Source organism: Manis javanica, chromosome 5 (genome assembly GCF_040802235.1).
Source record: "Manis javanica isolate MJ-LG chromosome 5, MJ_LKY, whole genome shotgun sequence".
Lineage (NCBI taxonomy): Eukaryota > Metazoa > Chordata > Mammalia > Pholidota > Manidae > Manis > Manis javanica.
The window spans coordinates 9,584,998-9,869,285 of record NC_133160.1 but is presented as its reverse complement, the minus strand read 5'-3'; the positions used below and the strand labels follow the sequence as shown (position 1 = coordinate 9,869,285).

Genomic DNA, 284,288 nt, shown 5'->3' with positions numbered 1-284,288 from the left:
GAAAGTGAATTTATTTTTCTTCCTTGAGGCGTATAAAATGCAGGATTCTGAAATTGCACATTAATGTGCTTGTGTATGGGTCTGTTTTTATCATTATGAGGAGCATTTGATGGGTCTGGAAAGAGTTCCCTGGAGAATTTTATGTTTTCTTCTCCTTGTATTTCGTTTTTCCTAATTTTTAAAAATGTGTTTATTTGGTTTTTGGTGTGTATGTGTGGTTTGTTTGCTTGTTTGTTTGGGCTTTACTTTCTGGGAGAATGTCTTCTACCTTTATCTTCTGACCCCTCAGTTAAGCTTCTTTTTAAGTTCCAAGTGATATTTTTATGTTTATTTTATGTAATATGCTGTTCTTAATTCACAGATACAATATCTTAAATCTTTTTGAGTAATTAATAATACATTTCTTTAAAGCTTTCTTTTGTCCAACTTATTTCTTCTAAGGGACTTTTTTCCTGTTTTGTTTTTCTTGTAAATCTCTTTTATATTGAAGGTTTTCCTCTTACATCTTGTAATCAGCAGTTGTACATGCTGAAGAGTAGGGGCTTATAAGGCCGATGGAGAGCTCTGAACGGGTGGGTGTAAGGGGCTTTCTTGGCAGCACTAACCTGGCCACGGGGCCTCCAGGTGGACTCACAGTTGTACACCCAGGTGGTGGTATCTTTTGGTCTTTCCTTGTCTGCTCAGATCATCTAGAGAACACTCTGTCTCCTGATTTACATTTTCCAGAAATAAGTCTCCAGATTTCCGCAGAAGTATGAGGCGGCAGCCATCCAGCAGCATGGAATGGGGAAGGTAGGGGTGGCAGAGAGGCAGCTCTTCCCAGAGAGCACCAGGCCTGGGCCCTGCAGTGAATCCCACCCCACTGCCCAGAGAGGCAGCGCTTTCTGAGGTTTCTGTGGTAGGAATCGAGGTGGTTCTCTGTTTTCCCCGCCGCTGGCTTGTAGTTGAGCTTTCTCAGACCTTCCTGCTAAACAGCCTTCTGCAGCCAATTACAAAACTGTCTGATTTCCAACTTCTAAACGTTTGTTGCTGCAGTCTTCTCTCCTGTTCTCCCTTGTGGGTTTGTCTGTTTTGTTTTTTTTAACTGTACTGAAAAATACATAACAAAATTTACTATTTTAACCATTTTTAATTGTACAGTTAGTAAGTGACATTAAGTATATTCACATTTGTGCAGGTGTGTCTTTTAATAACAATAAAATACAAATTAAAAAGAAAAGATTTCTAAATGTGATTATAGTGGCATTTTAGGAGAACAAAACTGAGTGGTAATTTGGGTCTTCTGTTAATCCAGGCACTTCCTCTTTCTGACAGTGTGGTTCAATGGGATTTGTTTACCATCTGCTAGGAAAGCAGTTAGTTTGTGGCATAAAAGTGCACTTCTTACCTGCTCCTGATAACTGAAGTTTTACAAAAGGTTACAGATGGAACTCCCAGCCCTGATGTTCAAGGCTCCAAGATCTGGCCTACCTGCCTGTATACTCCAGCCGTCTACTGTCTCCTCTCCCCACCGGCCTCTTCACTGTTCCTTCCATAAGACGGGAGGTCCAGCTCCCTCCCCTCCCGCCCGCATCATCCCATGCCTCATCCCATGCCGCTCCCTCCCACTGCAGGCATGTGGTTGTTCTTCTTCTGTTTTCCTTCCTTGACCTTGTACATGCTTCTGAATTATCACCTTGTGTTTCCCACACTGCCTGCCTCTCTTTGATGTCAGTTTCTGTACTGGGTCTTCCTCAGTGCCTGGCACATAGCCCACAGTCAGTTAAATGTCTGGATGCATTCCCGATGGCAGAGATTTCAAAAGAGAACTCTTTATCCTTTTTTTGTAGGATATCCGACACGAAGCCAGTGACTTCCCATGTAGAGTGGCCAAGCTTCCTAAGAACAAAAACCGAAACAGGTACAGAGATGTCAGTCCCTGTAAGTATTCATATGCCAATACTGGTCTCCCTGCTGCCACCGCGTCGGCTCCTCCCCAGCTGCCAAGCCTCTCAGTCAAGACCCCTTTAGCCCCAGGGTTTGGTAATAAATCGATAGCAGTGGAGGATTATGACTTGATTGTTTCCTATAATAAAGGCATTAGAGACTTAGAGTAATGGTTCATTTTCCGCCATTGTAGAAGGGGTAAGGTTTCAGTTTCTGGAAAATTCAGCTAAGTTCAAAGCACTTTTTTTTTTAGCTTTGACTATTTTATGATGAATCATTTTCCTACCAGCTGAAGCAGAGTATAGCGGGCATAATATAATCTTTTCTGGATGACTCAGCAAAGGTATTATTAGACCCCAGCATTGCATTGAACTGTAATGATGCCCTACACAGGCAATAAGGGGTGGGAGTGGCTCCACCCTCCACTAGAGTGCAAGTCAGCCCTGCTGATAGGATCTTCCCATACCCACCCGCATTCATGGTCCTTTTTCTACCTTTTTCATGCTGTTAGCTCTCAGTATGCCTGCTGGCCTCTGGCAGCCTCCTCTGCCTTCTGAGTAATTGGCTCTCCATCTGCTGATATCTCAAAAGTAAAGAACTAAATGTGTTAGAATTTGTATATAACAAGAAAAACTAAAGCTGAGAAAAAAACATGAACTCTGCTCTCTCCCCTGGGCCACAGAGAATTTTCTGATCCACCTCCAGGTTTCATCAGTCAGTGAGGGTTGTGGCTGCTGATATTTCCCGTGGCAGTATTCTCTGGCAGGGACGTAGAAGGTGCAGTGGATTGTTCCTGGGTGCCTGGTCAGTGCACTGTTCCGTGGCTGTGGGTGGCAGCTTTCGGTGCTCTCTGCAGGGGAGTGAGCAGTACCTCCTGCCCTGAATTGTGCAGCACCCAGAGCAGCCAGTTTCCTTGGGGGAGACTGAAGATGGACAGGCTAGGTTGGCACAGAGCAGTCTGCCTCTTGAGAGCTGCCACAGTCCCCTGCTGGGTTTGTATCAGCCTGCCATTTAAAGCAGTGTGGCTTTGGGCAAATTGTGCTCTGCTCTGATACTCAGAGAAACAGGAGTCACATGGATCTCAGGATTGTGTGAAGAAGTCCAGTGTCTCACTCATAAATGTTGACTGTGGTTGAGACAGTTGTTAACTGGAGGCACATGCCAGGAACATCTGAAGTGCAATTCCAGGTTATCAAGTGATACACGATTGTGCCCCAATGCGTGATACTCTTGATTTAGCATGTCTAGGCTGTGACACCTCATAGGTTTATTTTAAAAAAAAAAAGCCCTCTCCCCGGGATATTCTGCTGCGAGGTCTTGGTCACTGCTCTGAGTTTAAAAGCACAACCACTGTTCCCATTTTACACAGAGACACCTTGGTCTCCAGCTTTTGCTGTACTTGCTCTGAATTAGGCAGTAATGTTGTCTTTAACATTCCTTTTCTACATTTTTGATCAGTGCACATCTAAATGGTTTTATTAATCAGTTTTATAGAGAAAGAAACAGTGTTTAAAATACTCTTCCAGGGGAACAATTCCCACATTTTTTCAACTCCCTGATCTCACTTCTCCTGTTTTTCTTTTTCTTCTCTACCTCCACTTTCCCGTAGAAAAAGTAATTTGTTTTTAAGGTCATGAGGGAAATGCGGAGAATGATTCAAGTTAGAAGGTGCTCTTGTTATCTTCCATTTGGCAAATGAAAGCCCAGCACTCAGAGGATGAGCTCTTTGCCCAAGGTCACCCAGTTCGGGGTGACCCCACTCACATACCCACCAAGGCCAGTCACATAACATTCCTTTGAAATCTTTTATCTCCTTGACCCACTTAGATATTACTCAAGTATTTTGATTTGTATTAACCCTCTACAGTGAGATGGTAGAGGGTTATCCCAAACGGTGGCTCATTTTCAAAAACATCTTTTTGGAATCCTTTAGAACAAAAAGCTCCAAACCACTTGTCCCCGTTTTCTTTTCCATTGGGCTGGGGGAGAAACACTACTTACTAGTGGCCCATCCGAGTTCCCCGTCCTTTGTGTTTCACCAAAAATAAAAATACCCACCTGCTCGTGTTAGCAGCACTGGCAGGATAAAGACAGTGGCTCTCAGGGAACCATTGCTTTTGTGACAGAGTCATGGTCAAGGGAAAAGGAGTGGCTGGCTGAGCCTTTTCAGTAACCTGGGGCAGACCTTCCAAATGAGAGTTTATTTCTAAAACCTATCTGAAACTTACATTTAGTATACTTCCAGTTTTAGATTCAGAGGTTTTTTTCCCAGCTAAACTCTCTTTTAAATGTCTTTGATCATGACAGGTTCTGAATTTGAGAAATTTAGAATCATTTAACTATGTTATACTTGAAACTTAAAAAAAAAAATCCTTGTGTAAAGGAATTGAAGGTATGATTTTTCATACTGCTGCATATTTAGGACATTTAATCTCCAACTAGGTTACACTGAGCTGTGACCATAAATCCAACCTACTGTATAGCTCATTGTACCAACTAGAGCTCTGAGGACTGGGTGGAATTCTTGGTGGATTTTGTGCCCTTTCAAAGATTGTAGCCACCGTATTTTTTACTGTATAAAAGTATGTATTAGGCATCAGAGAACAGATCCTTTGACACCCCCTTCAGCCTACTGAGTTGTGGGGATGGCAATAAGTATCATAGGAAGATAGGCCCTAAGAACAGATTTTCCAAGTAGGACATAATCCATGTTGACTTTAGTTAGTCTCTGTCACTATTTAGTTTCAAACCTTCCAAAACCTTTCTGAAAGTACGAGTGATCCCCGTATTGATGACTAATCTCACTAAAATAGCACAGTCTCAACCAGTGTGACAGTCTTAGTGCCACTGACTCACCTTCTTCGCATTCCACATGAGGTGCACTGCCTGTGTAGACAATTCGGTCCCCCAGGATTAACCTGAGTTGTGGTTTGCCTTTCAGTTGACCATAGTCGGATTAAACTACATCAAGAAGACAATGACTACATCAATGCTAGCTTGATAAAAATGGAAGAAGCCCAAAGGAGTTACATTCTTACCCAGGTAAACGGGTTGTCTAGTTTTTTTCCAGTGGTTTTGCCTCACTTGATGTCAGCTTAAGAGTTTTGGAGTTATCTCTCTCTAGATAGCTGTTATCTACACCTCAAGTAAAATTTGCCACATCTTGTAGGAGGTCAGGTTTTAGCCCAGAAGAGCAACAAGGAAGGAAAGAAATCTTCCTTCAGAGATTCCCTGTAGTTGTAACACAGATCTTTTCTGGGAGGTACGGCCTTGCTGGGCTTATAGAAAACAGCATTAAAATGCCAGAATTGCCTGTGGTCTGTTGACAGAGAAGGGCTGTGCCTATGCTGATGCCATGGGTACTCGCCACCGAGCTAGGAGGGATGAATGGTGCTGTGGAGGTCTCTGGGGGTGAGCACTGGACGAGGAGGCTTTGTCCAAGTGTCCATGCAGAATTCTGCAGCATGGGCCAATGTGATTCTTTGTTCCAGAAAAAAACATCATTAGATTACGTGAGCAAGCACACAAAATCCCTTAAAATTCCCACTGGCTTTTGGCACCTTTATGGAAAAAAACCTGTAGAAGTGGTTTAATAATTAACCTTCTTGTGAAACACTTACTGGTATATGACCCAAAGACCGTGGGAACTGGGAAAAGGGGATAAGGGAGTTTCTTTTTAATAAATTTTCTCAAGTCTTATTCTATTCCTTATAAATCAGTCTAAACAGTCCTAAGTTTCTCTCTTTTTTTAATCTAATTTTTGTTTTCTCATTGCATATCGATTTGTCCATCTTAAATATGGCTTTGGGTTTAGGGTGATTTTGAGCATCATAATTCTGCTTAATATTTGGAGATTAAAATGACAGTGAAGCTGGAAAGCACTGTGAACAAAGGCTGCTTTGGGGCAGGGAGCTGGATAAGAGCACATCCACCACGACCCTCCTTTGCTGCCCCTTGTATTCCTGTCCCAGTTCCTCTTCAGCCAGGACCAACATAAGCTGTAACGCTGGGGAGGCGTGTGGACCATCAGCCATACTGAGTTCAGTCCCCAGGGGGCCCCTGAGGAAGTTCTTGGTATAAGCGAAGGGGGCGGGCATTACCCGGTCCACAGTCTGTGGTCTTTCCAGTACCTCTGGGGTAGTTGGGGTGGGGTGCTAAGGAGGGAGATGCTGTGGTAGCAAGCTGGTGGGAAGAGGCTGAGGCAAAAGTGGCTTCTTAGAAACTTCTCTTTTTAGAAGAAACCAAGTTACTTACTTCCTGATTCAGCCATTCAACTTTGGTGTGGGGTCAGGAGGCCCAAAGCAAAGATAGATAGGGTGTGTAAAGCCCAAAAGAGCATTAGGAAATCGCCATGGAAACTCCTGTACCACTGTCCTCCCCACCCCCACATCCTAGCAATTACTTGGCACATCTGAAGTTCTGTTTTGTCGGGTGACACCACAGATGGATCTAGCTGTTTCCATGGCCTTTTTACCCTGGGATTTACAAAAGGGATTGAAGCAGCCTGTTCCCAAAGCTACACCCCTAAACAAAATGACCAAAACATTTTCCAAGCCACAAAACTGAGAAAACTGTCCATTTTTTATTTCAGTGTTGTTCATTATGCAAATAATACAAGTCTTTGGTCTCATTTTTAAAAGCCAGAGGTATAGAAATACAGGAAATACTGTCAAAGATGCCCACTTTCACCTTCACGTTGAAGTACTGGCTAAGTTTGGTGTGTATCCTTTCAGATTTTAACATGATTTCTAATCCCTCAGACCCATTCTAAACTTAGGATGGGGAGGGTGCTGTAGGAGGGGTGGGGAGAGCTGCAGAGCTGCAGCCGTGGGGGCCTGGTGCTTGGTGAGGGGGTCCTTGGACCAGGTTGGAGGATCCATTTTTCTTTCTGTTAGTTGTCCAGAAAGGGTTACGCATGTCATCTGCTGTTGTCAGAGACTCTGGAGTGCGGATGGCAGATTTCAGCAGCAAGTTCCAAGATGACTTCAGGGGAGAAGGTGGCGGAGCACTGAGGGCTCACAGGTCGGGGAGGGGTGGGGGGGGGCTTCAGGGAGAATATGTGAAGAATGAAGAGAATTTGGGTGAGAATGGAAAGCATTCTAGAAGAAGTGCTGACCAGAGGAGGTGACTTGCTCTGTCGTGGAGGCGATAGAGGAGGTCCCTTCCAGGCAGTACCAAAAACTGAGACAGACTGGAGCCTTTCCCTCTCTTGTATCCAGTAGATACCTGTGCCTGTTGCCAGTGGGCTGGAGGGGGACAGGCACCCCTCCATGCCCTGGTGACACCGGACCCCTTGACTGACCCACCTGTTTGTCCATATCTCTTATGTTTCTTGGTCCAAGGATGAACACTGTCTATGATCAGTTTGCCATTATTAATAACAACATCAGCTACCATTATCTCAGGTGTTTTACTGGGTCCTGGGCACTGCATAAGGCCTGTATATGTGAACACAGTTAATTCTTACATCCCTGTGAGACAAGTGGAGAAACTTAGGCATGGGGAGGTTCATTGACTTGTCTAAGGTCACACAGATGATGAGTAATGAGAGCTGGGACTCCAGCCTTCAGAAGCGTCGCTGTTGATCACTTCCCCACACTGCCTCTCTTGCCTGCACCCAGGAGTTGCGTTCCATGTTCCACCCGCCCTTAGGGACTCCTCGGAGGAGCCCCTCAGATGGTCAGCTCAAACCAGATACCAGAGTCAGCATTTTCTATCTTCTGTTGGTCAGCCCTGAACCAGCCCTCAGACACGGAAGTGACTTTTCACTGTGTGTTAAAAAATAGAATAGCGGTTACTGACCACCAGGAGAGAAAGGCGGGTGCCTGTCCCAGGCCCACCCTCCCAACCCCCGCCACCACTCTGCCTAAGAGCACTGTCGTCCACTAACCACCAGCAGCGAGCGAGCACTGGAGTGTGTTTACGGGTGACATGGCATATGCTTTGTGGATTTTGTGTTTGCAGGGCCCTTTGCCTAATACCTGTGGTCACTTTTGGGAGATGGTATGGGAGCAGAAAAGCAGGGGCGTTGTCATGCTCAACAGAGTGATGGAGAAAGGATCGGTAAGTCATAGATTATCTACTGTTTATATCACTGCCCGGGTGTATGCCAGTCCATAAAGTTAGCATTTTTGTCTGAGTTTATTTCTCTGAATTGCTTTTAATACTACTTTTACATGGTGTCTTTTTTATTAGGAAAATTTAAAGAAACAATATATAAATACATGTTTATTCTAAACAAGTCAGATAAGTAAGTGAATTAAAAAGTCAAATTGCCTGTGATCGCTTGCCCCTGAGCAGTCACACTTTCTCTCCGAGTTTGCTCGGTATGTTGGCTTTACTCTCCCCCTCTGGTTCCAGGGCCACGGCAGTTGCATTATGGAGCTATGTAAGCATATTTTATTTTGAAAAGCAAGTTTCTATTGTATCTCCGTCACATCTGCTTTTCTGGCTGGTAAGAGTGTGCCTCCCATCCGCTGAGCTGTGGGAGCAGCTGGGCGCTGAATTCATCTCCGTACAATCCCCAGACGCTTGGCGCCTGGCCCCACCCACCTCTTTAATGTGGACGTTGTCTGCTTGTGTGTTTACTTCAGGATTGTGTCATCCTTTCTTCCAAGTTGTTTGCAGCTCTTAGACATCCCCTGGGGTTGCCTGTGGACTAGAGGTGTATGTTTGTTGAGGCCACCGCCCTTCGTGCATCTGCCCCTCTGTCAACACGCTTGCCTCTCAGCTTGCTCTCCTCAGTCTGTTCTGCACCCAGCATCCAGAATGATCTTTCCAAGCCAAATCTGACCACACCTCTTCCCAGCTGGAAATCCTTCTGGGGCTCCACACTGCCTCCCACAGTACACGTAATGTAGCTACAAGACCAAATATGGTTGGTCCCGAGATAACCTGGACCCCGCTCTCCCACCTCCATCTCCAAACTTCAGCCAGAACAAGATATTTTTGGCGGGGGTGGGGCAGGGCGGGATTTATTGCCAGTTCTCTGGCTATTGATCCAAATCATAGTGCCCACCCTCTGCCCTTTTCCGGGTATCTCAGACTGCTTCCCTCAGGGCAGCCACACTGTGCTCTCCCTTCCCACGCATCTTCCCGTGGGATTACTGTTATGGCCTGTCTCCTATGTAAGACTGTGTAGGTGTGCAGGGCACAGCGTGGTATTCAACAGCGAATCAACACCACATCCCGGCTATACTGGCTCCTTCCCTGTTCTCCTGACGTGGCCAGCACATCCAGAGGTGGGGCCCATGAGCTGGTTATGGAGACCGATAGGAATATGTGGCGCAGGAGCAGAGAACCGCATGTGCCCAGGTGTTGCCAGGTGCTGGGGCCCTGCTCTCCCCGCTGTCCTGGCGTCCTGGATGCAGGCGAGGCTTGCCGGAGAACATGAAGGCCCCAGAGAAGCCGTCCTTCCAAAGAAGCACAGTCATGGCCCTGGAGGGTAAAAAGACAAGTAAAAAGAAGGAAGGCACCAAAGGAGACTTCAGTGAAAACGTGAAGCATTCACCACAAAGCCTCTTTTCCCCACCCAAAAAGAAATGATCTTAGTTATTCACAGCAAATAGTCCTTTTAGCACATGTTTAAAATCATAATTTTTGCCAGTGCCCCCTTTTTCTTAAAGGACATTTTTTTTGCTCAATAATAAAGAGCTGACCTGAGTGTTCAGTTGATGAAATAGTGCTTCTTGTCTTAGAAACATTTATTCAGTGAAAGTGGTTTTTAATTTTTTCTGCTTCAGTGGCTTGATTAGTAAAATGTGAAGTTAACAAATGTGAAGCAAACCCCCACCCGTCCCCACTCTTGTCAGCAATTTTGACTAATAGAAACAAGACGGTAATTTCCCACAGCACAGCCTCCGCAGGGGAAAGCGAAGCATGGCAGCCTGTGCAGGTGTTAGCACAGATTAACGTTCAGGGTCTTTACCCTCAACACTGCTGACAGTTGGGCCAGATCATTCACCACCGTGGGGACTGTTCTGTGCATCGGTGTTTGGCAACATCTCTGGTCTCCATCCTCTAGATGCCAGTAGCTCCCCTGCCCCCAGTGTGACTCCAAATACTGTCCAGTGTCTCATGAGAGGCACAGTTATCCCCAAATGAGAACCACTGTCCTAGATTATACCGAAGAGTGGGAATTTTAAATCAAGACTGACTTACTCAAAAGTCATCAGCTGTGATAGCATTTACTTTTTATTTCTTTGTTACTAAAACTTCAGATACAACCTTTTGCTGTTTGCACAGTTTGCTTTAGCTCCTGTTGTCACAGTCCGGCACAGAGCTGTGTCTTGATACTGTAGCTGCATGCTCGTCACTGGCCCTGCTCTGGGTTGTTTCCTGTCCAGGGCTGACCATCACTGGACTGCAGATGTACTGTGACAGCCTTTCCCCTTGGATTGCTATGTTGGCCATAAAACAAAAAACAAAACAAAACAAAACAAAATTTGGCTAGTCGGTTTTACGGTAGCCGACTGGGATAATGTGACAGTACTCCCTATTTCCCTTTGTGGCTCTTGCCACTCAGGACATTTGGGCATGAAAATTGGCATGGAAAGCAGTGTATGGTCTGTGATTCTTAAAGTTGCCTTAGGACCCACATTTTCAGTTTGGCATTAATGATTTCACCCCTATACAGGTTGACTGGGGAAAAGTATAAGAAATTACAGGATCTTATTTGCTCAGCTAATCAAATTATAAACCATCCCTATATCCCATGGTAGAAACTAGCCTGCAGAGCATTTCCATGTAATGCATACTTTTTTTCTTGTTTCCCTCCACGGAACAGTGTAGGATGCACCACTCTGATTTTTGGCAGACCTGCCTGTTACCCTTTTGGGATCCCTGTGCTTCCTGGAAACAGTTGGGCAGAACATGATTGTGTGTGTTAGCCTGGGATCATCCAAATGTCCAAAGTTCTTGTTGGTTCGATTTAGAAATTGAGGTTAGGCATGCCCGTGAGGAGTGTGTGTGTGTAAGAGTTCGTGGTTGGTTGGACGGGAAATAAGCAAGGCAGTGTTCCACCTCTCCCCTGAAATCCCTGCTGCTCGCTTCTGGAGCGAGCCTGGAGTTTTGTCCTGTAGATACTTAGGCTTCATCTGTGCCTCATGTACTCTGCTTAGGCCTGTGTTCATCATTCTTTGGGAAAGCCGGGTCGTTTATCACAGGGTCACCCCAGATTGACTTTCACAGATTTTTCTGAAGGTTGCCCAGCCGCTGTTTTAGAAGACCCCATGGACTCTCTCACATCCGCGTTCATGATGGTAACGCAGCTATGACAGGAGCCAACAAATTGGCACTGCCATGTGTGGTGCCCACCCGAGATATGCTTCAGTTTGAATCCTGGTGAGGGACTGTTTTCTAATAAAATAAGTTTCCTTTCGGGTTGGTCTGTCTCAGCTTAATAGGATAACAGGAAGGAGTGGACTTGTGGTTATGTTTTGTTGTTTTATTTTGCGTGATTAAAACAAAAATTTCTCCAAGAAATGACAGAGCAGAGGATGATTGGCATGTTTCTTACAGTTCTTAAAAATAAATATTGGTTGATTGACACTTAGTGTGAGCCAGAATTCCTCAGTTGTAGAGTTGAAAAGTCTTGGTCTTTACCCAGATTACAGAGATTTATTAGGCTTTATAGTTTCAAAAGCGAGTGCTTGCTATGTGGAGGTAAGATTTGAAAGACTTGCCTTCCCTGCCCATGAGACAGGAAAACACTGGCCTCCTCTTTGGGAGTAACTGGGCATTCTGCATTTCTGCTACTTTGCTTCATTCTCTCTGCTTGCTGTGTTGGTGCCCACTCCAGCTTGCGTGGTTTTGAACCTACCAGAGCAGTTTCTTAAGGGTCTTAAGGCATTACAGGTCTCGTTATTTGAAGTATGGGAATAAATGCATCCTCTAAACATCTCCTGAAGTCTTGCTTCCCACTTTGGCTGTGCATGAGATTTTGCCACACCATTAATGCTTCCATATCCTGAGTGGCAGAATTGCTTCACTGCTGACAGTTGGCTGTATTCCAGGGATCATCTTTGGCAACTCAACTCATCTTTGATGTAGGGAAGTGACATGATGAAACTGACCAAGACTTAAAAACAGGCCTGTGTCCAGGCCCTTCAGAAAGCCTTATTGGTCTTCTGTTTGGGACTGTGAGGTTTTGATGCTGTGCTGGCATCACAATTTGGTGTTTCTTGATTTGTTTTTCTTTATGTTTTATTTTTTTGCATCATGTGCACCTTCATTAGAGCAGGAGTGACGGGCAGTTGTGATTCTGTCCTCACCCTCCTCAAGAGCCTCCTGGCTCCCATTGCCCCAGGTGGTACTGCAGGTTACTGGGGCTGCTGGCCAGAGTCGCCTTGTGCCGGTCCTCCCTCGGCCCATCGCCCGCCGCTTTTCTGAGACGGGCTTTGCGTGCACTACCTAGGACATCCTAGTCATTCTCTGAACACGCCTCGGTCAGAGCCACCTCTTCCATAGAGCGTTGTCTGATCCCTCTTCCGTACTCCACTGGGCTGAGCGTTTACCTCTGCTGAATTCCTGCACCCATCTGCAGTGTGCCCCTCAGCAGCTCCCCCAGGCCCCCTGGTCGGTGCTCAGCGTGAACAGCTTCCCTGACACACAGGCTGCTCTGAGGGAACTCCCTCTACCTACCCTGGTGTGTCAGACACAGCCTTTGCATCAGAGGAGGTGGGAGTGGTCATGGCAGGCTGAATTACAAGTCTCTTAAATTTTTACCATTTCCCAAATTGGACTAACAGTTATATTTGATTTGATGTAAATGACAGCATCTTTGAGGTCCCCGGGCACATTGTCAGTCCTTCTGGCTTACAGACCTACCTGCTGTTTTTGTCCAGAACAGTCGTCAGCAAGCAGAAATGCCTGACACAAAAACTTAGCTCAAGCAAAGTATGCTGCTGAGACTTAAGCTCTAAGTGAAACCAAGTCTTTGGGAGTCTGTTTGCTTTAAAAAAAAAGTTGATGATCTACATTTGAATCAAGACCATCAAGTAGTTCCTGAAATTATTAGACTAGAAGATCAAAAGAATTTTTCTAAACCAAACCAGAATGAAAGGGTGGGCTGGGGTGGTCAGTGACCCCAACCAAACCTCGGAAGAGCTCTCCAAGCCTTCCCTAAATATTAGTTGACATTCTGTGACCACCCTTCATCCTTTTCTCACCGTGTTTCACAGTCTTACCTAGTCTTGGTTATTTCCCCCAGGGTAAGAGTGCTGCACCAACAGCACCCTCAGATTCTTGGTGATCTTTGAAATGGCTACATCAAGTAGTTTGTGAGAGACCGACCCTGTGCGCACTGATCTCACCTCTTAGGTGGTAGGGAAAGGCCCAGGCCCCGAGACACCTCACTGTGAGCATAACCAGGACAGGCTGGGCTTGGAAGTCCAGGCCCTGTCTGCCCAACAAGACTGGGTCTGTATCTTCACAGGTCCCCCACCGTGGCCCTGAGAAGCAGGCCGGTTCGCTGCCTGTGACTTCCAAGGCCAGAAAACCGCAGGCCTTCTGGTTATCATAAAGCTCATGGAAGATACTCGTAGAGCCTTCCTTACAGAAAAACAGCCAATTGTTCACAATAATTCAATGTTATTTCCTTCCCTAGTTAAAATGTGCACAGTACTGGCCACAAAAAGAAGAAAAAGAAATGATCTTTGAAGACACAAATTTGAAATTAACATTGATCTCTGAAGACATTAAGTCATATTATACAGTACGGCAGCTAGAATTGGAAAACCTTACAGTGAGTATGGCAGACACTTAAGTACCTACCACATACGGTTCCTGGTTAAGATGTCTTCTCACTGGGGTGACATTACCTATTGCTGGTTTTTCAGGGTTTTGTAAATTCTGAGCAAGATGTGGTTTTAGCACTGAGGTAAGCAGAGTTTACTTGCTTACCAGGTGACCAGATGTTCCTGGGGGGCAGGGGGACAGTATTAGGTACCTGCTTCTCCACAGAGCCGTTTCTTGACTTTAACACTGGGTAACACCAGTCCTTAGGAAAAGAAAGTTTCTTACCTGAAAGTTAGCTGTTTCTGCCTTTGATCTGCAGAGGGACTGAAAGTAGCCAAGTGGCCTGCACGTTGAGCACCAGCAGAGCATGCTCCCTCCTTTCACTGTCCACAGCCTCTTTAGTCTGACCAGATAGCCGCCTTCCGGGGCTGACTCCAAGGTCATAATCAAGTGTAAGTTTTCTTAGGTGAGATCTTGGGTTTGTTGTTGTGGGAAGACTAACACCAGCTGCTGGCTGTCATTAAATGATGGTCTTGAAGCATGCCAAGGTGCTAAGAAGAGGCACTACAGAAGGCCCGGCCATGGGGATTCTGAATAATTCATCCTGAACCATCACTGAGGAACCCCTGCCAGTACTAGGACTGGGGGGAAGTTGCTGAAACAGCTTCTAGGGACACCTTCCCACGTGGTGGTCAGCCACTACCTTCTGGAACCGAACTTGCTGGACTTAACTCCTGGCCCCACCATGTCAAACTGTCAGCCTTTGGGCACCGGGCACCATATCTCCTCTTCTGTCAGATAGGGCTTTGTAAGGGTTCTGGACTGTAGTATGTGTGAAGTGTTAGAGCAGCCTAGACTCAGCACATGTGCTGGAAGGGCTGGCAGGCACCGTGGGGCTGACGTTACACAGGCTTACCCGGGAGCAGTACTGATCGACAGTCTGAAGCGAAGGCGGGTGCAGTGGTAACCTGAACAGGATGTGTTGAAGAGTGAGGATCTACTCCTGAGTTAGTCACGGGTCAGTGTTCACCCACTGCTTTGTAGTCATCATGACTTATGCTGTTAATTGTCGAAGTAAGAGCTAGAACTTAGCACAGGTAGTGCAAAGTAGATGGGGAGGTTGAAATCGCGTGGCCGGAGGAATGCAGAAGCCGTGTGTCTGAGTGCTCCCTTCTCTGCATGGTACCACCAGAGCCATGCGCCCTCTAGCCGTACACACAGGCTCTGGGGTGTGATTTATGGAGGGTTTGATGGAGGATTTTCAGGAATAATGCTGGCAGCGTGTTGGAATGTGCCTGGAGAATTATGTAGTAGACTTTTTTTTCCATGCTTTTTAGCCTTTGCAGGCCTGACATTAAGAGTGATTTCTGGTAAACTCTTAAGAAAATTTCTTCCCCTTGTTGAGGAAACGATTCAGAGTAGAAAAGGTTTGTGTTGCTTACGTGGCAGAGCAAATGCGGCAGCTTGGAGGTGTTGATGTTAGGAAGATCTGTTTGTGTTAACAGACTTGATTTTTAAAGTCTTTTCTTGTGTCTGTTTAAGCATAGGTCTCGAGTGAATTCCTCGAGAGAGAGGTGGGCAGGTGCAAAGGAGGGTGTAAACAGGAGAGAACCCACACCTTTTTAAGGATTTAAAGAAAGAACTTGGCTTTTGTCATATTTTCTCCTTGTTCCGTTTTTTAAATATATTTTTAAGTGCTTTTTTTTCCTTAAAAAAATAGAAGAGACATTTCTCTTTTTTTGAGACATTTCTCTTTTAAGCCATAAAAGTATATAAGGAAATCAGTTTCTGGGGAGGAAAGAGTAGAATTACATGATGTGATTCTAGAAATATCCTAATGTCGTATGCAGATTTCTTCAGCTCTGCAGAGAGGTGCCAGTGCGGGTCAGAGCTGGTGCAGCATCACATATGTGTATGCTTTCTGTTAGTTCGTTGGCATTTACTGTAGATTATTTGACAACGTTTCATCACACTAGGGCCAGAGAAGGTGGTTATAACTAAGCTGCGAGCACTGGGAAGGCAAGGGTAGGTCTCTACCTCCTCACATCTGGCATGGGGGCTGGCACATGGTAGGCACATTATAGATGTTTGCCAGATGAAGGAATACATTATTGGTGAGCAGTGTCTGGCCCAAAGCATTTTGCCATTAGCTGCTCTCCAGGTGGCCTGAGTAGCAGGCAGCAGGAAGGCTCTCAAGGCTGGTGTGTCATTGTCTGCAGGCTTTTTTCCTGTGCCCCCTTTAACAAGGCTTGCAGGCCTTACTTACCCATAAGTGAAACTGGTTGCCGTTTACTCTGTGCTCTGAACTTAGTGAAATCTTGAGCGTTCTCCCAGTGAGAACCGTGTTTTGATGATTGCTCCTGGAGACCATATGTCCACCTGGGAGTGGACTCATAGGCTCAGAGGAAGGTGCAGAGCTGGAAACAGCACCAGAGGCCATTCTCTTGTCTGTCCCACTGGGAGCAGCCTGTCAGGGCAGAAACATTTGGGGATAGGGCCATGGTCCTCTTTTCAAAAGTTCCAACGGGCTCTGTGCATGGGCTCTAGACACAGACAAACTTCTGTTTAAGCTCCTGCTTCCCCACTTACTAGAGGGTTAGCCTCTGAGCCTCAGTCTCCCAATCTGGAAAATGGGAATAAGGGAGTACATGCCTGGAAGGGTTGAGGTGAGAGCTCAGTAAGTTAATGTGCCCAGTGCTCTAACTGAACGCAATGAATGCTCAGTCCCTGTGGCCAGTTGTTGCTGGTCTTGTCAACGTCCTCCTCCTTGTGGTGTGTCTGTTCAGCCAGGGATTCAGCCACTAGTCTTTGGAGGCCACGTTGGTTACTTTATTCCCTAAAATGACAGTCCTCTGAGACTTCCATATGGTCTAGGAAAGCTCTGAGTCACCCAGAGCTGGCGCCACACACATGCAGTTACGTTTTCACTCTCCCATTGTAGGGCTGTGTGACAGGATTATCGTGGGTGGAGGTGCAGCATTGTTTTGAGTTGTGGGGCTGGGAGAAACCAGTTGTAACCATGAAGACAGCAGAGGTGACAGGGCTGAGCAAAGAGGTAGTGAGGCCATTCCATCCTGAGGAAGGGAAGCAGGAGCAACCCGTGGGGTCTGCAGTCAAACATAGGGCCGGGCACCTCGGCCTTTGGTATTTCTTGCTGGGGTGCATGGGTCCTAGGGGGAAATCTGGGATCTAAAGCTGCTCTTAGATGGGTGGAAAGGCACTTCACACTTACTTAGAACTAGTGAATTCTGTACAGATGATTCTTTTAGAATTGTCATGAGTATTTTTCTCTTTCAGTCTCAAGAAACTCGAGAGATCTTACATTTCCACTATACCACGTGGCCTGACTTTGGAGTCCCCGAATCACCAGCCTCATTCCTGAACTTTCTTTTTAAAGTCCGTGAGTCAGGGTCACTGAGCCTGGAGCACGGCCCTATTGTGGTGCACTGCAGCGCTGGCATTGGCAGATCGGGGACATTCTGTCTGGCCGACACCTGCCTTTTGCTGGTGAGCAGGCCCCTGAAGACTATGGGAAGGGAAGGGAAGGGAATACATTGTAACCTCTATTCTGTCTGGACCATAGCATCTCTTTTCCTCTGCAGTTAACTAGCTTTGATCATCACTTTTTAACAGTTTTCCTCCTGTGGAAGTATAGCTCTACCCTAAATAGCTATGTTCAGAGGGATGCTTTTCATCGAAGGTGGAATCCAGGAAGACCCAAAGAATCCCTTTCTCTCTCAGTGGTTTCCCTGTGCTCCAACAGTCCCAATGTTGCTGCATCTCCTCATATGTTCTAGAATCCTGCCTTCCCCTGGTTTTTCCTGAGTAGAATTGGAGCACGCCTCCAAAACATTTGAAGTCACGTTGCACTGGGGAGTTGGAGCTACTGATGGTGACTCCCCTCTGGGTTTCAGATGGACAAAAGGAAAGACCCTTCTTCTGTTGATATCAAGAAAGTCCTGCTAGAAATGCGGAAATTCCGAATGGGGCTGATCCAGACTGCAGACCAGCTTCGGTTCTCCTACCTGGCTGTGATTGAGGGCGCCAGATTCATCCTGGGGGACTCTTCAGCGCAGGTCAGCGGCACCTTTGCTTTCATTCGAGTGTGGTGATTTTAAATTTCTGCCTCTGAAGTAGTTATCAGTTGTAAAAAGTTGACACATTATCACGTATCAGAGGAAGTCACTATTTTCCCTATTTACATAGCTAGAAAGTTGTGGGAATGTTGAGTGTGTGCCACTTTCTGCTTTTGAAGTGCTTACAGAGAGAACATTGATAGAATAGATGCTATTTTCAAAAGATTTCACCTTCCAAGTGTATGTCTGTAGACCCAGGAAGCCAGGGAGAGCCCCTCACCAAGCTGTCACCTCTGCTCCCCTAAAGGGAAGGGGGTTTCCTGACGACTCAGCCAGGCGGGGTCACTCATGGGACTTGCTCTTGCTGCCCTTTCCAGGAGCAGTGGAAGGAGCTCTCCCACGAGGACCTGGAGCCCCCACCTGAGCACATCCCTCCTCCTCCCCGGCCACCCAAACGAATCCTGGAGCCACACAATGGGAAATGCAAGGAATTCTTCCCAAACCACCAGTGGGTAAAAGATGAGACCAAGGCAGAAAAAGATGGCCCCATCAAGGAAGAAACCAGTATGCCCTTAAATGTTAACTGCGGAATTGAAAGGTAATGTGAGGGGCCTGGCATTTTGGGGGTAAGGGGAACGGCCTCTATTCCAGAAATGCATGTTGGTATTGAAACCCTGTGAAGCGGTCCTCTCAGCAAGCAGCGCTCTGTGTCTTTGGGGAGTGGGATTCCTGGCTGGAGGAGTGTCGGGGCTAAGCCGCAGGTTGGCCCAGGGAAGTGACTGGCTTCAGTGGGTTTCTAGCGCCACCTTGTGGTGTCCATTGGAAGCGGGCCTTCCCCCGCAGTGATGACACTGCCGGCCCCCAGTCTTTGGGTCAGTCTTGAAACATGATATCTAGATTTGACATACCTTCAGCCCCAAAAATGGTCCTTTGGGAAACTTCACCTTTTTATGTCTTGATTAATGCCATTTAACAAGGATTATCGAACACCTATTGATGCATTTGAAATACTGAGGTAACTAGAGCATGGCCCCTGGTCTGTGATCTGGCCCATCTTATTGAGAAGGGGACAGTACGTTGTGGTTGGGAGCCTGTGAACAGTGACATGAAGGAAGTGTTCATTGTTAAAGTCAGCCTCAGAGAAGAGATACTCAGCCTTCTCTGGGTGGTCAAGGAAGGCTTTCTGCAGGAGGTGGCACTGTGTGGAAGCCTGAGCCTAAGACTATGGAGGGAGTACCTTTGATACCTGCTTTTTGAGGGCAGCTTCTGATGAACACACGCTTTGACCCAGTGCTTCTAGATGTATACAGCTAGATCCAGAAATGTGGCCTGCAGTGATTCTCAAACAAGTGTGCAAAGAGATGGACAGGTAGCAATGTTCATTGTGGCATCATTTGTAATGGTGAACAAGTAGAGGTGAGCCAGTTATGTATCCAGGGATTAAATGAATCATGCTATCTCCCTGTATAGGGATATTCCGCAGCTGTGTAGAACGGGACCTGCGTGTACAATGTAGCCAGGCGGAGCTGTGCAAAAGCCATGGTTATACACAGTGTGTGCCCCAGTGAGTCCTCCAGCTGAATAGATCATCAGAGTCTTACCCTGGCAGCTTGCTAAATGCTGATTACTAGGGACCATGAACCTGAGTCCCCAGGGCCCTTCATGTAACTGGTCCTTACCACAGGATCACTAGATCTAGTTTTGGGGCTTGAGAGACAACTTGTCCAGGAGGTCCTTCCAGAGCAGGTGCCATGTGATATGCTGTGCAATAGCTCAGTGACTGTCCCCCAGTGAGACTGTCTAGCTTCCCAGGGCCTCTGTTGACACTCTCAGGGTAGGCCAGTGTACTTACCCAAGGCTGAGGATGACCCAGGAGCTGGTGTGTGACTTGTATTGAATTTGTCATGTGTTCTGTTTCTTTATTCATTGAGACTGTGGAGAAAGTGGGGCCTTTCACATGTGTGTGAAGGTGGTAAGTAGGGAAGTGTGGATCTGGGAAGCTAAAAGCCAGAGAGTTCCAGGAAAAATGGAGTTACTTCAAGAACAGAAGTGTCTCCAGGCACCAGTGGGAGCCCACGTGCACAAAGGCCTCAGGCCTACAGCCAGGACCTTGCAGGGTGAGCACCAAAAGCAGGTGCTCTGTGTAGCCTCCTCCTGTCTCCTGGGGAGGTGTTGCCACAGGGCGGTCCTGTCAGTCACACAAGATGCTGTTGGGGTAGATAGGCTGTGAAAATGCCCATGTGAGGCAGGATGCCCTGTGACCAGAGTCCCAGGATGGCAGCAAGAGTGGAAAGGGAAAGGTGTGGAGAGGAAGCAGGAGAAGGGCCTGGTTCCTCACAGGCCCATGAGCCTCTGCTGGCCTCTCCCAACACAGACCTGGAGCAGGAACAGTGTGTGTCATCCCTGCTGGCTCACTACCAACAAGGCAGCCACTGGACTGCATGCAGGGTGCCTGGGAAACAGTCCTGTGGGAAGGATTGCACCAGTGCTGGGGGCTCGGGCCTGGGACGGGGTGGGCAGAGGGCCAGCACTGAGCATCAGTGGGTCCTCGTGTCAGCAGAGACAAAGGCCCTTGTGCATCAGTGTCTGCCAGAGGGCCTGCGGACCGGGTATTGGCATGTCCTGGTCTCAAGGGGAACTTTGTACAAACAGACCCCAGAGGAAAGTTAGCACTTGTCTTTGTACCAGTGGCTATGTTTCTCCTCAGATCCTTGCCCACCCTCCATCACCAAGGAATTCACGGGTCTTCGGAACACTGCCCTGGCTCTCGTGGTGCCCAGGTCTCTGCAGGGGAGGCAGTGACAAGTGGGCTGCAGGCCAGTGGTCAGCATCGCCAAGCTGTTTACCTGTGGTTAATTTTTTCCTAGAATTCCTCCCATAGTAATGGCATCCTCACCATCATTTTCCCCAGAGCGAGTAACCCATCTCTGCCTCTCTCATTCCTCAGCATGAGTCAAGACACTGAAGTCAGAAGGCGGGCTGTGGGGGCAGGTCCTGCCCAGGGGGAGCCATCACCACCCGAGGAGGGGCAGGACCACGTGCTGAGTCCCTGGAAGCCCTTCTTGGTCAACATGTGCATGGCCACGGTCCTCACGGCCGGCGCGTACCTCTGCTACAGGGTATGTTTTCACTGACGGACGTGCTGGCAAGACCGCGTGTACAGAAAGCACTGGCTGACTGCCCGGCATTAGCATTCAGGGCTCTGGAAGGATCTGAGCCAGTCTCAGAGGAAACGGCAAAGGTTTTTAAAGTCTGGAACTGCGAAAGGCTAACGAGAGAATTGAGGATTGATGCACTGGGGTTTTAAGGAGCCCTGTCATCCCAAGAATAGAAGTCTAATCTCAGGGCCTTAACCTATTCAGGAGTAAGTAGAGAAAATGCCAAATACGTCTCACTCTCTCTCTCTTTTTATTTTTTGTTCATCTGTTTTTTGGGGGGATGAAAGGAATTACAACACATTGTTGTTTTTAACCTTTATAAAAAGCAGCTTTTTGTTATTTCTGAGTTTAAAAAAAAAGACTAGGCACTTACGAAACCCTCTTGTACCCTTAGGTGGTGTAACCAGATATACAATTTGTATTTGATTTCCCAGGGAAAGACTCCCACACTTTTACGAATGTTAACTCCTTTGGAGAAGAGGTTTAAGGGTTTAGGACACTGTCGCACTCAGTCACTTCCTCCGCTGTGTGCACACTGACGTTGGATAGCGCCTGTGAGCTTGCCCGTTTAAAGGAGAAAATAGCAGAAGACTATCTCTAGAAAACAAAGCGTGGCTTCTGCATTTGCTCAGGGTGCCCCCGCTGGTTTTCCATTGTTCTCTCCATGAGTCCCTCTTGTTACAGCCATCTTGCTGTGTCCTGCTCATCACCCCCATCTACATAAACAGGCTTCCTCGAGGTCCCTGCCTCAGGGTCAGACGTCACCCCAGGGTGGCCACCGGCTTTTTACCCTGCTGTTGACATCCAGAAAGAGCAGTTTCCACCTCACTTGGAATAGAAATGCCATCTCAGTAGAAATGTACACATTAGTGTGTTGCTGTCAAGGGGAAAAGAGAGGATTATAGCCTCAAATCTCTGATCATTGAAATCACTTAGGAAGACTTTCTTTTTTATTATTTTAAATATTTTATCTCTTTCCAAGTGACCATCTTTGAGTGCATCAGATGGTTTAGAAACATCCAAATAATTTTTTCCTTTGGGTGATATTTGGGAAGGAAAGGAGGGGCTAGTAAAACAAAACAAAGCAGAACAGAACCCCCTTCACTGGAGGCTGGAGTGGCTGGGGGCCGGGGCGGGTAGCCAGGGTCGTGTAGGAGTCTGCAGCTCTAGGGGTGGGGTCGGGCTCATCTGAAAATGTTTGGTTTCATTTCAGTTCCTGTTCAACAGCAACATATAATCTGACCAAACTCCACTCCACCTCCACCCCACTGCCCGCCTCCGCACCCAACTAGCAGGCGAGCCGTGGTAGGTAAGGGCCGATGGACAGCGTAGCCAGCCGTGACCTGGACAGACGTTTGTTCTACACTAAAACTACCCTCCCAGGCTGTTGGTTTTACCCTTTATTCTTTACTTCTGCCCCCCACTTCCTTTGAATACCAAATTCACAACCCATTTTTAAAGACAGCAAAGGAGAGTACCATGCTTGTGGCACAGAGGAAAGGTGGCCTGTGCAAGTCTCGAGGTTCGCCCCGCTCTGCCCAGTGCTCCTTCTCAGCACACCCAATGCACCCCTGTGCCCTGCAGTGGGCCCCAGAGACTGTGTGGTGAACCTCTCCACTCCGTATTTATTTCTTTACTTTCCCCCAAAGATGTCCATAGTGCACTAGCATTTTCTTAAACCAATAATGTATTTAAATTTTTTGATGTCAGCCTTGCACCAAGGACTTTATCAAAAAGTACAGTAATAAACCCTCAGGTAATGCTGGGAGCGCAAGACGTTGGGGTGAGCCCGCTGCGCCAGGCCAGCACTGGGAGGACGGTTGTAAGCGGTGGTTAGTTCGTGGCCTTGTGGGTGACATGAGAAGAGGTTGGCATATGTTTATGGAACAATGGGATAATATATAATGAACACTTGGATATTTAAGATACGTGACGTGAGATTACTTTGCCCCAGTTACTCCCCTCCCCCGTTACCCCCCAGATCCCTGTTCCCAGTCCCCACCTCTCCCTCTGTATTAGAATGCATGTACAGTCCTCTTGTGTCCTGATCAAATACCACATGCTTGAAATACTGGTATCTCTGCTTACTAATGTGCCCGTGAACAAGTCCAGCCCACCTGTGCATGGTCTGATCATTACATGTCCATGGTTCCCGAGACTGTTACTGAAATAATAGCCATTCAGCAGTGGAGTGATGTTTTCCAGTAACAGATAATTGCCGAATTCCTGGCATGACACTCTGGTGACTTCCAGGTGAGGTCCGGCCTCTCCCGGTCCCGCTGGGTCTCACTGTAACTCAGACATTCCGAGGGTACGGGAAGCCATAGTCACACCTCATGCTCTGGACATTTAGGCAAGAAGGGGCCCCCCACACCCAGCTTTGGGATCAGCCCCCACTACCCCAAGTTCACACTCTTCTTGAGCAGACCGTGATTTGGAACCAAGGCACCTGTCGGAAACCCCACTTGTTGAAACAACCTGGATGACAGCCCGGAGAGCCAGCCTGCTGCTGTCTGGGCCCAGGGGCCCTTGCTGAGGGAGGCATGTCTGCCCCTGCCCTGGAACCCTGGGAACCGATGGTGCTCACCACTCTTCCTGCGAGGGGAACTTAAGACCTCCACATTAAGTGGCTTTTTAAATAAGAAAAAAAGGCAGCTGTCATTGACGAGCTGCTCTTTTGCCAGCATTTTCACATTTTGCCTTTCACGTGTTAGAAGCCCGTGCAGAGAAATTCTGCGGTGGGAACATTTGAGGCATCGCCCCGCAGAGCCTTGGTGAGGTGTGGGTGAGGCTGAGGTGCCAGGCTGTAAGCATTGTTGAGTCGGGCTTGTTGTTTTTGAAGTCCTGTATATGTGTGTAGTAGTTTGGGTGTGTATATATAGTAGCATTTCAAAGTGGATATACTGGTTTAACCTCCTATCCTTGGAAAGCAGATGGCTCTCCATCCTGTTAACACGTATGTTAAGAGAAGCAGCGAGCTGCTCTGCTATATGCCTTAAGCCAATATTTACTCATCAGGTCATTATTTTTTACAATGGCCTTGGAATAAACCATTTTTACAAAAATAAAAACAAACAAAAAAAGCGAGGTGTTTTGGTATAATACCTTTTCAGGTGTGTGTATACGTGAAAGCATGATGGGATGGGGTGGGGGGGAGCGTCTCAGGGTCTTCTGTGACCTCACAGAACTCTCAAACTGTACAGTTTTCCAACTTGCCATATAAAAAATGATGGGTTTGCATTTTAGTTGCAACAATAAAAGTTTTTTTCTAAAGAACATGGATTTGGGGTGCTTCCCATTTTTTGTTTAATGGGCCTGAACTAGAATGGGCAATTCCTGTTTCTTTCCATCCCTGCTGATGTGAAGCAGATGTTGTCAATCAAGTGGGGTTCCGGTTTTCCACATCTGAGAGTCAAACAGCCTCCTGGAGTTGTGAGGGGGAGCTTCCTTCACTGGTAGGTTTATTTAACACCCAGGCTTCAACCCATCCCCTCAGTGACGACAGCAAAACCTGGCTTCTGCGTGGATGGGCCCCTGGATGACACAACAAACCTAACAAGTTGTTCAAAGAACTTTTCGAGCCTCAACAAATCCTTTAGAAACCATAAGACAAGGTCACAGGACCTCTATAGCCACAGTGCATGTGGGATTGACATAAAAGTAACAACGAGATAAAACATTCATGTGTCTTCCTTTCTTGTACAAAATTAAGTGTAAGTTACCCCTAAAGTGATTTTCTTTTTACTTTTTTTGTTTTGGAATATCAGACTGGCAAAATGTTGTGAAACTAGTATAAACAATTTCTTTATGCCCTTCAAGGTTTTATGACTGTTTCACTGCTGGCTGCTGAACTGTTGATGCTGTGGCCTCCCAGCAGGATCTGTGCGGCTGCACGGGCTGTGCTCGTGTGACCATGGAACGTTTATAGAGACCGTGGCAATCAGGATGTTGTCACACCCACTGTCACATCAGTCTTGGTTTCAGATACAAAAATGGCATCTAAGCTTTCATGAAGAGGTAGAATGCCAGTGTGGGGAAAAAAATCCACTAAATTTGTAACTTTGGAGTAGAAATCAGATGGGGCCAGAGGCCAGACAGGGGCCATGCGGTTGATATCTGTATAGCAGTGGACACTTGGGGAGCCTTCCAAACACAACGTGGAGAATCCAGAGGCACACCACTGGGGTGGCCCTCCTCAGCCTGCTTCCGTGGGGGAAGCTACCTCACTGAGCCCCACATTAGGGAGAGGGCATTAAGGGACAAGAGGGGCCTTTTCCCCCTGCAGGAGGTTTGGGGAAACAACCACTGCTTTCTGCTTTTTTCAGGTAAAGTGAAACACCAATAAAAACCATTTTTTAATTAAAATGTCAGAAGATTGAACATAGGAATGAGGTAAATAAATACTAAGTTAAACCAAAAAGCACAAAATATATACAGAAAGTTTAAATGAGGATGTTTAAGTTACAAAGTTTTCAAGGCCGTTGTTGATAGCCTCATTCAAACCCCTAGGTTTTCTACATTATTAGCACAACAGCTGAGGACACATCAGCATTTTTTTTAATAGACTTAAATAGGAAACTAATTTTCTTTCTTTAAACATGCTTTTCAGTGAGTCTTTTTTTCAAACTAGCTTATGGCTTCTGAAACTGTTTAGTAGGCCTTAAGTTGACTTCAAAAGTTGGATTCCATTTTGATTAATGAGGTAAAAGTACATGCCTTTACTGCCATGACACTTGCAACTTCTTGACCAGTGGCATTCTCTTTTCCTTGTGCTACTGAACACAGTGAAAATAAAGCCCACGGTCAGCAGGCCGCCACCAGGCTCCGCACTGGCATTTGGGCTGCAGTGTAGGTTACAAATGAATCATAGAAATCCTGGCCGTTTGCCTTCCCCAGCTTGCCAAGGTGACAGCTGGATGCTGTTCAAATGATTCGACCCATCACCCTATTTCCTTATTAGCAGGGTCACTCGGCCTGCTTGCCACTTCAATCCCAGTTTGGGACCCAGTTGCCAAGCTTGCCAACCCACAGGGAGACCTCCAGCTAAGCACATTTGTCTTGGAGCCTCGTATGCCAGGCCTCACCCTGCCTGGCCCAGCCCTTTGTGGCGCAGCAGCCTGGCATTGACCCCGCTCTGCTTTCTGAGGAAGGTCAGACAGATTGTCAAATCCAAAAAATTGATCATTTGATTGAAGTTGTCTGTTGTGCAGCCTCTGAAGTGCTGACTTCACCTTTTTCGGCTCCTACACACAGCCTCCGTGGTGGCCTGGAGCTTTGTAACTCGTTTGAAGATTCGGGGAGCTCCGGGCAGCTCAAGCGACTGGGGGAGCACGCAGTGTGCCCCCACCAAAACCCCGGCCCTGTGAAGAGGTTGGGCAGCAACAAAAGCAAAGATGCCAGGTTTGAGCTCAGCAGCTGAGGCTTCTCAGAATATTGTGATCTCAACGTCTGCCTCCTGGCAAAAGCCACCTTCTCTTTGCTCTGAGCAAAGTTTGTTCATCTTCTCAAAAGCTAAGTGTCCTTTTTCACCTGAAACATTAAAGTGATCCATCACTGGATGGTCCCCTGCCTCCATGCTACCTACTCTGGAGGGGCCATGGTGGCCTTAGTCCTGACTGACACCTGGATCCTGGGTGCCGCTGTGAAGGGCAGAGGGAGGGAGCATTTGGGAGCGCCGACTAGCAGACCCGAGTGGACCTGGACCCTCACTCTGACTCAGGACAGAGTCTGCTGAACTTTAAGCCTGCCATGCCCCTGAATTTTATTCCCAGGGATCATAAATTAACGTTTAAGAAGGGAATAAGGCACTAATGCCACCTAGGTCATCAAAGGAAACCTGCCCTGGCCAAATACAGGTGAGCAGGTCACTAACTGCCTGCCCGTGTGCTGGTCTCATTTGAGAGCTAGCCGAGGCTTCCAGCACCCCTTTCTGAGGGCCCTGGCACCCTGCCCCGCCACCCACACACTGTAATACTAGATCTTGTACTGTACCGAATGACAGCGTGGCCTCCCGGGCTGCAGCTCGTACGGCCTCCAGGTCAGACTGGCACAGGCTGGCGATCTGATCGATGCTTTCCATGCCCTGTTTGAGGTTGTTGGGAAAAGGGTCCATTAGGGGACATTTTAAGTAGCAGGTGGAATCTACTTGTATGAGCCCTGCAGGACCAGCCCTAGCGTGGGCTTGGGTCTCAGCCCTTTTGGAAGGCTTCTAGGCCCCTGCATGGCCTTAGGCCCATCAGCACCATTGGAAAGCATATGCATCCTGACACCTGCTAGCAAGCCAAGCTATTGGCAGAGCTTTATGGACACTTTTCTGAAAGGCCTGCCTTGAAATGAGACCTGCTTCCTTCTGGGCCTTCCTACCTCCTCTCTGCTCTCCCTCCCCACCCTCCCACCCTCCACGGTCAGGGCCTGGTCTGGGCACAGCTGTCCCTGGCTGCTCCCCTCCAGGGCCAAGGGCCAGAGGGCATGTCAGCTCTCTCTGGTTACTAGAGCACCATTCCCCTCATACTGGTTATTTGATTGTAACTAAATGGTCCTCCTGCGATTTCCTGTCAATTCATTCTGGGATGAATGGGATGAGTAAATTTAATCTGTATTGGACTATTATTCATCTAGCAAACGAGATGATTTTTTAAAATGAGAGTTCCAAATGCAGGTAAGAGGCTGAGGTAGGATGCACATCGTCTCACTTCAGATTTTGGGAGCATAGGCGGATATGTTGGATTGAGAGTCTCAAAAACGTCCATATTCTCTGGTCCTGGAGTAACGCTAGGGAGTCTAGCCCAAGGAAATAATTCAGAACTCTGTTTTTTAAAAGCTGCATTCACAAAGATGCTCATAATGACATTATAAGAAAGAATGGATGACAAACCTAAATTTTCTACAGTCTGAGATTGAGGGATAGTGTAAGGTATACACCTGATGGATCCTTCATAAAGAATGCCGAAGTGCTACCAGTGTATCACAGAAAGTTCTTACTTGGTTAAGTCTTTAAACTATGTTGAATATGTTCAAAATTTTAGATCTTACACATTTGAATAGAAATATAGCAAGATGTCAGCAGTAGTTTCTGCTAAGTGTCAGGATGACAAGTGACATACATTTCTGTATCTTCACTTTTTTCCTATGATGAGCTTATTGTGCTTTTAGGGATATTGTAATTGAGGGTATTAAAGTACATAATCCAGAGTGAGAGCCTGGGGGCCCCGCTTATTCTCTGAATCAGAGCAAACGCTCTTGTCCAGGGGTCTCTGTTGGTGGAGCTGACATCTGTCTAAAACTAGCTTTTTGGGTGCTTTTTTGCTAGCGGTTTTCTTTTTTTGGTCCCAGTACAATTATTTTGAAATGAACTAACTTCACCATTACCCACAAGCAGGCTTCTCTCCATCACCAGCGAGGACAGGTTAAACTCACCCTGAGATGTTTTAGCGCCACGCACGCAGCTTGCTGGAGTTTTGCATCGTCCTCGGTCAGGGCATTGGTGTAGAAGAGCAAGGCCTGGGAAATCAGGGTGCTGTGAATGGGGGGCCAGTGAAAGCAAAGTCCATGGTGCCCACCGCTAATCCTCCAAATGCTGACAGTAAGTCAAGACTTAACCTTTTTCTAAACAAAAATCAGGCCATGATCTGTTCATCTTTGAGCCAGGTGTGCTCAGTCTTGAGCTGTAGATAATACACTGTTTAGTTTATGTCTAAAAATGCTGGTCTCTAGGCCAATGGTAATCAAAGGAAGAAAGCTTTTTTTGTGTAGTAATGTTTCCAAAGTGCATTGTGAGACTGCCATCTAGGGAAAATGCTAGATCAGAGAAATCAGCTGTGCAGCCAGGGACCCCAGGTGAATTGAATGTACAGAGGGGGCTGACCTCACGGACTGAAATCAGGAGGCTACAGCCCAGGCCAGAGGGCAAGCATCTCTTCTGCATCACCCTGTCCCAGGCCCAGCTCCGACCCTGCCACCACCAGTCACATGACCATGACCAAAGTCACTTAAGCTGGAAAACTGGCATTTGCTTCACAAGATTGTTGTAAGGGTTAATTAGGAGGCACACTGGGAAGTGCCTGGTTCTCAGGGGGGCCCAAGAGGCTGTATGGTAAGGCCCCAGAACATCCTCCCATCTCAGGGGCTGGTACCTTAAATCTAGAATAATCACCGGCCCAGAACCTAAAAACAGAGAGGTCTAGTTTCTCAGTTTTCAAATGGACCAAATACAATGAATGAGACAGCCGGCCACACATATTAACTGAAAGCAAATGAGGATGACCATCAGAATTCTAAGAAACATTCTACATGCAAGTAACATTTCAGAGACCAGATAGATAAGCTGCTTTAGAAACACGGAGGAACAAGTGGTAGGCTTGTCATGTGTGGGTTCCTAGGTGATGGCCTGCTAGCCTGAGCCCGGCCCAGATCCCTCCCCAGGGCTGGTGCTGCTGCTGGCAGTGGCTTGAAGGCTGTGTTCGTGTTTGGAGCATCCCTAAAGCAAAACATTGCACAGCAAATGCAGCCCCCAGTCAGTCCGTCCTTTGTATTTTTCTGAGGAAGGAAGTTTCCCTCCCCCTACCTCCCTTGAACTCACATACCTGCAGCCAGGGTGTACACCCTCCCTCCTCACGCCATACCTTTTCCCGAAAGCTCTTGTTCCTGGCTGCCCCGGCCAGTCGAGTGCTGGCTGCCCTGCACACCCGCGGGGTCCCATCCAGCTGCAGCAGTGCCCACGCTGTTAACGTCTGGGGCAGGGGCTGAAGCTGGCCCAGCCGCTTCCCCTGCAGCTTCCTGACCGCCTTGAGCTGCCCCGTGCACCGCAGCTCCTCGATGAGAGTGACTAGAAGAGACAGGAGAAGTAGACCCAGGGTCCCTCTGCAGTCGGGCCGTATAGCTGCAGGTCTGTGTGGCCACTGCCCTTAGCCAGGGAGAAGCAGCAAAACCAGGGGCAAGCCCATGCGACCAGCAGGGCCCTGGACTGGTTTCAAAGGGTCTCCGGGAATCTCTAGGGAGGCTTTCTAGCAAGGGATCAAATAGGCCCTGAGAATCAATCCAACTCCAGTCCACACTGTAGGGCTCAGGCAGCTGAGCATCACCCTCAGCAGCTCTGACCTCTGCTCTGTGCTTTGTAAAGCCTCTTTTCTTTGGAGCTGATTTCACTATATGGGTTGAATGTACAACCCAGTTAAATCTGGGTTCTTGAAAGAACAGCTGGAGGGGAAAGACAGTGGTTCTGAAAACCTGCCTGGCTTCCGAGAGCTGGGACAGAGAATTCCACCGATAGATATTCCTTTGTTTCTGTTTTGCATTGAGTCCACCTGCCGCCCTTCTAGCCCCTACCTTCCTTGGTGAGTTGGGCAAAGTGCTTCTCCAGGTCAGAGACGCTCTGCCTCTGCAGGTAACTGTGAAACTGGAACCAGGTGATGGTCTGTTCTTCTGGGACCCCGGCTCTGGGGAGCAGCCCACCGCAGCTGAGCACCTGCTCCAGGAGCCTGCGGCATGCTAGCAGACATGGGGGAGGGCGTGAGGAGAAGCAGACCTTGACCCCTCAGAACTTCCCAGCCGGCCACGGCCAGGTCAGTTCAAAGGCCTTCTAGTGGGACGTGGGTGGGTGTCCCTCACTGCGCCTCCTGTGCCAGGGCCCGGGGACATGCAGGCTGAGGAGCAGCCCAGGTGGTGGTTGGAGCTGCTTAAGTTCCAGAGCCACTGCCTGGGTTATGCCTGTCACCCTCCAAGTTGTTAGCAGAAAAAAATGCTCTGCATTCTGGGGAAGAGGCTGGCCAGCATTTCAAGACATCATTATCAGGCAGATAAAGCCCTGCCTACCTTCCCAGAAAGGTTCTTTCTTAACCCTTTTAAGGTTCTGGCAGAAGCTGTGGAAACTGTCCCCAGAAAAATGCTCCAACCGGCTGATTTTACAGTTTCAGCATTTCCAACTCCTTCCTCTCCCCAAAAAGGAGATGATTTGTAGTCAAGCTGAGAACCGACCTCCATGTGACACCATGAAGACACAACCATAGGTTCAGGTAGGGCCCCAAGCAGGCCCGCTGCAAGCACAGGAAGGCCCCAGGAGACCCAACACAGCTTCCTTGTCGGGGAGGGAGGGGGAGCTACCGGTTTCCAGCTGTCCTGGGTATTTCCCTCTGACTCTGTGCAGGAATGTCTTCTTAAGCTGGTTCAGGAGCGATGTGGCCGGGCAGGCCAGGACCCCGCCGGGCTCCGTGCACCCTCTCCACAGCCTCAGGCACCCCTTCCTCCGCGCAGCCTGTGGGATGACTGAAAGGCCAGGCTCAGAAACCTGACCAGTGGTGGGAAAGAGCCAGCAGCAAGGAGGCCCAGAGGTTTCCTCCACTAAGACCCGAGAGGTTGGTGGGTGAGGGGCAACATGGCTTAATGCAGTGTCCCTTTCTGTCATTCCAGTGTGACACAGAGCACAAGCAGCTTCTGTAGGTGCCTACCTGGGTCACCACCCACAGTCCTCACAAGCACCCTGGGGCAGCTACTGTCTCCAGTCCTTCTCTGGGCAGGGAGGCCCCCCGGAGGCTGAGGCAGAACTGGGGTTTGTTTGAGCACATGCTGTGTCCCTTGAATGAGTCCTGAGGATTCCTTCACCGACCCCTACCCAGTGGCCCGAAGGGGAAGCTGAGGCCCAGAGAGGTGAATCCTTTATCTAGGGCCACTCAACTGGCTGGAGAGTGCATGCTGCCAACTCCAAGGCTCTGTGACCTCCCTTCACCCCGACAGTATTGTCCAGCCCAGCCGTTGCCACCACTCCCAGCCCTGGCCTCCGGGTCCCTTGGGTGTGGGGAAGGGGGTGCGAGAGCTTCAAAGCCCATCACTTCATGCCATTCACAAGAGCAGCCCGTGGGTGGCAGGCGGTCACTTACCTTCATCAATGGAGGTTGCCTTGCTGACCTTCTCAAAGTCAAGTGCAGAAAGAGTCTCCAGCACCTGTTTTTGCTGCACAGCTTCTTCCAGAAGACATTCCTGGACCATCCGTGACAAATTAGGAGAGGCCAGTTTCTGAGAAGCAGCCATGATGCTCCAGGTTAGCACGGAACGTGCCTCTGAGTTTGGCCATCATGACGTGACTCCCACCTGCCCCATGCCCACACTTTTGGTCCAGACGGTGGCTCCCTGATTGTCATGTGGGGATTCTTGCTTCACCAAGGCTGGTGAGGAGATAGGATGCAAGCTGGGGCTGCCAGGGGCAGGAAGGGGCCAGCCTGCCTGAGCGGGAGGCCAACCAACACGGAGAAGCAAAGCTGAGAGACACTCAGTTGCCACGACACTTGAAACCTTGGATCTAGCTGGGCCTGAAGCCTACCTCTGGGCCTTTCATTTTTCTGAGCCAAAAATTTCCATTTGGTTGAGCCAGTTTGGATTGGAGTTCTGGCATCTGCCACCTTTGGTTCAGGGCTCGGGCTGCACAACAGCCACATGACCATTCACTATTCCAGAGGAAACTCCATCTCATTGCTTCTTGGGGTGTGGGTCTCTCACCCCTGTACCATGCTCCCCACCACCTTCAAGACCAGCTCTTGGCAAAGAGGACTCCCAGCTCCCAGCCCAGCCTCCCAGCAAGTGCCCCCCGCCCCCACCCTCCCACCACTCCCTCAGCCACCTGCAGCAGGGCCTTGCAGACTTGGAGGTGGACCATGAGCAGCACATCCAGCTCTGGGGCACCAGCCGTGAGCATTCTAGATGCTTCCAGTGATGGTGGTGGGGGCGGGGGCCTGCCCTTTCTGTGTTAGATTGAGAAAAATGGGGTGACCATTCTGATGAGCCACTCAGCTCCTCCAAGAACGGAAGAAACCCTCCCTCCCTGGAGAGCTCTGATCAGGGAGGCCAACTCCAGGGCGCAAGGAGATGGAGTTCAACTGAGGAAAACAGGGAGGAAAAGAAAAGCAGCAAAAGGTAGCAACAACTCTGAACAGGTGCTGGGATGGTGGGGGCCCAGAGCCCGGGGAGGTGAGGGCCTTAGAGCCCAGGGAGGTGGGGCCCCAGAGACCCGGGAGGTGGGGCCAGAGCCCAGGGAGGTGGGGCCAGAGCCCAGGGAGGTGGGGCCCCAGATCCTGAGGAGGTGGGGCCAGAGCCCAGGGAGGTGGGGCCCCGGAGACCGGGGAGGTGGGCCCTGAGCCCGGGGAGGTGGGGCCAGAGCCCAGGGAGGTGGGGCCCCAGATCCCAGGGAGGTGGGCCCTGAGCCAGGGGAGGTGGGGGCCCCAGAGACGGGGGAGGTGGGGCCAGAGCCTGGGGAGGTGGGGGCACCTTCCAGGGCATGCAATTTGAAGTCAGAAACCTGTGGTTCAAACTAATCTCTAGCTTGGTGACTCTGGACCAGTCTGCCTTCCCTGGCCTCAGTTTACACATCTGTAAAGTGGTCACCAGAATTCCAAGTTCAGGGCAGTGAGGGGTAAGTGAAACACTGCTGGCACATGTGCCTTGCACCATGTTGGCTTCTTGGTAGAGGCAGAACCAGAGGCCTAAGGAAGGGCTGAAGGGCGGTGTCCCCCCCCATGGGATGAAGAGAGGAGAAATTTAGACTGCTTGTGCTCTTCTGTGCTGCTGAGATTTGGGTACGTAAGTGCTCATGATGGGCACGAGCGAGCAGGTGAGGCTGTTTGACTGAGACGAAAGTTGGTGTGGGAGGTGAGGGAGGCTGGTTGGGCCAAGAGAGTAAGGAGCATGTCGCTGCTGCGCCTCGCGTTGGTAGAGGTCAGAAGTTCTACTGTGGACTCTATTGTTCTCTCTTAAGATTAAAAAAAGCCAATTGTTTGGAGCAGAAAGCTCAGGGCCACACCGTAGTTCTGTCTTTCACTCAGTGGTCACTAAGGACCTGCTGGATGCCAGGCAGTAGGCATGCGAGGACAGGGGTGCAGGGGACACAACAGAGCATCAAAATAAGTACAGACCAGGCCCAAGGCAGTGAGAGATGCAGGCCAGGAGACTGACAGGAAGCATGGAGCTAAAGCCGGTCGCTGGGGTCAGCACCCAGAAGGGGTGCACTCACCTGGGGTCCTGGGGACCCCCAAACAGGGGCAGCTCCTGCGGGGCGAAGTCAGCATTGAGGAAGGCGAAGCTCTCCAGGATGCATTCCATCAGGCTCTCGGCAGAGGCATGCTCTGGGCAGGCTCCCTGGGGCTGTGAATGGAGGCCAGGCCTGAGGGTGGTGCCCGCCCCCCTCACACAGCCCACTTGCTGAGGTCCCTCCCCAATGTGGCCAGGTGGGGTGCGAAAGCACGAAGGAGATAAATCTGAAAAGCTTCACCAGGGTCACAAACCCCCACGGGACACGGCAAGAGACAGGAGTGAGTGAGTGGGCCAGGTGAGGGCCATGGAAAGCAGAGCTCAGGTCCTTCCCCAGAGAGCGCGCTGCTGCTCCAGCTGACACCTGCCGCTTGGGAATGTGAAGCCACTCATTCAATTTTCTAGGAAAAGCTGGAAACTTAGATTTTTGCGGGAAGCTGCCAGTTTTTAAATATTGAAACTAATTCCAAATTATACTAAAAATACAGTGTGGGTGAGGCCATATGCCTCCTCGGGAGGCTCAAAGGCTGCCAGGGGAGCCTCTGTATTCCAGGTGTCTCTTGCCCGGCGGAAACATGGGAGGAACGGAGACCGGAGGCAGTCCCCGCCTGGCAGGGGAGAGGGCACTGGGGCCACTGCTCCTGTCTCCCAATGGCAGGGCCCCTCCTCGGCACCTAGGAACCCAGCTGGAGATTGTCGCCACGTCCTCACCCAGGGCAGGACTCCAGGGCCTATACTGCATTGCTCGCCCAGGACTTGGTCCCACGCAAAGTGCTCTCAGGACAGAGATTGAGCGATGGCTGCCGCCAGCCAGAGCTTGGCTCCTCAGAGTGGAGCCCGAAGAGGGGCCTCGGGCAACAAGAGAATGAGGCTAGTGGCAGAGATTTCCTTGCCTGATAGCAAAGAAATACGTGAGCATGTGTATGTGCACACGCTCGGACGCCCTGCAGTCAGTTCCCATTCCCCATTCGAGGCGCACTGAACACTCCTCGGGAAAGTGCAGCGCCTCCGACCGGGCCTCTGGTCCCATTTTCATCAGCACATCGATTCAGAACATTGTTTTATGTGTGTTGCTGTTTAAGGACACCAGCTCTGACCCGGAGAAAGCCCCAAGTTTGGGAATTTAACACCAGGCCACAGCCCCTCCTGCCCTGCTCAGAAGATGCAAGATGTTCTGGCTGGATGTTGGGCAGGTTATCTACTCTGAGCCCCAACTTCCCTTATAATCCTCTCCCAGCTCGATAAGGAACAGTTGCTACCACACTTGACAGAGGAGCAAACTTTGGTCCAGAGAGGTGACATTGTCCACCTGGGCCACACAGGGTTGAGGCTAGGATGTCAGCCCAGGCTGGGCGCCCCCAAAGCCAAGTCCCTTCGTTCTGCCATTGGCAGAGCAGGGCTGCTGCCCAGCGAAGAGTAAACATACCTCCAGCCGCTCCCTGAAGCTGAGGACCTGGTACTCCAGCTCCCGGAGCTGGGGCTGGCTGGGATCCACAGACCTCAGTAAATCCAGGACCTCCTGGAGGGGCCTCTCGAGGGTCACCCCAGGCTCGTCCACTCTGTGCCCTGTTTCTCCCTCGTCGTGGCCTAGGATTGTGTGGTTGTGGAATAGGGAGCCCTGGGCCGGCTTGGGGCTCTCTACTCCCAAATGCCTCCATCCAGGCTGCTCAACAAACGGGCCTCCAGCCAGGTGGGCCATCTCTGGCAGGAGGCCCAGGGCTGGGGGTTCCTCCTGAGCCTCCTCTTCAATGGAGGCATTGAGGCCAACGGCCAGGGGCAGGAACCCCACATCTGAGGTGGACGCTGATGTGCTGGTCTCAGTGTCTCGGGGGTCCTCGGAGCTGAAGGAGTCCATCTCAGGCAGCTCCTGACTCTGTCTCCACAGGCCAGGACCCTGAAGGTCACTGCCGGACAGGTAGCTGAGGATGGAGGTGGCCTTCGGCCCGCCCATCATCAAGGCCTGCTGTGCTGGCTGCTGTAGGACAGACTGGAGAAGGGCACAGTATCAGCCTTACTGCCACCCCAGGGACCCTGGCGAGGCCCCCAGAGGGGCCTCACCCCAGTAGATGTTTGCTCCACATACCCATGTTCTTGGCATGAGTGAGGTCCACCCAAGTGATGGGCAACCCAGAGGGGCTGACAGGACCCTGGGGCCTCCCTGCCCAGGTCACTCATCACCCTTGGACTCACTCCCTGCTGGCCCCAGGCCTCCTTGCTGTCTCTCACATCCTCCGGGCCCCTTTGCACATTCCCGCATCAAGGCCTTTGCACCAACTGTGCTCTCCACCTAGAACATTCTTCCCCATTTGTGACTTGAGCCCTGGTACCCTCAGGTCCTTACTCAGATGTCACCTTTTCTGGGGACCCTTCCCTGGACATCCCATTTCAAAAAGCAATGCCCACCTAGCCCAAGCCGTCCCCTCCCCTTCCTGGTTTATTCCCCCAGGGTCCTTACACCGCTTGGGCAGGCGGTGCTCCTGACCGCACAGTCCTCACCCGGCCCAGGGCAGAGCCTGGCAAGGACTTTTCAGTGAGTGAATAAAGGCCTGACATACAATACCCAAGGAGCGCTTATTACCATAGCAACAGCAGCAGCCGCCATTGGCATTTGGGGTTCATGTGCCTTTTCCTGAGGGCCTTGAGTCATATCTCACTTTACCCTCACCAGACCTCCATGAGGGTGGCACTGTTTTAATGTCAGGGAGGTACCCAATTACTTGTCCTCAGGCTACATGGGGAGGGGGAGCAAAGTGTAAGCTTTGAATGCAGGTGTGCTAAAACCCTTACCCCTTCTGCTTCCCCCTCCCCTTATCAACCAGGCTGAGGATGGCTGGCCTTCCTATAGCCCCATCTGTTTTTGCCAGGCATTCTTTAGAGCCCTTATCATTTATTAACTTATTTAACCCTCACAAAACCCTATCAGGGTGGTGCTGATATTCTCATTCTCTAACACAGAAATCAAAATCCAGAGAGGTTGAGTGACTTGACCAAGGTCACACAGCTGGTGGGTGACATAAACAGAATTTGAACCCAAGCTGTCTGACTCCAGAGTCCATGCTCTTGACCATGGACGATTCTTTAACCAAAGTCTGCTGGCCACCCCCAATCATGGCCACACGAGAAATTTTCCTCCAAAGTACAAGTTTCCAGGCTCATATAAAGCCACCCTCCCCATCTAAGTTCCAAGTGCAACAGGAGATTTGTCTCCAGGCTCAACAGAATGTCCTTGTTTTTGTCTCTGCTCTTGGGATCCTTATTGGAAACGAGTCCCGTGCCTCCCCACCTGCAAGTGACCTCCTTGTGCCAATGTCCCCCCAACCTTAATGGGAGACAAGCTTCCTGGGACCCCAGGACCCAGCTGGGACACCTGCTTTGGGGAGATACTCGCATTCGTGTAGAGTGTTGTGTGTACACAGTTATTTACTGTTCTGTTGTTGGTAATAACAACAACAAAAAACAGCCTCAAGATCTTTTTGAATGAAGTACAGTGAAGCCCATTTTGGTCTGCATGGTATAAACAAATGAGGAGGAAGCCCTCTTGGAATAGCAGAGAACAGCCTCAAAACGCATCACTTGGTTAAAAAGACTGTGGAATAAAAGATGGAGAAGATGCACTTGCTGGTAGGTGGCGTCAGGTATCTGGGAGAACATGGAAGGAGCTGACAGCAGTAGGTGGCGTTGAGGAGGGGACCCAGATCCCAGAGGTCGAGGGAAAGAGATGTTTTTGGCACAATATGCCAAGGTATTAGCTACTGGAAACATATACTAAATGTAAGTTTAAGACAAATAAGTTGGAGACCAAAACCATGGCTGGGGATAGAACCATCCAGAGAACTCCATTCCAGGCCTTCAGGAGAATTAGCCAAGCTCAGAATCAAGGCCTTCAGACTGAAGGGGCCAGCAGCCAGGAAAGAAAAATACTGAAAAACACCCAGGAGAACCCCTAAACAAGGGAGGCTGGGCCCAAAGCTTGCTTCCTCTGAAGGCGTTGCTCAGCCCAGCCCCACAGGCTGGTACCTGGGGAGTTGCCCCCACCACACACACACCCAGTGTTACCACAGCATCCTTGCCTGAAACGGGCTCTCACCAGATAGTATCTCTCTCGGAAGCTGGGGGTGCTTGGGGGTGTCCAATTGTACAAGGAACCCCTCCTGCTGCCCACGGAGAACTTGCCAATGGGGCTTGGTGACACCAGGAAGCTGTCAGCGTCAAATGGGCTGGAGGGTAGAACAGACGGCCAGTGTGTCATCCATGCCCAGGAGGACATTCGAGCACAGACAGGACCCAAGGAACTTAGAGGGAATGGAGGCCCCGGAGTGGCAGGGTCTTCCTGGGGCCACAGGCATAGCCTAAGGACTCTAGGTCTGGATATTCTCACCCCTCTTGGACACGTCTCAGAGTCCCACCACCCTGCAGGTCCAAAGCCAGATGGCAAGGGGCAGCCATCGGCCACCACACATATGGGTGACAGCCTGCTTTCAAGACCACCTCAAGAAGTTCAGCAAGCCAGCCATGGACACTCAGTTCTGTCATGTGCTGGATAAACTACGTCACTGCCCCCTCTGCCCTCATCTGTAAAAGGGACACCTTGTAGAAGGACATCTGTCAGTTCCAGTCACAGGTAAGGCTGGGAAGCAAGGGGAACATGTGGAATGAACAGGTAGTGATGCCAAGCCTGCCCTTGGAGCAGGTAGGCTGGGTACATGCTCCCTGCCCCATGGAAACCTGCTCACTCTCCTTTGCATGAAGGCTTCCAGCGTCTGGGGCCCAGCCCAACCGTAAGGCTCTTAGGCACCCTCGAGTAGCCTCCCCTTCTGCCCGGGGGCAGCTGTGGGCCAGCAGAACACCTGGGCGCTTGATTTGACTGGCCTCCGGTTGGAGGGCACTGGGCCACTCTGCCCCAGACCCTTGACGCCTGGGAGAGAGGTGGGCTCAGCCCTGCTAGACAGATGAGGACACTGAGGCTGGGGGCAGTTACTCACCCCAATCCACCCAGCTCACCTGGGAGACAGCAGCAGCCCTAGTGACCCCAGGCGTGGGTGCCCACCCCAGGGAGAAAGGAAAGACCAGCCCCAACGGGTGAGAGCAAGCACCAGAGCCAAGGAAGCATGTCTCAGCCCTTTGCTCCTACCATACCTGCCCTGGGGAATAAAGAGAAGGGAATTCCCTTGAAACCCAAGGTTTCATTTGGGAAAAAGAGCTCTCCTGCCAAAAAAACAAGCCCTCTGGAAACCACCAGTGTTCACTGAGCTGCACGACAGAGAGCCCCTCCCCCAGGCAAGGACGTTCTCATGAGTGTCCCATCCCGGGTCTGTGGCCCAGGGGGAGTCACGGTGACTGCTCAGCCTTGTGCCTGGCGGATGGCAGGGGTCAGCAAGGAATGTGGTGGTTGGGAGTAAGGAGAGCCCTCCAGGACTCTTCCAAGGATCCCAGCTGCAGGGAAGGATCCGGCGTAGCCCAGATTTTTAACTGCAACTCATTCAAAAGGGAGAAGGGAATTAAAGCTCAGAGGGATGAGGGGTGGGTGGGGGTGGACAGGGAAGGCCTGGCCCCCCCGCCTGTCTGTAGAGTCAGCCAGGGCAGGGCTGCCCACCGGTGGCTGCTAGGGCACAGTCGGACCACTAGGGGGAGCAAGGGAGGCCCCCACATCTTTCTGATCTGGATGGGGTGGGGGGCACCCCTCTGGCCTGGCCCTGTGGAGGGGCAGCCGGGACCCCGGAGGCGGCTGGTCCCTACTCACTTCCACAGCACCTCCAGCTGTAGCTTGATGGTCCCCAGCTCTGTGATGTCCACCACGATGACCTGAGGCCTGGCGGTGAAGAACTCGGTGATGTCACACGTCACTGTGCCCACGGCCAGTGAGCCCAGGCCACGCAGCTCAGTCACCTGCGTGGGTGGGAGTTGTGGGTGGTGTCTGAGCTGAGCCCCTGGGTCCCCTGGCCTCGTCTCTGGCTCCACCCACCTTAATCTCAAAGTTGTCATGCAGGGTGGGGATGAAGGCCTTCTCCTCCTCCTCCCAGGTCTGGCTGTCGTCTGACTCAATCCGGCCCTTAAGCTTCCAGCGCTGGCGGCCCAGGCGCATGAGCACCTGTGGGCAAGACCCAAAGAGGGATGACTCGGCTGCCCCAGGTAGGTGCCCCCCACTTACCACCTGCCTGGGGTCCCTCCCTGCTGTTGGGGAGAGGGACAGACACCCAGCTGGGACCCTGGTTCCCAGTAGCTCCCAACTCCCGAAGGCCTGGTGGGGGGCCCTGAGGACTGACCCTGGAGGCGGCCATACCTCGTACTGGTCTCCTGGACAGAGGCGTGCGTAGCCCACCAAGCCTGGAACACAGAGATGGGCTAATGTCCTCTCCACCCTCTCCTGCACCTGCCCCGTGGGTCACAGGCCTTCACCAGGGGAGCTCCAGCCTGAGTGTGGGCATCAGCTTCAGGGGGAGATAAGCTGCCATGACGGACAATGGACAGACCTGATCTTCACACCCATCGCAGAGAGGGGATGGCACTTGCCTGAGGTCACATGTCACATGCATGGAGACCCAGGGCTGGGTCTGGAGCGCTGGAATTCTGGCCAACCCCCCACACTCAGCTGAAGTTCCCGAGAAGGCCTGACACCCAAACTGGCCCTGTTACCTTTCATCCTCACTTGGAACTCGCCCAGGTGAACCTCCAGGGCTCCCTCGATGAGCCACATATCCTGCAAAGCCCCACACAAGGTGGCTCACTGCCCAGCCCTGCGCCAGGCTACGGAGAGGGGCGGGGGTTGGGCATGCACAGGCCCCACCAGACAGAGACCCAGGGCAGGGAGATGCTTGCTCAGACCTGGGGAGCCCCAAGGACGGCCTGGCCCTCGCTGCCCCCCACCCCGCTGCTGGCCCACCTCGGTGCACTCCTGCAGGCTGCGGCCCAGCTCCTGCAGGCTATCTCGGGAGGCGCGGCTCGGCGGGCACCTGGAGAAGGCCCGCTGCATGTTGGAGGCGCCCTCCCGCAGGCGGCACTGGATGCAGTAGCTCTCATAGAGTTCGTCCACCTACCGGGGTGCACAGGCTGGTGGGCACTGCCCGCACCAGGACCAGGGCCCCAGATCTGCCTGTCTCTCACCCTCTGAGAGGCCACCCCTGGGCTAACGTCCCCACCGCAGCCCCTGGCAGAGTCACAGCACACTGTCACCCTCACAGCCCTACTCCCCGCCCCTGCAGAACGAGAGCCCCCGGGAGCAGGGGCGCACACTCCCATCCACTCCGCATCCCCAGCACCTGGCAGCAGCTGGGCGCCTGGGCCCTCAGTGAAAGCCAGTGAACTGTACAGCTGAATGCATGACTTCCCCTCGCCCTACCCCATTTTTTGGCCATTTTTAAAACAGGGGAGGTGGGTTTGTGATATCCTGCCTCCTGCTAGACTCCTGGGGGCAAGTGGAACCTGAGGTAAAGTGGGAGCCTGCCCATTATGAAGCTTCAAGGACTTGCTGTGTGACCCTGGGCCCATCCCGGTCCCTCTCTGGACCTTTACTCCCCAGCTCTGCAATGGGGTTGGTGGACAACCTTCCCAGCTATCTCTCAGACTGAGATGAGATCTTCCTGTCTAAACCGTACGGTCCTGGAGGAGCCCAGCCCCCAGCCCACCTCGGGGCTGAGCTCCTGCACGCCTGCTCCTCCTCGGCTTTCTGCAGCCACCTAGCATTCAGAGAACCTTTCCCTGCTAACCCAGCAGAGGCCAGTAAGCCCGGAGATGGCCCCAACTCCACCGTGACACCCCAGAAACCAGGCTGACCTTGCTGATGTGAAATTCCATCTTCCGAATGTGCCTTTCCACAGAGCGCGTTTGCTAATCCCAGAAAAAGAGAAGATGCTTTAAAAGTAGCCTGGGCCACTTACAGCCCCTGCCACCCTCCTCCAGGTCCTAACACAGAAAACTGGGCTCCAAGCCAGCCAGCCCCTCACCATCCTTGAGGGAGGCTCATCGCTAAACCTCAGTTTCCCCACTTGTAAAACGGGAAGAGAACCCGGGTATTCCTCTATAGGATGATGAGGAGGGTGGGATGCAAGCAAAGACATCCCCCTCATCCAGCCAGGCCCAGCCACTGCCCGACTGGCTTACCTCATGTAGACCCAGGAAGTTTCACTTACCTTGTCCAGGTCGTAATAGAAGGCCTGTAGGGGGAAGGCACAGGGGAGAGGTATCAGGGCTTGGGCACGTCTCCAAGACCCATTTGGTATACCCCAGGGGTGCCTGAGCTCAGAGGACAGAAAGCTAGCAGCCCCTCCATCCTCCGAGGCCTGCAGTCAGCTGGCCAGGGCCCAGGCTGAGCAGGAAGAGTGACCAGTTACACGTGCTCCAGTTCTAGGCCTGGCTCTATTTCCCAGCTGTGTGTACCAAGCAAGTTACTCAACCTCTCTGAGCCTCCATTTCCTCATGTAAAATGGGGCAGCCATAGCACCTACCCCATATGATTGCATGAAGAGTAAAGGACACAGTAGGTACTCAACAAAACGGGGACCATTGGGATTTGATTGTTTAAGGGGTGACTTCAGCCACAACCAATTGAGAGTGGGGAGAGGCAGCTGGCACCTCCTGGTTCAGGCCTTAGGAAATGGCAAATTCAGACTGGCCCATCCATGCCAGGGGCAGGTGCAGCTAATGAAAAGAATATATCGTATAAAGGACCAGAGTAATATTTTAAACTTTGTGGCCACACGGTCTCAGTGTGAAAGCCGCCACAAGCACTATGTAGACATAGCTCTGGCCATGGGGATGGGTTCACTTCCAAATTCTACTCTAGTTTTCCCATGTAGGTTAGAATAACCGTCTCTGAACCTGGAGGAATTTCCACAAGGTGGGAGATTCATTTTTTTGTGATTGCATTTTAAAAGACAACTACTGACTGACCCTCTGTCCTGTGCATGTATGTGTACCTGACTGTATGACTGGGGAGAAAAACAGACAGACAAATACCAGGTGGTCCCCAAGGGTTCAACAGGGTGGGGGAGAGAAGATCGGGGGTACATGTGTCAAACAAAAAGGAAAACTGGATTAAGCCCCCAAAAATCTGTGTTCCCACAGATGCATTTATGTGAAATTGCGTATGTGGGATCACGAGATTACAACTCCATGTAAAAAGTAAAGGAATAGGAAAGTGCCCAAGCCTCCAGAAAGAAAAATAACGGTGAAGCAACATCTCAGAAACTAAGAACCAGCAATGTCCAGGCACGCGTGACCCTGCGTCCGCCATCCTGTCACGTGGCTCCAGTGCGGTCACTGCACCTCCCTGGCCTCGGTATGCCCATCTGTGAGGTGGGAGCAGCTAAAATACATCAACCTTCATACACTCGCTTACCTTAGAGTTACTTCTAGGGCCCAGAGGGGCAGGGAGGTGAGAATTGCTGCACCCACGTGACGGGTGCGTAGGTGCTGGGAAGGTCTGGGGCCTGGGGGTGGGGTCTTGCCATGGGGTGATGGGCGGAAGCCCCCCACCAGCCTGTGATGTTAATCCGTCAAAAAGGACGGTCCATGCCTTAGGCCTCCGAGTTCCAGCACTGAGCTTCACACCCGCGAGGCAGGCAGGGGGTGAGGGAGGGTCCCTCTGAGAACCCTGCCCGGGCTGCTTAGGCGGGAAGAGGTGGGGAGAGGTCTCACCAGCCTGGAACTTCTGCGGGTGTCCTTGTGGCGTCCTGACAGGTAATCCAGCTCTGCCTGCTGGACGCACAGGCACTCCCTGTGAGGAGGGTAAGGAAGAGGGGCTGGAGAAGAAACAGAGTGGGGAGGTCCTACCTCCACTCAGAAGCCTCCATGGCTCTGGGCTCACCCCAGACTGAACCCGAAGTCCTTGCCGTGGCCCGCAGGGCCCCAACCTCACCCCCTTCTACTCCCTCCCTTCCTCAGCTCCCATGCTGGCCTCCTCACCGTGTCCCTAATGCACCCACCTTGCTCCTGTCCCAGGGCCTTTGCATGTGTGGCTCTGGCCTGGAACGTTTTTCTCCCACTATCTGCTGGAATCACTCCTGCACCCCTTCAGGTTTTTGCTCTAATCTTGTCTTAATGAGACCTTCCTTGAATACCATATTTAAGGTCACCACATGCCTTCTTACTCTGATTTGGGTTCCTCCATAACACTTAGTACCAGCTGACACACTCTCTATTTCACTTGTCTGTTATTGTTTATTGTCTGTCTGTCCCCGACCAGCTCCACAGCAACAGGGCTTTTCGTGTTCTTTTCACTGCTGTACTCTGCACCGGGCATTTCATAAGCCCTCCATAAACAGATGCAGAGAGAGCGGCTGAACCGCGTGTTCTGGTTTCTGCCCAGCTGATGGGTTAATCTCCCTTCCACTCACACTCGGCCACCCTGACCTGCTGGGTGTATGCCCCACCTCAGGGCCTTTGCCTGTGCTCTGCCCTCTGCCTGGGATGCTTGCTTCCCAGGGGCCAGCAGGACAGCAACTTCCCAGAACACTCAGGTCTCAGAGCCCATGAGGACCTTCTCAGTGAGTGTCCCCAGACCACGCTGTCTGACCACCTTCCACCCGCTGCCTCTCTGTCGCTTTCTCCACTGCACTCAGGGCTCAGTGTGATCTGTAACCTGCTTCTGTGATGACAGGTATGTCCGTGACATGTTACTCCTTTATTGTTGTCACCTCCCTCACACGGTAAGCTCCACCATATTCACTGTGTCCCCGGAGGGTGGGGCTGAGTGTGTGGCTGTGCCCAGGACATCCCTGTTGACCAGACGAATAACCAGAAGCTCCCTTTGTGGACCAAGACCCACCCGTGTTCCTCGGGACAAGGCAGAGAGGAGCAAGCAGGCCAAGGAATATACTGCGTAAAGGAAACCAACAGCTCCTCCTTACTTGAGGCCTCTCTTCAGAGCTTCAAAGATTTTCTTCACTTGCTGTGGCTTGGGATCCAGGCAGACAGACCCCTTCCGCAGTGTGCCATACATCTTGGAGGACTTTGCAGGTATCCGAGACCTCACTGAGTTCCTGTGGATGCACTTTCTGTGAGAAAGGATTGGGGGAGATCAGAGCAAGGGTCTTAACAAAGCCCTTTCCAAGGGCCAGCACTTTGGAAACATTGGCCAGAATCCCAGGTAGTCCAGAGACCTGGCTCAGTCCCACCCCCTCTCCACCAAACTGTGTGGTCTCAGGAAAGTTGCCAAGACTCTCTGGCATCAGTTTCCTCATCTGTGAAATGAGGGCTTGGACCTGAGGATGAAAATAATGAAAACAATGATGATGACCTCATATGAGAAATTAACACAGTAATATAATCAAGCAGCCCAAGTGCCAGTGCTCTCTGATCAGCATGCTTTGCCTGTGCAGACAAGGCCACATGGGAGGCCAAATCGTAGTCCTGTGATGTATCCAAATCAGGTGTGGGGTTGGATACCTGTTGGCTTTGCCTGCCCAACATCCATCCCCTTCCCTCTGTTAATAGCACCTCAATTTTCTTTTGTGTGTGTGTATGTGCATGCATGCATGCACGGTGATTTTTCAGGCCACATTTTTCCAAACCATATGTGTAAAGGCAGGTTGGGAGACACTCCAGAGGTGTTCACTATTGTTATAATAATCACATCCATCTGTATCTTTCCCTGCATACACAGCATGAACAATAGGAGCGTGCCAAGGGGACTGGAAGACAGACAGGTGCTGGGACCCCAGTGCAAAGCTGGACCTCAAAGGAAGAAGACAAACGGTCACCCCAAGACAGCTGTTCCAAAGCAGCAGACAGAGTGATCATGGCCGGAGAGGAGGAACTTGTACAGTTGTGTGTGATGGAGGTGGGTGGGCAGCAAGGAGCAAGGCTTGACTGCAGCAGAGGTGAGGCTCCTGGGGAGGCTGGATGTGGGGTCCTTCCTGCCTGCAGGAACCCAGGAGGGGTGCAGGAGGAGAGAGTCAGCTTCCCGGGAAAATCCAACTTCAGAGACCTGACGGTGACAACTAACATCTCCACAGAACAGAGAAGCTAAACTCAGGCCACTGCTATTGGGTGGCTGGGTCTGCCAACACCGCAGCTCAAGGGCCCTGGGGGAGCTTAATGAGAGCACGTCAGGAGAAGCCACGTGCTGATGTCTGTGGCTGCCCGGCACTTGCTGGGGCTTTATATACATATCGACTTTCACAACCACCCTAGGAGGCAGGTGTTATTTTTAAATCCACTGAAAGGTAGGGAAACTGTGGCTCAGATAGAGGACTTGCTACAGATCATGTAGGTGACAGAGCTGGGACCCAAACCCAAGCGTAGGCGGAGCCTCAGCCAAGGACCTTAACCGCCCAGCTGGGAGCAGGGGCAGGAAGGTCCCAGCAGCCTCGGAATCATCTGGAGGGCCCGCTAGACTCAGACTGCTAGGCCCCTCCCCTATCAGAATGTCAGGTTCAGCAGGTGTGTGGCCCCTGTCTCAGGGATTGCACCACTTCTGCTCCGCTCAGAGGACCTCCACCTGCCGGACACCCAGCCCCACGTGTCCCTGGGAGCCCTTTGGCATCTGCTGCACTTCTGAGGTCTAGAATCACGGGCACAGGACCTGTTCACTCAGACACTCACAGAGTGGGACTTGCTGTGAGTCAGACAACCTGATGGGGGCCAAGGGGCCGAAGTCCCACCCTCGAGGGCTCAGAGTCCACAGGGAGAGGGGCAGACTGAGGCCTGGGGTACCAGGCAGTGGGCAAGCAGGCCGCAGCTCCAGCTCCTTTGCCAGGCCTGAGAGAAGGGCCACTGGGCCTGGGCCAGCACCACGCCCTGGTCCCCAAGAGACTCAGCAGGAGGCCAGGCTGTATTTCCAGCCCGGCCAGACGCCACACATTCCACACACACACACGCAGACACCTGCTGTTGACTCAACTGAGAGGAGCTGTCCCAGCCACCCCGCTGACGGGCGCCAAGCCCCAAGCCCCGCGGTTCCACACCGTGGCTGCCCAGCCACACCACAAACCAGCACACCGGCCCTCAGCACGCTGAGAACTGGGTCCCAGAGGACACTGCCGCAAGGAAGGATGCGGAGCCCCACCCTGGACCCTCAGGAGCCTCGCCAAGCTGGGGGCCCAGGCCCTCCCGTGGCTCACAAGCTCCTGGTCAGCAGCCCATGTGCAAATACCAGCCCCAGACGCCACTGGTCCATAACCAACTGGACCCTCTGTTTCTTCATCTGTTAAAGGGGGATAGTAAGAGTGCCTACCCCACGGAGTTGTCACGAGATAGTTATTCACTCAACAAATACTTACTGAGCACCTACTGTGTGCAAGACACCATGCTAGGAGCTGGGGGCAGAGCAGTGATCAAAACAGACAGAACCTGTGCCCCTGTGAGCAGCCATGCCAGCTGGGGAGACCACAGGAAGTGGTAACAAGGGCAGGCTCCAGAGCCACATACTGGGGTCTCTACCCAGCTCCTCCACTTACAAGCTGTGTGAACTGGGGAAATTAGGGAACTTCTCTGTGCCTCAGTTTTCTCATCTGTGAAGTGGGTCCAGAGAAAGGATTGCTATGAGCATTATGTGAGTTAATAAATGTAAAGGGCTTCAAACAGTGCCCAGCAAGGAGTAACTGCTATATATAAGATAATGAAAATCATATATCAGATAGTGCCTAGTGCGAAGGAAAAAAATAAAGGTTGGGTAGATACATTTAAACAGGATGAGCAGGGGAGGCTCCCCCAATAAGGGGATGTTTGAGCAAAGGCAACGTGCCCAGGGCACTGGACACAAAGCCTGGTACATGGACTTGCTCATTCCTGTACCTTCTGCTGTCATATGCCAGTGACACTTTCCAAGACCCAAGAAGGGGCTGTACCCCCTCCTCCCTCATCCCCCCGAAGCCACATCACCCACCTCTTGGAACAGGCCCTCCACAAAGTTGCCATTTCCAGGCTGGCAGAGATGGGCAGGGCTGCAGCCTTGAGAGAAGTGGGTTTCGGGCAGGCTATGGTCCCTGGCAGCCCAGCAGGCAGGCAGGGGGGTGGGCAAGCAGCTTCAAGGTGGGGCTGCAGGAGCCCTGCTCACCTGCCAGCTTCCAGGGTGCCACAGTCCCTGGAGGGTGTGTGCCCCCGGCCAGGTCCCTCTTCCATCTGCCTGCAGACTGCCTCGCCCTTGCTGCTGTGGTTGCGCCTGGAAGCACTGGCTCCTGGGGAAGCTCAGAGCCCAGAACTCTTGCCCGAGGTTCCACAGGGCAGGCGTGGCGGCCACTCGGGTGGCCACGTCCCAGCTAGGCAAGGCGACTGTGCGTGCAACCTCCGGATGGCCGGGTCAGGCTGCATGTCTGGCCCAGTGTCACAACTGCCAGGGCAGGGAGCAACCTCCGGGGGCGGATGTTTCACCAGCTCTGGGAGGACTCAGTAAATATTAAACAGCGGCTGGCGTGTCAGACAAGCTTCCAGAAGGGCACGTGCCACCCACTGGCCCCAGGGTCACGTGCAGCCGCCAGGCCATCTGTCTGCTCCTGTAGTTGGGAAACACCTATGGCTGCTGCGAGGGTACGTCTGGAGGTAGGTAGGGCTGAGCTCAAGTCCCACACCTGCCTCTGCCCCCAACTGGGCATGGCTCAGGCGAGGATTCAGTGAGATGACGGTGTAAGCCAGCCTTTTCTCCTGGGCCTGGCAGTGGCTGACCAGCGGGCATGATGACTAAGAGGCACAGGGTCTTGCAATGGTCAAGCTCTGCTCCGGGGGCTTCTTGTGTCCAGCCCATTACTCCTGACACTCGTCCCTGAGGTAGAGTCCTCTCTACCATCAAAGAAACAAGCCCAGGGATTACCCCTGGCCCAGGCGCTGTGCCCCTGAGTGTTCCACATGCTCAGGGCAGCGTGAGCATTTCCACTATGCCCTCCTCTTCCGGCCTCCTCTCCTTGAAAATCAAGGGCAGTAGCTGTCCCCACGGAAGAATTCCCAATGTGGTGAGGATATTTTGGTGGCCCTGACAGCTTGGGGGAAGGGACACCTGGCTGAGGAGTGGCAGGAAGGGGTTCAGAGCAGCTGCTGGTCAACTGGGGCAGCCTGGCATGGTTTCAGGGCCCGGCCCTCTTCTTCGTGGCCCGACCTTCTGTATGTGGCCTTATGTTATACTTTATCATATTTATGTAATTATATGATATGGCCTTCTTGTAGCAGTCATCCACCCCTAATGCAAAATTTCCCCACCAGATTACTTCCCCAAGTGAATTATTTGATTATACAACAAAAAGCCCTGTCCGGAGTCAAAGAGGTCTCAGGTGCCAGGGCAGGGGTGGAGGCTGGGGACAAGGGCTATCTAATGACAGCCCTGCTCTCCTGCCCTGCCGTCCCGGGCTAGTGCCTGCCCCCAGCCGCTGAGCCTTGGCGATGAGACGTCTCAGCCTGGTCGGATCATCTGGGAGGAAGGAGACCTGAGACCCAGTGCAGGCCGCCCAGCCCCGGCACCAAGGGCGCAGACCCCTGGCAGTTGGACAGAAATAGGAACTTAATAGATGTTCCTGCCGCCGTGGACAGCCTCTTCCTTACCCGTGGACGAGGGGACTGCCGCGGAGGCTGAGGCCAGGTGGCGGCCGCTCAGCACCCTCTGAACCCCCCCAGGCCAGGCATCCTGCAGATTCCCCGAGGGGCTCCAGGACATCTGCCGCCGTCAGCGCCGTCTTTCCCAGCCTGCAAGGGAGACTTGGCGGGACCTGACACTTACTCTTGCCGATGACTGATGAGCCCTAGAGTCATGGGGTCGGACCCCCTCTGCTCTCTTCCTCCCCAGGGATCCAGGAGAGGGGCAGCAAGAGCCTGGGACCCACCTCGGGGCACTCTTCGGGCAGAGCTCCTGACTGGGGCCTAAGGGCATGTTTCCCATGGATGTGGAAAGTCCAGAGGCCCCCAAAGTGCCAGCCACGAGGAGAGCTGCAGGCAGCGGCTACAGAATTCATGAGGCCCAGTGCAAAACAAAACACGGGACCCTTTGTTCAACACTTACTAAGAACTTCTAGACGGTGACAGCAGAGCGTTAAACCTAAACGTGGGGCATAGCTCTATGCCCATGCAGCTGGCCTCGGCTGCAGGGCCTGGGACCCCTCCCTGGCTGCCAGACCACAGGGACAGAGACCCTACAGTGCTTTGTGTGAAAGAGGAAGGTGCCCTCTGGGTAGAGCAGCTCCACGCCAGGCACACAGCTTCCAGGGCTCACACAGCACATGGGGAACCCCAGCGAAGGCCAGGAAGAGACAGCCGTGAAACGGTTCCATTGATGAAGAGCGTCATTCCCACGTGAGTTTAGACTTAGCCCCACTCAGCAGCATCTACGGGGCATCCGCTGTGTACCTTCCTCACAGTGGCATCCGCACGTTTTCCCCTTGGAGGCTTGGAGCCAGGGGCACTGGGCTTTAATCTCTCTGGGGCTTTAGCCACGTTTCTTTCCATGTGGGGTCCTCAGTTCCATCTGCTCAGCCCTATAGTTGCTCCCCTCACACTGCGAATGACCTCACTGCCCCACGAGGCCTGGTGGGGTCCTCCTCCCTCTCTCCCACTGCACCCAGAGCTGGCCACATGCCCACTTCCTGTCCTTCAAAGCTCATTCCCATCTCAGGGCCTTTGCACTTGCTGTCCCCTCCACCTAGAAATCTTCCCCACCCCACACCCTGTCTGCATGTGACCCTCTCTTTGCTCTGGCCTTTGCGTAAACATGCCCCTGCCTCACCGAAGGCCTCCTCCCCAGAGACCCCCTGCTGCCTCCCACAACCCCCTGCTTTATTTCATCCCTTCACAGCGCTTGCCATCAGCTAAATCTATCTTGATTATCATTTGCTGCCCTGACAGGAGGGTGGGGCCTTGGTCTGTCCCCAGAGCCTGCTACAGGGCCTGGGCAGAATAGGTGCTCCATAAAGATTTGTGGAATGAATTAGGGATTCATAAGGGAGCTTCCAGCTGGGGCACTCCAGGATTTCAGCCCTGAGATGCCCTTCCTCCCAGACACACGTCGGAACTGAGCAGCCCGGAGACAGTGAGCTGGCAGGGCCTGGCTGCAGAGGCCAGGCGGCACTGGTCAGGGAGGGCCAGGCATTGCAGGCAGGGGGGCACCTCATGTACAGCTGGTGAACCCTAGGGAAGGAGCAGGGGCTGGGGCTCAGCTGGTCCTCCCTGAACGCTGCATGGCTGCCCAGGCCTGAAGGAGATTGAGCAGCAATGGCCAGGTGAAGAGAAGAAGGCGAGTTCCAGGTGGAGGGCACAGCCTGGGCAAAGGCCTCTTGGGGAGAGAGGCATGTGGCTCAAGCAGTTAGACGTGGGGCTGGCTGGCCAGCCCACAGGGGCCACTGGACCGCATGAGGAAACCAGATTGTATTCTAAGGGAGATGGGAGCCTCTGTAGGGTTTCAGGCAAGAGAGTTCCAGGATGAGATTTGGTTGTTGACTGACTCACTGACCATCCAAGCTCTGTGCCCTGGTGGTGTGGGGCTGGCAGTAGATGTGTCTGCTGTATAGTGTATGTCTGCTGTATAGTGTATGACAGAGGGACCCTGCCAGTCCACCACATCTGCTCGGACAGGCAGATCTTTGGGCCCCTCAAGGTGCCTGAGGGACTGTCCCACCCCCAGGCCTGCCAGCTGGCAGGTGGCTCCCCAGGGGCTTGCATGGTGCCTGACAAGAAGCTGTGGAGCCAGCGGGGGTCGGCCTGGGCTGACCACACTGTGGCCCCCAGGAATGGAAGTGAACCTTCCTCCTGGGGGTTGCCTGCAGCTGGAGGATGCCCTGGCAGAGCAGTCCTGACCCCACCTCCAGAGCGTCAGCTCTGACCCCAGGCCTGTCTCTGTAGACGCTCCTCCTCCTCCTCAGAACATTCCCCACAAGCACCTACTGTGTGAGCGCACGTACTGGCTGCTTGCAGTGTGTCCCTCATGACAACACGTGAGGGAGGGACACTCATGATCCCCATGTCACAGGTGAAGAAACTGGACTCGGAGAGGTGAAGTCGCCTGCCTCAGGTCACAGAGCTGGGTGAGGTGGCCCCACTTCCCGTCTGTCAGACAGGAGCAACATTCCATCCTAGCCCTGCCCCCTAAGAGGCCAAATTCCAGCCATGAACCACTCTTGCTGTGTGACCTTGGGTGAGTGGCTCTGTCTCTCTGAGGGATCTGCCCAGTGGGCCTGATTAAGCTCAGGCAGATCGACTTCCAGGACCAACGGCCAGGAGCATGCGAGGTGATACTGGTTCAGGTCTCAAGGACAGCATAGGTTTCCCCAACACCAAGAGTATTATGTGTGCACATATGCATACACACACACACACACACACACACACTGTCCTCGGCTGCAGGCCTGGCAGGAGAGGGAGCCTCAGGGTCATGTCCAGCAGGAGGAGGATGTCCCTGCCATCCCCACCCGGCCCTCAAACAAGCCACACGGCCACTTGGCCCAAGCACAACTTACGCAATCCTCCGGCTCTGTGCACTGCTGAAGCCCGCGAAGGAGGCGCTCCGGCCCACGAGACCCACAGCCCCTGTGTCCCCAGCGGACAGGAATCGCACCCGCATGGACATGGCTGTCACCTACAGGGAGAGGACAGCAGAGTCAGCCCCACACTGCCACCTGACGTGCTGACCACAGGCCGTGACCCTCCACCATGATACCCAGGGAGGCCAGCATGTCCTTCCCCAGCTCACAGATGAGAAAACAGGCTTGGTGAGGAAACCTGCTTGGGGAGCGAGGCAGCAGCAAAATTCAAGCCCAGGAGTCTGAGCAACGCGGAGTCCTTGAGCAGAGGGTAATAATTCCCCCCAGCCCAGCTCTGCTCACCAGCCTTCAGCACCCCTCTCTGCCCATAACCCTCACCCACCCCCACAAACCCTCACTGGGCACCTTCCATGTGCCAGACACTGTGCTAGAGGCAGGCACTGGGCGCAACAGCACAGCCCTTGCCCTCCAGGCCTCCATGCCCGCAGGGAAGCTGCTGAGCCCCACACAGTTCCAGTGGGGAGGCTAGTGAAGTGACGGGGGGCTCGGGGCATCTGACCTGACCATGAGGAGGCAACCAGGAGCTGAAAAGGAAAAGCTAGGGAGGAGCAAAGGGGAAGGGAAGGGTATCTGAGGCAGAGGGAACAGCATGGGCAAAGGCCTGGGTGTGTGGAGGACATGACATCCCGAGTAGGGAGAAGTTCAGTAGGTTGAGGTATGCTCCAGGTGAGCTTAGGGAGGCCACAGAATGCAGGTTGTGGGGGCCTCTGTAGCCCCAGGGAGGAGTTTGGCCTTGCCACTGGCCAAGGGTAACTGGGAGCCATGGGAGGGTTTTTAGCAGGCAGTGACAGCCCAATTCACATGACGCAGGCTGCTGGCATCAAAGGATTCCAGAGGCCCCTGACCCATCGCCCCATCTCTGGCCCAGTCTGCAATGAGGCCTAGAACCCTGGCCGACGTTTTTTTTTTTCCAAACCATCTCTACATTGGAAAAATACCATCTTATCCCTAGGGAATATCGCCCAGTATCTTCCAGCACAGACAACTGGAAAGTTCTCCATATCTAACCTAAATCTCCGCTGCTACAATTTCATACCTTGCTCCCCAGCCAGGGTGGCATCAGTCCAAGGATTCTAGGGACCCCACTCCCCAGGCCAGCCTATAAGAAGTTCCACAGTGCCCTCCTGTCCCCTGCATTCCAGCATCCCTCACCCACCAGTGGAGTCTAGCCAGCACACTTTTGCCCACATTGGGATGTCTGCCTTTCCAGCCACATCTGTCCAGTGCCCAGCCCTGCATTTTGTTTGTAGTCAGCTGTCACTCTGAACCCCCCAGTCAATCTGTATTGCCCCCACAATCCCTCTCCTCCTACATATCCCCCTGCCCTGCCCCCTGCCACAGCTCCACCTGTGCTGTGCGCAGACAAGCGCACCGGAAACCAAAAAGCCAGACCTGGACTCCGATCCCAGCTGCAGCTGTGCCACTCAGTGGCTCGGGGCCTCAGTGATCACATCAGCAAAATGGAAATTCAGGAAAGGACCAGGGAGACAATACACCAGGAGCACGAGATGCGGAAGAGACACTCAGGAAATTGCCTGTGTGCCATTGGCTAACCAGGACCCCAGCCCTCGAGGAGAGCCGCTGAGGCAGACGAGCCAAGTGAGGGACTTCTGGACCTGACGGGGGGCTGGCAAGCCCTCGCTGAGCACCCACTGTGTGGCAAACCCCTGTGCCGGGGGCGATCCCCTGCAATAAATCCATGAGCTACGGCAGTGTGTGCAGATGGGGAAGTTGAGGTGATCTGGTAGTGGAGGCATCATGTGTTGATTATCAAGCCAGCCCTGTGCTAAATGCTTATGTAAATTATCTTATTAAATCCACACATGCACACCCGAGGTGTAGGAGCTATTGCTAACCTAACTTGGCAGATGAGGAAACTGAGATTGAGGGAGATGACAAGACTGGCCAGAGAACGCCAGCTCGGAAGTGGCAGAGTCAGGGTCAGACTGTAAGGAATGCTGCAGTCAGGCATCCTGCCCAGGGAACTGCCCTGCCCCACAGGGAGGGCTCTGCAGCCCCCACCAGTTTGGGCCAGTTCACAAGAATCTTTTGTTACATTTTCGGGAATTTTGGTAGCTTGAAACCAGCCATGGTAGAAATATTTACACCACGGAAATCGGCAAGTACTGCGAGTGAGGGTTTCTTTTCCTGCTGGTTGTTAAACATTTACCAGCACACCAGCAGCCCCATCATCAGAACGGTGGCTCAAACCACTTGACTACCCAGCCAGGCTGGGCAAGGGAATGAAGGGGGAGCAGGGAGGGAGACTCCCAAGGTCGGGGGTTGGGATGTGAAGTCTGGAGCCAGCCTGGGAGCTGGGTTCCCCCCCTTCTGGGTCATTCCTCTGGCCTCTTCTGGTCTCTGCACACTCCAGGGTACGAGAGAGGGCTTGCTAAACAGTTCCTCTCCATGCAGTTTACTAAAATAAGTCCCACTGTCCTGCTGCTCAATGTGTGGGAAAGGAGGGCCGAAGAGAACGCTGGTTCACTGCAGCCTTTCCCAGTGCACCAGGACCCAACTGTGGATTTACAGCACTATGAGCTTCCATCACCCCACTTTTCATACGAGGAAAGAGGCTCTAAGGGGTGAAGAGGTTAGCATTTTTCAAAGTGAGTTCTAGCTGCCGTGTGGGGATTGGTCTGGCCAACACCTTATCCTCCTCCAGCCCAGATGTCACCTCCCCCAGGAAGCCTTCCAGAACCTCCCCCTACCTCCCACCCGCACCTCCTTCAGTTATAGTGTACCGGGAATGTTGATTTATCTACCGCCCCCACCAGATGGAGTGCTCCCTGCAGGGATGGTGTTCTCTGGTGCTGGGAAGCTTTGCAGCACATCTTTATGGGACTGGAAAACTAAGACTGGAAGGCAGTGGAAGAATGAGGGTAGGATAAAGATAAGGATAAGAATTTCTACTATGTGTTAGAGTCCAAGGTAAAGAGCACAGTCACAGACAATATGTAAATGAATGAGCACGGCTATGTTTGAGTAAAATGTTTCTTACAGCAGCTACTGATGGATGACGCCTGGGTAGCAGGCACTACCCCTGACCCCTGGTAGCCAGCATTCTGCCTGCAACCCGCTCTAAGGGCTTAAGATCTCATTTAATCTTCCCAACACTATATGAGACAAGTGTTATTCTTACCCCCATTTTGCAGATAAAGAAACTGAGTCTCAGAGAGGAGGGGAAAAGTCCCGCCCACAGTCACATAGGTAGGAAACAACAAGCCAGGGATCTGGACCTGGGCACCATGGACTCCGAAGCCTGGCCACTTCACAGCAGGCTGCGCCTCTTCCCCAGGGGCTGTGCGGGGGACACGCACCTCCCTCTCCCATGAGCCAGACCCGGGCTGAAGGGGAGGGAAGGGGGCCCCAGAAGGAAAACAGTCTCACCAAGGGATCTGCCAAGCTAGAATCGTAGCACTGGGGAATGGCTGAGAAAAAGCAAGCCCCATCCACTGCAGGCTTCAGGGTGTGGGTGCCCACGTCCCTGAGGGCCCTTTGGACCAGCAGGGGCTCCCAGGCAACCTGCTGCTTTGTGAGGCCAGCGTCCTCCTCCCAGTGGGGCGGACCTCACATAGTTGACCTCTTCAATCTCACCTGGCTGGGTTTCTTGCTGCAAAACAGTCCCCTCTCTGGAGGACTGGGGCTGGGATGGCTCAGCTGAGACCCCTGGATCTCACGAGCTGTCAATGGGCAGCTCTTGACAAGCCCCAATGAATGTTTGTCACTTCTGACTAAGGGTGATAATTCCTAATGTTTAACCATTGACATAATAGGGTCACTGACCACTCAGCACAGAGGCTGGGTGCCATGGAGGCCCCATTTCTCCCCCAGATGCCCCTTCCCTCCCTCCCCCACTGTGGCTGGCATTGACCCTATAGCTGCTGGTTTGTGGGTAGGTCTGGGAAGTCCCTGGCATAGCTGTGGGCAGCCGGCATGCTACAAGGCATGAGAGGCAAGCCAGGGCCTTGCTGGCCCCCTTGGGGGAGGAGAGAGGCCCAGAAATCATGCAGATCCCAAACCTTTGGTGGCAGACAGAGCTGCCTCTTCCCCACGTGTCCCTCGCTGCCTCTCTCTGGCCTGGCACGCTGAGGCTGATGCCCCTTGGACCCAGCAGGTGAGCACAGGGGGCTTCTCCCGTGGCCATCTGCTCCCCAGACCCCGGGGACTTCCCTGAAGGTGCGGCTGCAGGGAGCTAGAGCTGGCTTTGCTAAATCTGTCCTGCTCACTGCCGGCCAAGGCCGCCCACCGGCCAGAGGGAACCTGCAATTTCACCTCATTTGGAGGTGACGCTTCTAAATTTAATGGCATGGGCTCTCGGGGCTGGGCGGCTGTTATGCCTGATCCCTCATTTAAGGCTCTTCTATATCCGCTCAAATGCCAGCCGGGGCTTAGTTCGCTTGTAAGACTTTCCAAAATAGCCCCTTTGGTTCAGCCTGAAAGGAAATGGCAAAATAGCCCAGGAGGAGGAACGTGAGTTTATACAAAAGAGGGCTGGGCAGCTGAGGAGGCTGCTGGGAAGCAGACGGTCTGCACCAGATGGAGTCCGACTCCCTCTTTTTGCAGATGGCCAGACCGGGCCCAGAGCGGTCAGGAGACTTGCCTGGATCACCCAGAGGTGCGCGGAAGAGCCGGAAGAACGCGAGCTCCTCCCCTGCTCCTCAGAGGGGTCCCACCTCTGGGCCTGTGCCCTGGCTGAGCCCTCACCTGGCACACCTATACCCCAGGACTTCCATGCTGCTCCCTCCCAGCCTGAAGGCCTCCTCAGAAAGGTCACCTTCTCTGAGAGACCCTCCCTGACACCCCTGGCCACAGCAGCCTCACCCCTCACCCCGATTCAAGTCCCTCAGAGAACTCATCAACGTCTCTTATTGTCTTGTCAGTTAGTGTGGTAACTGCATGGCCCTCACACATGGGACAGGCACTTTTCTTGTTCACAGCTGTATGCTCAGAGCCTCACCAAGTAGTGGGCCCCCAGTAAATATCAGATGAATAAGTGATTGCTTGAGTTAATGAATGAGTAAAGGATATCTGTTCAGAACTGAGTCTGGGGTTCCTCTGCACACATGTATCGAGTGCCTGTGGAATGCAGACACTGAGCAGGCGGCTGAGAACCAGTCCAGTGGGAGAGAGATGGAGAGACAGGGAGTTAGGACACGAGGTGATGAGACAGTACAGTGACAGGGAACAAGTTGAGGCCTGGGGAGGCTCTGGAAACCTGGTCCAGCCCCTGGGGAGAACCCCTGGGGGAAATGACATCTTATGTTGAAATCTAGGGGAGGAGGAGGAATTGGCTTGAACGAAAGGAGACAGGATGGAAGCGTGTACCAGGTGTTAGGAACAGCTTGTGCAAAGGCTCAGAGGCACGAGAGAGATAGGACAATTAGACAAACTGCCAATAGTCCAGTCTGTCTGGCTGGAGCCTCAGGTACAAAAGAGGATCCCTAAGGGTCAAGGTGAGGAACAGAAGCTCATGGGTGGGGAGGGTTAAGCTGCACCCCGGGAGAAGTAGGCAGGGCAGCCTCCAGCACCCTCCCTTGGTCACAGCAACCCTTGAGCTCATTTACACATTTCATCCGCCCTGCTGCACGCCTGGCCTGAGAATGCTGTGTCTCAATAAACAGTGAATGAATGCTTACTGCACGCCAGGCCCTCAAACACTGCGCCTCCACCTGGGGCTGGGAGCAGTCGACTGGGGGAGGGCTCCATTACTGTGGCCCCAGGTCCGTCTCCGGGGAAGCTCAGCTGCTGTGTGTGGCTGATGCCAGCCTGAGCTGGGCCTTGAGGTTGGAAGCCACACTGTCTCTGACACCTGCCAGCCTGGGCTCCCCTCTCTCTGCTGAACTCCCCGGGCCCTGCTCCCTCCTGGCTCTTCCGGAGGGGACAAGGGGCTCTCCCCATGACAAGGAATCCGCTCAGGCCCGCCTGAGCCAGGTTTTATGGGGCCAGAAAGGTGTGCCCAGGGGATTGGGAGAGTGTGGGTCCAGCCCATGTGACCTTGAGCAAGTTCTCTCCTCTCTGAGCCTCTGTCTCCCTGTCTGTAAACCGGGGGGACTGGGCCGGAACTCAGGCACCCCAGGGGCAGGACACGCTGGGCCGAGGGAGGAATGCCTCGTAGACTCACGACTCCATGGGAGAGTTGTTCTTGCTCTAGTCCCCTTTCTGTCCCGACTGCCCAGCGCTCTGACACTTGTCCGCTCCCGGGTCAACCCAGTACAGAACTGGCCTCGGGCAGAGCCACAGGCAGACAGAGGGAGGAGCTTGGATTTAATCAGGTCGTTTTCTTGAATTTGTTTCAAGGTGACCTTCCACTTAGAACACCCTGTCTCGGTATGATATAAAGTGTTTTGTTTAAGTAATAGCATATTTAAATGATGATAGTGATCGGTGTGAAAGACGTTCCATTTAGGTAGAGCTTGTAGGACCCCACCTTCCTGGATCCTGCACCCCAGCTCTGCCTCCATCAAGGACCACCACAGAAGTGAGCCCTGGAGCCAGGAGCGGATCCCCCAGGTGCACCCCTGCCTACGGCCTGCTGGAGAGCCGGGTGAGCAGACAGCACTGGTTTCTGCTGTAAGAGAAGATCTAGCAGCTCCTTGGGGAGCCCCACCTGTCCCCCCAGAGCTCATTGCCCCAAGGCAAGTAGAAACTTCCCGATGGCTAGATGGCTCAGGACCAGGCAAGGGGGTCAGGATCCAGGGTCCAGAAGGGCCCCTTGTCTCCACTTACGGCAGAGTCTACAAGCCCGAGACCTTCCCGCCCAGGGCAGGCCTGGCAGGTGTGTGTGTCCTCCTCCAGCTCAGGCCCAGCGGCTCTGTAAGGTCACATGCGTGGACAGGAAGGCCATCGCATTGGTCTCCACAGCACACCTGTGCCCATTTCACAGATGAGAGCACAAGGGTTAAGGGCACGTGCAAGGGAAAGGTTAAATAACCCATGGCTTAGCCACGCTGAGGACATTTATGTGGCCATTAGGAAAGTGATTCTGAGGAATAACGGCATGGGGAAAATATGAGTTGTTCAAACTGAGATGTTGAGTGAAAAAGGACAAGAGGTGAACTATATACAGCGTGGTCTCATTTTTAATTTTGAAGCAACACCTTACCTGTGTTCTCCAATGGATATGTATTCCCTCTTAGATAGAAAAAAATGTTAATTTGAAGCAAACAGAGAGGAGTCAACCGTCCTCGACTGGGCAGTAATTAATCCTCAAGGCTGACCCTCTGCATATACTCTGGCCTAGAGAACATTGCTTTTCAGGATGAACCTGGGATCAGAGAAGAAACTTGCTTCTTTAAAAAAATGCCCTTTTTTAAAGGTCCACAAATATCGTCTATATTTCCAGCTAACTCCTCTGGGGCTTGACAAGGCAAAGATGACTCACGAATTTCTGTGAAATATCTAGAGGGTGTTTTAATTGAAATGGCCCCGGCGCTGCCCCTGAACAGCGCTAACACACTCCCATCTCTGGGTCGGCCAGGGGTCACCTGGGAGGGACGGCAGCCCTGGGGAAGGAGCCTCCTGAGGCCCCCGTGGGGGCAGGAATGTGTGTGGTGCTGGGGCCAGTGGCTGGAGCCTGTCCAGAGGAGGGGAAGACAACCCAGATGAGAGGCAACAGGGATGGGGGCCAACGTGGGACCTCCGGGAAGCCCAAGGTAGGCAGCTGAATCCCTTCTCTGAGGGTCCCCTGCTGTAGGACCAGAGAGGACCAAGGGGCTGGGCAGGAGGGACTGACCTCAAGTGAGGAAGGGGTGTACAGAGACCCCTTCTGGGCTGACTTCACGGGAGGCCACGTAGTGGTCACTTTTCCAGGATAAGGGCCTCTGTTTGTTGTCTAAAACTGAAACAATTAATTCCACCAATGAAACCAACGCTTAGTAAGCATATTACTATGTGCCAGGCGATTTCTAAGAATGAATGCATTTCACTGCTGGCATCCAGGAATGCTGGCCTCAGCTGCCCTCTAAGGTGCACCCGGTTTCTTTGTTCCAGACACTAGCTGTGTCTCCCCACAGCACCCCTCTGAGGTGGGCACTGTTCCCATACCCACTTGACAGATTGGGAAACTGAGGCTCACAGAGCTGAAATGGCCTGAACTAGCAAGTGGTAGTCTTAGATCTTCAACAATTCCCCTCAAAGGCTTGCATTCGGCAGTGGGTGCATCCAGGGAGTGATTGATACCTCAGGCAGTGTGGTAATCACAAGACCTCATTCCAGAATTGGTTACAGGAGGGACACTGAACTTTGACACCACTGGCATTTTGGGCTGGAAATTCCTTGCCACGGGGCTGTCCTGTGTATTTAGCAACACCACCACTGGATGCCAGGTGCACCCCTCCCTCCTGTTGTGACAACCAAGAATGTCCACAGACACAGCCACATGTCTCCTGGTGGGGCAGAATCATTTCCAGTGGGAACCACTGGGCTAAATAAAGCTCTTCAAATCTGCACTAGAAGGTTCATGAATCGGTGTACTGGGTGTTAGGAGTAATTTCTCACGGATGAAGGGATTAGACTTGAAGATACTATATTTTGTTGGCTATAAATATTGTTCACGCTTCTTTCCCCTGAATAGGGTGTGGGAATCTGGGGGTCCACCAACCTGACATCTTCAAAAGGGGCCGCAGGCCTGCAGCTCCCATTGGACCTCTACCACCCACCCCTCAGACACACTCATGCACATGCACACACACACACACACACACATGCACACACCAGACATGAGCAAGGGCCTGGAGGCCTGAGGGTGAAGACTTGAGCTTGCAGAAGAGGTTGGGATCCTCCCACGGATGTTTGCTGTCACACCAGAGTTCTGCATGAGACCTGCCTTCATTGAAACCCCCACCTGTCAGCAAGCTGGCCCTTGATGACCGTACACACTGGTCACACACAGCTCAACACCGTGGGGTTGAATTCAACACTGGCACACACAACTCAACACCAGGTGGGCTGAACCCTGAAGGCCACCTCATTCAACCACTCCACCCTCCATGAACTACCCTGAATTCTCCATTATCCCAGGGACACAGACCCTCCCACACACATACACACATACAGCCCCTGCACCCAGCCACACACAGCCAGACATCAGAGCGGCATCTCTACACAACAGCCAGGAGGACTGAGAAAGAACCCGTCCCTACTGCTGTCTCTGGAAGAAGTGAGGCTCTGGCCGGGCCAACGTCATGAGGCCCAGGGGGCCCAGGGCATACAGCCCGCAGCAGTGTTCGGATTACTTTTAAAATCAGGAGGCCAAAAAGAAAACATTTTATTGCATAATATTGTATATGTATTGTTATTTATATATTATAGCATGTCAGCATGTGTTTTATTATATAATATATCCATCTTTCTACCAATTCAGTTGTAACATACACTATTTAGTCTTTTTCAGGGCGGAAGAGTCCCTTGGCCGGCTCCTAGCCCTCCCCTCAAAGCAATCCTTCCACCTCCAGCCCCTCGGCACCCAAGTCTCTATTATGCAGATCACGTTAGCCCTCCCATCTTCCTCCCCTTCCGGGGTTTCTCGCCCAGTCTCCCTGCTCCCAGTCGCACCTGGCCGAGCAAAGACCGAGGAGCATAGGGGACCAGGCGGGACCCTGCACCTGACCTGAGTCAGCATCTCTGGCCCTCACCAAGATGTGGTGCTGTAGGTTCCACTTTGCTGCGTTCTGGCCCTGAGGACTTGCAGGCTCAAGCTCAGGTAAGTCGGTTTTAAATCGGACCTCCTAGCCACAGGGCTTAATGGTCTTATTTCTAAACATGTGCTGGTGCTGAGGGTCCTCAGAAAGAAATCACAGCATAGTCCTTAACCTCTGGGGGTGGGACTGGCACCTTCCCTCCCCAAGGAGCCTGCTTTCCAGGCTGTCCCCACCCCCGCCCTAGCCCGGGCCTGGGTTTTCCATTCCCCACCCTCCCAAGGCCAGGCCCTCCTCCTCCCATCTGCCCGCAGACCTCAGCGCCGTGCAGGGTGGGCGTGTTTTCACTCACATTTCCCTGATTCCTCATAAGACTGAGCGTGTCTCCTTACGTTCATCATCTTTAGAACCTCCTCCTTTAAGGCGTACACCCATTCACATTCCTTTGTCCAGTTGCCTAGCCTCTCTTACTGATTTCTAGGAACCGTCTGAGTCCTGGGTGGTGATCCTCTCGGGTTTCTCCCGGCCCCCCACTTGCCCCTCGTGGTGTGTGTAGGCTGACGGCTGGTGGGTGCGGTATTGGGCTTCCCAGATGGGCAGTGAAGCCTGCAAGGGCACCTCTCTCCTCCATGGAAGGCCTTCGCCAAGATTTCACTGGCACCAGAAACCAAGCCGCCATCACCTCCTGGGGCTTCACTGGTCCCCTGCCTCACCTCACCTTCCAGCCCAGCCTGAAACCCAGAATGAGCTTTTAAAAATGTCCATCAGGTTTCTTACACCCCACCCCAGGCTTGGGGTTTCCGGGCACTCAGAATTAAAATCTCCCCCCACACCACACCTACAAGGCTCTGGAGGAGCCCCTGTCTTGGGAGAGCCTGCTCAGCAGTGCCTGCGGGTGGAACCCGGTGAGGGACCCCCCTAGGAGCTCCCTTCCCACGCCCAGGAAGGCAAGAGCCACCCTCAGAATGAATCACAGCCGGGTCTTGTCATAGAAAAGGCAGGTACAGGGCGGGGCGGTGGGCAGGAGGGGCAACCCATTTCCACCCATCCTCACCCAGCCTGTAAGGCAGGCAGGTCCAGATGTCCCCTCTGCCCTGGTTACAGCTGAGCACTGCGGCTCAGAGAGGGGGTGCGGTTTTCCACCCTCGCACAGCCAGGTTGAGATGCGGACAGGAGAGAAAGGTTGGCATTTGACCACATTTTGAGCTCTTCAGTAATGAGAGGTGAAGGGTAGGGTGAGCAGGGGCCCAGGGGTGGGTGAGGGGCAGGGACCCAAACTGGGGAGCCCATGGGTATTAAAAAAGTTCAAGCTCACCCACCTGCAGTTGCTCTCCATCCCTACTACACCCACGGCTGCCTCTCCTAGACCCTGCTTGTCCCTGAGGATGCACAGCCAGCGGTGCTGAGTCAGCCTCCTGGAATTCCGGGGCTGCCCGCCAGCAGGCCGGGGGACTCCTGCACAGGCACGGGCCGGTGGAGCGGGGCTGTTTGCTGATGCAGGCTGTTGACAGCATCGGAAATGGCCGAGGGTTCAACAAGAGATGAGCCATCTGGTCGTCCCAAGGTAAATAATTTACAAGAGGCAATCAAGGCAGCCTGTTCTTTGGGGTTTTCTTTTGAGAGCACTATGTGCAGTTCCCTTTTCCTCTTGATGCCAATTGCATAGAGGGAGGGTGGGGAGACTGTCCCAGGCACCCCAGCCCCAGCTCCAGTGCCTCTCTGGGGCAGGGAGGCAGGAAAAGTCAAGATTTTTCTACAACTTCTCTCACCCCATTCTCAGAATCAACCAACTTTATGCCAGACAGCTGGCTACTCTGTGTTGTAAAGAGAGTGGGTTTCCTCCCAAAGAAACAGACTTCTAGAACCCAAAGCCTTGAATTTCAAGAATCTTCAAGAGCTTTAAATCCATTTCTTGTTGGGAGAAGAGCTCCCTACTGGTCGCCCCGGGTATCGCAGCCCTCCTCCTCCAGTCGCCACAGCTGCCCACACAAAAGAGAGGATTTCCATTCCCAAAGTTCAGAGTGAAATCAGTGGATTCCCAAGCACGCAGGATATGCATGTGCTTATAACAGCCTGAAATAAACAGCTTGTGTTACAGTTGTAATCCTGGAGCTTCCAAAAGTGTTGCAAAACATTCCAGGCAGACTCTGCAGTTTGTGTACTACAAGCTGTTGATCAATTAATTCCTTCTTTGCCAAACATTCTTCCTTGGGTCCACTGGGAGATGATTTTGGTGGGAACACATCTCCAGTTTTGTAATGAAAATCGCCAGGGAAAAAGGGCTGGCTTTACAGAGGCTCACGTTACAGAAAATGTGGCTGGAACAGGTGGTTCCTGTAAGGACAAGGATAGTACCAAGTTTTGAGCTCACATAATGAAGAAAGGTGACATCTGGGGACTAGGACTTTGGTACTTTGCAATAACCTGTGAGATACACATGCACAAATTCAGAGAGGGTGTAAGAGTTACTCAGCGGTCGAAACCCAAGTTCAAGTCCAGCTTTAGCCTCCTACTAGCTATGAGAGTCAGACACGGCCCTTATCCTCTGAGCCCCCATTTCCTCATCTATAAAATGGAAGCCATCGAAATTACCTTGCTTTACAGTTGTGAGGATGTGTTTTCTCCTCATTAAAAAGAAAGACTAAACCATAATTTACAGCTAGTCCTACCGCGTCATGCTGCGAAGGTTAGAAACCTGAGGTAGTGCTGTTTTCTGTGGCTGCTGCTATCACAGTGCCATAACCTGGGTGGCTGACAGCAACAGAGATGTGTTGTCTCAAAGTTCTGGAGGCTAGAAGCCCGAAAGCAATGTGTGGGCGGGGCCACGGTCCCTCTGACCCTCTGGGAGTCCTCCTCTGCCTCTTCCAGCTTCTCCCCTCCCTCGGTCCTTGGCCCTCCTTGGCATGCAGCCGCACCCCACCAGTCCCTGCCTCTGGTGCCACACGGTGTTGTCCCAGTGTGTCTCTGACTTCATAACATTTCCCCCTTGCTATAAAGACACTCTCATTGGATTAGGGCCACCCTAATGACCTCATCTGAACTTGACCACATCTGCAAAGACCCTATTTCCAGATAAGGTCACATCCACAGGTGTGAGGGGTAGGACTTCAACAGATCTTCTGGGGGGACACCATCCAACCCATAAAAAACACTGCTTAGCCCAGCAGTTTAATAGAGTTTTGGATGTGCCAAGATGGACCCTGAGCCTTGGTAGGTGGGAGAAGAGATGCTAGACTGTTCCTATAGGAAAGCACAGAAATGTGCTGGTTGGTCCTGGCAGCTGGGGAAGGGGAAGGCTTTGGGGAAAGGGAAGGAACAATACGTGAAATTCTCAGGACAATGAAATTTAAGGGTGGGATTCTAGAATTTACTTCTAAACATGCCCCCTCTGGGTTCCCATCATCCCAAATGCTGTGGACGCGTTCTCTTCCTGAAGGCACCCTGTTTTCCTTTTGAGGATTTGGTTCTGGCCCACTGCTGTCAGTCTGCTGGGACTGCCCAGAGCCCTGAGGTACCCTCACCATGGAGAGGCACAGGACCCACACCAGGCTAAGCAGACACAGCCTCCCTGGAAAAGAAAATTGGAGCTGGAGGGCCGGAGAGGAATGAGTTAGATTTCCTTCCCCTGGCCTCGGTGTGGCCCTGGGTGGAATGTCTGCTGTGAGCTCATTTTGGGTTCTGGAGCCCTTGGTTCAGGCCCATTTCTAGGCCTGCTTCTCTGGATGCACCCTGCAAGCACCCCAGTGTCCTCCAGGAGACCCCTTCAGCCTAAGTAAGCCAGATTCTTTCACACTCGCTCACAACAGGTATCTCTAGAGTACACTCTCCCAGTAGACTTGTGTCAGCAATACTTTAAGAAAAATTAAAGAGTCAGAGCAACAGCCAGCATGGGATAAAAGGGGAAAAGGGCAATTTTAGAAGAAGAGAGAATATTTTTAAATGAGCGTATCAACCCAAAGGTACCTGGAAGCCATGTGAAGATCCTCCAAAATCCTTGGGGACAGTGGGGGGAGTGGGGGGCTGTCAGAGGATGGGTTTCTCACTGGGGTCTTGGGCCTTGGTTTAAATATTAAAGAGAGGGGTACCCCATAGGAACTCTAGAAGGTATGGGCGCTCACGCTGGGGGCCCCCGTGTGAAGTCCCAAGTGCAATGCCTGGCCCATGTTGACACGGCACAGTGGGGATTGTTAACTGACACATTGCGCTCTGGAGAGCACAGCCCCCTCACTTTCTGCCAGCACATCACAGCCTTGGCCAAACCCCTCCCCTGTTGCGGGACTGGGCCACCGCCAGGCTGGGCCCTTCCTGGGCACATGCTGTTTTGATTATGTGCCCCTCAGGCTTTATTGGTTTTCCTGCTTAATGAGGTGAGGTTTGCCCAGCGCAGTGGCAATTCCTATAAAAGCTGGAGCTTCAGTGACCCTGTGTGGACTTTAGAGGGACGTGCTCCCTGCTGGCTGGGCTGGCTGGAAACTTGCTTTGTTCCTTCCACGGCCAGTGAGGAGGGCTGAGGGCTCTAATGAGGGCAGGGGTGTGCCCAGAGCCCTGGACTGCAGCCCCCGGCGGGCTGACTAGGCATTTGCCTCTCTCCAGGAGAAAATGGGGATAAAGCGCACACCTTGGGCTCCAGGGGGATTATAGTTGAGGATCAGTCTGAAAACCTGCAAAGTTCTAAGCAAATGAAAGGATTTGCCATTGTTATTGTAACTATTGTTATCATTATTAGTAGAACCTAAAATCTTTTGTGACAGGTAGAAGGTCCCCAGTGACATTTGACCTTGTATAACCTCTCCCATGCAAGTTTGGGTGGAACCTGTGAATGTAGTGAGCTGTGACTGTGATTACATCCCCTTCTATGGAAAAGGGGAGACTATTTGGGCAGCCTGACCTAACCAGGTAAGCCCTCCACCAGGACTGGTTCTTTTGGGCAGAAGACATTAAAGTACAACAGGGATTCAGTGTGGTTCTAATTAGGGAGGTTCTCCATCACTGGCTTTGAAGGTGGAGGGCCATGTGGCAAGTGGCCCCCAGCTGACAGCTAGTAAGGAAGCGGGGACCTCAGTCCTACAGCCACATGGGACAGAAAGATCTGGGAGTGGATTTGTCCCCAGACCTTCTAAACAAGAACTCAACCTGACCACTATCTTGAATTCAGCCTTGTGATACACTGAGCAGAGACCCCAACCATGCCAACGTCTGCCCTCCAGAACTGGGAGCTCGGGGACGTCACACTGCTAGGTTTGTGGCAGTTTGTTACACAGCAGTAGAAAACAGTACACCTTCCATAAAGGAACCCTTAACGTGGAAGGTTCCTACGTGATCTGCCCTTCCAGTGGAGCCTTGTGGTTAGCGATGAGGCTCAGTTCCTGACAGCACCTCTCACTGGCTGTGATGCCGACTACTCCCCACCTCTGAGAACCTCAGTTTCCTTATTTGTCAAATGGGATGGAAATTAAATGTGTGTAAAGCATGGGCACAGGGTATGTCCCAAGGGTACACAGTAAATGCTCAGGAAACATGAACATTAGATGACAACTAAGAGGGCACCTGTCGCCTCAGAGCCTGCCCCACGCATACCAAGGGCATGGGAATGCGTTCCAGACCACCTGGGGAACCAGGATCCTGAAAGCCACAACTTTGGAGAAGGTAAGTGGTATGGGCATGACATTTTCAGTGGGCACAGTGGAGCAGACACCACACCTCAGAGCTCTGCACTCCCCTTGCAGTCTGGTCCAAGCCTGGGTGCAGGTCCCTCCTCAAGAACCCCTTGGCACCGGCTTCCATGAGAAGGAATTCTGCTGCAGAACTTCTGTCTAAAGGAAGCTGGAGGCCCAGGCCTGGTCCTTGTGAGGGAGAGGCTGACCCTGAACCCAGGGAGAGAGGTAAGTCCAGGTTCCTGGTTCTGTTCCTGGCACATGCACCTGCCCCACCACAACCCCGCATTTTCCCCGGCTCCACACCCCACACCCCCTCTGACTTCTCTTCTCAGTCTTGTCCCTCCTCAGAGCCTTCGCTCTGTGTGTCCTGCCCAGCCACCCACACATCCTGCCTCAAATAGCTGTCCCGCCTCCCTGCTCCCACCACCCATCGGATCCACAGTGATGGCCAATAGCAAGTGTTGGTGAGGATGTGGAGAAACTGGACCCCTCGGATACTGCTGGCGGGAATGTAAAATGGTGTGGCTGCTTTGGAAGACAAGTTAAGTGTAAAGTTACAATATGACCTATCAATACCACTCCTAGGCATACACCCAAGAGAAACGAAAACATACAAACACAAAACATGTATGCCAATGCTCATCGCAGCATTAGTCATGACAGCCAAGAAGTCAAAGCCACCAGCAGATGAAGGGATCAACAACAGTGGTATATCCATACGATGGGATATTAGTCGGCCAGATAAAGGAATGAAGGACTGTTAGATGTTACAACATAGATGAATCTTGAAAACATGCTAAGCGAACGAATCCAGACATGGAAGACCACATATTGTATGATTCCATTTACACGAAGTCGAGAACAGGCAGATCCATAGAGACAGAAAGTACATGAGCAGTTGCCAGGGGCTGGGAGCTCAGAGGAATGGGGGTGACTGCTAATGGATACAGGGTTTCTTTTGGGGGTGCTGAAAATGTTCTGGAATTAGATTGTGGTGATGGTTCCACAACTGTGTGACTTTGCTAAAAATCACTGAACTATATACTCTAAAAAGGGTGATTTCATGGTATATGAGTTATTTCTCAAAAAAAAAAAGTCCTGCGTCCTACTTACTAGCTGCGTGACCTTGAAGATACCTTGGCCCGAGCCCCTTGGTGCCCCATCTGTAGCACAGGACCCTGGCAACTGCCTCATGGGGCTGCTGGGGTCATAGGAGAAAATGCAATAAAGTAGTGCTCAATAAATGGAAGTCTTAGAATTCGTATTCCCTGGACTAGTATAAATTTGGGGTGTTCCCCCAATCGTCTGTCTCCTACAGCAGTCTTGCTCCTTTATACACACTCTGCCAGGCCGATTTTCCTCATCTCCCCTGCCCTCCACCATGGCTTATGCCGATCCTGTGCCTGGATTGCTCTGCACGGCCTTCCTCAGCAGGTCCCAACTCGCCCTGGCCTTCAAGTGCGGCCCCCCGCAGCTCCTCCTCTGCGCAGCTTCCCTGATCCATCGCAGCCACCGGGAAGGCCGTTGGTCCAGAGGCCCCCAGAGGGAGGCACTGACGGCAGGTGGCATCACACCCAGCACTTTTGTCTCCTGAGCCAGCCCCCGAGCAACTTGAGGAGAAGGGTCATGTCACCTTTTACTGTGTCCCAAATTTTATTCATGTATCACCTTCACAATTTTCCCCATATTTGAGTACCACTTGTATTTAAGTTACTGAATACTTTTCTTTACATCAATTCACTTTTCAGAAAACAAGGGTATTCTTCCAAGGACACTTTAATCATGGCTGTAAATGAGAAACCAGCATCCTTTTATAATGACGTAACAGGAACTGCCAAATATTCACACTGAACACAAAGCCATGTGCACACACAGAGGCACGCCTACCTGCTAAGCCCCTGCAATTTCAAGGGGGAAGATTAGTAGGTCTTAGGGAGGCATTCAAAACATATCGACAGTGGAGACTTTCTAAGTGGCATAACCAGGAGTGAAGGGAAGCTGAAAAGGGACTTACGGATCCATCAGTCACTGTTACTTAATGCCTGCGCCTCCTAAATCATCCCCCTCATCTCCTGCAGGTTGTGACTTAGATATCACTTCCTTGAGAGGCTTTTCCTGGCTCCTCATCTAAGTGGGAACTCCCTTGTCCCCCATTTCCCAACATCCGATCCCTACTTGATGTCTTTCTTAGCATTTAATGCCATCAGATATCTTATATGCTACCTTTTCATTGTCTAATGTCTGTCACCGCCTCTGCAATGCAAGTTCTAAGGAGCAATTTACTGCTAACAGCCCAGCACTCCCAGGAAAGGGCCTGGCACCTAGGAGGCATTCAGTCAATATTTGCTGGATGGATGGATGGATGGATGGATGGATGGATGGATGGATGGATGGATGAATCTTGTATCTCCAACAGCTTTACATTGTCTAATACTAGCTGTGTACCAGATCTTACACTAAGGAGGTGGCCCAATAAACAATTGTTGAGTGAACAAGTGAATGAATCAGTCAATCGATCAACCCATTTTGCCTGGATAGTGAAACTCTGTTTTTCAGAAAACCCAGACTTCTTCATGTGTCTACGTTTTTGAAGTCCCTGATTCTAAATTCTTCCTGCAGATTGTCTCCAGGACTGAAAGAACAGAGGCTTGCCAAGAAAAGAGGTTAAATTCCCAGACCTCCCATTTAGATTGAATAGCAGCAGTTTACCAGGAAAAGAAAGCTGGGCACCCCAAAGAGTTGTGGGGCTCAGAAAGAGAGGGAAGAGCAGTGTCCAGAGACAAACTCCTTTTTGCCCTCCTGCCCAGCAGGCCGGGCACACGGCCTAGTGGCAGAAGCCAGCCAGACAAGCAGGCACGCTGCAGTTACTAAGTGATCCTAAGTACATCAAGATGGACACACTGACGCCAGCCACTCTTTGTGGATCTGGAATAAGTTGGGGGGTTGTTAAGACTGCCAACTTAAGCCTCTTCTCACAGGAAAAATATTTATTTCACTGAGTTCTGCCTTTTGGAAAGCTGTGCCTGTAACAGCATCGAGCGAGTGGAGTTTTGGCTACTGCTGGTTTTTGTCTCCTCTCCTGTCTCAGGAGCGTGGGCCTGCGTGTGTGTGTGTGTGTGTGTGCGTGAGTGCGTATGTGCATGTGCGTGTGTGTGTGTGTCTGTCTGTCTGCAACTATTAAGCAGTCAGCCGGGAGACGTAGTCAGGACACTCTGCTCCTCTCCACCCCCTCAAAAAATAGACACAAACTGATTTTGTGGCATGAGATGCGAGACCTGGATGTTTCAACTAGTAAGGCGCCTTCTAATTGCTAAGAGGAAATTGCTTCTTTCTTTCCCTTTTTTTTTTTTTTTTCTGTTCTGGGAAAAAAATACAAACAACTATGAGGAAGACAGTGAAGCTCACGCTTTTAAAGGGCCATGATTAACTTTTAGGGCAGTGTAGATCTTTCCATCCCTTTTCTACTCTTTGAGTCCCAGCTCTGCGGCTTGGTGGCTGTGGCCCCAAAAGTCATGTCACCACTTGGTACCTCTGTTTCCTTATCTGTAAAAATAGAGTAATAACAAATCTGCCTCTTTGGGTTGTTGAGAGGAGTAAATGAGAGAAAGTAAAAACAGAGCAAAGCAGTTTCCAGCACATAGTAAATGCTGCACAGATGGTACCTATTTTATAAAATAATTATGTATCATTTTTATACATTGCTAAACATCTCACCACATCCCAACTTCGTTGAGGATTATTACTTTTTAGTTGTTGCTAATTTGACAGGCAAAAATTCACCTCATTCTTTGATATGCATTAAAAATATTGCACCCATTATTTTCCTCATCCTATTTTTATTAGCTACAATGTGTTGAGTGTTTAGTATATGCCAAGCATGCTCTAAGGGTTCTCCATAAAATCTCTTCATCACAATTGTAAGTTTAAACCCAAAGAAGTAAAAGCAGGGACTCAAGCAGATATTTGTACACCTATGTTTATATAGCATTATTCACAATGGCCAAAAGATGGAAGTAACCCACGTGTCCAGCAACAGATGACTGGATAAACAAAATGTGGTGAATGCACACCATGGAATGTGGTCCAGCCTTTAAAAAGAAGGAAATTCTGACACATGATACAACATGGTTGAACCTTGACGACATTATGCAAAGTGACATAAGCCAGTCATTCCTTTCATATATATAAATGATTCCTCTTATATGAGGTTCTTGAGCAAATTCACAGACAGGAAGTAGAATGGGGTTTCCCAGGGGCTGGGGGAGGGCAGAATGAGGAGTTACTGCTTCATGGGTACAGAGTTTCCGTTGGGGGAGATGAAAAAATTCTGGAGATAGACAGTAATGATGGTGTACACTTAAAAATGGTTAAATGTTATGTCTATTTCACCATAAAAAACTTTTTATCATCCTTCGTAAATCCCATGAGGTAGATGTTATTATTACCTCTCTTTTTTTGAAAGATGATGAAACTAAGTTTCAGAGAGGTTAATTCACATTCCCAGAGTCACACAGCTTATAAGTGGTACGACAGGCTTAGATGCCAGATCTCACTCTTAAAACTCTGCTTTTAAAAAGCTATGCAGCAAGAATTCTGTGGATGCAGGAGTCAGAGGGAAAATTCAGCCTAATTCCAGGTAGCAGGTGGAGTTAGCCAGACGGCGCTGCTGGTCCTCCCGGTTCAGTCCTAAATTTATTCTCTAACCTCCTCGTGGGTTCTAAATTTAGCCAAACAAGTTCTTCCAGCCTAATCAATGACGTCGGCACATTGTTTTGGAGACCAAACCTTCTTCCTGGTGTGAAAGTAATAAAATAATGCAGACTTTGTTTGCAAAAGCAGCCCTGTTGCTTGTTAGCCGCCATATGAGAATGATCCTGGGCTCGCTGATGGTGGACACACATGGCTGTTGACCGATTTCTTGAGGACAGTGATTAAAACCATTTTCTGAACCAGAGCCTGGATTTCTCTTCCTGAATGAACCAGAAACACTCAGGAAGTAGTGAGGCAAAAAAACTCTTAACCAAAACCAAACATAAAATTTTCGTAAGATTACTCATTAAGAACAAACTAGGGCTCTTTGGATAGTCCCCAGGTCAGGGAGGAATTGCAGGGTCCCTGGAGACCCATGGGCTGAGTTTCCCCTTCTCTGGGAAGGTGTTGGGGTGGCTAACTGGGCCATGACCCCTTCCCAGACATCCTGTCTCCACTGAGGTGGGCGGACACGTGACCTTTGTGGTCTGGCCGACGACGTCTAATCAAGCCTTGGACACTGGACCCAGGAGAGACCGTCCACTCACTGACCAGAAACATAAGACTTCTGGTGCCTGGCCCAAAAGGATGAACATGGACATCAGATTTCCTCCCTTAGGGAAGTGAGTTAAGAGACATGGAAGAACATTCCAGTTGATACAGATACTTGAGGTGAGAGATGATGGATATTTGGTTTTGGGGTGGCCATGTTGGGGGCACGTGCCCACAGATGTATGTGGAAGAAGGGTAGGTGCTATGGCAGTCTGCATCCCAGTGAAATATTGAGTGGCTGGATCAAACTTCACCTGAAACCCACACTACCACTGTACTTTTCTGTCACATGAGTCAACAAATTTTCTTTCTTCAAATTAGTTTTATTAGGTTTTCTCATTAGTGTTTTTTTAATGACCAAAAGGAACATCTCTATAACCTTCCAATGAGTCTCTTTTTAACCTGAAATTGTTAGAGTAGATTCATGATCCACAGAACCCAAAGGCAGACCACAGCAAACCAGGCAGAAGCCCTTTGGGAGAGTTTAGGATTCAAAGCGGGGTCCCCATTACAGCTCCTGCAACAAGTTTCCCTTTCCTGGTCCCAAGCGCTTGGAGGCCGGGCAAAGAGGTTAGGCCTTTGCTGCAGAGACACGCTGTCCTCATGGTGACCCCTTCTCAGCCTCAGAACTGTTACTATCAGAACCTCTCTGAAGGTCCTGGACAAAGGGTGAAGCCAGGAACGCCTGAGGCTGAAGGGCAGGTCAGGGGCCTGGGAGAGAAGGGACAGGCTGGGACCAGGGCAGAAATATGTCTTCCGTTTCCCTTGCCCCCGCCCCTCCCCCAACAGCACAGCTGTGGTCCACAGTGAGGGACAACAGGGACGAACAGCATTCACTCACCAGGCAGTGACCCGGCGCTGAGGGCACTACTGGGGCTTATCCAAATCTCAGTGAGGTGCAGGGACTTAGCAGTAGGTGGTGGCATGGGATTTGAGCCTGCGTCGAATGGGTGCCGAGTGTGGCACCCTTTCCAGCACACTGCAGGGAAGCTGATGGCAGGCTCTTTGGCTGTAGCCACAGCTGCCCTCGCATTTCCCTTCCAGCTGATTCTGCAATCAGCAGCCCCTCCAGACATGCCTCAGAGGCTCCCGGGAGCTGCCTGCTGAGGAGAAAAGGGATTGGCTGCAAACTTGACTCTCTCTCCAGCCTCTGCCGGGCGCACCGGAGGCATGGGTGTGTCCAGCTTACCTGGGAGCATCTGCTTTTGTCATCAGATGGAGCTGCCTTGATTAGGACCAGACCCCCTAAAGAGAGGGACAGCCAGAATGAATTAAAAGTAAATTTCCGAGAGGAAAGAAAGAAGCAATAATAATTGGACACATCTGTGAAACTGGGTGCTTCCTAAGCGCCAGGCCCTGGGCCCGGGGTGGAGCCCAGGTGCGGGACCTCAGCGTGCTAACACTTATCACTGCAGTCCCGCCCCCGGGGGTCTGCCGCAGGCATCAAGGCGCAGCAGCCTCCACTCGTTCCCCATCCAGAGCCCACCCAGGACCCTCCTCTTCAGTGCTTCCACCAGGCGGTTCCTACGGTTTCTCAGGGCCCCCAAGGGGAGTCAGCTGAATGGGAGCCCCAATCAAACCCTGAGCCTACTGTTCACTGGCTGTGTGACTTGGGGTAAGTGAGTTCTAAGGCTCCTTTCTGAGCCTCGGTTTCCTCACCTGTACAGTGGGGGGGCTTGTTGTAGACCAGAAGTTTTCAAACTGTTGACTGCACCTGTTTGTGGGCTGTGAGCTCAGCTGAAGGAGTCAGGACAGGCATTTATGTGACTCGGCCTCCATGGTAATGCTTTCCCATGTACACACCCTGTGCTTTCCGGGAACAATCTGAGGGCAGGAATCCCACCTGCAGCTCCGATCCACCCAGCGCCTTACACAGAGCCACTGCTGGGTCAACGTGCTCAGTCGTTCTCAGGTGACACAGGTTCTGGTCTGTTCTTCACAACACCTGCCAGCTCAATCAGAACGAGGCCAACCTGACTTGAAGCCTGACTCTGCCCTTACTCAAGTGCGGCTGTGGGCAGTGCCGCTCCCTGTCTGCAAGACTCTAGTTCATTATTATCTGTTCGTAGGGAAAAACCCTACTGTCGTCTTAGGACTGTCTGGTGAATGTGAATTAAAATGATGCATGCAAAGCTTGAAGCTTTGTGGGAGGTACATCATGAGCCCCATGTCAGCCCCCTAAAATTAATTACATTCATATCATACTTATCACAATAGGCTCCTTGAGGTCAGGACACCCCTTCGGTACCTTCCTACAGCCAAATAATCAGCTGGCTATTTGGCACCTATTTTCTCCCTCTGGGTTCAGCTGAGCTGGAAGAATAAAAGCCATGTCAGGACTTGCTCTGTACTTTCTGGCTTCCCTAGATGGCTGCCAGCCATTGCCCTACCCTCCAAAGCAACCCTGCCCCAGTCGCCAGAAGGGGAGTATTCAGCATTGCCCCCATGTGAGAATGTGTGTCTAGTAGAGCCTGTTAGCAGGTTTGTCATATTTAAGACAGGACACCATTGAGATCTCATGGAAGGACAGTTGTCTGATTGGTGGGCTCCCCTGAATCGCCCTGCTCGTCTGCCCACTGTACCACATTCAGCTCCAGGCAACGCTCAGCAGGAGCCGAGTCGGCAGCCAAGCTCTCCTGCCTTCCTCTGTACTCGAGTTTTTTTCTTTTCCATGTGTAGCAACTATCTGGGTAGAAATCTCCACTGAGGGACAGACCTCTTCTTAATGCCTGAGTCAGGCCGAATCCCACAGGAAAGGAAGCTGGCGAGAGTCAGGAGGGATTGGTCACTGAGTGGCGCTGGGCGATCACCCCAACTTTCAGAACTTCCATTTCCTTCTCTCCACCAGCTTAGACCAGAAATTGCAAATAGGTGTCAGCTCATGTTCTAACACCAACTGATGGATACGGTTGCTTCTGACGTAGTGTTGAGATGGATTCTGAGGCTGTGTTTGGGCTCACTAGGAAAGGGCTGTGATTGATTAGCAATGGCTGCCATGAATTAAAGGATGGGGAAGAATGGTATGTTTGGCATCACATATTTGTCACTCCAACCCAGATGCTGTAAAAAAAGTTCCTCAAAGCCTGAAATGGATAAGATTCTTAAAATCTCCTTGGCTCACATGAAACTTAAAAAGATCTCTATGTTGCTTTGACCTTGCTTCTAACAGTAACACAGGGATCCTTTGTGGGTAAAGGATCCCTTACCACCTGCCAGTGCACCCTTGAGGCCCATTCAGACCACCACATCCTTACAGCCACCAAGACTGCCTCAGCCAAGGAAGTCTCTAGGCCAGGTCACTGCAAATCAGCCGTGGGAGTCCCCGCTGGATCCAGCCATACCTGAAGCTGAACCTAATCCTAGACTTTTAAATTATGTGAGCCACTACTACATTCTCTATTTTGCTTGAGCCAGTATGAGTCAGGGTTTCGTCACTTGTAACTCAAGAGTTCCAAGGCACAGGTTCTTCTTCCCGGTCAGGCCTCAGAGTGGGGAGCAGAGACGGGTTTGGCTAACAAGACAGTTGCAAACATCCGGGGCTTTATGTTTGTTTTTTCCTTCCTTCAATCCAGCCAAAACAAGAGGCTTAGAATGCAGGGAAAAGACTCAAATTCCTTCAAATGTAGAAGCCTGGGAGACCGCTCCTGTCAGGTCTCTGAGATAATTCGCCTCTGCTTTAGATGAATCGAGTCCAAAAGGGGGCAAGTTGTCTAGAATATCCCTCCATTGCCCCCATACCAAGTTTCCATGAATGTTTTTTCCTTAGCTTCCCAGGGCTGGGGCACTGAATCTAGCTTGGTTTAAAAAGCATTCCTGGGCATCCCTGGAGTCTGGCTCTTGAAGTTTTTTTCTGGGGCAAATTCTTCTCTTTGCCCCATCCAGGAGCCCAAAAGACACAGCAGCTGTGTGAGGCTCGCAAAGGCTTTGGAGTCAGAGAGACCTGGGGACAGACTCTAGCCTACCGCAGTCTCACTGTGTTATTCTGGGCAAGTTGCTAAACTTCTCTGTGCCTCAGTTTTCCTTTCTTGAAGAGCACTACCCACTGTGTAGGGCTGCTTCAGAGAATTCAGTGTTATAATGTTTGCATGATGCTTGACATAATAAATGATAGTTATAGATTAGTATTGATATCATTCCCATTTAGATCCACTTAGACCAGGGTGGGAAGGAAGGAGAATGAAGAAGAAAAAGAATGTTTGGGGTGCCCTCAGGACTTCCACATCATCCCACCAAGAGAGCCTTGACCTGCTCTCCCAGCCACCCTAGTTCAAGACTTGCCCTTTCCAGCATGTCAGGTCCACCCCCGGGGGAGCCGTCTGCTTCATCCTTTCAAAGGTGACAGACCGATCTCTTTCTTCCCCAGGTGGGGAAACTGAGGCTGGCCCTCTGCCCAGGCCCTAGAGTCTGTTGCGAGACTCAGCTGGGTGGGTCTCTGGCCCTGCAACCCACATTGCTTTGCGAGGGCAGCTGAACAGAGTGACAGCTCGCATACACTCCCCTTGCTCTGCATGCTTCTCCTGCAGCACCTCAACCACATGCATCACTAATTAAGTGTGTGGTCATTTCTGCAGCAGGTACTAGTCTGAAAAATATTACTGTGCTTTTCTCGTTGCCTCTGGGTACATAGTTGTCACCATCTTGGTCCTCAGACAACCATGTGCCTGAGGAAGATTCGGATGTGCTCAGCAGAGCCATGGCGATGTTCAGTTCCTGGAGATCAAAGCAGATTTTACCATGCAACAGAAGCCATAAGGATGTGAAAATGTTTTTAAAGTCCTTTAGCTCCCAGTAACGCAGAGCAGGCAAAGAAGTTTCCCAAGATCGCCGAGAAAGTAGAGGAAGTCTCCCTTCGTCCCCACCCCCAGGCTCGCTATCTCTGGCCGGAGGGACACGCACACTAATGATGGGCCGACACCCCCACCGCCCCCTCTTGGCTTCAGCCCCGTGAGGATTGGTCATGTAAGAGGGCCGTGGTGAAGAGCATGGACTCAGGGGCTTCCTAGCTTCATCCCCAGCTCCGCCGCTTACTGACCATGTGACCACGAGCGAGCCATTTCACTTCTCTGTGCCTCCGTCTCCTCATCTGTAAAATGGGACTAAGAGGGCTTCCTCAGAGCCACTGTGAGGATTCAAGGAGCTAATGAAATGCCTAGAATAGGCTGATCTATAATAGATATTCTACCTGTCAGTTGCTTCTACTTATTGGTCTTTTTTATACGAGTAGTTGGCTCCAAAGGCAAGACTTGGCACTGCCCCTCCGGGAGCTAGGGGAGGATGCGGCGCTGAGACCACTGCCCATGGGTGCAGGGGTGGGGAACTGGAGATGCGGCAGACTGAAGACAAGGAAGCCCCAGTGCTCCACAGTCCCTGGCTACTCAGGGGCCCCACCCCACCATGGCCAGGATGGGGCTCAACATGTTTGGGCGGGACACGTTGTTAGGGAAAGGTGCAGAGCGCCTGCAGCCGGGGCCGGCAGTGGGCAGCCTGGGCAGGGGCCAGATGTACAGGAGATGAGGGCGTCTGGGCCCAAGCAGAGGCAAGCCAGCCAGGCAGGGCTCCAGGCCCAGAGCAAGAGTCCTCCCAGCCTCCAGCGTCAGCCACAAACACCAGAAAGGCAAGTAGCAATCTGGGCAACAGCCATGGCCGGAGACCCTGCCTCCTCCTGCCATCAACACACCTCCGGACACATGGGTCCTCATGCCATCCTAGAGGCTGAGGGGGGGCAGGAGGAAACTGAGACCCAGCATTACCTAAAGGCCCGAAGTGCCAGATCAGATCATATCTACCTGATTAGCCTAAAGCCAGTACTTTCCTTGTTGCCCTAGGACTAGGGTTTCTGAGAAATCTCCTATCGGTTACAGGAAATAAAGACAAGACATTTTCCTCAGTATATGCATGTGCCAGCGTGAGTGAATGTGCAGCCCCATGCCAGTCACCAGGACGGACCCTCCCGTGGGCAGGAGCTGCACCTGTCCTGTTCAGCACTGTGTCAGATGCAGTAGGTGCTTGATGAATACCCACTAAATAAGTGAATGTGCCATTCAGCTCCGACTCTGAGGGCAGCAGACCAGTGGCCAGTGTGTGGGGCTGGGGAGGGGGGACTCTTTCCTCAGCTTCCTCAGCAGGAACCAGCACTGGAGTCAGACACAACTGGGTTCAAACCCTGGTTCAGGCCTTGTGCTGAGCAGCTTCTGATGCGGCCCCAGGGATCCCACGTCCTGGGTTCACACTCTCCTCCTAAGTACAAGTGGACCCAGTGATGTGCTTCTAATGGAATGTGGCCAAAGTGACGGGGTGTCACCTCCAAGACTAGGTTACAGAAGACAGTGACTCAACTCTATACACACACACACACACATACACACACACAGAAGACAGTGACTCAACTCTATACACACACACACACATACACACACACAGAAGACAGTGACTCAACTCCACACACACACACACACACACACACACACACACACACACACACACACACACACACACACACACACACACACACACACACACACACACACACACTAGCTGCTAGAGGCTCATGTGGCTAGGAACTGAGGCCTCCAGCCAACAGCCAAAGAGTGTTGAGGCTGAGTCAGTCCGGGGACCATGAGGAACTGAATCCTGCCCCCACCACGAGGCTTGCTGGCAGGAGATCCTGCCCCAGTCAAGCCTTGAGATGACTGGAGCCCCCTGACACTGTGACTGTAGCCTGAGAGCCTCTGAAGCAGAGGACCCAGCCAAGCCACGCATGGATCCCCGACCCACAGAAACTGAAATCATAAACATGTGTTGTTCTAAGCCCCTGGGTTTTGGGGCCATGTGTTATGCAGCAATAGAGAACTAATACAGCCCCTCATTAGCTCTGTACCCATGAACCAGTTACTTAACCTTTATGTGTGCACCCTCATCGAAAAATGGGCATAATAATAGCACCTCCCCACCTTATAGGTTCATTGTGAGCACCAAGAAAATGAATAAATGAATGAATGAATGAATGAGACCAGTGGCTGGAGCAGTGAGAAGATCACAGAATCAGGAAATGAAGCCCAAAGAGTAGGTCAGAATGAAGCTGTGAAGACAAGGCCCAGAGCCTGGCTGTACCCGCAGCAATGACCCTCAGCAAGGGGAAATCCCGCCCCCTCCCGCCGTCTGCCCCAGCTAGCCCCTCCAGGGGCTCTGAAGGGCCGCGCTCAGAGCTGCCAGCAGCCAGGTGCTCAGCATCCTTTGCCCTCCTCCTGGCCACCCCCATGCTCCCCGTGGGGCTGCTCTTGTCCAAAAGCTGGCTGAACCTGGCGCTGTGAAGACAAATGAGCCAAGAGCCACAGCGTCTGATAGCTCCTGAAACTGACCCTCGCAGGAGGGCAGCACCAGCTCACGTGACCGCCACCACCCGGCCATGGCTCCCGGGCAGCCAGTCCTGGGGGTGAGGGCGGAAGGGTCAGCCTTCAGCCTTCACTAAGGGACCAGGTGCCCGGCTCCAAGTCAGGAGAACAGGCTTTCAACCTGGGTGCACATCACAGGCCCTGGGAACCTTAACAAACATGGTCCACGGCTCCCCACCCCAGGTCCCTTTGCTCCCCGCACAGGAGGCTGGCCTCAGACTTGACACCTTTCTCCAGGCATGACCACCGATAGAGGTGCAGGTCTGTCCCCCAATCTCATCCAGGTTTAGAGCTGCCTGGGCAGAAGGGCCCATGTGAGAATTGTGTGTCCTTTTCTTGCTCCCACAACGGGGATGTGAACCAGACCCTTGAGGTGCACAGGGCTGGCAACTGGTTGTCAGCCCTCAGGCCCCTCACCTGCAGCAGGCAGAGGTTTGGGAGGGACCCTAGGCCTCCTCCTGGTCCTCCTCACGCTGGCTAATCCCAGGCACTTGGGCTGCTCAAGCGGCGTGAGCGCCAGAACCAGCACTGGTCTCCCAGCGGCCCTGAGCCCAGGTGTGCATCAGGCATGTTAGGAGCCTGGCGCTAGGCCCTCCGCTGGGAGGGGTAGCGCCACGTTTCTCCTCTCTCCTAGCTTTGGTTCCTCTCCGTGCACCTCCAGTGCCACACTGCATCGTCATCACGCCAGCGGCTAGCACGAAGGGGAACTGCTATGTGCCGTTAGCTCAGCAAATCCCCTGCCATCATCCTTACCTCACAGAGGGGCCGTCTAAGGCCCAGCTGGGCAGTCAGGGGGGCAGGATGTGACCCCAGGCTATCTGACTTCAGGGCAGGGCTCTCTGGGATGTGGATGGTCCCGTGCATCACCAGCCACCCCCAACTCCCAGCCCTCCAGCCCGCCAGAAGTCCTGCAGGCTGGCTCTGTCCTTTGGGAGCCCCTGAGCTCCCCAGGAGCTGCCAGCCCGCTAGCTGGCCAGGAGAAGGCGCCTGGCTTTCCCTGCTGACAGAGTAACTATTTCCTGGCCCCAAAGCTCCAGTTCTTGGAAATAACAGTTCTTCCTCGTGGCTCCAAGCTCATGGCTCTTGAGAAACTCCTAACTGTGCACAGCTCGCCTTAGCCAAAGCAAGTTATTTCTATGCCTGAGACAGAGGCGTGTTAAAAGGTAAAGTGCCGTACAGCACCTGGCAGCATGCTCATGTGTTTCTGTCAGGCCCCAGCCCCATCAGGCGCCCAGTCTCCTGTTGCTGTCAGAGAAAGTTTCATTGCCAGGCTTGGCCTGAGAAGCCAGGGCTTGTGGACTCGCCAGGGTGAATCATTTTGTGAGCATTTAATAGCATTGTCTTGATGACAAATAAATCACACCTTAATGGGCCATTTCTCAATTTGTAGCCCCAAGTCAGAACTCCTAAAATATTACCAGATGTCAGGGATGAAACGTAGGCCTCTGGCACACTCCTACACGCACGTGGGTCACGCCAGCGTCCTGCGCAACAGAGAGCTGGGCACCAGCGATCCAGGGCAGAATATAACTTCATGTTTGGCACTATAAAGACAAGCTTCGCCCAGCACCTCTCTGTGTAGTCTCTTGGTGGGAGATGGTCTGGAGAGAGGTGTGGGTCAGAAGAGAGCCTATGTCGACGACTGGGATTCTGGGACAGAAAGTATGGCAATTCCAAGCAAGCTCTTGGGGTGGGACTGAAGGGTTGGAAACTGTGCTGGCTCTGGAGTCAGAAAGAAAAAGGTCTGAAGCCCAGATTTGCTGTTTACCAGCTGTGTAACCTTGGGCAAGCCAGTTCATTCCCTGGGCCTCAGAGATAATCACAGAAGCCACCTCACAGGTTGTAGAGAAGGCTCCCTGGGAGAAGGAATGAGAGCAGCTTAGAAAGTGCCAGGCACAGAGTATGCGCTATGTAAATGCTGTGCGCAGATGGGTGTTAATAACAGCTAATATTTATCTGGTGCTGTCATGAGTTGAACAGTGTCCCCCCAAAAATTCATGTCTACCTGGAGACTTAGAATGTGACTATTAGAAATAGATTCTTTGCAGATGTAGTTAGTTAAGATAAGGTCACACTGGATTAAGGTGGCCCTAAAGCCAGTGAGTGGTGTCCTTCTAAGAGGAGCAGAGGACTCACAGAGGAAGGGCAAGGGAAGGCAGTGGCCATCTCCTTCATCTGTCTACTCTGTCAGGGCAAGTCCAACAGCAGACGGAGAGGGGACCCACGCCAGCATCAGTGGTACATTACATACCCTCAAGCAATCCCTAAGGTCATCCCTAGATTTGCCCTATCTGGATTTTTTATAATCGCTGCTGCTAAGTGGTGGGGGTGAGGGGAGAGGGGCAGAAGACAAGCAAAACTGCACTTGTAAGGCACTCCCTGCAGCAAAGCCCCCCCACTGCCTGGGTCAGGGGAGTTTTCCACCAGGAAGCAAGAACAGTTCCTCTGAGTTTCTTCACTCTTTGTCCCAAGATGCAAAAATGTCAGAAATGTGCAAGAGTTCTGGCCACAAAGGGACAGTGTCCCTCACCCCCACTGTCCATTTCCTGCCTGGGGCGGAGTGTCGGGGTGAAGACCACTGCACAGACAGTCAGGACGTGCGGGCCAGCACTGCTGGGCCACATGCTGGCCGTGGGCACAGGGCGATGCTCTGTCCTCCTGGGCCCTGGTTTCATGATCTGTAAAATGGGAGTGGAAATGCCTGGTCCAGAGTTAAGCTATAGCACATGACATGGCCCCAGGGAAGGTCACATTGGGCTGTTTCTCTCTATTATTCCAAAGGGGTCAACAACGTGAAAAACGGGTCCCTCTGTCAATGCCTCCCCAAGAGCCGCCTTTATAACAAGCAGACTTGGCCCCTTCGGTCCATCCACTTGTATTCACTAAGCGTTAACTGCATGCACCACACTGCGCCAGTTTCTGGGAGGGTATTTACAACTGTTGACGCTGAGGACTCACAGTACCAGCAGGGGCCTCCGGGTATGGAGCATTTGCTAGATGCACGGCATTGTGTGATTTCCCTCATTTAATTCTCTCCACTAGCCTGCAGCATACATCAGAAGGCCTATTGCGAGAAAACTCAGTTCAGAAGGAGAATGATTTGCTCGAGTCCGCACGCTTGGGTTGGACTTCCTTTCTACTCTGTTCCCAAACCAGGTGCTACTGCCAAATTACTCATGGCCCAGTGGGCAAGGTGGGACTCAGGCCCTCCCACAGAAGGGACATTCCTACCACGGGCTCGTATTTCCCATGCCTGACACAGGGGCAAGCACTGCTCATGTGTTATGTTGCTAAGACCTCCCAAGACCTTCCTGAGAAGTTCTTGCCATTATTATTATTACCTCGCCCAAACACCTGAGGCCACAGAGGTACAGGGAGTAACACTGGGAGCCCTAGGAAGTGAGGCCAAAATCCAGCCTCCCTGACTCCAGACTAAGTTTCTCAATTGCCACATGCTTTGTCCCCCAGAAGGGAGCTGGATACCATGGGAGCTAAATCTGTGCAGACAGCCAAAGGTGTTGGAGCAGAGATCCCAGGGGGCTCCCTGGAGGAAGAGGAAGGCAAAGGATGAGCAGAACCTGCATGAACAGATCTGGGCCATGACCTCGCTCCAGAACACCTCAGGCATTTGCCAAGAATCTGGGGGCTGGATGGCCCCAACCCCAAAACCTTCTGAGACTCTCCCTGGGGAGCCTCACTTGCCTGAGGGACTCAGGACTCCGTCCTACTGGGTTTAGGGAGGGCCTGACCCCCAGGCCTGTCTGTACCCAAGTCAGGGCTGGCCTTGGCCCACACATCTCTCCTGTTCTGAGTCCCCAGGAAGGGAGGTCGGGAGCCAAGGTTATCGTGGGGTTCACATACCGTAGGGTGGGGGTGGGGACACAAAGCCACAGGTCATTCAGGGTAGCAGAAGCTGTGATCGCAGAGGTTGGAACCGACCTCACATCCATCAATAGGGGACTGGGCTAAGATGCTTCAGCATAACCACGATGACTCGGGTGTCACTGGAGGAAGGGTGGAGGGTCGTGAGTATGTAATAAAAGCCAATGTTTCTGGAGGACTTTACTCCTGGTTAGGGCCTCCTCCGAGTACGCTGACTCACTTAACCCTCACGCCAGTCTCGGAGGGACCATCCTCATCACTTTCAGAGGAGGAAACTGAGGCACCGAGAGGTCAAGTTCCCTTACCAAGGCTCGTGGGTGTAAACGGTGGACCTGCGAGCGGTGGAGGCAGTGGGCACCAGAACCGGGCTTGGAACCCCTCTGCCACACCACCTCCCAGCTTCTCCATCCACCAGGAGGAGCCTCCCAGGAACCCGGGAAAAGAGAGAAACACACACAACCTTCCGCCCTTGCTGGCCCCTGCTGGCCTGGGGGAGCAGGTGTAATTAGAGGAAGCTTGACTGAACTCTCCTCAGTCTGAAACAGATTCCGATAACAGACGCCGTAGTAGCCAACTTCTCTCTACAGTCAATTACGGCCAGCGGGGCCCACTGATTATTTTTATAGCCCTTCCTGGAGTCATGACAAGGAAAACTAAATGATCCACAGGACCTCTTTCATCACTAGCAGGCGGGGTTCATGGTTGGGGTGGAGGAAGGAAAGAAAAATCACTTTTTCCCCCTACTTTAAGCTAATCAACAGAACTCAAGGCTGGGCGGCCAGCGTGTTGGTGTTGAGAAAAGCTGTTCTCAAGCAGAACTAATTGGCAACAGAAATGGAATTTTTTCCCCTAAAAAACGTATAAACATGCCTTATCCCTGGGAATCACCCTTTGGAATGGGTATTCCAGCCACGCTGTGTGCAACTGCCCGTGCATGGCTGTCAGCCTCACATGGATGAAGCCAAAGGCGCCTGTGCTGGTTACCACTCAATCAGGTCAGCCTTCTGTCAATGAGACGGTTACAAAGGCCAAACCAGCCCCACCTGGAATGGGTACTTGCCCTCCTGTGGCCCAGCTCCACTTCCCTCCTCCTAGGAGGAGCAGTTGGCTTTGTGAACCCATGCCCTGGTGCACAGGCATGGGTTTGGGCAAAACTGATTTCCCCTTGGCTTCAGAGATGAGCCCTGGTGGTTAAGCCAACAAGCATATTCCAGGAATACTTCAGAAATGCACCTACAACCCAGCAGGAAACAATAAGGCAAGAGAAAAACACAGTTAATGAGGCTTCTGGAAAAGTGAGCTCTTGCCATTGGAGAGGTGCAGAGAGGGAAAGCGAACTGCTCAGAGTCACACAGCATGGTGGTAGGGGAGCCAGGATTTGAACCCAACGTAGGCTGTAGGACTGAGGAGTTTGTGACTGGGTGATGTGGAGCCGGGACTGGGGGCAGGGGCTTGTCCTGAGCAGAGGAGGGACAGGGTCCAAGTTGGTTTTCACGGGAGCCTGCTGGCTGCAGGTGAACAGACCATCAGAGAAGCCAGTGAAGCAGAGACACCAGTGAGGAAGCAGCTACAATAGTCCAGAGAGAGGTAATGGCCGCTTGGACCAGCACAGGGACAGTGGAGGTGACAGGGATGCAGTTAGACTCTGGATACGGGTTGGTGGTAGAGCCCAGAGAATTTCTTCCTCACTAGGAACTGGAAGCCACTGGGCTCTCCTCGTGTGTTTTGGGGTCAAGACAGTTAGTTTGAGACCCAGTTAGAAAGTAGAGAGGTGGTTATCGAAAGAGGTCCTTTACAACTTCCCGCGCCTTCTGTTAGGCAGGCATTGCAAGGAATGTTTTAGCTCTCTGTGTGCTAACCCAGGATCTATCAGCAGGTGAAGAGAGGAAGGTGCAGGATGGAATGCACAGAATGATCCCATTTTTGAAAATTATAGTCACCAAGACAAAAATAAATGAATATGAGTGGATGAACAGTGAAGAATAGACACCTGATTTTTAACTGGTTACCTGGAGGGGGAGCCACTGAGATTTAAACTCAGGGTTGTCCTTCCTACCACACAAAACCAAATAATAAAACCCATTTTAGGTTCTTGTTGAAATTGCTGTGGGCTTGACCCCCTTTGGGCCATCGCGGTTGTGCTTCCCCCAGCCAGTGTCCCCCACCTGGGCCTCCTCCTTGGCCTAGACTGTAAAAGAGGTGGAACTTGGGAAGGAGAAACATTTTCCTCTTCTGCTTGCTGGCTTGGGAGAACTGGAAAGGGCCCACCTGGCTCCTAGGGTTTCTAAAAATAGAAAGTTTTCTTAACTTTCCTATAGGTTTGGCTTAGCTGTTCCTTCTGCTTGTTGCACGATGCTGTTTCTGTTAGAGAATCATGCACTACACGTGAAAATCAAGGATGAAAAGAGCAAGATCTCAAACAGAATAGCATTAACAGGGAGCTCGCTGCCGCCGAAGGGACGCCAGAAGCGCCCCACACATGCCAGACAGCAAACAGGAGTGTGGCCCAGGGCCCTCGTCGCTGCCTAAGCTGGGGCCCAGATGCTGCCCTGTAAACAACACGTTCTACCCCATCCATCTCTGCATCCATTCCACTGCTTAGAGAGGAGTTTGACTGTTGATGTTTTAGGTGAGACAGAGAAGTTGAGGGATTTGTGTCCCAAGGCCCAGGGCCTAAAGTTTGAATCACTCTGATGAGGGCCGAGGCATTCCAACGACAGGAGTTCTGAGACCCTGGGCACAGACATTTATGTTGTGGGGCCAGTAGGTATGCTGGCAAAGGGTTAGCAACCAGTTTTCCAGGGGCACGTGTAGCTGTGTGTGCATCTGTACTTGCACACAGGTGTGTATATACAAATGTGTGTACAAATACATGCACACACACCTGCACATATGTACTTAGGTTTACTACAGATTGCATTGATGTGAAGGGTAGGTAGCACACAATGAACAAGTATAATTAAACTTTATACCACCCCCTTTGGTAAATTTCATAGGGTGAATTGATCCACACAGAATGCTTTCCTTGATTTTTGCCTCCTGCAGATACGGCTACAATTGTATCTGTAGTCAACCTATGGTTATAATTGATGAGCCAGTGGGATTCTTCCAGAATGTTGGTGTATAGTTTCCTTTACCTTAAGGAGTAAGACAAAAGTGATAAGACAGAGTATGAGGAACTTCGCTCATTTGTCAATGAATTGGTATTCTTCACAGCATAAAGGCTATAGCGATAACACACTTTTATGTTTTCCCTGTATCACGAACTGTTCCTGTCTCACTTTCTCAAATCTTGACAATCAACAGAACAGTCAGTTAAACCCTGAGCTGTTCTAGTTGCCAGTTCCCGTAGCGTGCGTACTCCCACTGCTGCCGGTTCCGGCTGCCCACATGAAGTCACAAGGAACGGAATCGGGGCAAGTCCCTAGCACTGTTACTGGTATTTCCATCAACAGATACATTAAATGTAAATAACCTCAGGAGCAGAGATAATAGTAAGATAGAGGTTTAAAAATGGAAAATGATAAGTTTTGAGCACTTATTACTTTTGTTTTTAATATAATTTAGTTTTAGGTTTACAAAACTTAATTTTTAAGAATGGCTCTTCTCAGCACATTCCTAAAAATATGACAATGGGCTGTCACGAGCCAGTACAAGCTGGCTCCAGCACACCCTGTGTAGGGACCACATGGCAAAGAGTGTCACAGTTAAGAGAGGGAGCCGTTCCCTCTGCTTCTAACCAGAACCCAGGGCAGCTCGGGCCCTCGAGGTGGCAGCCTTGGAAGTGCTCAGAGGGCTAGTGGCAACTGTGAAGCTTCTCCAAGAGGCTTCCAAGGAGAGGGTAAATAGGGCAAGAGACCAGTTTGTGAACACATGTAAGGTACCCCTTTGTAGACCCCCAGAAAGAACTGGGGGACACAGTGTTGGGGGCGATGCTGAGCTTCCAAAGATGAGTAGGTGAGGGCTCTGTAACCATCAGACATCTGGGTGAAATCACCCCGCACGGCAGCTAAGCCACGAGACCAGGCTGTGCTTTCAAGTAATTCATTAGGCTTTTCAGAGCCTGCAAGACTGTTGCACCAACATCAGTAACGTGGCACTGCAGGCATCCCCCAGCCCACCTGGATGCCAGCCCTCCCTGGAGCCTGCCCTGATGTCCTGCATGGTTCACGGGGGGATGGTGGCCTCTCTGAGCTCGTCTTCCTCACAGATACCCTCACCCATGTTTAGAACTTAATTGCTGTCCAAACAGTCACAGAATTTTAGAGTTACAAAGAGATTTTTGAGATTTCCTGAAATAATCCCTTCATTATATAGATGAGGAAACAGAGGCCAAGAGAAGGGAAGCAACTTGGTCAAGGTTACAAAGGAAAATCAAGGGCAGAACTGGGTACGGTGATGAGCCACCCCAGGTTACCCAGAACCGATGGGTTTCCGGAACAAGTTGGTGCCCCTGGAGCTGGGACTACTGCTCAGGTCCCAACTCAAGCCCAAGGCAGAAGGCCTGAGCCCATCCCTGAAAGCAAAGGAGGCCTGAGTGAGTACTGAGCTGCCACCAGATAGAATTTCCCAAGGGGGGAGAGAAGAGGAGGCCACATCTGGATGCCGGGACCTCCAACTCAGCCCAGATGCCTGGCACCCATGGGATTTCCCACCTGCCACAGCCCTACGGGGTAGCTCCTGGCCCTGGGGTGTGACATGCACCCTCCTCCTTGGTGCCAGGGGGACACTAGCTGACTTTATCTGCATCTTATCTCTTGGCTGCTGATGCCACAGCTGTGGCATGTATATGCAAATAGCCTATGATAATATTAATACGTGATCCCCCCAGGGGAGGCATGTGGAAAACACTGTATGTGTTTCACAATTCTGTTTCGTCCAGAGGAGCAGTGGGGGCCCGGAATGATTTGAAACAGATTTTGGAAAAGGCAAAACAAAATTGGAACAAAACCCAGTGGAGGCATGTGCCATGCTCCCCACCCCCAGCTCCCTCCATCCCCGCTAATATTAACCCTCTTCTCTCACAAGACACCAAACAGCTTCAGGCGCTCTCCATTCCAGGTGGGAGCCCCCAACCCAGGCCAATTTACCATTCAAGCCACTGAAGGCTGCTCAGCCTGTTGCTGCCTCCCTCTGACCTCTCTGGTTCCCTCCCACAGGTAAGAGGTACCTGAGCTCTCTCCCCTCACCCTGTCCTCCTTCAGCTCCCTGGGGTAATCACAGAGTCCCAGAGCACAGACCACAGACCACTGGAAGTGGAGAGTTTACTGAAAGTAAAGAAGAAAGACAGAGATCTGCTTCTCATCTCTGCCACGGACCAGCTGGGTGACCTTGGGCAAGTCACTTCACTCCTCTGAGTCTCGGTTTGCTCAGTATGCAATGAGGATAATAATAATAATAACATCTATCCCACCTGGACTTGTGGGGCCTTGAGTGAATGACCCACAAATGCCTAACATGGTGCCTGGCACCCAGCAGACACACCAGAAATAGCAGTCATAGTAAGAGCCTCTTAAAGATCACCTCCTTCAATCACTCCATTTTAGGGATGGACAGACAGAGGCCCAGAAGGGGAAAGAACTTGCCCAAGGCCACACAGCAAGACACCGTGACCCCTCTGAGCGTGCACGCAGGCTCCTTCTCTGGCTCCCGGAGCTCCAGGTTGGAACGTGGGGTAGGGCCACCCTCCTCTCACTGCCCTTGCTCTGGAGTCTGACCCACACACCAGCCCCGCATGGAGCCGTCGCTTGGCACTCACCGTCCAGCAGGTCTGCACATTCAGGACCGTGTCACATTCAGGACCTTGTCACGCTATCCCCCTCGAAGCAGCCTGGCTTCCTCTATGGCTGCAGCAGGGGTGGCTCCCATCCGCTGCAGGAGACGAGCGAGGTCCCAGCAAAGCCTGTCCAGCCTGGCCACTCAGAAGACGCTCGGAGGAGCCCCCCGTCCCGGCTTCCTCGTGTGCCGCGGGGACAGTGCGCTGCCGGCCTCTGATAATGCGGCCCTGCTCTTATCTGGCCTGTGTCAGGGTGGAGGCGGCCGTGGGGCCGGGGTTCCAGGAAGCCCGCCTGAGGCCCCCGGGCCGGCCTCGCTCCCCCCGGATGCTGCCTGCTGCTCTGGACGCGGCAGATCGCCCGTCAGTGTCACTCTGAGCTCCGCCAGGGAGAATTCCATGCTGGCCCCCAGCAGGCGCCCCCACCCCGCCCCGTCCCACCCCCCACTCCCATCTTGGCAAGGGGACGGGAAAAGGCAGCTAATTTCAAGTCCGCGCGGCGTTTGTGGTCGTGTCCTGAACTCTCCACGATTAATCACCGAGCATCTGATTCCTGCTTTGCTCAGAGGGGGGTGTGGGGACGCCTGGAAGTTTCTGTTTACTCCATTCTGCACCGGGCTCCATGCTAATCGCAAACAGACAGGGGTGCAGCCTCCCCTTCCTCTCTTACCGCCCCACTTGCGGATGGCCCCCCTCACTCGTGCTCCATTCCCCCCTTTCTTCCCTCGTTCCCAGCCGGCCCCTCCTCTGTTCAGGTTCTGATCTCCGCGCCCTTTCCTCGGGTCTTGCATGCTCCCGAGCCCCATCGCCCCTCTGCACTTCCCACTTCTCCTAGGATGCATTTTAGCTTGGCCTCTTTCCTTTACATCATTACAGCTAGAGGTCAGCCCCTTTAACTGCCTTTTTTTTTTCCTTCTTTTTCCCAGCCTAACTATTTCAGGGCTTGCCCCCCATCCTGCCCCAATACATCTGTACATGTACGACTCCTACAAACGTGATGGTGTCTTTGAGTCGAGGGCTGGGGTCCAGGCATGACGCACGGCTCCCTTTGTCTCCTCAGCACGTTGACTTTCGGATTCTGCTCAGGGATGGACCTGGGAACAAGGCCCCCATTGACTGCCCGCCACCGGGAGGCCCGGCCCTGTGGTGCCACCCAGCCTGTAACACCTAGAGATGAATTTCTCTCTGCCTCCTTTGGCTCCCTTCCACCCTGCAGCCACTGCAGACAAGAAACCAGAAATAAACAGCCCCAAAGAAGAAACTGACACCCCTCCCCATAAACACACAAACATACTCTGAAGGGTAATTTGGCAAGAACTTTGCAAGGCAGACATGAGCATATGCTACCAATCCAGAATGTCCCTTACGCATGTGCGTAAGGAGGTGTGTACATAAAGGTTTGCTAAAAAAAAAATTGGTAGGAAACAATTGGAAATAACAGATACCCATCAAATAATGACAGGTGAAATAGAATGCAGAGGGATTGTACTATGGCTCACCAGGCAGCAATTTAAAGAGTGAGTTATGTCTGTATGTAACAAGAGAGATGGGTCTCCAGGACATATTATTGAGGGAAAACTGTGTCAGAATGACACGTTCGGTATAATCTTGTGTAATCCTCCCCCCGAATTTAACATACACATAAAATGAAATACTCCTGAAACCCACATAAAACCAGGAAAATAGTGGTAAAGGATTTAAACCCAACTGTGTTGTTACCTCTGGATAAGAGGGAAGCAAAAAGGTTTAGGGTTGGTGATAGTTTCATTCCAAAAAATGTAAATGGATTTGTCTATTACTTATGTCCCAACCTGCTTCCTCCTCTGGGGACACTACATCCCATTTATCCAGCCATTTGCCTCCTTGGTATAACACAGGCAATTCTACAATGTGTCAGCTGAGGAATAAACAGCAATCCTGAGGAGTGAAACCAGAAATTCTGTAGACACTCCAGTTTGATCACCTCTTGCTAGATGTTTGGTCCCCTGAACCAGTGGTGACTTACCAGAGTGAACTGCCTTCTGTGGCAAGCTTAGGTCTCCAGAAATGGGGAAAGCAGGTGTACATTTGAAAGGAAAGTATTAGGACGTGATGACTTGCCTTCAGGAGACACCTATTCTAGCTAATCAAACATGAAAACCATTTGAAGTGTTTTAAAGGAATGAATGTAAGCAAGTTCAGACCTTCTGCAAAGCTCTGCTGAGAAAGCACAGTTTGGGTCCCCTCAGTGACTACTTGTCTGACCACGTCTCGGGGACACAGCCGGCAAGCAGACCTCCTGAGGTGCTTCTCCCTTGCTAGCAATGGAATCCTCTAGTGCGTTCTCTGTGCACTTGCCAACCACCTGTGGCTTCAAGAATTCAGCAGGGGGAGTTACTATAGAGAAGACAAAGGACGTCTCCACAGCCTGGAGCCAGTAGGGACACCCAGCCCCTCCACCCCCTACTCCAGGGCAGAAGAAAGCTCCATGTTGGAGCCCCACAGTCTCAGAATTGGGGTTCCAGCCATCTGAGGGTGTGGCTTAGGGACACCATGCAAGTTCCCAAAGTGGGACTCACACAGGACATTAGGTGACACACAGGCTGGGCACTAACAATGCTGGTGAAGTCATTTACTCCTGTAGCAATTCTCTTCCAATCCCCCTTGGCCTGGGACAGAGTCTCAGCTTTGTGCTAACCTAACTTTAACACCTCACTAACATCTACTAACCTCCCTTTTTAACAAAGAGAAAGCAGGCCTCAGGCAAGACATCGAGCTACAATTGTGTTTGGCCAGTCATAAGGGTTTGCCATGGACACTTCCCTATTTTTAATTTTTTTAAGTTTACAAGTGAGCCCACCAGATAAAGGAAAAAGGAACAAAACCCTAATAAAACATGGAGTATAGTTAATAATGATGGAGCAATATCGGGTCATTAATTGTGACGAATATGTCATAGAAAAGTAGGATGTCCACAATAAGGGAAACAGTCAGAAATCATGTGTAGGGTGTCTTTGCAACTTTTTCTGTAAATCTCTTTGCAACTTCTTCTGTAAATCTAAAATGATTCTAAATTTTAAAGATTACTTAAATATTTTTAATGGATTCAGGAAACAAATCAGTCCATGCATTTTTAAAACTTTTATGTGGGGAGAAATGGAGAAAGCATATGTGACAAAAATGTTAACAACTGGTGAATCTGGGTGAGGGTATGTGGGCAGTCCTGGTGCAATTCTCTCAACTTTTGTGCAGGTTTGACATTTGCTAAAATGAAAAGTTAGGGGAGGATCACTATCTAACCCCATATATAAAAGTAAATTCAAAATGGATCAAAGACCTGAATGTAAGTCATGAAACCATTAAACTCGTGGAAAAAAACATAGGCAAAAACCTCTTGGATGTGAATAGCGACTTCTTCATGAATATATCTCGCCGGGCAAGGAAAACAAAAGCAAAAATGAACAAGTGGAACTATATCAAGCTGAAAAGGACACCATCAATAGAACAAAAAGGTACCCTACAGTATGGGAGAATATTTTCATAAATGACAGATCCGATAAAGACTTGACATCCAAAATATATGAAGAGCTCATGCTCCTCAACAAACAAAAAGCAAATAATCCAATTAAAAAATGGGCAGAGGTGCTGAACAGACAGTTCTCCAAAGAAATTCAGATGGCCAACAGACACATGAAAAGATGCTCCACATCGTTAGTTATCATAGAAACGAAATTAAAACCACAATAAGACATCACCTCACACCAGTAAGGATCGCCACCATCCAAAAGACAAACAACAAATGTTGGCGAGGTTGTGGAGAAAGGGGAACCCTCCTACACTGCTGGTGGGAATGTAAATTAGTTCAACCATTGTGGAAAGCAGTATGGAGGTTCCTCAAAAAGCTCAAAATAGACTTACCATTTGACCCAGGAATTCCACTTCTAGGAATTTACCCTAAGAATGCAACAGCCCAGTTTGAAAAAGACAGATGCACCCCTATGTTTATTGCAACACTATTTACAATAGCCAAGAAATGGAAGCAACCTAAGTGTCCATCAGTAGATGAATGGATAAAGAAGATGTGGTATATATACACAATGGAATATTATTCAGCCATAAGAAGAAAACAAATCCTACCATTTGCAACAACATGGATGGAGCTGGAGGGTATTATGCTCAGTGAAATAAGCCAAGCGGAGAAAGACAAATACCAAATGATTTCACTCATCTGTGGAGTATAAGAACAAAGGAAAAACTGAAGGAACAAAACAGCAGCAGAATCACAGATCCCAAGAATGGACTAACAGTTACCAAAGGGAAAGGGACTGGGGAGAATGGGAGGGTAGGGAGGGATAAGGGTGGGGAAGAAGAAAGGGGGTATTATGATTAGCATATATAATGTGGGCGGTGGGGGAAAGGGGAGGGCTTTGCAACACAGAGAAGACAAGTAGTGATTCTACATCTTACTATGCTGATGGACAGTGACTATAATGGGGTTTGTGCGGGGGACTTGGGGTAGGGGAGAGCCTAGTAAACATAATGTTCTTCAAAAAAATTTAAAAAATGAAAAAATGAAAAAAAAAAGTTAGAGGAGAAAGTCACCAAGTTAAAGAAAAATATTAAATGCATAAGAGCCCAGGCGGTATGTGAATATGGTCAAAATCATCAAGGTGGTGCCTGAGATGCTGGCATTTGGTGGACACTAGGCCAAGAAGTGGCCTGGCAGGGAGATCTGTGACGACTCCAAATGACCACTCAAGTCCCTGAGCGGTCACACTCACTACCCCAGAATCTTCTCTAAGGCTCTCATGGGCTCACACCTTCCAAAAGGAGCAGTGATTCTAACTCTTTCACACTATGTCCACATCTCTACCTGTGTTCACTCACAGCATCGTCCTGACATAAGCAGGGCAGGTGTTAGCATCCCGTGGGTCAGGCTGCCTATTTCTGGGACCGAGATGAATAGGAGGAAGTGTTTCAGTGGAGGACAGCCCTGTACATAGAGACCTACAACGCCAGGTGCTGATTTCAACCCAGGGAGTAAGTGCTGGGCAGGGCAGGGCACGAGAGGGAGGGGGATGCTGCCTTTGAGAATGAAGGGGCTGCCCCAAGCAAGAGTGCCACCTGAGGAGGGTGAGTACACAGGTTGTGTGGTCTTTCTAGGGAAGCTCCATTCTTGGGCACACAGTCTAAGCCTAAAACGGCAGCCTCTGGGGCTCTGCCCAGGCTTGGTCTCCAGCTGCTTCCTCACTGCCCCTCGCCTGAACCAACAGCCAGAGTCCTGTAGTGCGCCAGCCTCTGTCCTGTGGCTGCCCCAGCCTGGAGCTCTCGCCCCTTGATCCTCTCCCGCCACCCTCCTTGGCTTTCCGCTGTGCATACCTTCACCCTTAACCTGCTGGAACCCAGTTAAGAGCCACATTCTCCAGAGCTTTATTTTATTTCATTTCATTTTATTAAGGTATCACTGATATACAATCTTATGAAGGTTTCACACAAACAACATTGTGGTTATTACGTTCACCCATATTATCAAGTCCCCCCGACACACCCCATTGTAGTCACTGTCCATCAGTGTAGTAAGATGCTATAGAGTCACTGCTTGTCTTCTCTGTGCTATACGGCCTTCCCCGTGCCACCCCCACATTATGTGTGCTAATCATAAGGCCCCTTAATCCCCTTTTCCCTCCCTCCCCACCCTCTTCCATTGGGTAACTGCCAGTCCCTTCTTGGAGTCTGTGAGTCTGTTGCTGTTTTGTTCCTTCAGTTTTCCTTTGTTCTTATACTCCACAAATGAGTGAAATCATTTGGTACTTGTCTTTCTCAGCCTGGCTTATTTCACTGAGCATAATACCCACTAGCTTCATCCACGTTGTTGCAAATGGTAGGATTTGTTTTCTTCTTATGGCTGAATAATATTCCATTGTGTATATGGACCACATCTCCTATATCCATTCATCTTCTAATGGACACTTAGGTTGTTTCCGTATCTTGGCTGTTGTAAATAGTGCTGTGATAAACATAGGGGTGCATCTGTCTTTTTGAATTTGGGATCCTGTTTTCTTCGGGTAAATTCCTCAGAGTGGAATTCATGGGTCAAATGGTATGTCTATTTTTAGTTTTTTGTGGAACCTCCATATTGCTTTCCACAAAGGTTGAACTAATTTACATTCCCACCAGCAGTGTAGGGGGGTTCCCCTTTCTCTGCATCCTCACCAGCATTTGTTGTTCCTTGTCTTTTGGATGTTGGCCATCCTAACTGGTGTGAGGTGATATCTCATTGTGGTTTTAATTTGCATTTCCCTGATGATTAGTGATGTGGAGCATCTTTTCATGTGCCTGTTGGCCATCTGAATTTCTTCTTTGGAGAAGTGTCTGTTCAGATCCTTTGCCTATTTTTTAATCGGGTTATTTGCTTTTTGGGTGTTGAGGCATGTGAGTTCTCCCAGAGCTTTTTCCAAGGCCCCGCTCTGGAGGTGGCGCCCCTCTCCTGGGCGTCCTAACCGCCACCTCATCAGGGCAGAACTGTGTCAGCCTGTGTGCTGGAGTGTGGTCCTGGCTCCTCGACCTCCCAGCTCGGGCAGGTCACGGGACCCCTCCAGGCCTCCATTTCCTCATCTGTGAAATGGGAGTAGCTGCAGTGCCTCGCCGGCTTGTTGTGAAGAATGGATGAAATGATACCTCACTGCCATGAACAGCAGGGAGAGCCTGCCTAGGAGCTTGTCAGCACAGAGTCTCAGGCCCACCCCGCACTTGGAACCAGATCCTGCATTTTAACAGGATCCCAAAGTCATTTGCACAAACGTTAAATCTGAGAAGTGCTGAGACATTACATGGAGAGTGTGAAGACCCTGCCTGGCTCCTATTAAATATCCACCACTGTCATTGTCATTGTCAGCAGCAGCAGCATGTCACCCCACAACGTAGCCTGCTTCCTCGTCCTTCTCCACCCGAGAGGAGAGCCCATGCCTGCCACGTGACCGCTGTGCGCTTGGCGCCCAGAGCAGAGCAGGCGCTTGATAAACGATGGCTGAAGTCAGTCATTCCTCTGGTTCTCACGGAAAAGCCAGACTGGAACCCAGGGGGCGTCACTCCTGGCTGAGCACTTTTGGACTCCACTTCTCCATTGCCCCAGCATGCTGCAGGTAGCCAGGACAAAGTCTGGGGTGAAGAAAGGGCCCCCCACTCAGGAAGGGGGATGGTGAGCTCCCCAGAAGGAACAATCCCCCAAACTCATCTTAAAACCCATCATTTTCCTGCAGACGGTGGCATCAGACCTCACCTCCTCTGTCAGCGCTGCCGACCTCCAGCACTGAGGAGAGTGTCAGACTGCTGGAGTCTCCCTGGACATTAACACCCCCGTCCCTCATTCCCAGGCTTCTCCTCCACCCTCATCTGGACCCAGACCCTCATTCTGGGCACCTCTTCACTTCTGCTCACGACGTACTCAGCAGATGGGAGTCGGTTCTGAGTCCCGGAAACCTTCAGAATGACAGGTTCACCCTCTGGCCTCAGCCAGGGCCATAAACCTTTGTCCAGCAGAGGAATGAAACTTCCCTGAAATCTGGGAGCCTTATCAGTTGGGGGGATTAGTAAAGGCCGAGGCCTGACCTTAGAGAAAATCCCAGACACCCTCCTCCCTCCCTTTGGGGACCCTCCAGAGTCAAATATTTTCAGAACTAGCTCCAGTTAAGCAAATAGTTTTCTGCACGTGAGTGCCCACAGGGTTTCTCAGAGGACCCGACATTCTCCACTTGGTGACTGTCATTTCCTTACAAACATAACATTGAAAATGATCTTTGCATTCCCAGAATGACTTCCCCAGCTGAGGAATCCTACAAGTCCCCTTGAGTTCAGGGTTATTGCTTTATTTTGTGCTTTGATGACAACACCCCTCCAAATGCATCCTGTACAATTTGATAAGAGCCCTTTGCCCCACCCCCTGCCATGCATGTCTTTCTTTACCACAAATTTCTAGTAAACGCTTCAAATATGCGAAGCCTAAATTGAACCCTGATGCTAGGAGCACTAATGGGACACCCTCTTCAAAGTAATTCTCTACAACCCACCGGTTTACATGTTGCTGGAAACAATGGACCTAAGCACACAATTTATTTGGATTGGCTGGTTTCATGCTGGTTGGAATCTGCTTTGGGGGGAAAACAAACCCTGCATATGTTTAGACTTATAATTTATACCGAACGCACAAATGCCCTGTAATAGCACCAGAGTGAGATGCAGTTCTGAGAGGAGGCATTGCAGACGCTGGCTTTGCTCTCTCATGCACATACTGAAATTACAAACTGCTCTTCGGTTAGGCCGCCTCTTCACCTTCTCTCCGTCCCAGAGACACATCTATGGTAGAAGCTGTAGGCTGCCTGAGCCATGGGCAGAGGCCCTGATGCGGCCCTTCCTCGCTGTTGGGGTGGTGCCTGCTCTGTGTGCTGCTCTAGTGGTGTGCACTGATGGTCTCACTCCATCCCCACAACCACCTCATCCTCGGCTTCATGATCCCCATTGAGAGGAAGAAACTGAGGCATAGAAGCTGACGTCACTTTCCCAACATCCCACAGCAAATAATTAACAGAGCCAGGATGCTCCGTCCAGGCATCTTGCTCTGGAATCGATGCTCTCCTGTAAAATCTACAAAACAACTAGCCAGGATGCTCCGTTAACTCGGCTTTTTATTGCAGTTGAGTTGGAAGAGAAACAAGGCAAATGGCAAGAAAATAAAATGATATCAGGACTTAACCAAAGCACAACTGAGATCCCACTTCCCAAATTAAACCAAAAAATCTGAAACAGAGCATATTCAACCTAATGTCCTCCAGCTTTTCCGCCTCCCACTCCAAGACGAGAGAAGGAGATGCCAAGTTCAGAAGGGAGACCATGGCCCCAAAGGCCCCTCCTTCAGTGAGGAAGACCCGGAGCTGCCTTGCCATTTCCGGACCAAGGACAGGAGAGGAGTGCTCTCTGGCGAGGCTGCTGGTGGGTCCTCATGGTGAGGCCCCCAGTGGATGCGCCCCTCTGGACGCAAGGCCCTCTGCTGTGCACTGGCGCTGCTCCAGCCAGACAGATGGGACCTCGAGCTCCACCCCCTCGAATCTGGGGGCCCTATGACTTGCTTTGACCCACAGAACGAGGTGGAAGTGACGGTCGGCCACCTCTGGCAGCAGGCCTTCCCCTTGCACTCTCTGCCTTTGCTTTTGCTTGCTTGGAACCTCAAGACCAAAATGGCAAAGAGGCCTGGGCCAGCCTCCTAGAAAGTGGGATTCCAAGTAGAGGGGACCTATGGCACCTCCACTGATGGCCAACCACTGCCGGGCATGTGACGGGGGGGGGCCCTGGGACCCTCCAAGCCCCCGTCTAGTTGTGAGATGACAGGCAGTGGCCACATGAGCGAGCCCAAGAGGGCCAGCAACAGAACTGCCCAGACTGCCAGCCCACAGAATCATTGAGAAACAACCCACTTAACATTGTTCTAAGCCTCTAAGTATTAGGGCACTTTGTTAACACAGCAGCTAGAATGGAAATGGTTGTCAGTTACAGGGAAGGTTCTCTACTGCAATCGCTGCTGCAAAGAGCATTCCAGCATGTCCTATCTCTCCAGTACAGCAGTTGCCAGAGGATTTATTAGGATGTATCTCTTCATGTGTCCCTTAGTTCATTTATTAGGACACGGGTAGCCCAATAGTGATTTTGCTTTTATTTGCTTATTAAATATTTGACCACTGCTTTCCACATAAAAGAAAGTACTATCTTTAGCTCTGAGGACACAGATAAATAAATTTGGCACAATATTCTAAGAACTCCCGAGACAACAGAGGATGTAGACAAGAACGCTATTACATAATCATTTATTCAGGAAATATTTGAGTACCAGGCACGATGTTAAGGGCTGGGAATACAAAGGTAGCAAAGTCACAGATCCAGCCCTCATGGGGTCTGTGTCTAGTGCAGGATGTGGACTTTACTAAACAGAAAGCCCGTCAATGTATGATTGCAAACGGTGTTAAATGCTGCGAAGAAGCAGCACTGTGTGCTCTGAAGGAGAGTCTGTTTGTGCATAGGAGGCCAGGAAGCCTTTCTGGAGGAGGTGTCCTTCAGGTTGGGAGCTGAAAGAACTGCTGCCTTGCTTGATGCAAGAGTTGGGAAAGAATGTTCCAGCCCGAGGGAAGGCACAGGGCAATGGTTCCCCCCAAGAGCAGTTAAGTTAGTTTGGCTAATTTAGACCTCAATTTCTTTTTACATATAAACACAGAGTATAGTTTGCATAGTTTTAACATAGGCTGGATTTTCCTGGAATGCAACGTCCATTGAGGAAACATGAGCTTTACTTTGCCTAGGCATTTACATCGGTCACTATTCAGGAACAGCAGTGCTGGCAGTGACTCCACTCAGGGTGACCGTGATGCGTGAGCAGCCAGCACCACCCTGAGATCTGCCTGCAGTTGTGGCTGTCACCCTCCCAGTGTTCAGGCACCTGGCCAATCCATTAGGACTTCCATCATCATGAGACAGATGATTTTATTGTAAATTACTTTCCACTTAGTCTCCTTTATCTTATAGTTTGAGAATTACCTATACATGTTTTCATCTTATGGGTAGGTAGGTTACATTATTTAGGAGTTTCATTTCAGGGCAAAGAGGCCCTGGGTCTGGTAGGGTTAGAATCAAGGTATCTTCAAGACCCTCCTTTCTGCCGTGAGAGAGGGAATCAGGCTGAAGTAAGAACCAGCAGGAGGTATGGGGTCAGAGCCCAGAGGTCCGAGAGCAGCGTGGCACAAGGTGACGCCAGGGGAGGCTGTGGGAAATCAGAACCTCATATGCTGCTGGTGGCGATGTGAAATGGTAGTTGAAAATATCCTGCATTAAATAATGCTGATAGTTGCACAACTTTGTGAATATATTAAAAACTACTGGATGTATACTTTGAAAGTATGAATTTTATGGCATTTGCATTATATATTGAATGAAACAAAACAAAAAGATGAAGCTGAGGAGATGGGAAGGCCATACTAGCCCACTCTAGGCATTGTGGCCTGTGCTGCAGTATTTATCTTCAGCCTCAGACTGATGGGAGCTGTTGAAGGTTTTAGGTGTCACAGCAGCAATATAGATGTGCATTTTAGAAAGACCTCTGTGAAGAGCGGACTAGAGATGGGCAAAAGTGGACGGGCTTTGAAGGATGATGAAGAGCGAGGAGTCTGGAGCAAGGCCTGGCTTCGGGCTTGAGCAGGTTGCTGGAGGCAGGGCCATTTGTAGGGCTGTGGGAGACAGCCACACTGAGAACAGTTTGTAAGAACCACTGTCACAGAGGCACAGCCCTTCTGGAGAGATGGTTTCTGACTGGTGGCATCTGGGAAGACGTTGTGGAAGGGGCAGCACCTGAGCAGTACTTTGCAGGGTCAGTTTAGGGCATACAAAGATCCAAGGCACACACTGGGCAGAAGGGGGTCACGTGAACAAAGGTTTGGAGGCCAGGGGTGCCCAGGGTTAGCAGGTCAGAAGGAGAAAAAATGTATTAGTCAGGGGTCCCCAGAGAAACAGAGCCAATGGATACAAACAGGCATATAAGTAAGAGGACATTTATTATAGGAATTGGCTCATGTGATTACAGAGACCAGGAAGTCCCATGGTCTGTCCTCTGCAAGCTACAGAACCAGGGATGCTGGTGGTGTAATTTGGTAGGAGTCCAAAGGTCTGAGAATCAGTGTGTGTGAGTGTGTGTATGTGTGTAAGTCCTGATCCAAGTGTGAAGGCCTGAAAACCAGAAGAGCAAATGTCCCAGTTCAAGCGGAGAACCGTCTTCCCATTCCTGTGCCTTATTGTTCTTTCCAGGCCCTCAATAAGTGGGATGATGCCCCTGGCATTTGGTGCAGGCCATCTTCTTTACTCCATCTGATTCAAATGCTCACCTTTTCCAGAAACACCCTCACAGACACACATAGACATCATGTTTTTTTTTATTAAGGTATCACTGATATACAATCTTACGAAGGTTTTACATGAGCAACATTGTGGTTACTACATTCACCCATATTATCAAGTCCCCCCCACATACCCTATTGCTGTCACTGTCCATCAGCGTAGTAAGATGCTACACATAGACATCATATTCTACCAGCAATCTGAGCATGCCCTAGCCCATCAGGCTAACACAAAACATTTACCATCCTAAGTCTACTCTTTGTCAACTTGACACCCATATGCAACTCCTTAAACCATACTACTCTCCTAATAAAGACAATAACTAGGTCATAATTCTACCTAACATGATACAACTAACCTGCATACCACAAAAAATGCACTAATACTGGCCAGCAGCCTGTGACCTTCCATGTCTCCCAATATCCCTCTTTGCAGGACGCTGAGGTTCAAAGAGGTCTAAGTAACTTATACCTAAAGTTCGAAGGGGCTGGCTGGTCTTTAATCTCAGGTCTATTTGGAAAAATGTGGCACACAGGGGGTTGAGGCCAATTTGTAGCATGTGGACTTTATTTTATAGTCAATAAAGTCATTCTTTCTCTTCTTGAGCCATAAAACTTAGTCTTCTCTGCATGTCTGTTTTGTATTACACATTCCAACCGCTCGAATCTTTCGATAACGAGCTTCCTTAAGGGAGAAATAGCGCGCATTGTTTGGAAAGTGTAATCTGCCAGAGCACAGGAGATGTTCCAGTACTCCAGACACCTCTGCGTAGGGACGCAGGGTGCGCATATTTAAGTGCCAGAGGAACCAGAACCCGTGAATGCTCTATCAGTGGGGTGATGACAGCTGTCTAATATTAAATAGGAGACGTGTGTTCTTTCTGCCACTTAAACTCCCTGGATTTGCTCTGGGCAACAAATACCAAAAACAAATACATATTTGTTGAATTTTTGTTTCATTCTGTTTGGATTCCAGTTGTCGAGATACAATCGTTTCTTTTATGTAATGCATTTTTTAAAAGTGGACTTGAATTTTTACCTTATGGTTTGAATAGCCATGGAAAAAGTCTTGAAATATTTTACAAGGGAAAGAGGTGGGGCAGGAGGGAGGTGGCAGGGAGAAAAGACGCAATTATCAAAACTTAAGAACCAGCACAAACACACGAGGTGGAGGCTGATGGGACTTCTGAAAGGGAAGAAAATGAACTGGGACAAATGCCCAGCACATGCCAGTGAGCTCACTTTCCCCCTGAGAGCCTGTGCACTCAGGACACCCAGAGGGAGCCTGTCCAAGTGGCAGAGTGGCCCTAGGACTTCTGGGGGCTGCAGCGGACAAGGGGGTGACAGCCCTAAAAACAGCAGAACTGCCTTCCAAAGTTAGTTGCACTTTTCCAGAAAGTGCAGTTTCCCAACTTGCCTCAGGACAAAAACCACTACAGGTGCTCTTCCAAAAGTCAGATTTAAGGGCCTCACCCCAAACTTAATGAAATGGAATATCCAAGAGGGATTGTTAATTGTGTTAATTGAGCAATTATGGGCAAGTTACTTAACTCATATAGGCTTCAGTTTTTCCATCTTATATTGATGGAAAGTGTACCCTGCCGTGAGGTTGGGTGAGGATTTATTTAATCAGGGGATTCAGATGGTGGACGAGCTTCACAGCATGTTGGCACCTGGCTAATGCTCTGTAACTGCTTACCTTACCTGCTTACCTCCTAGTTCTTGTTTCGGGTAAGCCACACATCTCCAAAGTCACCCTCTCCAACCTTGGTCTCAAGAGGTGGCCACGGGTAGAGTCTCTGCAGAGCCAGTCTGTATCTTGACCAAACCTTCCTACATTTCACCCATTTGGGGTTTGGGTGCCACCACGTGCACCACTGTGCTGGCTCACCCTTCCTTGGTCAGTGAGTCACCCTGACTTGGGTTTAGTCCAGGGAGGTCACTGCCTCCTGGAACTACATAGATTTTGATCGATCGCCCTCTTTCACTCAAGAGCACTGACCGCGGGTCAGAACTATGTGAGGTTGTAGAAACGAAGTAGGGAAAACGTAGTCCATGCCTATCTGGAGCTCACATCCTCACAGGGAAGGCAAATAAACAAAGAAAGCTAGTAAATATGTCCAGAATCTGATCCTTACTGAAAGCAGAGAGCTGGAGGAAGTGAGGGAGTGGCAGAGAGAACCTCAAAGACCCTGAAAGTAGGAGATAAGGTTAGGGAAAGGAGAAAAGATAAAGGCTATCAAGGTATTGTAAGGAGTTTGACTCTAAGTGAGATAAGCTTCCAGAGGGCTTCAACCAGAGGCACACGACCTCACTTAGGTTTTACCAGGATCTTTCCGGCTTGGTGTGGAGAATAGACTATAGAGGGATAAGGTTGAAGCAGAGAAACCAGAGAGGAGGCTACTGCAACAGTCCAGGCGAGAAATGATAGTGGCTTGGTCTAGGGTAGAGGATATGAAGGTAGTGAGAAGCAATTGGATTCTGGATATATTTTGGAGGTCAAGCCAATAGGATTGGATGTGGGGGTGGGAAGAAGCAGAGAAGTCAAGGTTAATTCCAACAATAATCATCTGGAAGATACAAATGCAAGGACAGAGTTGCAATCTGTTGAGAAAGTAAAATCTTCTCAATGAGAAGGTGGGTGGAGAGATCAAGAGTTCACTTTGGATTGTGTTTAGTTTGAGATATCCAGGAGACAGAAATGGAGGAGCTGAGGAGACATGTAAAGATACACATATGGAGTTCAGTGGAGAGACTGGGCCAGGAGATATCAGTGCAAAAGTCATCAGCATATAGCTGGTATTTAAAGCTGCGACATTGAATGAGAGATCCCCTGGGGAAGGAGCCATAGAAGAGAAGAGGTCCAAGGACTGAACGCTTTGAGGTCCTCAGTGTTTAGAAATGGGGGCCTGTCAAAACTTGCATTCTGCAGGCATGGGATCTGAAGCTTGCTTAGGTCTCCAATCTCTGCACATCCTTCAATCTCCTGAGGGTGGACAATACTGGGAAGAACTGGATATTGAGTCAAAAGACCCAGCCCCTGTCACTGTGGGACCTCCTGCACAGCATTTCACCTCCCCCAAACCTCCTCTGAAAGGGGGGAAGTCTACTTCTTCTAGCCAGAACACAGGGGCTTGTAAGGATCAAGTGAGATGAGGATAACAGAGAATGTCACAGACTACAAAGGTCAGAAAATCCTGGTCCTTGCTTCACTCTTCCTAGAGGAGCCACGTACAGAAACTCACGTTTCATCCTGGGTCCAGGTATACCAACATTGATTCATTCAACAAACATTCCTGAGAGCCTCCTCTGTGCCCGGAACTGGTTACCCAACAGGAAAAGTAGACTCAGTCCCTGACTTCATGGAGCTTATTTGCTAGTGAAGGAATATCGTCCTAATACCAACCTTTTATTGAGTCTTAACCTCTCTTGGAACCCTTGCATTCTTTGCTCTTAGAAGTTCACTTTTTTTCAATTTTCGTGTGTGTTTCTAAGAGGTGAGAAGAGATCATTTCAGATTTTCATTTATAAGCATTGCTCCTCTCACAGTACAGATGTATACAGGATCACAGCAAAAATTTTCCTTTTTAATGTTGATTTTTCAGTCCTGTGGGTTCCTCATTAATTTGTCAGATTACAATGGCAATGTTCTGCTATGGTAGAAATGAATCAAACAGGTCTAAGAATGGAAACTATTTAATACCACATAACTGCAGGGTGCTTGAGGAGTATCACTGGACCCCAGCAAGAGGCCGAGCCAGGCACAGGCACATTCTTCTGTACTCACTGACAAGTGGAAGCTCCCGTGCTGCCAGGTTTTTAAAAGCAAATTTAAAAATAAGAACTCTATTCATACAGTTACCAAGATTTTTACTATACTGAGTTTTCATGTGTATAATGAAAACCGCAACAAACCCTATACTATCTTCCCTTTACACTTTCAGTACGTGAATACATACATGAAATCAAGGAAGCTAGTACGAGCAGTTGCTCAGTTTTGTTGACCATATTCTTCTTGCAGGCTGGATATTAGAAAGTACTTTGAATTATGTATTTGTGACATTTAGCAAACTTCAGAAGTTTAACTGAAGTAAATATTATTTATATTAGATAAAAAAAGAACTCAATTCAGCATTTTGAAGTGGAATTGGGACAGAGACGGTGGCATTTTTGACATTTATGGGACCCTCTTGACACAGCCCTAGAGGGTATTAGGACCACTGTTTGGGAAACACAGTTAAGACACATAGGGCTTCAAATCTCAGAATCACCACGCCCTGGCTGTGTGACCTTAAGCGAGTCACTACACTCTGCTGGGTCTCTGTTTTCTTATCCATAAAAAGGGGATGACACAGTTCCTACCTTCTGAGAATTAAGTGACCTCATGCCTATAAAGGCCTTAGCTTTACAGCCAACTCCCCAAAATGGCAGCCGTTATTATGGGAACGGAAGGCAGAAGGTTGGAGCCAGGCGCTGGGGCGCTTGGGAGCGGAGGGGTGGTCACAGGGCCAAGCCAGGCTCCAGATAAGTGGGTCAAATTGCTCTGGCTGCAGCATTCGGACTGGGGCTTCCCAGACCTGTCTGGATGTGTTTGGTTCTGGTGGGGCGTGCAGGTCTCTGCCCCCGGCGCGCTGCTGCATGGCAACAGGGAAGGACCTGTGCTTCCACATTTTGACTTAGCCAGCCACGTGGACACAGGGAGTGAGGGAGAGAGAGGGTCCCAAGGAAAGTTATGGTCCTGGATGGCCAGAGAGATTGCGATTAGCAGAGATGCCATTGACAGAGATGGATTACATCAGAGATACAGAAGTGAAGACAGATGATAATATTAGGGGATGAAGAATTAAATCAGAGGGATAAGAATGGAGGGAGTGCCCATGGAATGTTGGGATGTGGCTGCTTCCTGTCCTTAAATAACCTCTGCAGAGCAGCTCACCAGTGGTAAGCACCAGTGACCCTGACCTCAATTAAATCCCAACTCGGGGAATAAATTTGCACCATGGCAGCTTCTTATGAATGCGCCTCTGTGTGTCGAAGGATCCCACTTCCAGCTCAGACTGCCCTCTGTTGGCTGCCTCAACGGCAAAGCCTGATCCTTTTAAACTCCACAAGAGAATAACAGAAGGAAAACACACTTTCTGAGAGCCCCCCTACAAGCCCTTTCCACAGTTATCGTTTTATGTGCATAGTCACTCTGAGAAGGGGAAACTGAGGCACAGAGAGGCTAAGCACCAAGCCCCAAATCACAAAGTCGGAGCAGAGCTAAGCTGGGAGGCCACATTCTGTACTTTGCTCACTATACTCAGCCATCCCTGTACATGACAGGGGTGATTCGGTCAAACGGGAATTGGGTGTTCCTCCCAAAGGGGCTGCAAAAGCATCCGAGTCACAGTCCCTTTCTTAAGGGATTTAAGACACAATCGTAGGGACTGAGGTCCACAATTCGACACAGTATGTTTATTCAACGCCTTGGCTCCTGGTTCTGTCAGGCCCCCCACAAGTCAAGGTAAATGGCTGTTTGAGTTTGATGGGCAAACTGGAACCTCACTGGAGGCTGTGTTCCTGCTTCTGTCCTGAACTCGCATGTGACCTCAATCAAGTTCTTCCCCCTTTCAGCCTCCTGATGGGCAAAAAGAGGGGTGAGTCCAACACCACCACTTTCCAACTTTAAGATCTGATGATGACTGGGACTGTCTTTTCAGGAGGACAGTTTGGGGAATATCTACAAAATTTTAAATGTGCTCACCTCCTGACTTCTTGGAATGTAACCGAAAGAAATATGCGCAGAAGTGCATAGGACATACACCCAGGGTGTTCACAATAACACTATGAATAATGATGATCTGAATGTCTACCATCACAAGACTACCTCAATAACACATGGACTACTTATAGCTTGCAACCCAGAAAAATGAATAAGGAAGGTATGTAAGTAGTAAAGCGGACGTATCACTATGATATGTTGTTGAGTGAAACAAGCAAGGTTTGCTTTTTGAAAGTTCTGTGTGATATGAGCCCGCTGCTTTGTTTGTGTGCAAACAAGAGACCTAGAAGGAAGGGGAAAAGGAAAACTTGATTTTCCTCCTAAAAAATGCTTTACTTTCATAATTAAAATTACTTTAGAATACTTTAATCTGTGGAATGCTCCCTCAGGTAAGTCTGTAGGGATCTCATCTGAGCAGTTTAAGTCCTTGAACTACCAAGAGAACTTGGATGATGCGGGATTTGCACAATATTCCTCAGATTCAGGTGTGTCCAGGACTTTTTTGTGTCAGCTACACCCAACAAGCTGATGGAGTGGACAAGTGGGGAAACTGAGCCCCGGATTCTGATTTTCAAGGTTATTTCTACTATACATGTGACTGAGCCCTTCGGATTCCTACAAAGCTGTTCATGTTCCTATCATTTGGGGTCTGAGTCCTATGCAGATATTTTTCACACTGTATTGTGATTGTGTGTTCAGGCACCGTGCTACTCAAAATGTGGTTTGTTGAATCTCAAACACTAAGAAATTGGGGTTTGCATTCTGCATGTCTCTGGGATTTTTTAAATTTCATTTTTATTATGAAAGTATCCATCTGCAACAACTGGACATTTTTTTTAAAACTGGTCCTTCAGCACCATCTCTGAGAAGCCCTGGGCTGCTGGAGGGAAGGGATGTCCTAACGGCGGCAGGCAGTCTGCGTTTGGTGTATGAATAAAATCACAGATGAATAACAAAGGAAGAAAAAAATGCCCAGAATCTAGGTTTCTCATTTAGGGCCATGCAAAGGGTGAAAGGTTAGGACTTCAAGTTCATGGTCAGACTTGACGTGAGCATCACTTGATGCTCCCTGTCCTGATTTTAAAGATGGAGCTGGGGGACCTTTTTCCTCCAAGTCATGGAAGTGACCACAGGGCCAAAGTACCTCAAGGGCCACACACAATAAAAAAAAACATTCCCTGCTCATGGTTTCGAAAGTCAGAAGCAGTTAGTAGACTAAAATAAACATTCTCTGTACCATCCTGAACTAGAGCAGGAAACAAACAGGCTCCTTGCACAGAGCTCCTTATTTTAAGGACCACTGTTTTAAGTGGAGGCTTTTGGACACATTTACCTGAAACAAAGAAGTGAGTAGGGTTCAGCCCTGGGCCACAGGTTCAGGTCTGCCTTGACGCCCTTCAACTGTGCAGGCAAGTAACTTCAGCCTGAAGCTTTTGCCTCTGAATAGAGGCAGAAATTCCCCACCCCAGAAAGCTGCTGTGCACACCTTGCTTTGTTTTGAAATTTCCCTCTGGTACTTTCCAGAAACAATAGGACTTTTTTAGACTTCAAGAGACCTGGACCTAGACAAATGACATCGGATTGTTTTCGTTGTTATTTCCCTGTAAACTGTGCAGTAGAGATCAGTCAGAACAGATCTGGGTCCTAATCCCTTCCTGTCTGTGTAAATCTTTAAGGCAAACCAATTATTCCCCCACCTCAGTCTCCCCATCTGCAAATGGAGTAATAGCCATTACTGAGCTCATGGGAGGACTAGGTATCCGAAGGCATGTGGCACACCTAGCTCAGGCCTGACACAGCATGAGCCTTCAACAAACACGAGAGCCAGACCAAAGTGCAAACCCAGAGGACCCCCGAACCATCACAGGTACCATCTAGTCAACCCTTCCCCTGTGCCAGAAACTGGCAATCTGGTGGAATTCTTAACACAACCCTCTGAACTAGTTACTTAGTACCCCCATTCAGAGACAAGCTAGAGAGGAAGGAATATGCACCAGCTCAGCCAGTTCAGAGCCAGAACCAACCCAGGCTCCCCACTGGGCCCCCATCACGCAGCCCTCACGCTCTTGGCTTCCTGGTTCTTGCTTTTCCCAAGAGCAGAAGGCTGTGGGCATCAACTGTGGCTGGCTTTGGTGTTGTTCTCAAGCCTCTTTCATCACTGGTATAATTTTACATAAACTTGGCATTCTTTTAAATTAAAAAAAAAATATGTTTGGTTCTTAAGTGTCTCCTAAGGAACACAAAGGTTTCTATAAACGATTACATTCTCTTCTCCTTAATGTTGAACTTAATAAGGCTAAGTCAGTCCATCTCCGTTAACAAATGGGGTTGTTTGCTGGTTTATTTTCATTTTGGAAACTGCTCTCCATAGTGAACCACTCTCTCTCCCATCTGAAAAAATCCCATGAGGAATTCTGATCAGATGCTGGGGCTGTGGGGCAGATCCCCTGGAGGCTATCATGTTTCTAGAAGGCTCCTAGAAGGCAACAAGTCTTGCAACCTGACTCCTAACTGAATTTTTACCTGTAGGATTGTCGTTGGGCAGGGGGGAAAGGACACAGGCATGCTGTCTGCTTCCAAACAAAATTAGGTATTTCATAAAGGAAGAAATATTTTTACTCCAATAGTGGAAATTCACTTGATCCTATAAAAGCAACAGAAGGGGGAGGACCCTGGAATCCAGTGACTCAGGTTTCAGTATCAGCTCTGCTGCTTAGCTGTGTGACCCTGGGCAAGCTGTTAACTTCTCTGTGCCTCAGTTTCCTCATTTGTAAAGTGAGGGTGATAATAATACCTCAATCCATATTTTTGTGATGATGAAATAAGGTTTGCCAGAGACCGAGGTGTTTTCCCAGAACCCTCAAGGCTAAACCTGGGCAAGTCCCAGGCAAACTTGAGTTGATCACACTGAGATAGAATGAGAGTATGTGTGCAAACACTTTACACATGCACCTGCATGTTTTAATGTGCCATGGACTTAGGGGTTATTACTTGTGGCTGCCTCTAGGCACCATCTCATTCCCTGCCATTTGGTGCCATGGTCTTCCTTTCTTCATTGCCACCCGGCAGGAGCCTTCAGTGTGCCTTTTATTCCTACCACACCACTGACCTCATGCCCCCAAAGCCCCAGTTACAGCCATGCACAGGACAAGCAACGAGATAATTTATGATATGCCAGGCAAACAGCTTTTCAACAAACCCTACAGTCTTTCCCCCTCTCTTGATCTTCCTCAATTTTCAGGCAATATCTAACTTAAAAGTTAAAGTGAGGAAAATGCCATGTGCACACAGACGCAGAGGCTAGAGTGACGCGTTTACAAGCCAACACCAAGGACTGCTGCACCCACCAGAGGCCGGAGCAGAGTCTCCCTGGAAACCTCCAGAAGGAACCAGCCCGCTGACACCTGGATTTGGGGCTTCTGGCCTCCAGAGCTGAGGGAGAACAGATTTCTGTTGTTAGAAGCCACCCAGGTTGTGCTACTTTGTTACAATTGCCCTAGAAAACTAATATGCACAGTCCCCTTGCACCACCCAAGCCTGGACCTCACAGCCCTGCGTCCTGACAAACACCAATGCTTCTTCATTGCTCTCCTGCCTTCGAGCTCTTTCCTCCAGCTGATCCTAAAACACCAGCTTCTGACTCCCAGCTCAGAAATCTACAATGACACCCAACGCCTTACGTCAGCATTTCCGGAACTTACATGAGGATGAGAATCCTAGGGATGATCATTAAAATTACAGGCCCCCTGCGCCTCATTCCAGATGTCCAGAAATGGGATCAGTGGAGCGGAGCCTTGGGATCTGCATTTTTAATAAGCACCCAAGATGATCTTACCCTCAGGCACATCTGGGGCCCTCTAGCCTTCAAGATAAAACACAGAAGACACCAAAGATTTTGGTTCAGTGACCTGTGTAAAAGAGGCACCAACCTTCCTATTCTGATGTCACCTCCCGAGGTGTTCCAGGGTCTTGGAATTCAGCCGGCGCGCTGCCTGCGTCACTCTCTACCAGCCTGATCGCCTGCTCAGGGAGTCCTTGGAGAACCACGTTGTTCTTGCCATTTGTCTCCCTAGAACACCTCCTCCAGACTGAGATGCCACAGACTTTAAAGTTATTGCTAATTACACACAGATGGCTTTTCAGTGACCCCAGAATAAAACTCCAACCCTTCATCACGGCCTGCAAGATCCTTCACGACCGGCCCAGGCCGCCTCTCATGCTGCCCCCTTCCCTTTGGATGCCCGGGCATCGACTTCCCTTTCATTCCTCAAACACACCAAGGTTTTCGCTGCCTGGATCCTTGGCCTTTGCTCTCCTCCCTCCCAACTACCAACACCGTATAACACTTAAATATCACCCCCTCGGACCTTTCCCCACAACCCATCCTAAACACACACACAGTCCATTTATTCTCAGTCATGGAACTCTGTTTTCTCAATTGCCAACATTTACAACTCAGGCAGTTTCACATAAAAATGCCCAGCTTCTTAAAGAATCAGAGACCTGCCACAACAAAGCTGGCATCCCCACTCAGTCACACAGGCTGGTGGTGAGCCCTCTACTTGGGCAGGAGTCCTCCGCAGGCCCCCCCGGGGGCTCCCCTCCTTTTGGTTACGCGCCCTCCCAGACCCGGCTCCCTTGCTTATGCTGTGCCTCTCCTGTGCGGGGGGTTCACTCCCCCATGCAGCCCAGCACCCAGCCTGGGCCTGGCACTTAGCTGGATCACAGGACATATATGCTGAATGAATGAATGAATGGATGGATGAATGTCTTGGCTCCTCCCTAAGTCCCACAAGCCATACCATTCATTTTGCCATTTAATCACACCCTTTCCTGCAAGACTCATTAATTTGCTGTTCCCAGCGCCTACCTCCTCTGTAGATGTTATTAAAACACAAATCTGATCCTTTCATCTCCCAGTTTTAAACCTTTTATGGGTCTCCCAGCACCGACTGGAGAAAAGCAGCCTCTGCGGCCCTTCTCAGCTGGTTCCCACCTACTGGTCCAGCCCCCATCTGCAGAGACGGCCCCCACCCAGCACACACCCACACCCTGCTCAAAGGCTCAGGGAGCACCCCGTGTTCTTCCCCCGCCCCCACACCTCTGCTGCAAAGCTCTCCCTCCCTGGAATGCCTCCTCCCCCGCGCCCGCCCTCATCCCAGGCCTCCGGTAAACTCCTGATTCTTTTACCCCAGCGCTAAGCAAAGTCAGCTCAGCCGTGAAACACTCCAGACCCCCCGGGGCTGACTTAGTCATCCTTCTCCGCTCCCACCTCCCTCTCTCATACCCCCGCCTTCACCCTGAGTAATGGCTCCAAATAGCAGCTGGTGTCTTCTGAGCCCTTGGTGTGTGCCAGGCACGGACTGAGGCTTATCGCCTTTAATCCTTACACCCAGGATAAGCCCCGGCCTGGAAGGCAGGCTTCCCCCCCCTGCCCTCAGCTGGCAACCCCAGCCACCCTCAGTTAAACTTTCCTTCTCCTTCCGCACCTTGGCCCACCCCTGCTTTCTTTTTCAGTGAGGCTCTTGTCACCAGCACACTATGTATGTTAATTCATTTGCGTGTTTGGTCTTTCACCCCTGGCATATCGGCTCCAGGAGGACAGGGATTTCGCACAGCTGAGGCTTAATAAATACTTTTACTTTAATGAATTCTATTGTGGCAGTAGGTAATAAAAATAATTAGACAGCAATAATGACAATAATAGGTACCATTTATGGAGTCTTTACTCTGTGCTGGGTCCTATCCTAAGTGTGGGTCTAAGTGTTTTGTGCATGAATGAAGACAAGTAATTCTCTTTTTATCTTTTACTCGAAGAAATAGAGGCTCAGAGAAGTTAAGAATTCGCCCAAGGTCACAGAGCTATGAAACGTCAAAGGCAGGATTTGAAGGTAGGCATCTGGGAGTCATGGTATCAACAGCCACTCGAGGCTGTCTCTCGGCCTCTCTGAGTAAGAGATACCCATTTAAAGGCCAACCCATGTGAAAACAAGAATGATTTATTACACGTTTCTGTTTTATTTCAAGGAATTTCTTGAAATTCCACCAAAGCTTTTGGTAGGCAATATTATTTGCTAAATAATAACCACTAATATTTTGCACAGCACTTGGTGGCTTACAGAGCAATTCCATGTACAATTTCTCATCTGATCCCCAGAACAATGTGGTGAGGAGGGCACTGCCGTCCGTCGCCTTTAACAGGAAGACTCTGAGGCTCTGAGTGGTTAAAGGAACAGGATCAAGGTCACCCAGCCAGCAGGAGGAGACCAAGGTCTCAGAGTAACATCTACCACTTACAAAAAATTACGATTTGAGTGCCTCGAAATGTAAAGCTCTTTCATACTACTTAAAAGTAAATAAGATAATCCATGTGGAAGCATTTAGCACAGTTCTTGGAGCCAGACAAGATCCTCATAAATGTAAGTTATCATCATCTTCATCAACATCTCCTGGGAAGTGGAATATTTTAGCCGATGACTGAACCTGTCTGTTGACCCTAATGGAAAGATCATCCTTTTCATTGTATTTCATCCCTGGTAATGTTGAAATAAAGATCAATCTCCATTATACCATAGAATGTTAGGAGCTGGAAGGGATTGTGGAGATGGTCTCAGAGAATGTTGGCATTTACAGATGGAGAAATTGAGTCCTAGAAATGGAAAGGCCAGAAAGCAATCTCTTCAAGGGCAGGACTTATGTGCAGTGCCTGGCACATACTGCCTCCCATGAAGATGTGTTTTTACCTAAAAGGCATCTAGCTTTTTACAGGCTATAGGAGATAACCCATTAGTTTCCAGCTATGAGCACACCCACCTGACACCCCACACAAGTACTAAAGTGTTATATTAACCAGAAAAACAAGTCATGTGACTTAATTCCACCTCTGCTAAAAGGCTTAAAATGCTTCGGTGAGTAGTCTGAGATTCATAAATACACATTTCAACTCTTTCTCAAAGAGTTTCTCCATTAAAACTAGAACCGGAGCAATCAAGGAGAAAAGGAGCTGGTGAGAGAAACTTCTTGAAAAAAATTTCAACACCATTATATGTGACTTTTTGCCACTTCTTTCTAACTTTCTTTTTCTAAGAGAGTTGTGGGAGAACATAAGAGAAAAAAGTATCATTGTGCAAGATGAGAATCAATAAAACTAATGTTGGAAAATTGCAAACTCCGCCTCACCAGGTAGATTCCAAACAAACACAACAATTGTGTTAAGTTGGAGAACTTACAAACAGAAAGTACTGGAAAAAAAGGATAAAGCCAAAATGTACCCCTTGCTACCTTCTTTGAGGGGAGATGGGCTGGAGATAGCTGATGGTCTGTGAGTGTGATAATCAGGGGTTGCCCCTTCCCAACTAATGATTTGGTGGACCTGTAATGTAGAGCCCACATCCTACACCGGACTTCTCTCCCTAACTCACTGAGCATCACTTACCCCTGGCATGGTACGAGCTTTTCATTCCACATATAGGCCTTGATCCGCTTTAGCTGGAGGATTTGGGAGTGGAGAATGGGGGAGGGATGATGGGGGAAAATAAGATTAAGTTGAGTCTTCAAACCAAAGAAATGGAAATATAAACCCTTCTCTGTGCTGTTTCTCCAGGCTTCAAGCTTCTCAAGTAAGGCTGATGTTCAGGCCTGGCAAACAAGCCGTGGCTGCAACAGCTCTTGGAATGAGAGCTCCCCTCCTCCACAGCACCTTTATCAAATTCAAACTATTTTCCACATTCCTTCCTTACACAGTCCAGGCACACTTGTGAAGCAAGCCTCAGAGCAAATTCCGCTTAGGAGGTCCAGGAAGCTCTGGCCTGGCCCTCCCTTCTGGAAAGAAAGTCCAAGTAAAGAGGGAGCCACACCCAGGGGAGGGGAGAGAGGATGTGACCATACGTCCAGGAATGCAGGGCCCACGCAGGTGTGCTGGCACCCATGAACTTCCTTTTCCAAAGGGCCTGATAAATCAGTACCGGATAATAGCGATAAAGCTTAACTACAAAATAGTCACATACATAGAGCCCGGGGCCCTGGTAATTGGGAGAAGAGGGTGAGAGCTGAGAATAAAGGTCCCTGAAGGCTGTGCCATTTTTCTACTCAGTGGTTCTCAAAGGCGGTCCCTGGGCATCCTGAGACCTTTGTAGGGGATTCTCAAAACCAAAACTATTTTCACAATATTAAGATGTCACTTGCTCTTGTCATGCTCATTGTCTCACAGGTATACCATAGAGTTTTCCGGAAGAGACATGACACGTGATATCATCATCCTGATGATTTACTGAAATGTATGCTTGCATAATCTTGTATTTTAAACACTTATCAGTTTTAATCCTAATGTGATGAATATTGAAAGACATAACACACATAAACAAAATGCTTGGGCGCCCTCCATAATTTTAAACAGTGTTAAGGGGTCTTGAGACCAAACAACGGAGCTGGGCTGTCACAGTGCATTTTACCTCCGGCTCAGCTTGGGTCTCATAGGAGGTGTTTCTGGAGAGGTGAAAGGAAGCCTTATTATTACTCAGGCGGAGACGGTAGCCTTTCCATCTGGACTTCCACCCAAAGTGGCTTGAGAAACCTTGAATTCCCCCACAAATATCTGGTGAACTGAATACCTTAGAAGGACATGGGCTTCTCTCCTTTGAACCCAGGAGGGCAAAGTTAGCATAAAACCACACTTCTTTAGAAACATGGGAAAACCCTAACTTGTTAGAAGTGTGGGGAAGGATTTGAGTTAGGCAGATGAGGGGAGGATCAGGCGGAGTGAGGCATCCTAATCAGCTCTCTGCCACCTCAGGTTAGAAGTAGGGCCCTGCAGGCCCCGACAGACTCACAGGACTCAACCGTTCTTTGAGGACCAGCAGTCCCACGGTGAGCCCTTCCCCAGGTGGTTGGAGGGCATTCGTGGGTCTCCTCCTCACCTCCCTGGCAGGGCCAGTGCTGCACAGGCTCCCTGGGAGGAGAAACTCCTCTCTGGGGCATTTAGAGGAAAGGATTCAGTCTTTGTTTTCAAAGACACATCTCTTGTCACTGCACTGGGAGAATCGAACATAATCCAGGGACTGTCATTTGTGCAAGCAGCAAATGACCAGAAATGGCTGGAAGAAGAGAGAGGAAAACTTCGGAGGTTAAAAATACATAAATGGAAAACAAGCAAACGAGGTAAAACTGAAGGAACAAAACAGCAGCAGATTCACGGACTCCAAGGAGGGACTAGCGGTTACCAAAGGGGAGGGGCGGGGGAGGGTGACTGGGGAGGAAGGGAGAAGGGGATTGAGGGGTATTATGATTGGTACACATGGTGTGGGCGGGTCACCGGGAAGACTTTGTAGCACAGAGAAGACAAGTAGTGACTCTGTGGCATCTTACTACACACTGATGTTCAGTGACTGCAATGAGGTATGGGGGGAATGGATAATATGGGTGAAAGTAGTAACCACGTTTTTCATGTGAAACCATAAGAGTGTATATCAATGATACCTTTAAAAAAAAAGTAAAAGAAAATAATCAAAGAAAAGAAAAAGCCCTGGAGGGGCGGTCTACAAGTACTCAGGAAAGCTGCACCTGGGAGGAGCTGTCCTGGGCTTCACGGGCTTCACCTGGCTTTCCCTCCCTCAGCGCCCACTAGACCTCCTGGGACCTGATGGATGGATTGCAGAGAGTATCTAGGGACAAAACCAAGCCTGGAGGGCCCTTAGTTTCTCCCCCAGTAACTGTTGCAGAGAGGAGAAAACTTTCATTTTGTAAACAAGAGTCGCAGCCGGACGCTTAAACGACAGGTGGTGGAGGGCCATTCTTGCAGGCTGCAGCATCCCAAAGTAGAAGCGGGAAGGAGGCGGCCGGAAACCAAGGAGCCCCAAGGCGTCTCCACTACCCGCCGCTGCGGGTTGCTGCGGCCCGCGGGATGCGAGCACCCGCCCGGGGCCCTGGCAACCAGGGGCGCGCTTGCGCGTGCGCAAAAGTACCCCTCCTGCCCGCCTTTTCCCAGCTTGTTTTCAGGTGCGCTCGCACTTCCGGCCGGCCTTCCCGGGGCGGAAACTCCAGAGACTGCGCATGCGCCTTCCAACTCTCCTGCTGGGTCGGGAGAGGCGACCCAGAGCTTCAGGTGATCCCGCCCCTCCCTCTCAGCACCAGACCAATCGCGCGGAGATGGGTGGGATTTTCGAGAAGGTGGCCCGCCCACGAGCTTCACCAAGCGTGTATTGATTGGTTGGCGCCTCGGGCGCAGGTGCGCGCTTCTCATTGGGTGTGGGCGGAGCGCGGGCAACCGAGGCTCCTACGGAGACTGCAGGTGGGCGCGTGCACGCGCCGAGGCTCCGGCCTGAGTCGGGTGCGCGCGTGCGCGCGAGCTCGCCGGGGAGGTGGTGGAGCGCAAGACTGCGGCGCCTGTATCTTCTGCTCCGCCCCCTCCTCCTCTGCCGTCGCTCCTGCCGCCGAGACCCGGAGGGAGGGAGCGGCGTCCCCGCCCGCCGCGCCGCCAGTCCGACTCTCGGTCCCGCCGTGTGAGGAGCCCGCCGAACGGGGAGCTCTGTGCAGAGACCCGAGCCGCGGCCGTCTCTCTGCAGGTGCCTATTAGGAGGCGCCCGGGCCGCAGCCGCGTCCCGAGCCCGCCGGCCGCGCGCTCGCTCCCTGCGCTCCCGACGGGCGGCGGGGTCTGCGGAGGCCGCCGCGGGGTCCGGCCTCAGTATGAACCGCAGCCACCGGCACGGGGCGGGCAGCGGCTGCCTGGGCACCATGGAGGTGAAAAGCAAGGTGCGCGGGGCCTGGGCTGGGTGGATCGGCCGGCCTGACGGGGGCCGGGACCCCGGGCCTGGGGAGGGCAGGGGCTGGCCAGGGACGGCCCGAGGAGCTGCCGCTGAGTGTGGGACGGTGGGAGGCGCGGTGGTGGGATTTGGAGGCTGGAGATGGTGGATAATACACTTGCTGAGCAGGAAACGAGGTTGGGGGCTTTGTGTCTGCTCTTGGCCCAGGTAGGAAGAAAACCAACGGAGCATTTAATCTCTCGCTCCTTAAATCTCATTCCTATTTAAGGGAGGGAGTAAGGGCTAAGGCATACCCGAAGATGGGGGGCGTTTGAGCGCAGCGTGGCACGAAAGGTTCGGGGAAATTCTGCCTACTGGCCTGTGAGAAAAAGGTATTTGGAACATCCGTGGACACAAAATGTTACCCCTTTCTGTGATTTAAGGGTGCATCGAGTGGTGGAGGAGAGAGTCCAGTAAACTAAAGAGCCCTTTTAAAGTGAGCTTTGCTTCCTGCTGTGGGTTTTTCCAGCACTAATTTTGGTATGCATTTAATTTGTAAAATTAGCACTACCACCTTTCAGTGCACACTCTCAGCACCTTTGAGGAGCACTTCGCAGTTTGAGTCTGGATGCTCATTTCATTCCATTATGCTACCTTTTCACATGAGTGTTTTAACTCTTGACCAACGGTATGCCAATGCTGATGATTAGGTTGCTGTCTACTGAATCCCTGAATCGCAAGGCTGGCTGAGCAGGGTAGTCTGTAGGGATGGGTTAGGAAATGCTTTCCAAAACGCGTTATGAGCTGGAATTTGAAGGTGATCGGCAGCCACAGGAACATTTTCAGCAAACAGTTCATGAATTGAAAAGCCAGAGGGAGTTTAGATATTTATTTTGATTCTCGGAGAAGACGGGGGAGGCTTGAAGGGTTATGACTTCGCCAAGTTGTGCTTTTATGACAAAACCTTAAAGTCTTTTTACAGAATAAGAATATAAAATGCTTTATAGATACAAAAGAGAGGCTTGGGCCACGCCCTGAGAAAATTTAAAATACTGTTAGGAAGACCCAAACACATAAAAGAATGGGAGAAAACTAAAAGCATATCGACTTCAAAACCTCATTGACTGTAAGACCTCTTAAGAAGAATGCAAAACCAGGGAGTCGTTTTTGAGTGGAGTAAGGAAAAGCTCCTGCAGCCTGTGGATAGAATGATTTTTATTATCTGGAGTTGATAAGCGAAGTTCTGTGAGTTGCTGTAACTGAGATCATCACATCAAGAATAGTCTGCATTCATTTTTAACATCATTTTAAAATGTTATTTGCAACTTATATAACAGGACATTCACGAGTTTCAGAAACTGTTCTGTTTAACAAGAATTAATTGTAATATCAGTTTAAGGAGTATGCTCTTCCCTGTGCCCTCCAGGGAACTGCCATAGCAAATTCAAGTGACAGACTTTGAACTAAGGGTTAAATGACTCAAAATACATAGAGCTTTTTCCTCTAGCAGCATAGTGGCGGTAGTGGTTCTATGCCCAATGGTTGAACCTTCTCATGGCATTTCTGCTATAAATCTAGTTTGCATTTGTGGGAGTTGAGGTTAAGAAAAGAAAAACACTTATGATATTGCATAATGTTAAAATTCGGTTTGTGGTCCTAATCTTGGTAGCAAGTCTTTAATTATTTATCATAGGAAAAAATGAGCAGGGATTCTTGGTGCAGTGATAAATAACATCAAGTGGTAATTTAACTCTTGGACTAGGAACCTTAAGCACTTGGGGACTGGAATTTCAGGCTTTCTGCCCATCCTCTGCCAGCTGATTTGTGAATCTTTCCCATACTTAGGTGTAAACTACATGTTATATATTTGACCTGCCATACTGCACTTTTAGTGAGCCATGTCTCTTAAATTGAATCAAGACATTCTGAGGAACCTGCACAGAATGAAGGGTTCCACTTCTGTTCTAGCTATTGATAAATAGGCACAATATAGGTACTGTTACTAGTGTGTCTGTTACACTTTGGGTTTTAAGTATATATTGTTGATACATTTGTTCTTAATGGATTAAATAAAACACATGTCAGCTATACCATTGAAAAAATATGTGGACAAATAGTTGGAAACAGTATTTCCTTTTTCACTGCTTTGGTGGTATCACAGCTTTTTACAAAGCTCCTCAGGTAGGGGGGGGATGTAACCACAGCTAGGTCATGTGCAGACCAACATTTCAGAATCTTTCTTCTGCATAGAAAACTCAGTTTTATTGTCTTTGCAGAGTTGGGAAAGTTCTTAATCAGTAATCAAAGTGATGTCCTTTAATAACCTTGGAATAGTCTTGGAACTGTAGGTTTCTTAATTATTCATGGACAAACAATGTTAAAATTAAGTTTGCATTTCCAGAATGTACCAACAGTTTCTGGGAGAAGGGTGTCCAGCACATTCTGGGTGTCCTGGATAAATGAGACCAGGCTAAAAATAGTTGTATATGATTGATGTAGTGAATAGTTGATTGGGTCTTAATTTTATCTGTATCTTAGCATTTTTCTTCATGTAGTCAAAAGTTCTCTTAATCCTATTGTTTTGCTGCAAGAAGCATAACAATTTCTCTTGTATTTTTTTCTGCTAACATTTGCAAACAGGGCACATATGTGAAGCCATACAGTTTTCCATTGTTTTTATCGTAATTTAAGCAAAAAGGAAAGATGTTGAGCGAAGGATTTTCATCTGAAAGTTTTAGCAAAGACATTGAAGCCCTAAAATGTTCAATTCTTCGATATTACTCTCATTCATCTATTATGTGAAATGATAAGCCCTGGCATGAATCAGAAAGTACTAGAAACTTTATGTTATGATACCAGAATAAAGAAAATGGAGGAGAAACTATGACTTGATAACATCATAAGACTGACTGATAGGAAGGGCGGTCCTGAGTTTTTATTTACTTTGAAACGTGAAGGTGTGACTAAACTTTTTGAGAGCTTTAGGTATGAGTCACCTTATATTCTTGACAAATGTTAGTGTTTGTGTTTCAGGAATGTGTTCTGGAAACTTTTAATTATTTAATAGACGTAAGAGGTGATCTTAGTGAGTTTTTACTTTAATTTAAAACTAGAATAGTGTGGGAAAACAAAGGCAGATTAATTAACTTCTTGGGTACAGCAAAAGCCGTGAATCCGTAGGGTCCTTGGAAAAATGAATTGACATATTTGCAATCTCAAATTATTCTGATAGACACTTTCTCTGCATACTGCTTAAGGCTGTCTTAATGCATTAGTATTTCTTGCTAATAATAGATACTTAGAGGAAAAATGAGTTTAGTGGTCAAATGCATTTGGCAAACATTTGTTTTAAAAATTTGTTTTTTTAAATCAACCATAAGACTTGACTGATCCTTTAATAATCTGATCTCCATTGTGATTCCTATGAGTGTGATTGTAGTTACATAGCATTTCCCAAACTTCTGTGACTGGAACACTTTTGAGAAAGGCTGATTTCTTAGCATTCCACATTTAAGGACATGCCATGCTAGTTCCATAGGAAGTCATAGATCCTGTTTATTATGGACTAGATGAAGCTAGTCCTTAGCATTGAATAAGAGCCACTTTAATAATCTGGCATTTGGAAAGCAGAGGTGTGATTCTAGAGGAGGGAAGTAAACCTGAGAATCAGCGTTGTAAAGATAAATACCGTGCGGTGGAGGTATTTCCTCCTTGTTTGTGTGATCCCTTAATACCTCTCTGATGTAATTATTCTCTTTACCTACTAATTGGTAAGCTCCTGGTGTCGGCCTGAACCTTTCAATCTCTAGGGCATAGCACTATGCCAAGCACATAAACACTTCTGCGTTAATAGGGTAGTTGTAGGATATATATTTCATGTATTAATAAAGCTTTTTTTTCAGCACTAACACAGGGAAAATGCTTCTTATCTCTAGACTATTTCTTATATGATATACCTCTTTCTGTATTGTATCTTAGTGCCAAGAAGCTCAAAGTCCTTTTTGTATATGTTGCGGTTAATTCTTGGCACTTCTATGAAATCCTAATTCCTTTTGTTGGGAAGGAAACTTAGATGCTTTTTGCTAATGGTCAAAATAAAGACTTGGGCACATCTTTGTTATCCTATGGCTTGAGTGAGAAGAGTACTGCTCTTAGGATCTGGGCTCCAGACAGGGTTTGAGCTGCGTCACAATGCAGGACAGTCCCCAGTGAGGCCTGGATACAGGGACTGAGTTGAGCCTGCATCTTGGAAGGCGTTCAGAGATGCAGCAGTGAGAAGGCACATTCCTGTGCCTTTGTTATGTTGTTATGTTGTTTTATTTGCAGACAGTGAGGTTTCTGACCAAGGGCTGTGTCGCTGGAACATTCTTCTTTATTAAGGGAAACGGTATGCCTGTTAATTTTTTTAATTGAGTCCTGTTACTTTTGCCTTTTGTTTTTTTTAATTAGTATGTTCATTATATTTATAGTTTGGAGCTGAGTTTCGCCGGTTTTCACTGGAAAGATCAAAACCTGGAAAATTTGAAGAATTTTATGGATTACTGCAACATGTTCATAAGATACCCAACGTTGATGTTTTAGTAGGCTACGCAGACATCCATGGAGATTTATTGCCCATAAACAACGATGATAATTACCACAAAGCTGTTTCAACAGCCAATCCACTGCTTAGGATTTTTATACAAAAAAAGGGTAAGTACCACTTTTAGAAAAATTATTTCAGAAATACAAGTGGTTTATTTTCTTCATTGATAGGATACACAGACTTTACCACAAACTCAATGAATAGACATTTTGTGGGAATCTTCTTAACTGTATTAGCTAATAAGTGTGTTAAAATATTCGTGATATTGTTGGTTTAATTAATATCTTTACACTTCAGTAAGTGTACTTTAGAAGATTTGTTTTTAATTTATGACCTTAGATTTTTTTTTTTTTACTAGAAATTAGGAATTGACTCTTCACTTCATTGAATGGAATTTTTATCCCTTCAGAAAGATGTGGTAGAAAGAGTATGACTTTGGACTCAAAGAAACATTCTGGTTTTTGGTGGCAAGTGGCAAGCAACTTTCACATGCTGCCTTTATTACTTAATCGATAACCTGAAGGGAAGATGTTTACCATTCCAGATCTCGTGTCTTCATCTATTGAGTGAACGTGTTATAGGTTTCCCCCGCTATCTGGAAGTCGAGCATTCCTGGGAAAGCTCGCGTAAGTCCAAATGGTGTAACGTGAAGAAGCAGTTACCATCTTGTAAAATTGAAAATCCTCTTTAGATTTCTTTCAATTGGTGAAAACAGGTACTAATGTAAAGCAGACTTTTTGGATAGTGGGGGAGACTTGTATCTCATAGGATTACTAGAAAGATGGAATGAGCTAAGTGCATGCCCTGGTATGTAGGAGGCAGCCTTTCTGTTTTAGGATATTTCTTTCCTTTCTGTTTTAGGATATTTCTCAGAAAAATAAAATTAGTTAATTATCTGGAAAAGATAGCGAGTTTTTATTTTGGGGATGTGTAAATATTGATAACAGTCTTGAAAACACTTGAAATAACTGCTCAAGCCTTTTCAAATGTATTTGAGTTGTTTTTTTTTTTTAACTTTGCGGCCTCCTCGGTGTGTGTGTCTGTGTGTCTGTCTCTCTGCAGATAGGCATGGTGTGTGCCATTTATTCCTTTGTCTTTGGTTATCAGAGTGGTTTGGAAAGCTGGTGTGAGAGCAGGAAGCCCAGTGTTTTGCCAGTGGGGACAGTTAAAGCCTTAGCCTGTTTGTAAACCAACCCAGAGAGCAGTTTGAGAGAATGGTAGGGATTACCCTTGAAGGTGAAACTTTATTTTTCCAATCAGTTGATAAACATTTAACCACTCCCAGGGCTTTGAAATTCCACTGATTATGTATCTGCTTTTCTGAGTTTGGAGGAACTAAAGTCCACCAACAAAATAAGTCTCCAAGGGTAATTTACGTCTGTATCTCTTGACTGTTTGCAAAATACTTCCAAATACACAGGTTCATTTTCCTAAAGAACCCCTAAGATGGATTTTGTAGATATGTAACAGGGGTGTGATACAGTTAGTATTAATTTAGGAAGATTACCTTGGCTGTTGAGGGTGAACCGGAGTGAGCAGCAGTCTAGGAGAGAGCAGGGAGCGGGTTGTAGTTCTTGTTCGTGGAGTTGTAACATACATGACCATGGGATTAGTTCGAGGGTGGTTATCCTCTGCTGCTTCCTTTTCAAATACGCTTATAACTGAGCAAAAGTTTTCTGGTTCTTAGAGGTAAACATCCAATACAGTTGATAGCCTTAGAATATGTTGATAGTCTTAGAATATGATTTAGAAATACATAGTCCATTCAACAGGAAATTTTTGTTTTTAAAATATAAATAAAATATGATATGACTTAAGCAAAACATGAAAGTAAGTTGGTCAGTTCATTCCCACTTTAAACCTTCCAGTAGTTTCTCATTGCATCCAGAATAAAATCCTGATGCGTCCTCACCGCTGCATGGTCCTCCATCCTTCCACGCCCTTACGGCAGCCGGCCACGTGGGCTTGCCTTCTGTCCCTCAGACTTGTAAGCTTGTTGCTGTCTCTCTGCTTTTGCGCTTCCCTTTTCTTCTGTTAAAGAGCTTTTCCTCCTCATCCTTCAGGTCTTAGCGTCAGTAACTTCCTCAGAGGAGTCTCTTCTGAGCCCCTAGCTGAAGCCTCCTCCTTCCCGCCTTTACCAGGTGGGCCTCTGAAGACTCTGAATCACCCTACTCAGCACCAGTTAGCTTGTTTTATTGTCTGTTTTACAGACGTACATAGTGCACTGTGATTCGTGGTGGTACCTTTTTCTTTTAAAGAAAGCTCAACAGATGCTTAAGTAAAAAGTTGATTTTATGTCAACTTTAATGGATCTAAATTCAGGAAATTAATATAAAGCATGATATTAAGTATACTTATATTTTCCTGATTAATTACAATGCATTTTCTGTTTTCTTGGCTTGTTGGTTTCAATTTAGGAATCAATAGTGTGGCAGTTGCACTTGATATGGTACCAAGTAATTTAGGAAAAAAAATTTCAAAAACATTTAAAATTCCAAAACCATGTGATCTTTTAAAATCTGATACACTACTAAATAATGTTTCAATGAAGTGGAAACTCACAGTTGAAAGCATGAACTACTTTATAGTCTGAACTTGAAGATAGTGTTGTTTATCTTGAAAAGTTTTATGTCTTTTAATAATTTAGTGTTAGAAAAGATCCTCATACTCTGTATTTCTAGGGCTGTTATCATGGAAGCAAAAACAAAACAAAAAACCTGATACCTTAAAAGTTATTTTCACAAAGAGGATCCTTGAGTCTTTGCCAACCTCATCCCCTATTGGGGTTCAGAGTATCATTTATTTAGGGGAGGGAGAAGAGAAAGTACAGAGTAGAGTTTTCCTTCTCTTGTTGTTTAGGTTATTGTGCAGTAAACAATTTTAGAAAATATTTAAAGGTTGTACCTTAAAAAACACTCAGGCCATTCCTGTTGCTTTGGAAAACAGCCAGGGACATGTGTATTTTTTAAAAGCTTCCTTGCCAGACATGATGATCAGCCATGGCCAAGGTCCATTGATATGCAGAGACTCCTCAGCATATTTGATCAGAATGTCTACACCACAGCTTCTTCCTATATCTCCATCTGTGTTTATATGACATCAGATAAATACACGTACATCTTGGGTTTATACAAAGGAGTTTGTTGGGAACCCTAGGAGGGCCTTGCTTTAAGCATCATCTCATGTAGAAGATGACGGCCTTGTGGCCCAGACACCTGTAAACTGGGCAGGCACCTAAATCATCTCTTAGCACTTTACTGTGCAGTGGACGATATTTTTTAGATGTATTTTAAAGTTATGTTTTAGTGAATAAAGGCTTAATTTAGAAATGGTCTAAGGGATATACATTTTAGTAGTAAACTGTGAAAAATAGCTTAAGAAATCTGTGACTCCAGAAATTAAAAAAAAAAAGAAATTGTGGAGTAACATTGCAGCATATGACAAGAGTTGCTCATGACAGAAAATTGGGTGTCACCTTTGACATGTCACCTATTTTTCAATCAGTTACCAAGCCTGTTAAAACCACTGTAGTTCTTTTTCAGATTTATTTCCCCATCTCCACGGCTTCTGCTCAAGACCATGGACCATCCTAAATTATGGCAGTAGCCTCCTGTCTTACCCCTAAGGTCCATGTTCCAGCTGGCAGTCAGAGTGGACTTTATAGAAAAACCAAAATCCTTGTTTTCTTCCCTTTGTCCTAAGGCTAAAGTCCATAATCCTTAACACTTCGCGGGAGGCCCTGTTTGTCTGCAGGGCCCCTGGCTGCTGCTCCCGGGCTCCTGACTCCTCCTCTTGGCTCCTCTTCCGGCCCTGCCCTCTCACTGTGCGGACTCCTTCGTCCTCCCATCTGCTCTTCTCTGTGTGTGTTGTATCCTGCGCCTGGAATGTTCTTCCCTCCCTTCTACCTGATTAGCTTCTGGCTATTTTTCCAGTCTTAGCATAAGCCTCACTTCTCTGGAGAAGCCTTTCTTACTCTGCAAATCAGGCCGTGTTCCCGTGTACATACCCTGACAGTGCATTTATTCCCAGTTCTCGGCAACTTTGTAATAATGTAATCGTGTGATTATTTGTCAGTTGCCATCTCTTCTTGTAGACTATAAGCATCATGAAAGTAGTACCTTACCTGTTTTCTTCAGTGAATCTGCAGCACAGAGTACAAAGCCTGGTCACATAGAGGTGCTTCTTAAATATTTGGTCGTTAATTTCTCTTACATTAGGAAATGAAAGTATCTTCATAATTTTAAGTGATGTTTATTTTAATCCTTTTAAAGTTGCCAGGTGTATTTTATTTAACCATTTTGGATTAGAACAAGGGTTGGCAAACAAGACTTGCTGGCTGTTTTCATAAATAAAGTTTTCTTGGAACACAGTGTGCTCATTTCTTTATGTATTGCCTGTGGCTGCTTATGCAACAGAGACTGTGTGACCCGCAATACCTAAAATATTTACTCTACCACTCTTGATGGAAAGGGGTTTCAACCTGTGATCAGAACAATTTTTAAAATAATTTCATTCTTTCCTGTCTACCTACTGAACTTCAAATGGGTCATAATCTTAAACTTCCCTGATGACTCTACCTGAACTGTTACTGTTTTGTTACTGTACAGGGATGCTGATGGGGTTTATGTAAAGCTTCCCCCACCTCCCACCCCCAGATTTGCTTTGTATTTATTATAGGCTTTTATTTCTCCTCTCTGTGCCTGCCACTCACTCGTGGACCCTTACTCCCACTCTGAATCTGTGACTTATAACTCTTCTGTGAGCCCAGGAGTGAGATAACCAGGCTTTTCGGAATTAATGTTTAAAGAGTAAGAGGTTCAGAGGGAGGGCCTGCAGGGCTCTTCTGTAAGTAAATCACAGCCTTTTGTGTGGAAGGAAGCGAGACATCCAGTTTGACTATTCAGAGGCATTGCAGGTGGATCCTTCTTGGTTCCAGTTAGCTGAGATTGTCAGCGGCGGATAAGTGAGGTGTTGCTGTAAAAGCCTGTGTCGTGTACTATTGCATAAGCCTGCATTTATACAAGGGGAAGGTTGCCATGAACCAAGTTTCCAAACTTTCCATCTCCTTCTGAGTTTAGGGCTTTGATATACATTCTCAGGTAGAAAGTCACCTCCCATTCCCAGTGGACATTCACCTTTACACTTTAAACTAACACCCTGCACCCTGGCTTTCTGCCAAAATATTTCTTCCCAGTTGCTGGAAACTGATTAGCTAGATGAGCGAACAAAGGTGCCTTTGTGCTGGGGCATATTGCTTTTGAGAATTTAGCAGAGAGCATTCAAACAGTCTGGATGTGATGCCAAATTATGCAGATTTGGGGGATTTTCATCAGTTTTCCCATGAATAGAAGTATGTAGGCAACTTAATTTTGTTCTGTTTGTATGGTCTGGAATTTCCCTTATAAATATTATGTAGGCTTTCTTAATTGATTGTTTTTAAATGAAAATAACAATTTTTGAGAAAATACATTCAGTAAAAAACTATTGATAGATTTTTGGCCAGATGTTTTCAGGAAGAGTCTTAACGTCAGTGGATTTATTTCCAAAGCCAAATTATAAATAAAATGTCTTTCTCTGTAAGAACACAGTGGAAATACTTTGTCTATAAATGATCCCTAGGGGAGAAAATGCCAAAAAATAAGTTACCCCTACTCTTGTACATCAATCTGAAACTAGCTTCTGAAGAATGTTAAAGCACCATGAAGAAAACACTGAAGTTGTCTGTCCTCTGGCCCATAGCTGACACTTAACACTCACTATGTGAATGTAGATATTGATGTAGCAAAACTACCTGGTCTAGTCTTTTCTCTGTAACTTATTTTGTACCCTTAATTTCCTGTTCTATAAGGTAGAGCTGACAATATTTTTTTCCTTAAAGATTATGGCTTTTTAGTTTTATTGCCATTTCAGTTATTTTTGAAACATGATTTCAACTTTTATTCCTGTTGCTAATTTCACTTCCTTTACTACCTTCCATTCTCTGATAAGATGTTCTGTCTGAGGAGGAGCTTCTTTCAGCAGTGTGGCATAAAAATACCAATTTTAGGTCCCCTGTTTTCCCTTAGTTTACATAGGAGGTTATAAATACCTGGCTTAAAAAATGAATTCAACCCCCAATGTTATTTGGCCCAAACAAATTTTTGTTGCTACTTAATTAGGTGCCAGTATTTAAAAATGGAAGGTTTTTACCTAAAAACAAAGACTTGGAATTTGGCCACACAAATTCCTGCAGTCCACGAAGAAAAACTGTGGAGTGAGGAGCAGCTGTGCCATTAAATGGGGCGGGAGCTCCCCGGTTTGCCAGAGTTCTTACCACTCTCTATTAGTGTTTCCACATTGTGAAGAAAAAAGTTAAAAGTCCCATACCTCCGCCTCTTTCAAAAGTGGGAAAATGAAAGATTAAGAACTCCCACTGAAAGCTGAGGGAGGCAGTGTTTATTGTAGAATACTAAAATTCCTTAGTGTTTGATAGGCATTCATCTAATCACACATCATCTAACGAACATATCTGCTTTATTTCACTACATCTGTGCCCAGCCAGCCTCTGCTAAGTATATTTGAGTTTGTTCTCTTGATGTACCTTGGGAATCCAGTGTCTCATTTCATGTCATTGAGTTGAATATGATAAACATGCAAATTGGAGGTTTTCTTTTTTTTTTTTTGAGAGGGCATCTCTCATATTTATTGATCAAATGGTTGTTAACAACAATAAAATTCTGTATAGGGGACTCAATGCACAATCATTAATCCACCCCAAACCTAATTCTCAACAGTCTCCAATCTTCTGAAGCATAACGAACAAGTTCTTACATGGTGAACAAATTCTTACATAGTGAATAAGTTCTTACATGGTGAACAGTACAAGGGCAGTCATCACAGAAACTTTCAGTTTCTGATCATGCATCATGAACTATAAACAATCTGGTCAAATATGAATATTCTTTTGATTTTTATACTTGATTTATATGTGAATCCCACATTTCTCCATTATTATTATTATTACTATTATTATTATTATTTTTAATAAAATGCTGAAGTGGTAGGTAGATGCAAGATAAAGGTAGAAAACATAGTTTAGTGCTGTAAGAGAGCAAATGTAGATGATCAGGTGTGTGCCTGTAGACTAAGTGTTAATCCAAGCTAGACAAGGGCAATAAAACATCCACGGATGCAGAAGATTTCTCTCAAAACGGGGGGGTGAGGTTCTAAGCCTCACCTCTGTTGATCCCCAATTTCTCACCTGATGGCCCCCCTGCGACTGTGCCTGTCTTAGGTTGTTCCTCCCTTGAGGAATCTTACCCGTCTCTGGCTAACCAGTCATCTTCCGGGGCCATACAGGGAAATGTAAAGTTGGTAAGTGAGAGAGAAGCAATATTGTTTGAAAAGGTTAGCTTTTTACTTCTTTGCAGATTTATGCCCTGTGGCTTTTATGCCCAGCATTTGTCTTGAGGTATCTTTACCACTTGGAAGAATTATGATACTCGATAAATGCAAATTGGAGGTTTTTTAAACAAATGAAGGGAAAATACATTTTAAGCAACTTGTTTAAAATTATGTTTAAGAATGTGTTTGTAAGACTGATCAGATTTTCATTTGCCAGAATGAAATTTAAGAACGTGTTTATAAGACTTCTCAGAAATTCATTAATGTTGTTTAGTCATCACTGAGCTTTATCAAATTTTAACTTCAACATTTAGTGGTGTTACGATGTGCGCTTGAGAGGGCCACCTAGTGGGATGTTTTTGGTATAGCGTGTCTTGCTCCTGCACTACATTTTGATCTGATAGAAATAAGATAATTAACTAGTTTGTTCATGTACCAAATACATTTGAGTTATCCTTTCTGTATAGATTCAGCTGTACATAAATGGGTGTTTAAAGCATTTCTATAATAATTTTATTTTATTTTTAAACAGAAGAAGCAGACTACAGTGCCTTTGGTACAGACACACTAATAAAGAAGAAGAATGTTTTAACCAATGTGTTGCGCCCTGACAACCATAGAAAAAAGCCACATATAGTCATTAGTATGCCCCAGGACTTCAGACCTGTGTCTTCTATTATAGATGTGGATATTCTCCCAGAAACACATCGTAGGGTTCGTCTTTACAAATATGGCACTGAGAAACCCCTAGGATTCTACATCCGGGATGGCTCCAGTGTGAGGGTAACGCCACATGGCTTAGAGAAGGTCCCAGGGATCTTTATATCCAGACTTGTCCCAGGAGGTCTGGCTCAAAGCACAGGACTATTAGCTGTTAATGATGAAGTTTTAGAAGTTAATGGCATAGAAGTGTCAGGAAAGAGTCTTGATCAAGTAACAGATATGATGATTGCAAACAGCCGCAACCTCATCATAACTGTGAGACCAGCAAACCAGAGGAATAACATTGTTAGGACCAGCCGGACTTCTGGCAGCTCTGGCCAGTCTACTGATAACAGCCTGGTTGGCTATCCACAGCAGATGGAGCCCAGCTTTGAGCCAGAGGATGAAGACAGTGATGAAGATGACATTATTATTGAAGACAATGGAGTGCCACAGCAGATTCCTAAAGCTGTTCGTAATACTGAGAGCCTGGAATCACTAACACAGATAGAACTCAATTTTGAGTCTGGACAAAATGGTTTCATTCCTTCTAATGAAGTGATCTTAGCACCCAAAGCAAGTGGCACAAATACAGAATTTGAAATGCATGCTCCAGATCAGAAACTCTTAGAAGAAGATGGAACAATCATAACACTATGAAACCATTGTTTGAACTGTTCTGAGTGAAGGATGTGACCGGGACTTGTAAATGTGGCTAGTTTAAAGCATATATACCTCTGAGCCAGGGACTTGGAATAGGCATGAGAAAAATAATATTGAAGCTTAAAATGTTATTATAATAGTAATTGATAATTGTTAATATACACCTTGGTGGGTCAGAGGTGGATTTAAGTCTAAAAGGGGCCTTTGCTAATGAAGTTCCATGCTTTTGCTATTTTGTCTCTAGAGAACTAGATGTTAGAGCACATTCTCAGCGCTGTATGAGAGGACTAGATCATTTCTGTTTGAAGTGGTTGCATATTTGACCTGCTGTGCAGAGCCCAGTTAATTGTTCTTTTCACTGTATTTTTAAAAATTCTACTGTGAAGAAGTCTGATTCTATCTTGTACCCTGGGGATCTCAGCTCCTATGTTCCATATTTTATTTTGATTTCTTAATTGTTATTCTCCTGTTGCTAATTGTAACAATTTTTTCAAATGCTTTTTTCCCCCTCATTTCTAAGAGTTCGAGCCAGTTGACTATTTTTAGAAAATTGCTTCTTATGTTATAAAGCATTGAGCTATATTCTGGACTTAAGAAACTGTAACAGCTGCCCAGGTTCATGTTTGTCCATCCTATAGCTTTCATATTTACACAGTCACTCTATTTGAGTGTAAGTTATGTTGTAAAAGGCAATTCCATCAACTCCAGTAATATGGGAGACTCCCCTCCCTTAACCTCTTCTCATTCATTCCCAGTCTCAACCTCACTGGAAATCATTGCTTTTGTTTGTGTGTTTTATTTGTGTGCTTCTTCTACTCTTTTAACGTATTCGAGTAGTGTGAATCATGTTGGATAAGAAACGCACCCAAATTAAGAGATTTTTACACACAGGACACACTTGTGCACTTTTTATATGAAAAACTTGGGTTTTCCTTAATGGGATTTCTAGGAACACTGCTTACACTTTATGAAAAATATATAGTGTTCACCTTTGACAGGTAGGATTTATTGCTAATAATTTTCTGAGGCTATTTATTACTTTCCAGTGCATCCACTTAGACCAAGCTAAGAGTAAGGCTGCTGACTTTCATTCTTGCCTGATCTCATTGTGGGCCCAGGCACTACAGTATGCTTGTGTATAGAAACTAAGAAGCTAGTGAGTCCGTAAGTTCCCTATGGCTTATGGATGTTTCTCTCAGAGTTATTTATTGATTAATTTTATGGTAGGGCTAGTACAGATACCTTTATATAACAATATGTGCTGTTAAAACAATGAAGAATTAAATGACTCCGTTTTGAAGGATATTTTCTCTATATGGTAAAAATATATGAAGTACAATCTTGATTCAGTGAAGATCACGACTCAGAATACTTTAATGTATTTTGTTCACATTACCACTAAGCATATTATCACTAAACTACTAACTGCACAACATTATGTAACACAATGTGCTTTCTGTTGAATTCTCCAAAGTTCTTCCACTTAGATACTACAATTATTTTAATGGCATTCCAGCTTTAACATTCTGTGAGTTCTATAAATTTGACTCTTGAATGACAATAATATTAACATGTAGAAAGTAAAAATTCATTTATATTATAAGCGGTGCAGGGGTTCAACATTTTAAGTACAAATACTTTTCACACACTACCTCTCTCTCTTTTATTTTTAACAAAGTTTTAACATCAGAACTTTCCTCTTAGGGGAAAAATACTTCAGGGCTTGACTTTTTGTACAAATTTTAACTGTGAAATACAGATTTGTATGTATTCATGAAAATGGAAATCAGAGCTGCTAATGCTTTTTATTTTAATTACCCTGCAAAAGTGTAATGTCAGTGGTGTTTTCAACTAGATTTCTCATTTAAATTATTGGTGAAATAATTGATTACTAGACATTATAAAACCAATAGATCTTGGTTATACAATAGAATGTCAATTCATTGTTAGTCTGAATCAGTTATTTCAAGTGTACCTTATCAAAAATACCAGTGTATTCAGCATAAAATTTTATGGTACTGAATGTCAAGCCTAACTGTGAATTTCTGTATCTTAAATTTATGATAATGTTCTCATGAGCTATCAACAAAATATTATGTACTTTTGTGAACTATGAATTTTCTAATTAAATTTTACATGTGACAACATGATTTTTACATGAATGATACTTTGTTTAAACTATCAAATGTCAGTATTTTACTACAATTTTATTATAAAATGTACATTATCACTAAATGAACTTTGATTTTAAAAATCAAATTAGCTTTAGTTGTGTATTATTTTTTACAAATAAAGATAGACTTGTATAAAGGCTACTTTCTTGGCTTGCCAATATATGAAAAATTGCCAACAAATATTTACCAAGTATCCCTTGTATAAAATCAATTGGAAGAAAATTGCTAAGTTGTAACAAGAGTCTGACTTCCTTATCTTAAACAATTTTTAAAAGACAAACACCAAATTATATGTACATTTACTGTAACTGTAAGCAAATGGCTAAGAACTGGAAGATAGTATTTTAAGGTTGTATGTTTAATGTGGGAGATGATGCTTGATATCGATCCAGAGTTATCATTTACATTGTTTATGATGATTTGAAACAAGACAAAGTTAGTTTGTAATGTCACAGCTTTATCTTCTGAAATTAAAATTCACTTAGTTACATTTTTTATTGCTACCCAAATGGTATTGCCTATGTTGATTGAATTCAGTTTGTCCTGAACTATGTAAAAAAAGGCTAGGATAAAACAGACCTCTTAGGAAGCTGTTTCTAATCCCAAATTAGTCACCCTGTCATTGGCTTAGTTGGTGTCTGTACTAACTGCCAATTCTTTCCTCTAATTTAAAGACAAGATTGAAAATTCTGAGTAAAAATTCAACAGCATGCACATGGAACTCTTCACATCATTGATGAGTACAGATTGTGCTACATTCAATAGCTGATATTCATCTCTGGGTTTCAGGGTCCATGAAAAAATGGTGTGGAACTAAAACATCCCTTTCATCCCCAAAATGTGACCCCAGTGCTGTTCGTATCTTAAATCGCTGCTGCTGCCAAGTTTCCAGTTCTAGGTAAAGAAATCTGATTTTGAGGAAACATCGTAAGGTCATAAAAACTTAACAAGGAAAGTTCCCCTCTGTTCTGGTTGTGTGTTTTAAGGTGCCTGAATGAATGGTAAGCAGTAACTGGTTGGTTGATTTTCCCATCTCTTAGATTGGTGAAAGGTTTAGTTGTGGGTGATGAAGCTTTAAGATGTGTATGTCAGTGCCTTGGCAGCCGAACTCCCCTACGCAGAGGTTTAGCAGTGCCTTATAAGACATGGAAAGTCTTGACCTTGCTATTTGTGACAACATACCACTTAGTAATGGCTGTTTCCTGTAGGGTAAAGCACAGACTAGTTGCACCTCCTAGCTAGAGTAAGATCACTTGTATGCTGCTTAAGTGCTCAGGGGCTTAGCGGGGCGAATGTCTAGCAACCAGAAGATAAATATAAAGGAATCTGTTAGAAAGTTCTTTCCTAAAAACACATAAGATTTAGATAGATCATTTTTTCAAAGCTAGTTTGTTTACCCAGTTACTTTATAGCGCTTGATGTGTATTTTATAAATTAATATTAAAATTCAACAGAACTGGTATTTTCTTTTTGTAGATAATTATTTTTTATTGAAGGGTAGTTGACACACGATATTACATTAGTTTCAGGCGTACAACACAGTGATTGAGCATTTATATACATGATAATTCTAGGTACCAGCTATCACCATACCAAGTTGTACAATATTTTGACTATATTTCTTATGCTATACATTACATCCCGGTTACTTATTTATTTTACAATCGGAAGTGTGTACTTTTTTTTTTTTTTTTTTTGTGAGGGCATCTCTCCTATTTATTGATCAAATGGTTGTTAACAACAATAAAATTCTGTATGGGGGACTCAATGCTCAATGCACAATCATTAATCCACCCCAAGCCTAATTCTCGTCAGTCTCCAATCTTCTGAAGCATAACAAACAAGTTCTTAAATGGAGAACAAATTCTTACATAGTGAATAAGTTACATGGTGAACAGGACAAGGGCAGTCATCACAGAAATTTTTGGTTTTGATCATGCATTATGAACTATAAACAATCCAGAACTGGTATTTTATTTGCAAGGTGTAGTCAGGTGTTTTCCCATTTGAAAATGCTCTCTGGAAATATTTTAGTCCAAAACCAGTGTTCTCCATATAATCGAAAACCATTATTTTCTAGTTCATTGTAATTTCAAGGGATGCCTATATAAGTTATTTAATATAGTATTAGTAAAAGATAATCGAATCTTTTTTTTCAATCACACATAATATGTAAATCCATTCTTAAAAGAAAAAAAGGCTATAGAGTCCTTTTTGGCCACCAAGCATACTTATCCATACTGTATTTTTGTTATTAAAAAGTATTAAAGTGGCTTAAAATAAGAGTGACTATAGTTTATCATCCAAATAGGGACATTTGAGAGTGAATGAGTTTGCTAATAATTATGTCAGGTCAACAGGCACAAACCGATTGCCTCAGGTAAATTGTAATGTGAGTCACCCTATTAAGGCATGTAATGGCTTTCAAACATTTTTTAAAAACTGCAACCCACAGTAAGAAATGCATTGAATATTAAGGTCCAGTACACATACCTACATACGTATACATACATACATACATACATGTGTATACACATGTATGTATAATTTCACTTTGTGAAACTTTATTACATGAAAAAGCCCTGGTTTTCTATTCCATTTCTTAAAATGTTTATTGGGACATCCCCAAACAATTTCTGGATGCGCCATTTGAAAAACACTTCTGAAGCCCTTTCTTTACTTTTTACTTGAGAGATCTGCCGTAGATGCTAGTATTTTTTTTCTCCTAAGAGTGGGTGGGAGCATTGTATTGCTTGCTTCACTTTTTATTTTGAAATAATTTTAGGCCTAAAGAAGAGCTGCATGAAAAGTACAGCTTTTACCTTTCACCCAGATTATACCTTCATTTGCTTTATGTCTGTATATTTTTTCCTGAAACATTTGAGAATTGGCTGCAGAGATCTTGGTCCCTTAACCCCTAAAAACAAGTACATATTACCCAAGGACAAGAACATTCTCTCATACATTCCCATATACAACTACAGTTATCAAATTTAAAAAATTTAACATTGATATAGTGTTATCTAATATATAAACCATGCTAGAATCTCACCAATTGTCCCCATAATGTCTTTTGCAGAAAAATTTCCCTCCAATCCAGAATCATCCATTGCATTTAGGCGTCATGTCTCTTTGGTTGTTTACTCTGAAACAGTTCCTCAGCTTTTCTTTGTCTTTTGTAATATTAACACTTTTGAAGTAAAGACAAATCGTTTTGTAAATTGTCCCTCAATTTGGGTTTGTCTGTGTCCTCAGATTCAAGTTACTCGTTTTTGGCAAGAATACTCCATGTATGATGTTATATCCTCACTGTACCATGTCAGGAGGTATATCGTGAGTTTATGTTGGTACTGTTGATATTGAAGCACTTTCTAATGGGGGAAAACTGTTCTTGCATTCTTAGGTGTTGTCTGTGATTTTCTAATTATTATGCTGCTAACCATGAATGGATACTTAAGAAAGACATCTGCTTTCAACATCCATTTGTTCTACGTTTTCGATTGTTTTCTAATGTAAGAAGCAATAGAAAATGGTGAAATGGCATGAGTATTCTTGAGTGTCATTTGCTTAAGTACATTTCTGAACCCAGGGATGACTTTCTGTGCTGCGACCTGAATGCAGAAACACAAATGAAACCCAAATCAAGCCCCAGGGTGTGCTCCTGAGAGGGCTGATTGGAGGCTCCTGCCTTGGGAGTCCTTGGATTATAAATAAACCCAGCTCCAATTGCTTAAATAAAAAAGAGATCTTATTGGTTCACATAGCTGAAAAATCAGGACTAGTACTTTGGCATGGGTACTGCTTACCAGTCCGTCTGGTAGAACTTCTGTAATGAAGGGAATGTCCAGTATTTTCTCACTCCAAACCATAGTCATTAGCACACATGTGGCTACTCTGTATTTCAGTTGTGGCTAATGCCACTGAGGAACTGAATTTTCAGTTTTCTGTAATTTAGATTTGAATAGCCACACAGAGCTAGCGGCTTCTGGTTTTACAGCACAGCCTAGAATCTCCATTTCTAGCTTTGCTCTTAGGCAAATTACCCCCGGTGGTGGCAAGGCCTCCAGCAAAAATCCAGTGCACATCCTGTCACAGTGACAAGTCACCCAGAAGGGAACCTGTCATCCCCACTGGACACAGCCAAAGCCTCAGAGCTGACTTCCATTGGCCCAGCCTGGGTCCTGGGCCCATATCTGGAGGGTTGGCAAGAGATGGTTCCTCCAGGAAGCATCATGGAATCAGGCTGCTGTCACCACAGGAGGAAGGTAGGGCCTCGGGACAGTGGGCATGGTGGCTATCGCCACACTCTGTTTATGAAGTATTTTATACAGGAGAGTTAAAAGCAGAATGTACTCTGCAAAAGGTAAATGGGGCCACAGAGTGGTCCTCCATCAAAGGAAAATGGTACAGGGGGAAATTAACTTTGGAGTCTAGTGGCAGTATTCTGAATTTGAAGGAAAAGTGTAAGTCTCATAATAATTTGGACTTGTGTTTTCAGGTTTATTATTTATTTTGATTGTATTTACCATAACTAAATCTGATATAAATCTATACGTAAAGAATACATAAATCCAATCTGAAATGGCAGCAAGTTCAAATTTTATTACTTTTGAAATAAGAGATGAGAGAATCGTGGTCTTGGAGCAAAGGGTAAATTCAAATGCCCAACTGGTCAGAGTGGGGCAGGGTGGGTGGGGCTGATAAACCAGAGTCCCCCTTACACACACACACACACACACACACACACTCCATCATTGTCATTTTGGTGTGTGGGGACCAGTGTTGCCAGCTCTTCGACCTTTTAGAAGATGTCAGAAATCATATTTTCACATGAAATGTCCTGATTTTTTTTTTTTTTTGAGAGGGCATCTCTCATATTTATTGATCAAATGGTTGTTAACAACAATAAAATTCTGTATGGGGGACTCAATGCACAATCATTAATCAACCCCAAGCGTAGCTCTCAACAGTCTCCAATCTTCTGAAGCATAACGAACAAGTTCTTACATGGTGTACAGTGCCAGGGCAGTCATCACAGAAACTTTCGGTTTTGATCACACATCATGAACTATAAACAATCAAGTCAGATATGATTATTCGTTTGATTTTTATACTTGATTTATGTGTGAATCCCACATGAAATGTCCTGATTTTTAAAACAACTCATGAGATGGACCGAACATACCCACGGGCCCAGGTAGCCTGTGGGCCTCCAGCTTGCCTCCCCTGTCTCAGAATGCTCAGGGGCCAAAGACTATCAGGGGCTCTGTTTCCTCTGGGGTGAGCCTATCCCCTCAGAGGTCACTGTGAGGACTGAATGGGACAATGTGCATGAAGGGTCTAGCACAGTGCTGGAGGATTAATAAGGACTCAAGGAATGTTAGCTGTCCTGTCCATTTCTCAGGGAGATACAGACACAAAGGGATTCAGTGACTAGCCTAAGAACATCTTTAGCTCGCGTCGTGTGGTCCCCGGAGCAGCATCAGCGCCACCTGGGACCGTTAGACTCTCTCTTTGCTAGTGGGGCCTAGCGTTCTGCATTTTAACAAAATCTCCCCAGATGCTTGCTTCCTAAGCACGTTAAAGTTCAGGGTGTTCTGAAATCCAGCTCACTCCTGAATTGCCCCTTCACTCTTACCAGGACTGCTTTAACCAGCCTGGCTTATGCTTTCTTCCAAAATTCATGCAGGTGTACGAGAAGCCTCCATCTACTCTTCCCGTACACCCTGTACAGTTAACTTACTCGGCAAAAGCAAGTTTCAGGCTCCAGCCCCCGTGCAGAGGGCTCCAGTTCCTAAAGTAGCAAAATCTGAATGATCAGAGTTGCAGTTTTGATCAAATACAGTAACTCCCCTTACAGATCCTGAGAGGCATGCAGAGAATAAGCCTCTGAAAACTTCAGGCTTAATTTTAGTGCTGGGTTATCTGCCAAAAGAAAGGGTGAGAAAGGCCAGAATTTGACTGATAGTCCAACCCACAGATTGTATCAGCCCAGCATTCCTTTCCCATTCAGCCTCCTAGCAAATGCACAAGCCACAAGGAAAGAGCATTCATGGCATTGTTTCTGACAAAGACCTGGGGCAGGTTACACTCTGATGAGACACGGTGCTGTTCTTACAGAACTGAGAGCTCTGTTCCCAGGCTTTCCTGCCAGCGTACACCAGCCTTCCATCTATGGTAGGTAGTAAGTTTCAATCAGGTTTTCTCCAATGTTCCCAGCGGCCTTCCCCTGCTGTCTTAGGTATGTCCCCAAAGTGACTCAGGCAGAAAATCTGTATGCTTAGTGACTCAGAAACTAAATAATTAACTTGGTGAAAACCTGTGGAGCCTGCAGGAGAGCCTGAATGCCAATGGTGATGACCACATGGAAACAGCAGTCCTGAGCGATGTCAGTTCTTGCGGACCAGTGACTAATCCTAGAGGTCACCTGGAACCAGAAAGAATCTCCAGTCAGTTATTCTCAGGAGCAATAATCCACGTGGGACAACTTTAAAAAGGTAGATTTCATTTGTTTGAATCGCTATCCAGTAAAGCAGGAAACCATGGAAAAGTCCTCTTGGCTTAAAAACACATATGAAATCACACTTAAAAACAAACAAAACTTTGGGGCACACATACACAGAACGCCAGGAAATACTTGAAAGGAGTTTCCAAATAAATCACACCAAAAAAATGGCCATCATAATTGTTCAGCCCCCTGTGGAAGGCACCAGGAAATCCTTGGCAATTTAATTGTGACACATGAGGGATTTTTTAGTGAGCTGGCCTTGCTGGCCTCCCAGCACCGCCAGGGTGCCTTGGCTGGTATATTCACGGGCCGTGCCCAGTGGGGCTGGCATGTGCCTCCAACAGCCAGGCAGAAAGGGCCAGGGAGAGAAGGGGAAAATGGCAGAGGGCGGGAGCTGGGAGAGGAGGCGGAGTGGCTGGGAAGCGGGCCAAATGGCAAGAGGCTCAAGGCTCCATCAGTGCCTGACAGTCCCTCATATCCATGCTGCCCTTCCCATCGCTGTACGGGTACCAGGGACCACGAAGCCCCTCTGCCTGGAGGTCACCAAAAACCCACAAACATTCCTTTGAAATTGGCATGTTAAACAGCAGAATGCTCATGATTTTAAGGGATGGCAGGCTTGAAGCAGAAGGCGAGGCCACCTTGACACCCTCCATCAAGCTCTGAAGCCCCAGTTCAGCTGCCAAGTTGATCTCCTATTTTAATCGTGCTTAGAGTCTTCCTTCTTTAGAAGGGTTTGTTGCATGAACGTTGCGTCCCTTCTAGGGTGGAGGATAGCGGACCGAACTGATAATGCTTATGATGTGGGTATTTTCTTTGTCTTTTGTCTTTTAGATACGCAAAGACAAATAATGGTTAAGGACGGATAAAATATTTAACAGTGGCCATACATAATTTATTCCTGAGTTGATTCTCATTTCCAGCCCAATGGTTTGCTCTCAATTACGGCTTCTCAGAACATCGAGCCACTGTGTCTCCTTGGCAAGTTGATATCGCCCTTATTTTTGCTGTTTTCTTTGGAAGGTTAATTGATTTTACATTTTTCTTGTGAAGTACTCTAGATATTGTTTTCATCAACAGGTAACAAAAGTAAAAAATTGTATACCAGGGTATTTTTTTCTTTTAATATTCATTTTGGGGCCTGAGGTTTCACTCAGAGCTTTAGAGACGTGGAAAGGAGAAATATTTATTTGTACGTATAACTGTTGCTTATGGACAGTAGCCTGATTAAGGAAGCTGTATGTCCACTGAAATAATACAAGGTTTCAGGAGAAATTTTAGGAAAAAAAAAATCATGTATATAAAAAAATTCACCCCTAAAATCATTATTCAGAGATAACCACTCTGAAGTTTTTCAGTGCGTATGCACATCAATATATATTACCTAATACGTATTTTGCCAGAACCCAGATCATAGCACACACATAAATCATTCTGTAGTTTGCTTTCTTCGCAGGACAATATATCGTGAATGTGTTTGCTCAGTCAGTAGAGCTCTGCATCGTTTATAATGCCTTCCTTTTATTTCCTTGTATAGATGAGCCATCACTTTGTAAAATCAACTCCTTATTGTTAACTATTACCATTTTTCTCTATTATAAACAGTGCTGTGGCAAACAACTTTGTAAATATGTTTTCTTGTTCTTTGTCTAGTTCTTTCTTTAGGATAAATTCCTAGAAGAGGAATCATTAGGTCAAAGCATATGCATTTTTTGGAAAAGGAAAGGGGTTGGCTCACGAACAACTTTCCTTCCAGAAAGTTGTTCTAATTTGTATCTTTACTGGGAGTACGTGTGAGTCTTTTTCCCCTCTGAAACACCAGATTTATGGGTCTCATGGGGCTGAAGCCAAGGTGTCAGCAGGACTGTGTTCCTTTCTGGAGACATTAGGAGAAAATCCATTTTCTTGCCTTGTCCAGCTCATGGAGGCTGCCCACATTCCTTGGCTCATGTCCCCTTCCTCCATCTTCAAAGCCAGCAGTGGCAGGTTGAGTCCTTCTCACTGCATCCCTTTGACAGACTCCCTGCCTCCCTCATCCACTGTCAGGGGCCCTTGTGGTTACATTGGGCCCTGCTAGATAATCACTCCATTTCTATGTCAGCTGACTAGCAGATTACGATGGGGACATCTATGGAGGTCATTATTCTGCCCACCACAGGCTCCTCATTGTTTTTCTTTTTTCAGGGTTTTCCTATTTTTGCTCATTAGATTTTCCTATGAACGTTAGAACCACTTTGTGTAGTTAAAAGCAGAAACAAAAAGCTGTTGAGATTTCCAGTGGGGTCACATGAAACCTATGGTAACTTGGGAGATCACATCTTCTTGAGCCCACGTTGTCCAGTCCAAGACGTGATAAGCACTCCCCTCTGTACACACTCCTGCTGTCTGGCATGGCCACAGTTTTCCTCATGTAAGTCTTGCTCCTCTCACGGTGGGTTTATTCCTGGGCATTTGGTCTTACACTTTATGTCTTCCATTCTATCTCTCACAGATTATTGTTTATATATAAGAAAATAATTTATTTGCAGATGTAAGGGAAAGTAAATTCAGGCATAGATGAAACAAGCCTGGACGCAAATTGACAACTGTTTTAACTCTTAAGTTTAAAATACTTTCATGTTTGAAATTCTCCATAATGCAAAGTTTATAAAAACTCATCAATTCCTATCACAGTGTGTGTGTGTGTGTGTGTATGTGTGTGTGCGCGCCTGCATTTGGGTGTTTGGAGTGAGTTTTTATCAAATAAAGATGCTGAATCAAAAAAAGATGCTGAATCTTGTCAAATACCTTTTCAGCATTAAAAAAAAATAATCGTATGGTTTTCTCTTTGGGTCAATTAATATGATTAATTACCTTAGGAGATTTTCTAACATTGACTTAGTATTCCTGGAATAAACCTCACTTGGTTGTGATACGTATAATTTTTTTATGTGCCACTTGATTCTACTTCCTAATATTTTTGCATAAATATTCATAAGAGAAATTGTAGTTTTCTTTTTGTATATTACTTTTATCAGGCTTTGGCACCAGTGTTATGCCTGCTTTTGAAGATAATTTAAAGGTTTTCCTTTTATATGCTCTCATATAAAAAGGAAATCGGTCTGTTTAGATTTTCTATTGCTTTCCAAATTCTATCTTCCTAGGAAATTGTCCATTCTCTCCAGGTATTCAAATTTCAAATTTCAAATGTAAATAAAATATTTGTAGGGTTTTGATCTTTACATTCTTTTGCATTCTTATTTCTGTCCACCTGATCTGCCATGGAATGAGAGGGGTAATTATTATAATTTTGTAATTTCATTGACTCTTATTCAAACCTTTGCTGGCTCATCTTGACACCATTTATTTCACTAAATCAAGCAATGTCATTCGTCCGGTACATGCAGGTTTGAGGAGCACCAGTCTGGAGGTTGACCTTTTATCCTAAGCAGAAATCCTGTCTACACTGCCCCCATGTGAACCCTCCACACAAAGCAGAAACCCAGTCTATACTATCCCTATGTGCCAGGGACAGTCTAGGAGGTGGAGACCCAACCCTGATTGTCCTACCAGCGGGGACTCACTTCTTGGAGAACTGGTCTGTTCACTTGTGAACGTCTCACCTTTACTTTTCCCCTCATTTCGAGGTGAAGTTGGCTTCACTTTAGTCATCCCTCTGAACTGGTTTTTTATTGCTGCATAACAAATTCCACAGTCTTAGAGACTTAAAATAGTGCACATTTGTTATCTCAGCTTCCATGGGTCAGAAGTCTGGATACGGGTTGCTTGGGTCCTTGGCTCAGAGTCTCACAAGGCTACAGTGAAGGTGTCGGCTGGGGCTGGCTTAGCTCAGGTTCTCTTCTGAGTGCATTCAGGTTGTTGGTAGAATTACATCCCTGCAGCTGTAGGACAGAAGTGCTGGGCTCCCAGAGGCCCCTGCAGTCCCCTGATCCCGTGGGCAGGAAACAGCACAGCTGTTTGTTTTCTTCCGCGTCTGATTTCTTCCATCTCTGACCTCTAAACTCTCCTTCAGGGCTTCCCTGGTGAAGTCAGGCCGACCCTGCGTAATCTCCCTTCTGATTAACTCGGAGTTCATCAGTAACCCGATTACAGGCATGACACCCCATCCTATCCCCTGATCCACCCACACTTGGGGATTTCACAGGTTCATGCATACACCCGCGAGCAGGAATCTTGGGGCCATCTTAGACTTGGGCTTCCCTCAGCCCCTGTGCAACCCAACACCAGGGGGCGCCGTTCGCAGAGCTGTCTATGTGAGTGATGTTCCCGAGTTTTGCAACTGGAGCTGGCACAGCCATGCAGGTGGGGTGTCTCCAGCTTTTTGTCTTTCTGGCTCAGTGTCAGTCTTTCCTTAATAGCTCCACTGAGTCACTGACTGCTTCCATGTGATCTTCCTTTAGATAATCTAAGTTTTCTGCAGGCAAACAGCTCCAGCATCCTCAAACTATCATCGTATGACATGACTTAATATTCAGTATGCCTCAACAGACATTTATTAGATGCATACTTGCTAATACATGCCTTTCCTGGCAGCTTCGCCTGTTACTTATCTGGCCATCTTTGCCTTCCTTTGAAAACACTCTAGTTTGCCAATATTCTATTTATAATGTAGTATATATCGAGCACTTCTCTATACCAGACACTGAAACAGTTGACATAGATTCTCTTTTTGCATCTTTTCATCAGTGCCATGAAGTTGTGCCATGTCATTTTACTGATAAGGAAATTCAGGCACAGAGAAGTTAAGTTACTCTGCTGAGGTCACACAGCTTTTAGGTGGGGAATGAGAATTCCGACCCAAACAATTTGACGCTTCAGTTAGCCAGTATGCATTGCTCCCTCCCAAATCTACCTGCTGTACCCAGCTGGGGTCATTCAGAGGTTAGAGGACATTCCATTTTTAGCTCTTTGTACTTATTCTGTATTTTTTAACTAAAGCATCCTCATTCTCATTTGCTTTTTAAAAGGTATGTTATTTCACTGCCTTAAGTTTATCTCAAACTCAATTTTTAAAAATTCTCTGTGAACTGCTGAAGACAAGGTTCCCAACACCCTCATTAAAGTAAATACCTTTTCCTCCCTAAATTTCATTGTGTTTGCTTTTGACCAGTGTTGCAACTAGAGGTCTCTCTCAGCTTTCTTTTTGAGGCTGATATGACTACAGATTTCATATAGAGCAGTATCTCATTTATGGAGTACCTACTGTATACACAGTGCCATACCATCTACTCCAAGGACAGAACAGGGCCTTTGAATCCTAGTGAATAAAATACAGGGTCCCCGAAATGAGAAAACGAATATATTCAGCTGCCCCAAATAGTCTAACGAATACAGTTTTTAACTAGGGCACTTAACGATTTCCTAACATTTTCTGACATATTCTGATCCATCCCAATGTGATAGTACAGAAAAAGCCCATTGAGTTCTAAGCTCAGCTGCACTGAACAGTTATATACATGGGCCTGGGCCAAGTATTCAGTCTTCCTGAGCCTTAGTTTCCTCAACTGTGAAATAGGAAATAAATGCACCTTTACTTTATTGTAATTTTGGAATCCAGGAAACTCTCAAAACCACAAACTTTTCTTCCCCATCAGTCCAGCAGAAATTCACTGGCAGGCAAAACCTGAGCTAAAGTGACATGAGGGTTATTTAAGGCCTATATTAGCTATATTTAAGGTGAATGTTCACCCGTTTTCCTGAGAAATGCTAAGTTCGATACCAGCGTGCTGCTCCAGGTCACCTGGAGTTGTCACCTAAATGTATGTGCTCCGTACTAGCCTTCTAAACCCAGATAGTAAACTCCCGGTTCTGGAGCACGTCTGAAGCTTTGCGTAAGGGATGGTGGACTTCTACTGCCCAGGGTGGCTGTGTGCACGAATGAAAACTTACAGAAAGCTCTCAGCCCACGCCTCGATAACCGAAGACCTGTCCCCTCAGACCTCCTGGCGTCAGGCAGCCTGTTCTATCCAGCATCTGTTTAGATGGAGGCAAAAGAAAACAGTCTGGGACCCACATTTCAGTAGCTGGAAAGGAAACACTCCTGCCTCCTCTAACCCGGATTCCCCTCTCCCTTCTCAACGGCAGGGCAGCTCTCGCTGTACAGCCAAGTGTTGACATGTACAAAGCAGTCTGATCCTTGACCCTTGGCCTCTTGCCACCAAAGCCAAGAGACCGTTTGTGTAGCTCCCTTGGACAGGGGAAAGGAGTAGAGAAAAACCAGTCAACTTACTGCAGAAAATTTGAAGCTTTGCTTTCCAGGGAAAGAATGGGAATGTGCTACGGCAATTTCCTATTACCACAGAGAGGTAATTTCAAAACTGGGATAGAAAAATGCTTTTGAAAGTTGGTTTCCCACTATGTGTCAATGAACATGGGTTGCGTTCTAAATCATTTTGCTAGTGGGGAAACAGACGCGATGCAAGAGGGTGACTTCAAATGTCAGATATCTGTGTTTATTGAGGGCTTACTATGTGCAAAGACAGTCTGCTAAACTCCTAGAGCAATCCCAAAGGAATGTAGGGGACATATTCTTCGGCGTCCAGGAACCATCTGTCTGGCGGTGACCTTACAACTTAGCAGAAGGCGGAAGGCATCAGAAGGCAAGCTGAGAGGGCACATCTGTTTGAGGGTCAGAAAAGGGCTGCTGACAAGGACCCTTCAGTGAAGGCTCAGAGGTGACGGTGGGTGTCAGCTCGGGGCAGCCAGGGCATCCCAGACAGGAAATGCTGGATGTAGGTGTGGAGCCCGGCAGACAGGTTGTGTTCAGGGGACCTGGACTCAGAAACCCAGACACCTTCAGGGACCAACAGGTCAATGAGAGACTGAGGCCAGGTGGATAGGCCTATGGCAAACTGGGGCAGCTTGTTACCTGGCCTGTTGTCATGCTGTAGTGTAGGCCCATGGTCTCCTGCTCTGCCCTTTCTTTTCTAGGGAAGCCACAAGTCTGAATGTCCACGTGACCTGTCAGAGGCCATGTTAAAAGACACACATATTTAAACCCGATGTCCAAACTGAACACATCGGCCAAGTGCCTTAGTCCATTTAAGCTGCTATAACAAAGCACCATAGACTGTGTGGCTTATAAACAACATTTTATTTCTCACAATTCTGGATGCTGGGAGGTCCAAGGTCATGGCTTGGCAGGATTGGTGTCTGGGGTGACCCTGCTTCTAGGTTGCAGACTGCTGACTCCTCACCGTGTCCTCGCATGGTGGAAGGGGCAGGGCAGTGCCCTGGGTCCTCTTCTTACAAGGGCACTAATCCCATTCACCAGGGCTCCACCCCCACAACCTGGTTACCTCCCAAAGACCCCTACCTCCTGACACCTGGGGGTGAGGTTCAACATAGGCACCCTGGGGGGACACAAACATTCAGTCTACAGCAGCAGGCTACGTAGTAGGCCAGGGCTCTGGTGGGGCAAGCCAGACGCCCAGGGCAGGCAAGGCAAGCAGACCCCGCCCCACGGTGCCCACCTGAGAGCAGGCCCCTTGCAGTCTGGACTCTAAGGGCCTCTCTTGCCTCCTTCAAGTCCTTCCCTGCTCTGTGGGCTCCCACTTGCAACTGAGGATTTAAAGAGAAAAGCAGTGAAAGACAGATTGGAAGGTAGGGCCAGGGGTATGGTCTTAGAAGCTTTGGTGGGTACCAAGAGCCACTGAAGAATTACAAGCAAGAAGGGAGATAACCAGAAGGTGCTCTGAGAGGGCAGGGAAAGGGGTTGGCACAGGAGCAGGGCAGAGCCAGATTTCCCACAGGCTAGGCGGAGAGCTAGGGAGGTGGCAACAGGAACAAACACCGTGTTGTCTTGTAGGAGGCCGTCTCCATCTGTAAGACAGCATCAGAGCGGGAGCGACTTTCCTCGCAGGTGCCGTGGAGATGCACTGAGGCCACAGTGCATCTGTGTGAAGAGTTTGGACCTGCGCCTGGCACACCAAGCACTGGGGCCACATTAACAATGAGGACTGTTGTGGAGACCAAGGACGGTAGCGTCTCCTGGGCCCACAGAGCTAAGCCAGCCCTGGAATGGAGCTTAGAATTACCTGGGGGATCTTTTAAACACTCCCTACCCCAAACCCAGGCCACACCCCAAGCCCAGGCCACACCCCAAACCAATTAAATCGCAATCTCTGTGGTGGGGGGTATCAGTATTTTCTGGAAGGGTCCCAGGAGTTTCCATGGGGCAGCCAAGCTGCCCCACGGGGGAACCAGTGCCCATCGAGATCCAAGTGTGCCTCAGGCCTGAACTGGGGGTGCTGGCCTTGAAAAAACACAGACGTTTAGGCAGACATTTTGTAGCTGGAAATGAAGCCAGAGGGGGTGGCAGGGGCAGGCTGTGTGACCTCGGGGCCCAGCCGGGGGCCACCATGGCGCCCGGGGGCCTTGAGGGCCTGGCAGCCAGCAGCACCCCGACCCCGAGGCGGGGCTGGAGCCTGCTGCCCATACCCGCTGAGGATTCCAGAGCAGGAGGCCCGCACAGCAGCTCTGAGCCTGGCTTGGGCGCCAGAGGGAGCTCGTGGGGACGCACCACGGCTCCATCCCCACAGCTGGTTCAAACTGGTTTGGGCAGGGTGTGGCCCAGGCAGGCTGCATTCCAGCCCTCAGGCTCGCGCCTGCCCCAGGGTCTGCCCAAGAGCTAGGGCCCCAGGCACAACGCTGGGGCCCGAGCCAAGCTCCACTTAGAGGCTGGGCGAAATTTAACCATTCAATCCTCTTTGTTTAAAATCATTGATTTGGCTTCCCTGGGGAGGTGCCTGGCTAATGCCTGCAGGAAAAGGGAGCCCCCTAGGTAGGGGTTATTCTCAGACTTGGGTGTGCATTGGAATCCAGGGCTGAGCTTTTTAAATGCACATGCCCAGCTCTGCAAAGATCCTGATTCAGAAAGTTTGGGTAGGACTCTGGGCATGTGTATTTTTAGCAAAATGTTTCTAAGGCATAGTCACACATTTAGAAATAAAAAGACTAGAAACAAAATGACTGTTGGCTAGCCAACTTGGCCCAGCGTATGAATCACTGAGAGGCTTGTGAAGAGCACAGGAAAGGGGGTCTGGGCAATCTGCACTTTGAGCTAATATCCCAGGCTCTTGGGGATTGTTTTTAATGAGTCATATTGGGCATTCAACAAGTTCAAATAGTATAACCAACATCAGCAGAAACAAAACGTTGCAAACATAATTGCAACCCCTTCATACCTTCTCCAATTTCCTCTCCCACACCCCGAAGTAACCCGTTTCCCACAGGTGGCGTGCATCACACAGCTTTATACTTTTGCTCCATATGTCTGTATCCATAAACAATATATAGTGTGGTTTCACATGTTTTAAAAAGTTTATGTTAATGGCAGCTTGCCCTATGGAACCTTCTGCAACTTCTCTTCCCCCCCCCACCTTATTTTTCTTAGCGTTCAGTTTTCTGACATTCGTCCATCACTGGAGATTTACTGTGCTCAGTCCTGTTTGGTTACTTGGAAGCCAGTTCTAGGCTTTCCTGGGAGGTGCCCAGTCAGCCTGCAGGGTTGAGGGTCTGAGCTTGATTCCTGGGCATACGTGATATGTGGAAGGTTCTGAGCATCAGGAAAATAACCACAGTAATGAATGACCACGTGCAGGTTCAGGGAGTTCTTATCAAATCATTTTCCTAAGCACCTGAGGCCCAGATCTTTGCCAAGAATTTTCCAGAAAATGACTCTGGCCTGAAGGCTTGAATGTTTGGGCGGGGATGTGGAGAAATTAGCAGTGGGCAGATTGGAAGTGGGAACGTACAGTGATGGATTTTACCCGTAAGACAGACTGAGCATGTGCCTATGCCGCCTACCTAGGGTTGTCAGATAAAATACAAATTCAGATTTAGCAGGAAGAGAGGGGGATGTGGTACACCCTGTATATTTATTGGCAACCCTTAGCCCAGCCCGGTTTTTAAAAAATGAATGTAACATTTTAAAAGAAAAGTCGCCATAGAAAAAATTGGAACTTGAGACTTGCCCACACCTCTTTACCTGTTCTAGTACTTTCTTTATTTGCACTACTTTGGGGAATACAGCCGACTCCCTTCAGCCCCTAAAGGGTCTAGGCAAGCCTCCTAGGGATGCGGGGGTGGGGGTGAGGGGTGTCTCAAAGTTAGTGCTCTCCAGAATTCCCTGGGGAACTTGTTTTAAAGGCTGACCCTGGAAGGCAGAGGACCGCCACACCCGGCTCCCCTAATTTCCAGGACTCTTCCGGCACAGACAAAATGCTGTTGTAGGACGGGCCACCGGAGCAGAGATGGGAAGAGGGATTTGGTCTTGAGATGAAAGGACCCTCTAGGATAGCCGGTCTCTATCCTGGATGCACGTCGTATCACCCCGGGAGCTTTAAAAACTGATGCCCAAGCCCCGCCGCCAGGGATTCTGGCTGAATCCGCCTGGAGTGAGGCCTGGCTTCCGGGCTTTTAAAAGCTCCCCAGGGCATCCTAAAGTGCGGTGAGGGCTGGGAATCCGGCTCCACCCGGATTCCAAAGAAAAGCGGGCGTCTATACCGATGGTTCTCCAACTCGGCTGTATGTTGGAATCACGAGAATCAAAATACACTGATGGCCAGGTCCCGATCCGTGTGTCTCGGACTTTGAAAGTTGTAAAAGAACCCCAGGGCAACTGCAATCTGCAAACGAGTTGGAGAATCTCTGGCTGACCCGGTGTTTCGAGAGCCGGGCGCGGTGAGAGCCGCGCGCCACTGGGTGGCGCTGCCCACTCGGTCGGGTGCTCCAGGAGGCGCCGGCCGCAGCCGCCGGGTGCGCACCTGCCCCGCCTCCGCCAGGCGGGCCGCGGGGTCTGCAACCGGCTGGGGGCGGGGCTCTGAGGCCAGGGCGAGGCGACGGGCTCCCGTGCTGTCTCCGCCACCTGGACTCCGCCGCGCTCCGGATGCTGCTCGTGGATGCCAACCGGCCAGAGCCCGTGCGCGGCGGGGCGCGCGAGCTCGCGCTGTTCCTGACCCCCGAGCCCGGGGCCGAGGTAGGGGACAGAGGGTGGAGGTGGGCTGGTGGGTGGGGGTCCTGGGCCCGTGCGCCCGGGGGAGAGGTGCTCTGGTGCAGGCCCTGGCGCTCCGGACCCGGACCCGAACCGTCGGCTTCCCCGCAGCATCCTCTCGCACCCGTCGCCGGGGGTCCCCGCCTTTGCGGAGCGGTGATTGCGGGGCGCCCCCCGGAGACGCGCAGCTGGTCGCGCCCGCTCCCTCCGCCAACACACACGGCTGCGGGGGCCCGGAGGCGCCTCCCATCGCCACCCGGGTGCCCAGCTGCGGCCGGGATGCCGGGCCGAGGCGCGCTCGCGGTTGCAGCCCTTTGCCAGACTGGGTCCCCAGGGAAGCCGACCCCGGTCCTGCCCCTGCCCCGGCGCTCGGCCTGCGCGGCTCCGCGTGTGCGCCAGGCGCCCGGAGGAGGCGGAAAGCACCCGGCCTCGGTGAGCTGCGGTCTCTAAGAGGGAAATATACCTCGTCTGTGTCTGTACTTCCTATTTTAAAAGCACAGAATAAAAAGTAGATCTAAAACTAGACCCTTTATCTTCCAGCTGAAGCCATTCTGTTAACAGTGCCGTGAAAAAGTCATCTACCCAAGTTCAGCAAGAGTTTAGGGCTAGAAATGCAGCTCAGTGTCTCTAAATCTCAACCGCAGTCTAGAAGCGTGTAAAATAAAGGGTGAGCACACCCTTTCGCACCCCAACTCTAGTTCCCAGAGATAACCATCATTAACAATTGTTATACATCATTTTAGACATTTTAAAAATGCATTTACAAATGTGGGTATGCATATATATTGATAATACATATTAGTTTTTTTGTATATAAAACCCCACTTGATTTCGCAATACTGTTCTGCAGCTTGCTTCTCTGTACCCAGAACAGCCTGGAGAAACGGGGAGTGGCTGCTGATGGTCAGGTAGGGGACTCCTTTGCAGAGTGACGAAAGGTGTTCTGGAATGAGTGGTGATGGCTGCACAACTTTGTGAATATACTGTAAACCACTGAAGGTACACTTTAAAAGGGTGAATTGTATGGCACGTGAATTAGATCTCAACTTTAAAAAACAGCGTGGACATAATTCCATGTCCGAATGTATCCATAAGAGCTGCCCAACAGAAATACAATCTAAGTCACAAATGTGAGCCATTCATGTAATTTTTAATTTCTAGGAGTCCCATAGAAGAGGAAAAAGAAACAGGTGAAATTAGTCTCAATCTATTTAAAATAGTGTATCCAAAATATCATTCAACATGTGATTAATGTAAACATTTAATGAGATTTTTACATGCTTTGCTTTGTATCTGTGCGTTCAATGCAATACATCTCAGTTGGATCGGCCTCGTTTTTAAGTGCCCAAACTCATGTGAGTCTGGTGGCTTCTGTGTTGGAGAGCACAGGTCTGTATCATTCTTCAGCATCCTAGTATCTCACAATTAAATACTAATGACTCTGTTTCCTGGGCGTATGCTGTGTGCCAGCAGTGTGTGAACTCTGCGGAGTATGTCTCTGCACCCTGGCAGTGACCCAGTTGCTAGGACGTGCTTATATCAAATTTAAAGCCAAGAAAACCGAGTCCCTCACCAATAAGGTGACGTCCAACAGATGTACTGTAATTTGTGAACAGCACCCCCTGGGATGGGCATTCAGGTTGTCTACAGTTTTTCACTTGCTTAAGTAACCCGAGCATCTCGTTTCCTCTCAGCAGCAAGATGTCATTGCGCCCAGCGGCTAAACCTTAGCTTCATTTTGTCACCATTAGGGACAGGCTTCAAGAGAAACTGCATGTATTAACTTCATTTGCTCACTCCAAGCTCTCTTTAACTCAGACACCGGCTGGCTGGCACTCATTTGTCGGGGACGTAATGAAGAACCCAAATCCCTGTAGCTGCATTAAGCCCACTTAGAGCACTTGCTGAAGTTTATTTACCAAAAGAAGCAGAAACTGCCGGAGCGGAGCACTTGGAGTCTCTATTTAAAGCTGAGTTCATTAGCAGGTCCTGCGCTGAAGCTGTTTGCAGATGGGCACAAATGAGAATAGGCCTGGGAAGCCGGTCCCTCCCCCACCAGCCTTTCTCCTAGCACTGCTTTGGCTTTTAAGTGGAGCAGGAGGGTTCCAGACCAGCCGACTCCAGTCCTACGGTGCCCTGGGGTTCCTAGTGACGTGGGCCTGCTTCGTTCGGCACCTGGAACTCCTGCTGTGAGTCAGGAGCCGGGGACACTGCAGCAATGAGACAGACAAGGGCCCTGCTCTCATGGCGCTGTCAGAAAACAAACATAAAACATACAAAACCTCTAAACTGGTATGAATACCAGGGAGAATGTAACATGGGGGGATGTGATAGAGGGTATCTGTGTGGGTCTGGGAGGCAGGCCTTCTTGGGAGACAGCTGAGGAATGTTCTGGGAAGAGGAAGCCCAGAGATCCAGGAGGTTGAAGCACAGAGAGACCAGACCTTGTCTAGCTGCAGTCAGAGAGGACTTCCCTGAGGCGGCATCCTTCTAAGCATGAATAGGAGTAGGCCAGGCTGAGACGGAGGAGAAAAATATCAGAAGCAGAGGGAACAGAGCTTGCCAAGGCCCCCGGGGGAGCCGGGGGTGGAAGAAGCAGGCTGTTCTTAGGGAGGGAGGGGCGGCAGGGGGAGGTGGGCTGGGAGGAGGGCAGGAGTGGTGCCGGGCTTTGCACTGTCTTCCAGGATCGAGGAGCCGCTGAAGGGCGGCAAACTGAGATTAGCTGGCAGGTGAGTGTTTTGCTATTTCCAGTGCCTTTGAGGTTTTCTTTCTAACCAGCTTTTCTGTGTTTTGCTTTCTCTCTTTTTGTGGTTTGAGTTTTCCTCTTTGGGAGGAAGTTTCTGGGGGAGGTTCACCTGCTTCAAGATGGCAGGGAGAGAGCAATGTCTGCCTCTTGGGTGCCCTCTGATTTATGAGGGGGTGGGGAGCGCAGGGTCGTCCCAAGTGACTGAACACTGATACCCACCCACGGGCAAATTCCCATCCAGGCTCTTTGAGAATTCCATTTGGTGCCTGTGCGGGGACCAGATGGGGTTAATGGCCCAGATGAAGGAAATGAAAGAAGCCGGCACTTTCTCACACCAAGGTCTTTGCCTGAGTGAGCAGAAGAAGATGGCAGAGAAAGCACCTGGTCTTAAGCACATGTGGATTCGATCAGGGGTTGAAAACTAGGGGCCCAGAAGCTGAATCCAGCATTCTGATGTGATTGGTTCAATCCCCATGAGGTTTTTAAAATGGGGAATTTTCATGAAAAAAAAAATGAGTTTCTTGTTTATTTAAAATAATGGATAGTCTGGTAATCCTAGGTCCATGTTTCCCAGTTGTGGTCTGCTGTTTGCCACAGTTGCCACTCCTCCCTATTGACCCCATTCTGAAGCTGGTATGGGTTACCATTTGTCCTTGTGCTTGAACTCTGGATTTTTTTTGTAGTCGTGATTAGAGGAAAGGGGACTATTTCTCCAAACCATGTGGACCAAAGCAAGAAAACATTAATTAGCCAAAGATGCCCTTGAGTTTCAAGAAAAATGTAGAAGAGGCTGTTTCTTTGTGAAAGCAAAGAATATTGTGTCCAGCCTGCAAACACCATGTGCCTAGGGGACCCCACTCTCCCTGCCCCTGCATATGTCCTACCCTGGTGACCTGCTGGTCTGTCATCCCCTTTGGGTAGTCGGGTTTTAGATGGTCAGATTAGAAGTCTGTGGGTGGATGCCAGGGCCCAGTGTACTCTGTCTGAAGATGTACTTCTGTATTCATTTATCCTCTGAACTTGGCTGCAGACCTGCTGTGTGCCGGGCACTGTGCTGGGCACCTGGGAGAGGCCAGTGAGGTAGATGCGGTGCCTGCCCTCTAGGGCTGGTGTTGCAGTCAGAGAGGTGAGCAGACTAGTAGTAATCAAGCAGAGTAACTGATTGGTGACTAATGCCACCAAGGGGCAGCTCACCAGGGGCCAGTAGACACCCAGGAGGATAGGAAGGAACCACGAGGCAAGGATCCTGCAGCTTGTGCACTGCCCAAGGGGGGAAAATGAGCTGGGGGTCCAGAGTGGGTGACCCCAGTGACCAAGGGGAAGAGAGGGCAAGGCCAGACCAGGGCCTAGGGCCATGGGAAGGACTCTGGATTCAACTCTAGGGCCACGGACAGAGGCTGTGAACAAGGATGAGCTGGGTGTGGGCAGGTGGGAGATGTGCCGAGATTTATGGACTTGTGGCTGCAGCTCTGGAATGTGTTGGTGGGGGATGGAGTGGCACCAGGGAGGCCACAGATGTAGGGACCAGGTGGAGGTGGGATCAGGGACCAGGCAGGGCACCCTCCCTGAAGCAGAACCTTGGCCACGCTGGGGCTTGGAGAGGGGCAACCTATCTCGGAAGGAAGTTCCTGTCTTTCTCCCTGCAGAACTGCCCAGCAGTGGAAGGAGCCATCCTGGCTCCGAACACCCCTGATCACAGGACTTCTGTGCTTCGGGGGAGGGTTAGCCCAGAGGTCGTTGGCCAAAAGTTCCCAGTCTGGCTGACCCTGTGCACCAACTAAGCTTTAGAACAGACAGGTTCCCAAAGATTGGAAACGACCCCAGGGCTTATCAGCATGGGCTGGTTGCATAGTGATGTGTCTGCCCAGTGGACAGCTCGTGGCTGCAGTGTGAGTCAGCTCTGAAAGTGACATCAGCTGCAGCCTGCAGTGCTCAGCACCAAGGGAGAGAGGCAAGATGCACAGAGGTGGGTGTGGTGTAAATAAAAACTTAAAAGGCAAAAAACACCTATTTCATGCATCTATAAAAAGGAGATGAAGTTAAATCAAGTTCTAGGGTGTGGTGGAGTAGAGCCAATGTTGAAGGCACAGACAGGGCGTGGTTCCTAAAGTTGGCCAAACTTTGGAGTCATTCAGGGATCTTTAAAAAAAAAGTACTGATGCCAGGCTCCCACTCAGGGATATTCTGATTTCATGGTGTAGGTGCACCCGGGGACTGGGATTCTGAAAGCTGCCCAGCAGAGCTTTAAGCCTGGAGTGACCTAGACTGATTGGTCTCTTAGAAAAATCACTGTGGCTGCTGATTGTGGTGCGCGGAGGGGGTGTGGGAAGGGCCCAGGCTTTGGATCTGGACTTATAAACCCCAACCCCCTCCCCGCCCCGGTGGTTCTGATGGCCAGTCTGGCCTGACCTGGTAGGGCTCTCACAGCCCCACTTCTATGAATGCTCAGCTTCTAGCAGCAGCCCTGTGAGGACAGGGACCCCGTCCATCCTGCTTGCTTCTGTGCCCGCAGCCCAGGGGACTGAGTGACTCCAAATGTATCAGTTGAAGAAACATCTTTTACAGATGTGTGAACCCCCAACCCTCCTGTTCCTGGTCAGGCTGAGTGGTGGGAGCACGTGGGCTCTGGAGCCACTTGGCTGGGGGTCAGATCTCGGCCCAGTTCCGTCCCTTCTCTCCTTGCCTACGGTGGTCATGGGGTTGGAGGAGGCAAGCCCCAGGAAATGCTTGGCGCAGGGTCTCGCCCATAGTATGCGGTCTGGAAACATTAGCTCCTAGTATTCATTTATTCCTTCTTCTACTCAGACATTCACTGGGCAGGTACTAGGTGCAGGCACCGTGCCAGGTGCTAGGAGGTGAGCCATCATGAGATGCATCTCATCCTTACGGCCCTCCCAGAGCAGGTGGGAAGGTGGACACGCCACACTAATACAGTTTGTCAGGGGGCAGTTCAGCCCTTCATGTGTGCTGAAGATCACGAGCTCTCACTCACCAGCATGGCCTCGTATGTGCCTTAAGTCTGGAGTTAACTTTCCGACCTGTGTATGGGAGACCAACCAGAGGCTCCCGTTTCGGGTTGGTGGAACGCAGTTGCTGAACACAGGTTCCGAATGAGCCACCAGTTCGCACAAGCTGTCTTGGGATCTGAATTTATTCCTTGGTGTAAGTGTGATGGAAATTTGGCCTGTGGGTTCTTTTAAAGTAAATTGGAGTTGGTTTTGCTTTTAAAATAAGTGGTGTTTTAAAAATAAAAAATGTGTGCATGTTACAAAATGCAAAGTCCCCTGTGGCCATGGACTGATGAGTCAGCCCCCCCCTGCCTGGCCCCCTGGCTCCCTGCTGCTCTCTGTGGAGGCCACCACTGTTCAGGTCTGTGTCCCCTCCCTGGCAGGCACCTCCAAGCCAACATTGTCTCCCCCTTCTGCATTGTGCTTTTCTCACTCAGTATGTGTTGGAGATCTTCCCATATGAATGCAGAGCTGCCCAATTATATTTAGTTGCTAAAAAGAATTTCATTGTCTGAATTTAGGGAACCATCCCTGTACCGATGGGCATTTAGGCTGCATGGGTTCTTTTGCTGTCACAAAGACTATTGTAATGAGCATCTCTGTAGGTATATTGTTTTGCATCTGTGTAGGATAAACCAAACGGGAGAATTTTACTGGGCCCAGAGGTACATGCGTTTTAAGTTTTGGTCACTGTTGCCAGATTAACCTATTTAGAAATCAGGGTCCGGACAAGTGTAGAGGACAGCGGGCACCCCTTCCTGGACACTCAAACCTCGAAGCCAAGGGTCCTGTGGGCGCGTGGATGGGCACTCTTGTTTGCCTTGTTTTGGGGACCTGGGAGGAAGGAGTTCTGTGTCCCTCGTTGGGAAGCAGATTTTCGTCCAAGCACCAGGTCCTTCCTGGTTTCAGTCCCAGTCTGAGGCCTTCATCTGCTCTTCACAGCTGTGCTGGTGGCTCGCCCAGCTCCCAGGGTTTCTGCTGTCATTTCAGCCCTTGCATTCTGCGCACAGAGAGAAGGCTGCTTTTTCTGCCTCCTGCAGGCTGGTGGGATGGCAGACACTGACACAGAAAATACCTGGGCTTCTGGTGTCACGAAGGGGCCACTGTGAGCGCTTTAGGAGAGGTGACGTTCCTAATTATGTACCTGTTGGGTGTGGGCAGGTCTGGCCATCCTGGGGCCCATTTCATTTGCACCTGTCATGTACTCAGGGGACCCTGGCCCAGCCTGGCTGGAGGAAGCTGGGGCAGGGTTGGGTGGCAGCACAAAGTGTGGAGCAAAAGCCAAAAAACCCGCCCTGGGACTCAGTGTGGCTGCAAGCGGGTGTCCTCTGGCTGACACAGCAGTTGGACTTAAAAAATGCTAAGTAGTTGCCAACTTCTATAAAGCAGGAGCTTTCGCATAAAAATCCAAATGTCTGGCTCCTCAAAAAATGTTGCCACAAAAGGTGCAGGTCTTCAGTGGCCCAGTTCCTGGCCTGGCTGAATGGACCCTGTGATTTCTAGGAGGATTCTCCTGTGTGAGTGTGTGTGCGTGTGTGTGTAAGATATAATCCACATACCATACAATTCCCCCATTTAAAGTGCACAATTTAATGTCTTTTTGTATAATCACAGGGTTGTACAACCGTCACCCACAATCACTTTTAGAACATTTCATTACCCCCAGAAGATAACCCCCATTAATCTACTTTCTGTCTCTGTAGATTTGCCTATTCTGGACATTTCATACATGCTTGTGTTTTAAAGATGGCTAGGCCAGAGATTTGAAGGCCACATTTAGCCTGGAGACAGGTTTGTCTGACCATCAGAGTATGTTTTAATTTGGGGGTGTAGTCTTACACATTTTCAAATTGGAAGAGTTTGCATAAACATCTGGATCACCGTTTGTCTAGAACCAAACAGGTTTGGTACATTGCTACCTGGCTAACCGTCTGCAGTCAAGTAGCAGCTGCTCTCCTTAGATGGGGCAAGGAATCTCCTGGTTGCCACAGTCCCCACCATTCCCTGTTGTCTCCTTGTGTCGTCTGTGAAGTGTCAGCTGCCATTTATTATCCTGCTTGTGCTGCTGTTTCTTAGAGAAAGCTGAAAGGTCTCTGTCAAAAGTGGGAAACTGAAAATAAGCAATGTGCAAAAAATGTATTCTTAAGCATGGCCCACTTTCCTTCTATTCGTTCCCTGCCCATCTGCTGTGTCCATGTGAGTTTGGAGACCCTTACAGGGTCCAAGTCACAGTCATCTCTTGCATACAAGCACCTCGCTGAGAGTAACCCAGAGAAATTACTCAGTTGACCCGCCTCAGTTTCCATCTCAAGCGTAGTTGAGTCTAAGGGTTGTTTGCCCCCAATTTTTAAATGGTGAAGCTGAGGCACAGAGGTGGTCAGTGTGTAGCTAAGACCACACAGCATAAGATGCAAGGGTGGGACCAAAGAGCCATCTAGGCTGCTGCTGTTCTCTGGCTGAACTTCTCCAGAACGATATATTTCTTCCTCCCTTCTTTCCTTTCCTGCAACACATATTCACTGGGCACAGTATTGGTTATCAATCACTGGGTAATAAATTACCAAAACCTCAGTGGCTGAAAACAACTACGATTTTATGGTGCATGCAGGCTGGCAGGGTTCATCCGAGTGGTGCCTCTGCTCCCATTGTGGCGGCTGGGCTTACCCATGGGGCTGCATATTCAGCTGGAGGCTTGGCTGCACTGGGGGGGCCCATCCTAGCCTCAGAAAGGGGCAGATGGTGATGGCTGCTGGCTGGGGCTTCTCAGCTCTCCATGTGGCCTCTCATCCTCCAGGGCATCTCCTGCCCTGCAGCCTCCTACCAGACAGGAAGCATGGACTGATGCTTTGGGAGAGGCGGGGAGGGATGTAGAAGAAAGCCAATGCCAGGCTTCAAGTCACAGAGCACTGCTTCCACCACATCCTACTGGTCACAGCAAGTCACAGGCCAGGCAGGATTCAGGAATGGGGAAGAATGGATCCCCCACCTCTTCCTGCGCAGAGTGGCAGTCACATTGCAAAAAGGTAGGCGGAATGGGAGAGAGAAAGACATCTTTGGAAACACAAGCACCTACTATGTGCCAGGAATTGTTCTACTCCCTGGGAACACAGAGGTTAGTAAAAGGGCCTGACCACCCCGGCCCTCCAGGACCTTTTGTTCTGCTGGGGGAAGATGACAACAGACAGATAAAATACATAGGCCCTTAGGTGGTGATAAAGGCTAAAGAGAGAGAGAAATAGGTGCAGGATGGCAGTGGGCAGTGCACGGGGGTGGGGCCTGCCAGGCCAGAGAAGGCCGCACTGAGGAGAGGCCCTTGAGCCAAAGCAGGAAGGAAGCGCGGAATCGGCTCTACCGTCAGCACAGAGGCAGGGGCTGAGCCCGGGGTTGGTGTCTTTGGCAGGGAGAGAGCGGGAGGCGGTGAGGTCTGGGAGCACAGGGGTTTGCTGAGTGAGGTGGAGTATGGGGGAGGATTTTTAAAAAATGAAGATGTAATTCAAGTAAAATAAAATTTACCATTTTAAAGTATACAATTCAGTGGTTGTTAGTATACTCACTATACTGTGCAAAATCACCACAACCCAACTCCAGAATATTCCATCACCCAAAAGAGAAGCCCTGTAACCTTAGCAGTTCTCCCCTAATCCCATGGGAGAAGAACCACCCCTCCACCCCCCTCTCTCTGGTCTCTCTGGGTTTGCCCCTTCTGAACATTCCACATACAAGGAACCATAGAATATACAGGGCCTTTTGTGTCTGGCTGCTTTCACTCAGCATACTGTTCTCGGGGATTGTTCACGTTGTAGCATGTGTCAGGACTTACTCCTTTTTATGGCCAAATAATATTCCATTGAATGGATATGTCACATTTATCTGTCTGTTCTTCAGTTGATAGATGATTATATCCACTTTTTGGCTGTTATGAATAACGCACAAGGTTTTGTAAGAACATGTTTTCAATTATCTGGATACAGCATTGGGTCATAAGGTGGCCCTACACTTAACCTTTTGACTGGTTCCCAAGGCAGCTGCACAATTCACACTCCCATCAGCAGTGCACGGGGGTAAATATTGCCCTGCATCGTCACCAACACTTGTCGTTTTCCGTTTTTGTGACTGAGCTGTCCCAGTGGCTGTGAAGCAGGACTGTTGAAGATTCTGAGCTGAGGAGGGCTTTGGTTTTAACAGGCTCTTTCAGAGAAGCAGATCGAAGGGCGTCAAAGAGGAAACCGAGGACCACGTGAGCCGGCTACGGCCACAGTCCCAAGTGAGAGGGGACAGTGTCTTGTGCCAGGGTGGTGGTGAGGGAGGCGGAGAGGAGCGGCCAGATTTGGGATACATTTTGAAGTCAGAACCCAGGGGATTTGCCTACAGTTTGGGTGGGGTTGGGGGTAAGAAGGAAAGATGAGTTGAGGGTGCGTCCAAGTATTTGGCCTGAGCATCTAAACAGTGGAGGCCCCATTTGCTGAGCGGGAGACCAAGGTGGAAGGGCTTTTTGTGTCTTCTTGTGCCAGTCACGTGGTGGGCAGGGGCCAGCCCCATTCAGTGCTGGGGCACGTCCAGTGGGGAAGCATGGAATGACCCTTTGAGAGAGGTGGGGAGGGATGTGGAAGAAGAAAGTGAATGCCAGGATTCGTGTGTGTTAAAAAATGCCCAACTGCCGCCCCACTGACTGTGCCCTGAATGTTACTTAAAGGGAGCCGTTTGCTTCTGTCCCTTTGCAGTGGGACAGTTTATGCCCAGGGGGCCGCAAAGGATGGTGAGGACATTCATTTTGCTTCCTGGCTGGTTAAAAAAGCGTGTGGGCTGCAGCTTGCAGGACTCCCATTTCCAAGGCTGCTTCAGGGGTTATCTTGAGAGAAAACTGTCCTGTGAGTGATTTGTGGGCCTGGCAGGGCAGCTAATCCTGAGCTCCGTCCTCTTGGTTGGGAGTGTCTTGGGGCTCATTCCTCCCTTAGCTGACCAGACAGTCAGCAAATGCTCTCTGCTGTCTCCTGCTTTGGGGCACTGCCCTAGGTACCAGGAGGTGGGGTGGAGATGGGGGCAAACCAGAGCTGAAGGGCAACAATAAAGGAGATACATTTCCCCCAGTCCAGTGAGCATCTTGCTGGTTACAAACTTCAGCTCTGGAGTCAAGAGTGCTCAGGGTCAAATCTGCCTTCAGTATTATTAGCTGTGTGACCTTGAGCAAGTGACTTAAGCTCTCTGGTCCTCTGTTTCTCAGCCCATACAAAGGGGGAAATTCTGGCACTTACCATATAGAGTTCTTGTGAGAATCAAGTGAGTCAATCCACATGTAGTGATTAGCCCTTGTTTTTATCATCTAGTCAAAGAGAAACATAACACAACCACTTCCTGTGTACCTGTTGTGTGCCAGCAGACTCTTAAATGATTTAGCCCCATTCATTATGGATTCCTCACAACTCTGTCAAATGGGTACTGCGGCTGCTGTCACGGGTGAGCCACCCAAAATGCCGAAGCCCTTGGGTTGAGGCCACACGACTAGCAAAGGTATAGGTGGGATTTGAACCCAGGACTGATTAGCTTCCTTTCTGAACTTGCCAGGAGAGGTTGGATATGCTTCCTGTGAGCAAAGACCTTCATGCACGGGCTTGGGAAGCGGGCAGCCCATCCAGCAGGGCCGAGGGCTTTCCTCCCACCTCCTAAGCGCTTTGGACTGGGGGCTTGACTGTCTGTACCCACGCTGCAGAGGGTCTCCATCCCCCACCCGGCCCCTCCCATCTCGCTTGCTTTTCCCTGCGTCAGAAGAAGGGCTGACCTTCTCTTCCCACCTCACTGGTGTCTTGACCCCTTTTTCCTCCCTTAGTGCATTAAGGACCTTTTTTTTTTTTTTAACCACAATTTTACTTTTCGGGGGGTTGGGGGAACTTCCTGAGTGTCTACCAGTCCTTCCACCATGGTCCCTTCACTTGTCAAGCCTCCCCCGTTCAGGCACAGAAATAGTCCCAGCTGTGAGATGAAGCTTCCAGAGTTTAAAATTGCAACTTAGTACTATTTATACTCCCACCGGAAAGATGTATTGTGTGCAGTCGCTTATTTCGTTGGGGCAGTGGTGGCCCACGTTGCAAACAGCAGGCTCTGCTGCTCTGTAAACATTTCTCAGGGGACCACTGGGTGACCAGGGGGCCCTTCAGTATGGGGGGTGGTCCCAGGCCTGCCCAGAAACATCTGGTATTGCCTCGCTGGAGCAGAATGGTTTGGCCCGGTAAGCCAGAGAAAGTGGTTTGTGTTCTAGGGGAACTTTCTTCCTAAGTACCTGGTCATCAAAAAAAAAAGTACACCTATGTTACAAGTCATGAAAATAGTACATACTTGAGAAGAAGTTCCTGCTTATTTTTACACAGTGATTAAAGCCGAGTTTGTAAATGGGCAGACCCTTCATTCTAAGGTTTTGCTTGGCCCATGGAACATTGAAAAAAAAAGTTTTTCTTGAATTTTTGCCACTATTTGAAAATTGGAACATTTCCTCTGAAATTAGAATGTCTGGCTTCTTGGAAAATGGAAGGCCCTGGCAGCCCTGGGTCTCTGCTTCTGGCTGGCGGCTGGCGGCTCTGGCTTTGGGCGAGCTGCTCCGAGCAGGTCCCCGAGCCCCACTGGCCTCTTACATTACTGCCTGGCCCTGACTGCTCTTGAGTTGTGGCCTCTTTAGATTAACGCAAAACATTCAAATCTCCTTTGTCAGACCCCAATTCCTACTCCTCAGGACTAAGGAAGCCCTATTAATAAGGTTTCTAGATAAACTAGTTAAATTTGACATCTAGTTAATTTGAATTTCAGATAAACAACGACTCACATTTTGGTATAAGTCTATCCCCTAAGTACTGGCAGTTTGGTGCATATCATTCCAGGCATTGCTCTGTTAAACCACGCACAGTTCTTCGGCTTTGTTAGAAGGGTAGGTTTGTATTGGACATCTTTGCAGCTTGCATTTCCTCTCCATCATGCTTCTCAGGAGGCATTTCTCAGTGTTTATAAGAGTAGGCTTTGGGGCTGTGGACTTACATCTGCATGTGCATGCTCGCCCCACCATTTGCTAGCTTTGTGACCTTGAGCTGGGTACCTCACTTCTCTGAGCCTCGGTTTCCTCATCTGAATAATGGGGAAGATAAGGGTAGCTTTGTTACTTCCTGTTGGTATTTATTTATCTCATCTCTTCTGAAAGCTGCATAGAGTGGGCAGTCCATGGTAGCTTTAACCAGTCCTCTGTCTACAGGTGTCAAGATTGCTGCCAATTTAGCACGATTTCAAATGAGACTAGGAGAGGTTTTGAAAAGGGAAGGGGTTCTGGAGGGAACTGGGCAGATAATCCTAAAATTTAGTTTGCTTTAAAAAAAAATGAAGGGTGTTTGTCTCCCTGGAAACCACTTGCTAATCTCTGGGATGTTCTCTCTTTGCAGGCGAAGGCGGTGGAGGAGACCGTCGAGGTTATGCTTCTCAGGCTGGAAGAGTTTTGCAGCCTGACGGACTTGGTGAGCATCGGCTTGGACTTAGGCCCAGGCCAGACCCTAGGCTCTCCTGGGATTTCCTGGGGAAGCCTTTTTCATGGTGATTTAGCAACCTGGGTGGGGGACAGAGCAGCAGCCGGCAGTGAGAGGAAAGCTACACGCACCCTCTCATACGCCCAAGCTCCCACCACCAAGGCTCCCAGAGGCGGCCGCCTTGATAGCACCCTTCCCCCCAGCTGGTTTTTATTCCACGGAGGAGCCAGGAGTGGGCCGCCAGGTGGCACTCTCGGGCACCGATGCAGGGAGCTGTTCGGTGGGGATGCTGAGCCTATATTTAACTTTCCCCAGCTCGGCGCAGCCCGCCCGGCAAACATGGAGACAGCCAGGAAGTGGCTCCAGGCCTGCAAGGCCCAGGAGGAGCCTCCCGCCAGGCTGTGGGCTGCGGTGGGTGGCGCAGGGCAGCAGGTTCCTTCCCGAATCTCTGGTGCTCTCCTCTTCTGCCTCCCGCCCTGCTTTGTTGGGTCAAATCCCTTTGGCTGGGCAGGGAAGACAATGAAAGACGAGGCCTTGGGCCAAGAAGACAAGGTCTCCACTCCAAATGCTCTAGAAATCTCTTCTAGATTCTGTGTCCCCAGTATGGTTGCCTGCTAGGTGTGAGGCCCCAAGGAGCAGTGATAGAATTTTCTGGAAGTTCCCAAGTGTATTAAAGGCAAACCAGCAACCTGGGTTTGAGGCTTCTGCCTGGAGGCCCAAAGGGAGCCTCTCCGGGAGCAGGGAAGCCCAGTGGGGCCCACACCTAGTGTGTTCCCACAAAGCAGGTGTCTGGAGAGGCATTTGTGAGAGCCCGGGAGAGGGACAGTAACAGCTCCAGATGTGTATTGGACACCTGGGGGTGCAAGGCAGCGTACAAAGCTATCGCCTCATTTCCCCATGAAGCAGCCCAGCACAAGGGCACCGTGTTATCCGCCTTCATGGAGTGACACTGCCTTTGCGGCGGCCTCTGGGGACACAGCAAGGGAGTAAGACAGTAATGTTCCCAAGAGGACCTACCTGTGGTTTTTTAGGGGAGCCATTTTTTAGTTCTGATGTCAGTCCTGATGGGAGCTGGGTAATGAGACAGGTTTTGAACAACCCGGAGAGTCCTTTCTTCATCAGCAAACATTGGGCACCTTCCTGACTGGGCCCCACAGTGAGGCTGAAGATGCATGGGGTCAGCCCTGCCTCTGTGCCCCCCAAACCCCCATCTTCTGGGGGAGCCTGATTGGTGTACCAGTCACTGTCATCTGCTGTTGAATTGCTGTTCAGGGTGCAAAGGAGGCCTCAGGGAAAGAGGGTCTAGAGGGACCTGGGCATGTGATCCTAAGACTTAGTTGGCTTAAAAAAAAAAAAAAAGATAAAGAGTAGAGGCATTGGGTTCTGCCTGGGACATTGGGAAGGCCTCGCAGAACAGGTGGTGATGCATTTGGGGCTTGAAGGAGGAACAGAAAGAATTCAACCCCTGGGGTGAGCGGGTGTCCAGGCGGAGGGACAGGCCTGTGGATCTGGTATCCTGGGCAGAGCGGGGACAGGGAGGGCCCTAGGTAGGGGGCAGATTCAGGAGATGGTGTGGATGGTGACCCAGGGACATTTCTGGGGGGCAGGTCATGTCGCACCTTGGGCCACAGTCCCTGGGTCCCTGTCTTGGCCTTCAGAAGCACTGATCAAGTTAGAGGTCTGAGAGAGTTCAGGGTCCCTGGTGCATGGTCCAGAGAGAAGCTGCTTCATTTCTGATAAAATCAGGCTGTCAGAACTGGGAGTCCAGCTTCCTGTCTGGTGTATCAGCTCCTCTACCGGCCTGTCCTCCGTCACTCTGTGTGACAGGAATTTGCTACCCTGGGCTTGCAAGCTGTGTAGACTGGAGATAGAATGCTGGCTGCTCCTGCCTCAGGCTCTGACTCTTCCTGCTGTGACGCCTTGGGCGTCACATATCACCCCTATGTACCTTTATTCTCTCCTCTGTAAAGGGGAATAAATAGTTCTGATTATCTCCTGCTGCATCAAACTACCCCAAAACTTAGTACGATTAAACAACAACCAATTGCTTATGTGAGCCAGGGCAGGGCACAGAAAGGCAGCTCGTCTGAGCCACATGGCACCTGCTGGGGTGGGGATGTCCAGGGTCGCCCCTTCTCTCACTTGCCTCCTGCTAGGAGGGCTGGCTAGCTGGGACTGGCTGCATAACTCTCTTTCATGTAGCCTCTCTTCATAGCTGGCTTGGGCTTCCTCATAACGTGGCGGCCTGGCCTCCCAGACCAAGCATCCCAACAGATGGGAAGGGGAAGCTGCCAGGTCTCTGGAGGCTTGGGTATGGGATGTGACACCATCTTACTCTTGTATTTTTTTGGTCAAAGCCGTCCCAGAGCTCAGTCAGATCCAAGGGCACACAGACCCCACCTCTTCTTGGAAGGAAGAATCGGCCATCTTTAGTCCACTACAATGGTGTCCATCTCCAAAAGAGGTATCTCGAGGGACAGATGAGTCAGGGATATGCATTCTACACCCATTAGCGTGGCCAAAATGAGAAAGACAGTCGGATAAGGATGAGGAGCAATTGAAACTCATTCATTTGCTTGTGGAAATGCCAAAAGGTGCAACCACTTCGCAGAGCAGCTTGGCAGATCCTCATAAAGTCACACATATACTCACCCTACGTCCTAGCAATTCTAATCCTAGATAATTAATTACCCAAGAGGAATGAAAACAGGTGTCCACGAAGACACATATACAAATGTTCAGAGCAGCTTCGTTCACAATGCCCCACACTCTAAACAGCCCACATGCCCATCAGCAGTAGAAATGGGTAACTAGCTTGTTCCTTCATGCACTGGAACACACAGCAGTGGGAAAGCATGAGCCCCGTGCACACCAGCATGGATGACTCGCAGGCGTGACGCCGCGTGAAGGAAGCCAGGCACGAGGACTCTGCCTGTGTGGCTCCCTTAATATGAAGTTCAAAATAAGCAATACTCATTTACGGTGACGGAAGTCAGCAGTTAGCCTTGGGAGGGTGGTCAGGACTGGGAAGAGGCATAGGGGAGACTTTGGGGGCGATGGAATGTTCTGTACATCGGTCTGGGTGGTGGTTACACAGACGTAAACACATGTACAAATTCATCAAACTGTCCACTTAAGGCCTGGGCCCTTTCCTGTGTGCCATTTACATTCTAAGATAATTACTTAGCACAGTGCCTGCTATGTATTAAGAGACCCATAAACGGTAGGTGCTGAGGCCATTGTCATCATTATCAAAGCGCCAGAGGCCGTGACACTGGGGAGGTGATCCATGGAAACTGGATTTGTAAGGACTCCCAGCTCAGTGCCCTGTGGGTCTGGGCAGCTTAGCTGGGCCCTCAGAAACCCCAGTGGCCTCTGGCCCACCTTCTGGCAGGGAGCAGACTTACTTCGCTCACATAAATGGAGAAAATTTCCTGTTGGCCTCAGCCCAGCAGTTGCATTTGGCATTGGTGTGTGTTCTTGGGTCAAGTGCATTTAGCTCTCCTTCCCCGGGGCCCTGCATCATCCCGGACAGCCGTCTTTACTCTGCGATAAGCCCCGCGTCTGCTGCCCAGACTTCTGGGCTCCGGAGACCAGCTCTGGGGAGGTGGGAGAACAGGCTGGGGAAAGGTCTGCCAGGCCCCCAGGCCAGCGAACCTGGCTGGGGTTCACCCTAGCGGAGACTCAAAAAGCATTGATTTTTCACTGACATCTTTGCTCTTCTCACTAGCATATGAAACGTGCAAACTCAGATGCCTCTGACACAGTGATGTGAAGTGGGTGGGGTGTGGGAAAAGAAATGCATCGCTTTCCTTTGAGCCCCTTGTAAGAGGAAAAGTGTGCAGGGTGACTCTGGAGGCCATGTTGGGGAGACGGTAGAGAGTGGTGGGGACTGATTAAATTAACCAAAGGAGGCAGCTGTCACCCAACTCCAGCTGACTGTTGCCACATGGAACAGGGGCTTGGTGTGGCCAGGTCTTCTGATTTTTTATATAAAGCTAGAGATCTGGATTTCTAAAGGAAATATCCTTAATTTTAGATTTTAGCACCTAGCTTGGTTGTGCTTTTGGTTTTTTAGACATGGTGCAGGCTGGCTCTGCATGGGCCTGAGAGAACATGTCTGCAGACCTCTGGTGTTAGGGGTGGCCTCAGACCCACCCGGCTTGCAATCTTCCATCTCCCACTTGGTAGCTTTGGGACCTTGGGCCAGCTCATTTAGTTTTTCTGTTTTTCTCAGTTTTATCTCCCACACACAAAAAAATGTATTGATGATAAAGCAGTTCCTCATTCACATGAGCTGTTCCCAGCGCCTGGTGAAAGCTTACCGGGTGTTGGTATCATGCCCCTCCTTCCCTGGCTGATGTCAGACACCCTCATTTTCACCTGCTTCCCAGCTCACGGGAGGTCTTCAGACCCTAAGCATCACACCACTACTTTCCCCCCAAGTACCTGCGGTGCCAGCAGACCAGACAGAGAGCGCGTGCCATCGCCCACGGTTTCAGCCAGTGGAGAAGTGTCTTCAGAAAGGGGCCTTCTTGCTTGGCTTCCAGACCTTGTGTGTTCCTTCAGCGCCCTGGATTCAGAAGTGCTCCGTGAGTCTCCTCTCTACACTCCGCGTCCCTTCACTCCTATAGGTTGCTAAGGCCAGTCCTCCTCATTCTCAGTCTCCCCTATTCATTTCTTTAGAAATGAGCAGAAAGAAAAGATTGGCATTTTGCCCATTGTGTTCCGACCTTGTTACAAGTTATCTGCTCTTTGATACATGGTGGCCGTGCTCCTGAGTGTGGCTTAGTGGGGGGGATGGGTGCGTCTCTAGAAACTTGGCCTTAGGGAAAAAGAGGGCAGGATATTTCCCTGTCCAGGTTAAGAGATGCCAGCGCCTGTGGGAGCCAGGCAGGATAGGGACCCACGTGAAGGGGGTAGGGGTGAGGCAATAGGGAGAGGTGGTGACTGGAGCTGTGTGTCATCCGCAGGGAGCAGCAGCTGCCCAGCGCATCCTGTGGTGCCTAGGGAGATGAGGGCCCAGTGTTGCCAAAGCTGCTGACTTTAAGAGAAGTTGTAAACCCACACTTGATCCCTTGAATATTCTAAAGCCATACTTATTTATTTTATTTTGGAATAGTTTTAGATTTACAAAAAATTTACAAAGATAGTAAGAGTTCCCACGGGCCCTTCATCCTCCTTCTCCATTGCTAACATCTTACGTCACCAGGGGACGTTTATCAAAGCTAAGAAATCATGTGACATGTCGCTGCTCACGGAACCCCACACTTGATGCGCCGGTTCCCCCCGGGGCCGCCTTTCCGTCCCAGGACCCCACTCACACCGCCGCATTGCACCGGGCCATCACACACCTTCGTGCCCTCCGCCTGCCGACAGTTTCACTACTTAATCCTTGCTTTTCGTGACCGGACGTTTGGCAGAGCACCAGTCAGTCATTTTGTGGAAGGTCCCTCTTTGGGTTTGTCTGATTGTTCTCCTGTGGTCAGACAGGGTTATGGGTTTCTGGGGAGAATCCACAGAGGTGAGGCGCCTTCTCATCAGGCATGTGACACCCACGTGGTGTCACTGGGCCCTTAGCCTTGGTAACATGACCATTTCCCTCTTGCCAGAGCCTGTGCAGCCATTTGTTCCTATCAGGCCTGTGTGTGTTTGTTTTGTGCTTTGGGTTATGATCTGGTATTATGTTATTTATTTTGTTGTTCGAATTGTTCCAGTTTTGGCCATTCGGCTCTCTTGGGTTGGCCCCTGGGATCCTTTGACGCGACCCTGTCCTTTATTCTCTTGAACACCTCCTTACCTCCCGGCACTGTAAGGTGCTGCAGATGCCTCCACGTTCCCTGCCTGGCCCTGGAGTCAGCCTGTGCTCCCAGGAGCTCCACTCCAATTTTAAAGTTGGAAACTAAGTCAAATTAAAAAACTAAAACACTCTGTGGCCAAGTGAGGTGCCTGTAAGGGCTGTAGATGATCTTGTTTAACCCTCAGAGCATTCTTTTGACAGAAGCACTCGTATGTATCCAGTGTTATAGATGAGGAAACTGAGGCACAGGGAGGTCAGAGCAGAGCCTGAGGTCACGTGCCATCGTTTCAGGTCCCACCTTTGACCTCATGGGGTCAGAGCCCAGGAAGGGAGCCGTGGGCTCGGAGCCGGGTACCCAGGCAGAGGCAGGGCCATGACCAGAGGGAAACCGGGAGGAAGAGCTTGGCTTTAGACATGCCGGGAACCCAGGGCAAGACGGAAAAATAATCCTGAGAGCTGGTGGACGCAGAATGCCCGCAGAGCCACAGTGAGTCACATGTGAAGGGAGAAAGGAGGAAACACGGGTACGGTTTTCAAAAACATCTTTAAAATTAAGATTTTGTGCCAAGTTATTACCCTTTATTAGTTCTCTGTTGCTGCATAACAAATTATCCCAAACCTCAGGGCCTTCACAGAGTGATCCTCATTGTTTGAGAGTGTCTGTGGGTCAGGAATGTGGGTGCAGCCTGGCTGGGTCGCGTGGCTCAGGGTCTCACAGGCTGCCGTCAAGGCGTGGGCCGGGGCCCAACTCATTCCCAGGCGCAACCGGGGCAGGACCGTGTCCAGCCAAGTCAGCGGCCGTGGGCTCCAGTGCCTCACTGGCTGTGGGCGGGAGACTTCCCGCAGGTCCTGGCCGTGCGGGCCTCTCCTTCATGCCAACTTGCTTCAGCAGAGCTGGTGACTGAGAGGACAGGTGAGCAGGAAGAGGGGATGGCAGGGGGCGCAGGCGTGAGCCAGCCAGCAGGGGAAAGGGGACGTCAGCAAGGTGGAGCCATGGCCTTCAGTAGCAACATCTCACATTTTGGCTGACTCTTCATCAGAAGCAAGTTGCTGGGGCCAGCCCGCAGTCCCGGGCAGGAGGGCACAAGGGTGTGAGCACCAGGAGGTGGCCATCACTAGGGCCCGTGTCAGAAGCTGCCCGCTCACGCCATGCCAGCACATGCTCACAGCATTGTAAGGAAGTGAGGACCACTGTAATTGCTTCACTCTCCAGATAAGCAAAGGAGGGCTCAGAGGGGTGTGGTGACTTGTCCAAGGTCACACAGCTCATGGTGGGTGGGGCTAAATTCAAACTCCAGTCTGAGTCCAGCTACTGGTGTACCCACTGGTGTTTCTCTGACTGACCCCAGACCCCCACTCCAGCATGGCCTAGGAGCTTACTGAAAACACAGATTTCCAGCTGGCCCCAGACAAATTAAACCAGCTGTGGAAGGGCCTGGGAATCAGCATGTGCCAGGTTTTCCCCCTGGGATTCAGATGCTGCCTAGAATCTGGGAGTGGTATGTATATGCCACCCTGCATGGTGAGGACATGTCAGCGGGGATGTGGGAGGCTCTTTCACACACTTGCTGAAGGGTTAGACTTGGTCCTGTGGCTCTGAAGGAAAACAGAGGCTTATGTGTCCAATTTCAGCAACCAAGGGAAGGATGTGGCTTCATAAAGTTCATAGTCACTTTTGGGGTCCTTCCAAGCAGAAGAAATTGAAAATTAAATGAGAAGGCACATGGGAATTGCTTAGCACAGTGTCTACAGGTAGGAAGGACTTTGATACATGAGCGTTGTGATTTTCATTAGCATTATTAATGAATATTACTGATTTTTATTGACTCATTAATAGTAGTTCCAGTGCAATCAGTGAAAACTTACTGCAACTTCAGTTTAAAGAAAGAGATTTTGATTCTTTCCATTTGCTGTAGTTCAATGGTTTAGAAAATGAAGATATTTAGTTTGGGACTGGTCAGGTGTTTGGTGGGGCAGAGAATTTGTGGTTCAGTAAATAATACCTGGGTAGGTCCGGGCCTCCATCTGGGGTTCTGGGTTGTTCCTGGGCCTGTCCTTGTGCAGGATGCCATTCGGTGTCTTGGCTGTCAGTGAGGTCTCGGCAGACCCTGACTGACCCCAGAGGCAGGCAGGGGATAGGGTGGCAGGGGATAGGGTGGCAGGGGACAGGGCTGATGAGCTATTTTGTTCTTTCAGATCAGGAGCGACACTTCACAGATCTTGGAGGAACACATCCCAGTCCTTAAGGCCAAGGTGATGGAAATGCGTGGCATCTACGCCAAGGTGGACCAGCTGGAGGTGTGTCTGGAATAATGAGCTTTCTTTGTGGTAACCGTGCACTCATTCTGACTTTTCTGCCCACTTTTCCAAGGTGCTGGTCCAGCCTTGGTCCCAGCGCAGGGGCTTGGTGGTGAGAGGAGGTATACACTTACATGGTATTTTTTTAAAAATAGGGTAAATAGGAATTTATATGAAGTATCCCACTTATAAATTTGAATACTCTAAGCAGCTTTTGGAAATTCAGGAGCTTTGATAACTGTGGGCCTGCATTTCTTTAAATATTTTAATCTGTTTTTCAAGGTATAAATACACACATGTGTTAAGTATACATACAGTTCAGTGAATTTTTACAGATATAGACTCCCATGTGAAGATGGCCCAAATTGAGAAATAGAACATTTCCAACCCCTGGGCTGTGTTCTTTAGAGCTAGTGACAGCTACTCCTCAAGGGAGGCCTGGCTTCTCCAGTTCACCACAGTCCCCACCATGCCCTATTGCCTAACCACTGACATTGCTTGGGCACAAGGCTAAGCTGCACAGTGTCTTATTTTTCTCCTTGCTGCACTGCAAAATCAGTACCCTCACTGTCTCATCTTCCAGAGGAGGACATACACTCCAAAAGGTAAGCTACTTTCCCAGAGTCTCACAGCTAATTCCTTGAAGCTGGGACTTCAGTTTGTATTCACAGGAGCCAAAGCTCTCAATCGAACTGGGGCCCTCAGCTTGGGACCCTGGCTCCTTGTGTGGTGAAAGCCCGGGAGGCTGGGAAGAGCTTATGCTTCCACAGCGGTCACCCATCTGGACCGAGGGGAAGTGGGCCCTCCAAGCTGCGGAGGAAGGGAGCATGGCAGTCGACCCTGGAGTTAGCAGAGAATTAACATTCTTGTCAGCAGAGAATGAGGCAGGAATATAATTAAAACTTCGCCCTTGGAATAGCTGATTCATTTGAATTTTATTCCACACGTTTGAAAGAGGAAAGAAAATGTGAAGATCTGCAGCTCTGGTTCTTGCCTTACTTGGGGTGGCCCAGCTCTCTAGCCCAATTCTTTCCTCAGCATTCAGTCTGCTAATGTTTACTGAGGGCCTACTATGTGCTACTTGTGTGGGGCTGTCATGTAGGGTGTTGAGCAGCATCCCTAGTTTCCACCCATGAGATGCAGTAGGACCCCCCACACCCTGAGTTGGGACGCCCAAACTGTCCCTAAATGTTGTCCAATCATCCCTGTTTGGGTACCTCTGCTCTAGATTCCTACTGTGGGTCCAATTCCTGATGCCCCCTTTTCCTAGCATGTGATCCCTGCCGTTTTGAGCCTCTCCCTGTCAAATGGAACAACCATAGTGAGGTCCTTGATCCCAAATCTTACCAGTATTTTACTTAACAAACATTTGTTGATCACTCACTGTGGGCTACACTGAGATGGGTGTGTGAGACTCCTGGTCCCCTGCTAGTGGCTCATGGGATGCGGGAATGAAATAGCCAACCAAGGGAGACAGGCTGGCTGTGTGAGCACTTGCAAAGGGATGCCTGACCAGACCTAGAACAGAGACAGCCGCCTGGGGGACTGACCTTTACCCTAAGGCCTGAAAAATGAAAGGGTAAGCCTGGGGAGGGAACAGCTTGTGCAAAGGCCCAGAGGCTGGAAAGAGCAAGGCCTTTCAGGCAGCTGTGAGTGGGTTTAGAGCTCAAGGTCAGGGGTGAGGCTGGAGCAAGGGACACAGACTGGCTGTAGGGCCAAATCATGGAGTCTGGATGCTGCACTGAGAATGACATGACCCATCAAAGGGGTGACAGTTAACTATGCTTGCTCCGCCTAGGAGTCCAAAATAATTCTTTTAGAAGTGCGCCATTCAGAGGTTCCTAGTGTCTTTACAAGGTTGTACAATCATCACCACTATCTAATCCCAGAACGTTTTCATCACTTCCAAAATGTTCCTTAGCCATCGTTCCCCACCTCCCAGCCCTTGGCAACCACTTAGTGACTTTCTGACTGTGTGGATTTGCCAACTCTGGACATTTCTTATTAATGGACTCATGCAGTATGTGGCCTATAATATCTGGCTTATTTCACTTGGCATGTCAGGGTTCATCCATGCTGTAGCGTGTGCCAGAACTTCCTTCCTCTTTATGGCTGGATGATGTGCCCCGTGCGGATAGGTGCACCGCAGTTTGCTGATCCCTCATGGGTTGGTGGACACTGGCATTGTCTCCACTTTCTGGCTATTATGAATAATGCTGCTGTGAACATTCATGTCCCAAGTTTTTATGTAGGCTGTATGTCGTTATTGCTCTTGGGTAAATGCCTTGGAGTGAAATTGCTGGGACGTACAGGAGCTTTTTTAGGAACTGCTAAACTATGTACCAAAGCAACTACCTGGTTTTACACTCCCAACAGCAGTTGAACCAGTTTTAGATGAAGATTGCAAACCCCGGTGCAACAGGACTCAGGACTGTGCTGCATGGGCAGATAGTAGAAAGCCAACCCCTAGACCTCCGCCCCATTACTTCCAACAGCTAGTGCTGAGAAGCAGCTGTCCCCTTCAGTGGGGTATGACTCTCCAGGATGCCACAGTCCCCACTCTGCCCTAGAGTCTCCCCAGCATTGAGGCTGAGTGCCATTTGCCTCATGTCAAACTCCCTGGGCTGTTGCTTTCCTTAGAGAAGTGAGGTATTTCCCTGTAACTGGGTCTCTGTTGGAAGGGGGAAAAGCTAAGCTAGTCCAAGAGGGTCATAGATTTCAAGGCCAATGCAAAAATATGTATTCCCACCATGCAGCATGTAACATGAGAGCAATAAAACTTTAGTCCCGATAAGAATTCTAACATTGTACCAAGGCAGATGGATTCCATAGCCAGACCACTTGGACTTCAGATCTGCCCCTTGGGTAATTCACCCTCTGAGAATGAGTTTCCTTCTCTGTAAGCTGGAGATATGCCATCCATCCCTCACATGAGGGCTTATGCCAGCACCTGGCACATTTAGGTGCTCAGTGAGGACAAGCTATTATCGTGGTGGTTGATGCCCACAGGCTGAGAGAGGCAGAATCCATCTGGGATAATGCTCACCACTCTGCCCCACTGGCTGGGGGACTCTCAGGGTATCTAAAGGGTCAGAGGGTTCCAGGGAGCCCGAGATACCATCCTGCTCTCAGATCAGTGCCACCCTGGTGGGAGATTGGGAACCGCAGGGTGACCTCAGGCCAGAACTTAGTGGCTGCTCAGTTTCAATGAGGAAACCTAACATTTATTGAGCACCTGCTGTGAGCCAGGGACTCTAGGTGCTTTCCTGGTGAGAGCGCACCACTGCACCTAGGAAGATCCCGTTAGCAGTCCCATTGTACAGAAAAAACAACAGAGGCACAGAGAGGTGAAGCAATTTGCCCAAGGTAACATAGCTAGGAAGCAGTAGAGCTGAGATTGCAAGTCTGTGCTTCTGACTGTACCTCAGTGCTGAACGTTGGTACTCCTGGAAAGGGCCCCTGCGCAGAGGCCCGGGGCTTTGCCAGAAGTGTTAAAATACATCGGTGCTTACAATATGTTTTAAAACACTGGGGCTTTCCTGTCTTTCCTCCCTCCCTCTCTTCCCTTCTCCTTCCTTCCCTCCCTCCTGACAATAAAAGTAGTCCATTTTCACTTGTAGAGAAAAATATGTGGAAGTCCCCCAGACTCCCCAGACCCGCCAGCAGAGATGTTCCAATAAGCTGACGGCCCCTTTCTGCCCCCAGCCCCCACCTTATGGATGCCGGTGTCTTTCGCCGTCTCGCCATCTCCCGTATCAGGCCACAGGCTGGGGCGGCACAGGTTCAGCCTCTCCTCGGCTGCGGCTTGGCCTGGCCGGGCTGCATGCTCGCTGGCAGGCCTTTCGGAGGCAGTTCAGAGCTTGGGAGCGTGCATTCCTCAGCCGCCTCACACCCCACCACCAGACTGGTGTTCGCACAGGGAGAGTAAAATTGGGATCGGCTGGAGGATGGGACAGCAGGACTTCCTTCTGTGTTTTATAAGCATATGTGCAGGCCAAGCGAGGCCTCCATATGTGAGGGCCAGAGCCCTGGTCGGGAAAAGCTTCCCAGCCCCCTGGCCCCTTGTCCCCCTAACCCCTACATTTGATGTAGCTTATTCAGCGTTTCAGCTCAGCCCCTTCCAGAACCCAGAGCAGCACAATAGTGGTTTTTTTAAGGATGCATTCATTCAGTTGTGTGCATACATTCTTGTACTCATTCATCTGTGTGTGCGCGCATGTGTGTGCATTCATACATCCACCATCCAGCTGAGCCCCTTCTAGACCACCAGGCTTGGTCTTGTGAGCAACAGTGACTCAGCACCTGCCCTTTCAGAATTTGGAGAACTTTCATTCTAGAGGTGGCTGGCCCGGAATAAGTAGACATAAAGTTCAGTGGGCTGGGAGGCTACGACAGGAGGACTGGGGGCTCTGTCATGACTGCCCTGTGTCACATTAGGTGGCAGGAAAGGCCTCTCTGTGGAGGGGACGGTCAGCCTGGGGCCTGAAAGACAAGCAGCGTTCACCCTGTCAACAACAGAGAAAAAGTGCTCCAGGCACAGAGAGAGTGGAGGGTGAGGCCAGGCAGTTTCAGGCAACCCCAGGGGCCGGAGCAGCTGGTGGTGGACAGACTGGATGGGGAGGTGGGGCAGGGGGCGCTGACAGTGTTCGGCCTTGCAGGCCGTAGGGAGACTGTGGGTTTCACACTAGGGAAGGGAGGCCCTGTAGGGTTCAGTAGCGAGCTGTCCTGCCTGGTGCAAAAAAATCTCTTCAGTTTTGCTAGTGGACCAGGGAGGCCCACAGAGGTGGGGCTTGTCTGAGATGGCACTGGAGTTGTTACCTCTGGTGGCCTCAGCCATGTATACACACAATACACACGCATGAACACACGCACACACACTTTAGTCCATGCACACACAGGTGCTGAGGGTAGAGGAGGGCATGTGAAGACACACACCATGGGTTGCAAATGAGTGGGTTGAATTTTTACTGGACCTGCAGTATTTTTTTTTTTAATGTGAATTTATGGCTAGCATTGACAGAAACTGGAGACTTTTCATAAAATCTGAATGACCTTTTCTTTCTTTTTTTTTTTTAAATTATCTGACATTTGTTGAGCTCTTCCTGTGTGCTAAAGCACTGAACTGCTTAGCAAGGTTGGTACTGTTATTATTCAATATAATAATGATGTCATTATTTTATAGGTAGGACAATTAAGGCTAATAGAAATTAAGTAATTCTCCAAAAGGCACACAGCAAGTTAAGTGTTTAGAACCCAGATTCTAATCCAGAGAGTGTGACCCCAGAGTTCTCTTTTTTTTGTTTTTTGGGTTTTCTTTCTTTTTTTTTTTTGACCTGGAAGCCTTGCTCTGGAGGCCTGGTGCTGAGTGGCCCCTGCGGGCCTGGACCCAGCATTCAGTTCACCCCAGACCCCACTTAGGCTCCCTTCACTTGTTTGTCACCTCCCCGCCCCTTGGCAGTATCTGAGTTTGTGACTCCCCGATATCCGTTACCTATTAAAGTGAGCATTTTGGCAATTTCTGGAAAAAAAAAAAAGAATTGCAGAGCGCTTTGTAATCTGATGGATGTGCACCTGGGTCTTGCCTCTCTGCCACTGCCTGACTGTGTAACTTCAGTCAGCTGACCCCACCTTTCTGAGCCTCAGTTTCCCTCCTCTGTAAAATAGAGGCCAAAATAGGGTCACTCTGGGGAGGTGAGAGGACACGATAGGCACAGGCTCAGCCAGGCCAGGCCACCAGCGGGAGCTGTTACTGCTATTGTCAGGGCTCCTGAAGGTGACCCGGCTTGGCAGGTGCTGCCTGACCTCTCGGGGAGCCTGCTGGCAGCCGTGAGTGAGGGCCTGGCGTCTCCACTGCCAGGGGAGCACAGCCAGGAACACGCGCCAGCCCCTGGCAGATGCGGTGCCCTGAGCTCTTGCCTTTCTCCACCAGGCCTTCGTCAAGATGGTCGGGCATCACGTCTCCTTCCTGGAAGCCCACGTGCTTCAGGCTGAGCGGGACCACGGGGCCTTCTTGCAGGTCCTGCGGAGGTGGCTGGGCCCCACGGGCCTCTCCTCCTTCAAGAACGTGAGTACCTCCCCTGCTCCCACCTCCTCCCAGACCCCGGGGTGGGGAGAGGAGCTCCGGAAACAGAAGGTCAAAGGGCGTGGCTCACTTCTGCAGACAGGAAGTGGTGTCTGGCTGGCTGAGGGAGGGCTGGCCCAGGTGGCTGGAGTGTCGCCGTCCCTCCCTCAGCCCTTCTTGCTCTGAGTGGAGCCGCAGGGCAGTGACCTCTGGCTTCATCCGTCCACCACTTACTGAGTGCCTGCTGTTTGCTGAGCCCTGCGGCCCACTGGGGTCACTGTAGTAAGGAGAAACAACCCCTGCCCTCCTGTCCCTTCCTCGCACACGGGAGGACATGCTCAGGGCGACACCCAGAATTCAGGCCCTGTCCTCCTTTCCAAGGCACGGGTCAGCCTTGAGCTAAGCAGAAGGCTGGAGGTGGTGGAGGGCCGTCCAGCCTGTGTGTGGCCCTTTGCGATTTGCAAAGGCCTCTCCCTCCTACATCTCTGCTTTCCTGGGAGTCTCCTCATGACCCTATAAAGAAGGAAGGGTTGTCATTGCGCCCTTGAAACACTGAAGCGAAGAGTGGTCCTACAATCTAGACCTTCAATTTTTAAGACGTATCAGTCTTTCCAACTTATCCTCTGCTGACCCCCTAGTGCATGGGACACTGGGCGATACTGGGAGACATTTTGGTTGTCCATTGGAGGAGATAAGTGCACCTGGCATCTAGTGGGTTGAAACCAGGTATATTAAATAGTGTACAATGCTCAGGGCAGCCCCAGAGCAGAGAATTATCTTGCTCTCAATGCCAGGCAGGCTGAGTGTGAGAAAGCCCACCCTAGCTCTGTTTGATCCTGACACTAATGGCGTCTGTTAGGTCTGTTCTAAGAGCTGATGCGCCCTTCATATGGCATCTAGTTCTCACACCAGTCTTTGGAGTTGGGTACCTTTATCATCACCCCGTTTTACAGATGAGGAGGCTGAGGCTCCGAGAGGTGAAGGGGCTTGCCCAGAGCCACTCGGCCTGGCGTGGCAAGCCTGGATTGGAGCCCTGGCTGACGGAAAAGGTGTGTGCCCATCCAGCCACCCTACCCTGCCCCCACCGGGGTCTCTCACTCTCCCGCTGGCTCTGCCTGCGGGTCCCTGCCACTGCTTTGTTCCCTCTGTCCCCTCCGCCTGCCCTTGTACCTCCACTTCATGTATCACCAAGGCTCACTTGCCGAGTGTGTACAGTGTTCCAGGCACTGTGTTAAGCCTTCCGTGTGTGCTGATTCATTTACCTTTCCCAGCCGTCACGGGCACTGGGCATTTTTGCCAACCCCATTGCACAGCTGAGGAAATGGGAGTTTGGAAAGTTTCAGGGGTTGCAGTCCTGCAGCCTGTGGGCAGAATTGGCCCCTGTGAACTCATTCTGTTTGGCCAGGGAATGTTACTTAAACGGTGTGATGTGGGGCACCTGACTGGGCATTCACTCCCGAGTCCCTGCCAGGATCCCACTGCTGCATCTTGTTTTTCACCTGCCTGCCTCCAGGTCAGTGACTTGTCCAAGGCCATGAATAGCTAGACAGTGGCCTCACAGACGTCGTGGTCTAGAAATGTCTATTGGTCCTTCAGAGCCCAAGTTAATGCCACCTCCTCTTAGAAGTCCTCTGGGATTGTTCCCTTTTCAGACACGCAGTCTCTCTGGCTTCCAATGACAGTGAAGTCAGGAGCTGCTTCCTTTGACCTCCTCTCCCTTATATTATGGTGACTGTTCCTGGGTGACTGGGAGACCCTAGTCACCCAGTGTTCTGCCCATTGATGGCTTAGAAGCACCCTGGGGAGAAGATCAGAGGACCTTGGCTGCCCATGGCCTGTAGCAATGACCTTAACGGTGGGGCCTGCTGTGCCCTTGGCCTCTGCACTCTACAGTCTTCCGCAGTCCGCACAGTCATCCCCGCGTGATTGGCACCAGGGTCCCCATGTGGAGGTGGAGACCAAGGCTTAAAGAGGCAGAGGCTTAAGTCTGAGGTCAGTGCTGAGGTTGGAACTCAGGCCCGTGGGGCTCTGAAACTGGGGTTCCCTGTCCACTGTCACAGCAGGGTCCCAGTGGGGTGAGGCTGCACATGTCAGGACCTGTGCCTTCTCATCTCTACCAGACTTGGGGCCCCCTCAGGACTGCCTGTGGTGACTTGTTCCAGGAAATGCATCCCAGCCGGGGGTGAGTCATTCAGCAACCCCAGCATCTTGGCCCCAGGAGGACTTTGTCTGGGGCAGGTGGTGCGGGAGAGTGTATGCACATGTGTGTGCAGATCCAAAGGTTTCTGGGGCTGCCCCTGTGCCCCGGGAGGGGGAGCCGGAGGTGCCCTCCTAGAGTAATGGCGGTCATAGCCTGTGCTGGAGCCCAGACTCTGCAGGCACCTCGCATCCCACCCCACAAGGTGCGCCTGGTCATCATCCCTGTTGTGCAGATGGGGAAACGGAGGTGTTAAAGGATTGAATTGCTTGCCCACCCAGAAAGGTGTGGAGCTGGGATTCAGAACTGTGAGGCCTGGGCCCGGAGCTGGTGCTCTGAACAGTGCGGCCCTGCCAGGCTTTCTGTGCCTTATTCCAGCGTGCTGGAACTGCTGTGGGGGTTGGGGGACCCTCAGAGAGCACCCAGATGGGTTTCCCCCATCGCCCGAGTGCACACTACCTCAAGTCCGGTCCCTTCAAGCCCACGGTGGACCCTTCCCCCGAGTCCACACCTGGCCCTCCCCACCCCCGCACAGCCCCAGATTCCATCGCCTGCCCCCCACCTGCCCTCCTCAGCCTCCGAGGAACCTGGGGGGTGGAGAAGGCTGGCGTGGGGCAGGGGCTCTGGGGCCTGGACTGGCCCCATGGGAGTGCTGGCCACCACTCCCCTGGAAGCCCATCCCCCACAGGCAGTAGGCTACCTCTCGCTGTCTGCCCTCACGGCCCCCCCAAAGCGAGGGGAGGCGTGGGGGCCCCCCGTCATGGGGGTGTGGAGGGAGGGCTCCCCGCCTTCACACCTGGAGCTGCCCAGGGGCCTTTGGGGTTTGTCTCCTTCTCCCTGCTAGTCCATCAGCTGGAACAGTAGTCCCTGGGGGACAGGGAGCCGGGGAAAGCAGGTCCTTGTCTACTCTGACTCCGCCACCCCAGCTTCCACTCTTGCCTCCCTGTCCCTCTTTTCCTCCCTGTGCAGATGTAGTAGGGGGAGGGGCAGCGAGGGGGAGGTGCGGCTCGGGCAGGATGCCCCAGCCCGCCAGGAGTGCAGCTGGGAAGCAGTCCCGCCACCTTCTGCCCCAGCACCAGAGCCTTGGCACCGTCCCTGGTGCTGGCTGTGCCTGGGCTGGCCCAGGACGCTGTCAAGGGGAGGCCTGGGCGAACCAGAGTCTGCCGCCTGCCTCACAAGGAGCTCCCCGCTGAAGCCCGGGCCTTTTACCCCTGACTCAGGCTAGCAGAGGTGCGTGCCGTCAGTCCAGAGATGGGGGCTGGCCTGCCACCCTGGGCCCTCCATGTACAAAAATGGACATGTTTTCAGGCTACAGTTTTAATGCTAATGGACCTATTTTCATGGCACAAAGGTCTGTATTTTCATGCTGTACTTACTACCAATTTTCTATTATACTTTTACATTGACTCTTATAATGTTCTAAGATTTTAAGAATTGTTTTCTCTTTCTCTGTAACTAAACCCCTTCTCTGGCATTTTTTAGCTGTGTGGCTGTGGGCAAGTCGCTTAGCCTCAGTGAGCCTCAGGTAGCTGAACTGTCAGCTGACAGGCATGCTCATGGAGGCTGTGCACGCTGGAAGACTGGTTTGGATTGGACACCAAGTGATGAGGATGACCCCTAAAGCAGTGGGAATAAAAACAGAGAGAAAGACTCCAGAACTCTGAACCTTGGTGGATCTGAAAAGCCAGCTTTGCCTGTAAATAGCCGAGCGGTCCAGGACAGACTGCCTAATTGCTTGGCACTGAGCACATGTCATGGAGATGGTGACACAGAGCCAGTCTTGCCATGCCAAGCACATTGCCAACACTCCACAAAGGAGTTGCTGGTTTTATCCCCATTTTACAAGTGAACAAACTGAGGTCCAGAGAGGTTAAGTCACTTACCCAATGTTACACAGCTGGGCATCAGGATAGGAGCCCGCATTCTTCACTCTGTCCCATGTTGCCTTGGGAGGGAAGCTAGTGTCCAGTGGGAGAGCACAGACAAGGACCAATGCTAAGAAAATTCAGTGGCGAGTTGTTTCCAAAGAGGGCCCTGGCTTGCTCTGAGGGGGCCAGGGATGGCCTCTGAGGAAGGACCACATAAGCTGAGACCTGGATAATGAGTGAGAGTGGGTCTGCAGTTGGAAGCCAGGGTGCCCCCAACAGGGGACCTGCAGGCACACAGGCTCCGAGGCGGGACTGAGGGACAGCAGGGCCTCCGCACGGCTGGCCGAGTGAGAAGCGGGGAAAGGAGGGAGACGGGTCAGGGCCAGACTGGGCAGGGTCGCAGGCCACAGAGAGGCGTTAGACTCCGTTCTGAGGGCAGTAGGAGCCCTGGGAGGGCTCACAGCAGGAGAGTGACTTGGCGAATTTGCTTCACTTGGAGAATTGCCAGGGCTGTCCTCTACCCTGAGCTCAGGCTGGCATTCAGAGTTGGTGATGTCCTGTTGGGACTTGAACAGGAGAGCTGAGCAGGCCATGTGGGTACCCTCCAAGCTTCAGGGCTCAGTTGTTAGGATGCATTTCCTTAACCTGCAAACACCTTCTACTGTGCCCTGAGCTCACTGGAATCCTTGGCTTGCTGGGTCTCAGGGACCCTGTCCAATTGGAAGAGAGAAAAGAGGCTCCAGGTGGGGGCCCATGTCTCCAGGGGTGAGTGCCTGGGTCCCAGGGATCACCCTGCCTGAGGACGGGGCCCAGCAGCCGCACACGGAGGACCCTGCAACCAGAGGTTGTTTCAGGAGTGTGCAAACGTGAAAGCGGGAGATGGTGCCATTTGGGCCATGGACCTTGAAGGGAGACCACATCAGGTTGCCGTGTCCCCTTGGCCCAAGCCTGGTGCAGCCTGGTAGCCACCATGGGTGTTCTGCTGATTGCACCGGGCCCTCCTCTCCGTGCCTGTGCGCAGAGGCATGGAGCAGCCTCAATAATTGTAAATCACTGTTTATTTTCTGCCTGAGCCAAAACATCTTGTTCACAAGGTGTCATTCTGATTAATTTTCTGATGGATGAGAGTGTGGCGCTTTCCAAGGAAGGCTCTTTGGCAAACAGCAGAACCACTGGGGGCCAGGTCCTGATGCCCACACAGAGCCAGGCTGTGTGGGTAGACTGTGGCCTGGCCTGACTTGGGCCTACCTGACCCACCTGTTTACTCCTCAAATGCCCACGGGGCAACCTGGTAACATGAATGAGTATGTCTGCCAGGTGTGACATAGTAAGGAGTGGTGGGGTCTGTGGCAGATTGCATAGCCCAGGCCTCATCTAAAGGGCTGGAGATTACCCAGCAGCAGCCTTGTAGAAATGGGGGCCAACTATGACCAGATTCTCCTATTTGGGGGAGGAATCTGGACATCTGGAGTCTTATACCTTCTGATGTCTGAAAGTCAGCAGCTAATGTTTCTAAATGTTAAGCACTGTGGGAAAAAGCTGTTGCACCTCTGGGTTGCACCCAGCATATCTCAGGCCTGGACTATAGGCTGATGACCTTTACCCGCCAGGCCCCACACCTCTGGAAGGTTTTGGGACCAGGGAATGGTGAAGGCTCAGCACCGGCACCAGCAGGCGCCCTTCAGCTTTTTGCAGCAGCATGACGAATGACCAGCAGCCTCACCGAGTATCTGCTGTTGCTCCAACTATTGGAGCTGTATTGAGCATGTATGTGAAGGCTGTCCATGCCTTGTCTCTACTTCCCGTAACGACACAAGAGGTAGATGTTACTATTCCTTTTCACAAGGAAGGAACCTGAGGCTCAGAAAGGGCTTTTCACTTGCTCAGGGTCACACAGCATAAGCGGCAGAGCCAGGATTTGATCCAGCTTTGACCTTGTTCAGTGTTTCTCCCCTCCCTTTGTGATCTCCCCAAGGGCAGTTACATGGGCCTTGACTGCAAAGGTTGCACACTGGAGACCTTTGGGTCCAGTCTGCCTACTGACATGTCCTTTGGCCAGTGTGGTATATGTACATACTAATTTGAATTAATTGCCAGCATCTGAAAGCAAATTTCACATAAGAATCTGCATTTCTGGTTTCTCTTGAGAAAGTTGAGGTCTGGGGCCCTGAGCAGCAGGTCTGCTGAGACACCATCTGGCCCAAGTCACCCATTCCAGGAGTTCCTATTTGTAGTAGTTCCAATTCCAGGTTCCTACCCAGGTGGAGCACATAGTAGGTGTTCAGTAAATATTAATCAGTGTCTGCTCCTCAGGCTCCCAGGGCTCTCCCGGGCAGTCCCCAGGCCATGGGGAGCTGAGATGAGCCTCCTCCGGCCTGCTCTCTCCCCAAGCTTGGGGCCCTCCCCGAGGGCTTTCGGGGAAGGTAACAGAGGCTGGGGGCGGGGCTGCTCTGCCCGGGCTGGCCTGTAGGAGTCGTCGGGGCCAGGCTGGGCGTCTCCTCCGCTCCAGGCCCCAAGCCCCTGCCGGCTCCAGCTCCTTCCCGGCCCAGCCCCAGGAGGGAGGGCAGAGGAGGGAGGAGCGAGGCTCTGCAGCCTGGGCCTCCCCCCCTCCCCGCCCTCTGCCCAGTCCCCCTAGAGGGGTGACTCCCGGAAAGGGCCAAGGCCTGACTGTGGCTTTATCTTGGTGGTGGAGGCAGAGCAAGGCACCAACACAAAGGAGGCAGAGGAGATCTCATGGCGCCTTCTGCCGGCCCTGAACCAGCCTCTCCCTCTGCGCCCATCGTTCCTTGCGGTAAAAGTGCAACATGAGCAGATGGCAAATATTACTGCAACAATGGAGGGCGAGTGGTGCTTGGTCCCCAGCGCCCTCCTTGTCAAACCCTCCACCAGACTGGCCCCCAGGGAGTTACTCTGTACTCACATGTTACTGGGTTTGCTGGATGCCAGTATTTGGTGGCTGGCGGGGGGCACAGGGGGCTATTGGCAGGCTGGTTTGGGAACTAGATTTTTTTTTTTAAAGCATTGCATTCTTGTTGAGATTTTGAGGATTAGTGAAGAGGAAGTTCCTTTCAACAAGGAGGGATTTTTATTTGGGGGGAATGTGTTCGGAGGCCTATTGGGAGCACCGCAGCCTCTCCCTGGTTGGTGAGCCACAGTGCTGTCTCTCCCAGCACCGCCCCTGGGGGCATCCCTTGTGACAGCATCATCCTCAGGCCTGGCTGTCCTGGGGTGAGTGGATGCTGTCTGTGGTCTTTGTGTGTGCTGTTCCCCTGCCTAGAATACCCTTCCAGCTCCCTGCCTGGCAATGTTTATTCAGTGTTCAGGGCCAAGTGGATTGTTACCCCCACTGGGAAGGCACTTGGATTGCCCCAGGCTGAGCTCCTCAGCTCCCCAGCCCCCGGTTCATTTCCCTGTTAGCTCAGCACCCTGAGGAGTCATCTGTATTTTCAGGGGTTGTTCCCCCAGACTGAGTTTCTCAAGCCCAGGGACTGGCTTATCTTTGACTTAGTAGTAAGCAGCCAGAGTTTTTGGGGCCCTTATTTGGGCTAGCACTTACCTGCCCTAGCCTGGTTCATCTTCATGCCCACCTGTTACATGGGTACTGTTACATTCCCACTTTACAGAGGAGGAAACTGACGCTCAGAGGAGTTAGAACATTTTTACTTAGTCAGGGGTTGGCCCTTTGATTCCAGAGCCCTCCGTTCTTCATGCCCCAGGGGTTGAAACTCAAACACTGGGCCCTGAGTGAGGCAAAGGGGCCAGGTGACGACTGTGGCCAATTGAAAAGGCATGTGCCCTTAACTCTTGCCAGGAATAAAGGCTCAGAGTGGCCTGACCTTGGCTTTTTTTGAAGAAGAGAGGTTGGGGATTTTCATATGAAATCAATTGATTTTGAAAACAAATCTGAGGCTTAACAAAATCTCAGGGAGCCTATTGGCTGGCCCACTGGCCTCCCGCTGTGCCTTGGCAAGGATCTGTGGTGAATTAACGCCCACTGCAGAGCCTGGCCAGTGTGGGTTCAATGCCTGTTTACTGAGGGTCAGGGAGGGAGCCAGTGCCGTAGCTGTGGGGACTGGCCTCAAGATCCAGAGGCCGCCGGCAGGAGTGATCGGACGCCATAAGCTCCAGTCCTGCCCATGGATCCTGTCCTGGGAACCACTCCCTGCTCCCCACCAGCCTTCGTGTCCCAGTACCCTCCCACCCCACACCTCAGCAGCTGCTCTGTGCCCACTTGGGGTGGTTGTGAACCCAGGCTGCCCAAGATGCTCACTCTGGCCAGATGGGTCCCAGTCCCAGTGCCTGCATGGTGGCAACTGGGCAGCACCCTGAAGAGCCCTGGATGGGAACCTCATGTATGTGGCACCGCCTTTCCATGCTCAGCCTGGCCATTGCCATTTGAGTCTCCTAGGTGGGGGGATATCACCTAGGCTGTGAGGTGTGCAAAGGCCCAGTGGCTGGTTCAAAAGGGTTTCTCCCTGGGTGCAGTGCCAAGGGAGGTGGTTGGTAAGGGTCCTCTACCCCGTGAATACTGTCAGGCACCCCTGCTTTTTGAGCCAGACATACAGTGTTTCCTCAGTCTTATGTGAAGTGTTGACAAATGCAGGTTTCACCCCATTTCCAAACCAGAATGTCACCCTCAAGGTCACCCTTCAAAGATTCTGCCCCCCAGTTCCCCATATCTAAAAGCTCGCCCTGCCCAACCCTGCCCTCCACACAAGAGCATAGACCAGACTCCCAGTGCACTTGGTGGTGGGGGAGTTAATTTAGAAACAGGCTCAGATCCAGGTTTTGCAACCTCGGCAGTACTGACCGTTGGGGTCAGATCATTCTCTGGGATGGGGGCTGTCCTGTGCATCATTTGATGTCTAGCAGCATCCCCAGTCTGTACCCACTAGGTGCCTTCAGTTGACAATTGAAAGTGTCCAGAAGTTGCCAAATATCCTTGGAGGCTAAATTGCACTGGGTGAAGAACCACTGAACCAGAAGACTGACAGCTGTCAAAACTGGGCACCACATGGGGCTCATCATAGCCTGCTTCTTTGCTTTTGCCTGTTTCCTGTAAATATAGAAAATAGCCAGAATAAAAAGTTTCCAACTATATGACAGTGTGGGTTCTGGAGCCGACAGCCCTGGGTGTGTACCTTGGCGGGGCTGCTTGCCAGCTCCGTGGCCTTTCACCTCTGTGAAGTGGGGTAGCAGCGCACCAACCTCATGGGATCGTGAAGGTTTGACACACTTGAGTCCCTCTTTATTTGGGCAAATTCCTATCAGGTACCTCCTTTGCTGTGGGCACCATTCCAGGTGCTGAGGCTCTCAACTCATACAAGAAAGAGCCAGGTTCACTGAGGACTTCCCCCCTGGCAGGGGCCACCTGGTGCTCTGGACCGACCTGGGTCCTGCTTGCTGAACCCCAGTCACAGAGAGGTGCTGCTGACTGGCCAGTGGGGTGAGGAGCTGCAGCCGGGAGGGGCTGTCACCATTGGCCCCATTTTGTAGAAAAGCAACCAAGGCAGGGAGAGGTGGACTGCTGGCCCACGGTTGGCCAGAGAAGCACAGAGAAGCAGCCCGGATGCCTTTGTGTCCTGGCTCCGGAGTGCCCTGGGGTCCTGTCCTGAGCTCCTTGCCACCTCAGGATTTACCTGGCACACAGCACGGGCCCAGCAGTTGCTCAGAGGATCGGCTGCTGGGATTCACGTTGTATGAAGTTCCCTTTTGAGAGGCTGAGGGTCCACTTGCCCCCTTACTCTCAGGTGCCCATTTACCATGGGCAGTTCCCTAGGGCAGCTTGCTGTTCCCTGAGCCACCATCCCACCAGGGCCAGCCTGCCCAGCTGGTCACAGCAGACCACAGCCTGGCTGAGGTGGTGGCTCAGGAATGGGACCCTCCACCAGCCCTCTGCCTGAGCACACATCCCAGGGGTTGCTGGGACACCAGGGGACAGGCACCAGAGGCATCCTGGGCCCCTCTCCAAGTCTGCATCGCTCCCTCCCCACCATGGACTGTGTGGTCATGTGACACACTGGGGGCCGCTTGGGTGCGGCCCCTGCCTCATGAATACGTCTCTCACGTGCTCCTCTGTGTGTCTCTGCCTCTCCATGTCTCTGAGTCTCTGTGCCCATCTGTGTCCTGGGTTGCACACACAGCCACCGAGCTCACCATGTCCCCCAACTCCTTCTCACCCCTCCGCCTGCATCTCTTCTCCCCACAAGGGCACCAGGATCCCTCCCTCCTCAGAGGGACAGAGGAAGACTGGGGACCCAAGCAGGCCACCCGACTGTGTGGCATGGAGACACCATCAGGTCTGAGCCTGGGTCTACCCTGCTGGCTGGGTGGCGCTGTAGACATCCACTGCCCCTCTTGGAGCCCTGGTGTCGTTTCGGACATATGGGCACCCGGAAAGTGACATGCTTAGTGTGTAGTGAGACTTGGTATTTGGGAGCTGTTAACAACAGCTGTGAATTGGGCACTGATGGATGATGAAGTGGAGAAGCTGGGTTCTTGGCTGAGCTTGGGGTCTCCCCAGAAAGTAAAACTCACAGGCTAATAGCAGGTGCTATTAGCGGATAATTCTGAGGCGGGTGCATGCTTCTGACTTCTGTGCATGGCAGGAAAGGAGGGAGGAGAGGTCCGGGGAAGTCACTGACACAGAGAAGGACTCTGGGAGGGGACAGCTTGGCACTGGGTCGCACGGTGTCCTGGGGTGAGGGTGGGTGGCTGTGAGCAGACCAGCTGTCAGGTTCTGGAGTGATACAGTGAGCAGAGGTGAGCCCCTCACTAGTGCAGATACCTGGATGGTGTCTGCAGCTCTGGTTCAGGCGTCTGGAGAAAGTGTGATTCCTTTGATGCCCCAGGAGCCTGGGAAGCTCTTGAACTTGGCTCCATTCATTAGCAACTTTCCACTGGGAGAATAAACCACATCTCGTTGAGCAGTAAATTCATCCAGGTGCCAGTTCGGCAGATACCATCACTCCTTGTCACGTTGCCAGACCCAGAGTCAAGGCCAAAGTTCCTGTTCCTTGGGAAGTCCTGATTAACTGGGGAACCTCAGTTCCAGAGGGGGCTGCTGGCTTGTCCGTGGAGTGAGTAGCTGCAGCCGGAGGGGCTGCTTCAGCACAGGACCTCACTGAGCGCAGCTCGGGAGGTACCCACTGTGACCGAGGGTGGGGACCTCAGCACTGTGGCCACCCTGCCTCTTTCCCTCCTGTGTCTGGCCTGGCCTGGGCTCTAGAGACCTCAGGCGATGCTCCGAGGGGTGCCTGTATGGGCAGCGGGCAAGAGGGGCTCAGGTCGCACAGGCATTGCTGTGACAAATGGGAGCCCACAGGCTGAGCGCTGCTCATGGGCTGGCTGCCTACCAGCGTGTTTGTACCTGGTATGGCCTCCTGCGGGCATTTATGGAGCACCTACTGTGAGCCAGGTGTCCTGATTGATAGATGAGCCACACCTTTTAGTGGCTGGCAGATGTCTGGGCACCTAAAATTTTTGAGGATCCATGTAATTAAAAGTCAAGGCAGTACCAGAACTGGCTCCGCAATTGCAATTTCATTTAACTGTTCATGTTTTGAAACTGAATGCGTTTAATAGTAGAAAAGCAATGTTATAAAATTGTACACTTGGGCCATTCACAAATTAACGGTGGCATGTAAAAAGACTATGAATTCAGGAGCCGTGATAATGAAATTAGCCAGCGCTCATCAAGCACTTGCTGTTTTCTAAGTCCTTTGCAGTGATACGGGCATAACACCCTTTAGGTAGTACTGTTGGGTGCCCGGTTTCCTGATGAGAAAACCGAGGCACCGAGGGGTTAAGGAACTTGGTCAAGGTCACACAGCTGGAGGGGGGACCACTGCCACCTGAGGGATTTGGAAATGGGACACACGAGGTGTTCCTGCCCTCGGGTGGCTGCTGGTGTGGTGAAATACACAATGTGCCTCAAAGGAAGGGGGAAAGTAAAGTGGAGAAGGGCTGGGAGATGTGGGTGTGCGGCTGGGAAGTGGTCAGGGAAGGCCTCACTGAGAAGGTGACGCTGGACAGAGTGAGGTGGCTGGCGTCTCAAGGGGGTGGGGCAGGGAGAGTACAGGGGTCTCAGGCAGCTGAGGGAGCAGTGAGGCCCCAGTGGGCAGAGTGCTGGAGCGGGAGGTGGAGGCGATGGGCCGATGCAAGGCCTCTGCCCTGGAGGCCCCTGGAGGCTTTGAGAGCCATCTGCCCTGCGTCTGGCTGGGAGTGTGAGGCTAGAGGTTAGGCGATGCTGGTGGCCTGGATGAGGGATGGCCGGGGTGGAGGTCGGGAAACATGGTCTATTCTGCATGTGGGTGTAGTTCAAAGTCTCTATTGAGAGAATTGTAGATTCACATGCAGTATGAGAAACAATACAGAGAGATTCCTAGTATATACTTTGCCCAGTTTTCCCCAATGGTAACAGTTTGCAAAAGTGCAGTACAGCCCACAACCAGGATGTGGACATCAATACAATCTGTTTATCTTTGCTCTTCCCAGTTTACTTGTACTCAGCTCTGTGAGTCCCACCTTCTATACAATTGTATCAGGTCTCTACAGTTTTCTTTTTCTTCAGTTCCCATTGCTGCAACACCACCCCAACCAAGACACTGGGCGGTTCCAGCACCATGGGGTTGGTCTCTCTCCATGCCCCGTTCCAGTAACTGAGGGTGGGGACCTCAGCACTGTGGCCTCACCTTGCCTTCCCCAGGCCAACCCCTGGCAGCTGCTACTCTGCCTTCCATTTCTAAAATTTTGCCATGTCAACAACATTCTATAAATGGAATCATACAGCACGTAACCTTTCCGGGTTGGCTTTTCTCACTCAGCAGAATTCCCTAGAGGTTCGTCCAAGTTGCTGTGTGAATTGAGGGTCCGTCCGGATGCGCTAGCAGAGGTGCCCAGTTGGAGAGAGAACTGGGGGCTCAGGGCTGGAGGCATCAGCGAGGCCTAGTGGCTGCAGCCCCGAGGCTCAGCCAGATTGCCCAGGAGGCAGAGGGGCTCTGGAGCGACCACCGAGCATGTATTGATTAAGCATCTGCTGTGTACCGGTGCTGTTCTGGGTGCAAGAATAGGGCCAGGAAGGAGACGGGTGAGGTCCCTGCGGGGGCCTGGGACTGACTCGGGGCTGGAAGCCTGGGGTGGGGGGCATGTGCTCAGGACCTCCTTCCTCTTCTCTTTGCAGCCGTAGCGGGTTGGGACCTCACTGAGGCGAGGGGCTCAGCGCTGGGTGGAGGGTTAGACCAGAGGTTTCCAGGCAACCTGAAGAGAATGAAGAAAGAGTGAAGCGATACCCCTAAGGCAAGATGGAGTCTGTGCAACAGAGACTGACCTGCCTGCTGAGGTGGCCCTTGTCCTTGTAGAGTGTCATTATTTCACAAAGGGAGGGCGTTGGTGGTGGTGGCGGGGGCTTGCAGGCTAACAGTGACTTGGCTCTGGTTTGGAGGGGTCCTGAGTCCAAGGACTGACTCCCTAGTTCCAATTGTCCCCAGCCCGCGCCCCCCACCCCTGCCATCCCCTTTCTGGCCCGCCCCACTTTCCCATCCGGCTGCTCAGCGCTTCCCTGGTGAAGGAAGACTGGTACCCAGACTGAGATTCGGGCCACAGACCAGGGCTCTGGGTGCACCTGTGTCTGAGGGGAGATTGAGAAGAGGCCCCGGGCTGTCTGGATGCCTGGAATGGGGGAGAAGGGCATAGGTGACTGTCGGGCCTTCCCTCTGAAGCTGGTCCTTCAGCGGCCGGAGGTGGCTGCTCGGCGCCAGGGAAGAGTCTTGCTCTAGGCTGAGCAGGGGCATGCGGCCTGTAGGCGACTCCTTAACACCTGCTGGTCCTGGTGGCTGCCTCTGTTTTTGCCTTAATGGCAAAACAGCTGCTCACACTGGGGACCCCAGCAGACCGGTCCATTTGTCCGTGTTTGTTTTCTTCTTCTCCGAGCTAATTGGTGCTATTTTGAGCATTCTTCTGTGGAGCCCACCTCCTTCAAGGCCAGGCAACACAACCTCCGGGGACTCTGTAGGTAACCAGCCTCAGAGTGAGCTGTGTGCAGCCCTGAAGTGCCAGGAGCCAGCTGCCGGACCTCAGCCAGCTGGTGGCCTGGGCTCATGGACACTAACCTGCAGGTGGGACACCGATTGCGGAAACCCGGGAAGACCAGGCCCCCGTGGGGAAGTGGAGAATCTCACTGTGACAAGGAGGCTGCTGAACTGAGCAGGCCCCCAAACTGAGCTGACGTGGTGCTCTGGGCTGGGGAGGAATCTTCCTTTCTCTGCTCGAGGCCAGGGCCCATCCTTCCTACACAGAGATCTACCTGCCAGTGACACCCCTGCCCCCAGTCCCGCCGTTGCTCCCACCGCTGTCCTTTGCATTGTAGTGTTTTCTTAGCCAGGAGAGCTGGCCCCACGCTGTCCACGGGGCTGTCCTCAAATGACCTCCCTGGGGCGTGGTGCAGGATAAACACCCACCCTGGGAATGCATAGACCCCAGGACTGGCTGCAGAATTTGCAGGGCCTGCACAAAGTGAAAATGTAGGGCCCCTTTGTCAAAGCTGAAGCCTGTCAAGCAGGCCACAGCAGAGCATTAAGCCCGTGAGGCTGGCCCTGCCCATCCCACGCAAGTGGCGCGCCTTGAGCAGGCTCCCAAGCCTGCCGAGTCTGTCTCCACCTCCATCAAATGCAATTTACAGTCATATCCTCATGCAGGATTGTCGTGGTGGCTGCTCTTCCTATTGTTATTGATGACATTTAATAGCTCATTAGGTGTGTTGTTCCCTCAGCACTTTGCATATGCTGCTGGGATGCACTTTATTTGTTTTTAAATGACCTGTTCATTTTGGATAGTTGTACACTTGCAGAAAATTTGCGAAGACAATACAGGGTGCCCGTCGCCCCTTCCTCAGTTTCCTCCATTGTCACCTTCCATCGCCCGCCAAGGCACAGCTGTCAAAAGCAAGATACCAACACTGGGCCAGTACTGTTCGCCAAACTCCAGACTTGGTTTGGAATTTACCAGATTTTTGTTCCACACGTTTCTGTCTCAGGCTCTTCTCCAGGGCAGTGCATTGTTTTTAGTGAGTGCTTTATTTTAAATGTGACCTTGTGTCTCCACTAGTGGGTCAGACACCAGCCCAGGGCAGGGACGCCAGCCTCGAGCCACCCAGTGACTCCAGAATGGGGACCCTGTAGGTGTCCTTATCTGGAGGTGACTGTCGCTGTTGGGCTTGGGCTCCTGAGCCCTGAGTTGGTGGGAGGCCAGCCCCAGGCCCTTCCTGCTCCACCTCTGGTATTGGGCATGTTTATTTCTCGTTGCCTGAGAGGCTCCTTTGCGCCAGGCTTTGCTGCCACTGGGTTTGTGGCCCTGAAGACTGACGTGCTCCTGTCCGCATGGGTCTCAGCCCTGTGGGGGGACTAACTGAGGAAAGGTGGACAGGATATGCTCTGCAGGGAAGGAGGGGAGGTGAATTTGGGGCCCCTCCCGAGGGTCTGAGGAAGGAAGGAAGCAGCACGAGAAGACCTGGGGGAAAGGTATGGAGGGCCACAGTGCGTGCAAAGGTCCCAAGTCAGGACAGACCCCAGTGGGGTCCGGGACAGAAAGAAGGCCCAGGACAGGAGGGGTGTGGGTGACAGGAGGTGACAGACCAAGGGTAGAGAGTCAGGCTGAGTCAGGTGGATCTCAGCTCTAAGGGGCCAGGCAGGTGGCAGAAGGGAGGGACTGGGCTGGGGACCTCACAGGTGAGAGCACCTGTCCCCTGTAAAGGGAGTAGCCGCTGCTCAGGCCAGGTTGTCATCACCACCCAGTGAGCCAGAGCTTCAGATTCTTAAAAAGAGAAGCTTGAAATCCATTTTTAAAAGAACCGTGGCATTTCATTAAAAAATATGAGAACATAACCAACCAACAAAAGCAACAATACTAGTAGAGAAACAGGCCAGTGTCGGCCAAGTGGGACCCGCCTGTGGTCTGGGCCTGGCCCAGAACAGCCCGTGAGGGACCGCGGTGGCCGGGCCTGAGACCACGGCAAGGAGTTGGATTTTATTCCCCCCACAAGATGGTTACCAAAGGATCAGATCTAGTTTTTAAGACGGTCCTGCAGGCTGTCGTGTGAACGGGTTGAGGCAAGAGCAGAGGCCGCGAGGAGGCATAGACGGGAGGGCCCCGGCGAGGAGGGAGAGACGCGTTTGGGAAGAATCAGCAGATGGGACTGAGGGTCAGTATGTGAGTAGGAGTCAAAGGTGGGTGAACTGAGTTGACAGAGGTTCCCGTGAGCGGGTGGGCCCTGCAGTGAGTCACTTAACTACTGAAAGCCTTAGTTCCCTCATCTGCCAAAGGGCTTTGTGACACCTACACAGAAATGGGTCTGTGGAATGTATGTAGCAGGTGCTCAATTAAAAATATACATACAAGTTAAGGTAAAAAGACAGTTCCAGCCAGTGCCCTGTGCTAAGAAGCAAAGCCCAGGTGCCTGGATGTTTAAACAGGATGGCTCCAATGTAACGCATCAGCTGGAGGCTGGGGAGCCGGGACTCCAGGACGGCTGGAGAGAGGAGGGGCTGGGGGCTTGGACGGCACAGTCCTGTGGCCAAGGCTGGAGAGAAGGGGCTCTGGGTCAGGAGCTGGGTCCTGGGAGCTCTAGTTCCGGAGGAGGCTGTGACACGACTGCCCTCACCTAGCTGTCCTGTTTTCCTCCCAAGCCATGTGAGTTTGGATTTAGGAGCCAGCATCTGGGCAGAACTTCTAAGCGCTCCACTTCCACTGGTTTCCATGTTAACACTTTTCCTCCAGCTAAAAGCAGGAACCTCCTAGAGCTACTGCCCAGGGTCAGCATCACCTGTAATCAGATTCCACCAGCTTGGCCCTGCTGCTAGGTTACCCTGGGCAGGGGCTGCCCAATCCCAGAGCCCCCAGCCCCGTTCCTGTGTCACCAGAACCTCAGCAGCCTCCCATGCCACCAGCTGCTCTGTTTGCCAGGCTGGCAGAGGCTGGGAGCTGCCCTGGGCAGGAAGGGTCTGAGGGGAGGGGGCTGTTGCCATGCAAGCACCATGAAGCTGGCCAGCCCAGTCCTGGGGCAGGATCAGACACGCAGGGGCTGCTTACAGACATGTGGGAGGGGCTCTGCTCACAGCTTGTCTGTGTTTTGGAAGACATGGGGCCCTGGAGCAGACACAGACATCTCAGGCAGAATGGCCAGGCGTGGCCTGGGGTGCAGAAAGCCCTGGGCCAGGACCACGGGCAGCGGGGGGCAGGTCCTGTGGGCTGGCTATGCAGGTGGCCAGTGCCAAGAGCTCGGGAAAGCCTGGTTTGAATCCTGGCTCAGCCTTTTATCAGATGTGTGACCCTGGGCACAGTACCCACCTTCTCCCCTCCAAGCCTGCTTTCTGCTCCACAGTACCTGCCCCCTGGGCTCAGGGAGCTCTTGAGGAGACCACAGGCAAAGGGCAGCAGTCACTGGTCTTGGTGGGAAGCCCCAGACCCACGGTTCCTACCCTGCGGAGCCCCGGGCCTGAGACTGTAAGCACAGCCTTCTCCAGCCATCTCCTCTGCGGCCCTAAGGAGACTCGTCTGAGCGATGTGACGTGAACCCGCAGCCACTGCCAGCTCAGATGCCCACAGGGCTCAGCAGGTCCTATGGAGAGTGAGTCAGGCCGGGTGGGGACGGTGGCAAACCGGACAGTACATGCCCTGTGTAGAGGGCCAGCTCCCTGCGCCCTGCAGGAATGTGAGCCCAGCGTGGCCAGATAGCTCTTGTTCAAGAGAAATGGGAACTTGATATTTATTTGAAACATCCCAGTTCTTCTATGATGGCAACTAACTCATATTTAAATTTGCATGAGGCAAAGCAGTCCTATTTGAGAGCCAGATGCCAACCCAAGGCTACCAGCCGGCGGTCTCTGAGTAGCTGGAATGGGACACTCCCGAGGGCCCCCAGTTGGAAAGCAGATGCTGAAGGGACACCCTGGGTCCTAGAATGAGAGCTCACCCCCAGCCCCGCTGAGCCGCTGGGTCACCTGTGTCCTGACTCAGGGCTGGGGCGGCGCAGATCCTCACGCTGGGTGAGCCTGGGCTCGAATGCAGCTCTACCAGTTCCCAGCTGGGTGATCTTGGGCCCTGCATCTCTGAGCCCAGTTTCCTCTGTGGCAAAGTGGGATTAAGGACACCTGCCTCTTCAGCTGCTGGGAGGACGAATGGGCGGTGAACCTGCAGGGCCCACAATGGGCTGGGTGCAGAAAGCGCTCAGCACTCCATTACTGTGGATGAGCTGAAAGAGGCTGGAGGCTTTGTGCCGACTGACAGGGCTGTTTCTTCTATCTGTTGCTTTCTTTTTTTCCCCAAATACATTTTTAAGTTTAGAATTAGAGACAACTTGTGGTAAGAGTTCCCATAGGCCCCTCACCTGTGTCCCCTATTGTTAACATCTGTTTTACTGTGACACACTATCATAGCCAAGGGACCAACTTTGTTACACTGCTAATAACTAAACTCCACAGTTTATTCAGATTTTGCTAGCTTTTCTTAATGTCCTGTTCTATTCCAGGATTGCATCCAAGATACCAACGGTCTTATGTCTAGTCATCCTGTCTCCTGAGCCGCCTCTGGTCTATGACAGGTCTCAGACTTGCCTTGGTTTTGATGACCTTGACCGTCTTGAGGAATATTGGTTAGGCATTTTGTACAATATCCCTCTGTTAGGGCTGAGCTGATGTTTTTCTCATCAGATTAAACCAGAAACCTAGACTGGGGTTGTAGGTTTGGGAGAGGAAGACCACAGAGGCAGGTGCCTTTCTTGTCACATCCCAGTCACATGGGGTCCCAGGCACATGCTGTCAACAAGATGTGCCACTGCTGATGGCGGCCTTGACCACCGGGCTGAGCTAGTGCTGGCCAGGTTTCTCCACAGGGCAGTTATTTTGGCCTTGTTTGCACGTGGTGCTCTTCAGAAGCAAGGCACTGTGTGCAGCCCCCAGTCAGGGAGGGTGGAACAGTTAAGCTTGAGCTCTTGGAGGGGCCAATACTTAAGTACATTACTTGGAATTCTTACATACCTTTTGGAATTACTTTTGAAATGTGTCTCTCCTCCCCCTGTCTGCTTGCTTTTACATCACCTTTTTGGGAGATCGCCCCATCTCATTATCTAAACAACCCGGGTTGAGTCCTGGCTCTGCCCATTTACTGTCTGGATGACCTTGGGTGGCTCACTGCCCAATGGAGTGGTGATGGGAATAACACCATGTGTCAATCAGGCTGCACTCGGCCATGTGACAAAACCTGACTCAAGTGGTTTAACCAAATAGGGTTTATGTTTTTTCCTCATGTGACAAGAAGTCCTGAGTGGCCAGTTGAACTGATGGGACTTCTCAAGGGAGTCCTCAGGGACCCAGGCCTCTCCTGGCTGCTGCTTTGCCATCCTTAGCATGTGGCTTTAGTCCTCATGGTCCCAAGGTGGCTGCAGTACCTCCAGCATCGCTGTGCTTCAGGCAGGATGCCATGAGGTTGCTGGTGTTATCTGCATTTCACGGAGAGGAAAGTGAGGCTCCAGGGGCCGAGGAAGCCCTGCCTGAAAGGAGTGCTGTAAGCTAATGTGTGTGGAATCTGGGGCCCGGGAAGCAGAGTTGTTTCTGCAGTCTCCCAAGCCCTTTGGGCTGTGGTGTGCCTGGTGACTTGGGGGATGAGAGTGGGCCTCCGGGCACCTGAGCTCCTACACATGGTTAGCCTGGGGCCTCAGCCCCCCAGGGGTTGACCAGGCTCTGGGGCTGACCCTGTAGATCCACAGAACCCAGCCCATGAACAGGGCTGCGGTGTGGCCTGCTTCTTTTGGTGGGGAGGATGCTGGCTGAGCCAGGACAGGCCCAAGAGCAGCCCAGTAGCACTCAGGCGTGAGGACAGTAGCAAGGTGGGCCTGGCCCTGAATCCTACAGTCTGTGTGTGGTGACCTGTGACTCAATGCACACTTGTGTGGGATACACGGGAAAGGGTCTGCTGTTCCTATTCTATTTAAGAATACAGATTTAATTGAGGAGCAAACTATGGCCTGGCACACTCTTTTTGTAAATAAAGTTTTATTGGTACACATCCATGCCATTAGTTGACATATTGTTGGTGGCTGCTTGTGCTATAAGAGCAGAGTTGAGTAGTTGCAACAGAGACCATTTGGTTTGCAAAACCTGGACAGTTTCCTATCTGGCCCTTCACAGAACAACTTTGCTGACCCTGGCCTGAACAGAAAGCCAGCCAGGGTGAGGATGTGCAACTGGGGCTTCCCTAGAGGGGGATACAGGTGGACCAGAACTTACAAGGGGCTGTGGGGGATTTCTGGAAACAGGAGTCAGGGGTGGGTGGCACAGGTCAAGCCAAGGCCCTGAGGTAGGTGAGCTTGGCTTTAGAAGACAGTGATCTGACTGGGGAGTCAGAACTTCAGGAGAGAAGCCCTGAACTCAGGCAGGGCCCAAGGCTCTCCTGTTTGGAGTCTGTCAGAAAAGAAGCTGCTTCATGGTGTAGACTGCAGGGGGCCCACTTTGAGGCACCTGCTGGCAGCTGCAGGTTATAAAAATGGTGAAGCGGAGGGTGGGGCCTGGGCCACAGGAGAGCACCTCCCCCTGTGCTCCCCCAACCCCTTGACTAACTGGGGCCACAAGGAGCTGTGGGCCCAGAGCTTCCAGACCATCTGATTTCCAAGAGAAGCTGACAGTCTGGTTTTCATGAGAAATTTCCTGATTTTTTTCATGTTTGCAATTAATTCCATTTTCTAAAAAATCATGAAGCAGGCCAAGCACACATGCATCTGGTGTGTGGGCCGGGAACCCAAGTGTCCGGGTGGCAGTGAGGATGGGGCAGTGTGTGTAGACTGCAGGGAGCTGCCAGGCCTGGGGCCCCAGAGGCCCCTCTCTCGAGGTCGGCCAGCAGGAGGCTAGAAGGGAGCCTGGGAGGGAGGGGGCACGGGCAGGGTCAAGTTTCCTGTTCTCCCATCCTGTCCCAGAATGGTGGAACATTCCTGCCTGCAGGCTGGGGGAGGGAGGTGAAACTGAACATCCTCCTTGCTCACCTGGCAGCTCCCAGGGGGAATCTTATGCCAGGGGTGGGAGGTACCGATCTCCCAAGGCCCCTCTGAGATTCTCAAGGGTTTGGGTCTGGCCCTGTGCGGTGATGGTCAGGGGCTGGGTTTGCAGCTTGGCAGACCCAGATGGACCCCTAGCCTCATGGTTCCCCGGCCCCTGCCACCTCTGAGACCCGGGGACCACCCCTGGTGTTGCAGGCTGCCGTGAAGATCCACGAGAAAACAGCTGTGACAAGGCTGGGTGCCCATGACATCCCAATGTGCCTGCTGTTGGACCTGGCCCCTGGGATGGGGTTCTGTTCTCCCCAACAGCATCTGGGGCATCTGGCTATTTTTAGCCTCACACACCAGCTCTCACCTGCTGATTTAAGCTGCTGGTTTCCAAGCTCTCCCTGCACCGCTGTGGGTTTATTATTTGCTTAAGGCAGGACTCTTGGATGCAAGGGACAGCAACCCAGGTCAACTTGGCTTAAGCAAAGAAGAAAATTCCATGGCCCGAGGAACAGGAGCTATCCCTGAGGGACAGGAACTATCCCAGGGTAACTGTAGCCTCAGGCAAAATTGGATTCAGGTGCTCAAATGATATTATCAGGACGCTGTCTTGTTCTGTCTCCCAGCTCTGCTTCTCTGTTACCTTCATTCCCAGGCCCCCAGTGTGGTGGCAGAAGGGTCATCCTCACAGGAACCTGGGTGGGGGTGGGGGGTGCGTTTCTGTCTCCATAGCAACAGTCCCAGGACTGATTCCTGCTGGCCCAGAGTGGTCACATGCTTGGCCCAGACCCATCGCTGCTCAGGCCTCCTTTCACCCCCAGCGTGAGCTGTGGAGGGGGGACTGGTTTGGGGGGCAGGCACAGGTGATCCTGCAAGAAAATCAGGATGTGGATGCAAGACTGGGAGGTGGAGGCTGGGCGCCCCGAAGCCGCCCGTGCCCGCCTGCTCTCCCAGAACCCCGTTGCGAGCTCTTGAGGCCACACCCAGAGCCCCTGGCTCATCGCAGGCCCCCGCTTCCTCGCTGACTTCAGGCTTAGTTCTCCAGCCACTTTCCCACATTCTTCCTGTGCCCCACGATGTTGTCGGGAGCTTGCTGCAGGGCAGAAGTAGGGCTACACCAGTTCCACAGCCTGTCCCCCCACCTCCCAGGTTGGGGACCCTTTTGAAAAAGGAAGGCAAACCGGTTCTCACAAGCCCCTGTGGGACCCTCATGGTGACTTCCTCTTCTCAGGGGCCCAGAAGGCAGCTCTTTAGTAATCCCGGCGCTGCCTGGCTGGCCTCGGATGGGAGGCTCACCACTCCCTGCATCCCCCTTTTCTTTGTTTTCCAAATGCAGGGACCACATTCCCCTCCATCACTGGGAAAGACACCTCAGTTCCCTGCATGGAGCTTGCTGGATCCCAAGATGCCGCTGAGTCTCTTCGGATGACTTCTCGTTCGTTCCTTCATGGTTGCGTTGATTTCCCCCTTTCTGGAAGGCTTGGTCCTTGAGGGAGGAGGCTGAAGTCCCATGCCAAAGAACAGGTCTGGGATGAGGCCCGGCAGTCCCAGGGGAGGCCACATGGCTCTGGCCTGGTCACAGACCCTGGAGGCCTCTCCCGGGCCCCTCCCCTTGCCTGAGTCCTCAGGGTCATGAGAAGGGACCTGCCTTTTCAGGATCACAAAATGCTCTTTGACCCCTAACCACATGTCAGGACGGGGGATCTGGTCTTTGACTTGTCATTATTCACCTGAACGTTGCATTTTGTAGACACCACAATGGCCAGTGATCAGGGGAAACGGGGTGAAGGTACTCTAACACTGCGGGTCACCCGCAGGTTGCATCCCTTGGGCTGTGAGATGTGTCCGCGGCTCATTTCCCAGCTGTGCTCTGGTCATGATGCGGCTGGGGGACTGCATCTGATCTGCAGGGGTGGGAGGCAGCCCGGGGGTGGGGGGCAGGGATAGACCTGGTGCCCGAGTTCCCCCAAGCAGGCTGAGCCATGAGTGGCTGACCCCGGCTTGACTGGATGGAATGTCCTTCTGTGAATTGCTCGCCCTGGTTTTTCAGCTGTGGGATGGTGACGCAGGGAGGTACTCGGTCCCTCAACTCCTGAGCATATCCTGCTTTCTTTGAAATCTTTTGATGATTTCCTCCTCCAACAGAGAGAGGGCTTGATGTGGGGCCCTGGGGCTCAGACAGGAGAATCCGTTGTCCACTCCCACCTTAAATCTGGCCACTCACCTTTGGGGACACCTGCTGCAGCCTCCTCCCTGGTCCCCTCGCTCCCCAACAGTCTAGTCCCTGTTCTGCTCTTTGTAAAACACACGCCTAGTTACACACAAGCTCCTGGTCACTGGCTTTACTGGCTTCATCCGCATCCACACACTGACCTGGGACTAGACTGAGCTGTTTTGGTGCCCCAAGCCACCACGCCCACAGTGCTGGCTACATGCTGTTCCCTTGCCTGCAGCCCTCCTGCTGGGCGCTGGGGCCCCAGGTGGCCCAGCCTCCAGAAACCTCCCTGAGCCCCAAGAGGGGTGGCGCCTCCCCTGCCTGGTGAGCCTCTGGCCTGTAGCCCTCCCCATGCGGCAGTGTGGTTCCTGTTGGTTTGCCCCCTGGTGACTGGGACTGCATTTTACAGCGGCGGCCTCAGTGCACAGAACCCAGGGGTGCTGAGCGGATGAGCACCTGGAGGGGTGGGGGGTGAGGGGGTGGGATAGGCCTCACTGTCAAGCCTGAGCTGCCCCGCCGGGGCAGCACTGTGTCGCTGTGGGAACAGGCACAGTGGGGGAGGGTACGTGGGGCACAGAGCTCTGGGAGAGCAGGTGCCTCACCTCCTGGACCTGGCTTTATGCCTGCACGCAGGGCTTGGCAGGAGCTGGGTCTCAGCTGCGGGCACAGAGGTGGCCAGGGGATGAACAGTTGAGGGATTTGCGGGTGGGGAGGGGAGGGTGGTGACAGGGGCCCTGGATGCAAATGTGCAGAAGGACCTCCTCCCTCTGCACCCCCTGAGCCCCACACACCTGCCCATCTCCTGCCGGCCACTGGGAGCATCAGCCTAGCGGCCTAGCAGGCCCCTCCCTCCTCCAGTGGGTCATAGTCATTTCCCTCAGCCCTGGCTCCCCACGAGAGTCAAGTGGGAGCTTGAGGGACCCCGTGCGCAGGCCACCCTCAGACCAGTGACATCAGACTCTCCTGTGGGCCCAGGCAAAAGCTGTCGCTGCTCCTGGGTGAGTCCAGGGGCCCCTGAGCTGGAGAAGCAGCCTGTGAGGTGGCCCCCTGTGAAACTGGTTTTCTTCAAGGTGTGTATGTGCCTGGAGCTTGGAGAGGGTTGCTTGGTGGAACACCCCCTGTTCCCAACTTCCCCTCAACAAAAATCCACACCAGAAATAAGTAAGCGCTTCTTGAAATGTTTTTTTTTTAAGTAATATATGCATATGGCACAAACTTCAGGCTGCACAAATGGATCCCCAGCGAAAGGGCGATCAGCCACGCCCGAGTCCCTCTCCCAGCAGCAGGCCCCGTGCCTGACCACCGCGCGGAGCTGGCCTGTGCATGCACACTGCCCATGTGGGCAGGCCCGAGGGGCCCCTGCCTCTGGCCTGGTAGCATGAGGCGGGCTTCTCGGTTGTTCTCTGTCTGAACCTGGCCCTGCCTGTTCTTGAGGCCCGTGGAGTGCTCCACGGTAGACATGGGCCTGCCCCGGTGGCCGGCTTTGACTATCACAAGCAAGAGCCTGGAAATGTCAGTCACATGAGGAAGGTTCCCTGCAGGATGAATTCCTAAACTGGAATTCTTGGGTCACAGAAAAAGTGAATTCAAATGGCTCATAGAACATGTCATTTTCTATCATTTCAGAAACCGTCCACCCCAGCACCCCCAACGTACGAGCTGCCCACGCTGTACAGGACCGAGGACTATTTTCCTGTGGACGCTGGGGAAGCGACGCTCCAAACCCCCAGCTGCCATCGGCATCTGTGAGCCTTGTGGTCCTGCCACGGGGATGTCGTTGGAAAGCGAGAGTCGGTGTACGCGGGAGCTGGGGATTTTTTTTTCTTATTGCTGTTGCTTGGCTTTCTGAATTTCCTCCCTTACTTCACGTGAGACCACAGGGTTTGCAGAAGCAGTTGGAGCCCATGTGTGGCAGAGCCTCGGGGGTGATCCGGAGGAGGCATTTCCCACCAGTGTTCGGCCTGCCTGGTGTTCTAGGATGAGACGGTCACGTCTGCGGAGCCACCTGGCGCGGAGCCTGGAGACTCAAATTTCCCTTTTCCAATGTGAAGGGCTTTGTGCGGAAATCATGGGGCTCACTTAGCGCCGCCATGGCTGCAGGCCCCTCCATGCTGGTCGGTCTGCCTGCGAACTGCAGCACCCACGGGCCTGAGCAGCATCTCAATAAAGGTGTCAAAAGGACACGTGTGGTCTGGGTATAAATGTTTTCTCAAAGGGTGCCCCTGATCATCCACATTGCTCATTATGACGCCCCTCGCCTGAGGGGACACTTTAGCTTTGGCCTGTAGATTCCCAAGCAAGGATGGACAGATCATGAGGATTTCCAGAGGCCTTCAAAGCTGGGTTTGCCTTCATTTCTTCTCATGCAGATGAGTTTCCTGCTATTGTCCTGAACCTCCAGATTCCTCACTTGAGTGACGGATCCTTCTGGGTTTTCTGGAACTTTTCACAGAGCCAAGAAAACACACATGCGCAACTACCCCTCCGCCTACCCCACCCAACTGCAGACCTTCATTAGCGTTTCAGGGAAACCTCACACAACGCATCAGGAGAGGGAGCAGTAGAAAACCAAGGAAAAGGTTGAGTCTTGCCAATTTTAGGACAGTGTTTCCAATACAGGTGGATCCCTTGTTTTAAGAAGAGCAGGCATTTTTCTGTGGAGATACTTTTTTTAATGAAAAATTTGTGTGCATTATTTTAAATTATTGAAGTGTAGTTTACCTACAGAAAAGTGCACCTAACTGTATGGGTCATGGAATTTTTACAAACTGAATGCTTCTGTGTAACCCAGATGCAGAAACAAGCAAGCCCACATTGTCAGCACCGGGAAGCCCCTCTCCCACCCACCCGTGCTCCTGCCACTCAGTGCCTCCCGCCCACCGCCAGGCTAACACCATCCTGATGCCTGACAGGTGCACAGAGTTGCTGGCCTCTCTGCTTTGTGCAACTGGAGGCTGAGTGGCATCTGTACACACAGGATGTCGTCTCTGTGCCTGGCTGCTCATGGGAGGCATCCCTGTGGCTGTGTGTGGCTGTGGCTGCAGCTTGTTAGTCCTCGTGGCTTCGTTGTACTGGTCAGGACTGTTTTTAATGATGGAAGCTGAGATAGTCACTGGGTCCTGGTCTGCTTCAGAGATGCAATGGTCAGTTAATTTTTCAGACAAGTGATGAGGACACCAATTTCTGGAAAGTCGAGTATATGTGGTTTGCTAGAGATGCCCAGGCCTCTTTCTCCTTCCAGAGCCTGAACCGGGGCCCAGGGAGAGGTGAAAGGGAATGTCACAAGATCAAGCCACAGCAATGTAAGTGTCCTGAAGTAGATACCCACAGGGCCGTGGTTGAGAGCTTACGGGCCCTGAGGTCAGCCTGAGTGGCACCATGTCTCCTGCACATCTCACTCCCGTCCTGTGCACCCCTGGGCTAATTGCTTATCCTCTCTGAGCCCAGCCTCCTCAGGAAGATACAGAGGCTAATGGTACCTGCCTTGTGGGTTGTTCTGCAGATGCAGCAAGATGATGTATGTGACTGCATGGCTCAGGGGCTGGCAACAGGCACTTACTACTGGGTGGCTGCTGTCACGGGGACTGGCCTGGGTGGGGACAGGGCTGATGTGTGCTGCTTTTCTCAGTTGATGAGTGGTATCCAAGAACCTCAACAATGAGTGACTTAGAGGCTGCCCTTGAATTTCAGAGCCAGACCGAGTCAGGGAAGAGTGAATGCTGCTAAGAGTCCAGCGAGCTCTCTCAGAGTTTTGTCCTTGAATTCTTTTAGGGACACCCCCTCCCACTGTCAGGGATGAGGGGTGAGGTTGCATGAAAGCGTCTATGGGAAAAAGGTGACTAATGAACTAGAAATTGCCATTTCAAGTTTCCTGGGAGCTGCAGTGCCAAACAATGAACTTTTAGGGACACCTGGAGATACTGGGGAGCCTGCCAGGGACTCCTGACCTCAGCTCCTTGAGCTGCTGTTATTCTGGTGGCGCTGTCCTTGTTCCAGGTGACCCGAAAGGCATCTCTTTTACAGAAAGTGACTGACCTGCCTCCTGTCACGAAAAGGAAAGCCTGACTACTGACCTGAGCAGGCCCCCCAGCACACTGCAGGGGTCCCTTTGCAGCCTAGGTGAGGCAGATCCCTTCCTTTCTGCTGTGCCTCTCATTGGTCAGGGATGCCAGTAGAAAGGCAATTGCAAATGCCCTCGAGAGCAAGACTCCGGTCAGCCACCACCCCGCTTTCCCAGCAGATGTGAACTTCATGTCTGTCAAAGCAAGAGGTTTCAAGACCGTGGCCCACGGGTTGGCAGAAATGTGTGGGTTTGCCCTGAACTGTTTTAAAATGTTTTCATGTTGAGAAAACTGGATAGCCATCTGGAAGAAATAAAGGGAGTCCCATACCTCACTCTGACACCAGGAACATTTCCAAAATTCCAAATGGATTAAGGAGGAGTTAAGTGTATAAAATGAATTTATAGAAGAAGGAGCCAGAAATATTGAAGAATCATATAAAATCCAGAAGCCATAGAAGATAGATAAACTTGATTGTATATAAAATTTTAAATCCTCTGCGTGGCAAAAACAAAACTTAACAACAAAAATCCCAAAACAACAACAAAATCCTAAGCAAATTCAAAAGACAAATGACCAATAAGATGAAAGACAAATGGGGAAAATATATCTGCAGCTTGTATTAGAAAGGGATAATCACCACAAATGTATAAACTGCTCCTACAAATAAATAAGAGGAAAAAATAGATGTGCAAAGGATATGAACAGGTATTCACAGAAAAGGAAATGCAAAAGGCATTTTACACATGTGAACTGATACTCAACCTCAATCTGTATCACTAAATGAATTACTTTTTACTCTATCCAGCTGGAAAAAAATGAGATTTTTTTTTACACTGTTGGTGAAATGCTGAAGAAAATGCATTCTCCTACATTGATGGTGAGACACCATTCTCATGGAAGTCTGGCAGTACTTACAAAATTAGAAATGTATATACCTTTGGACCTAGTAATTCTCTCTAGATATCAAGCCTCCCAATATACACACATGAGACAAAAGATAAATGCAAAGGGTTATTCACTATGCATTGAAATAGCAAAACGTTGGCAAGAACTTAAGTGTCCATCAGTAGGGGATTAGTTCAGGTGTAGTGCATGCACACATACACGGACAGACGGAATCCTATGAAGTTGTAAAAATGGATTAGAAGCTCTTTATGAATTGGTATGGAAATGTCACTAAGATATGAAGGCCAAAATGTAGAAAAATGTACATAATACACTACTATCTGTGTGGGAAAGAAAGGCATTAATATTCTCTGGAAGGATAAACAAAAATCCATTTGGGGTAAGATATGTACTTTTCACTTTTTACTTTTTTATAGCTTTTGATATTTTGGTGTTCATTTAAAAAACTCAAGATCAATTGGCAGCAACTAAAAATTAAGACAGGCCACATAAAGAGCTGGACGTCCAGTTTCTCTTCTAAAACTGGACTATCTGGGCTCATTCTTGCAAGCAACAATGAGCTGAAGCTGGGTCACTTTAGAGGGGCCATGCTCTCTAGGTTTCTCTCGTATTTAAAGTGTTCCACTAGTTTATTTTACCTGCCTGGCCCCTGTGGGTAATTTGCATTTAAGACCCTTAGGATCAGAGAGCCTTTGACCATGGAGATTTACTCCAAGGACATGGGGTATGTGAAGAAATGCAGCTGGGTGCAGGACAGCAGCTGCCTGGACACTGCAGTTCCAACAACCAGCAAGCTAGCAAGCATCTCTGTGCCTCAGTCCGAATTCCCTGGGAACTTTTGCTATAGGAATGTGTACTTTCTGTGGCTCTCCTTTAGCAAGTGACTCATACCAAGTCAGACAAAGACGTCATAAGAAAACTACAGACCAATGTCCCTAGTGAATATGGATGCAAAAGTCCTCAAGTATTAGCGGACTGAATCCAGCAACATACAAAAAAAGGGATTATACACCATGACCAAGTGGGATCTCTCCTAGGAATACAAGGTTGGTTTAACATCTGAACAGCAATCAATGTAACACACTTACTAATAAAGGTAAAAAAAACTACATGATCATCTCAACAGATGCAGGAAAAAGCATTAGACAAAAATACAACATCCATTCATGATAAAAGCTCTCCTTGGGATGGAAAGGGGAGTCCTCAGAGAGAAGGATTAGGAGCTAGGCAGACACCCCCAAAGGTGTCTAGTTACAGGATTACCAACTCTCTGGAGATGATTTATTGACCCAGGCAGCTAGAGGTATCAAGGCATTTTCCTTCCTAGGTTAAAGCAAAATCCCATTTTGTCTTTTTTCTTTGTTTTCCTACAATAAGTATTATTGTTTCCAGTTGGCCCACAGCTTGGGTGAGGGTTCCAGAATGGCTAAAAACTGCCTCCCTACTGGCTGCAGGGAGAGGCTCAGCCAGAAGCTCTGACACCAGGGGGATGCAGAGGGGTCCCCGAAGGTTGCTGGGCCCTGGAGGCTCCGAGTTGTGCTGGACTCACTTTGTCTTATGGTCAAGACCATGGGCATCTTTGGGGTTTGGAGGAATAAATGCAATTCTGACTCCAGGTGGCTGTCACAGAATTTCCCCTGAGTCCTGTGGGCTTGCTGTGGACTCAAAAGCCTTGAAATTCTTGCCAGTGATCATCAGCTGGATGCATTTCAGGCTTGCAAGCAGCTGGGGAGGGGCTGTGGGTCTGAGGCCTGCTCCTGCCTTCTGTACTGGGACTTCTGGTGAGTGGGCTTTGCCGGCCCCATGACGCTGAATTTGAGGAACCAGTTGAGGAGCCTGCAGTGGACCCATGTTTTTGGTCAGGATAGACATATGGTGAATCCTCTGAGGAACCAAGCCAGCCAAACCTGGCTCTGGAGGTCGGGCCCCCTCCAACCAGAAGAACTTTCTCACCGAGCCTTCCAGGGAGCTGCTCTGCCAGGAGCGGACCTCTCCATGTTGCATCAGCTCCGCTCGTGGGGAGGCAGGCCCACGGTGGACGAGACAGAGGAGACCTGGAGGAGCGCCCCGAACAAGGTTTGTGCCATTTTCTGTTGACATTTTCTGGAGCTGCGTGTGGCTGCCGCTGGGGGCCCACGCGTGGAGTGAGCATTTTCTGCCAGGCCCATGGCCGCCTCTGCCTGGCGAGCCAAGGGTGCAGGAGGGCACTAGCTGGCACGTGGAACGTTGTTTTCTACACACAGGTTGCATCTCTGAGTGTAGAGGCGGGGGTTCTTAGGCGGTCTGACAGGTGTTTGTTGAGTGGGGGTGCTAGACTAAAGGGTTTTACACAGGAAAGCGCTGGTGGCAAATATATTAATCAGGGGAAAGCTCACACCACAGCTCGTGTTCACTCGCGTCTTTCAAACTGGTGTGCAGTGCTGGTTGCACAGTGGAATCAGCTGGGCCGCACCCCAGACCAATTACATCAGAGTTTCTGGGAGGGTCCTCGGTACTGAGGTTTTAATGCTGTGCAGGTGGGGAGAATCTGCAGGCCAGGCTGGGACTCTGCTTTCAAAGAAGAGCAGTCCAGAGATTTTCAAGGATTTGCTACCCCTTCTCAGCGGCAGCAGCTGCACTTTTCATCGGTTTGCATCCTGCCTGAGGGCTCGTTGGGACCTGAGAATAGTGTGGAATTGGGTTTGAGTAGGTTTCTGGTTTGAGGCGAATTGATTCCACCGCAGCTCCAGAGATGGGTGCTGATAGATCCAAACCAGTCAGGGTAACCGAAGCTCACCGTGGGTCACGGTGGCTCTGGCCCAAGACCACCGGCCACAGAAACTGGTTCTGGAGTGGGCCAGTCGGCTCCAAGGTCAGGACCCTTGCTCAGTAGTGGGGGAGGGGAAACCCTCGCTCAGGGAAGGTGAATGGGAAGCGCCCTACAAACCAGGGCACCTGCCTGGGATGAAGGTAACTATGTGGGTGACAGGACAGGACAGGACCTGAGCTCTTGCTGACGTCACTGAGCATCTTGCCATACTCACGCATAGCTAGTTACCTGCCTGTGCCCTTTCTTAAGCCCAGTCTGATTTGGAGTTCTTGTTTCATAAAAAAGGAGTCGGAAGCTGGGTAGGGGACTTAATCACTGATGGTCAGAGACTTCCCTGGGAAGCATTTTGAGCCCAAGCCCAAGCCAGAGCCACCTCTAGATTCCTACTTCGGTGCCACCTGGCATACATTAGGTAACACAAGTCACACCGAGGCACAAGGTCATCCAATTCTCTCAGTCTTGCCTGGCCTAAGGAAAAAGTGTCATTTTGGTTCTAGTGTGCCCCAAACCTTTCTGAGTTTCCTTTTTAACAAACAGTAAGTTTCCGGCTCACAGTCCTCGGCAAGCAATAATAGTTTGTGAAAATGTGGTATGTTTTGTCTTGGATTTAATAGCAGCTTTCATTAATGGTAAATTATGCTGGTTGTCCTTTTTTTGTAGAGACATAGTTTTCCTTCTCAAAATGGGGGTTTGAAACATGCTAAGCACATTAAGCGGCTGCTAGGCAGATGTGGCAGAAAAGACAGAGATGGCCGTGTGAAGGAGTACAGTTTGGGAAATGCCGAACCAAGGAAAAGCGTGACGTGTTGGCTTGGAGACTGGGATTGTGTCTTTGCACTTTTGCAGGGAAGCCTTTCTGAGGAGAGTCTTTAGCCAAGATGAAGACCGTGTGGCGTGGCTGGGACTTCCAGGGGCTGTGGCTGCAGAGTCAGGCTCCAGGGACATGGAGCTTCTCTGAACCTTCAGGTCCTGAAAGCTGAAATTAGTACTCCTTGACTCTTTTTTCGGGGGTTGGGTTGAGGGACTGGGGCAGGACCATTTTGAAGACACCAATTATCTTGGGTCTAGTGTCCTACAGCTACTACCAGGAACGCTTCAGTGGTGTTTGCAAAGTGCTTGTTGAGTAAATATGTGCTCAGGATGTGTGCTGAGCTCCAGGTGTTTTAGGAACTGTCTACTCCTAGGCAAGGTATAAGTCATGCTCCTTGCATGGAGGTCCCCTCCTTGGAGGACAGGGCTCTGGGTTTGAGCCTCTCTCTGCTCCTCCTTCCTGGGAATGCTCGCATAGCTGTGCTGGCAAGTCATGCAGCAGTCTTTTCATCAGCGGTCTCCAAGACAGGGTCTTAACCTTTAATTCCTAGGCTCCCAAATGGCTGCTTCGTGTACACTGTCAATACAGTGTAGCATCACATTCTACTGTGGTCTAGATGGCAGCCAGTATAGTGCTTATAAGTACATTGGAAACGCCCTTTTATTCTAGCTGTTTATTGGGAGACCCATTTGCTTCACTTAGTAGTAAGACATTAATAAAGGCACAGCAAGATTTTTACTGCAAAAACCAGTTTAGGTTTAAATGACCTTACACCTTTCTAAGGCCTGATGGCATCCTGAGGGCGGGGAAGGTTGGTTTACATCACAGACTCATGTGAACACAGTGGTCTGAAAAAAAATCCACACCTGCAACTCACTGAAATAGTGCAGGAGATTTTTTCCTTTATTCCATTCATAGGGCATGTCCTAGAAATTACAGAGCGCCCTTCCCATTGCCTTCTCCTAGAGCCCTTTAAAATCATGACTTAAGGATCTTCAGGATGTGCAACTTGAGCCTTATCTGCTGATTTTTGATTAACAACCCTCACTCAAGCTGCAATTCTACTAGATTCAAGTTACAGTGAGTTATTTAGTAAGGTGATGGCAAGTAGCAGGACACAAAGAATTACCAAATGGTGACCTCCTTTGGTGCAAGTTTAGATATTTTCAAGCTAATTTTCCAGTAGTAGTTGGTAGAAAATGCCTTATTTTCTAACTCAACGCACTGTCAAAAACTTTATCTCAGTTCAAGTCTGTCTCTAGACCACCTCACTGCAGCAAATTGGTAACTGGTATGTTGGGATGTCATTTCAGAATGGTGGGAGCTGTCCTTTTATTTAATCTTCTGGGGGTTTAGAAGTTTTGAGATGTTTTTGCGTGACTCTGGTGAAAGAAAACTGCAGTTAATGAAGTGAGCAACAGGATTAGAAACAAGGTCACGATGGATAGAAAAGCCCATTGCCTGAGGGGGAGAAGGCTGCCGATGCTGTGAAATTCGTGTATTCAATATTCTACTTAATTTCGTTGGTGAAGAGGGGATTTCCCATCACTCAAGCTAAGCGGTTCTCAAGGTTTAGTGGCATAGCAAAAATCACCTAGACATGATTTTGGGGTCCCGTATCAAGGGTTTGGTGCTGGTATTGTGCAGCCAAAGCAGGGGAACCGCCCATCCATACAGTACTTGCTCGGCCAAAGCAGTGTAATGGCTTATAGATAGTTTCACATGGGGCAGTCTCTATCTTTGATAGATATTCACATCTGGCACTCATTTTATTCTCTTCTGAAACAGTATGCATCTTTACCCAGGGACAGGCATTTGTAGCAGACACAACCATAGGGCAATAAAGGGGCTAACCCTTTCCTGCTTGGATCTTAAGTGGGGACAGAGCCGTTTGATAGATACCCTGTACTGTTCAGTGACAGGGAACCAAAGATGGGACAAGAATATACTTTGATGTACTGAAACGGGAGAGAAACCATGGCACTTGTCAGTCTGATTCTGAAACTCATGGCTACGTTTGAAGGGCAAAATATACATCATTATTCAGTCTACAGTTAACAGACGTTAGGTGGCAGATTGCACCAGATTTCCAGATTATTCCAAAAGCAAACAGTAGCAACACCTTTCTTTTAAAATGGCTTTTATTGAGACTTTTAGGGCTTCTGCAACATTTTTAGTTGGGAATCTTCATTTCCAATTCTTAGATGGCTATGCTTTTAACAAATGCCAACGAGGCTCACCCCCACCACCTTGGCGTGGAAGCACACTCATATCTCTGCTCAAATGTCCAACCAGGGCTGTCCCCTGCCCCCTCTGCTATTCTGCACAAGTCTCATTAGTGCTCCACACAGGACTCATAAAGGCAGGCTAAGTTCTTCCCACCACCTATTAGGCAGAGTAATTTCAAAATGTGAGATGGCTTAAATTCAGCTGAAATTACTATCCTCTATTAAGAGAAACAGACATTCTCAATACCGGTTTGATTCAATTATCTGTGGCATCTTCATTTGGGGACAGCCTGTCCTAAATATTAGCTGGTGCCCACAGAATTTATAATCTACCTGTATAACAGACTTCAAATAGCTCCATGCCAACCCCAGACACCCTAAAGGTTCTAGTTTATTCTTAACACCTTCTCCTGTACTGTTTTTGAGGAGCGTTAAAACTTGACATTTTAGGGAAGTTGGTTGAAATCTCTACTCTCCTAAAAGCTATGAGGTTGTTGAATCTTTGAGAATCTTAGAAATAATGGAAACCAGGCACTATGGAACTCTTTAGGCCAATGTCCTCAAAAAGTGACTGACCAGCCTCTGCCTTCTGAACGGATTTGGAGCATGCTATTGTTTTAAATTGTGGAAAACATTGGCTTATTTCTACCACTTTCTGACTTTACATTTAGTGTTAGTTGCTCTTGGGAATCTACCCATAGTAAATGTATCAGCTCCTTGCATTTTGATAGCCTTCCAAATGGGGATCTCTAAAGCCTTTTTCTTAAAGCAAGACGGTCAAGAGAGTTATAACAGAAGCAGAGTGGTTGCCTTTTTTAGTACAATTGTTCCCTTTATAAGGTGAAAACTAACATTTCATTTAGAAGAAAACACACCAGGGCATTAAGATTCTGCTGGCAAATGAATGCCAATTTATGTTTACATCCTTTTATCAGAGACATTTACATATGTAAGCAGGCTTCACTCCTTAACAGAGGGGAACTGAAAACTCAAGGATGTTTATTTTAGCAGTTAAAAAAGAAAAAGACAAGACAAAGCCAAAAGAAATTTTAACAGGTGCCTTGAAAGGAAGTATTCTCTATGCCAATGGCAGATCTTGGTCTTCGACAAGTGTCCCCAGTGGCTGTGGCTTCTTCCATCTCTGATGAAAGAGCCATGTTGTCAACTGGCACAAGACATAATGGACACACAGGACTAAAATGTGTAATAAAGCAAATATTTACATTAAGCACAATACAGCAATTTATTTAGATGCTTAAAATGAATACAAAGGGAAATAAAGATCACAAATTATACATACTACAACAGTGTGTCATATATTAGATGGTATAAATGAATACACCAAGGTGGTGTTTAACTAAAGATAAAACTAAATATTGAAAATGCAGCACTCATTGGTTTGCTGCTTCAACACAACACTTTCATACAGATCTAAAAGGTGTCAAAATTAGCTGCAAAGTCAATTCTTGCATGTGATTTTAGCTTAAAAGATTTCAGAAACAGATCTGAAATACCAGTTTTTGTTTTTGTCAGCTGTAATGTCAAGGATATTCAGAACAAGAAAAATTCTATAATACAAGAGAGTCCAGATATATATCTTATGTGGCTGGCCTCTGTTGCAAGATTGTACAAGGTTATGTGCAAAAACTAAGTCTGTCCAAAAGTCCATACTAGCGCAGTTTCAAGCTTTTGCTAGGTAAACTAGATATAGCATTTATTACACAGCAAGGGCAACACTAAAAAAAAAAAAATCTATGATGGGTACACAATGACAATATCGTAAGCATCACTTGAATAGGTCTAAAAGACTGTACAAATATACATTTCAACTATTCAGAATGAATACATGAAAAAAAACTGGTTTTTTCCCAAAGTCTACTATACACATTGGACTGGTGGTAGCTTGTATGTTGGCCCTACATTACCAACTGAATCAGGATAATGTTTCTCAGGGACGTCCAACCAAACATTTTACAGAGGGAAAGAAATGTTGAGAAGGCAGATAAAATAAACCTCTGCTTTTCCTTGTGTGCGTTCATGAGCCACCAGCTTACTGATTTTTCACATTTAGTTACTGTGTCTGTCACATCAAGTTCTGAAGAGAGATCAGCCAATCATGTGGTGCAGACTTATGTAACCACTGGGGGTACAGTGGCCACATATCCCCACAGCCTGAAGACCCAGCACTCAAAAGGCAGTACCAGTTAGAATACAGCTTGGCAGTCATACTGAAAGGAGAACAGAGTTTCAGGCTGCAGCATGTCACTGTTGCCACAGAGAACCTGGTGCTTATGCCTGCTGACTGCTCAGCTTAACTCCAGTTAAGCTGCCATGCATCGGCTCAGCTACTCCATCAGTCATGTTGTCAAATTGCTCCCCATCCTCACTGTCCATTGTGCTATTCTGCCACTCAATCTGTGGGTTGGATAAGCGCTCATCATTTTCAGATGCATTCTTCCACTGTGACTGGTCCTTGGACCAAAACCCTTCAACTTTTCCATAGGAACTATTTTTCCATTTCAACTGCTCTCTGTCACCTTGCACGGGAGCCTTTTTTTTGGCAGCTGGCTTACTGCTCCTTGCATCTTCACTCTGGGAAGACTCATCAGACCAGGTGCCTGGTTTCATTTCACATGTGTTGTCCTCAAAGTCCGACACTTGTTGGGAACCAGGGCCACTCTCAGATGGAGAAGCACCATCTTTCCACTCCACCACATCATCTTGGTCGGCCTCACTATCGGAAGCATCGTGCATTAGTTTTCTTGGTTCCTCAGTCAAATGAATAGTTTCGTATTTTGAGCCATCCTCCTCTTTTTGGTCTAGCTTCTCCTCAGATTCTAACGCATCCTCAGAAATCACCTTCGGTATGTGTTCCTCTGGGTTATCATTAGGGATTTTAGGCTCAACTTCAAAAACAGGATCAAAAGGGCTGCCACTTCCATTGGATTCTTCTTCCAAATTTTCAAAACTGTCTGAGGAACTGTCATCTTCCTTCCCAAGGTTGAGCTTTTTGTCAGCAGTCTTACTAGCATTGACTCTAGAATCCTTCTCATCATGATTCTCAAATAGCCACTCAGCATCAAAATCCATCTCATGCTTAACTTTATTTAATTCTTTCATGTTGAAGCCCAGTAACACACCAGGCTTATATTTTTCACAGTCTCGGACACATTTCTTCCTCTTGTTACTAAAATGGGAAGCAATGTCACTCTTCCACAACCATAAACTGGCTGCCAGCTTCTCAATTTCTCTCCTGGTGGGATAGGGCTGTTTGTTGAAATACTTTGTTAGGAAGCTTTTCCTGGCTTCATAGGAATCATCTTCATGACCCTTGGGATCTAAAGCTAACACAACAGGCTCCTCAGGCTTTTCTTCAAAGAAGCTGGGTGAATCGTTTTCATCATCTAACTTCCGCTTTTTCAGCAAGGGAAATTCCATTTGCTCATAAGTGCGCTTCACAGGTGCCAGACCTGGTGACTGATTAAGCCGAGAGGGTGCATTTGTCTTATCCTGGCCATTCTGGGTCTTCCCAACACCCCTGCAGTGAACCAGATGCAGAGTGATAGTCGAGGCAGTCATATTGCTGGTATACACACCAAGGCAATGGATACATTTGTAGGTGAGCTTTTTTTCCACTGGGTGAACCGTCTGAATAACTTGGTGTCTCTCTCGTAAGTGATGTGCAAGTGCATCAGATATGGGTCCCTTTAGGATTGAAAAACAAAGAGGGCAAAGAGTTTTCCCAACATCTTTTTTATAGGGCACTGCAGCCTGAGGTGAACTTTTAACAGGGATATCTGCCTTTTCCTGAACTTTTGGCTGTGGCTTTGGAGGGACTGGAGGGTTATTTTGGGCATGGTAAGCAACAGATTCAGCTGGGGCATCCCGCAGGTTGTACGTGGTTACAAGAAGATGGATGTTAGTGTGACTACCCTGCTGCAATGTCAAATCAAAACTCAAAGTAGAATCTGTTTTAGGTCCCATCTCTTCATCAATGTGAACCATCCTCATGTGTGCTGCCATTTTTTCCACATCATTGAAAGTTGAACGGCAATAAGGACAAGAGAGACCGTGAATTAACATATGGTTGAGCAGGGTATCTGTGGGCAAATAGCGATTACAGTAGAGGCATTTGCTAGTAAAATTATGTATTTTCATAATGTAGTTAGCTACTGCTGGGACTTTCTCAGCTTTATGTTCTTTTTCGAAGTGCACACTATAAACATTTTCAGGAAAAAGCTCATTACAGATTGTACATATTTTCCACTTTTGGGTTGAGGAAGTATTGGCTGAGAGAGGGCCTATGGCAGCTGCAGTAGGTTTGGAACTTGACTGGCCTAATACTCTGGATGCCTGTGTTTGGGAGAGGGAAGGAGACTTTAACTGGCTTGATGAGAGAGAAGCGGCATTAGCAGACTGCAGGGAGTATCTCGCCGGTGCCTGGGACCTCTGCTCTGAGCCAAGCCCGTAAGATCTCCCATTTCCACTTGGAAGTAACTGCTTCACAGACTGAGACTGCTGAGGGATGGAGACCGGTGCATTGCCTCCCAGACCCAGTCTCACTGACTGACCGACGCCGTAGCCCTGGCCTACAGATTTGACTCCATAGTTATTCTGCTGTAGGTGAACACTGGACATCATGTTGACTCCTGTAGAATTTAAGTTAGGCTTTGGTATTGAGAGTCGATTCACCATCTGCTGTGATGGCAAAGACCGGACGTTTCCAGAAGCAAGGGAACCAATTCTTGACTGGAGTCCCATGCCCTTCTTCTCTTGAGGTTTGGGAGCAATTAGCATCAAGGGTTTGGATCGGGGAACCACCACATTTGTGTGCCCAATCATGGCAGTGACCTGATAGCCTATGCGTTCATGGTCTTCGATGACATGTTGTACCAAAGCTTCGTAGGACTTTGGCATGAAAAGGCATCGCTTGCAGTGAATACTACTCTCCTCTCGGGTGTTTGAGCCTAAAGGGACTGCACCATTGAGTGATTTCTCACCTGCCTTTGCTATGTAAGGTGCTGCCACATGCTGAAAATGTTCCCTGTAAATGTGCTTCCTAACTATTTCATAAAGAGGATCTCGGTAAGTGCACTTCTTACAGTAATAAACAGCTTGCTCTACACTGTCAGCCTGCTTAGGTTTAAGGCCATCATTTTTGCTTTTATCTTTGAAAGTGCTGAGGCTGCTACTTGGTGCGCTGGCGTTTGGAGCATGAAATATTTTAATGTGTGTTTCCAAAGTCTTTTTGTCTGCATTGAAAGTACAGTAGGGGCAATTAAGGAGAATCCTATTTTCAAAGTCTTCACTATGGACATTCCGGAAATGACTTTTGTAGGCAGAAAAGAATTTTGAAGAAAATGGACAAGCGCTGCAGCAAAAAGGTTTTGTCCGATAGTCCTAAAGAAAAGACAAAAACCACAATCAGAATGCCACTCCAGATAGGCAATGATCACAGATTCTACGATTTTTTCCAGGCATTCTGTCTTCAATAGAGACATACTACTTTTAGAACTGAAACTTTACAACACAATGGCAACTCTGCCACCCATATTGAATACAAATTTGTGAAATATACTCTCAAATGAGAAAAACCAAGTATTTTTATTTGAATCTCAAAGTATAAATAAAAAACTCAAATTCTAAGAATTTTTTTTTTAAACCAGAGTCACATTTGCTGACTAGTTTTAGACAAACAGCTTCATGATAAACATTTTACAGTTAGAAATGACAAGAATAACCCCTGTGAAACCACTTTCACCCTGTGAGTCAGCAAGCTGTTAGAGGCCTTAGAGTTTCAGATGTATAGTAAAATTCAGGACCCAGACTGCTGTATTGCAATTAGGCAATAGGACATGAAGACGCACCTTTTACATGCTTCCTCATCATGGAAAAATTTTCATAAAAAAAATCCTATCTCCAAAAACCTCACTTTTTCCCTCTGATCGAAGTACAGTGTAGTACTCAGACTTCATTGCTGATCTAAACACTACTGACTTGAAAAGTCTGTCTTCTACAAGTCATCCTGTTCTTTCTCAAGCAAGAACAGCTTCAAAAGAAGTAATGAAGTGACAGCTGCTTTGATTAAAATTGAGAAGTTAAATAAAGATTTCCTGCAGACTATGAGGAGCACCTGGTGTTACAAAGCCCGAGAAGGGACTGCAGAATATACCGGCATCAGAGGGCGACTTCCAGAATTAGCACTTGTCCAGTTGGTCCTTCCACGAAGACAGGTGAAACACAAGCTTGGCAAGAGATTATCTTTCTCTCTAGAAACCTACTGTGTTTCAGATACTTCTTTGAACAAAAATGAAATTTTGGTTTTCCTTAAAGCTTAACCCTTCTTTAGTGTTAGACTATGAGACTTGGGGATTTTATAAAACTGAATTAACTAAATGATGTGTCCCACGAGAAAGCTTTCATATTCTAAGACTGCTAGTTAATACAGGTTATTTCAGAGCTACTGCAGGTTCAGTTCCACACCACTGTAGGAAAGCAAGTATCACAATCAAGCAAGTCAAAGGAATATGGCTTCCAATGCCTATAAGACATGTTTATACTATACTGTCATCTGTAAGTGTGCAACAGCATTGTCTAAAAAAAGTACATGCTTTAATTAAAAAATACTTTATTGATTAAAATGCTAGCTATCATCTGAGCTTTCAGAGAGTTGTGATCACTGATTACCCAAAACAAATATAATAAAAAATTTTGAAATATTACAAGAATTACAAAAATGTGACACAGATACACAAAGTGAACAAATGCTGTTGGAAAAATGCTGCCAACGTATTTGCTTGAGATAGGGTTGTCACAAACCAATTTGTAAATAAATAAAAAAAAAGTAGTATCTGTGAAGGGCAATAAAACTAGGTATGTCTGTACCATTTTCTGAGGAATTAATAAGAACCAGATTAACTATAGTATCAAATTTATCAAACTCTGAGGTAGAGTTTAAAAGTACCAATTCCCTGCCAAATATATTCTGATAGATGAACAGATCAATAATCCAGAATTACTACTGAACTTGTAAATTTAAACTTTACCATTACCTATCATCTATGGAAAATGAAATGCCACTGACTAGCTCTGTTTTCACCACAGCTTCATGTATTGATACTGGCTGGCACTGGCAGCACCTCAGACTAGTATTATTTTTCATTGCAGTTTGTAAAAAGTTATGCACACCTCTCTGTCACTGCTGTCCTACAGAACCACCTAACCTAACCACACCACCAAAGGTTGTGTGATATAAACACAGGGAAATAAAAAAAATGTAAGAAAATTCTCCCCATAATAGAAAAAAGGACTGCAACAGACACAGAAAATTGATAGATAACCTAGATGAACAGAATGTTGGAGGGAATACTTTATAAATAGAAAAGTCAAAGTACTTTGGAGTTGGGGAATGTTGGCATACAGTGGGCTTCAGAGCCTGTACGTAACAAAACTGCCTATTCTTACACTTGAAGTTTCAATCCAAAGACAAAATAGACAAGTTCCTCCTACTTTTCCCTACCACTTTGGAAAATACGAAAATCGATTCTGATTTTGACATATTCCACCTTAGGTTGCATACAAACAAGATACAGAGCCTAGAGCTAAAAAGGGAGTGGGAGTATACCAAGGATGCTGTCCTTTGAGTTAAGTAATCTTTGCCACTTACCTGGTTTTTTGTAAGCGAAGGGTCCCATAGTCCTACATCCTCCCATGTAGTGTTTTTCAAATAAAAGTCATTAGGTTCAAACTGTTTAAAGTCCTAGAAAACAGCAAAAGAAGTTTACAAAAACACAGTGGTGTCAACTCTAGCCTCACCTTACATATAAACCCTATTTCTTAACTAGAGCTGGGGAGATGCATAGAAAACCAGCTCTGCTAAGAACTCAACTGGAACTATAAGGCTCTTAGGAGATACAAGAAGGAATACGGAAGTTGTACTGAATACTCTATCAAACAAACATTCCCTCAATGGTCAGCCAGGTTTCCAAGGAAACCGCTGGAAGCTGTACTTCAGTAAAAATTCAGCTACATATTAATACAAAGCTCCCTTCATTAGAGTATTGTAACTCAACAGTTTGGTATTAGAATGAAGTGTCACATAGTACTACAGATGTGATATCTGGTTCTGTAGAAAAAGACCCGTATTTTGGGGGACTAGGGGAGAAGGATTGGAATGGGAAGAGAACAGGATTTCTGAACCCAAAAAAGGAAGAGAGTTATTCAAAGAAAGTAGTATTATGTTAAATTTATGTAAAAATTTAATGGCTCATATCCCCCCAGGCTAGGAAGACCAACCATCTTAGGGTAGAATTCCCCTTGCTCCTAAAAGGTTCGTAGTTCAGTGTGGGAAAATCAAGTACACGTAAATTCCAGAGTATGTAATGGGTATAATAACGGAAGGAATAAACCAAAAGAAGGATAGAAAAGGTACCTTAACATTGCATTATATATTCTTGTATTACCTCAGAGTGAAGTGAATGGACTGTTTCATCTGGCACATCTACCTGAGCTTGAGGGGTTTGAGAGGGACTGGAGTGAACTTCCACACTGCGGACAACACAACTACAGAAGCCCACTTTTGAGAAGTTTGATTCTTTATGATACATTCCTAGAGTAGTATTAGTGGGAATCAGTGTAAGAAATACGTTGTATAAAAAAATTGCTTTTTTTTTTTCCAATTCCATCCAAACACTTACTGGATGCCTGTTATGTGCTTAGCACTGTGCTAGGTGCTGGGGATACATAGATGGACAAGGTATTTTATTTATAGTCCCCTGGCTGGCTGGAACTTAAAGGCTAGTGGGAAAACAGCTTAAAACATTCCATTTCAATCAGAGGCTTTGACCAACCAACCACAAGACCTGGAAGAATGAGACTGGGAAAAGGAGACCATTGTACTGGCTATCCTCCAGGGCTGTCACAGAGCTCATAGAATAAAAAGGCCAGAAAAACAGTTTGTAAAGTCCAAACTGTTACACAAAGGGAAGGTAACAGTCTATGATGGGTCAAAGGGCTAACAAATGCTCAACTTTTAAGAGACAGTAAGTACCTAAACCACCATGCCTCAACAATCAGAAAGTCAACCAGAACATTCCAGCATTTCAGAATGAGAACAGGCTCTGGAGTCCTGCAGACAGACCCTGCCACACGATGAGCTGTGACGTGGACCTATTTCTTTTTACTGGCTCTTCATTTGTAAACTGGAGATAAGAATTCCTATATCTTCCCAGGGGTTGTTTTAAGGATTTCAATTTAGAGACAACTTTAAAGCGCCTAGTAAAATGTCTGATATGTGTACATATCTCAATGATAACTGCTTTTGCGTCAGGATGCAAAGATGAAAAAAGCCCATTTTAGGGACAGGGGAGCAAATTAGGCTAACTGAGAAAATTCCGGTGAAGCTAACTAATGCTGCAGTTGAAATTCAGAATCACACCTAAGAATTAACCATCCTGGCTGCTGACACAAAGTAATGGATCAGAAGCTGAGTCATGTGAAAATTAAAAATGACATGCTACTTACTTCTATGTGTTCTTTACAGTATTCCAACCCAATGTCACTAAGTATTTTTTTCACAGTTTTCCGGGCTTTTCTTAAACTGCCAAGATTGTTGACAGGAAGTTGGAACATAGTTTCTATTGGAAAAAAAAATTCAAGTCAAAACATGTACAGCTTACAGTATTTGCTAATTTCACTGATGGTAGGATCACAAATCCTGGCCCAGACTGACAAAAAAGGTGAGTAGATATTCTTATCTAGTATGTTCTGAATACTGAGAAAAGGCAGGCAAAATAAACACTCTGATTTTTTCTATTTTTTAACAGTACATTTTATGAAGAGTCTGTGTCTAATCTGGCACAATTCTGATTAGGACTTAAGAAAAATCAGGTTGGTGATGAACTTAAAAGGTTGAAATTAGGTTCATACCAACCAATTATTTTAAAATTAAGAGCAAGTGCTTTTCTCTTTGTGATATTGAACTTCTGAAAACAAAAACATGTTCACCATTTCAGCATCATTACCACACAATTTTGAGTGCCAGGGAAAGGAAGGTTTTGCTGTCTGCAAACTGTTCTGTACATTGCTATGGTATTCTTAAAAAAAATATGCTTATAAGTTTCTGTATACTACCCCAACTAAAGACACTAGTGGTTGTGTAACTTGGCCCCAGCCAGCACCATACAAAGGCATTCACGTGTGTCCAGGAATGAATGCTGAGATGGTGAAAGCTGGGCACTCAGCATCAGAGCAAATGAGAACTGTTGTAGACTTTTAGGGGATCATTTTAAAAAATGAAAACCATTGTATGTGTGTGAGGGAATTGAAAATTTAAATGGCCTAATATTAAAAAGAAGGAATTTTGACCCACTTTCCCAAGTTCCTTAAAAACAAAGCTTAAGAAAAATAAAATTAGTAAAGACTTGGGCAGTTGATAAATTTGTATGGCTTCCAATGTGACCATAAATAATTCTTATAAAATACAGTGAGAACTTATCAATCATCAATTTAATAATATAAATCAATTTTGCAGGATACAAATTAGTTCTAAAAACAAAAATCGGGCAAAAACAAAGCCAAAACATCAGAATTAAAATTTAATACATGCAAATCTGGTTTTCTAATAAAAGCTGTTACTCTATACTACTGCTACCATTATTTTATAAATCACAAAGTCAACTAATCCAAATGTTTTAAGATATTACATCATTTATTCTAATCCAAAACACAGTATTAACTATGAAAAATGGAAAAGGAAAGAAAAGAAAAAAAAGTGAAGCCTACCGAAACAAACAATAACTCCTAGAAATTCTGAATCTGGATTAAGTTATCAGATCTTAGAAGTCTCCAAATTTTCTATAGTACCCAAGTGTAACTGAGGCCAAAAGAGAAATGTACTTCACTGAAAAACACCTCATCTTCAAGATGAAACTCCTCCTACCTATGAAGCATGAGTACGGTGTCCTCTGTCACTGAATAATCTGTATATTACTTGAATCTAACAGCAGACTTAGAAGTCACTTCTGATAAAAATTAATGTGCATTCAAGGCCAAATCCCATTGTTCCTTGTGGAAATTTTACTGCTAAATTGTTTAAAACCATCTTTTTGGTGGCTCAAAACCATAACTTAATAAAACAGTTCCCACAAACCAGGTCATTTCAGAACCATTTTATAGAAATAAAATCTCTAGTGGTCAAAAATCCAGTTCTTCTATCACATCCCAAATTAATCCTGTTTCACTTTAGAGCAGAGATGTGCCCAGAAGGCAGCCATTACTGGTTTTCCCTGCCTCCTGGATAAGCAGCTCGACATCTCAGCAAAACAAATACATGAAGATTTGGAAATGTTGCCACCACTGGGGCCACCAGTTTATACAGAAAACCTCCAAGGGAGTCAAACTGTAGTTCAGGCTAAAACGAAAACCCATCTTCCTATGGAAAAATACTATGCATTTTCTAAGTGCCCACACGTAGCTAACGTTGTCTTAAGACCTCAAAATGAAGTACATCATTGCATGGTAGGTACCCAATTTATACACCTACAGTTCTGAAAATGTGAGTACGTTCATAAGAGAGCTTATGTACATGAAATTGGTAGTTTGTAAAAAGTGGTATTTCAGCCATAGAGTAAATCTCAAGTTTACTTATTTAGCCTAATTAAATAGGCTAATAAATAGTGACACTACTTACTGGAAAATGCTGTACACAAATGGTTCTCTGTTCTGTATTAGCAACTAGGAGGGAACTCAAGTTAACATTTACACTGGAAGATGTAGAATATTCGGAATTAAGATTGTAACTGTCTTTGCTAGAAGATTTCTGACATTTCTGAAGAATTTACGGGAAATCTATCATCTGCCCCTTACCCCAAACGTAGGGAACTCTCCATGTATATTTGTCTATGGAGGCCATTTCCAAGATTTTGTCCACCCGGAGCTAAAACACCACAGTTGTATGTGTTAGCATCCTCAAATGCATTTACAAAAATTCTTCTGGTTTTTGCTTTAAACACTTTTCTCAGTATACAAAACAGGCACACAGTACAGGGATACAAGCAAAAGCTCTCTCCTATGGCTGTCCTCCAGCTACACAGCTCCCCTTCCCAGAAGGAGCCACTGTTAATGTGTGTGGACTTATGGAGCTTTTCTAGGCCTGTATGAAGCCAAGGTTCCTTCAAAGAAAAGTCTCCAACAAATTCTACCAGTTAATGTTGGAATTCCTCCTCTCTACTCCTCAAGAGCCCTTTAAACTAAAAATCTGTTCAAGGACCCATACCTTAAGTGACAGAGGGGTTAGGAACAGAATAAACAGGAAATCGACTGCCTGAGATTAGGGTTGTTAACTCACTTTTGAATAGAAAGACAGCTAAAATCAAAACATTTACAATCATTACTCTTACGGAGGAAGATGTCTTAACAATGTCAAAACTTGTCTAGAGATGGGCTCTGAAATGAACAAGATGGATGGGCTTACTTTTTCCCTAAGTGGTGAATCCTCTGTCTTGAGCCTCCTTGGCTATCAGGATGGCAGTTTTCACTAGGTCAGCACCATTATCTCAACACCAAGGAGAGCTCCCTTTGGCTAAACCATAAACCTCTCAGCTAATGGCAAAAAAGGGAAAATATCCTATTTAATAGAACAGAGCCACTGCTTATCTGTTCAGCAATCACTTTTGGAGCACCTACACTTTGCCAGTTAAGGTGCCAGGAACAGAGGGATGGATAGGACACAGTTTTTCCCCTCAACCATCCACTGCTTCCACTGCTTCTAGAGGACAGGCCCTAGAGCAGGTGCTGGGTCACTGGAGTAGAGCAGTTGCTTGTTTCTGCATGCCCAACTTCCTCCTGGAACCACTCCTGCTTGCATGTTAAGTGCTGTTAGTTAAGAGGCCCTTTCGTCATGAGAGCAGGGTGTACATGACCCAGGTGGACCAATCCTATCTCTGCAGACACTGATTAGTACTGAGCTGGATATGTGCCCCAAAAAGGGCTAATAGTGATGCTGAAAAGTAGAGTCAGGACCTATCACTACATGGAGAAAGCAGAGGGGAGGTGGGAAAGACTCCTGTTGACTGCTTAACATCCTCAACTAGCTGTGCCTAAGAGAGAGCACCTCCCACAGGCTTTTCATAAATGGCAGGAAACAAATCATTTTTACTTAAGCTTTGGTTCATGTCACTTGTACTGGTAAACCCACTGGGTAGTGGGACATAGAGCAAGTGACTATGTAAGAGGAAGATGAGGAACTTTATGCAAAATAATTATACTTGTGAATTGGGTCTAGCAGGTAGAACAGGAATTTGCCAGGAACATGTAGTTATTCTGAAAGATGTTTTAGTCCCTGGATTTCATTAATCACAAACAAAACACTGTATGGAGAGTCAAACACTTCTTAAATTCTAAAAATCTTTGGTGTGAAAGTTCAATAACATATTAATAATGGAGTTAATATATACAAGTGTTTTATTAACAAGTGAAAATAAATAGCTTTTGGGTAAGCATATGCCATCTGATCAACTAGACTTAAGTCATCAATTTTTGAGACTGATTTAAATTCATTTTTGAATGATTCTGCCATGTTTTCCTATCTATCTTTGCAAATTATACCCCCATCTGCTGACTAAGGCCAAAACATTAAATCTTACTAATCCAGGCTAAACTCCTATTCATGTGTTTTCTTAGAAAGCAAAAGTCAGATGGCTAAAATGAGAGATTGTAGCCCTAGGCTACAGAAGAATTAAAATAATATAAATTATATATGACTGATCAAATACACACACTTCTTTTTCCCTTCAAATACCAAAAGCAAAAATACTCCTTTACTCTAAGTACAAAGAATGTAAACAAAGGTAGAGAGAGCCTGTCTCATGGGAATTATCTGCAGGCTGAATCTGTACATGGGAAGAATGATGATACATCAATGACTGTGGACTTTACTTAAGCAGAGGTCATTACTAAGAAACAGAACTTTTTATGAAACACCACTCTGCCAAAAGGCTTGGATCTAGTCAAGTGTTACACTCAGTCTCTTTGGGTCAGGAAGATGGAAGGGAACTCAACAGATGACAAGGCTGGTTCAACAGGCTCAAGACAAAGTTTGCAGGGCTGAAGGCACCAAGAATCAATGAGGCTTGTCCTATGTATAGTAGCCCCTCTGCAAAACCATCAGATCAGGGACAGCACTTAAGTCCTTGTTTTTAGAAGAAAAAAGGCATGTGTAACTATGCCTTCAGAAAATAAAGCAAAACAAAGAAAAAACAAAATCCAACCATAAAACTTTGACCAGGCACAAATAATCAAACAAGCCAGGAGGACAAAACAAACAAAAACAAAAACACCTCCACACCAAACATCTCCAGATTACATTTTTATCTACTCCAAATGTGGGTCTACCATGGCATTTTCTAGTATATAATTTATTTTTATGTGCATTCTTATATGATGTTTCCCAAGTTCCAAAAAGAACATATTGTGCTAAGTTACCATGGTAGAAAACACAGAAGTAAACACGATAGTGTGCTCTAGTTTCTATCACCTGCAGGTGTAACTGCTCCTTTCTAATATTTGAAAACTGAAATCTGAACATATACCAGAGTGACAGCCGGCGTCAGCGATACTAGTGGATGCCAATCTACAACTTTCCTGAGAACATTTCAACACTGCATTGAACGTGAGACAAGGATGGTTACTTCTTCCTGGTAACACCTCAACATAGCTGCTTAGTCTAAACACCACTGGTTTTTAACCTTTCCCTCCCCCTTTTAAAGGGGTGAAACCCTTGTTTCTAAAGAAATCTTGGTCGAAATATTAAAAAGTTAAGAAGTGGAGGGGCTCAGACTGAAACGGAGAGAGGAGGAAAAAGTTCTCTGTTCCCAAGTATCTCCCTGGAATAGTTACTTGTGCAAAGTAAGCTCATAATGCGAATTTATGCCAAGGTCTACTGAAATGTACAGTCTGGACCTAGTGGGTAATCAACCACAGCAGGACGTGTGAGGGCTACAGCAGTATTCCAATTGTTTAAGGAAAATCTCCCCTATTAAGATTACATTTTGTGATTCCGTAGTATCTTACCATGTTGGTAAATAGTAACAGCACTTGGAAGGTGAGGATTTAATAATAATATGGGTAACTGTTGAACCACTGTGTTGTATATCTGAAACCAGTATAAGACTATATACCAAAGATACTTTAATAAAAAAATTACGTTCTGATCAAAATACAATTATAGGAAGCCCATAGTAAAACTAAGAATTTTAGAAAATAGTTCGTACTTTGATGCTGTCTTTTAAACATTTCCACATTAAAGCTGTAAAGAAAAATACACTGTCTCTGGGAATTATCTTACAGGACAGGGAGAGGGAATCAAAGGCTGGAAATGATGCCATTACTAGTGAAGAAAAATGGCAACTGTATTTTCTAAGTCAAAAAAATTACTATGTTCAAACAACTATAATATAAACAATTTCACTTTTTGGTAAACATCATCAACCTAAATATTTAAGAAATTTAGACCCTTGATACTTAAAGTATGCCAATTAATACTGATACAAATATGTAAGTATTTATATAAAGATCTTAAAACCCTCACAGGGGTTTAAGAGTAAGGTTTTTGAAGCTTCTTTAAACCACTGACCTAACTAAAATGATATTAAGTTATGCTATTTTCTAAGCAGTACTGGCATTTTAAGACGACTCATGAAGAAAATCAAATTATCATTTACTTCACGTACTTCACATGATGGTTTGTTTTTTAAACAGATTTTGTGATTAGGACCCTTTATAATAAAGACTATTTAGGCAGAAAGAAAGAATCTTTCCCATATTCATGTACTGTACTGTCTTTTCCTCCTACTGCCATCTCAGCAACATACTTAGTATCTGTCAATAACCACTTGTTGAGTAAAATTGCAGTCATCATAAAACACTCTTTATAACCAATTAAGTGCTTATCTTTCCTACTGTTCTAGGATCCAAAGTGGTGAACAGAGACACCTTACTTGTTAAGGGTCTCACTAAGTCCTACATTTAAATTAAACCAGTTGGAAAAAGGTTTATATATTTGTACTTAAAAAAATGAAACTTGTAAAGCCTTGCTAGAACCACTCTCCAATGAGCAAGCACATCAAGAACCCAGAGTCTACGTTCAGTCTGGAAGCAATTGCCTAACTCAATCTTTTTCTAAAACACACAGTCCTGAACAGCAGCAGCTTATCTTTCAATTTTCTATAAGCCTGGGCAAAAGACCTTGTAGATGCCAGAGGCTCTTCACAGAAAAGCAGCTCCGTCTCCTCCTCCTCCTTTCCTCAATCCCAAATACAGCAAAACAAGTAATTGACTATTGGGGGCAGAACGCTCTACTGGATTAGCATACAAAACTGTGCAGCATGACGGAGGTTAAGAAAATCAAGTTTAGTCCCTTCTCTTTAATCTTGCCAGAAAACAGGCAATAGTGTTGAGGCTAAAGAAGAGTGTATTTGAAAAGCTCAGGATGATTAGGAAGAGAAACTACTTGGCAAATGAAGACACACTCACACCAAAAGTTAAATGTCAGTAATGAACATCAATTATATTGCTCAGGAAAATCATAAACACTGTAAATAAAGACAAGTAGCAGGCAGGAAATGCAACTAATTTGTTTTCTTCTACTCTTAACTACAACTGCACTGACTTGCTCGTTGACAGCTCTGTTCACAAGTTTACTCTTTACAATGTTTTGTGACCTGCCACAGTTCTCAGTTCAGCCATCAAAATCTATTTACTTAGCCGTGTAACAGCCTTTCAAGTTTTTAAGATACTTCCTCCTTCCCAAGCCTTCTCCACTCTCCAAGTTAACCATGCTCAGTTCTTTTCACCATTCCTTCTGTTAGAGCATAAGCCAATCTCCAATGGATGGGCTCCAGTTTGTCCAGAATAAACTGTTACTCCGGATGTGACAGTCATCCAGATCAATTAGGACAACATTTTTCTAGTTCTGGATATTTTTAAATTAACGCACCTGAAAGGTCCATTTGTGCTGGTGGCAGCCATGTCACGTATATGACAACAATAAAACAAAATATATTTTTTTCACATACGTTCTTTTTTCAGCATTACTGGTTTAGCAGGTGAGAAAAAGGGTGTTCTGTACTGAACTCATGTCTGGTTAGAAGTGAAGTAACTATCAACAGTCTTTAACAATCTTTCAATTGAAGGAGCATAACCATTCTGACTTCAAAATGATAAAGAATGTCCACTACAGGCCTTAGAAAAGATGAGATTGAGATTCATATTCCTAATCACAGTATCAACTGAAATCTGTTATGAAAAAGCAGCATTCTGAATTACTGGAAGAGCCTACAGGTTGCTTAATCCAAACTCTTCTCATTTCACAGATGAGTTACTGAGGTGAAGCAACTGGCCTGAGGGTGAGCAGCTTGTCAGTCAGGGCTGAGTCTCAAGGTCATCCAGTTCTAGGATGCAGTGTTCCTCCCACTACCCAAGCAGACGAAGGGTTCATCTCTGCCATTAATAAAAAGTAAACAACAGCATGTCATATATACATAGATCTGAAAGTGCCAGAACTTCAGTATCCAAGGTTGAAATACCTTAAAAAGTTTGGCTAAGCCAGATCAAGCAGAGATACAGAGATTAAGAAGATACACACATCTCAGGTCACATGGTCCTGTCATATCCAGAGAAGAACTTAAACAGGAACTCAGCTGAGACCACTTGCCCTACACAGCACTCATACCACCAAATGGATGCCAACAATCACTAGACAGTCACATATGAAGGTATCTTTCTATCCATATTGTGATGTAGTATCTTGCAAAATGAAAACCATTCTTGCAAACGAAAGGCTTTGCAAAAAAAATCCCAGATGCTATGTCTTTCCTTTTTATCATTTTGCCATTATCAATACTCAAGCAATTGTTCCAAAAACTGCTTGAGAAAGCAGAGGCTAATCTGCTCTCAACCACCTCTTAGGTTCCTTTTCCCAAATAAAGTTCCATTCATTTTTGTTACAAAAGCAATCAGGAAATGAAAACATGCCCACACAGGAACTTTTAAAGGAATGTTCACAGCAGTATTCGTAATACTCGAAGAGAAATAACCCCGATTTTTACTAATTGGTAAGTGGATAAATAAGATGTGGAATGATTCACAATATAATATGATTTAGCCATAAAAAGGAATAAACATGGATGAACCCTGAAAATATTATGCTAAGTGAAAGAAATCAGTCACAAAAGGGCAAACAGTGTTATGATTCCACTCATACAAGATATTAGGAGTAGTGAAATTCAGACAGACAGGAAGAAGGGTAGTTGCCAAGGCTGGGTGGAAGGGGGAATTGGTATTTATTGTCTAACGGACATTGAGTTTCATTTTGCAAATGTAAAAAGTTCTGGAGATGGATGGTGGTGATGGTTACACAACAATGTGAGCATACTTAATGTCACAGAACTACATACCTAAAGTGATTAAAATAAAATTTATGTATATTTTACCACAATTAAAACTTAGTACCTTTGGAAAAAATGTGACTACTGAAAAATTTAAAGCAATAGTAGTGAATTTGAAGCAGATAAGGTTTGGGAATCTGGGTTCAAAATTAGAGGCATTTATTATTGATGGGTGTCTGCTAAAAACTATGATTATTTAGCATCTGTTGACTCCTTTGAACAGGACAGCTCCTCCAGAGTAAGTCCTGGATGTAACACAGGGACTCTGGAAGGACTTCACAAATTTCCAGACCATTTTGGACAATATTAAATGAGTGACTATGAGAATATATTAATGGCCCCTAAACTGTTAAGTACTTAAAAATCTTAGTAGAGAGTTCACTTTCCCCACAAATGTACTCTACTCTTAGAGGACAGAACAGTGATATATTACTTTTGTCAATGTCAAAGGCCCCAATCACTCTGCCTTAACTAACAGATTTAATCGACAGCTGGGGTTTCTTTAGTTAGTTCAAGTCACTAAATTTTTTAGCTTTGTATAACTGAAATGATTCTAGGGCACGTGGAAGTACAGAAAAATTTTCACAGAATTTCCATGTGTTGAAGTTTCAAATCACCTTAAGTTTCCTTCAGTTATAAAAAGCTGGAACTAGAAAAAGAGGAGAGGTCCTAGGAAAAATAAGCCTTCTCAAAGATAACAGTGATATAAAGTTTAATTTTAGCATTGTAAGCAAATTTTGTTTTTCTTTTATGTTGGTGTGCCTCAATATTGAACCAAGATAATAATGGGAAATAAACAGCCTGGCTCACCGCATTATCAATCACCAAAGTTATAATCACACTGTGACTTAAAAGTTTTATTTAAATGCTCACCACAGGTAACTCAGAAGTACAGTAAAATATGACATGAATTGTAACTGATACAGCTTGTAAAGAGGTATTTGTCTGTAAATTACAATCACTATGAATCATTTTCAGCAGACTGACTTTCCCAAACTCAACCGACAGACTTAAGAGTCCTTAAAACATGCAGGAGGACAAGGGGGTCATCTCACTATTCAAGGCAAAAAGGTCCATTAAAAGGATGCTGCCTTTTTTTCCCCTGCAGTATCTCTGGCATCTACATCAGTGGCTGGCACACAGCAGGCACTCCGTAAATGTAGACTGAATGATCAGTCCCTGGCTGGAAAAGGCTTAGATTCGATACCCCATAAATATCTACAGGAAAAGAGGCAGGGTGTCAGATGTGTCACAAACTAAATGCCTTGAGGCTTCAAAAAGGGAGGCAAATTCATTCTCCGCAGGGGAGGGTCAGGAGAGGGTAGAAGCTGCTGAGCTGGAGCCATTAGTTAGGTTGAGAATCTGCATTCACTGCAAAAAACTTGCAGGCACAGTTCCAAAGGAGGGTAGGTAAGAATTTCTATAAACTACTGCATAGTTAGAATGACTGCTATGTCAGGCTTCTGGGTAATAATGAATGACAAGGTTGGCAAGGCAGGTTGGGGATAGGACAGAGGCCCTGAATCTAGTCTGCTGCTATGGCTGGTAGGCACTAAGGAGATGGTTCAGGTATTGAAGTAGAGAAGTCATAGAATTCTAACAGCATAAAATAATTAATTTGGTTGTGTTCATCAGGTCTCATTAAAAAAGGTCTGGAGGAAGTCAAATAAGTGCCAGAGTAGATACCAGACGGCCTCTTGTCAGAATCACCTGAAGGAACTTATATCCAGCTCCAACCTACTCAATCTGAAAGGTCTGCAACATCACCAGAGCCTTAGGCATAAGGTAGTAAGATACAGAAGTGATAGCAAAAGGAAGGAGAAACAAGATTCAAGGGTGAAGCTTACAGCCTACATCAAAATTATGGATATAACCAGAAAGACACTATTTCACTGTTCAAATGTCAGAAGGATTAAATATGACAATGCCAGTTAATACTTAAAGCAGTCATTATCACCTTAAACCAGATCAGATACTGGAATAATCACTTTGAAAATTATGAGTTCACACCAGAGCATAGTCTTTTAAAAAGCATTCTCTCCTGAGAATCAGATGTGGTTGCCATACACCTGCTCCTGTACACATTATAATGCACATTCATACTTACACATAAAGTTTCTTCCCTGTGCATCTCTATGAGCCATTCATATTAGAGTTTACCTTAACTTTACAAGTTCTGTGGCTTATGCAATAGAACATTGCCAAGTATCCAAAATAAACCTAAGTGACTTATAGTTATGTAGAAACATAAATGTATAATCTAAATTTTGTGTATTTTAAAAAAGTATATAGGTCACTCTTTAAGACTTTCGGACTGAAACCTACAACTAGAAACTGCTGTTTTGTTGCAGTTTATCCTTCTTACTCTTGACTGTTTAGATTTCAGGCAAGAATCCTAGCTGTTAACACCAGAATTTCTAAGACCACCAATGGAACCAATGGTTTCAGGGTGTACTGAGTGCGGTGAGATATATATAGTATATCCATACATACTATATATGGATATATATAAATAGGGTATAGGATGGATCGGAAGATGATGCCTGAGGGACAAGATGAAAATTTAGCACCTAAAGGTATAGCCCTCTAACTTTTTACTGATTGTGTATATTAGAGTTCACACAGAATTTTATTTGAAAGGGGGAAAGATACCTCACTGCTTAAGAAAGAAAAAAAAGATTGAGAACATCTCTAACATCCCATTCTAGCTTTAAATTAAGTGTGAGAAGGGGAGCATTTCCTCATTTAATTCTTTTTAAATAAGCATTCCAGAAAGGCAGGGACACATTGTGACAAGTGATTCCAACACTTGCAGCCCACATCAGGACTCCATAGGCTTAGAGCTGCTTGCTGTCCATACAGGTGGGCAACCTGGCATAAGGGAAGTGTGAAAAAGGAGGCCTAAGAGGATACCCAGACATGTCCACTTATAATCATTCCAGAAGTATGCCACTGGTCTTTGCATCTAAATGGCTTAAAACATAAAGTAGGTTACTTTCAATCTCAATAATAAAATTTCCATGCCCTATCAAAACTACTCAGAAATGTCTCAAGTTTTTCTAAGCTCTGAGTCAAAGCTCAGATAAAGCATTCACTGTAGCAAAAGCATTATTCTTGTAGCATGTTCTGCCACCTGATTAGCTCAATCCTTAAACTTCTGCAGAGAAGTTTTATTAGTATTTTTGTTTTTAAGCATGACAAGCATCAGAACACTCCCAATCTCAGTTCACCTCTTTCACAAGAGCAAGGATTATAATTGCTGACTTAAATTTACAATTCCAATTTAAAATTTTTAATAAATTCTGCCATTTTCCCACTAGATAGGGAAATTTCTTCAGATATATCAGGTTTCATAAGAGACCACTCATACAGGCTCTCAATTGTTGCCAGTTCCCACTAGATTTTCAAGGAGCCCAGGTTCCCACAAGCTCTTAAATGGAGCACAGGTTCAGAGAAAGAAAAGGCAGAAGAAGGGCAAAAGTCAGCAATTATTTAAGAAAAATAAGTGCTCAGAGAAAAAAAAGAACAAGATTGTCTTAAACCAAAATACTGCAAGAAGCAACAGGACAAACTTACTTTCAAGATTCTTATACAGGCAACTTCAATCCAGAAATGCTACTTCAACCAACTGCCACTACCACAGTTTTTGCCCATATTCTCCTGCTGGGGGTGTGGCTAGCTACTTTAACTGTAAAGACCATTTGGAATCCCTGGGTGTTAGCTGACATACAAGCACAAAACATCACTAAGAAATTATGAAGCATTCATATGAGCTCTCATTAGCCTAACAGCTCACAGGAGCACTATAAAAGCCTGTGTTCCAAGCACAGGCCTGGGAACCAACCCAGACATACTCCATGGCTCACTTTATCACTGCATGTAGTAGTGTCTTCATTTCCCTACTTGTCAAACAAGGACAGTCCTGACAGAACTGAGAATGGTTTATAAAGTGTTTGGGAAATAAAATGGGCAAGCCATCAATATTATTTTATAATACCATAAAGCCCAGCCAGGGGGGGCATTTACACATTGAAAGGCATCAACCAAGTCATGAGAAGTGACATACAAATATAAACAACCCAAGGCTGAGTGACTCAATTACAAATCTACACCCTTACTGGAAGGGAATTAGAATGTGGAGTTATTTGTTTTTAATTTCTAAGGGCTAGTCAAACAATACATGGAATCTCTTACAGATTACATGCATATTTTTGAGTTAAATCTTAAATTGCTGTATATGTTCAGAGAAGTATTCCCTTAGTAAACTATCTAAAGTCTTTTATGCTTTCTTCTCCATTTCCAAACCTTCATATCTGGAACACTGAAATTCTTGAGATCAGGATTTCTCTAGCTGCTTTCGTAGTGCTAAGTTCTAGGGATCTATAAAACCAAGGAAGCTTGTGAGTGCATGTCAAAGAACTCCTGAAGGCTGAGAGCAGTGAATGGAGATGAGGGAATCCAAAACTGAAACAGAATTTTTTTTTTTTTGCATTTTACACTGACTAGAATAAAAATGTGCACCCCCAATCAAAACTGTAATTTTATATAGATGGCTGACATTTTTCTATGACTTTGTGTATATCAGTATGCATATCCCAATATAATCAATATATATATGAATATCCCAATTTGAGAAGCCTTTAATATATGCCTAATTTTTAAGCATATAATAATATATGAGGAGATCCTTTCTCCTGTGAAGCAAAATACAGATTCTCACTTAAGTTGATCCTTATACTGGCAGATATCAAAGGAAGGTCATGACCAAAAAAAACCCATAGGTTTAAGCAGCACTAAGACACTCAGATTGGAGAATGGTTTATAAAGTGCTTATAAAAAAGGAGGGGCACAATCATCCTCTCCTTTTGTAATTAATAGAATCAGGCAAGCAAACAATACAAAAGCATGAAGTCACAATGGAACCATGGCCACTAATGCTGGGCAAAACATGGATGGCTCTTCTTATAAACTATCTCAACAGCCAAGGTGGAACGTGACCATGTGTAAACAAAAAATAGCTTCTATATGCAAAACATCAATTCAGTCCATCAGCGGGGGCTTCAGTTCATGCCAGTTTCAACAGTCAAGTTTCCAAACTAACAACATAAAAGGTACAACTGACAGTGATGCACATCAGAAGAAGATGGCATTTGCTCCAGACTTAATACCACAAGCCCTTACAAAACTAGGGGAGGAAAACCTTTTTAAGTTTATGTGATGCTAATAATATGTCAAGTTCTGTGAATCTAACTATAATTCAATTACACAGGGGAGCAACATTTTTCTTAATGTTCATGATGCTTACACAAGTAAGAGGAAGTTAAATTTTCATTGGAAGTACTCTACCTTTGGGAAGATATATAACAGACTTTATGACATTCTTTTAAAGTATAAGTCTTTTCGAAGTCCAAGTTGAGCAGGTAACTCACTGCAAGAGTAGTGGGCATCTTGGCATAAACTACAAATTAGTTTCTAATTTTATAAAATAAAAAAATTTTTTTGTCCTCTTTTTAAAAGTTTATTTCATTAAGATTTAAATAGATTATTAAAAAAACCCTACCATGTTTGATTCTGTTTTTCTGCACTTATGTATAATTTTTTCCTAATGACATCTGTAATATTTGGTCCTTTTATTTGTATTTAGTAGTATGACAGTCATTTCCAATTCTAAAAAAACAGTGTGTATACACACATTCACCCACCCACCAATTAGTGGAATCAATCTGCCAACTTAGGCAATTTTCTTATTTATATATGCCTCTCAAAGGGAAAAATTGCCACTTAATTGTGAAGTTTTTCTTTTATCTCTTTTCAACCCAAGTATTAATCCTTACTTGCTCCTTCCTTTATAACAGAACAGCTCTATCTTCTTTATTAAACTATAATTTTCACATTTAAATGTGTAGCCAGCATGTGCACATCATCTTAAATATACCAACAGACTGCTAAATATTTAAAATTTCAAAATACTAATTATGTTTAATAGATATTTTCCAAAACTTACAAGTGGTTACAAGGAAAACAAAAATTTTAAACAATGTACGTTATGCAATCATGCTTTTAGCAATCTAATATAAACATAAATGTATGCATGTATGTTATAATGAAAATCAAAAGCCATTCTTCATTGATAAAAGCCTATTGATTGATTATTTAGTACCAAGTACATGTTCATGGAAACGCCTGTCCTCAGCAGAGAATCTTTAAAGTATTTAGAAGTTTAGCAACTTTTGAGATAGGGCCATCAAAATAATAGCAATTGAGAACTTACATGACATTTAATCTGTTCAACATGGTAATGTTTTTATTATAAATAATATTAGAACTTTTCCTGTACTCTGGTTTAATGAAAAAAAGAAATTTACGCAAAATAAATTCACATAGGGTATGTTTAAAACCAATGACTTCCAGGATAGGCAGGGCCAGGGTTCCTTAGATTCATAATCTAATCTCCTATATTTTCTATAGAGACTATTAGAACCAAAATCAAAGACTTACTTTAATGTATAGCAGCCTCTAGTAAAGTATTAGGAAATTTTCAACAAGGGCCAAGAAAAGAAGGAATTTCTACTTAAAGTTCAGTTAAACAGGATACCCATTTCCCACCCTCTAGTTAATTGAGGGCTTTTACTTTAACGAATCCTCACTGTTTACCTAAATTCCAGCCTTCAAGACCAAGTGTTTCATCTTTTTTTTTTGAATGCCCCAACTAGTAAACTCTTGAAACTACAGAATACATGCTTTTTAAAAGCTCACAGAAAGTTTTCCTGTAGGGGAAAAATGGCTGTTACCACTAAGGACATCAGTTAACACTGTATCTTATGTATAATTAGCTAAATCAAACAAAAGCACTTTCAAAAACTTTTTCTCAAACATAAGCTCCACTAAGTTGTCTTCAAAATGACTCATTTAAAAATTTGTGTAACTATATATCAAAGACCAAATATAGGTCAAAATTAGATCTGTTTAACAAATGCTACAGTATTTTAAAATTACAATACCATTTTAAACATCTGATTCTTGTAATTACCAAAAAATGGTAAAGTAATATAGTTTAGACTCTAATGGAATACCTGAACCAAGCTGCCTCCTTTTCACTCACCAAATGTTAGTTGGTAGCAAATGTCCAAGGAAAATTCTCCCTAAAAATCAACTGGTTAACTATGTATCAAAGAAAACACCCATTCATTTTCCCATAAATTTATCTTGATGTGTCTATATAAAATACCTGCAACAAAGTCTTAAAAAAAAAGTACCCTTGAGTATCAACAACCACTATTAATCTTTGGTAGCAAGTACATGTTCATGGAAAGGCCTGTTCTGATCAGAGAATCTTTTAAGGTTTTCAGAAGCTTAACAACTTTTTCTGGGTTATCAAAATAACAGTAATTGAGAACTTAACATACTTTATAAATAAGAGTGCAGAATGCAAAAAATTAAAACAGTATTAGCACCTTTAAAATTTTCTCTCCAGCAACTCTTAAGTTATTTCTCTGTTCAGAACCCAGGGCTGCAACCAACTCTAACCGGTTCCTTGAGGAATGTGGCTAGGCTGAAATTTTGGAAGTGTTGGCTTTGGTGGTGACCAAGAAAGAAGTCTCTTGACTTCCCTGTTGCTGCATTCCCAACCTCCAAAACGAATATACCCACCGGTGTGAATTGACAATGTGGTCCAAAGAGCAAGGCAGGAACGGAGTCCAGATCCTCAAAATGGTAGTACAGGGCATAACCACTAGGCCACCTATCAGTTCAGTACAAAAAGTACAACCCTGTGCATCATGGTGCAAAAGCTGGGGCCTAGGTTTCGCATTGTGCATCTCACACCTACGGAAATAACAAGAGGAGTAAAATCTATAGAAATCAACACACCCTAAAGAAGGTGGGTGCTCACAGAAGACTGGTGTCAATGCTTTTGCAAAGGTGGTTGGCTACAGAAATGCATGGCAATTCTAAGTCCAAAGTTGGAAGGAAATGAAATTTTACAGTAAACTCATTGAGTTTCACAATGAAGAACTCAACATGAGTTTGATGTTTACCAACAAGACTTTGCAAACCATGACACCCAACTACATTGCTTATGAAAATTTCTACCCCACTGAAATCTAACATTCCTCAGGAATGATTTTTAACTCTCAAAAAGTTGGAAAGATTTGGGCCATTTAGAAAGGTGGTTATCAGCAATACCCCAAACCTGTTACTCTTTGGTTTTAAACTTTCCCTTTACCATCTTCTGGCCTTGGAAAGATACGGTAACACATTCAAAGCTTAAAGTGGAAGAATTCCAGAACTCCAGAGAAGGGTAAATCTGTGTGCCTAGGATGTGCCAAGGTGGTTCGTCAAGAACAATGCGGATTGTCTGAGGGTCAACAGTTTTGAAAAAGTAAAAAGACAGAACTTCTAAATGTGGGTGGATTCTTTTAAATAAAGAAAATCACTGCTCTTGACTCACTTAGTTCTTCGCCATGTTGCTGTCAGCTCACCAACTAGGAGAGCGGGTGTCTGTGACTTGCTGGGTCCATTTTCCCATGGTCTGTAGAAGGCGCTGTGAAGCACATCCTGTTCTAGCTCTGGGGCCCTTCCCCCCTCTGCAGCCTTACCCAGTGCAGGGAATGCGCCCCCTACTGACTCCAACACTCATCGCCTTTAGCCGACTTGGCTGCAGTGCATTTTGGGTGGGGGCTGGTATTTTCTTCATGGCCATAAACCAGAAGCAACAATGCAGATTTATAAAGAAGCTGTATCAAGCTACCCAGGATTTTTTTTTTTTCCATTTCTAAGGTTCAAGACACTGGCACGAGAAGCATCAGGAATAGGAACTGGGTGTGTGGGAATGGACAGTATTAAGATGGCAAACACAGGAAACAGTTTGGTTCTTTTTCCCTCTTAAGCCTTTGTCTGAGAAATGGGGTTATGGCAAGAACTGTCCAGAGAACCTGGTAAACACAAGAACATCAAGACTTAGTGTGGGTATGTGTGTGGCTAAAAAGGATATGAGACCTTAGCTCCTGGTCTTGGGCAAGAGGAGGAAGAGGAGCAATCGCGCCTTTTCCAGCAGACAGGCATCCAGGTTGAGGGGGATGGGAGGCAAGCAGGCAGTCCAGAGGAAAGAAGAGGTGAATAGAAGGGTGCTCAAAGAACTACTCCCCATTCATTGCATTAAAAAAAAATCTTTTCGCAGCTTTCTGGGTTTCCTTTTTTTAAAAAAACATCTTATTCTAAAGTTGGAGCTCAGAACGCTCGTAAGATACCATGCTGACCAGGCAGCTGCGATTGAGAAAAGGGGTGGTGGTGGACTCACTGGTCAAGATAAGAGGGGAGGCGGTATGCTGGGGAGGAAGGACTGCACAGGGGACTCAAAGACTTTCACTCCGTGCCAGGTATGCTCCCCGCCCCCCAATCCGCACCCCCTCCCCCAGCCAAGGGTGGGTAGACCTGGCAGAAGGCTGGTCCCAGGCATTGGGGTTGCGTGGGGGGCTTGTTTTCGGGGGAGTGGGGTGGGCGGGAGGAAAGGGTTAGTTCCAGAGATGGGAGAAGCTCGGTTCTTCCTGGGGGCGGGGTGGAGGAAGATGCCATTAGCGGCAAAAGCTCCGGTGGCCAGGCTGGCTGCTGGCCTCGGCGGGCTCACGGGGCGGGGAAGGGGGGTCGGGCTGCAGGAGGAGGCGCCTGGACCCCGGAGCAGAGCCCGGGTAGCGGTCCGCGCCGGGGCGGGCGGTCCGTCAGCACTGGAGTATGCAAAGGAGCGTGTGTGGTTGGAGGGCTGGCAATCTAAACAACAATGCGCCCGCAGGGCCGGCCAGGAGGGAGCCGCGCGGAGCGAGGGTCGGGGCAGTGCCGGGCCGCGGGTCCGTGCGCGGCGACGGCCGGGGCTTACCTTGAGTCGGCCTCGAGGCGCACACGGGGTTGGCGTGCGCGGGGGCCGGGCGGCGGCGACGGCGGCGGCGGCGGGCGGATGGCGGCGGCACGGCGGTGGCGGCAGCGAGGGCGCGCCCGGGGCCTCGTCGCGGTCTGGCTCGGCGGGCTCCGGCTCGCGCCGCGGCCGCGGCTGCTGCCGGGGGGCGCGGCGGGCGCAGCAGAGCGGCGGGCGGCGGCGGCGGCGCGAGCAGCTCCCTCCAGTCCCCGCGCGGGCGGCGGCGGCAGCGTCGTCGAGCGGTGCAGACAAAGGAGGGGCGGAGGGAGGAGACGGAGGGTGTGGGAGAGGCGGCTTCACCGGCGCGGGCAGGCGGGCGGCGGTGGCCGCGCTCCTCTCGCTCCTCAGCTGCGGAGACCGAGAGAGGGAGCTGTGTCTGAGGAGATGCCAAAATCCCCCTTAGCGCTGCCCGCGGGAGGGGGAGGGGGCACAAGATGGCGGCGGCCGTGGGGCGGGGGGGCGGGAGTTCAGCTCATGGATCCCGGCGGGCGGCGGAGGGGAGACCGGGCCGGCGGAGTAGGCGGCGGCGGCGACGGCAACGGGCGGGGGAGGGGGCTGATCCCGCGTCTCCCCTCAGCAGACAATACAAGCGCCTCGGAGCGAGTCCCCGAACCTGCCTTAGCCAAAATGGCGGCCGAGAAAGAGCGGAAGTGACGTAAACGCCTCATTAGCATAAGAGGACTCATTGTCCAGCTAAGTAGGGAGGGGAGTGGGGGGGCAGTACCCCTTTCCCCAGTGTCCCCCAGGGACAACCCTCTCATTCTCACCTGTGTTTGCACCTAACATTTTCTGAGGGAGGTTGCACCAGCAACTCCACTCCTACCTAAGGGTAATTATATAATCCCCACCGAGGGGGAGCTCTCGCGAGAACCAAGGGGATTTGCCATTGACCCACTAGGAGGCGCCGCGCATAATGGCCGCACTGCGCTTCCAGGGCCCCTGCGCTCGGCGGGCGCCTTCCTCTGGCCGCAGCGCCGGCGGCGGAGGCATAAGCAGCGGGCCGCAGCACGCCCTACACTCAGTCAGGTGGCCGTGCTGGGGATCCCTGCGCGGACCCAGCTGGGCCTGGACTACATCTGGCGGGAGGGGGCGTGCGGGCAGCCCGGCGGCTCCACGTGCTGGGAGGCCTGTGCTCCCAAGAGCTGGGCAGCAGCGGGAAAGACGGGACTCCTGGCAGGTCTGGCCAGATACCTCCTGCCTAAACGAGGTGTGAGGGCCTGCCTCGTGCTTCCACACCAACTTGAGATGATACACGCCCATGGCTGCCTGACCCCTTTCCGGCGGCATGGGCTATTCAATGTTCGGTGGACAAGGGCCGTGTTTTACAGAATGTTGGCTGCCGCGCTGGGCTTGACATTCTTCTAAGTCAGTGATGGACTCTTCTCTTTGGCCTAAAGAAAACAGGATTCCTAGCGTTTTGAGGCCACCAGACTGGTGAAGTCCAAGGATGAGAAATGTTGCCAATGGGCCTTCACAACATCCTTTAAAAACCACACTTTGTTGTCCCAGTGGCAGTCATTTCAGTGCTCCCACAATCTGTACAGCACAAGACAGCACACGGACAGTTTGCCTTTGCAAATGCAGGCCAACCCCAACCAATACATTATCTCAAATGTTTTTGAACCCACCTTCTATTGTATCATGCATCTGAGTGTATCACTGGCTAAATATACTGAAAAGAAAAATGCCAATTGTGAAGAATTAACCAAGCCTGCTTTCTTAAGATGTGCTCTGTAAATACACTTTTGCTGTTTCTCTAAATTTCAAGTTAAAAGTTTCAAACCATACTTAACATCCCAAAAGAATTGACTAAACTGAAAATAGTACAAATTGTGGTTACACAGAGCTCAAAGATTTAAGTTAGCACGTTTAACAAACTGTTCCATCCAACACAGTATTCCATTAATTTCTGAAATTTTGAAAAAAATGTATCTTTAAAAGCCAAATGACTATTTCATGGGAAAACAACAGTTGGAAAATGTTGTGAAAGGATAAAAAGGCGGGGGTGGGGTGGGTAGGAAGCATTTGATTTAGAGAAAGCTGAAGAATCTATGTTGCAGAAGACAGGTAAAAAAGCCTGTATGAGATAAGCAACAGTTTCATCTTCAGTTTAGTTTTCCTTAGATACATTTTCATATAGTGGTAACACAAATGCAATGGGAGAACATCTGGATTTCATCCTAGGCCTCATTTACAAAGTAAAAAGGGATACTGGCTTCACATGTAAATGCTTAAGAAGACTTTACAATATTTAAGTCACCAGATTTACTACAAAAATGCATCTAAATTGTCCAGATTCTTTTCTAAATAACTTCCAAATGGCAAAAATGGTCAATGCTCAAATACTTTACGTAAATTCCAACAGTGGTAATGTTGTAATGATTGTGGGAATAAGAACTAAAAAGATTAAAATGGTAAAAGGTACTTATTACTCTAGTGAGGGCAGAAAAGGCAATACTTTATGGTGGGTTCTCTGAGGTAGTTACTTAATACTCCACATACTTGACAATGAGCTAACTTTGGGTTTAGATGAAAAAGAAAACATTCTCAACACGAGTATTATATTGTTAGCTTAAAACTAATTTTACATCAAACAGGAATGAATTTAGTTTGTTTATTAGTGATGGTTAAGTCACTTCCCCAAAGAGGGTAGGTTCCAGTTGGGCCAGATGCACAGCTCTGTGTAAAAAGGAAATAGAATAGTAGAGGCCTTTACTGGAGTATTTCCATGGATTCAACTATGGGAACAGGTAATGTTCAAAATGATAAAGGTTTTATACTCTGGTATTCATTTCTGGTAAGATCTATCAGAACTGCAAATGGAAAAATCAGATCTAAATTTCTTTAGTAGCCAAATTAAGCCAGGGAAACAGTATCAACAGGAATACTGTTCACTAAATATAGTTGTGAATTTACTTAGAGATGATGCCTCTTCCATTTACTCGCATTTTCAGTCAACCTGATCTTAAGCTTATTTGCTCAAAGTGTATCTACCCAAATTTTTAAAAGGTACTGCATAATCCAAAAGCTATGCTACAATTAGAAATTGATCTTTTTTGAAATACCTACTTTAGAGAATGCAGGTAAACAGAATGCTTGTGCTGGCTGTATTGAAGAACTTAACCTGCATTTTAGTTGGAACACTTTTCTGAATGGAAAGAAGAGCTACAGGGAAGGAATTTTTGTTATATTAGTAAAGACATATGCTTTGTTGAAGGTCCTGAAATAATATGAAAACAACTATTTTGAGGAGAAAGATACTTAAAAATTACTATAGCAGCTAAGTTTATGCCTTAAATCCATCAGTATTTTTTCTTACTGATAGAGAAGTTACTGCTCAGAAAATAAAAAAAACAGCTAATGCTATCAATTGCTGTCAAGCTATTTCCAATTCACAATATATATTTTTTAAATAGACTTGTTTTGACAGATGAAATGTTTCATCAATTCAACAGCTGCAAAGAACCACTCTAAAATTGTGCTCTAAATGTATTATCTGGTTCAAGAAATTTGAGATACATCTTTAAAGAAAGGGCAGAGGTGTGTTGTGTATTTCTTCTTCAGTTCATACAGAAATCACTGAATTATTTTATGAATGTAATTAACATTCCTCTTACTTCTGATACCTATTAGGTACAAAGTGCTATGAATCCAGTTTTTATAGAGTATTTCAAAATCCTCCCCATGTGAGAAATTCTGTATTCACATACTCTTGAGTAGTAATATTTTATGCAAAAAACTTTTACATTTATTTATAGTCAATACAGCAAAATGTAAGCAAGAATTGAGAATACTGTTCATTTTTCTATCTTAGTTTGACATATAAAATGGAATTTCCTCAGAATAAAAGATTTGCATGCAATTTACCTTACCTTATGATTTATGCTCTAAGAGCACATTTTAAAAAAATCAGCAATCAGGCTTCTTTTATATTTCAATTGAAATGAACATAAGTATAAATAAATCATTTTCTTTTATGTAGTAGCAAAAAGAGTCAATAATCCTTTCAAGAAGGAGACTATTTCATTTCCTCCCAACTTGGATTCACCATAAACTCGATCCACAAATGATATTGGAACCTAGTTAAAAAAAATGTTAAGTCAGTCTTCAAAAATATTTTAGAAAGTAAGTAGCAGGCACACAATTATGACAACAGCAAGTTCAGAATTAGAGAACTCCTAGAGCAACTGTGTGTACCTCCCAAATCTTTAAAATTAAACATGCCTTTTACTACTTAAAAATAGGTCCTATGAACCAAGTAACTGTTTGAAATGCACTGATCCTGACTATTATAAGTTGGTTTATTCCAGTTTGACTGCATTTCAAGGAAAAATTATACCCCAAAAGTAAAACAGTGTTTCACTTGATTTTTTCCAGTAGTTTATCAAACTTAGCTGTCACTATGTTTCTGTCTGAGGCCAAAAATCTTGCAACTCTCCCAGGAAGTAGCATTCTAGTTAGGTGTTTTCTTGCTCTGAAGGGAGCATCAAGTGTTAAATGAGGAGAGTCTAACCTTAAGAGCTCACTTAGCTAGCTGTAATTATAGACCACTCCCTCCCCCGAAATAATTCCTGTCCTTTGCATTTGCTCATAAGGAAACAGGCAAATAGGATTCATTATTTGTATTAAAGGAGGGTGGCTGTTGGCTATAGCAGGAAGAAAAGCAGCAAACAGACTCATCCCATAATGCTGAGTGGTGAGAAGAAAGGGCAAGGGTGGAGAAGGTACCAGTAACTTTTAGTTTTTTTAAAGGGACTGCTGCCTTCTGTTACTATGTTAAATCTTGGGAGGGACATTCTACACTGGAAGCCTTCCACATTTATTCAGTAGTTAAACTTTTTATTATAAAGTCTAAATTTATTCTTTATAACTAATACAATGTACTATTTACTATCAGTTGCATACCTCACCAATAGTGTAATTCAATTGTCTTGCCCGAACAATCATCTCCATCTGGAAGACATAGCCTTTAGAAACACATTTTTCTATTAATTTCTGTAGAACTTCTTTTCTGTATAACCTGTAAGAAATTAAAATATCTATGAATGCTGGATAAATACACCTGCCTACATGTATCCTGACCTTCTGAAAAGTTCACTGGTATTTATAAAACCAAAAACTTTCACTGGCCATTTGTAAGGAGAAAAGTCTCACAGTTGATTATGTTTGTTCTGTACTGAAAAGGTCCTATTTAGTGAATAATTTGAAAATGAATTCTTATCTTTTAGAGTTATTTTCCTACCATACTACTAGAAATTATAAAAATATGGTAAAGCATTTAAAGCAGAACCCACTTTTTTCAGTTTTTAAATTTTAAAATTCATTTCTAAAAATTGAAAGAGGGAAGACTTCCAAATATTAGAACAAGAGTTGACTGGTGATGAGGAAGCAACAATATACACTAGATGACAAAAAGAACTGCGTAATTAACTGGCATTTCCTCGTAAAGGTTTGTTTCCCAAGATCTACTAAATAAATTCCCTGGGATAAATTAATTCCCTTTAGGATGACCTTGGTTAAATTAAGATAGGAACTAGGCATCAGAGGACTGAGGCAATCCTGGCAGGATACAGCTATTACCAAATGAGGTCAGTTAGACACTTATGATGGCATGCGTGGCCCCACTTTAGATGGGCCACAGGCCAATTACAAAGATGTAAGAGCTGGGAAGTCCTATAGGTGAACCCAGTAACTTTCTTCAAGAGCTCCATGTTTTCAGTCACTAAGATAAACAAAAACCTTGAGTCTTACTGAATAAGAAGGAAAACAATTTCTATCCCCACCCACTTATTTGAAGAAAGCTGAAGAGGCGATTTGGTGGTTTGGTTTAACTTAGTTCTCTTCACAATTAGGGCCATGGATCATGCCTGAGGGTTTTACCTGGAATCCACATTTTTCCTCAGGCTTCCTTCTAAGGCTACCCTATCTTTTGGCTTTTCAAACTTGCAAGTGGATACAAGAGGACAGAAGGCAGTCTTTAAAGGAACCTAAGAGTAAGAATTAGTGCATGCACTCTGTGACCTACCTACCAGGTCCTGTATGGATTCAAGAGTAAGTTTGGAATGAATGTGAAGTGAGGAGAATCTGATGCTAATATTTATTCAATAACAAAAATTTACTGAGTGACCTCTAGTTCAGGCACCTTTTAGCAAGAGAAACTAAGTAAGGATATACTTCAAATGATGTTAACTAGGGGAAGGACTATTATGGTGATGGGATGTCTCAGCATTATCTTTAAAACTGTGATTAGGCTATGAATTCTGTCCCTTTCTAAGAATCCCTTTATTCTCTGTAATTCATATTTCAAGACATTTATTTATCTTCATTGCCATGCCCCCTCTACCCCACAGTATCTTTAGAACTATGCTATTGATATAATATTACTTACTTCACACTGCAGGAGCTAATAAATGATAACTAGGCTCTAAGTGGTTTTTGCTATCCAAAGGCTTTACATCAAACTGCAGTCTTTTTGAGATTCCTTTTGTTTTGTACAAGGTGAATGCCTCCTAAATTGAGGGATCTGATGACCATCAATGAACATCATCTAATGAGTTGAATTTTAATGCATGTATTTTAATAAATCACTACTCTCAAGACAATGAGCTTTAAGGATTTAAAAAACAGTGAAATCAGCAGGCTCACTTTTGTCTGTGTATAGCTGCTTGTCATGTGCACAGAATACACTCAATCACTACTTTCACTACACTATGTCCAGAGCTCCCAGGCCAGCGTTCATCCTCACCCCCCACCCAATCCCCACATGGTTCTAGTGGCAAGGAGCCACCTGAACCCCATCACCCTCCCTATGTTTTCCTCCACAGCATAATTTCCAAATGATGCCGCATACCTTTATTGTAGTTATAAGGTGCATATCACTAGAATGTGTAAACTCCATTGAGGAAAGGGACTCTGGCTCTTGTTCAATGTGTGACTCACAGTAGGCACTCAATAAATTATTTGTTGAACTTAAAATGAACCACCTTGCTCACTCACCCCACAGTCTCATACCCTGACCATACAAATGACTAGGGTGCAGAATTTTCAAATGGTAAAGGGGCCTTTTGATAAAGTAACTGGGCAAACTAGGCCAAAAGGCAAGGCCTCGATATCCGTAACTCACAGAGCTACCCTGTCTCTTCATTCAAAATCGTCACACCTGTGAAGTCCGCATCAGCCTTTCCCTCTGTACCGAGATTTTTTCAAGCGCTACTGTTCTTTGCAGCGCTGCTACAGGGCAACCAGAGATCTTAATCCTATGCCACAATGTTTTTCTGCCTAGAAATTAGAACTGAAGAGATATATTTATGGGCTTCATTTTCACTATTTGACCTCTAATTTGCGATAGCCCCTCTCTTCACTTTTGACTCTCTTACTACCTCTGAACTGCTATTCAACAGTCACAGTTGCACTAGAGGTACTAGTTACATTCAACAGCCAGATGTATGTGTGTTGGTTCCATTGTTTAATGGAAAAAAGCAATTATCAAGTAATATAAATTGTGAACTAATGTAAGAGGTTTGAAGTAAATGAATAGGAAATTCATAGTTTTGCAGATAAAAAACTGGCAGTTTTTAGTTACTCAGCAGGGTCATACAATAGTTCATATACTATGTAGCAAATCTAAAACTGAACACACACATACCCCGAACCAAACATTTAAAAACCCCAGGGACATAACAGGAGGCTTTGCTCCAATTAATCAAGATTTTTTAAATAAAAAACAAGAGAACAAGTTAACTGCAAAAGCTCTGTATAAATATTAAAGATTTTAAACTTTTCTATGGACAGTGCTACAGATATTCATATAAACTACAGAAAATTGCTAGAAGAGGTGCTGTTCTTTGGAGCACATTACCAGTGAAAGCAACATTCTGAATCAGGATGGTCACCTTGGGTCCCCTGGGGTCCCTCCAGGGGCCAAGCAATAATATAAACGTTAACAAGCACACAACCTAAGCCCTGCCTTAGCTGCTCTAAAAAAAAAAAAGTACAGTATTTTACTTAAGAAGATGATTAGGCTTAATTAGCAGCTTCTAAGGAACTTCAGTCTTCTTTTGTGTGTCGTTACAAAAATGAGATAAAAATGAATAGCATTTCTCTAAGATAAGCCATTTTAAAGCAAGAATTTAAGCAATAAGTTGTAAACAGAAAATACAAAATTAACAAGTTTTCACTCTACCTGAAACTTCCTGTTAAATCAGATACGCCTGGTCGCAGCAAAATCTGAGTTATAAAATTGGCCCCGCGGCTGTCAAACAAAACAATTTTTCTTTATAAAATAGGTTTTAGAAAGAGAAACACATCCAAGAGCAGTGCCAAAAATGCGCACCAATTTCAGAAATGCAACACTATTTAATATTAACTCTGTAGAACAAAGGAATTTTTAGTCAGCAAAAACAGATCTCATGTTTCAGATAATAGAGATTTTTATTCTTTGTGACATTTAGAAGAGGCCTATAAAGCAATTATTATTCCAAACTTTAGGTACTAATGGTAACAGTTTTAACTTGAATATTTGTCAAGAGTCATTGGAATTATGAACATCATCTGTCAAACGGCATGAGTGGTTAGGCATTGTTGCCTTGTCAGATTCTAATAGGCACAAAGGGATCCCTGTTTCAACTAGGGAATAGCAGAGTTTGCATTAAAACGGCATGTTTTTTTTTAAGGTGTGCAGTGGGAAAAGCTTTTGGTTTTTGGCAATTTTTGGAAACTGACCAAAGGTTCATTCCTTGACTGTTTTAGTTGGCTTGGGCTGCTGTAACAAAATACCATAGACTAGGTGGTTTAAACAACAGATACTTATTTCTCACAATTCTGGAGGCTGGAAGTCCAAGATCAAGGTGCTTGCTGACTTGGTTCATTGTGAAACCCTTTCTGGCTTACAGAGGGCTGCTTTCTTGACGGGTGTTCACATGACTGAGGGAGGGGCCAAAGGCCAAGGTCTCTGGTATCTTCTTGAAAGGGCACGAATCTCACACTGAGTGCCCCACACCCAGGATGCATCCTCTAAAACTAATCACCTCTCAAAGGCCCTACCTCCAAATACCAACCCTTTACAGACACACTCAGTCCAAAAAAATGACTTTAGGGTGTGTGCTTCAAACACAACTAAGTAGCAATCAATTACAAGCTATTACTGACTAATAGTTATATTAACATTTCAAAAAGAAGTGAAGTGCTCTTGGAAAAACTGACTTTTGTACTGCAGCTATTTTAGGGTGATAAAATTCAGGAAGTTTTCTGGGACAGCCTGGAGAGAAGTTTCCCTCCAAAGCCAAGGTAACCACTGAGGCCCTCTCTAGGAAAGATTTTTATACTAATAACATGATTAGGGTACAGCTGGGATAATGGCTAACAAAACATTTTCCTATTTAGTTTTTAGAAAGAGAAACACATCTAAGAGCAGAGTGCCAAAAGTGCCGCACTAATTTCAGAGATGCTTCTCATAGCTGTAGGTCAGTTTACTTACTCACCGAAATGGGTTTAATCAAAGGAATGTGAGTGTGTGTATGTATGTGTACATCTATTGAAGGTAATGTATTTTTAAATTGGGGTGTTTGTTTAAAATGCTGCAACAATCAGATTTGGGTTCCAATTCTGGTTTTGGACCATACCAATGAGACCATGAGCAAGTAACTACATACTCTTTCTCAGGAATTTACATCAGTGCAGACATTAACAACTAATGATAAATACAATTCATATAGCTAAATGATCCAACTATCTTCAATTGGGACTGCCTCATTTTTAGTAATAGCTGTAACAACCAAACTCAGGCCTGAGAAATTATTTGTTGCTCTCAACCTTGGCTGCACAATAGAATCATGTGGGGAACCTGTAAAAAATACTTAGGCTTTTGCTCCACTTATGGGGAGAGCCATTCAGAGTCTGCGATATATGTGCATGCATGAGAAAGGGAGGATAAATAGGGCAGGTGTATCATTTTCTCTCTACACGATTCCAATGTTCAGCAACTAAAGTCTTATGCAGTCCCTTCAACTTTGCTGAAGACTGACGCTTTTACATGTCTTAAATGACTTGCCCAAGGCTCCAGTTAAGAGGCAAGGCTCAGATTAACAGAATCTTCAATAGAGATAGAGTGGGTGATGAAAAATACTAGAATCAGCAAGAATTTATATAAAATTATGTTGTTATATAAAAAGCAGTAAGCCATATAGATGGGGAAACATATTTAGAACCACAAAAAGGTGACATAGGTTAAATATGGCAAAAACTTTTTTGCAGATCTTCCTATCAAGAGGTGGATTCCATTTTTCCACCCCCTGGTTATGGGCTTGTTTTGACCCTATATATATATATATATTTTTTTTTTTTTTTTCTTTAATTTTATTTTGGTATCATCAATCTACAATTACATGAAGGACATTATGTTTACTAGGCTCCTCCTTCACCAAGTCCCCCCCACATCCCCGTTCACAGTCACTGTCCATCAACATAGTAAGATGCTGTAAAATCACTACTTGTCTTCTCTGTGTTGCACAGCCCTCCCCATGCACCCCCTACACTATACATGCTAATCGTAATGCCCCCTTTCTTTTTTTCCGGCCCTTATCCCTCCCTTCCCACCCGTCCTCCCCATTCCCTTTCCCTTTGGTAACTATTAGTCCATTCTTGGGTTCTGTGCTTCTGCTGCTGTTTTGTTCCTTCAGTTTTCTTTTGTTCTTATACTCCACAGATGAGTGAAATCATTTGGTACTTGTCTTTCTCTGCCTGGCTTATTCCACTGAGCATAATACCCTCTAGCTCCATCCATGTTGTTGCGAATGGTAGGATTTGTTTTTTTCTTATGGCTGAGTAATATTCCATTGTGTATATGTACCACATCTTCTTTATCCATTCACCTACTGATGGACATTTAGGTTGCTTCCATATCTTGGCTATTGTAAATAGTGCAGCAATAAACATAGGGGTGCATCTGTCTTTTTCAAACTGGAGTGCTGCATTCTTAGGGTAAATTCCTAGAAGTGGAATTCCAACTTAGGTCAAATGATATTTCTATTTTGAGCATTTTGAGGAACCTCCATAGTGCTTTCCACAATGGTTGAACTAATTTACATTCCCACTAGCAGTGTAGGAGGGTTCCCCTCTCTCCACAACCTCGCCAACATTTGTTGTTGTCTGTCTTTTGGATGGCAGCCATCCTTACTGGTGTGAGATGATATCTCATTGTGGTTTTAATTTGCATTTCTCTGATGACAAGCGATGTGGAGCATCTTTTCATGTGTCTGTTGGCTATCTGAATTTCTTCTTTAGAGAACTGTCTATTCAGCTCCTCTGCCCATTTTTTAATTGTATTATTTGCTTTTTGTTTGAGGTGTGTGAGCTCTTTATGTATTTTGGATGTCAACCCTTTATTGGATCTGTCATTTATGAATACATTCTCCCATACTGTAGGATACCTTTTTGTTGTATTGATGGTGTCCTTTGCTGTACAGAAGCTTTTCAGTTTGATATAGTCCCATTTGTTCATTTTTGCGTTTGTTTCCCTTGCCGGGGAGATATGTTCAAGAAGAGGTCACTCATGTTTATGTCTAAGAGATTTTTGCCTATGTTTTTTCTAAGAGTTTTATGGTTTCATGACTTACACTCAAATCTTTGATCCATTTCAAATTTACTTTTGTGTATGGGGTTAGACAGTGATCCAGTTTCATTCTCTTACATGTAGCTGTCCAGTTTTGCCAGCACCATCTGTTGAAGAGACTGTCATTTCCCCATTGTATGTCCATGGCCCCTTTATCGAATATTAGTTGACCATATATGTCTGGGTTAATGTTTGGAGTCTCTATTCTGTTCCATTGGTCTGTGGCTCTGTTCTTGTGCCAGTACCAAATTGTCTTGATTACTGTGGCTTTGTAGTACAGCTTGAAGTTGGGGAGTGAGAACCCCCCCACTTTATTCTTCCTTCTCTGGATTGCTTTAGCTATTTGGGGTCTTTGATGTTTCCATATGAATTTTTGAACTATTTGTTCCAGTTCATTGAAGAATGCTGTTGGTAGTTTGATAGGGATTGCATCGAATCTGTATATTGCTTTGGGCAGGATGGCCAGTTTGACGGTATTAATTCTTCCTAACCAGGAGCATGGGATGAGTTTCCATTTGTTAGTGTCCTCTTTAATTTCTCTTAAGAGTGTCTTATAGTTTTCAGGGTATAGGTCTTTCACTTCCTTGGTTAGGTTTATTCCTAGGTATTTTATTCTTTTTGATACTATTGTGAATGGAATTATCTTCCTGATTTCTTTTTCTATTAGTTTATTGTTAGTGTATAGGAAAGCCACAGATTTCTGTGTGTTAATTTTGTATCCTGCAACTTTGCTGAATTCCGCTGTTAGCTCTAGTAGTTTCAGAGTGGAGTCTTTAGGGTTTTTTATGTACAATATCATGTCATCTGCAAATAGTGACAGTTTAACTTCTTCTTTACCAATTTGGATTCCTTGTATTTCTTTGTTTTGTCTAATTGCCGTGGCTAGGACCTCCAGTACTATGTTGAATAACAGTGGGGATAGTGGGCATCCCTGTCTTGTCCCTGATTGCAGAGGAAAAGCTTTTAGCTTCTTGTTGTTCAGTATGATGTTGGCTGTGGGTTTATCATATATGGCCTTTATTATGTTGAGGTACTTGTCCTCTATACCCATTTTATTGAGAGTTTGTATCATGAATGGATGTTGAATTTTATTGAATCCTTTTTCAGCATCTATGGAGATGATCATGTGGTTTTTGTCTTTCTTTTTGTTGATGTGGTGGATGATGGTTGCTTTGACCCAATATTAACACTATATTAGCTACAGGCCTTAAGACTCAGCGGCCTTGCAGCTGCAGCCCTGGCACTTGGATGCTGCCCTTAGGACACCAAGTAAAGCAGTTGATCTAGCTTTCCAGAAGGAAGCCACATGCAGGAGAACTAAGATGTCCTAGTTAACAACCAGCATCAAATGGTGAATATATGAACGAGGCCATCCTGGACTTCCCAGTTGAAGGAAGTTGTGTGAATGAGCCCGGGTGAAGCCAGCAGAGGAACCACTAGCCAATCCATAGAATTTTGAGAAATAATATTGTTGTTTTAAGCCACTAAGCTTTGGGATGGTTTGTTACATAGTAACAGAAAAATGAGACTGTGTTTTGTTACCATTTTATGATGAAGAAAGTAAAACTTAGAAAAGTTAAAATATACAAGTGACACAGGTAATTAAATGGCACAACCAGATTTAAACTAATGTCCAACCTCAAAGCTTCACTTCTTTATGCTGATTAGTAGAAGCTACAGTCATGATGTGTCTTTACTTAAAATGACTAAAAAAAGTATGAAAAAAGCCATTTAGTCAGAAAAATATAACAGTTTGCTTAAATCAAAGCTGAAGGTCCAGTAGAACAAATTTTGCTGAACTAGACCATTTTGACCAAAGATTCAAAGGTTTATGCTGATTTTTCCTAATAAACACTCTAAAAATAGAAAAAACTGTAGGTGAAGCTATGTGGGAATATTTACTAAAATCATAATTCAATCCCACAAATTCCAAAGCAGCATGGCAATTTAATCCAAATACCGGTCATCCACATATTTCCAGTAGTTACACTAAAAAGAGAAATCATAGCACGTTTATACCTGATCATTTTTCTTTTCAAATCCCAGCCATATACACCTCCATTTCCTCTGTAGCGAGTTCCAGAGACAATGTCAAAATTACCCTCCTTTTGCTTCCTGTAGAAAAAACCAATTAGCTGTCAATTAAAAAAAGTTACTGATCTTTCAATAGGGATTTTCCGAGCCACATAAATTTTTTAACACTTGTGTAGAAAGATAATGCCAAGAAAATAGATGAACTATACTGAGGTATCTTTTAAAATAGACTTTCAAACCAGATTTCTTCCTTTATTCATTTTAAATCTATAAAGTAGTACTATTTGCTGACTGAGCCATATGAAACTATCCTAAAATGTAATAATAAAAAGTATAGTAACACATTTTCCCAATCTCCCCTCCATTCTGTTCTGGGTCCCCTGAATTAAACAATGGTAACCCTCTAGACCATTCCCTATTTTCACAAAGAAAACTCAGAAGAGACATTCTTAGGGTTTTAGTTAGTATTTTATAAAACTGCAATCCAAAAAAGTTCAGTTTGCAACTTGCTTTTTTTTGTCAGTTACACATCACAGGATCATGGACATCCCTACAGGTCAGCAGAGGATTTCTGCATTATTTTTAATAGCTGCAAAAATATTCCATAGACTACTGAACCCATATACTATTGTTATTTACATGGTGGGTCCACCCACCCCCAAGAACACAATCACAACTAACAGTGCTGCAACATTCTCATAAATGTATATACCCAGGTGCTTAGACTACCCCAAGTGGAACATAATGAAATTGCTAAAACAAAGCTCACGAGTATTTTTAATTCTAATAGGTATCACCAGAAATTACTATATCTAGAAAGGTTGTAACAACTCACATTTCCTCCAACAAATGAATGTGTCCATTTTCTACCATCTTATTGGTGCTAGATGTATTATTCTGTAAATTTTTAATTTTGACAAACAAAAGGGCAATAAAATAGCACAGTTCTTTTACTTTGTATCCTAGGGTAAGTATACTCTTAGGAATAAGCCATCTGGATTTCTTCTACATAGGGCCTGTATCTTTCAATCATTTTCTACTCCATAGTTCCACTGCCTTATCAGATCAAAGGGGCTTTGGTGCATTGGCAATATAAGCAGAGACGGTATCTCTGAGGTGACTTTATGCAGAGAACAAAGGATGAAAAGTAGCTGGTCATTAAGTAACTGGGGAAGAGCATTTCAGGCAGAGGGACATAGGGTACTGTGTGAACACAGAAATGGAAGAATTATGGCTAAGGCAGAAATAGCAAAGAGGAGGGGCACAAAATGAGTCTAGAAAGGGGCAGAGGGGCCAAGTCACACTGGTTTGAGGGATAGGAAAGAGGTGCAGATTTTTTTCCTCATGTGTTCTAAGCGAAGGAGTGACACAATTTGATTTGTTTTTGTGCATTCAGCTTACATTCAGAACAGCTTCCCAATTCTTATTCTGAGATGCTTCATGGTCTCTTGGATTTTCTAAGAATTACATAACCTGCAAATAAATATAATTTTGTATCCTTACCAATATTTATCCTAAATTCTTGTCTTACAGTATTGGTCAAAGTCTCCATGTTTAATGATAGCTGGGATGCCTATCTTGATTAGTTTATTGGCAACGATTCAACACTTCACCATTTAGTAAGACATCTGTGTTAGGACTGGGTTATCTCTATGATGTTTAAGTGGTCTCTATTTCTACTTCAAGGTTTTTATTAAAAAACGGTATTTTATCCAATACCTTTTAGCAGCTATTACCTTAATCATGCTGCTTTGTTACTGTGATACACGGATTTTGCAGGCAGCTTCCTGATGATCAACCGTTCTGGCGATCCTGGAATAAACTCTAATTGTTCGCAGTATTTTAAGATTCAGAGTTTAATTTCATTTAACGGGGAAGCTGCCTCCCATCTTTTTCTGAAGTCAGAAAGGATCTAGATAACAAAGGACTTAACTGTTCATTAGTCCTTCAAGGTTCCTAAAATACATCATTTAGTCACATATCTGTAATTATGAGTCTCAAACCTGTATATGTTGGTTTTATTTTTGATAACAGACTTAAAACAGCATGTACATTTCTAATTAATGAAGAATGAAAAATGAAAAGTCCAAAATCAATAGAAATGATTTGAATCACAATTCTTTCAAATATTAAAAATACCTACCTAATGAATTCAGGAATAAATTTTGGCTGAAATTCAGAAAGAATAAAATGGAAGTCAGTAAAATAGGTTAAGACTACCATAAATAACTGATAAAGAAATATGCCACTTACATGGTGTGAGAGATCAGCATCCATAATAATTATGTAGCTTCCGGTGGCATGTTTCATTCCATGAATATATGCAGTTCCTAAAAATAAAAGTATTTATATTCATTAAAGCACCAGAAATGCTTATATATACATTTGAACAGGAAATTGTCAAGAATGTAAAAAAAGCATATTACTGCTCTAAAAGTAATACTAGACTATAATTAAATCCTATTTATTCTTGATCAAAAACATCTCTTGATTCCATCCTTTCATCTCCAACTTCACCTTAGTTCCAGGCATCCTCTTCTGATGCTTAGATCTCTACTTAAATCTCGTTCTCACTCCTTCTGCTCTTTCCACCACTCTTGGCCCATTTCCACAGAAGCTACCTAGTGTCTTCTCCACAGTAAGCCTGGTATATATACCACAACTCTCTCTGGTACTTGGACCCAAAGGCACAGCTAGCAAATTACTTAGGTACCTTCATGCCTAGAATAAGTTTCTCAGGAGCATAGCAGGTGAGGGTAACTGGTCAGCATCAGGATTTGGGAATTCCTGCATTCTGTAGCCCCAAACCCCCCCAGTCTCATTATTAGCAAGGCTGAACTCTTCTAACTTGGTTAAGAATTGACTCTATAGCTTTTTGGATTTCCCTGGCAGTTTCCAGATTATTTCAATTCTAAAGAACTTTCTAGATTTAGACATACAGAGCATTTGATGATACCAGAGAAACTGATGGTCTTCAAGTCAGGAGACAGTAAATTTTTAAGAATTCTTCTTCCTTCACGTTCCCTCAATTTTTCAGTAAAATCACACCACTTCGCAACATAAGCAACTGTGACCAGTAACAGAAATAAAGATATTCAGATACTCATCTCAGAATGACTGAGATCATCTGAGATATTTTTATAACCCTCTATGTTTAAAATCTGGAAAAGGTCTCTTCTTTAAAAATAAAGTCTAACTTAAAAACTTGGGTAGCCTGGGTTCCTGGGCTCTAACACAGTCTCCTCCTATTGTTGCTCTAAGCTAGGGGTGGTAGTGACCTCCACTGTCACTAATCTCTGAGTACCCTCATTGTTCCATTTGGCTTCTCAGCAATTCCTTCACCTGTGTAACCAGACTCTCTGTATTAAATTTCTTATATTGACAGATTTACAGTGGTTTCTGTTTTCCCAGTGGGCCTTGACTGGTAACAGGCAACTCAAGTCAAACATTTAAATATCATTAAGATCATTAAAAACTATCACAGAAGGTCACTGTATTTTGGTTCTGTTCCAAACTGGGAAAACACACACTCATTAATCTTACCAATGCCAGGAGCAGGTATGAGGGGCAAGATGTCCTACTTACCTAGTCCCAACTTTTTCTCTCTTGGTCTTAGAAGCTGTAAGAGTAAGAAATGACATTTAAACACAAATGGTCAGAAATCTGACTCTCAAAAGTTTTTACTAAGTGCCCACCCACTTTAATAGCTATATAGCTGCATTTATTAGACTGTAAAGCAGAGTATGCTTAACACTATTTGCCAAAACAAAGCATCTTGTAACAAATCAAATAGTTTTACAGCTTTTAAGGAAAAGCACTGTTTTTCAACCCAACCCCAGAAGCCAAGCTATAAACTTTTTTCTGATGCTATCTACCAGAAAACAGCATGTAAAACATTTATGTTTCTATATCTGTTACTTGATTTATCACTTCAAACAATATCTATTGATTCCTTCCCACAAAAACTGAGGATTTATCTAATTCTACACCTTTCTGGAATATTTGAGAGCCATATCTGTTTTCTCAATTCCTTTTGGGATTTTAAATGTTGATTCACTCCATCAAGTTATCTTGCCTTTAGGCTCAGACGACATCACCTCATCTACCAGCGCAATGACATGACTTCAGGTTTATATTCCTAACATGATCAAATTCTCTTTTCTTACAGTTTGTCAATTACTTAAGTCTTTCCATGTTTTGTGCTTCATTAGTCATTTAGCTTCTTCCTTTTCTCTGGAAATTTTTGCAAAATTAGAATGCCAAGAGTTTGACTTTACTGATTTTCTGAGGCACAGGGCTCAAGCAGACTGGGATTGAGTGTTATCTTTTCGCCTTCTGCATTTGCCAGAGGAGAAACAGCATTCAGATTGCCGATCCTGAACAAAGTATTTTCAGTTCAATTCAACCAGGATCGGTTAATTATTTCAGCACATGCAAGCTTCTATAGGTCTTGGTGGGGAACAGACACAGATAAAATACATTCCTGCCTGATGAGCTCTTACATAGAGAACTAGACATTCAATCATCCATAATTACAATTCACTGAACAAAATGAAGCATGTCAGGTTTTACTTGATTTTGGGATGAATACTGACAAAAAGGCTTCATCTGTTATTTGTCCTGAAAAAGCAAATCCTTTAAAGTTTACCATAGATTTTATATAACCCTATGTTTCAGCTGGAAAGCTTTTTTTAAAAGTACAATTTAAAAAGTAATTTTCAGAATGTCAACAGTTCACATAAAATATAAATCATTTACATATGACAGTGTACTATGGAACAGTTAAAAGAATGAGGTAATTTGGCAACAAAAGATCTAAGATATAATTAAAAACTTAACAGAGTGATACAGGAAGATTGCATTTATGTTAAAAATTTCATTCTACAGATGTAGACACATACACACAAATGAACAAAAGGTCTGAGGTAACATACACCTAATGTTAACAGGAGTCTACCCAAGAGAAGGGAGGGCCTGGGTGGACTACAGATCACGCAGGGTGCTCATCAAAGGCACTTCAGTTTCAGTAGCAACATTTTCATTTGACAACCAGAATATAGTTGGTTATATCCCCAATAAAAAGTTCAGTTGTTTCATTTAGTGTGCTTTACTTTCAGACCCTTAATTCTACCCACCCCTCCCTATCTGCTTCCTCACATCAATGAAATTGCCTTTTCCTACATGAGGTACTCTAACATGGTTTCAGTAATAATTTTCCTCCATTTATTTTTTTTCCCAACTAATCATACGTATGTCACTTAAAAGCAAGTAAGTGCTGTCCCTGGCATGGCCTGGTATTGTTAAAAAAAATAAATAAAAATAAAAAGAAGTAATTTTCTAGTTTAAGTGATTTAACAGCTATAAAATAATGGATACAGGGAATTTCCCTGGTACTACAGGGCAATTACGATAGTAAATTCTATTTTTTTCCTCATTATTTGATCAGGTTGTTGAGAAAGAAATGGAATTGAGGACTATTTTATTCTAGAATTTGAAAAGGTCAATTCAAGCAGGTATTCCCTCAGATCGATCAATCAGTTACACTTCAAGGCTAGGGTTCTATGACAAAAGTACTCAAAATACTGTCACAAGAGCCCCAGATTAAATGGCAGTGCATTAAAAAAAAAAGGCACTGCCTAACTCAGAGTACTTCATACAAGATAAATGTGAATCAGTGGCCTTGGCTTAGAACATCTAAAAGAAAAACTAAGCAATTTTTGGCCAAAACCATGAACCTAGCATCATTGGAAATCACAGTAGAAGGCTTAAAATCTGTCACCTTTTAATCTCGTTCTGTACTCCTGTACACCAGGAGGTATTCAGAGAGGACTGTAGGTGTGTGAGATCTCTAGTGTTTATCATCTGTAAGATACAAAGAATCTCTAGTACAGGATAGATTTAACATGTATATAAATAAGACTAACACATTTCTCTTAAACTTTCCTCACCAACCAAGATCTCCTCCAACTAAATAGAAATTATTTCATTATTGAATTAAGAATGTTTAGACCCAGTGACAATTTTTTATGGTGCTTAATTACCATTTCATGAAATGCAATTATCAATCTAGGTTCTCCAAGACAGTTTTTTATGTCTATACCAATGCTTTTGATTGAGAGGAGGGGCAATTTTGCCCACAAGGGGGCATTTGATGATATCCAGAGACATATTTGGTTGCCACACTTGGGAGGGGGACTGCTACAGGCATCCAGTGGGTAGAGTCCAGGGATGATGCTAAACATCCTGTAACATACAGGACTGCCCCCTGCAGCAAGAATTATCATGGTCCCAAATGTCAATAGAGTTGAGACTGAGAAACCCTGGTCTATACCAAATCCCCAAACACCAAATGCTTAGAGTTTGTTTTCTTATTAAATCTGAACTTTATTGTATGCTTTTGACCTAAGAATTCTTTTACGTCAAGCTTACAAGTATGCTCAAACCTTTATAAATTCAAGCCAGTGATCAAAAATAAAAATTATGAAGCCATTATGAAATCAACCCTACATCTGCCAAAGTAACTCCTGCAGAACAAGAACAGGTTTCAAGGACAATGGGAAAATCTAAAACTGAAAACTCAGAAAGTCAATCTATTCCCAGAAAACTGTTCTACAGCTAAAAGAAAATGCCATTTGAAAAGTCATTCATGATGTAAATGAAAACAAGTCACCTTTCCTAGCTACAAGCTTGTAGTTGCAGGTAGTATTCTCTACTCAAAGTAGAACACCTACAGAAATGCAAAATCAAGAAAGATCAAGACTAACCGCAACCTAGTTCTATAATATTCCTTGTCAAGTGAATATCATGCTTTAATTTTGCCCTCCAAGAAATTTTATCTGCAGTCAGTCATAAAAACAGCTCATCCAAAGGCTATTTTGCTGTAAAATCACGACTGACCCAATGTATCAAAGATATGTAAAATCTCAAGCACAATGAAAATACATCTAAATCCCGAATGTCTAAGTTGTGCCTTACCTTTTCAGTTTCCAGACAAACAGATTTAACTTAAGCACTGTTCATTTCTCATCTTTCCCCTACATAAACACAATTGATACAATAGGAAAGTGTTTATGTGACTTACAATTTTTTCTGATCCATAGATCTTCTCCAGCTGCTCAGCAACATCCTTTGTTCCATCTGGGCTTCCATCATCTATGATTATAATTTCATAGTTGAGCCCACTAAAATAAAAAAAATTCAAATTTGTATTGTTTGAAGACAATATTCTTAAATTAAAAAAAAATTTTTAAATTACTAATTCCTCACTAGTGTTAAGTGGAAAATTACTGCTATATTCATCACTAAGGAAAATCTCATTACCAAATGAAATGTCCAATATTTTATACTTCACCTCCAAACTCAGCAAGTTGCTAGCAAATGCTATTATAAAGTCCAGAGATGTTGAAAAATTCTCACAGAAAACATACTCTTTGGTTAAAAAAATACATATATATACTATATGTACTATTATGTATGTATTGCAGAGCATCATGAAAATTTTGTTTACCTACTTTGGAAATGGAACTGTGGATCTTAATATCGAATCTTAGATGAAATATTTCAAAAGAACATTTAAAGATATCTCAAATTGACTCAGTAGTTGAGATTATTCTTTTTAACTTAATCCAATATAAATATAACCAGGAATGCTTTAATTTCACCCTTAAAAACACCCCACATTAGAAAGCTGACATAATCTTTTACACCACTATTTGAAATAGTTGTACCTATTATACCACACTATTAAATAAAAAGCAGGACAGAAGTACAAAAGATCTCAAATGTGTTTCAAAATTAACGTATTTTTATTTCTCATGCCATAGTTTCTATTCTAAAAACAAGCCAAGATAATACTAAGATGTACTGTGATAACGTATCATGTCTCTCCCAGCCCCCTTTAAAGACATTCTTTTAACTTTACCAAGAAACTTAAGGGGTAAGAAAAGGAGTCACTGCAAACCCCCACAACACAACAGTGTTTCCTCTTGATCTTGCTTTAAGAAACACATTCCACTGTTAAAAGCTTTTAAAAGGTCAGCTCCAGCAAAACTGGAAGAAAGCAAAACTCAGCCTATCTATTCTCTTAAGAGTAGATAAGATCTGTTTCTTGGGTGCCTAAAATTTGGGTATGTGTTTTACAAAGCCAAACAGTAAGATGTTGATTCTTGTTGTTGTGCTGAAAGGTATACTTCAGAAACAAAAGAGGTCATTCATAAGCAGAATTAGTGCCCTCTGCCACTTCAAAGCCCAGGTCACCTGAGGGTGAGGTAGCTTAAAAGGAATGAAGCTGAGCTGGCTTTAGATATCTGACTTTATCCAAAATGTTTCCTTCGTTAAACTTCATTTTTGATTAAAGAATATCCACCCAGAAACCATTAAAAGACAAACTGCACTACATAAAAAATTTAAATAGGGCAAAAAATACGGTATGATCAGAGGACAAACAGGAACAAGATTAGCTTTGTGACAGTTTCCCTCATTTGGAAAGGGTTTGTAGAAATCAAAATAAAAAGGTAACTAAATGTTTAAAAAGAGCAAAAAATATGAAAAACAATTTGAGGAACCACCTATGTTAAAATAGTTACTTCATTCAAAGAAACACAATGAAAAAACCAATGCTTTTCACCAGCTAGCATTTCCAACCATGTAAGTTTAAATAAAGGTCAGCCTGGCTGTTGGTGGGGAAACAGGCACTTTCTGAAGAATGCTGCAATTCCTAAACCGGCAATTTTTTTCTGAGAGCAATTTGGCAAGACCTGTCCCCCTTTAAACACATCTTCATCCACCCAGGAATTCCACTGCGAAGACTTTATATATCTCCAGTGTACTAGTAAAAGTATGCGTGCTTGTTGCAACGTCCATCTAACAAAAGAACACTCACTATGCGTCAAGCAATTTTCTAAATGCTGGAAAATGTGGTGTGAATCCCCATTCTCATTTGTAAAGCAAAATCAAAACAGAAAAACAACAAAAAACTTCGTTAGTAAGGTGTTCACCGATGTGACCCAGTTAAGATAAATTATAACGCAGTCATATGGGATATTACCTAATTTTCAAAATAAAATAAATTACTGAGTTTGTACGTGCTAATACGGGAAGATCTTCAAAGCTTATACAACACGACTGCATTGGTGTAACCGTAAAACAAATTACCTTGTACAGAAACCAGGATTTTAAGTTTTTAAAAAGTTGTGTAACACTTTCAAATTCAGACTCCAAAACCCCCCGATCTCTAATAACCACATCAAACATCCACCAGTGATCAGCGAGGTTGCCCTTCTGTTCTCTCTAGAAAAGATGTCCACCTCCCCCGAAAAGCTCCCTAATCAAGAGACTAAACCTCATGCTTACATAAGCACTCAGCACGGGGGCGGGAGTGAGCGTACTTAAGACTCCCGGCTCAGATCCTGAACCACCCAGAGTAGGGGTGAGGTCAGCTTTTCGGCCTCGCCCACGTAAAAGGGTGGCGAACCCCTCTAAGAAAAAGGCGGGGGTGGCGGGAAGGGAGCGTATAATAAAGGGGTGTTTCACAAAACCTAAGGGCAGGACTGAGAACCCGAGACACGGGAGGAACCCCAGATGTATCCACCTCTGCTTTTCTCGCAGGGTGGCCTTCGCCCCAAGGATTCCCGCATAAGCCGGAGAGATCCGGCAAGGCCGCCGGCCGACACGCAGGCCGGGGAAGCCAGCTCATCTCGGTCCTTGGGGAGGGCTCCGGGCGCGCTACCTCTCGGAGAAGCTTTTCACCAGCAGCCACACGATGAGCGGTAGGTTCTCGCGCTCGTTGTAGGTGGGCAAAAGCACCGAATACTTATCCGGCCGCGAGACGCGCCCCCCTGGCGCCCGCCGAGTCCTAGGAGAAGTACCACTCGCTCCCGTCGAAGCCATGGCGGAACTGCGCGAGACGCCGGAAACGGAATGACGTAGACGCGGCGCGGGAAGGGGACGGATTGGACTGTACCAAATTCGGAAAAAGATTGTCTGGTTGCACTCTAGTTCTCCTAGGACCCTCTCTATGGTTTAATTGGAAATATTCAGGACTTGTGAGTCTAAAGTTGAATCTGATTGTTGCTCCAGGACATACAGGTCTTTACCACCTTTTCCAAAGTAAAGTTTTTTAGTTTATTCCAGTAGCTAGGCGACTGTAAGTCGGAAACGGAAATGCCTTGCCAGACAACTTCCGGAATGGGCCGCCATGGCTGCCAAGGAGGAGGTGCTCGCTTTGCAGGCTGAAGTTGCGCAGCGTGAGGCGGAGCTGAGGTCCCTGAAGCAGAGGCTGGCGGCTGCTCTATTAGCGGAGCCGGGGCCAGAGCGGCTGGCTCCGGTGTCGCCCCTGCCACCGAAGGCCGCCCTGTCCCGAGATGAAATTCTGCGGTATAGCCGGCAGCTGGTGCTGCCTGAGCTAGGCGTGCACGGTCAGCTGCGCCTGGCGACCGCGTCCGTCCTGGTCGTGGGCTGCGGTGGCCTCGGATGCCCACTTGCGCAATACCTGGCAGCGGCCGGTGTAGGCCGCCTGGGCCTTGTGGACTACGACGTAGTGGAAATGAGCAACTTGGCCCGCCAAGTACTTCATGGGGAGGCTTTGGCTGGCCAGGCCAAAGTTTTTTCGGCCGCCGCCTCGCTGCGCCGCCTCAATTCCGCGGTGGAGTGCGTGCCCTACGCTCAGGCGCTTACGCCTGCCACCGCGCTAGACCTAGTCCGCCGCTTTGACGTGGTGGCCGACTGCTCTGACAACGTGCCCACTCGCTACCTGGTTAACGACGCCTGTGTGCTAGCCGGCCGGCCTCTCGTGTCGGCCAGCGCCCTGCGCTTCGAGGGCCAAATCACAGTCTACCACTATGATGGCGGGCCTTGCTATCGCTGCGTATTCCCCCAACCACCTCCAGCGGAGACTGTAACCAACTGTGCGGATGGCGGGGTACTCGGTGTGGTAACTGGGGTGTTGGGTTGCTTGCAGGCGCTAGAAGTGTTGAAGATCGCTGCGGGTTTGGGCCCCTCTTACAGTGGGAGCCTGTTGCTCTTTGATGCTCTCAGAGGACATTTCCGCTGTATTCAGCTGCGGAGCCGCAGGCCGGACTGTGCTGCTTGCGGGGAGCGACCCAGTGTAACTGAGCTGCAAGACTACGAAGCCTTTTGTGGCTCCTCAGCCACTGATAAGTGCCGCTCCCTGCAGTTACTGAGCCCAGAGGAGCGAGTTTCTGTCACCGACTATAAACAACTTCTGGATTCTGGGTCACCTCACCTGTTGCTGGATGTCAGGCCTCAAGTGGAAGTGGACATATGTCGTTTGCCTCATGCCCTACACATCCCTTTGAAACATTTGGAACGTAAGGATGCGGAGAGCCTGAAACTTTTAGGAGAAGCAATCCAGGAAGGGAAGCAGGGTACGCAGGAAGCGACGGCTCTCCCAATTTATGTGATTTGCAAACTGGGCAATGATTCCCAGAAAGCCGTGAAGATCCTGCAGTCCTTGACAGCAGTTCAAGAATTAGACTCTTTAGCTGTTCAGGATGTTGTGGGGGGCCTCATGGCCTGGGCTGCCAAAATCGATGCAACATTTCCACAGTACTGAGGTGGCTGGTAGTCTGACCTTGGAAAGATGTGGATTGCCAAGCTACCCTAACTACATTTATTTGCGTTTTTTGTATATTGTATGAATCAGCCTGGGGTTCTCCAATATGTGTGAATGCAAGGACTCATTTTTATAAGGGGCTTTTTAAATTGTAACATGGGGCAACTTAATTATGTTACTGTTTTAACAGCTGTCCACGTTTTCAGCGTTTGGAGGGTGTCTTGAACATGTGAGATAAAACATGACAAGGTTTTGTGTTGAACTGCAGATCATTTGCCTGTCCTTTTTCTCCCAGCTTCTCCAAACACTTCTTTAAATTGTCCATTTTAATGCTTAGAAAAGTGTAATGCACTTATATCACAGGGGATATATTTAGTGTCTGTTTATTGTTTACAAAGACATTCTTTGGGTATTACTCCTACTTCAGGCAATAGAACACATCACACAGAAAAGTGTTTAAAGTCATCTAAATTATCTGTGAAGTGATCGTTTTATTAAATATTTTGAGTTAATATCACAGAGATATTTATAGCTTAGCAAGATAAAGGAAACCACATTGTAGTCTGTCACTTATAAATTGCTGTTTTTTTTCTTAAAGTTAGCTTCAGTGGGTGGTCCACCTTATGATATACACACAGAACAGTTTCTAAACTCAACTGTGGTTTGGCTTGCTTTGGAATCTTCAAGTCCAAGTCCCAAGTTTCTGCTTTCCCCTGAACTTTATCCAATCTGTTAACTTCCTACTTTTCTGTTAAGGTCAGGATGCCAAATACAGTATTGAATGACAGTGGAATAGTGAATATTCTTATCTCCTTCATAACCTCAGATGAAAAACTGACTTTTTAACCAATATCAATTTTACTGCTTTACTGTAGGTTCCCTTTATCAGAGTGGAGAAATTTCTGTCTATAGTTTGCTAAGAGTTTTCACTGGATTTATCAAATGCTTTTCCTGCGTTATTGGTTATGAGCTTTTTTCCTCTTACAGTGAGTCACATTGGTGACACAAAAAGTTGTGGAAATAAATGACAGACATGGTGAGGACAGCAAATGTGGCTGGCTTGTGTCTCAGCTTCTTGCTCCTGGGACAAAAGCTGATTCTGATACACAGGAAACAGTGGGCAGACATAGGAACTATTTCATATTATGAAGACTGATGTCCTAAAGTTAGGCGGCTTTGGTAGTTTTTGCAAACAGAAGCTGATTTTTGTTGATTAAATGGAAAAAAGGCTGATTAAAGCAGTATGAGATGCTTTTGAGAATTTTGGGGACAGATGGGAAGCTATACTTCCAGGAACAAAACCCAAAACCATGCACAGAGCTGACCTCCTGAGAACATTGCCTGTGCTGTGCAGCACCATCTAGTACTGGGGGTCACTGCCAGCACAGTTGCTGGCTCTCACTTGGCCCCACTTCTCAAAAAGCCCAACACTTCAGCCACAGCTCAGGGCAGAAGGCAGTCACTTAACATTGCTCTTCACTGAGTCAGTCTTACTAGGGTGTGTCTGGTGGAGCCTAGTCCCATGCCTACATCCTATCTGCATGCATGGCTGGGTATTTGAGTTCCGACATCCTGAACTTACAATATGGGATTTTCTCATGTACGTGAAAGGTTTTACAAAATATGGGCTGTTAAGAATGTGACAGGTATTCATTACAGGATCCATATCATTTTATTCTTCAAAATTCTGTTTTCTCGGGATTGCGGCTAGGCTTTTACATTTAGTTGGGATTTGAACTTGATTTTTTTCCTTTTCATTTAACAAACATCAAGTGTACCACTTAACTATTTTAAGCTCAAGATAAAGATGAACAAGAAATTTCCCATTGTTAAGGAATATACATTTCAATCGGTGTGTGTGGGGGAGCAAATCAGTAGTTGGTGTTAAGTACCATAAAAGAAATGAAACTGAAGGGGTGGGGAAGGAGGAGTTATTTCAGACAGATTAATTTGGGTAAACCTTCGGAAAAGGGTTGAAAGGAAACCCATGCCTGAGTGGTGAGCAGGAACTAGTTCGGTCTGGGAGAACATCTCACACTGGGAAAAAACAAGTGAAAAGACCCTGAAGCAGTTACAATTGTAATGTTCAAGACTGCAGAGGGAAGCTGGATGGCGAACAGCTGGGGAGAGTACAACAAGGTGAAGTTTAGGGAGAAAGGGAATATGTCATATAGGTTATAGATCATAATAGGAGTTTCTATTCTAAGCAGTATAATAGCTTTTACTGAGCACTTACTAAGTGACTTGGGCTTTGAACTCAGATGGCCTGGCTGATGAGCCTGTGGCCTAAGCATGTTAAACTGACTCTCAGAACTTTGTTACTGTGTTACATATTTTCACTTTTGAGAAACAACCCATACCCTGATCATCACAGGATGGAAAGAGCCCGTATTTCAGATGTAGCAGGAGTGTATTCTGGTGCACTTGGTTTGCAGACTTCTCTTTAGGGGAGGAACACCAGAGTGAAATCCCTGGGAGCCCATTGACACCAGTGTGTTACTTAGCTAATGTCCAGTTAAGAAGCCACTTTGGTCTAGGAAAGTAAAAAAGTCCCGATGTGAAGAGTCAAAGCTAGTAAATGGAAGGGCTTAGTAAAGACGCAGGTTAAAAAAGGAGCAGTAATTCTCCTCCAAGTGTTCCCATGGGAGAGGAGGGATTTTATTTTTCCTCCAAGTTTGTTCATTTTTAATTATTGGCTTCCTCCTGCAATAGCAGAGGGTCCCCTCAAAGCCTGGGTGGAGTCAGGTACATAGCTCAGTTTGCTCTGCTTTTAGGAGAATCTTTGCTTTTATAGGTTCTTAGGTTTCCATTTGCGGCATGAGGTAGGCCTGTCTAGGTAATGGTAAAATCTCATCATTTGAAATCATGCTCCTGTCTTAGGATTCAGGATAGTTCTCGAGGCAGTTTGGAATATTAGGAAAACTACTCTGGTGCAGAAGTAGGAAAGTACCTTGCAAATAAAGTGTTAGAAGAGGTTATTTCATACCTTTGATGAACTACAATTTCAGAAGCCCTCAGGAGAGGAGTGATAAGTTAATTAAACCAGCCCAGAATTTTAGTGGTAAATTGTGTGTGTGTGTGTGTGTGTGTGCATGTGTATCAAATTTGTGTATGTATACAATTTGTGTGTGCATATGTTGGGGGGATTGAGTTTATTTTCCTTGGTTCTTGTTCCCGCCACAACAAAGAATTGAAGGGCAGAGACACATTAGTGAAGTGGAGCAAAAGTTTTATTTGAATACACTCCAAAGAAGGAGCGGGCTGGAGTCAAGGTAGACAAAGGTAGCTTTACTAGAATAAAGCAGAGAGGAAGGAAAACTAGAGGGAGGAAAGGGAGGCTCACTGAAGAGCCGCTCAGCATAGAGCATAATCCCCTGCCAACTCCTAAAGCCAGTGTCACCTGGCATCCAGTGTCCGCTTGGATCTGCATGGCAGGGGAACTAAGTCCCTGCCTCCCCAGGGTTTTGGGGAGACACAGAGCACTGGATGGAGTGAGTTTATGTTCTAGAAGTTTCCAAAGGCAAAATAAATTTTCAGTCAGGGTACTAAGGAGCATGATCATACAGCTACAGTTCTGTCCAGGGTCCCAGGCAACAGGAACTTGCCAACCCAAATCAGAGCTCTCTGTAGCCCCTTGTTACTTATCTGAAGTAGGACAGAGAGAGTGACACACTTGAAGAAAGGTGGGTGCGGGCAACCTCAGAGAGGAGGCATACTTAAGGTTTTGGGACCTGGGGTTTCATAGGGCCTTTTTGGGTAAGGGTAAGGGTAAGGCACGATGTGTACAGGTTATTCATAATTCCTTTGAAGTTTTGTCCTAAGAATAGGGTTATTTAGGTGATTTTGTTGGTCCGATTTTGTCCTCGTACATTTATTTATACTTCTGAGATCTGTTTCCTGCCCTGGTTACAAAGTTACTTGATTAGGGGCTGGATGAAGAGGAAAAAAACAGCATATAGGTTAAGTGAAAGAATAAGCTGGGCATTTTAGGAGGCTAAAGTAAATTTTTTAATGGCATGATCTAATTGGTACAATGAAGACACCTGCTGTGCTCGGATACTTTTCTTTATCTGGGGAATATCCAGACATTCCAAGCTGCTCTTGGCCTTTGGAACTTCAGCTAATTAACTCATGAACTCTGGGGGTCTTTTCCGGCTCTCTAGTTCTCCCTGGTTAACTGAGTCCCTTTTAGGGGGCTTTAGTGGCCTACTCTCCCTCCACCCACTTATATCTATATTTCTGCCTAATAAATATAAAGATTTATTTTATTATGAAGACTTACATACTGACACTGGTTTTGCCTTTTAATCTTAGTCCAATTATTTAGAACTTGAGAAGCAACGAATCGTGAATTATCTAGGTGTTTTGTTCCTGACTCAGTGCCTTTTGCTGGACAGGTTGCTGAAGGTAAGGAAAGAGAAAAGGCTGGTATCTTAAAATTGTCCTTCTTAATGGCGCCTTTGTTAATGGGTGACATCGATGGAAGACGTTTTGCGTAACTTTTAATTAGCAGTGTTTGCCTTACTCAGTGCTTCCAGATGACGGAGGCCTGACACGGAATTTACCAGACCAAAGTTCAGTTGAGTTCAAACAGTTGACTCTTAAGTACAGTAAAACTCTCAAGTAAGGCTTGCTGGGTCTAAGAGCAAAAGGAAGCAGCACTTTTTACAATCTTGACTTGGTCATCACTTGGGAGAAACTGAGTGGTCTATGCAAGAGCCTCCCCACTGCCACCTCCTTCCTCACTGGCAGGGCTGAAAATGTCGGACTCCTTTCCCAGTATCCCCTGCAGGTTTTGAAGAAACTGCACTTCTAAACAATTTCTTCCATCAAAACCAGTCCAAATCTGTCCAGCTCTCACTATTTCCTCCGCTGCCACCCTAGTCAATCCATCTCTCCATCAAATGTATAGCTTTTCAGGAAGGCACACACCATCAGTCGCATCACTGAGTACCAAGAGCGCTAAATCTTAGGTCTTAAGATAACAAGGGGGGTACCTGTGCACAGCAGGAACTGCTACCTCATGAACAGCTGTTAATAAATATAAAGGTCCTTTTGGTAGTCTTGAGAGTGGTGAAGGGAAATAGGACTTTTGGATCACAAGTTTCTCTTAATGACATAATAACAATAATTAAGTATTTATTTTGTACAGAGCTTAAAGGAATTCTCAAACTCAGTAATCACAGCGGTGAGGCAAATAAGAGTAAAGGTGGCCAGCTGGGAATTATGACGACTTGGAGTTTGTGGCACATTGAAAGCTACTGCACACAGCTTTAGCCAACTTTGTTTTTTAAGAATGTGGGTAGGTTGTAGTGAAATATTTAGAATTTTAAGAATATCTGAACATTTGGAGTTTTCTGGGTGATCTCCTGATTTTCAAATTTTCAAATTCTGAAACTGCTTATGAATTGAAATATACCCCTAGGCTGGATGAAGCCTTTAGGCTTAAAAGGAAAAACAAAACAAAACATGATTTGGGTCTTATTTAATTTGGTGGACATGGAGTTAGCTTAGTGTAGGGGGAAGCCTAAAGCAGTTTTAACAGTTTGTTAACACCCATATTTTGTTTTCATTTATAGTGTATTTATAAGCTAATCATCTTAAGCAGTTCAAGTTTTGAAGAAAAGTATACTTTTTGCTCATTTTAATGGCTTTTACATTTATACATAGGTGATTTGAGATTGATATTTTTCAAAAGACTAAAAAGTGGAATTGGGGTGCTGTGTGAACTATCAATCTTTTGCTTTTCCTAGTATTTTGATGAATTGGTGATTGAAAGTAATTTCGTTGATGAATGCACTTATGGAATAATCCGAGTGCAGATGGAAGAAAGTGATGGAAATGAGAGTTTGCCCATGATTCTTTTGGAGATTTGCACATGTAATGATTTAGGCTGGTTTAGACCCATCTATTAACCTCTAGCAAGCAGGAGAAAAGAGTGGCAAATGGATTAGGTGTTGTAAAAAAATCAGAGAGATAGATGATTCATAATGATGACCTGGAAAAGAGATTTTATTATCCTTTCAAACATTTCTAAATTTAAAAAGCAGAATATGCCTTTGAAGTATCAACATCCTATGAATGTTATGATCATACACTTAATTTTAAAAAATGCTTTGTTTTTAAAAAGTAACTCCTGCCCTTGGTAAAATTTCAACCGTTCAAAAGTATATGTGCTGAGTGCAACATGGTATCCTGGATTGAATCCTGGAACAGAAAAAGGATGAAAGTGGAAAAACTGGAGAAATGCAAATAAAGTCTGTAGTTGAGTTAAGTTCTAGTTTTGACAAGTGCACCATGGATAGATAAGATGGTTAACACATTAGGAGAAGCTGCATGAAGGGGATACAGGAACTCTGTTTACTAGCTTTCCCATGCTGAAATTATTTCAAAGTTTTAAGTTTAAAAACAAAACAAAAAGTGCTATATAGAGAGAGTATAAGTCTTCCATCCTGCTCTTAACTCACTTCCTTCAATTCCCTACCCAGAGACAATCCCTGTAGCCAGTTCTTATACATGCATATTTGTACATATATCTTTTTAGTACAAGTGGTATTTACACTGTTCCTATACTTTGTATTTAAAAAAATTACTATATATTGGCCACTATTCCCTTTGCTCTCAATTCACATAGATCAGCCTCCTTTTTAAATAACATAGAGAATGCCACTATATACATGTTCTAGGGTTTCTTTAACCAGTTCCCCCATTGAAGGACATTTAGTATTTTTACAGTCTTTTTAGTACTAGTGCTTCAAAGAATATCTTGATGCTTATAACTTTGTACAAATGCATTTAACAAATAATAAAAAAGTGCTTACTATGTGCCCAGTATAGTTCCAGGGACACCTGTGGGAGTATATCTATAGGATAAATCCCTCAAAAAGGAATTGTGTTAAAGAGTAAGTCCAGTTCTAATTTTGAGTAGGCAGTGCCAACTTGCTTTTCCAAAGGGCTATTTCAGTGTGTACTGACATGCCTAAGAAAGGCTATTTCCCAACACCCTTGCCAGCATAGTCTTTTTAAACTTTTAGATCTTAGCCAATTGGATGGCTAAAAAAAAATCTCATTGTGATGTTTTACATTTTTGATGTGAGTACATTTGAGCAGTTTTTCATTGGTTTAAAAGTCCTTTCAGATCAAAATTTCTGTGTATTATTTACTCATTTTTCTCATTTTGAGTTGTGTGTGTTCTCATTCTCATTGATATATATGGTTAAGAAAGACCACTTAGGGGAAAAAATCTGTATTCCTTAGCAGAAGAGTTTTGAGTTAATTAATTCTGTAGACATTTATTGAAAAGTTTACTATGTACCAGGCTCTGGTCAAATTCTGGGCCTACAAGATAATTAGGATATGGGGTTTGCCTTCTAGGTCTTCATACCTCATTTTACAGCTTTATAAATATAATTTACAGAGCCCTCTCCCACCTATGTTATTTCATTTACTTCTTCAACAACTCTGAGATAAAGGGATCTCTCGTTCCAAGGCTCCTCTTATATGTTTTTACCAACAATATGATTTCCCTGAAATAACTTAGTTGGCAGGAAACCTTGTTCTCAAAGTGGAATCCTTCTGTCACTAATGAGATCAGGCTCTCTGGTCCCTGTACAGCATTTTAGAAATATTCTATTATAGACTAGGTGAATTTTTCAGCTGTTCCCAATTATTTTATGTGTCCTGATTTTCTTCAGAAAACCTTTCTCTTCGAGCCATGCTGGGACATGGTAAGCACAATGAATGGCCACTGTACTGAGGCTTGTATCCTGTTGGTCCATTGTGGATGGTCTCCTGATGGGGTCAGACTCACTTTAGGGTGGTCTTCGGTCTTATTTTAAGAGTAGATGGTTGGAGTCAGGGCACTTGGGGCACCCAGATCATTAGCTAAGTGCAGATATTTCTGACACACATTCTTTATTCCTCATGCATGGTTGCATATACTGTTTTATTTAAGATTCTCCGTGTATTTATTTATGGAATAATTTCACCCTTGATTTTCCTGACTTATAAACAAGCCTATCATAGGAACTTGTCTTCCCTGGTTGATTTTCTGAAAGCTGAATGTACAAGGATAATGGCTTCAGCACTTAACACTTTTCCAGGTCCAAAGCAGTTTTGACATGTTGGCCTTAGAAACCCCCACATGTAATAAAATGGTGTGAAAAGGCAAGTTGAACACAGGACTCAGGACATAATGACCTTGGGTGAGACAAGAGGGGGATGGGAAAAGGGAATCATGTGGTTCGATGCAAATTGTGATCCAAGTCTTAGCTTTTGTTTGGTGGTGAGTTTGTGGCGAATATTACATTATTTAAAATAAATACAAAGATCATGCATGACCAATAATGAGAATATGCCACAAACCAATGATTATGATTAGTCCAGTTATGTGCCCCTGAATCTAAAGAAAAAGAAAAAAGTAAAAAGAAACAAATGTCTGTTGAATCGACCATTTTAAAAAACTAATCTATTGGGCCAAGATCACAAATGTGATACACTAGTTTGTTAATAACGGACAGGAGCTGTTGAATAGAAGATGCCCTGTTCTCTTTCACATAGTCACATTTCCTTTCGTTATTTTCAGTGAAAGAGAAGGCAAGCCACCTCCCTCCGCCCCCCAAGAAGGTTGCCTTTATTTTTGCTTCTCCTTCTAAAGAGTTTGATGGAAAAACTCTGAAGCGTTTAATTAACAGTTTTAGGGAAAGGCTCTTAGGACTATTAATCAACAGCTGCTATATATATTATACTCACGTGCCTTCTTCTGTAGAGGAACATCTGCCCGTGTCTGTAGGCCTGGTAACACTGACCCAGAACAAAGGCACATGTTTCCGGTTTGTTTGCATCTACTTACTAGAACTAGAACCTGAGAGCTTATGAACTGAGGACACATAACAGGGAAGTCACATAGGTCATGTCAGAGAAACAACTGATTCATTCCAGAAATCTTTAATGGGCATTAAGAAGGAGCAGGTAGTGGTGCCTGGAACACAGTCATCAACAAGACAGGCCTGGGTCCTGTCCACACAATCTAGTGGTGAAGGTAGGTGACAAATAACCAAATATAGAGCACAAATGGTGATTTCTATGAAAAAGAATAATGGCGGGGGTGGTGCCCAGAGAAGACCTCTGATAAGGGGATGTTTGAGGAGAGAGGCTTGAAAGGGGAAATGGCAAGAGCCAGGAGATGAATTGGGGAAAGAACATTTCAGGCAGTGGGGATGGCAAGTGCAAAGGCCCTGAGGCTGGAGAGAGCATCCAGAGTTGGAAAAGCCCTCAGGAGCTAAGCGAGGCTGGGGCAGAGTGACTGAGAGGGAGAGGAGGGCAGGGGCCATGTTGCACAAGGCATAGTGGGCATGGCAAGGAATCTGGGTCTCATTCTAAGGGTAATGGAAAACCAGATCCTCAAGCTGTGCTCGTATGCAGAGCTATACAGAAATGCAGCAAATTAATGCTGGGAGAGCAGCTCCCAGCCAATGAGGGACAGGAGTTGGTCTGTAAATCTCCCATCTTCCAGCCCCATTCAGCAGATCCCAAGAAAGCATTTAAACAAAAGCCTCTGGCAGCTGAAACACATGGAGAAAGACTGGCAAGGATGCTTGGGGTTTCCTTTCTCCCTGTTTTGGTCTGGCTGACTTTGAAAGGATAAACAGAGAGCACATTTGTCCCAGGGCACGCAGGAGTCTATCTGCATGGACTGCAATGTCTTTGTGCACACTCCACAAATGCTTCAGTTTCTTTTACGTACCTGGTACTGGAACTTTTTCTCCTCTGGGACTTCATTCCTGAGGCCCTTAGAAAGCACACAGGAGAGACTTCTACTGGGGCTTCTCCCCTCCGAGTCTGGGCTCCCGGCCACAAGGATGCAGAGGGAGACAGAAGCCTTTCTGACACTAACCTCTTCAGTAATGAGATGACCAGGCAGAAACAAATGCCTCTTCATGCCCATCGCTGCCCCGGGCTCACTGGGGACATGACAGTGAGCAAGAGACTGACCAATGACAGCCATCCAGTGAGTCAAACCTGCTGAAAATCTCACAAAAGATGCAGGATTTCACAGGGCTCACATATACGATGTTGGACAACTCCTGGAAATTCCCAGGCCCTACATGAGGACCTGGCAGACCGCAAAGAAGAGAAAATCCACCTACATGATGCTCCTAGACACATTTCTTCAGGGAAATGATGTATATAAAATTAAGAGAGTCCTCTAGAAAAGTCGGTGAGCCTTCATGTAATTTCCAAGAGTGTCCAGAAATTATATTCTGGGAATCAAATTTCTAGGAGTGTCCTTCTTTCTGTTTAGACTACAAAAGCAAAAAAAAAGCGAAAAAAAGATCTATTCTTTGTTGGAAGAATAAAGTCATTCTCTACAATAACCTAACTTTTATTAAAACTTTTATTAAATAAAATTACTTTTAAAAAAGTTGTTTTGGAATTACAGATGCACAGGAAGTTGCAAAAAAGTGTACAGGGAGTTCGTGTACCCTCTCTGAGTTTCCCACGTTTCCATCTTGCCTAACTATGCTACCGTATTGACCTAGGGAAATGACATTAATATAATCCAGAGTTTATGCAGATTTCACATTATACATATACTTACTTTGTGTGTGTGTGTAGCTCTATGCGAATTTATCAAGCATGAATTCATATAACCACAGTCAAGGCACAGAATTATTCCAAGCCTCCCTCAGGCTGCCCTTTTTATAGCCGCATTCCTGCCCCCCATCCTAACCCCTGGAGAGTCCTAATAATTTTATTTCAAGAATGTTGTGCAAATGTAATTCTATAGTATGTACCTTTAGCAATTGGTTCTTTTTCACTCAGAATAATTCCCTTGAGGTCTATTGTGGTTTGAATAGTGTTTCCCAGATATATCTAACTCCTAACCTTCAAGAACCTGTGACTATGGCCTTATATGGAAATGGGGTCTTTTGCACGTGGAATTACTGATCTTGGGATATCATTCTGGCTACATGCTAGGCCCTAAATCCTAGGGCTGGAGTTCTTATAAGAGAAAAGAGAGAGATTTGAGATGCAGCGACACACAGACAGGGCGTCCACATGAACACAGAAGTGGGCACTGGAGTGATGGGGCACCAAGTCAAGGAACGGTGGGCAGCCACCAGGGGCCGGGAGAGAGGCCTGGGCTGTTCCTTCCTCAGAGCCTCCAGAAGGAACCAAGCCCTCTGAGACTTTGTATCAGATTGCTGGCCTCCAGAACGATGAGAGTAAATTCTGCTTTTGAAAGCCACTAATTTCGTGGTAACCTTTTCTGGCAGTCCTAGGAAATGGATACAAGCTCTGGCCAAGTTGCTGCATGGGCCAATAGTTTGTTCCTTTGCATTGCTGAAAGGTGTCCTGGTGTGGATTGTATTGCGGCTTGTTTAATCCTTCATCTGGGTTTTTTTTCCCAGTTTTAGGCTATTATGAAGAAAGCTGCTATGGACATGAAAACATTTATTTTTATTTACTTATATTCCCCAAGATAAAACCCCAATCAGACATTTTTCTCCTTCAGTATTTACTCTGAAATTTGGGTCTCTATTTTAGGCAGACTTCCTATAAAGTCTTTTTCTTGTGCTAGTTATGCTGGCCTAGCTGGCCTGTAGGGCTTACAGCTCCTCTGGCTATAATAATTGCAGCCTGGTCAATTCAAGATTTTTGGATTGGAGTGCAAGCTAAATTGACCAGAATAATGCAAAATGAAGGCCTGCCTTGAATCAGTAGAGCTCGGAAATTGAATGTTGAGACTCTCACCCCAGCCTTTCCTTGCGTCTGGGGATTACTTCTCGGTCCAGCTGACGTGACATATGGAGGGCCGGGTGAAAGACCTACAGACCATACAGGGTACAGTTGCCGTTTGACATGCATGAGGAGTTCAGAAGAATGTTCCAGCAGCCTTGGGAAAGAAGACTGTTGGCTAGAGCAGCTGAGGTTATATTCAGGTTGGCTGAGGTTATATTTCCCTTCTGCTCCACAGCTAGGGGTAGCCGCAGGGCCTCCGCACAGCTTCTCCCTTGCTCCTTGTCTTCTTCAGTTATGTTTGGAGCACTTTCTTTCTGCCAGGGGTGCAGCACTGATAAGGTAGACACACTCTTTGTTCCCAAAGCCGGCGTCTTAGAAACATTAAAGTGAGGTACACACTCAAAACCAGCTACTTAATTTGCAGAGTCCCTTGTTCAAACACCAGTAAGCGTTTCATGACAGAGACAGCAGAGCACCGGGGCCCTGTGTGACTGCGTGTGGGCTAATTGGCGATGTCTGGAGACATTTTGGTTGTCACAACTGGGGATGGGCAGGGAAGTGGGTTACTGGCATCTGGTGAGTAAGAGGTCATAGATGCTGCATGGATATGCTATAATGCACGGGACAGACTCACAACAACACAGATTTAACAACACAGATTTACCTGGCCCCAAATTTTGGTTGTATCCAGGTTGAGAAATCTTCCTTCAGTCAATGACAATTTTGATATGGGACCAGAAGGAAAAAATTCAGAGGGTTTTACGAAAATGTACAGCCTAGGGACCTGCCTTGGTCTGGGAAGGCATCTTGGAGGAAAAGTCCTTTGGGCTGACACATGCAGGATGGGTGAATTAGCCAAGCCTAGGAGGGGAGAGGAGGTGGCAGATGTTGGAGTCCTAGGGAAATCAATTATTAACATCCTTCCATAGGGAAGTTCAAAGCCAAGTGAGAATGAGACACAGGAGGTAGGCAGACCAAAGTGAAACTGATGCCTTTACACCTAAGAAAGCTACTTGGGGACTGTACTTGGAGAAAGCGACTCACCATCTTGCTAATATGCTGCCCTCCACGCACTTGCCACCCCATCCTGCAGGCCCACCCCCAAGGAACCCTGTGCTCACCAGGGTATAGCCCCAACCAGTCTCAAAAAGAGGAGACAGGAATGGGCCAGAGCACATACACCTGTTCCTGCTCCCCAGCTCCCAGCTGGATAAACCAGTCCCCTCCCTGGAGTTTGAGAGGGAAGGCAGGGGTCCAAGAAGCACTGTTGCCCCAGTGCGGCGTTCTCCACCATGGTTGCAGGGTAAGATAATCTGAGGACTTTTGAGAAGCCCTGTTTCCCCGGGCACTGTTCCAGCCTAATGAAGTCAGGATTTAAGGAGTCAGGCATTGGTATTTCATTAAAGCTCCCCACTCCCAGGGTTGTCAGTCAAGTATAGGATGCCCAGTGAACTTTATATTTCAGATAAACATAAATACGTCTTTCAGTCCAAGTATGTTCCAAAGATTGCATGGGACATGCTTATATTGCAGATGTACTTTGTCTTTTATCTGAAATGCAAAGTTAATCAGGCATCTTGTATTTTTATTAGCTAAATCTGGCAACTCTGGGATCCAAGGTGATCCCCACCTTCAGCTAAGGGTGAGAACCACTGCCCCAGGAAACAGGAAGACTGGAAATAGGTGTCCTGTCACCCCCTCAACCCTGTTTGGTTCTCTTGACCCTAAAGTGTAACTATTTAGCCTGTGGACAAGCAGGGCTGGGCTGGCCTGTGGCCCTTCTGGCCAGTCCTGGGCTTGTCTTCTTGAACCCTAGGACCAGCCAGTGTCCTTGAGGGTTCTCCTGGATGGGCTGGATTGGTGGGGTGCACAGGAAAAGCGTGCTTACCCCAGGGCAAGTAGTTTACCATCTCCAGGAACGAGCTAACTCTGAGAACAGCAGTTCCTCCAGCGTTAGCAAGGCCCCTGGGGTGAAAGCACCAGAAATACACAATGAAAAGATGTAATTGATAACAGTTTTCCAAATAAAAATCCAGGTTCTGTGGGCAGAAGTGGGGACAGATAGTGGGCACACAGAATCAACAATCCTACATTAGGGCTCTGCTTACATGGTCAATTTTTATCCTCCTGTTCCCAGAAGGACCATCCTTTCTCGGCACTGGAATTTAATGTACCTACAGACCTCCCAGTTAGTCCCACCCTGGGATCCCTGACAAAGTGCCCAGGTCTTCTCCAGGGGGTCCCTGGGTCCTTGGGGCCACATCTGCCACTGCCATTCACTGCGGATCACTGTTGGGAAAAGCTGACAGTGGACAGGGGCTGCAGTTCTCACTTCCTCTGGCACCAGGCCTTCTCGTTTTATTTAAAACCATCCAGAAACTGTGCCTGCTGTCGCAAGGAGCAGGGCGTGATCTGAGCAATTTAAGGTATTTGTCTTCAGGCGATAACCAGACAGGTTGTTGGGCAAAGTGAGAGACGTGTGCTCAGTGCAGCTGCCATTGGGCCAGTTTCTGCTGAGAAGACTATCAGTTTTGTTTATGGGGCTTTGCCCTTTTTGTTTCTACGTCCTTCCTTACTGACGCTCTTCCCCAGGGGGCTGAATCTTCCCTGGAAGCTGCATATTAGAAGGCGCCTCCTTTTGGGTTTTGCACTTGAATCGTATCAGGAGTGGGGGCCAGTGAGTCCAGGCAGCCCCGAGCTGGCCCTGGTTCTGGGGATCCCCCTGTGGGCCGCCTCCTCGAGCAGGAGGCTTTTGTGCTCTGTGCTCATCTTTCTCTTTTCTAGCTGCCTGTTCTCCGTCATCTTACCCCAGTTTCTGCTTACCCATTTGACAGTTTCCTCTGCTGCTTGCAAGTTGCTTGAACTGAGCCGTTTTCCCAGGCGCTGGACTGATGTCTGGGGATTGTTTTGAGATCATCTTGATCTTTATGGATCCAAAGAAGTTTGGTTTGCTATGCTGATGTCCAAACCCTTCCCAAATCTGCCCTTCCTAGTTTTGCCCCTCGCCTTGAATGTGCCATCCTTCCCGGTGCTGAGGCCATACCCTTGGGCTCTCGCCTCCTCTCACTCTCACATTTCATCTGTCATCAAATCCTGTTGTCTCTACCTTCAAAATACACCTGGAACATGCCTGTATCTCACCACGGCCACTGGACTAGGCACTAGCACTCTAACGTCCCTGGGCCCCCTGCCGCCTCTTTGCCACCTCAATGTTTTCCCGTGGCAGCCAGAGGAATCTGTTAATGCTGGGCGGTGTCCTGCCACGCCTGTGCTTACAACCTTCACCTGGCTCCCACCTCACTCAGAGTAAAAACCAAATTGCCCAGAACACTGCCATCTGCCTCCTCACTTCTCTGGCCTCATCTCCTGTGCTCTGTCTTGCTCACATTCTGCCAGCCACATAAGATGTGTGCCTCAGGGCCTTTGCATAGGCTATTTTCCTAGTGCTTCACCCAAATGTCACTTTCTTCAGGAGATCTTCCCTAATTACTTGCTTTAAATAATTTACAATTAAAAACACAATTTTAAATTGCACCTCCTCTTGGGCTTCCCTGTTTTGTTGCTCTCCATGGCATGTCACCCTCTGCCATACTATCTTCCTTGTTTATTTATTTACCATCCGTCACTAGAACATCAGCTCTGCGAGGGTGGGGGCTTGTATCTGTTTTGTTCCCTGCTGTATCCCAGTGCCTAGAACACAGTAGGTGCTCAATAAATATTTGTCAAATGATGATCAGATCACTCTGGCAACCATAGTATGGTCTGAATAAGGGTTTGGAATATCTGATGACCCTTTTAAAAGATCTGCTTTATGTGTCTGAGTTTTGAGTATGCATAAGGGTTCCCCTTTTGTCCACAGCTCTCTGGGGGAATTCACTTGCCAGCTTGGTGAATGAGGGAATGAGTAACCTATTACTCTTCTCTGTGAGTGAAAAGTTCCACTGGTACCGTGTCTACACATTCTTTGAAAATGTCAGTAGGGATGAGTCATGGGCTGAGGGACTGTACCATGTTGCTGGCCGGCAAGCTGGCTCAATGAGTGAATCTCCCCCGTGTGATGTCACCAGAGTCAGAGATGACCTCTACCCCCCAACAAAGGGGAAAAGCAATTTCACTGGGGATGTCTGACCCATGCTAGACCTGGGCAGTGGTGTAGGTAAAAGGCATGACCTTTGGGGACACTTCTAATTGTCTGGCAAGTCATTCCACTCCTCTGAGTTTCCTTGTGTGTAAAGTGGGGATAATATCTGCTCATGCAGCCAATACTTCTTGGACACTGGGTGGGGCTGGAGATGTCGAATGAGCCAGCCAGACAGGCACCTGTTTCCTTGGTGCTCACAGTTGGTGAGAGAAACAGGGGATAAATAGGTAAGGAAAGAAAGACAGTAAATTGCACTATTGAGACTGTCACAAAGGAAATAAAACAGGATAGTGGCATGAAGAGGTGAGGGCCAGCCAGGTTGGTGGCCAGCGTTAGCAGGGCCATCAGGAGATGGCACCAGGTATAGAGACCAGCCGGTGGGGAGCCAGCCGGGTAAAAATCTGGGTGGAGGACCCAGCAAGGGCGAAGGCTCTGATGTGGGAAAAGATTGGTGTGTTTGAGGACAGAGGCCAGTGTGACTGGAGGGTGGGGAAGAGAGGGGACAGGAGGTCAGGGTCAGAGGACGTAGGGCCTGGGAGGGCACAGTGAGAAATCTGGGTTGTGTTCTATGCACCTACCAAAGGCACAAGGGCCGTCAAGGCGAGTCCTTCCTTCTGAGGCTCTTGGCTGTCACGGCCCAGACCGTGCCTGAGCGGGACAAGCTTGTGGTGGGCTTTCTCTGGGCTTCCTCAAGCCTGCAGACACTCCCAGGAGAAACCAGGCTGTCCGGGGCAGTGCCATAGTGGGAAATGAGAGGGGTCCCAGAGTGGGAGCAGGGTGGCTGGCTGAGGGTGGGTCACCCTTCAACCTGGGCCCCAACGAGCCCTCACACCGTGAGCAACAGCAGCATGGCAGGTGGGCTCACGGTTAGCCACTTCAACAATGCGGGGCCGCCGTGCTGGGGCCTGGCCATCCCAGCATCACCTCTGCAGTCTGAATCATCAGACTTTCCGATTTTCTGCTTCAGGATGAGAGTATCCGCGGTACTTTCAGTACCAGGAGGGGGCGCTAGATCACGGTTTAAAAGTATCATGCACAGATGTATTTTTTTTAAAAAGGTAGTATCCCTTAAATGAATCTTTGAAAAATTAAAAACATACTCTAGTCTCGTTTTTAGCAGTAATACCCATGAAATCACAGATTTGTTGTCTTGGTTTAATCTTTTCCCTAATGTACATGAAAATAACTACATCAACCCCCCACAATCTCTTACACGGCACTTCCTGTGAGCAAGGCATTGTTCCAGCACCTTTATGTATATGACCTCATTTAATTCACACAACAACCTTGTAAGGTGAGTGCTGTTATTATGCCTGCTTTACAGATGAAGAAACGGAGGCAGAGGTTACTGGATTTGCCCTGGGTCCTTCTGTGGCAAGTGTTAGAGGCACTTACGTGAGGTACTGAGAGTAGCCAAAATCCTGGAATAGAAAAAAGGTTGAGTGGTGTTGACAGAGGCTGGAGGGAGGAGGAAATGGGGCATGTTCGATGGGTGGAGAGTTTCTGTTTTCCAAGATGAAAAAGTTCTGGAGATCTGTTGCCCAACAACATGCAGGTACTTCACACCACTGACCTGTGCACTTAAAAATGGTTCTGGTGGTAAATTTTATCTCGTGTTTTTTTAAACCTCAATTAAAGATTTAAAAACAAAGTGGGATACAGTTTTTCTATTGTTTGAGGTCTAGCAATTTAGATACTCTCTAATGAAAAATAAAGATTCAAGGCCAACAGGAATTAAAAGGTGTGTGTGGCAGACTCCACAGCACGGTATCCATGGGAGGCAGAGAGGCTGGGAACCTCTCAGTCTACCTTGTGTCCCCCAAGGGCCCTTTTCTGGGAGAAGATTATGAGCAGGGTGAGCCATGAGTTTGATTTAGTATGCCTTTTTTT

At 47.5% G+C, this 284,288-nt stretch overlaps 7 protein-coding genes and 3 long non-coding RNA genes across 34 annotated transcripts in view; 7 read left to right on the top strand and 3 right to left on the bottom strand.

Moving 5' to 3' along the window:
• The window catches only part of PTPN1 (protein tyrosine phosphatase non-receptor type 1), a 63,435-nt gene extending 39,259 nt beyond the window's left edge, over window positions 1–24,176 (top strand). Inside the window, exons 2-10 of one of the 2 annotated variants that reach the window (XM_073236458.1) lie at window positions 1,830–1,920; window positions 4,868–4,968; window positions 7,891–7,989; window positions 13,532–13,669; window positions 16,960–17,169; window positions 17,577–17,738; window positions 18,116–18,336; window positions 20,686–20,857; window positions 22,110–24,176. In XM_073236458.1, coding sequence (XP_073092559.1) covers window positions 1,830–1,920; window positions 4,868–4,968; window positions 7,891–7,989; window positions 13,532–13,669; window positions 16,960–17,169; window positions 17,577–17,738; window positions 18,116–18,336; window positions 20,686–20,857; window positions 22,110–22,133 — 1,218 coding nt within the window. In that variant the 3' untranslated portion in view covers window positions 22,134–24,176. The remainder of the gene's footprint in view (window positions 1–1,829; window positions 1,921–4,867; window positions 4,969–7,890; window positions 7,990–13,531; window positions 13,670–16,959; window positions 17,170–17,576; window positions 17,739–18,115; window positions 18,337–20,685; window positions 20,858–22,109) is intronic. The other variant, XM_073236459.1, reaches the window with a different exon arrangement.
• Window positions 24,177–25,222: 1,046 nt separating this feature from the next.
• Window positions 25,223–90,407, bottom strand: RIPOR3 (RIPOR family member 3). 9 transcript variants are annotated; one of them, XM_073236455.1, is made up of 22 exons: window positions 89,984–90,406; window positions 52,273–52,391; window positions 44,752–44,898; window positions 43,541–43,619; window positions 42,034–42,057; window positions 41,678–41,731; window positions 40,788–40,937; window positions 40,541–40,604; window positions 40,188–40,231; window positions 39,870–39,995; window positions 39,648–39,793; window positions 37,995–38,124; window positions 35,334–35,894; window positions 33,891–34,021; window positions 32,505–32,625; window positions 31,768–31,903; window positions 30,995–31,156; window positions 30,221–30,382; window positions 29,518–29,720; window positions 28,313–28,412; window positions 26,888–26,978; window positions 25,223–26,425 (listed from the first exon to the last, which is right to left on the bottom strand). In XM_073236455.1, exons 2-21 carry the CDS (start codon window positions 52,380–52,382, stop codon window positions 26,935–26,937), a joined length of 2,694 nt encoding a protein of 897 aa, XP_073092556.1. In that variant the 5' UTR covers window positions 52,383–52,391; window positions 89,984–90,406; the 3' UTR covers window positions 25,223–26,425; window positions 26,888–26,934. The 9 variants fall into 9 exon arrangements, with proteins under 9 accessions (XP_073092556.1, XP_017507399.3, XP_017507402.3 ...); XM_017651910.3 differs by having other exon boundaries at window positions 25,223–26,256; window positions 28,313–28,396; window positions 89,984–90,405; XM_017651913.3 differs by having other exon boundaries at window positions 28,313–28,396; window positions 89,984–90,403.
• LOC118970234 (uncharacterized) lies at window positions 31,847–38,461 on the top strand. The gene is made up of 4 exons (XR_005058033.2): window positions 31,847–31,928; window positions 32,635–32,797; window positions 33,348–33,456; window positions 38,324–38,461. It is a non-coding gene; the product is annotated as an uncharacterized lncRNA (long non-coding RNA).
• LOC140849445 (uncharacterized) lies at window positions 39,954–44,534 on the top strand. The gene is made up of 3 exons (XR_012131270.1): window positions 39,954–40,036; window positions 42,968–43,181; window positions 44,502–44,534. It is a non-coding gene; the product is annotated as an uncharacterized lncRNA (long non-coding RNA).
• LOC140849444 (uncharacterized) lies at window positions 66,043–70,984 on the top strand. The gene is made up of 3 exons (XR_012131269.1): window positions 66,043–67,640; window positions 67,721–67,876; window positions 67,984–70,984. It is a non-coding gene; the product is annotated as an uncharacterized lncRNA (long non-coding RNA).
• Window positions 90,408–117,998: 27,591 nt separating the features above from the next.
• Window positions 117,999–133,882, top strand: PARD6B (par-6 family cell polarity regulator beta). The gene is made up of 3 exons (XM_037006283.2): window positions 117,999–118,414; window positions 122,874–123,096; window positions 130,905–133,882. Exons 1-3 carry the CDS (start codon window positions 118,349–118,351, stop codon window positions 131,732–131,734), a joined length of 1,119 nt encoding a protein of 372 aa, XP_036862178.1. The 5' UTR covers window positions 117,999–118,348; the 3' UTR covers window positions 131,735–133,882.
• A 17,252-nt stretch (window positions 133,883–151,134) lies between these two features.
• On the top strand, window positions 151,135–204,311 carry BCAS4 (breast carcinoma amplified sequence 4). 13 transcript variants are annotated; one of them, XM_073236448.1, is made up of 9 exons: window positions 151,135–151,397; window positions 164,582–164,653; window positions 169,057–169,254; window positions 172,659–172,760; window positions 178,690–178,824; window positions 179,775–179,870; window positions 180,882–181,003; window positions 203,757–203,875; window positions 204,011–204,311. In XM_073236448.1, exons 1-9 carry the CDS (start codon window positions 151,308–151,310, stop codon window positions 204,211–204,213), a joined length of 1,137 nt encoding a protein of 378 aa, XP_073092549.1. In that variant the 5' UTR covers window positions 151,135–151,307; the 3' UTR covers window positions 204,214–204,311. The 13 variants fall into 13 exon arrangements, 10 of the variants coding, with proteins under 10 accessions (XP_073092549.1, XP_036862190.1, XP_036862180.2 ...); XR_012131266.1 differs by lacking the exons at window positions 180,882–181,003; window positions 204,011–204,311 and adding exons at window positions 201,252–201,350; window positions 203,201–203,291 and having other exon boundaries at window positions 151,174–151,397; window positions 203,757–203,876; XM_037006285.2 differs by lacking the exon at window positions 169,057–169,254 and having other exon boundaries at window positions 151,142–151,397.
• Window positions 204,312–213,830: 9,519 nt separating this feature from the next.
• Window positions 213,831–241,431, bottom strand: ADNP (activity dependent neuroprotector homeobox). Of its 2 annotated transcripts, XM_037006296.2 has the most exons (5): window positions 241,263–241,431; window positions 239,042–239,215; window positions 222,471–222,583; window positions 220,615–220,707; window positions 213,831–218,348 (listed from the first exon to the last, which is right to left on the bottom strand). In XM_037006296.2, the coding sequence occupies exons 3-5, from the start codon at window positions 222,576–222,578 to the stop codon at window positions 215,238–215,240; spliced, it is 3,312 nt and encodes a 1,103-aa protein (XP_036862191.1). In that variant the 5' UTR covers window positions 222,579–222,583; window positions 239,042–239,215; window positions 241,263–241,431; the 3' UTR covers window positions 213,831–215,237. The 2 variants fall into 2 exon arrangements, with proteins under 2 accessions (XP_036862191.1, XP_036862192.1); XM_037006297.2 differs by lacking the exon at window positions 239,042–239,215.
• Window positions 241,432–245,023: 3,592 nt separating this feature from the next.
• DPM1 (dolichyl-phosphate mannosyltransferase subunit 1, catalytic) lies at window positions 245,024–264,828 on the bottom strand. 3 transcript variants are annotated; one of them, XM_037006298.2, is made up of 9 exons: window positions 264,668–264,828; window positions 262,022–262,121; window positions 258,526–258,559; window positions 257,194–257,270; window positions 257,084–257,109; window positions 254,926–255,021; window positions 249,481–249,549; window positions 246,204–246,318; window positions 245,024–245,377 (listed from the first exon to the last, which is right to left on the bottom strand). In XM_037006298.2, the coding sequence occupies exons 1-9, from the start codon at window positions 264,826–264,828 to the stop codon at window positions 245,273–245,275; spliced, it is 783 nt and encodes a 260-aa protein (XP_036862193.1). In that variant the 3' UTR covers window positions 245,024–245,272. The 3 variants fall into 3 exon arrangements, 2 of the variants coding, with proteins under 2 accessions (XP_036862193.1, XP_073092544.1); XR_012131265.1 differs by lacking the exons at window positions 245,024–245,377; window positions 246,204–246,318 and adding exons at window positions 256,342–256,413; window positions 256,677–256,852; XM_073236443.1 differs by lacking the exons at window positions 245,024–245,377; window positions 246,204–246,318; window positions 249,481–249,549; window positions 254,926–255,021 and adding an exon at window positions 256,420–256,852.
• A 1-nt stretch (window position 264,829) lies between these two features.
• MOCS3 (molybdenum cofactor synthesis 3) lies at window positions 264,830–266,779 on the top strand. The gene has a single exon (XM_017677422.3). It carries the CDS (start codon window positions 265,136–265,138, stop codon window positions 266,510–266,512), a length of 1,377 nt encoding a protein of 458 aa, XP_017532911.1. The 5' UTR covers window positions 264,830–265,135; the 3' UTR covers window positions 266,513–266,779.
• The last annotated feature ends 17,509 nt before the right edge of the window (window positions 266,780–284,288 follow it).

What these genes read in the sequence shown, in the direction of transcription:
- MOCS3 (XM_017677422.3), top strand. Translation starts at nt 265,136, where the DNA reads ATGGCTGCCAAGGAGGAGGTGCTCGCTTTGCAGGCTGAAGTTGCGCAG.
- BCAS4 (XM_073236448.1), top strand. Translation starts at nt 151,308, where the DNA reads ATGCTGCTCGTGGATGCCAACCGGCCAGAGCCCGTGCGCGGCGGGGCG. An exon ending in TTTGCAGCCTGACGGACTTG is followed by an intron (nt 164,654 to 169,056) that starts GTGAGCATCGGC and finishes CCTGCTTCCCAG; the next exon opens with CTCACGGGAGGTCTTCAGAC. An exon ending in GCCTCTCCTCCTTCAAGAAC is followed by an intron (nt 178,825 to 179,774) that starts GTGAGTACCTCC and finishes CCCGTTTTACAG; the next exon opens with ATGAGGAGGCTGAGGCTCCG.
- RIPOR3 (XM_017651910.3), bottom strand. Translation starts at nt 52,382, where the DNA reads ATGTCCATGCGGGTGCGATTCCTGTCCGCTGGGGACACAGGGGCTGTG. An exon ending in GTCCAGGAGACCAGTACGAG is followed by an intron (nt 39,996 to 40,187) that starts GTATGGCCGCCT and finishes TCTTGCCCACAG; the next exon opens with GTGCTCATGCGCCTGGGCCG. An exon ending in GGCAACCTCCATTGATGAAG is followed by an intron (nt 31,157 to 31,767) that starts GTAAGTGACCGC and finishes CTGGCCTTTCAG; the next exon opens with TCATCCCACAGGCTGCGCGG.
- DPM1 (XM_037006298.2), bottom strand. Translation starts at nt 264,828, where the DNA reads ATGGCTTCGACGGGAGCGAGTGGTACTTCTCCTAGGACTCGGCGGGCG. An exon ending in GTGAAAAGCTTCTCCGAGAG is followed by an intron (nt 262,122 to 264,667) that starts GTAGCGCGCCCG and finishes TTTTTATTTTAG; the next exon opens with TGGGCTCAACTATGAAATTA. An exon ending in ATGCTGATCTCTCACACCAT is followed by an intron (nt 257,110 to 257,193) that starts GTAAGTGGCATA and finishes TCTGAATTTCAG; the next exon opens with CCAAAATTTATTCCTGAATT.
- PARD6B (XM_037006283.2), top strand. Translation starts at nt 118,349, where the DNA reads ATGAACCGCAGCCACCGGCACGGGGCGGGCAGCGGCTGCCTGGGCACC. An exon ending in CCATGGAGGTGAAAAGCAAG is followed by an intron (nt 118,415 to 122,873) that starts GTGCGCGGGGCC and finishes TTATATTTATAG; the next exon opens with TTTGGAGCTGAGTTTCGCCG. An exon ending in GATTTTTATACAAAAAAAGG is followed by an intron (nt 123,097 to 130,904) that starts GTAAGTACCACT and finishes ATTTTTAAACAG; the next exon opens with AAGAAGCAGACTACAGTGCC.
- ADNP (XM_037006296.2), bottom strand. Translation starts at nt 222,578, where the DNA reads ATGTTCCAACTTCCTGTCAACAATCTTGGCAGTTTAAGAAAAGCCCGG. An exon ending in ACTGTAAAGAACACATAGAA is followed by an intron (nt 220,708 to 222,470) that starts GTAAGTAGCATG and finishes GCTGTTTTCTAG; the next exon opens with GACTTTAAACAGTTTGAACC. An exon ending in CTTCGCTTACAAAAAACCAG is followed by an intron (nt 218,349 to 220,614) that starts GTAAGTGGCAAA and finishes TCTTTTCTTTAG; the next exon opens with GACTATCGGACAAAACCTTT.